Source organism: Plecotus auritus, assembly GCF_963455305.1.
Source record: "Plecotus auritus genome assembly, chromosome: 14".
NCBI lineage: Eukaryota > Metazoa > Chordata > Mammalia > Chiroptera > Vespertilionidae > Plecotus > Plecotus auritus.
In genome coordinates this window covers 4544031-4758787 of record NC_137780.1, presented here as the reverse complement: position 1 = coordinate 4758787, position 214757 = coordinate 4544031, and the positions used below count along the sequence as shown (strand labels likewise).

The 214757-nt window shown below is 53.6% G+C and overlaps 3 protein-coding genes and 1 pseudogene across 6 annotated transcripts; 2 read left to right on the top strand and 2 right to left on the bottom strand.

The window, feature by feature from the left end:
• Positions 1–10975: 10975 nt before the first annotated feature.
• Positions 10976–13920, bottom strand: MAP10 (microtubule associated protein 10; the record flags this gene model as incomplete). The annotated part of the gene is made up of 1 exon (XM_080651092.1): positions 10976–13920. The coding sequence occupies one exon, from the start codon at positions 13918–13920 to the stop codon at positions 11212–11214; it is 2709 nt and encodes a 902-aa protein (XP_080507218.1). The 3' UTR covers positions 10976–11211.
• A 39926-nt stretch (positions 13921–53846) lies between these two features.
• On the bottom strand, positions 53847–54320 carry LOC308238724 (large ribosomal subunit protein uL24-like; the record flags this gene model as incomplete). Its single annotated transcript, XM_080651051.1, has 1 exon — positions 53847–54320. A coding segment is annotated over one exon (474 nt), but the record flags the coding sequence as incomplete, so codon positions are not given.
• Positions 54321–58567: 4247 nt separating this feature from the next.
• SIPA1L2 (signal induced proliferation associated 1 like 2) lies at positions 58568–177213 on the top strand. Of its 3 annotated transcripts, none has more exons than XM_080651210.1 (22): positions 58568–58771; positions 113188–114915; positions 119923–120056; positions 120469–120657; positions 124106–124280; positions 125820–125923; positions 134816–134973; positions 137102–137678; positions 139419–139693; positions 150789–151046; positions 152084–152167; positions 154252–154352; positions 154962–155065; positions 157978–158360; positions 158928–159152; positions 161843–162002; positions 163930–164149; positions 165845–165976; positions 172462–172515; positions 172960–173080; positions 174380–174461; positions 176115–177213. In XM_080651210.1, exons 2-22 carry the CDS (start codon positions 113439–113441, stop codon positions 176259–176261), a joined length of 5160 nt encoding a protein of 1719 aa, XP_080507336.1. In that variant the 5' UTR covers positions 58568–58771; positions 113188–113438; the 3' UTR covers positions 176262–177213. The 3 variants fall into 3 exon arrangements, with proteins under 3 accessions (XP_080507336.1, XP_080507335.1, XP_080507337.1); XM_080651209.1 differs by having other exon boundaries at positions 58568–58798; XM_080651211.1 differs by lacking the exon at positions 172462–172515 and having other exon boundaries at positions 58568–58798.
• A 15551-nt stretch (positions 177214–192764) lies between these two features.
• On the top strand, positions 192765–193320 carry LOC308238729 (large ribosomal subunit protein uL30-like; annotated as a pseudogene). The gene has a single exon. The product of its transcript is annotated as a large ribosomal subunit protein uL30-like (transcript).
• The last annotated feature ends 21437 nt before the right edge of the window (positions 193321–214757 follow it).

Here is a 214757-nt window from a genome sequence, read left to right as displayed (position 1 = left end):
TATTAATTCCTGGCAAGCTTCCCGTGAACTCGAAGCCTGGAGTCCTCCTTAGAAAACCAAAGAGCTTTTTGAAACTTTCTCATCTCCTACTTGTAATTTAAACACAAACAAACTTATAATTCATGCTTTCCTTGCTTTATTTAAAAACATATTTTGTTCAATTGCAAATTTGGAGTGTGCACATTTTGCCTGTCTGCAAGGTCTCACAAACAAGTGGTAGTTTAATTATACAAACAAAGGCACTATTTTAAGTTGGGGAGAAAATTAATCTTCCCTTTCTTCTTCTCTCTCAAAGAGGAGCTATTGTCCTTCTTCCTCCGCTGAATTCACTTCCCTTAAAGTCCTGGGACTTGCGTTCCCAACCCCCTAAGCCTTTGGGATTTGGGGAGAAGTTGTAAACGGATAGGTAACTTTTATGAAATGTTTTTCTCTAGCTCGGGGTGGTCTCCATTTTGAAACCAGAAGCTTCTGATACCAGTTCAGAAACGGAGTCCATTGTGTGTTGGGCTCAGCGTTTAATACTTTGCAGGCATCATCTCATTTAATTCACAAAAGCGCACTACCAAGAAGAGTGCTTTTTATTTTTTTTAATATATTTTTATTGATTTCAGAGAGGAAGGGAGAGGGAGAGAGAGAGAGAAACATCATTGATGAGAGAGAATGATGGATCTGCTGCCTCCTGCACGCCCACACTGGGGATCGAGCCTGCAACCCGGGCATGTGCCCTGACCGGGAATCGAACTCAGACCTCCTGGTTCGTAGGTTGACGCTCAACCACTGAGCCACACTGGCTGGGCTGGCTGTATTTTAGGAGGCAGGCAAAGGGGCATTTGCAGCGTTAATCCCAATGCCTCAACCTCAGTGTCCCGGCTTGCACAGTACATTCCTGATTAGGTTTCAATCGGGGAATATTTGTGTGTGGTTTTTTTAATAATTTGAAGAATTTACGCTGCACATTCGCGTGGTTCTGCTTGGACGGTGTATCTATTGCGCCCTGATCACATTTCCTCCCCGTCCCAGACTTCGCTGACTCGTCCACTTCCGCTTTGGCTCCTGTCGGACCTTGGCCATCCTGCCACCTCCGTGCATCTCGGGTTTGCTCACCTGGAACGTGAGGAAGCCCTCTGCTCCTCCGTGTGCCTGCGAGGCCTCTCTGGGCTGCAGTCCTCTCCTTCAAATGCTGAGAGAGAAGAAAGTGCGGGGGCTGTTCGATGGCAAGTCACTCTGAGCTCGTCAAGAAATACAGGTTCAGCACGGCCGGTGTGGCTCAGTGGCTGAGCGTCCACCTAGGAACCAGGAGGTCACGGTTCGATTCCTGGTCAGGGTACAGGCCTGGGTTGCGGGCTCTAGCCCCAGTATGGGGCGTGCAGGAGGCAGCCGATCAGTGATTCTCTCTCATCATTGATTTCTATCTCTCCCTCTCCCTTCCTCTCTGAAATCAATAAAAATACACTGGCCAGATTATGATGATTTCTGAACGCATAATAATCTGACCACTCAGTGTATGTATATATATTGTGTGTGTGCATATATATATATATATATATATATATATATATATGTATATGTATGTGTATATATATATATATTAGAGGTCCGGTGCATGAATTCGTGCATGGGTGGGGTCCGGCCAGCCTAGCCAGGGGGAGGGGACATGGGCGGTTGGCCAGCCTGCCTGCTGGTCGAACTCCTGGTCGAGGGGACAATTTGCATATTAGCCTTTTATTCTATAGGATGTACACTGAGTGGCCCGATGATTCTGCGTTCAGAGATCATCGTCATCTGGCCACTCCGTGTGTATTTACGGTAATAATAACAACTAGCTAGACTAGGTGGTGTTCAGAGTTTCTCCCGGGGCTGACCGTCGGTGGCTGTGACAAGCATCCTGCCCGTGGGCAGACACGGCTGACCCAGGAGGTAGCGCCACCAGCTGCAAGTGCTGCCTGTGTCTGAATCCCCAAGGCACGCGCGGAGAAGGACCGACCCTCACGTCCAGCTCTCGCCTCGGGGCCTTGCCAACAACGCAACTGCCATTCATCCACGTCCCTTTCAACGTCTCCTTCGGTCTCAATCTAGTTTTGAGTCCCAAAGGCACGGTGAACGGAAACAGCACGGCAGGCAGCTGCCTTGAAGAGAAATCGCACAGAAAACACGTAGGAGGCAGTCACTGCCGCCACGAAAATGGGCCAAAGGGGAAGCGTTTAGTACAACCGGCTGAGTGCAGAGCTAATTGTTGCTCCTGGAACTCCAGCCGCGCTGTGCTGGAACAGCAACACTAACGAACACCTTCCCTTTGTTCCCACTGTTTCCTGATACATATGCCTTCTGTTTTCCTCTTTTTTAAAAAATGCATTTGTATGGATTTCAGAGAGAGGAAGGGAGAGGGAGAGAGAGAGAAACATACATGATGAGAAAGAATCATGGATCGGCTGCCTCCTGCACGCCCCACACTGGGGATCAAGCCCGCAACCCGGGCATGTGCCCTGACCGGGAATAGAACCGTGACTTCCTGGTTCACAGGTCGATGCTCAGCCCCTGAGCCACGCCGGCCAGGCTTGTTTTCCTCTTTGGGATATAACAGGAGGATTGCAATTTGGGTGCCAGTTGTTGTCAGTTTACCACGTTAATGTACAATTGTCTTCCAGGTCACAGCAAGAACAAATGATATCCACCCGTAACTCTGTAACAGAGCCGGTGTCTGTCGGAAGCAGGGGACGAAAGGTGGCCATGTCCACCCCGGGAGCATCCTCCCGTGCAGAGTGACGGCTCAAGTACAGAGCGTGGGCGCATCAAGTTCCAGAAGCAGCCGAGAGAGGCTGCGAACGGGGCTGCCCGCGGTGACAGCTGCCTGGCGAATGAGAAGGCCTGGACGGACGAGCCCGGGAGGACGAGTGATGCTTGTTTGTGTGCGCGCTGACAGGGGACCCGCAAACTCGCTCTCTGTGGAGAGTGACAGGCTGTGGCTGATACCGACAAACGCCGAGGGGGTGTCGAAAATGTGGGACTTGACTAGTTTGGGAATTCGGGGCTCCTCGTTGCCAGGGATGCGCAATCACGCTGGCTGACAAACACACAGTATCAAGCCAGCGGTGTCCCGAGATCTGAAGATCCGTAGGTGCTTTGTGAAACTAATCACTAGGAACTCATTTCAAAGATCCCATCGGAACAGAAAATGAGCGCGCTGCGTGAGTTCGCTGGGATCTGTGCCTTAGGAATGGGAGCCAGCCGTTACCTCGTGGTATTTCCTGAGTTCATCGGATCGGCTCCTTGAGGTTGGGGATGCATGCCCACGTCGGCACGTCACCTTTGCTCCTGGGAGGCTAACTCCTTCTGCCAACATCATCGTGTTGGTCGAGAAAACACCAGCCTGTGTATGGTCACCGGCCATCAGAGAACCTCTTCCTGCCGAGAGGAACGGGCACAGGCCTGCCCACTAGGGAGGAGCACCAGCGGCACAGACAGCCGCCTGGCATTTTCCTTCCGGCTTCAAGAATCCATCCTAGGAACGGCGGCCCATACCCCGAGATCCGATTGGACTACTCTCTGGCCATCTTGTCAACCTTCCCCTTCTAATTAGCTTCCTTCTTCCACCTCCACTCAACACACCAGCCTCTTCCCAGAGGGGTTATTAGCATTCACTCCCGACAGACAACGATCCTCTCCTGGTGTTTTCTAAAATATATTTTTTATTGATTTCAGAGAGAAAGAGAGAGAAGCATCCATGACAAGAGAGAATCATGGATCGGCTGCCTCCTGCACGCCCCCCACTGGGGATGGAGCCCGCAACCCGGGCATGTGCCCTAACTGGGAATCGAACCGTGACCTCCTGGTTCCTAGGTTAACTGCCCCCTGAGCCACTGAGCCACACCGGCTGGGCCATAAATGCCTTCTGAAGATCACTGGGGTCTGGTCTATTCCTAAGAGTTCTGCCTGGGGGGTTGGCTCCTCCACCCCCCGCACTGCCTCCCGCAGGAGAAACCTGGTCTGCCGCCTGGGGACCTCGCTCCCCTGTGGAGAGATCCTGGCTCTCGGGAGCTTCGCTCGTCTGCACATCGGCTAGAGTTCTCTGGAACTAAAAAGACTCTCAGGGTCTTTGTCTGAAAGGCCCTTTGCCCACTGTGCTTTAAACCTTCTTAGGGCCCGGGTTATGGGCTCGATCCTCAGGGTGGGGCGTGCAGGAGGCAGCCGATCCATGATTCTCTCTCATCATCGATGTTTCCATCTCTCCCTCCCTCGCCCCTGCTCTCTGAAATCAATACAAATATATTTTAAAAAATAAAGCTTCTTAGGGACCACACAGCTCCGGGAATTCCACCAGCAGCCCAGCTCCTCGCTGTGTCTCTGGGCGTCAGGTGTCAGGGAAAGCGATGCTCCGGACTCTCTCCCACTTTGGACCAAATGTGAGCATCCCCCACTGTGCAGTTGGAAACTCACCGTGCCCGGCTCTCTTCTCTCTCGTATTTATTTCCTCCGGCCCCTCTTCCCAAAGGTCCCCTCTCTGTTCTTCCGTCCCTGTCAGGCCCACAGGCAATTTCATTTACTGGGTTGGCTTCTCCCCAGGGCAATGGTTCTCCACTCTGTAAATCACAATTACCTGGAGAGATCTGAGAAAAGAGCATGCCTGGTCCGCATCCCCCCAAGAGCTGTGTAATTGGTGCTGAGTGGGCCCCAGGCACTGACAGCTGTAACCGCTCCCCAGATGCTTCTAACAGGCGGTGGAGCGTGGAAACCCGGCCTCAGGGCGTCCTTCCAGGAGGAGGACTGGCAGGTGCAGTGGCTGCAGGTGCTGGGGGCAGCCTGCTGACCCCGCCCATTCACCGGCGAGCCAATCACCCGCCCCCGATGCCATTACAAGTGATTTCCCACCCTATTGGCAAACATCCTCAAATCCATCCCAAGAGAACAAAAGCAGAAAATTATAGAATGACAGTCCTTTAGCATGTTTCAGTTCATTCCACTGCAATTTGTGTACAATTGCTCAGATTTTGGGGATGGACTGCGTCTACACCCCCAATTTAAGACTTGACTTGCATATTCAATCAAGAACGGGAAATAAAATACCTAAAATATTAATTAAAACAAAATCTTTGTACGTCAATCCATAGTCCTCTGCTGTGTTATATTATTTAGTGCCTCACTCTCTTTCTGTCATTTTAAAACATTTCTCTACAAAATGGTTTGCCAAAATTCATTCATGATCTCCCAGGCTCGTTACTCTTTTTGTCTAATCCACAGAGCAGTTCTCGTATAGGGCTGTTTTATAATTGTTAATAGCCCCAAATACTTACAGAAAGAACTGTGAACCAGGAGGTCACGGTTCGATTCCAGCCAAGGGCACATGCCCAGGTTGTGGGCTCGATCCCCAGTGAGGGGCATGCAGGAGGCAGCCGATCCATGATTCTCTCATCACTGGTGTTTCTACCTCTCTCTCCCTCTCCCTTCCTCTCTGAAATAAAAAAACTATCTATATATATAAAATCCTAAGCGACTGTCCGACCGTCTGACCGGCTGATAGCTATGACACTCACTAACTACCAGGGGGCAGATGCTCTATGCAGGAGCGGAAATCACAGGCATGGAGACGTAGAACAGACTGATGAATCTCAGAGGGAGGCGGGAAGAGATTAACCAAAGATCTTACATGCATACCAGAGGCCCGGTGCATGGATTCGTGCACCAGTGGGGTCCCTCGGTCTGGCCTGCGGGGATCCGGTCGAAACTGACTCTCCGACATCCCTGGAGGGGTCCCGGATTGCGAGAGGGCATAGGCCAGGCCGAAGGACCCCACTGGTGCACAAATCTGTGCACCAGGCCTCTAGTTAAATAAATAAAAGCCAAGCCTGTCCACCTCTAACCCATACACATCCAGCTCGTCCACACAGACCCGGCACTGTCATTGTCACCTGGTGAAGGACAACCTGGTCGCACTGAGCCAGAAAGCAAACCAACACTGCCCCCTAGGACAACGGTTTCGTTTTGCCTTTTAAAAAGCGCAAACCCTTTAAGGGCTCATACAGGTCTTTCCGAGAGGCTCCGCTCTGTGAAACCCCTGGACTGCCATCCGCGCGTCTACACGGAAGCTGAAGAATTTTCAGAAACGCGTAATGAAGACCCAGAGGGGAAGCCAACGTTCAGGATTGAACATGAGTTTCCAGGGGAAGTGGGACCGAGCGCTGCCAGCAAGGGCTCACGGGGGAATTCCCGAGACCAATGAGGTGTGAGCAGAGGTAGTTTTTTTTTGGGAAAGGGAGAGGAATGAGGGGTCCCTGTGGGGCTAAACAATGCCAATTAAAGGACCAGAAAGGAAAAAGAAGATGCTTTTGCCAGCCAGAGGGAAAAAGGAAGAAAATGCCCTTTTATTGTACTGTCAGGAGAAAAATGAGCACCAGAGAGGATCATTCCAAACCCATTAAGAAGTGAAGGGAGAATTAGATCAACAAGCCCATTAGGAAGCTAAGACAGAGAAATGTCTGCCGGGGGAAGAGCCAGGGAAAAGTAGAACCATTTATAAACACGTTTATCGAGGGGTTTGGGCTACAAGGAGCTGTCAAGATCGCGAGAGGAGATTGTCGCTGAGAACACAGCCTGGGATGTGGAAAGCTTGGTGTGATTAACGTTTACCCCTCCGACTCTGTCCTAGCTCAGAAGGCTCCCCGTGTATTTTCTGCCCAAGACATAGATTTCTGTAGTGTGCAGGCGTTATTCTGAGTTATCAAAACGACCCGGCGAGTATTTAACCAATTCCCACACCTAGCGCCCCTCGTCACTTTCCTAACAACGTCCGTGAGCCCTGGGTTTGGAAGGAACGACTAAGACCCTGGCAGGTTTCCATGACAATTTTCACCGCTTCTCTTTGGTCACAAGGCCTCTCTGAGGTCACAAGGGCTTGGCTCCACGTGACTGACGGCGGCTCCGTGGTCTGACCTGGGGATCGGCCGCGGGGAGCTTTCCACCTGAGAAAGGCTGCACTCCACCACCTTCTTCAAGCACCGATCCTCTCGCTGTCTTGTCTGACTGTAGTGTTCATTTATCTCCGGACCAGGCTGTGACCCACTAGCATTCCTCGGTCATGAAATCAATCATGTGCATCCCAGCCAGCATGAAAAAGGAATGAAACAGCCCTACCTGGTCTGGCTCAGTGGATAGAGCGTCGGCCTACAGACTGAAGGGTCCTGGGGTTGACTCCGCTCAAGGGCACGTACCTCGGTTGCAAGCTCGATTCTTAGCCCGGGTCAGGGCACGTGCGGGAGGCAACCAATCGATGTGTCTCACTCACATTGATGTTTCTCTGTGTCTTTCCCTCTCCCTGTCTCTAAAAAAGAAATAAACAGAATACAAAAGTAATTTCAACCACATCAAACATGACGTTATTTTGTATGTTGTTTTGTGGCAGCCATGTGTATGTGTAGGAGTGTGTGTGTGTGTGTGTGTATGAGTCATCGCATGACACTTATTTCCTACTTGCATAACATGTTAGAAAGCCAGCACGCTACGTCATGCTCTCAGGGGCCCCTCGAGGGTTGCCCCAACTCTGGCCTCTCTGTCCTCTGACTTGTTCTGCAGCCTACTGCAAAGCTTATCGTCTTTTTTAAAAATATATTTTTATTGATTTCAGAGAGGAAGGGAGAGGGAGAGAGAGAGAGAGAAGCATCCATGATGAGAGAGAATCATGGATCGGCTGCCTCCTGCATGCCCCACCCTGGGGATGGAGCCTGCAACCCGGGCATGTGCCCTGACCGGGAATCGAACCGTGACCTCCGGGTTCATCGGTCAACGCTCAACCGCTGAGCCACGCCGGCCGGGCATCCCCATTAAACTCTTTTAATCCAGCAAGCTCCTCTGGATCTAGATCTACTGTCTCCATCCAAACTCCATTTCCACTGCCAAAGTTTGGTTCCAGCTGCCTTCTGCACAGACCTGGACATACTGGTGGTCGCCTGCGGTCCGTGTTAATTCTGACTCTTGTACTCCCTTTCCCACTGGCGACACTGTTTTTATTTTTGTAATATATTTAATTGATTTTTTACAGAGAGGAAGGGAGAGGGATAGAGAGTTAGAAACATTGATGAGAGAGAAACATCGATCAGCTGCCTCCTGCACACTCCCTACTGGGGATGTGCCCGCCACCAAGGTACATGCCCTTGACCGGAATCGAACCTGGGACCTTTCAGTCCGCAGGCCGACGCTCTATCCACTGAACCACACCGGTTAGGGCGGCGACACTGTTTTGGCTTCTCTCCCCCTGGACCTGAGCCTACCCCACATCCCTCCCTTCAGACTACACGACCTCTGTGTGGCCTCAGGGGAACTATCCCCGTTCCCTGCCCCCTTCCTGCTCCAGGTCTGCAGGCAGAATTCCTCTCCGCAAAGGACTTCGCAGCCGGAGTCCTTTATTTAGAATGTCCCCAGGGCCTGTGCTTCCATCACTTCACTTGAAAGCCTATTTCACAGTCTAGTAGGTCTCACTGTCTAGGGAATTTTTCTTCACTTCTTCTAAAAATGTCCTTTTCTTCATTTTAATCGATTACTCCTAGTTATACCACTGATACCACCATAAAAAACATGTCAACTTTGGGCAAGTATATATGTCTTTTCCTCATTTAACTTAAGAAGGTATTTACATGAATCCTCAGTCACCCTGGCGGGTTTGGCTCAGCGCATAGAGCGTTGGTCTGCAGACCTAAAGGTCCCGGGTTCGATTCCGGTCAAGGGCACGTACCTCTGTTGCAGGCTCCTCTCCGGCTCAGGCCCTGGTTGGGGCTCGTGAAGGAGGCAACCCATCCATGTGTTTCTCTCACATCCATATTTCTCTGTCTTTCCCTCTCTCTTCCACTCTCTAAAAATCAATGGAAAGATATCCTCGGGTGAGGATTTAAAAAAAAAAAAATGTAATCCTCAGTTCTCACTTAATCTCACAGCTCACGATGGAATTCTAGCAGTGAGTCATCACACATATTACTGAAAACGGGGCGACTCACGAGGAAGGCAGCTGGGGTCTGACGGGAGAACGGGCTCTTTCTCTCGCTGGAATAACCCAGGAATGAACAGGGACTGTCCCATCGGATGACCTGACGGCATTTGATTTCCTCCCGGCTTCATCCTAGAAGGAAATAAAAATATTGAAGTAAAACAGTTGTATAAATTATGACATATTTTCTTTACCATAAACATTTCACCCAAAGAAAATGGAATCTGAGCAGCAGGGTTAAGAGATGTTTAACACAGCCCTCTAGAAGGTTACTTAGGCAATAAAAAAGACGTTTAAAGCACATCTCTAGCCCGGCCAGTGTGGCTCAGTGGTTTAGCATCGACCTATGAACCAGGTCATGGTTCGCTTCTCGGTCAGGGCATATGCCCAGGTTGCAGCCTCGATCCCCAGTAGAGGGCGTGCAGGAGGCAGCGATCAATGGTTACCTCTCATCATGGATGTTTTTATCACTCTTTCCCTCCCTCTTCCTCTCTGAAATCAATAAAAACATCCTATATAATAAAACCCTAATATGCAAATCCAACGGCAGGATGACCAGTCCCTGTGATGCACACTGACCACCAGGGGGCAGACGCTCAACACAGGAGCTTCCCCCTGGTGGTCAGTGCACTCCCACAGGGGGAGGAGCCTCTCCCGCCTCTGCTGCAGGCAAGCAGTAAGGAGCGAGGGGTCCCAGACTGGAGAGGGCGCAGGCCGGGCTGAGGGGCCCCCCTCCCGCCAATGCACGAAATTTTGTACACCGGGCCTCTAGTATTTAATAAATAACTAAAGCACATCTCTAGCCACAGAATGTATCACATCGCAGTGAGTAATAAGCAATGAAAGGCTGAGAATACCAAGTGGCGAGTTGTACAAGTAACACATACGTGTGTGTGTTAGCCAAACATCACCCCTTTGTTTCATGGTCCTGGTCATAGCCTGACAGTTGAAAACATTCCTGCCCAATCCAAGTGTTTTGAGAGGCAAGTCTTGAGTTTTTAATCACATTATGAAGCAAGGAGTCTTTGGGTCTTAGAGCAAAGCACTGAGGCTTTGAAATGATTTTCCTGGGACTGCAATAAAGGCAACAATTTGATTACCAGTTGCAAGGCTTTTCCATTGGGGTTTCGTGTCTTTCTTTTGTTTTACTCGGGCATATATAATGGGAAACATGGCTGTAATTATCCCCAACGGCTGAAACTCTAATCTCCACCGTGTAATTGAAATGTCCTCCGAAGCGAAGTGTTTTTCCTGGATCCTCCCCAGCATAAAAACATCTGAATGCTGATCGTTCCCCTGGGGAAAGGAATATATATTCTCTCTCTCTACGAAGATGATTCCTTCGGTTTCCATTGCCACTTATTGTGAACCTCTTAAGCAAACACGACTCGCTCTTCCCCACTTGAATATTTAAGTATCTATGTGTCGAACAAACATTTATCAAGTGTAGCTGCACCCGAATACAGGGAGCTGTGTGAAAAGCTGGGTACCTGATGGGGAACGAGACACCTGCAAGTCTCTGTCATCAAAAAGGTTACAGCCTTGTTGCCAGTGTGGCTCAGTGGATAGAGCATCGGCCTGTGGACTGAAGGGTCCCAGGTTAGATTCTTGTCAAGGGCACATGCCCGGGTTGCGGGGCTTGATCCCCAGTGGGGGGTGTGCAGGAAGCAGCCAATGATTCTCTCTCATCATTGATGTTTTTAATCTCTCTCTCCTTTCCTCTCTGAAATCAATAACATATTTTTTTTTAAAAAAAGAAGATAGCCTTAACCGGTTTGGCTCAGTGGATAGAGTGTCAGCCTGTGGACTGAAAGGTCCCAGGTTTGATTCTGGTCAAGGACATGTACCTTGGCTGCAGACACATCCCCAGTAGGGGATGTGCAGGAGGCAGCTGATCGATGTTTCTCTCTCATCGATGTTTCTACCTCTCTCTCCCTCTCCCTTCCTCTCTGTAAAAAAATCAATAAAATATATTTAAAAAAAAATAAAAAAGATAGAGATAGTTTAGGAAAATACTTTTATTTTTATAAGATAAACAACTTAAGTCTTACCAGATGATAGGGTGATTTCATGATCAACACTGTCAGATTTAATGCAGAACACTAAAAATCAAAGAAATGACAAACATTTATATCTTAAAAATTATTCACATTATTTATGGACTGAAAACAAAGTTATTAAAATTGTTTCACTAACCATACACACATTATAAAAAAGTAAATGCTTTTAAAAAAACACACATTTTACACTGTATATCCTGGAAGTTTATTTACTAGTAATTCGCAAATATCTTTGCATTGCTTGGAAATATTTAGTGAAGCAATTTCATCGCTGTCTTCTTCCAAGTGATCAGATTTACTGCATTCTGACAAATCGGATGGCAGATAAGAACTCACTTGGGATGTCCGAATGGACTGGCTTTTTTCTGACCTGCAATCAGTTCTTGTTTCCATAGCGATGTCTTGACCCGTCTTTTTAACTTTAGAAGGATGCACGCTACTTTGGTCTAACTGGTTTTCTTCTTCCTCAGTCCAACATGAAGATAAGTCACTGGTAGAGACAGTCGATGCTTCCTCCAAACTTTCATCTCGAGTCTTTGAAATATGAAATCTTTTAGATGAGTGCACTGGTGATCCGGCTGAAAAAGGTGGGGTAGGAATAAAACTCTGTTCACGGCTGTCTTTCCTTAGGGACAATCTTGTTCCACTAGACTTACTGTTACCTTGACTATGTTTTGGATTTCCTGCCGATGGACCCCTATCATGAGCCTGTAAAATTCTACTGGTATCGTCAGTACAGAAATCTTCAGAGTAGCAAGGGCTGGTGAAGTCATCTGAGTATTTCAGTTCTGAGATGCTTTCAGAGCAACTATATTTACTTGGCTGACTTTCATTCGTGTCAGCAGTGAGAATGTCATCACCGGTGGTCTTGTCTTCTATACCTTTCTCTCTTACAATCTTGTCAACAACTGCAACCTGTTGGAAAACAAACGGACTCTGGACTCCCATTTCCACGTTTCCTTCCAAAATATTTGTATGAGCCAACCTTTCTGGAACGATGGGATTTGCAGGGCTCACAATTTCTTCCAATGGACCGTTACTGGTTCGATTCTCACCGCAGTCAACTGTCTTTTCGGTTGCACATTTCAGCTGCGTTTCTTTGGTTGTGCTGGGGTCATCAAAAACTCCACTCATCGGCTTTGAAGAATCGCAATTTTCAGCGAAAGACGTATCCGATTGTACACCCTTACCTTTAGGCAACTGGTGTGGCTTCGGATGCTGTTCTGCAAAGCTTAGTACTTTCACTTTGGATGATAGAATTCGGGGTTTTGCACCGAACATTTGTACTTGCATCTTCCTGTACTGTTCTCGCCTTTCATGTACTACCAACATACTGGGATTCGTTTGCTTTAAACGTAGCTTAAGGGTATTTGTTAAACCATAGAGTAGCTTACCCCTTGGAGCCTTTTTGGAGGGAGCCCCATGGTTCTTTTCAAAATATTGACCCTTCTTAAGCTTTTCACCTTGGTTCTTTTTATACTGAAGACTCACTGGCTTTTCATTGTCCCCCACAGAAAGCTTCTCTTCCTTTGATTCAGACTTAGCTGTGGGTTTGGCAGAAGATTCTGGCGATCTCTTATCCTCAGTTCTATATAACCAGGCTAAGTGCGGATGGATATGCGTCGGGCTTGCGACGGGTTGGCCGTATAACAAGGACAACTCCACCAACAAAGCATTTAACAAAGGCAACTGCCTTATTGTATTCATTCTATTTTGCTCGGTTTGAGGGTGACCTGTACTTTGAGGACTTGCTTCTACGCCCTGAGCGCGCGGAGGATTAAGCACCGCAGGAGTCTCACGTGCGGCAGAATTTGTATGTTTTAGAAGATGAGTATGTGCTGGGGGATTTACAAGTTTTTCTTCTGGAAAAGTACCATCCAGTTCCTCAGATACATTCACTTGAGGCATAATGGTGACTTTACCCGGTAGGGGAGGCCTTTTTTCTGGGGTCACGTGAGTGTAATACAGAGGAGGAGGACAAAATGTGTTCGTCTCCATGTCCAAGTCTGTGACTTCCTGGTTTCGGGGGCCAATCCTGGCCACACCGTTAGCATTTGAACAAACAGACTTGGTTGTGCCCTTCTCCACGGAACCCGTGTTACCTGCGTTGGCCTTACTGTGGAAAAGGACTTCCTTCAAATCCCTCTGTGCCTCCCGGCTGTTAAAACTCTTCGGAGGCCCATCAGGATCTCTTGGACTTGGGTCCGAGTTTGGCTGCGGTAGCTGTTTCTCCTGCTGGGCTTGGCAACTGCCCTCCACTGCCCTCCATACCTCCCCATCTGGCATCCCACCCCCCTGGGAAGTGACTGGCCGCTCCAGATGGCCCAGCAAGCTGCTTCCCAGGTCCGTCAGGCGGTAGGTCAGCGAAATGTCTCCCACGCGCTCCCCCACGTGGTTGTGCAGAGGAAAGCTTCCTCGATGCCCGTGGGAGCAGCAGGAGGCAGCCGGCCCCAGGACCTTGAGGGCGGCGGCGGCCAGCGAGATGCTGCAGGTGCCCAGGAGCCGCGGGGCGGGAGTCGGGCGTCCCGGGGGCAGCCGCAGCAGCAGGGTGTACAGCGGGGTGGCGAGGAGCCGGCAGCGCAGGGTGGCGGGGTGCAGGCGGAAGAGGCAGGACTTGCCGCGACCGAAGCTGAGCAGGCCAGGCCTGGGTTCCGGGGCGGCGGCGGCGGGGCCCCCGGGAGGGTAAACTAGCAGCGTGGGAAAGTCCAGCAGGCGGAAGGCCACCGCGGGGCACAGGGAGCGCGAGGATGTCTCCTCCTCTTCCTCCTCCTCCTCTTTTTCCTCTTCTTTCTCCTCCTCGACTACGGGCTGCGGCGGCGGCCCGGCTTCCAGACGCACCCAGTCTACGAGCAGCTCCAGCGAGAAGAGCCGCTCAGACAAGGGGGCCGCCATTGCTGTTGCCCGGGGAGACGCTGACGCGGTCTCTGCAAACCTCGGGTCTCGCGAGAGCGGGGAGAAGCGGCGCCTGCGCCTGCGCGTACTGGCTCCCGAGGCGGGAGGGGCCGCCCCTGAAACTCTGCGCTGTGGCTGTTGTAGGGATTGTCGCCGCGGAAGGTATTTTGCCGTCCAGACTTGTCCTAATGCAGTTGCTTATGTTAATAGCAAGGCTCTGAGTGGCAACCACAAAAAAAAAAGCATATTTTATTTTTTGCTTTGGTCATGTTCGTAGCCCTGCAGCTCCCGTGCTGTTTAGGTGTCAGGTCAAAACTATGTGAAAAAAATATTAAAAGGAAATCAGGGACCCTTTCCAGACCCCAGGCTACAGAGGGTCAGTGAACTGTCTGCAGTCGCCTCTGTCTGGGTAATGAAGGTAGCACGGAGGTAGATGGTCATGATTCTCTCTCATCATGGATGTTTCTATCTCTCCCTCTCCCTTCCTCTCTGGAATCGATTATATATATTGTACTTATGTATCAGGGAAAGCTTGCCAATCTTGATATGTCAAGGGACCAGGAGATAGCGGCCCCCAGCCTCTGGCTAGTAAGTCCTCTGCTTCTTTCTAACCACCCACAATGCAGTTCTCATACATGGAAAATCCTTATTTTAAAATCCCAACTCTGTGGTCAGTCTACACGGAGTGGCTAGGTTATTATGCGTTCAGAGATCATCATAATCTGGCCGCTCAATGTATATATATATATATATATATATATATATATATATATATATATATTTAACATTTAAAAAGGTTTTGAGTTAAACTTTAAAGAGAGAGCTCAAGCCTGCGATCTGTGAGAGGAAGAGTATTAATTCTGGGCGGAGGGAAAGCAGTCGGTAAATCCAGCCCCGAGAATAGCAAACGACGTGTGTGAAGCAGGAAAAAGCACATGGTTCTATTTAAACGCTAGAAATAAGGGTGAGGAAGTTGGCTGGGATCTGGTCTTAGAGAGACCTGTATTATTTAAACATGGGGTCACTGTGTGCTCACTATTTTAGGATGATATGTATATATATCATGGTGTTACCAGGTGACAAGGGTACCTACAGAGCCAGTTCTCAAGACATGATAAATACATGCATATTTTAATTAAATAATAAAAAAACACCTTTAGATGTACACTGTGCCCTCAATAGCTGGTGGAAAGTTAGAGAAGTAAATTAAAATGTAATATATATAGCCTAGCTGGTTTGGCTCAACTGGATAGAGCGTCAGCCCGTGGACTGAAGGGTCTCAAGTTTAATTCCAGTCAAGGGCATGAAAAAAAAAATTAAACACATATATGCGTAATATATACATACAGAAGGAGAGGGGGCGGGGCCTCTGCTGTCATTATGCGGAACCACCCCTTTATCCCTTTAATGTAACCACTGAGCAACACCAGCCGGGCTAACTCAAAGCCTTTTGGAAGTCCTTTCCTGGTCACCCCGGCTGGAGTGACCTGTCCCTGTTCTGTAATATTGTCCTCGGGCACGTGTCGTGGCCCTGGTTCTCCATCAGCTCCTGGACAGCGTCCTTTCTTACAGGGAACACAGCGCATGGCTTCCGTACATGGATGTGTACATGTTGGGTGTATGCGCCAATGAAGAATCTAATCCCTTCTGTGCCTTGCTGGTGTAGAACACGTTTGGGGAGTATCTGAGCCTAAAAACGTACAATGTGACTATTGACAAGAAAGCCCCGATTCCTCCCCATGTGCAGCATGCTCTGTGCGGAGTAGAGTTGTTTTGTTTGCAGGGGTCCTCAAACTACGGCCCGCGGGCCACATGCGGCCCACCGAGGACATTGATCCGGCCCACCAGGTGCCGCTGCCTGTCCTGCTTAGCAGCCGACTCATCCCGGGCCCGCAGTGCGCATAGGAATTTGTTCATAGTTTTTTTTTTTTAAACTATAGTCCGGCCCTCCAACGGTCTGAGGGACAGTGAACTGGCCCCTGTTTAAAAAGTTTGAGGGCCCCTGGTTTAAAGTATTACATGTAGTAGTACATATATCTCCTTTTATTCCCCCATTGACCTTCCCCCAGTCTCTCCTACCCCTTGTCGCATGCCCTCATCCCACCCCCCCCAGTGTCTTGTGTCCATTGGCGTGCTTATATGCATGCATACAAGTCCTTTGGTTGATCTCTTGCCCCCCCTCCCCAACACTCCCTAGCCTTCCCGCTGTAATTTGACAGTCTGTTCAGTGCTTCACTGCCTCTGTATCTATCTTTTTGTTCATCAGGTTATAATGTTATTTATTTTCCATAAATCAGTGAGATCATGTGGTATTTTTCTTCATTGCCTGGCTTATTTCACTTAGCATAATGCTCTCCAGGTCCATCCATGCTGCTGCAAATGGTAAGAATTCCTTCTTTTTTATAGCAGCGTAGTATTCCATTGTGTAGATGTACCACAGTTTTCTAATCCACTCATCTGCTGATGGGCATTTAGGCTGTTTCCAAACCTTAGCTATGGTGAATTGTGCTGCTATGAACATAGGAGTTCATATATCCTTTCTGATTGGTGTTTCTAGTTTCTTGGGATATATTCCTAGAAGTGGGATCACTGGGTCCAATGGGAGTTCCATTTTTAGTTTTTTGAGGAAACTCCATCCTGTTCTCCCCAGTGGCTGCACCAGCCTGCATTCCCACCAGCAGTGCACGAGGGTTCCTTTTCGGAGTAGAGTTTTATGAAGCCGAAGACAACTTCACAGAAGTCGTGGGCCTTTTCAAAGAGACCCCACTGCGTTCCATGGGCCTTCGATTGTGCAGCGACGGTTGACTAATCCGTGGCTTTCGGTTGTCAGATTAAAGGAAACAGGATTAAGTGCTGTTCTCTCCAGGATCATTCTGTGATGTGGGGTCTCTGCGGGGGGCTCCCTTTTGTTCGGGCAGCGGGTGTGAACATTCACTGAGGACGGCTCGGGGCGGGCCACCCGACGGCAGGGGGCGGGCCCCGCTGCAGCCACAGCTGGGTTTGCCAACGATACCCCGCGATTGTGAGCTCTGCTTCTTTTCAGCGGTTATTGGAAATGTATGCACCCGCAGCAGGAAGCAGGGGTCCGGCCCCGCTAAAAATAGACTCCGTGTTCACGTAGCCTAGACTCTCTGGAATCAGCCCTCCCTCTCATTGCAACCTCAGCCTTCTCTTTTGTTTCTCTGCTTCCCCCCTGCAAAGCCTGACCAGTGATCAAATAGAGAGACTGGATATATAGGGCTGGCCACTCAGCCCATTCCCCAGGCCGCTCATAAAGGGGCAGGGTCACAGCTCGCACCCATTAGGATGGCGGCTGCTGCTGTCACAAAAAATGAAATGACATGTTGTCCAGGTTGTATAGAAATTGGAACCCTGTGCACTGTGGGTCGGATTATAAAATGGTGCAATCATGCCCGGCCGGTGTGGCTCAGTGGTTGAGCATCGACCTGTGAACCAGGAGGTCACTGTTGGATTCCCAGTAGGGGGCGTGCAGGAGGCAGCTGATCAATGATTGTCTCTCCTCACTGATGTTTCTAGCTCTCTCTCTCCCTCTCCCTCCCTCTTTGAAATCAATCAAATATATTTTTAAAATAAAGAGAAACCCAGAGCCAATGAAACAGAAACGTACTGCGCCCGGGGCTCTGATGAGGACACTGAGCCAGACTGACCCAAATGTCAAGGGGATAATTGTCCAGGAACCCTCTTAGCACGTTCTAAAGTACAAACGCTCCGGGCTTAGAACATTTCATTTAGAATTCTGGTCAGATCCGGTTAGATCTATTTCAGAGATTCAGTTGATGGGATTGTAAGGTTATTTGCAACTGCGGGGAGGGTTAGGGTTAGGAAAACACATCTGCTTTTCTTCCCCCCAAAACAAGAAGACAAAGTTATGTTTCTAAAGAAATGTCTTTGTGTTATGATTCTAGGCTTTTAAAAAATATATTTTTATTGATTTCAGAGAGGAAGGGAGAGGGAGAGAGCATTAGAAACACCAGTAATGAGAGAGAATCATCGATCAGCTGCCTCCTGCACGCCCCACACTGGGGATGGAGCCCACAACCCGGGCATGTGCCCTGACCAGGAATCGAACCGTGACCTCCTGGTTCCTAGATTGATGGTCAACCACTGAGCCACACCGGCTGGGCTGATTCTAGGCTTTTTAATGTTGGTTCAGTACCGTGTGGGGTAGGGGGCCTTTCTAAGAATACACCAGAGGTTTCAGCCAGGGTTACCCCAGCCTGGCAGCAAATTAATGAGTGAAAGCTTTGCCTCTGAAATAACCTCAAAGCCATTTTCAGGGATTCTGAGTTTAGCCAAAGTGTGCCTTTCATGTCAGCCTGAAATCTAAAGTTCAGCTATTTGTGGTAACAAGATATTTCAAAGGGTAGAGTTTACAGGAGTGGAAAGTATTAACCCAGTCGATCATGGCCCAGTTCTCAAGAGCATATATTTGGAAGGAAACAGGTCACCATAGCAGCAAACAATGCCACCTGGAACGAGAAGACCCCAGTGCCAGCTCTGTTCCGCCTCTCGTGACCATGGGCAAGCCAGTCGTACACTGGAGGCTGCTGATGCCAAAGTGGGCGTGTCCTTGGGGTGACCCACGGGGGTGAGGAAGGGCGATATCAGAATATCCCGTGATATCTGTTTTCATGGGAACATTTAAAATTTTAGTATGTGTGTTGTGTATTACCAAGTACATTAAACTTGACTAAATAGTACATTAAAATGATTCAGGATGTAGATGACCGTTTAAAATACACACACACACACACACACACACACACACACTGAGTGGCGAGATTATTATGCGTTCAGAGATCATAATAATCTGGCCACTCAGTGTGTTTGTGTGTGTGTGTGTGTGTATGTTTTTATTGATTTCAGAGAGGAAGGGAGAGGGAGAGAGAGAGAGAAACATCAATGATGAGAGAGAAACACTGATCGGCTGCCTTCTGCACGCCCCCTACTGGGGATCCAATCCACAACCCGGGCATGAGCTCTGACCGGGAATGGAACCATGACCTCCTGGTTCCTAGGTTAAAGCTCAACCACTGAGCCACACCAGCCAAGCCAGTTTTCCCTTTACTTTATCCGCTTGGCAGTCCCTTCTCTGAAGGGGAAACACAAATGTTTTATCGTGTTTTTTAAGACTCAAGGAGTTAAAACTAACAGCAGCAAACACCCTCTGACAGCACAAACACTTCTCATGAGCCATCGAATCCCCTTCCTGGGAGGGTCTAGATTAGCTTCAGAAACAGGAAGTTCTCGCCAGAGATCCCCGATGTAGGTCTCTTTGGTCGACACAGAGTGAATACCCCCAAAATAGAAACCACTTTGAAGCAACTCATGGCGCCCCCCCAGGAGCAGATCCTCTTGTAAGACAACTTTATTAACATGAAATCCCTCCCAGGCCCCTCCCCCGCGGTCAAGGCAGATGCCTTTGAAAGTCCCCCCACAGCGGGGAGACGCCTGAAGGTCCCCCCTCCCCGAACGGAGTTGCAGAAACTGCACAAGCGGCTTCGCCTGCATTTATCAAGCGAGAAGTAATTGAAAACAGCAGGTAGCTGGGCCTGTCACCGGGAGAGGGCTGTTTGCCAACTGATACACAGAGGCGGAGACTGGGACCCCCCCCGCCCCCCTTATAGCTCCTGTGTGTGTGGGATGGGGGGTTCAGACTCAGCAAATCCCAGGCTAGGCTGGGTAACTGGATTCCTACCTCTTCAGACTATTTTCATCCACTCAGGAAAGACTGCAGAGGAATGGCATCTCCGTAGGAAATTTGTTTTGCTTCTGAATGTTTGCTGGATGGTTTCGGAAGGTCTTCCTTAGCTGTCCATTGAAGAAAATCCTCCTTCTGGCTAGGAAGCCAAGATTCAAAGCCAAGCCAGGCCCAAAGGGAACGTAGCAATGAGATTCAGGAACACGGTAGGAGAAGCGTCTACCGCAGGATTTCCAGTCTTATTTCCAGTGATAGTCATGGAAACGGCCGCCGGCTCACAAATTCTTAGGATGCCCAAGGCATTCTAATCCGAGAGCAGCTGGCCTGGCTGCCTCTGACGTACAAATATGGCACATTCATTGCTTGTTCCACCTTTTCCCCTGATGGGAGGGTAAAGACAGGATGGTCACCACAATGGGAGACCAAGGAAGTGTCTTTTTTCTTTTTTATATTTTTATTGATTTCAGAGAGGGGGAGAGAGAGAGAGAGAGAGAAACATCAACGAGGAGAGAGAATCACGGATCGGCTTCCTCCTGCACGCCCCACACTGGGGATCGGGCCCGCAACCCAGGCATGTGCCCTTGACCGGGAATCGAACTGTGACCTCCTGGTTCATCGGTGGATGCTCCACCACGGAGCCACGCTGGCTGGGATCCGCCTTCCTTTTGGTCATGTCTGGGGTCCTTGCTTGTCCATATACATCTGGAGGGGAAGCATGAGACTGATCAGTGCCTACAGGAGCCGGTGAGGGTCTATTCTTCCCTGAGAACCTGCTGCTAATGACTTCCATGTGTGGTTCCCTCATTACCCAGAGGGCCCTTCTGCTCTCTCATTGCTATTTATTATTATTATTATTATTATTATTATTATTATTATTTATTGTTTTGGTTATTCGGGGTCCCTTGAGATTCCATATGAATTTTATTTTATTTATTTATTTTTTTCAAATCCTCCCCCGAGGATATTTTCCCATTGATTTTCAGGGAGAGTGGGAGAGAGAGGGAAAGACAAAGAGAGAAACATCGATGGGAGAGAAACACATCGATGGGTTGCCTCCTGTGCGTGCCCCGACCAGAGCCCGGGCCGGGGAGGAGCCTGCCACCGAGGGACATGCCCTTGACCGGAATCGAACCCGGGACCCTTCGATCGGAAGGCCGACGCTCTATCCACTGAGCCGCACCGGCCGGGGCTGCTCTCGAATGGCCGACACTGAGCTTGGGGTTTCTCTGCATCTGCCCTTATCTCCCTCGTAGATGTGTTGGGCCATGGCGAGACGTCTCAGTCCGTGTCCATTTCATCCCATCTGCTTTCTGTCTTCCAGGAATTCCTCACAAGTTCAGGACCCCTCCGTGCCGCCCCTGTTCTCCCCGTGCTGTCAGGAATTTTGTCTTGAAAAGATTTCTTTTTCCCGTCACTTAAAAGGATTTGGCGGGGGGGGGGGGGGGGTGAGGGGAGGTGCGGGGGGGGGGGAGGCACATGTGCTCAATCTACCCTCCTCCTGCCCTGACTCACCATCGAAGAGTTAGGCAAGAAGGTCTTTGCCACCAGCAAATGGTTTAACCAAGTAACCCTTCTCTGTCCCATCTAATAAAAGGCTGATATGCAAATTGTCCCCGGCCCTGGTCAGGGCGCATGGGGGAGGCAACCAGTTGATGTATCTCTCTCACATCCATGTTTCTCTCTGTCTCTCCCTCTCTCTTCCACTCTCTAAAAATCAATGGGGAAAATATCTTCAAGTGAGGATTAACATAATAATAACAAATAAAAATAAAGGCTGGAGCAGGTTGACTCACTTCTCTGGAGACACGCCACCTAATGAGCCCCATGTGCATCGGGCCACGCCCAGTGTGGGCCACTCTCGGGGGGTAACCTGGTGCCCTGGCTTCGTTATCTCCGCATTTCTTTGGCCACAGCAAGCAGTTCTTCTGCTTTTAGTTTCCGACTTGTAGTGAACGCCCCACTTGTCATCTCCCGTGGGACGGGAAACCACGTAGCTACGCATATTGTAAACATACTCACTGTAGATCCCCGACATGGAGACCGAGGGCCGAAGGAGAAGGAATGTGGTTGGTGAAGGGCTTTCTGTAAACCATTCCCGGCTTTGCTTCCTGAGATTCAGGGTTTTTCTCCCGGTAGGAATGTTCCCCAGAGGTCTGCCTGACAAACAGGGACAATCTTTTCAAATGGCCTTGTCAATAAAAAGTTTGATCACTGGAGCCCAGCTGGCGTGGCTCAGTGGTTGAGCGTCCACCTAGGAACCAGGAGGTCACATTTGATTCCCGGTCAGGGCTCATGCCCGGGTTGTAGGCTCCATCCCCAGTGGGGGGCAAGCAGGAGGCAGCTGATCCATGATTCTCTCTCATCATTGATGTTTCTCTCTCTCTCCCTCTCCCTTCCTCTCTGAAGTCAATAAAAATATATTTTTTTAAAACGTTTGATCACTGTATGTAGTATATGTATATATAAAATTATTACGTATCATATTATAGAACATGCCATTTATTATACGATATATAATACATACATAAACACACACACACACACATATATATATACTCTCTCAACTACCATTAACAGAATGCATACAAGAATAATTTCTAATGACTGCAGCAGTTGGCATATGTCCCATCTACTTTCATTCAGAGACACTTAATCAGGGTGGCCAGACAGGTGGAGGTGACACCCAGCAAGGGTCCAGTGAAGTGTGTTTTCTGCTTCCAGTTTCTCTCTCTTCTAACCCTTCCTATTTTCCAGAACCACGTTCGTGTTACTAAAGTACTAGTTGAAGTGTCCAGTCCTTCAAAACCCAGTGACGTGGGCATTGTTTTTGGAACAAATAGACCTCGGCGTGGACTCCAATCACTTGAGTGAACCACAGAGAGACCGACTCCGTCATGCCTTGAAGGAAGAGCCCACCCCAGGGAGCTGGAGGGAAGGTGCTGGAAGAGCCACATGACCAACAGGGGGCAGTGAGAACACAAATCAGCCAGGATCCTTGGCCACCACCACAGAGGAAGAAGGGTGTGATGGAGTCAACTGTGCCCAACCCCCCCAAATGATGCCTTGGAGTCCTGACCCCCAGCACTTCAGAACGGGACCTGGTTCGCCAACAGGGTTACGCAGGTGTCATTCGTTAAGATGAGGTCCTCCTGGAGCCGGGGAACCCTTACTCCATCCAGTATGACAGGAGAAGAGACGAGGACAGTGCCAGATGCAGGAAGAGGCGACCGCGTGGTGACAGACTGGAATGATGCAGCTGCAAACCCAGGAAGGCCAAGGCGAGTGGGAAAAGGTGAGAGGCGTCTACCCAGCGTTGTTCTGAAACGAACACACGTGAGATGACATCCATGAGTAAGTACACTGACGTCTCTAGGATCAAGATTTTCATCAGACGTGATTGGCGTTACAAATACAAAACCAGGAAGAGAAGACGCTTACGCTTCTAGTTCAGTTGCCCATAGCATGATGCTCATGGGCTCTTTCTCTCTTTTTATATTTTATTTTTTTAAAAATATATTTTATTGATTTTTTACAAAGAGGAAGGGAGAGGGATAGAGAGTTAGAAACACCGATGAGAGAGAAACATCGATCAGCTGCCTCCTGCACACCCCCCACTGGGGATGTGCCCGCAACCACGGTACATGCCCTTGACCGGAATCGAACCTGGGACCCTTCAGTCGACAGGCCGACGCTCTATCCACTGAGCCACACGGGTTAGGGCTCTTTCTCTCTCTTTAAAATGCCTCTTTTCCAGCTCTGTCTACTGAAAGAGCTGAAGAGAAAGGACAGCCAGGAGGGGCGAACATCCCTCTGCTCGTATTGTCATCTCTGAGTTTCATTTCCTGCTGCCCGGCTCTTTGGGGAAATCACTGCTTCAGAGCTGGTCCAGGAAATCGACACAGTGAGCCGGGGACATCTCACACCAGACAACACGAACATCCATCTCAGAGCACCGAGGCCGGGTCAGAGGGCTCGGATCCAACCCGCAGAGGCCATCACTCACCCGAGAGGGGACAGGTTGGTTTTAAAAACGAATCCACCACGAGATCGAAAAGGAAACCCGCCATCGGCTGCGTGGGCAGATGCTAGGGAACGAACCCACTCTTGTAAAAACTGGCCGAGAGTCGAACATTTGTCCTGCTCCCCCTCTGCTCCCGGGCGATTGTACAGCTCATGGACATTAGTCTTTCCCGACAGCAGTGCCGGCTGACAAATGGAGAAGGATTGACAGAGCATCATTCGCAGCCCCAGGGGGGTCACGGTGTGGCGCGGATGGCCACCTGGCTCAGCCTCCGGATGAAAACCGCACAGGGAGCCCTGGCCAGGGCGGCTCACTTGGCTGAGCATCATCCCGTGCACCAACCAGTCGCCGGTTTGATTCCCGTTTAAGGGTCCGTGCCCTGGTTTCAGGGTCAGTCCCCTGCTGGGGTGCATGCGGGAGGCAACTGATGTTTCTCTCTCTCTCTCTCTCTCTCTCTCTCTCTCTCCTTTCCTCTCTCTTGAAAAATCAGTAAAAACATACTTTAACCATACGCAGTTTGGCTCAGTGGATAGAGTGTGGGTGTGTGGACCGAAGGGTCCCAGGTGCGATTCCGGTCAAGGGCATGTACTGTGGTTGCAGGCTCCTCCCTGGCCCGGACCTTGATCAGGGCAGCCCAGGAAGCAACCAATCAACGATTCTCTCTCCCATTGATATCTCTCTCTGCCTTTTCCTGTCCCTTCCACTCTCCCTAAAAATCAATGGAAAAATATCCTCGGGTGAGGATTTAAAAAACAAACACCTTCCTTAAAAAACACGCACCAAGAAACCTCACAGGGGTCCCGTCTCACAATGCTGATCAGAGCAGGAGGCACTGGAAGGCTGGCTGGAGTTCCGGGGGGGAGAGGGGGGAGGCAGCTGGACTTGGGGGCCGCTGAGTTGATGAAATCCACTGTATCACAGGTCTGAGGCTGGGGCTCTCCACCCCTGTCGCACTAGCGTAGGACAGCCCCTCGGGTGAGCGCTGCCGCCCTCACCCATAGGAAGCTTCTCGACTTCTGGGCAGGTTCCCTGGGGTGGAGTCATCCTTCCGCCAGTCCACAGGCATCGGTCCTAATTGGGCAGGCGAGCAGACTGCGGGGGGGGGGGGGGGGGGGGGCGAACCAGGATGGGACAGAGGTTAGTAAGGTCTTTGGAGAGTATCCAGGAACCAAACAGATCTTATATCTTTCTACATTTTTGGGTTTTATTTCTTTTTGTAAAAAAATACATTCTTATTGGATTTCTGAGAGGAAAGGAGAGAGAGAGAAAGAGAAAGAGAGAAACATCATGGATCGGCTGCCTCCTGCACGCCCCACACTGGGGATAGAGCCTGCCACCCGGCACGTGCCCTGACCGGGAATCGAACCGTGATCTCCTGGTTCAGAGGTCGACACTCAACCATTGAGCCACGCCGGCCGGGCTTTCTGTCTTTTTAAAAGAGGCCTCTTATCAAGGCAGTTATTGTGACAATGACCGGTGGTGCTATCCAGTGACCCTCAAATTCTCCTGGAAATCATGGTCAAGTCCAGGCGGAGGCGGGGCGGCTGCTTCAGAAGGCTGGTGCCTCCTCAGCGGGCACTGACGTGGCCCCGAAATCCCACCGGGACACGGCCACGCTCTCGGAGGGCGCCTTCTTGGGTTTGGGTTTGGGTTTGGCGGGAGGCTGCGAAGACCCTCCGATGTCATCAGATGTCAGAAGGAGGCCCGCCGTGAAGCCAACATCTGCTGCTCATCTCCCCGGCACCGCCGGCCTCTGACTGCAGGGCGGGCGGGCGGCGGGATGCTCGCCTCTGGGAAATGCAAGTCACACATGGAACCCATCACAGGAGCGTAAAGGCGCCGGGGGAGTCCCTGCTGTTTGTGGGGCTGCTTGGGGGTCGATGGATTCCGGACCAGGACTCGAGGGTCCAGGAGATCCGGTGAGATGCGCTTTCACAAGTCCTGGGAGAGAAACGAGGCCGCCTGAGGGTACACCGCCTCTCCCCTCACCTCCTTCGGGGGTGCCCTGGACACAGACTGGACCGCAGGAGGGCCTGCTCGGACCGAGAAGTTCTGGGGGCCCAGAGATCCTCAGAACCGGGGACCGTCCCGCATGGATACAGCTGAAGATGGTCTGGAAAGAAGCAAACTTATATTTTCGTCTTTTTTTTTTACTGGAATCACCCAGGTCGCCAGCCGCAGGGAGGAGGGGAGAAGAGTCGGCGCGCTCCCTGGCATTGCTGGGCTCACAGATCGCCCGGGCACCCGCGGGGATGGGGAGGTCACCCAGTTGGCAGGGATTCAGGCCCGGCTGTGATTAAATTCTCTTGTTCCCAGTAGGACCTTCCTCAACCTGAGAACAATTGATTCCAACTGACGTACCTTCTAGAACCCCAGGGCGCAGGGGCCACGGGTGATAGATCCTCCCTTCCCCCAACTGGTGGGCGGAGTATGACGTAAGCGGCATCTGCCATCCCCGAGACATTGAACCACCAATCAGCACGTGCCGAATGCCCTGGGCCCCACCCCTTCCTGTTCCGCCCTGGGCCCCACCCCTTCCTGTTCCTCCCCTCAAAAGGCTTGTTCACCACTGCATGTGTTGCTGTCTCCCCAGTCTGTGAGGCAGTCCGGCTGGGTCCTCCTTCTCCTCCTCTAATCCTGTTTTTTTTTGTGTGTGTTTGTGTGTGTTTTTAAATATATTTTATTGATATTTTACAGAGAGGAAGGGAGAGGGATAGAGAGCTAGAAACATCAATGAGAGAGAAACATCGATCAGCTGCCTCCCACACACCTCCCACTGGGTATGTGCCCGCAACCAAGGTACATGCCCTTGACCGGAATCGAACCCAGGACCCTTCAGTCCGCAGGCCGACGCTCTATCCACTGAGCCAAACCAGTTTCAGCTAATCCTGGTTTTTCTACCCTCCTCCGTAATGAATCTCGCTTGTTAGTGCGGAATAAACTTCCTCTTTAACATGCCTCAGTCTCCTAACCTTACAATGGGGACCCAGCAAGTGCTGGGCGTGGTAATCAGAGGACAGTCCTGAGCATCCAGGGGTGAACCAAGAAACCAGCACAATTCTGCTCGCAAGAAGGTACCAGCGTTGCCGAAACCGGTTTGGCTCAGTGGATAGAGCGTCGGCCTGCAGACTGAAGGGTCCCGGGTTCGATTCTGGTCAGGGGCATGTACCTTGGTTGCGGGCACATCCCCAGTGGGGGGCGTGCAGGAGGCAGCTGATCGATGTTTCTCTCTCATCGATGTTTCTAGCTCTCTATCCCTCTCCCTTCCTCTCTGTAAAAAAATTAATAAAATATATTTAAAAAAAAAAAAAAAGAAGGTACCAGCGTGAAGGAAGGAGACGTTTTCAAGATGCTGCGGAGGGACCAGCGCCGGCCCCGAGCTGCGAGCTGCTCCATCAGACAGAGGAGCAGGATGTTATTTCCTTCTCACCCGGACATGCCAAACAAACAAACAACAGAAAACCAGTCTCTTCTCCTCTCGGCTCAGGGACGTTAGGAGGACATTCCTGGAAGAACCGGGGGGGTTGGTCAGAGGCAGGTGGAAAGCGTCGGCTGCAGCAGACAAGGCCTGGGCTTCTTGAAACTGATGGGGAAACGGCTTCCTACGGAAACCCCAAGCCTCCTCTTCCTTCACTGCTCACGGAGACCCCTTCCTGGGAAGACGGGCAGCTCAGGTTCCTGACCCGGTGGTTCCTGGGAGCCCCGCGGAGAGGTGAGTCCCCCGGGGCTGGAGGTGGAGGTGAGAAACAGAAGATGCTACCGCCAACACCTGTGCTTTGTCATTCAAAACCCACGCCCAGGGAGCAGTGACGGAACACACACCTGCGAGTCAGGAGGTGACAGACAGCTTCCCCGGGGGTGTGCGGGGGCGGGGGGAGGGAGAGGCAGGATGGCGCTCGCTCGCTCTCGCTCGCTCTCGCTCGCCAGTGTCTCCCGTCCCCCAGGAATGCTCCCAGGTGGGGCCTGTCTCGCTCCCTGGAACATGTGCCTCACCTGTGACCTGGGCCCCTGGGGCTTCATCATTCACCTTAGGAACTGCCGACATTTATTTTATTATTTTTAAAAATAAATTTCTATTGATTTCAGAGAGGAAGGGAGAGGATGAGAGAGAGAGAGAAACATCAATGCTGAGAGAGAATCCTGGATCGGCTGCCTCCTGCACGCCCCCTACTGGGGATCGAGCCTGCCACGCGGGCATGTGCCCTGACCGGGAATCAAACCGTGACCTCCTGGTTCATAGTTCAATGCTCAACCACTGAGCCACGCCGGCCGGGCCACAGGAGGAATTGGAAGTTACAGGATGTGAAGGGTAGGCAGGAGAAAAAGTTCGCTCCAGATAAGCTCCTCCCACTTCCCCAGGCCCCTGCCCAGTGGAGGAGGGGCTGCCTGTGCCCCCAGTCCCGCCCCGGTCCCCCCTGAGAGATGTGACCAGAGGCACCAGTTACTCTGAGGGTTCGGCTGCACGGATTCCTCGATAGAGTGCAATTCTGTCTCCCCTCTCTGCTCCCCAGATGTGACTCCGAATGCTCCCCTTCTCCCCATTCCCTCTCCCTGTTGAAATGAGGACGGAAGAGATGGAGTTAAACCAACCTGAAGCTCTGTCAACTTGGGAGTCACATCGTAGGCTGTTTTCTGGAGACGGTGATGAAAATCCCCCAAAGACTCCAAAGACAGCTATTCTCGGGGCATTTCTGATTTATCTGGAGCCAGAAAATGGCAGACATTTAGAAAAGGCAGGTTTCCATGGAAAAAAAGGCTGTTTTCATCATCGCTTTACCTGAAAGCCAGATTGCTGGGAGAACGTGCAAATTGGAGGCAGATTGGAGAGAACTGCGGCCTTGGGCCCGGGCCTCCCGAAGGGGAGAAACAGCCCCAACAGGAACCAATCGATCTGTCTGCTCCCAGGGGGCCGAGCTGCCGTGAGCTATTAGCTCCTCTTGTGGCAACAAACACGCCTCCTCCCGAAGAGAGAGGTGTGGAGCCCCAGAAACTTCCAGGAGGATGTTGGCGAGGGCGACGTTTCCCAGCACGGTACCGAGAGAAACGCGTCCCCGGCATGATCATACGTGACCTGTGCTAGCCACGCTTGGAAAGATACTGGGCTAACCAAAATACACGCGTGGCTCGGGCTGAGCATCGACCTCGGAACCAGGAGGTCACGGTTCCATTCCCGGTCAGGGCACATGCCCTGGTTGCAGGCTCGATCCGCACTGTGGGGCGTGCAGGAGGCAGTGGATCCGTGATTCTCTCTCATCATGGCTGTTTCTCTCTCCCTCTCTGAAACCAATAAAAAATATATTGAAACACACACACACACACACACACACACAATTCTTATTTTGGTGTGTGGATGGGGTGAGTAGGGTCTGGCAATTGCCAACTGAGCAGTAATATTTTTTTTTATGGGAGATTTATAGATAGACAACTTTGAAATCCCCAGGTAACAGTTCCCTTTATGTTGATTAACATTTATTTTCACCCAAGAGCAGAAGTTCCGGGAAACATATATTCCTGCTTAGAGAGGAAGGCGGAACTCCAGGAACCTCCGCGAGGATAGCCGTTGTGGTGAAAGGGCCTCGAGATTTATTTGTTTATTTAGTTAGTTAGTTAATCCTCACCCGAGGATATTTTTCCATTGATTTTTAAAAAATATATTTTATTAATTTTTTACAGAGAGAAAGGGAGCGGGATAGAGAGTTAGAAACATCGATGAGAGAGAAACATCGATCAGCTGCCTCCTGCACACCCCCTACTGGGGATGTGCCCACAACCAAGGTCCATGCCCTTGACCGGAATCGAACCTGGGACCCTTCCGTCCACAGGCTGATGCTCTATCCACTGAGCCAAACCGGTTAAGGCAGTGGTCGGCAAACTCATGAGTCAACAGAGCCAAATATCAATAGTACAACGATTGAAATTTCTTTTGAGAGCCAAATTTTTTAAACGTAAACTTCTTCTAACGCCACTTCTTCAAAATAGACTCGCCCAGGCCGTGGTATTTTGTGGAAGAGCCACACTCAAGGGTCCAAAGAGCCGCATGTGGCTCGCGAGCCGCAGTTTGCCGACCACGGGGTTAGGGCTTTCCATTGATTTTTAGGGAGAGTGGAAGAGAGAGGGAAAGACAGAGAGAAATATCGATGTGAGAGAAACACATCGAGGGGTTGCCTCCCACATGCGCCCCAACCACAGCCTGGGCCGGGAAGGAGCCCGCAACCGAGGTACGTGTCCTTGACCGGAATCGAACCCAGGACCCTTCAGTCCACAAGCTGATGCTCTCTCCACCGAGCCACAGGGGTGAGGGCAGGGCCTGGAGATTGAAAGACCCTCAGACCACCATCACACGTGGGGAACAATACACGCGACACTCCAGGCTGCCATGAAGGGGAGCGGGACAAAACCGACGTGTGGCCTCAGAGGGGCAGCAGCAAGAACTTCCAGCGCAGGACCTGAGATTCTCCCTCCTTTCACGGAACGCCGCCTTTGCACTTACAGCCACATCACAAGACGTTTTCACACGCTCCCAACTGGTTGAAAGTGAGAAAACTGGAGTGGTGTTTTCCAGAAGTGAGAAAACCGGAGTGGTTCTTCGTTTCCCTGTTCCGTGGATCACTCTGCTGCCACTTCACGGCCACCCCACTCGGCAGCCTCGACCCCCCACGCGCGGGAAGAGCCGCCGGAGAAAAAGTAAAGGAAGTTTGCTCTCAAAAGGGGTCCAGATCTTGAGGTCCTGTATGCGGATCTGCTCACACGACTTCGGCAGGTAAATTATGTGACAGAGCCCGGCAGGTGGGGCTCAGTGTTTGAAGGTCGACCTATGAACCAGGAGGTCAGGGTTCGATTCCCGGTCAGGGCACAGGCCCAGGTTGCAGGCTCGATCCCCAGTAGGGGGCATGCAGGGTATAGCCGATCAGTGATTCTCTCTCATCACTGATGTTTCTATTGCTCTCTCCCTCTCCCTTCCTCTCTGAAATCAATTAAAACACACACACACACACACACACACACACACACACACACAAAAGCATTAGGCATCAGACACACGTCTGCGAAATGAAAAAAAGAAGTGGATGAATCAGTTGCACACACTGACCCTTTGTCTGCCTACGCTGGCAGCGTCTGCCAAACCCGCCTCCATCTCAGAGCTTCCAGTTCTGGATCCAACAACCCGCCTCGCCTCGCTCGCTCGCCGAGGTCTACACCCTGAGTACACATGCCGCCTCCCGCAGAGGACATGGTGGCACTTCACTCAGCACTCATGGGTGGGGGAGGCGCGGATGGGACGGGGAAGCGGGGAGGAGGGTAGAGTAGGGAAAGCCTTGCAGGGTCCCTGGCGGACGTCACGGTATCTCCTGCTTCCTCTGATCTGAACGCATTTTACATACATGGCTTCCCATTTCCCCCTTTTACACACACTCCGCCCCCCCCAAAAAAAAAACAACCAAAACACACACACACACCAGTATTACCAACCTTCAGAGCTTTTATCCAAGGACAACTCTTTCGTAAAACCTTGCTCCTGCCTCAGCCAAATTTCTCACCAGCCTCCTTCCTTGGCAATCTTAGCCTCTTTTTTTTGGACCTTAATCCTAGCACTTTCTAGTATTTTCTAGCACGTGTCCCAGGGCCTACTTGTGTGTGTCCATGTGTCAGCTTCATCGCTAGAGTGCAGCTTGCCGACAAATGAGTATTTTTCTCATCTCTTTATCCCTGTAAGTGCCGAGCGCAGTTGGCGTTGAGTAAATGTTCACCGCATGGGCTTGAATAACTGCAAAGCCTCCTGGGATGGCTAGAGGACAAGACACAGGTGCATGTCAGTGTGTGTGCTGCTTGTTTAAAACCTTCCTCATCTGGCCCTGACCGGTGTGGCTCAGTGGATAGAGCGTCGGCCTGCGGACTGAAAGGTCCCAGGTTCGATTCCTGTCAAGGGCATGTGCCTTGATTGCGGGCACATCCCCAGTAGGAGGTGTGCAGGAGGCAGCTGATCGATGTTTCTCTCTCATCGATGTTTCTAACTCTCTATCCCTCTCTCTTCCTCTCTGTAAAAAATCAAAATATATTTAAAAAAACACCAACAAAAAAAAAAACCTTCTTCATCCGGACACCAGGAATGCGATGACCCCACTGCCGGCTTACTAACGCACTTCTGGCTTCTGGTCATCCCATCCCTGACAAAGAATCTTAAGTATTTTGATTGTTTTTTGCATATTGGGTTAGATTTACACATGAAGTGACTTCCTTTAAAGTGTAGTTCCTGGGTCCGGCTGGTGTGGTTCAGTGGTTGAGCATCGACCTATGAACCAGGAGGTCATGGTTCAATTCCCAGTGGTCAGGGCACAGGCCTGGGTTGCGGGCTCGATCCCCAGTGTGGGGCATGCAGGAGGCAGCCCATCCATGATTCTCTCTCAGCATGGATGTTTCTCTTTCTCTTTCCCTCTCCCTTCCTCTCCGAAATCAAGAGAAAATACATGTATATATTTTTTCAGAAGTGTAGTTCCTGGCAGAGCTGGGGAGCCTGAGTGTCTGGAACTCTCCCTGCCCCCCTCCCCTGCTCTGGCACCTGCAGCCACCACAGCAATCACAAGGACCTCCACTTAGATCGTATCTTGCCCCGCAGGCTTTCCATGGATTCTATAAACAGTAATTAACGCCGTGTACACGTTGGACTCAACTGTTTACCCTGGCTCTCAATTAATTAGCTAATTGCCAAGCTAGGAAGACACGGTTGGCCGGGGACTCGATCAGCGCACGCACACGGGTGACTCCCATTTGCAGACCTGCTCCTGAGGGAAGCACAGGTACACACAGGCCGTGGCAGCAGGAACAGCGTCCTGGCCCATGGAGCCCGCAGGGCTTGGGGGGCGGGGGGGTGTCGATGGGCGGGGAGGACAGGAGCTGTTTATTCCAGCTCCCCACCTCGCAGTGGGCGGATGCCTCACCCAAGGCCCACAGCTTCTCCGAGGTGAGAGGAGACCGCTCTCCAGCTCTGTGTAAAGGCGGTTCTGTTTGTGCCGGGCGTTTGAAAATGTTCCGAGGAAAGGGCTTGGCCTCTTAAAACAACCCGTGTTGGCAGAACACTAAGCTGTCCGGGTCCCACAGGGCCTTGCGGGGTGCAGGGGGCTCTGATGGAGGAGGTGCAGGAAGGGGTGACCAGGCCTCCTCCTTGTCACTGGGTCCCAGCTGAGATGGGCCGCTCTCCGGGGAGCTAGTGGGGGACCCCACGTTCTGCGGATTGTGGGCAGGCGGCGGGAGCCCTGGACAAGGCAAGCCAGAATGTCCAGTAGGTTCCAGAAGCCATGAGCAAGGCCAGGGGGCATAGCTCCGCCTGCAGAAGGCGGCACAGCCGAGGGCTCTGGGCAGGTTCTAATGGGAACCTGGGGCACTGCCCTGGGCATCAGAGGTGAGGGAGTGAGTTCAAATCTCAGCAGGGCGTCTGTGTGCCTACAGGCATTTGTACTTCACTCCCAATACAAGGTATTCACTATATTGAGCTGATTTTAATATATTTCATATTGAGCATCTTAATGTGTTTTTTTTAAATACGTATATATTTTTATTGATTTCAGAGAGGAAGGGAGAGGGAGATAGAGATAGAAACATCAATGATGAGAAAGAATCATGGATCAGCTGCCTCCTGCACGCCCCCTACAGGGGATCAATCCCACAACCCGAGCTTGTGCCCTGACCGGGAATTGAACCCAGGACCCTTCAGTCCGCAGGCCAACGCTCTATCCACTGAGCCAAAGCAGCTAGGGCGAGAACCATTTCTGACTATAATAGGTATTCAGTGAACACTTGTTGAATGAATGAATGAAAATCCATGTGTAATATCTCTATTTCAATAGATCACATCAACTCACATATAGATCTGCGGGATAATTTTATTTCTTTTCTTGGATTTATTGGGGTGACATTAGTTAATAAAATTATGTAGGTTTCAGGTGTACAATTCTAGAACACATCATCTGTATGTTGTATCCTGTGTTCACCACCCCAGGTCTGCAGCATAGTTTTCTATTCTGATCTCATTTCTTTCTGCTTAAATCCACGACAACAGCCTTTGGTAAACCTGATGTTTAGGTCTGGCCAGGGAGGTCATTACCTCCAACTGACTCACTCACCTGCAAATCGCAAACAGTAGAGAGCAGGTTCCATAGGAAAGGTGCTCGGAGCTTTACATTTGTGAAATCATTTATTTCTCAAAATAACTTTACATGGTCATTATTATTATTATCTACATTAATCTACACTAATAAAAGAGTAACATGCTAATTGACCGTACCTTCACGATGCCCACCAGCCAATCAGGAGTGACTATGCAAATTAACCCAACAAAGATGGCAGGTTAATTTGCATAAGCAGGCACTGAGGAGCGGGGGGGGGGGGCGGGACGCTTGCGTTGTCACCATGGCGACGATGCAGGCGTTCTGCACCACCCCAGCTGCTCCGGGCCTCTGGGCAGCGTGGGAAGGCAGAAAGGTGGCTCTGGCCAGAGCGAAGGCAGTGCCGGCAGCCAGGGGAAGGAAGGCCCATTCTTGCACAAATCTTCGTGCATCAGGCCTCTAGTCGTCTTATAGAAGCAGAAATGGAAGATTTCAAAGGTTAAGTTGCCCAAAGCTAAAAAGCAATAAGCCTGAATTGAAACACAGACTTATCCCCAAATGAGACCTTTATTTTTTTTTTTTTAAGGAGGGGGGCGGGAATTTATGCCTGCGATTTTCATTAGTATTTCCAACATAGAAAACAAATCTATTTCCAATTTGGCAAAGTATCTAGCTCTCTTAGAGAACTGATACCTTGGCTTGGATCCAAGAAAACATAGAAATATAATTCAAAAATTATGAGTAATTGAGCAATAATTTCTAGATACAAAAAAGTCTGAGGCAACCTTCCATTTCTCCTCAATACAAGGAAGGCCACTTGTCTTTGCTCAGGGCTAAGTTCCAAAATTGATGATCCCTTTAATTCCACCTTGCCAATAATGATTCACACAGTTTCATTTCCCACGGACTTAGAGGAGGTGGAGGATCTGTGTGGGTAGCTAGCTACCCTGCCTACACCCTGACCCTTTTTCCCTTTTGGCTTTGATTGAGAAACCACCAAAACATCTGGCCAATTTACTTAATATCCAGATGTGTTGGTCTCATTTACATTGCTAATATTTTTAAAACTAAAAGTATTGGCTGAAAGGGTAACTGTAGCTAAAGTGAGAGTGAGCGTACATTGCCAGCTGATGGAGAATGAACCAACTGAAAATCAACCATCAACATCTGCTCCTCATTTCTCTGTTGCTTCCTGGCTCAATCAAACATAATGTGCCTAATCTTTGAAGAAATTCCTACAGAAGTAAAAAAAAAATAAAAAAAAAATCACTTGACAATCTTTATCAGAATCACGACCATAAAGAAGCAAGACATGGCCAGAGGCAAAACCAGGATCCTATCAGGGAAATGGCCCGAGAGTAGACTCACACGCGGCACCGTGGGGATCACATTAAGATAAGGATCCAGATCCAAAACCCTCAAAACCATTTGTCACATTATCTCCACTGTTCATGCTTCCTATCCAACTTACCCTACGCTCACGATGAACTTCATTCATTTCCTTGGTACAGGGCCATCCTGGGGGAGCCACAGCCTGTCACTTCTCTTTTTCTTTTTTAAAAATATATTTTTCATTGATTTCACAGAGGAAGGGAGAGGGAGAGAGAGAGAGAAACATCCATGATGAGAGAGAATCATGGATCGGCTGCCTCCTGCACGCCCCACCCTGGGGATGGAGCCTGCAACCCGGGCAAGTGCCCTGACGGGGAATTGAACTGTGACCTCCTGGCTCATAGGTCAATGCTCAACCACTGAGCCACACCAGCCAGGCTATTATCTTAATTTTTGAAGACCTTTTCACTGGATACTTTCTTTCAGCACTTTGAAAATAGAACCATTTTCTTGGTCAAATAACTGATTGAATTAAAGAAATTCTGAATGAAGAAAGGAAGAAATAGAGAGGGGATGAGGTTATTAGGTGGCAATAAGTAATCCTGATTGGCTGGAATATAAGGAATTCAGAGGAAAGAAGGGAGGCCTAAAGCATGTGGAGATGTACACACACATGAACACACACACATGCACACGCACACATATCACACCACACATGCAAGAGCGAGGTCATGTATTCAAGGCATTCATCGATAAATGTTCATTGATTTATTACATGATTCCTATTTGGAATTAGAATCTTACTACACTAGATTCTAACAATACAACATGTGTAAAATGTGCCTTTAATTGTCCTCAGGAGCTTATACCCTAGTAGAGAAGTGCACATTTGCTTATTTAAAAAATAACTTGATGCTACTCTGGACCTTTCTGAAAGACCAACCACACTTGAATAAGTTTTGAGAAAGATTACCACATATATTCATATAGACCCATACAGCAAGTCTCTAGTTAAAGTAGAATAAATATTCACTTAATGGTGGAAGGAGCCTAGCCAGTGTGGCTCAGTGGTTGAGCATCGACCTAGGAACCAGGAGGTCACAGTTCGATTCCCCGTCAGGGCACATGCCCAGGTTGTGGCCTCGATCCCCAGTGTGGGGCGTGCAGGAGGCAGCCGATACATGATTCTTTCTCATCTTTGATGTTTCTCTCTCTCTCCCTCTCCCTTCCTCTCTGAAATCAATAAAAATATTTTTAATTAATTATGGAAGGAAAGAAGGAAGTAATTCAGTATTTAGCTTACCCTAGAGCAGGGGTCCTCAAACTACGGCCCGTGGGCCACATGCGGCCCACCGAGGACATGTATCCGGCCCGCCGGGTGCCGCTGCCTGTCCTGCTTAGCAGCCGACGCGTCCCGGGCCCGCAGTGCGCATAGGAATTTGTTCATAGGTTTTTTTTTTAAACTATAGTCCGGCCCTCCCACGGTCTGAGGGACAGTGAACTGGCCCCCTGTTTAAAAAGTTTGAGGACCCCTGCCCTAGAGTATGATACTTTGAAAAATAATGATAAATTCTAAAAACATGGAGAAAATAAAACAATAGAATGAAACAAAATACTTTTTTAGAAAGGAAAATCATAATGTGCTTTTATTTAGCTTTTAATTTCCCTGTGCCTTTATTTAGAATAATAGTTTTTACATCCGCGTATCTTAAGACAATGTGGAAAAATCTAGAATATTTGTGCTTAGAATATATATATATATATATATATATATATATATATGTGTGTGTGTGTGTGTGTGTGTGTGTGTGTGTGTGAAGCTAACTCATGCTTACTCAGATAAACTTCGAATTGAACAACAATCTAGGTGATGCATCCTGGGTATATTCCTGTTGAGGGGACAAAGCATGCAGATTCAGGCCAAATGCAAGAGAGCTGATGAGAAAACACTCCTAGAGAGAATGGCATTAGATCAGGCTCTTCTAGAACACAGCCATGAGCCCTCGCCAGTTTGGATCAATGGACAGAGCATCGGCAGCCGATCCATGAATCGGTTCCCGGTCAGGGCACAGGCCCGGGTTGCGGGCTCCATCCCCAGGGTGTGGCGTGCAGGAGGGGGTGACAGAAAAAGAGAAGTGACAGGCTGTGGCTCCCCCAGGATGGCCCTGTACCAAGGAAATGAATGAAGTTCGTCGTGAGCGTAGGGTAAGTTGGATAGGAAGCATGAACAGTGGAGATAATGTGACAAACGGTTTTGAGGGTTTTGGATCTGGATCCTTATCTTAATGTGATCCCCACGGTGCCACGTGTGAGTCTCAAAGGGTCCTGGGTTGGATTCCGGTCAAGGGCACATACTTCGGTGTCAGGCTTCTCCTCGGCCCGGGGCCCTGGTCGGGGCTCGTGCAGGAGGCAACCAATCCATGTGTCTCTCTCACATCGATGTTTCTCTCTGTCTTTCCCTCTCCCTTCCACTCTCCCTAAAAATCAATGGGAAAATATCCTCGGGTGAGAATTAACAACAACAACCAAACCAAAACAAAACAAATAGAGAAGACAGGCAGGCCACAGGCCTGGTAGAAGAAAAACATTGCCAATACAGTGTTTCTTCCATCTTGTTTCCTTTCCAAGATTCCTCCCGTGGAAAGCCATAATCACAGTCTCAAGCATCGCACGCCACTCCCTCCACTCTCGCTTGTTTAATTCCCAGTCCAGGCTCCTCCTTCTGCTTCTTATTCGCCGGCTGTTGGTATTCTCTGTTGGACGCGATTTGGTATTTACTCTCTGGCTCCGCGGGCTGTGGCTGCACCTGACAGACGCCCGCTTCCCCTCCTACCCACACGCCCTGGGTGGGGAGGTGCAGTGGAAAGTCGGGACGTGTGTTTGCAAAACACTTTTAATAACTCCCCAACGTAGACACGGGGAATAGTAACACGGCTTCATCTTGGGCTTACGGTTTTCAAGTCTATGAAATGAATCTCCCTTCTCCGGGCCCTCTGAAAAAGTATGGATGGCAGGCTGTTATCATTCCACTGTCCGAGATATGGCAGCAAAGAGTTTTCAGTAAGCAAAGGGCTTGAGTGACGGAGTTGTTTTCTTTATCGGTAAAAATCCGTACGAAGAGGACAGAGGCGTCTTTATAATGAGCCGCCGTTGTTTGCTTCTACCCTGTATTTAAGTGCCAGGGAGCTTCTACAAAAGTGCGGCATCGAGATCTCTAAGCCTTACCTCATGTTGTTTAATAGCCTGGATTCATCTGTTTTCTGGTCTCCGTGGTTTTATGGCTCTCTCTGGGCCCATAAATTACATGGCAGTAACCGGCCCTTCCAGAAGAAAGGGACCAAACGAGATAATTGACATCTCCCCCAATCTTACAGCACTTGGGTTCAATTATTCTCTCCTTTAATGGGCTTTCCCCCCCATCTCCCTGCCCCTAACATAAATCATCTGCTGTGTGCATTTCCAGTTGGCTCCAGGGAGGTCAACTTCTGGATCTAAACGAGAGCTGATTGCTGGACGGCCGTTCGCAGCAGACCCTTAGCCGTTACCCAGTCATTTGCTCCGTGTCCACCAGTCTGTTGTCAGGCATGCTTTTCATTCGGTGCGTGTTGGGGAGATGGCCCCCCAGGACACACAGCAGGGCACCTTTGCTATTGGTCCTTGATTGTCTTTTTTTTTAAAAAAAATATGTTTTTATTGATCTCAGAGAGGAAGGGAGAGAGGGAGAGAGATAGAAACATCCATGATGAGAGAGATTCATGGATCGGCTGCCTCCTGCACGCCACACCCTGGGGATGGAGCCCGCAACCCGGGCCTGTGCCCTGACCGGGAATCGAATCGTGACCTCCTGGTTTACAGGTTGATGCTCACCCACTGAGCCACGTGGGCTGGGCGGTCCTTGATGGTCTCGCCAAGCACTAGAGCAACAGCACATAGACATGGAAAGGACTATTCGTTGCAAGGAACGCCAATCAATCGTGTTGGCCAGTGGTCGGCAAACTCATTAGTCAACAAAGCCCAATATCAACAGTACAACGATTGAAATTGCTTTTGAGAGCCAAATTTTTTAAACTTAAACTTCTTCTAATGCCACTTTTTCAAAATAAACTCGCCCAGGCCATGGTATTTTGTGGAAGAGCCACACTCCAGGGGCCAAAGAGCCGCAGTTTGCTGACCACTGGTGTTGGCTACCTCAGCCCAACGATGACCATTCTCCAAGAGGCTTGCCAAGTTCTCCACGGGCAATTTCAAAGCTCACGTTTCTCTCCTGAGTGCCTTATACTCGAGGCGGAAACAATAACCACTCGCTTGTTATTATTAATGTCATGTGACTTAGCTTGTGCCTGAGTTGAGGAAGGTAAATATCTCTAACTTCATCTATGAGACGGTTCTGCCCATGACAATGAATTATAGCTGCTGGCCAGGCAGCGCATTATGTAGAATCGGCTTCAACTCAATGGTAGCTGCACCACAGAAACCCCGAGGGACGCTGGAGGGCGAGCTGAGCCAGGTAGACAAGTCCCTTATAGCCTGAGACATTGTCGGTGACCAAACCACATATGTTCACGGTCTGGGATCCCAGTTAACGTACGTCACCCCAAAACACTGCAGTTACCCATTGCCGAGGTCACAAAGATACGAAATGGGAGTTTGTACTGAAAACTCACGAGATTTCACATAAACCCTTGTGATCATAGCTTGTCCTTGAAATATGGGGAATTCTGGTAGCATTAGGCAGAGTGGACTTCATCAGTTGGGAGTAAGAAGACACCACCGTCTCTAGTCAGGCCTTTAAAAAAAAGTTTTTATTGATTTTAGAGAGGAAGGGAGAAGGAGGGAGAGATAGAAACATCAATGATGAGAGAGAATCATGGATCAACTGCCTCCTGCACGCCCCACACTGGGAATCCAGCCTGCAACCCGGGCATGTGCCCTGGCTGGGAATCAAACCCAGGACCCTTCAGTCCACAGGCCGATGCTCTATCCACTGAGCCACACCAGCTAGGGATCCCCAACTGTTTTATGTAGAATTCAAAGTTGTTTACTATCTATTTTGGGGAGAAATCGGGTTCAAGGACGGCTTTGGTTTTTGGCAGAGGGAACAGTACGACTTGAAATGCAGTCTCATCCCCCTTCAGGGAGAGGGTATCTGGTGGCCAGTTCCCAATCTGCCATGTGTAGGGGAATTTGCTTTCCACTCACAGCTTTCCTGTCTAATACAGGCACTTTCGAATATTCTAAATTAACAATAGGCTCCTCTCGTAACACCATCATTCCTACTGATGTGGATCCTCTGCTGAATGCTTCTGTTTTGTGGCTACCCCGGTGGCCGACTGCCCCACATTTGTGCCTGGGATGGAGCCGCTGTGAACGATAATACTTCGGCACACTGACCACGCTCAAGAACGAGCCCGGCTGGCGTGGCTCGGTGGTTGAGTGTCGACTTATGGACCAAGAGATCACGGTTCGATTCCCGGTCAGGGCACATGCCCCAGGGTGTGGGATCCATCCCCAGTAGGGGGCTTGCAGGAGGCAGCCCATCCATGATTCTCTCTCATCATTGATATTTCTCTCTCTCTCTCTCTCTCTCTCTCTCTCTCTCCCTCTCCCTTCCTCTCTGAAATCAATGAAAAAAAAATGTGTGTGTGTGTGTGTGTGTGTATATATATATATATTTCTTTTTTTAATAAAAAAGAAGGAATGCCCACAGAAGTGGGCTCTGCTTAGCAGCTCCGAGGTACAGAGCATTAAGTACTCCCCCCGGGGACCGTCCTTTGCTCTGGATCCGGGCTTACCTCTCGTGAGCACAGTAGTTGACCAGAAATTTAAATTGGCAATTGACTCGCCCTAATACGGTAGGACACGGGGTTTATACGCCGTGTCTGGAAATTTATGGGGTGGGGATGGAAAATCAACCAATGATGACTATTCCTTTTGAGGATTTCTTCCCCTTCTGAGCATTGATAACGTTTCCTAGAATCTGCAAGTAGAAAGACGTCGAACATCTTCCTCCAATCTTGCTCCGCTGGGGCTCAGAGAATAACAGACTTCTTATTTAATTTTTATGTCTTCTTATTTTATTTTTAGGATATTGTTCCATGATATCCATGGATACCTCCTGAGAAATGCCAGAGTTCATTTTGCTCGGAGGAAGCCGGTTCAATAACCCCATTATCTATTTATGTGGTTTTTGTGGGGAAGTCAAGATCAATAGAGGTTTCCCAGCCACGTGACTATAATGATGGGCTTCTCTGCCTGCTCTATTTATTATTTATTAAATGCCTCTTTGTGAGCAACACTGTCCCCGGGTCTTGAATGCGTTTGAATGAGAGGACTGTGTGGGGCCACCGTGGGGGGCTCTTCCCGTGACACTTAGGTTTTTACTGAAATATGTTTAAAATTGTAGAAGACGTGTCTATGAGTCACGCTCATGTTTCAAGATACCCTTGAAGCACAAGTACAATGTAATTCCTATCTTTCTACTCTTTGGAAAGGAACCAGATTTAATTACAAACACTCAAGGTTTTTTTTTTTTTTTAAATTATTTTTTAAAAATATATTTTATTGATTTTTTACAGAGAGGAAGGGAGAGAGATAGAGAGTTAGAAACATCGATGAGAGAGAAACATCGATCAGCTGCCTCCTGCACACCTCCCACGGGGGATGTGTCCGCAACCAAGGTACATGCCCTTGACCGGAATCAAACCCGGGACCCCTCAGTCCGCAGGCCGACGCTCTATCCACTGAGCCAAACCAGTTAGGGCTAAGGTTTTATTTTTTGATGGTTTTTTTTATTGATTTTTTAGAGAGAGGGAGAGGGATAAAGAGATGGAAACATCGATGAGAGAGACACATCCTGGATCAGCCCCTGACAGGGGATCAAGCCCGCGACCCGGGCATGTGCCCCGACCGGGAATGGAACCAGTGGCCTCTTGGTTTCTGGGTCGATGCTCAACCTCTGAGCTACCCCGGCCTGGCTCAAGGTTTTCTAAAAAGTCATCATCAAAAGCACCCAAGCAGAGAAATGCTAAAAGAGCAAGTTTGGGCTGAACTAGCTCTCAGCCATCTCGCCAGCTGTGTCGCTTGGATTCAGCGACGGTGGCTATGTCCTCAAAGGGCGAGTGGCACGGTGGTGGGTCTTAGGTGTGAAGGTTAGGAAGCTAGAGTCGATCCCCAAACGTACCAACCGTGACCTTGACAAACCACGGGCTGGGATCTGTCCTTGGTTGAGCCCCGGGCAGAGAAATTCAGGAACTGGGGAATTTCCTGAATGGGCCCGGGGTTCTTTCCCAAGGGTAACTGGAGAGTTTGACGCGGGACAAGAGACACATACAAAGTCTGTTTGAGCTGCAGATTCTCTCTCGGCCCCTCAGCCTCAGCCATCCTCGATGAGGTGAGGGAGATGGTGCGTGCCTTTGCCAAGTTCACCAAAAAGGATGGCCGCCGTCTTGAAGGGTTCCTGATGCTCTGGGGTCCAGAAGGTTCACCGGGAACTGCAGGTACCAACACGTGCCAGGTGATCAGACTTGGAGGTCGGAGGTCACTAGTTGAGCTTTATTTCCACGCAGTTTGGTGCTGGGGGGAGGGGAGGAAGGCGTGAAGGTAGTTCCCCATGGATGACCTCATCAGTCGTTTGTGGCCTAAATGGAGGTGAGTCCCGCTGATTCTTAGCGGACTCTTCCCTGGCGGTGGCTTTCCTGGTGGCAGGGACGTGTCCAGCGATTCCCCGTGGAGCTAGGGCAGCGCCCCCTGCCCCCCCCCCACCCCGGGTGCTCTTTGCTTGTCCCTTGCTCTGGTGAGTGTCTCCAGCAGGTTCTCCCGGTGCCTCTGTTGCTATGGCTGCTCCCGATGCTAAAAATAAATTCCCAGTGAAACTTTCCAGCTGCCCGGAAAAAGGAGTTTTCTGTTCTCTTTGTATTTCCATCCAACTGGCTCCCAGTCGACACGCTCTGAGAAGCTGGATCTCACACAGATGCCAAGCTCCGAGCCAGCAGATGTGCCGGGGCTGGGGCGAAACGGCACAGGTTAAAGGCTGCCGAGGGAGCCAAGAGCCCGGCGGCCATGACCTTGCCTAACCGCGTGCCTCGGGCAAGTTCTGTTATTTCTCAGGGTCTCGGTTTTCTCTCTTTTTTAAAAAAAGTATAGCCGAAACCGGTTTGGCTCAGTGGATAGAGCGTCGGCCTGCGGACTGAGGGGTCCCAGGTTCGATTCCAGTCAAGGGCATGTACCTTGGTTGCGGGCACATCCCCAGTAGGAGGTGTGCAGGAGGCAGCTGATTGGTGTTTCTCTCTCATCGATGTTTCTAACTCTCTATCCCTCTCCCTTCCTCTCTGTAAAATATCAATAAAATATATTAAAAAATAAAAAAGTATATATTTTACTGATTTCAGAGAGGAAGGGAGAGGGAGAGGGAGAGAGAGAAGCATCAACGATGAGAGAGAATCATGGATCGGCTGCCTCCTGCACGCCCCCTACTGGGGATGTGCCCTTGACCGGAATCGAACCTGGGATCCTTCAGCCGCAGGCCGACGCTCTGTCCACTGAGCCACACCGGCCAGGGCGTCTTCCCCTTTCTCCTTCGCCCGGCGCTGCACGCAGACACGGTGCCGGGCGCTGGGACCGCTGTCCTGTTCCACCGAGACCACAAACTCGGGGCAAAGGACCAGAGATGTTCAGCGGCCACGGTCCTGATGGAGCTGAGCCTCCAAACCGCAGCCTTGGCCTCTGTTTCCTGCTGTGCAAGCCAGCACACCCCTGTTCGCGCCGGCCGCCGGAGCCAGGTCTCCTCTGCTTCTCCCCACGTGCGTTCCTAGCCCAGAGCAGGGGTGGGCAAACTTTTTGACTCGAGGGCCACCATGGGTTCTTAAACTGGACCGGAGGGCCGGAACAAAAGCATGGATGGAGTGTTTGTGTGAACTAATATAAATTCAAAGTAAAGGAGCGGAGGGGAGAGCAAGAGAACCCTCCGCTCTTTCGGCTCCGCGGGCCGGATAGAACAGCCGAAAGGGCCGGATCCGGCCCGCGGGCCGTAGTTTGCCCACGGCTTGCCCGGAGGGTGTGCTCTGCTCTCCCCGTTGTTGTGTAACAAACCACCTCAAGGCGCCGTGGCTCACACAGCAACCACCGCACTGATTTTGCTCGCAGATCTGTAACCTGGACACGGCTCCGTGGGTCTGGTTTGTCTCTGTTCCAACTGGCGTCAGCTGAGACGCTCAGACGGCGACCGGAGAACACACTTCAAGATGGGTCACTCGCATGACTGGTCTGGGGGGGCCCTTGGCGGGGCGAGATTGGGGCCTATGTTCTCCTCCGTGTGGGTCTCTCTGCAGCTGCTTGGGCTTCCTCACAACATGGCGGCTGGAGTCCAAGGGGGAGCGTAGCAAGAGAACCAGGGGCAGGTGCGTGCCATTTGTACCATCCAACCTCCGATGCCACCACACTCTATGCATCGAGGCAGCCACAAACACCTGCCCAGGCTCCAGGCGAATGGACCAAAATGGCATCTCCTAGCAGGGGTGGAGCAAGGTCCTGGAACCGGCAGGAGCTGCAGCCATCTTTGCACAATACCGTCGGTGAGCAGGTGTCTTATAAAACCAGCCTCTCATGCGTATCATTACTTCGGTTGTTGCATTCTAGTAATTACATGTGCTCACTTACGTTTTAGAAGAGCTGAGTAAATAAAATCATAGAATTGAGCCTGGCCGGCATAGCTCAGTGGTTGAGCATAGATCTATGAACCAGGAGGTCACGGTTCCATTCCCGGTCAGGGCACATGCCTGGGTGGCAGGCTTGATCCCCAGTAGGGGGCGTGCAGGAGGCAGCCCATCAATGATTCTCTCTCTCCCTCTCCCATTTTTTAAAAATCAATAAAATACACCGAGTGGCCAGATGATGATGATCTCTGAATGCATAATAATCTGGCCATTCAGTGTATATCCTATATAATAAAAGGCTAATATGCAAATTGTCCCCTCGACCAGGAGTTTGACCAGCAGGCAGGCCGGCCAACCGCCCATGTCCCCTCCCCCTGGCCAGTCTGGCTGGACCCCACCCATGCACGAATTCATGCACCAAGCCTCTAATACACACACACACACACACACACACACACACACACACTGAGTGGCCAGATTATTATGCATTCAGAGATCATAATAATTTGACCACTCAGTGTATATTAAAAACAAATTGAGGTGCTCAGTGATAAAGTTCCAAGTCTCACAGCAAGTCTGCGGCAGAGCCGAGCTAATCCCTGGACCCCTGGCTCCCAGCTCAGTAGGGGAGTCCTGCATCGCCTGGCAAGGACGGTGATTACGCATAAGGTGGAGAACCAATGGCTTTATCTTCCCTCAGAGGCAAATTTGGGACTTTGTGTAGGAGAGTCTTCATTGTCAACTTTTTGGCAGTAGGACCCGTCTTTCCAGAATGATGAATGTTCTGTCATGAAGAGCAATAATCGTGGGAGTGAACATGGCCGCTGGTGAATCACTGGGTGGCAACAAAGACGAATAATATTTTCACATTCTCTGTGAAATGGTGTCCAAACCATTCCCAAGCGAGAACTCAGATTTGCAGTCTCCTTCCTTCATGTGCTTTTTTTAAAAAAAGTAGCCATGCCCTGGCCGGTTTGGCTCAGTGGATAGAGCGTCAGCCTGCGGGCTGAAAGGTCCCAGGTTCGATTCCGGTCAAGGGCATGTAACTTGGTTGCGGGCACATCCCCAGTGGGAGGTGTGCAGGAGGCAGCTGGTCGATGTTTCTCTCTCATCGATGTTTCTGACTATCTATCACTCTTCCTTCCTCTCTGTAAAAAATCAATAAAATATATTAAAAAAAAAAAAAAAAAGTAGCCGTATCTACTTTCCTACTGACACACGGGAGAAACGATTTCTCATAGCAGCCACACACCGCAATATGTTTGTTTGTTTTTGACATATTTTTATTGATTTGAGAGAGGAAGGGAGAGGGAGAGCGATAGAAACATCAATGATGAGAATCATGGATCGGCTGCCTCCTGCACGCCCCACGCTGGGGATCGAGCCTGCAACCCAGGCATGTGCCCTGACGGGGAATCGAACCGTGACCTCCTGGTTCCTAGGCTGATGATGCTCAACCACTGAGCCACGCCGGCTGGGCTTGCATTATGTTTTGATATAATGTCTTGTTTTCTTTGGGAAAAGCCCAAAAGGCTTAGTTAGCAAGTTTTATGTTCTGAAGGGGGATGGGAGAGCGGGTTAAAGTTCTGTAGGCACACACCGGTAGAACCTGCACACAATAGTGGTAAGAACATCTGTATTCTCTCAAACGGAATTTCTGTATAAAGTTCAATAACTCTGTTAGTGCAAATGCTGACTGTAAATTTCAAGGTCAAGTGTTTATGCTCAGGTTGCTTTTAAGTAAAAAAAAAAAAATGCTTATTCAGATTGAAATCACTGAGTGGATCATATGGTATTTAAAAATTTAAGGAGGATTGAAAATTATGTATATGCTACATGGATGGGTTTATGTTATAGTCAGAGGCTTTAACTTTCACATTTCCTCGTATCTGTGAGGAATTAAATGGAATGTTCCTTGCTCATCTTTGCAGTTGGAATGTAAAACTGGGAGAAATAATAAAACAACAACAAAAAGATGTAACCTGCCCGGCCAGCGTGGCTCAGTGGTTGAGCGTCGACCTATGAACCAGGAGGTCACAGTTCGATTCCCGGTCAGGGCACAGGCCCGGGTTGCGGGCTCGATCCCCAGTGTGGGGTGTGCAGGAGGCAGCCCATCAATGATTGTCTCTCATCACTGATGTTTCTCTCTCTCTCTCCCTCTTCCTTCCTCTCTGAAATCAATAAAATATATATATATATTTTAAAAGATGTATCCTTTAGAGAAGCAACCATTTCAGATAAAAAGACCAGCTTAAAACCTTTTAGTGGTAAATGTCGAGTTAGGTTAAGGAGATTTCACCTTAAAGACTAGAAGAATTATTTTCGCATTAGCTCTAAACTAGAAAACACTTCGCTGGATTTTGTTAAAAATGACCTTGCTATACCATAACCTTGAGCCGCGGCCAGTGGAAAAGTTGAAACTCGGGGAAATGTTGCCTTTGTCAGAGTTAGGGAGGGCATCGGTGACAATCAGAGAAAAGTGACATCTGGAGAGGACCTGGGAAGGGCAGCTGCATCCAAAGCAGGCTTCTTCCCCACCTGGCATGTTTACAGCTGACTTTCGAGCTGACTTAGCACCCCACCCCTTCCTGGCTGCTGGAATGGATTCAAGTCCTCGCAACGTTTTTGTTTTAGGGGAGTTCGTCTACTTATTGTCTCTCCCACCAATGGCTGAGCTCTTCTTTATCTTTGCAACCACAGTGCTTGGCACAATGCTTGGCGTGTACCAAGAGTATGTGATGGATTGATGGGTGAATGGGTGGCTGGGTGAAGGGAAGAAAACGAATGAACGGGCATGGATCCCAGTTCGCTTTCCATCCTTGTCACGTGCCCTGAGCTATTTTGGAATTTCGCATCCCCAGACTAGATGTGAACCAGTTTCTTTTTCTGTTTTGTTAATCTTCACCCGAGGATATTTTTTTCCATTGATTTTTTTTTTTTTTTGAGAGAGAGAGAGTGGAAGGGAGAGGGAGAGACAGAGAGAAACATCGATGTGAGAGAGACCCATCCATTGATTGCCTTCTGCATGTGCCTTGACCAGGGTCTAGGCCAGGGAGGAGCCTACAACCGAGGTACGTGCCCTTGACCGGAATGGAACCTGGGACCCTTCGGTCTGCAGGCCGATGCTCTATCCACTGAGCCAAACGGACTTAGGGCTAGATGTGAACCAGTTTCAACTATGAGTTGGACCTCGGGGCATTACAGCCTTCTTCCCAAGAGGGTGCCCACCACGTAGAAGGAGTTCAGTATACGCCCATTCATCCATCAATCCATCACCTACTCTTGGTAGACGCCAGGCGTTGAGTGAGGATGCTACAGGGATTCTCTCATCTCCAAACAGCATGGAGGAGACTGAGATGACTGGTGTCACTTTCCAGAAAAGGGGAAACAGGACGTTTGGGACAAACGAGCTTAGCAGCTTAGCGCTTCAACGACATGTTTACAGTTGACACGATGCACTTCTCTCGTACACAATGACCTCCCTGCATCCGATTCCCTCTTGATACCCATGATTGGGAGTCAAGTGGCAGCAAATTTGATCTTATTGTTCCACATGAATACCAGTCAATTTTCCAAGTGGGGATCCTAACGGTGATAATTGTATGTTGTCAGTCTTGGCTGGATAGGTCCTCGCTGAGAAACCGCTGAACCAGAGCGATGGAATGGCAGGTGGTGTATCCTCTGAGCCCAGGGGAGGCCTGTTGGAAGGTACCACTAAGGTGTGTGTACATACACACTGGGTGGCCAGATGATGATGATCTCTGAACGCATAATCATCTGGCCACGCAGTGTATATCCTATAGAATAAAAGGCTAATATGCAAATTGTCCCCTTGACCAGGAGTTCGACCAACAGGCAGGCCGGCCAACTGCCCATGTCCCCTCCCTCTGGCCAGTCTGGCTGGACCCCACCCATGCACGAATTCATGCACCCGGCCTCTAATACACACACACACACACACACACACACACACACACACACACACACACTGAATGGCCAGATTATTATGCGTCCAGAGATCATAATAATCTGGCCACTCAGTGTATAGATAGACGTAAACATGGTTATAATATTCTTCTTTGGGGTGAGGATTTACTCGGGGAGACTATTGAGTAATAGTCAACGGTGGGTCTGGTAATAAATGGCCAGGCTGCATGTTTGGGGCACTTGACTAATGATCTCAGCCGTCAGATGTCGGATGACGCCTGGGCTGCTGTGAACTTCAGGTGCCAGGTCTGTTCCCTACAGGAGAACGCCGGCTACAGAGACGGTCCTCGGCGGGCAATTACTAGACCATCAGAAGCGGTCTGAACCAACGCACTAACATTTGAAAGGTTTCCCGGCTGCCCTAGCTGGTTTTGCTCAGTGGTTAGAGCGTCGGCCTGCAGACCAAAGGGTCCCGGGTTTGATTCTGGTTAAGGGCACGTACCTCGGTTGCAGGCCCCGGCCAGGGTGCATGCAGGAGGCAAGCAGTTGATGTGTTTCTCTCTGTCTCTCCCTCTCTCGTCCACTTTCTCTAAAAATCAATGGAAAGATATCCTCGGGTGAGGATTTAAAAAAAAAAAAAAAAAGCCCATTTGCATTTTCCAGGTTTGATACCTCAGAGGTGCAAAAATGCCTGCGTCCGGCCCGCCTCCGTGCTATCCTCTCAAAAACCAATCAGGCCCGCACAGCAGCCCTCAGCGCTCCTGAGCAGTGGCCAGGCCGCTCTGATGGATTTATCTCCATCTCTTATCAGACGTGGTTAGGGAAACGAGACATGGATTGTACCTGTTACAGTGATAACAAAGAACTGGAGATGGTATCTATAACACTTGGCACCACAGACACTTAACTTGAACCTGACCACAGATTCCCAGGCTGTCTTCAGGGACAGAGGGCCATGCTCAGATAATCACAGGTTTTCCTTCTCCCTCCCCCCTTTTTTTAAATGTATTTTTATTGATTTCAGAGGGGAAGGGAGAGGGGAGAGGGGAGAGGGAAAGAGATAGGAACATCAATGACGACAGAGAATCATGGATCGGCTGCCTCCTGCACACCCCACACTGGGGATCGAGCCCACAACCCGGGCATGTGTCCTGACTGGGAATCGAACCCTGACCTCCTGGTTCATAGGTGAACGCTCATCTGCTGAGCCACGCCGGCCGGGCTCACAGATCTCGCTTTGGCTCTCACCCCCACCTATACACCGTGATGGGCAAGTTCAAGGGCGTGGACCTCAAGTGCACAAGACTGATTCTACCGGTGGCTCTGGGGCTCCCACCAGGTGCATCACAGCTCCTGGGCCACTGCAGCCCGTAGGAGCTCAGCTTCCTTTCTGGGTTTGGGGAAAGCCACACCTGTCCCATTCCAACACCTCCTTGAGCCTCTTTGGCCCCCCTCCTCCCTGACCCAGGCCCCCCGACAGGCCCTGCTGCTTCTGCCACATCCCGCAGGGCACGGCCACCGATGTGCCAGTGCTGTTTGCGGGTCTGGGCTGAGTCTGCAGTGGCCACTGTTACCGAGGGATGCAGGGAGCTGACGGAGACGGATGGCGGGAGGTCTAAAGGTCAGCCAGCGGAGGGGCATGTAGGCTCGGGAGCTCAGGAAGGGATTTGAACCGGAAGTCTGTTTGGAGTAGTGTGTGGCCCCGTGGTTTGGACGCAGAAAACAAAGAGCTCATTTGGGATCGTGGTCCACACTCGAAGAGAAAAACACCCAAGGGGACCTTGGCTGGTATGCCTCAGTGGATACAGCATCAGCCCTCGGTCTGAAGGGTCTCGGGTTCGATTCCGGTCAAGGGCACGGACCTCGGTTGCAGGCTCGATCCCTGGCCCGGGTCAGGGTGTGTGCGGAAGGCAACCAATGGATGTGTCTCTCTCACATCGATGTTTCTCTCTCTGTGTCTCTCTCCCTCTCTTCCACTCGCTGTAAAAATCAATGGGAAAATGTCCGCTGGTGAGGATTAACAACAACAACAGCAACATACCTGTCTCCTTGTATGCTTTAAATGCCACATTATGAACACTTGTATTTTAATATCTTGGCAGTTTTTCTTTATGGGATGGCAAGCCATGCCCTCAAAAGTCAGTCTTGTTAATCATTCTGGCCCCAGTGCCTTTGCACCACTGTGCCTTTCTCAGTGCCCACGCCCTTCTTGTGGAATGAATGAATGATCAATGCCGGCAGAAGACACTCTCTGCCTTTTTATTTCCTCCCTATTGTGTCCAGCTTCTCCTTTTCTCCCGGGGTGGGGGGAGGGGGGAGTGCTTCCATCCACCTTTCAGAAATATCTGGAGAATAGATATTTCTGAAAGATATTCCATCAATAGATGAAATAGATATTCCATCTACTTCAATAGATATTCCATCTATTGAAAAAAAATCTACAATTCAGGGGTCCTCAAACTTTTTAAACAGGGGGCCAGTTCACTGTCCCTCAGACCGTTGGAGGGCCGGACTATAGTTTAAAAAAAAACTATGAACAAATTCCTATGCGCACTGCGGGCCCGGGACGAGTCAGCTGCTAAGCAGGACAGGCGGTAGCACCCGGCGGGCCGGATCAATGTCCTCGGTGGGCCGCATGTGGCCCGCGGGCTGTAGTTTGAGGACGCCTGATCTACATTATTAACCGGTACACCTAGTATACGTTTATATATACACTAGAGGCCCGATGCATGGAGATTCGTGCAAGAACAGGCCTTCCTTCCCCTGGCTGCTGGCACCTGGGACCTGGGCCTTCGCTTCGGCCGCCACCTTCTGCCTTAGCTCCGGCCCGGAGCCCCTTCCGCCTTCGCATGCTCCCCAGAGGCCCAGAGTGGCCAGGGCATCCCAGCCTGGCGGCCACCATCTTAGTCGCGTCACTTTGCATATTCCCTCCTTATTGGCTGTGGGTGCCGCTATCTTTGTCGAAAAGTGACAGTCAATTTGCATATTCCGTCTTTATTAGGTAGGATATGCCTTTTCTGTATTAATTTCTTTCGAAGTTACCCAGTTTAGTATGTGGTAGTTTTGAGTTATTATTAATAGACGCCACCTAGTGGTATAGAATAGCAGCGCTCAGAGATCAATTCAATTTACATGTTATCACCTTGTTTTCTTTCTTAAAAGTAGTAGAGCCAAAAGAGCCGATTAAAGGGTACTCTAAGTACCAAGTAGGAATAAAATCTGGAGGACTCAGTAGAGATAGCGTCGGCCTGCGGACTGAAGTGTCCCGGGTTCGATTCCGGTCACGGGAGGCAACCAGTGGATGTGTCTCTCTCACATCGATGTTTCTCTCTCTGTGTCTCTCCCCCTCCCTTCCACTCTCGCTAAAAAACCAATGGAAAAATATCCTCCGGGGAGGATAAAACAAAAATAAAAATGAAAAACGTGGAGGACTCAGATATAAATCTCCTCTGGCAGAAAGAAAAGCGTGCCCCCTCCACCTGCTCCTTCATTCATTCACCAGTTGCTTAGCAAGCCCTCCCCCATGTCAGGTTCCCTGTGGGTCCCTCGTGGGAGAGAGAGAGACGGTGATTCACAGTGAGGACCACGGTGTGCCAGCTACTGTGCCAGGCCCTTCAGACCAAGTCACGTGGAAATGTTGCCACCGCCCGTGGCGGAAGGAAACCCCATTTGCAGACGAGGAAAATGGAACCGTGCATCTAAGAAGCTCCATAATAAGCCAGGAGTGTCTGACACCACAGGGCTCCTAAGAAAATCCACGATGTGGGCTGCCGGAGCAAGGCAGAGGTGGAAGATGCTTTTGAATCACATGCAGTTGAGGTGCTTTTTTTTTTAAAGTGAGGTGAGGTGAGGCTGGCCGGTGTGGCTCAGTGGTTGAGCATCGACCTATGAACCGGGAGGTCACGGTTTAATTGCCAGTCGGGGCACATGCCCGGGTTGTGGGCTCGATCCCCAGTAGGGGACGTGCAGGAGGCATCCGATCCATAATTCTCTCTCATCATTGATGTTTCTCTCTCTCTCCCTCTCCCTCTCCCTTCCTCTCTGAAATCAATAAAAATGTGTGTGTGTGTGTGTGTGTGTGTGTGTGTGTGTATATATATATATATATATATATATATATATATATATATTTAAATATATTTTATTGATTTTTTTACAGAGAGGAAGGGAGAGGGATAGAGAGTTAGAAACATCGATGAGAGAGAAACCTCGATTAGCTGCCTCCTGCACACCTCCCACTGCGGATGTGCCTGCAACCAAGGTACATGCCCTTGACCGGAATCGAACCTGGGACCCTTCAGTCAGGAGGACGATGCTCTATCCACTGAGCCAAACCAGTTAGGGCAAAAATGTATATTTTTTAAAAAGAAAATAAGAAACCATTTTCTTCTGAAAGGTATCAGTCATTGACCTCTGATCCCTCCATCAACACTGCCTTTCCAGATGTCCATGGCACACATCTGGACAAAATTAAAATGTGAATGTACCACCTTTGCACTGTTTTTGTTTATTTTTTTTAGTCCTCACCCATTTTCCCATTGATTTTTAGAGAGAGAGTGGAAGAGAGAAGGAAAGATAGGGAGAAATATCGATGTGAGAGAAACACATCGATTGGTTGCCACCTGCCTGCGCCCTGACCAGGGCCTGGGCCGGGGAGGAGCCTGCACCGAGGTACATGCCCTTGCCCGGACTCGAACCCGGGACCCTTCCGCTCGATCCACGGAGCCAAACTGGCGAGGGCTGCACTGTCCTTAGAATCGTCTCCTTTGGAAAGGTGCCAGCTCAGCACCGTGCTTCCTTGAGGGTGGGCTCGATATTTATATGTAATAATCTTCCGCGTCTCCAAGCAGAACTGAGCACTCAGTGGTCCTCCAGATAGAACTGCAGCATTTATTTTTTTTTTTTATTAGATGGGTTTCTTCTTAGGTTCCTGCGGAGAGCATGTGATATTGAGTGCATTGTGTAGCGACTGCTGCCTGAGTGTCAACCTTTGAACCAGGAACCCCGCCCAGGCTGCATGGAGAACAATCTGAGCCCCATTTCCATCAGGGCTGCTGGTATACCAAGCCCAGCAGCCCGGCTTTCTCAGCTGCAGCTCAACCAGTTTTTATTTTTATTTATTTTTTATTTTTTTCCATTTTAAGTTTGTAATGGAAGTTGTGTATAAGATTACTTTATTCCTGCATCTTCTCAATTGTGTCTTCCTTGTATTTCCCCTCTTCCGTTCCTACGTGGCGAGATTTGGCTTTACGGTCAAGGATCTCTTTGCGGTCTTTGTCCAGCTTTCGTCTAGTGATCACCACCTCGCTGGGGTGAATGCCCGCGTGAGCAGTGGCACCGTTAGCTTTCTCCCGTTGCACTCGTTCAGTGTAGATGACATACGTCTTCCTGTATTCCGGGACTACTTTGCCAATTCGCTGCCCTTTGTAATGCCCTCGAACAACCTGAACTTCATCATCCTTTCGGATGGGCATGGACCGAACATTGTACTTCTGTCTCAGCTCTTTGGAAAGAGGAGACGGCGTAATCTTCCTTCGAGTGTGGGAAGGTGCATTGAAATGCCTTTTACGGTTCTCGCTCCGGTCAGAAGTCACAAAGGGATTGAACTTCCTTTGGACCGCTGGCGCTCCTACGATGGCCGCAAGAGGGAAGAGTCAACCCGTTTTTAAAGTTGTAGCAGGCGCCTGGCCGGAGTGGCTCAGTGGTTGATTATATATTTTTTAATATAATTTTTTTTAAATTGTATTTTAAAATAGAAAATTGCAGCAGAACTGGCTACTTCTTATTTTACTGCACAAGACCATATCCTAACATGTTTCTGTGGCGAGAGGTTTCTGTTTTTGTTTGTTTGTTTTTTTAAAATATATTTTTATGGATGTCAGAGAGGAAGGGAGAGGGAGAGAGAGAGAGAGAAACATCAGTGATGAGAGAGAATCATGGATCGGCTGCCTCCCGCATGCCCCACGCTGGGGATCGAGCCCACAACCCAGTCCTGTGCCCTGACCGGGAATCGAACTATATCTAACTTCGTGGTTCAAAGGTTGACACTCAACCACTGAGCCATGCCGGGCCCGGCGAGAGGTTTCCATTTTGAAAGAAAGATGCAGCCGTGCCTGTGGGCTCATCCATGTGGGAGGACCGCCCTCTAAGCAGAAAACGGGACCAGCATGGACCCAGCACCATGGACGTGCTGGTTATGTAAGCAGACAAGCCTGTGTTTGGCCAAAGGGCACGGCAGTTTCCCACGCATGCCTGGCTCAGTGGGTTCCTGCTCTTTGGCCACCGTGCCTCCTTTTGCCAGCACTGCCCTCTTTCCTCTTCCCCACCAGGCAGGTTTGAGATGCCAGGTGCAGCCTCCCTGACTGAGGCAAGCTTGCCTGCTGCCCTGGGCCTCCCTGCTCTCTCTGCAGGCACCACTGATTGGTGGTCCTGGGCACTTCCCCCCCTGCTCCTTTTATTTATTTACTTTTTTTACTAGAGGCCCGGTGCATAAAAATTCATGCACTGGAGTGGGGGGGGGCATCCCTCAGCCTGGCCTGCCCCCTGTCACAGTCTGGGAGCCCTCAGGGACAGGAGGCAACCTGGAGATCAGGGGAAGGTGATGTCCCATCACACCTCTGCTGCTGCCACTGCCCGCAGTGCAAGCCTCGGGCTGGCCCTGGGTGGCTGGGGGGCTGAGGAGACTGAGGGAATCCGGAGGCAGGCGCCATCTTTGAGGGCGGGGCAGTCAATTAGCATATTCCCTCCTTATTGGCTGTGGGCGCCGCCACCTTTTGCGACAGCATGAGGGTCTATTAGCATATGCCCTCTTTATTAGATAGGATTATTGATTTCAGAGAGGAAGGGAGAGGGAGAGAGAGAGAGATGGAAACATCAGTGATGACAGAGAATCATGGATCAGCTGCCTCCTGCACACCCCACACTGGGGATCAAGCCTGCAACCCCGGCATGTGCCCTGAGTGGGATTCAAACTGTGACCTCCTGGTTTGTAGGTCGATGCTCAACCACTGAGCCACGCCGGTCTGGGGGAACATTCTGATGACCGAGGGTAGCATGTGTCCTGAGTTCTGAGAAAGTCAGAAACTCTCATGGACTTTTAAAAAATGCCACCAACGTGGCTAGTGGCCAAAGAACGTAGGCTATTTCCACTGTAGTTTGCAAACCCCAAGAAGAGAGTGGGAAGGGGGGAGAGGAAGAGAATTGCAGGCAACACGGTCACGGAGCGTGTCTGGCGGGACTTCCTGATCAGCTCCTTCTGTGCGGGACATTAGGGAACACACCACATGTGCTTATCAGACAATGGACAATGGTAGCTGCCTTCGCATGAGCCACCCCAGGGCAACCATGGAGTCAGGCAGTCACTGCCTCAGGGGTCAGCACCCAGTGGGAGATGTAGTCCTTTTGGGTTCATCCTCACCCGAGGGTATTTCCCCATTGATTTTCAGAGAGAGTGGAAGAGAGAGGGAAAAGCAGAGAGAAATATCCATGTGAGAGAAACACATCGATGGGTTGCCTCCTGCACTTGCCCCGACCAGAGCCTGGGCAGGGGAGTATCCTGCAACCAAAGTACGTGCCCTTGACCGGAATGGAACCCGGGACCCTTTGGTCCACAGGCCGATGCTCTAGCCACTGAGCCACACCGGCTAGGGCTGTAGTTCTATTCTTGTGGCCCTTGTGACAGAACCGTGGGAAGGCCAATGCCACGTGCAATTACATGAAGCGTGAGATGGGCGGGGATATGTCCCTCCATGGCTGTCCCCCCATGGCTGCCCCTGCGGGATTTTGTTCCCACCTGTTGTGAGTTCCTGGAGTCCAGGGTCTATGTCCACTGTAGCTTTTTATCTGCTGTGCCCAGCCCTTTCTGGAACATCCCCCGGCCTCCAAAACAGTTGGACGAGGAAATGACAACCTTGTAAATGCTGAGAATGACGGGACAGGTGGGTGCCCATCCAAACCTGGAGAATGCAGGGATTTCCCCGGGTCATCGCCTTGCTCGGTGGCCGGTTTTATTATCCCCAATTCCCACGGATGGGACCCATATTGTATAAAGAGATAAAAAGATTGTACAGTCTGTCCAAGCATTAGGTCAGGGAGAAAGACAGCACGGGAGGGGCCGCCTCTGACGTTCCTCAGGTTATGTTCTGGGTGTGTGAGTGATAGGCACGTACAGACGTTATATCTTCAGGAAGAAGTCTGCCTCTGGAAAGGGAGGAACTGAAACCCCCAATCCAGTCTCAGGAAGCTTAGTGCCCCTTAAACCCGGCTCAGGAACCCCTCTGGTGGGGCTGGAAGGTAAGTGAGAACTACCCACACCAGGCCACTCCTGCTGGGGGGAGGCTGTGACCCCCACTCCTGCTGGGGGGCTGTGACCCCCACTCCTGCTGGGGGTCTGGGACCCCCACTCCTGCTGGGGGGCTGGGACCCCCCACTCCTGCTGGGGGGCTGTGACCCCGCTGTACCATGTAGGCAGGCAGCTCCAGTCTAGCTTACATACTAGTAAGTCTCCAGAGATCCTCTAATGTGTCCGCAACCAAAGCAAGCGTGACACCATCTACAACGAATCGCTTCAGGCGATGCTTCCTCCTCCGTGAGCCACATCTTGAAGGAAAATGGAGAAGACGGGACCCTAGCTGGGTTGGCTCAGTGGTGGAGCATCGACCTATGAACCAGGAGGTCACAGTTGGTTACTGGTCAGGGCATATGCCTGGGTTGCGGGCTGGATCCCCAGTGTGGGGTGTTCAGGAGGTAGCCGATCCATGATTCTCTCTCATCATGGATGTTTCTATCTCTCTCTCCCTCTCCCTTCCTCTCTGACATCAATGAAAATATACTTTTAAAAGACAGAGAGGACGGGTATAAACCGTTCATTTCCCGGTGGGAATAAAGATCCAGGAGCATTGCTTCCTGGGGTTGAGGCCCGCTTGGAGGGCGGGGTGGGCGGCAGGGGCTGGGCGCGGGGACTGCGTGCCTCTCCCGGCCTCCCTCCTGACCCCGAAAGGTCTCCCCTTCCTCGCGTTTCTGAGCACCACCACCTACAGAACCTCATTCTAAAGTTCTAATTATTTATGCGTTTCTCAGTGCAACCTCCCACCCCAGCCACGGTGCGCAGGGGCACTGCCTGGGAGGTCCGAGAGCGCTCCCCGCCTGGTCCCGGGGCTGGCACACAGTAGGGCTACAGCCTCGGCGATTTCGGGGCGTCCTGCGGGGCTGGCACACAGTAGGGGCTGGCTCAGTGTAGGGGCTGGCACACAGTAGGGGCTGGCACAGTGTAGGGGCTGGCACACAGTAGGGCTGCCCCTCTGCCGTCTCGTGAACACGGTGATGCAGTTCTTCTTGGGGTCGCCGTCTGCGGTGACTCTGCGGCGTCCAGGGCAGGTCCCCGCGCAGCGCCCGCGGCTGCCTGGGTCTCATGGGCGGCGACACCCACGGCTTCGAGGCGCGGGGACTCGAGCGACCCGAGAGTGCGATTCTCCCCACTTCCGAGCGGAGGCCGGGCGGGGTCGCGACTGCGCAGGGGGCAGTTCGGGGGGCCGCTTCGGGGTTCACGTCTCCCTGTGGGAGAGGCGAAGGGGTCCGGAGGAGGACGGCGACGGCTTTCTGGGGGGCAGGCCCAGGGTGCCTGCACCCCCTCCCCGAGACCGTGGCCCGGGCCCTGGGCAGGGGCCGAGCCCCTCAGGTACCCTCCACTCCCGCCCGCACCGGAGTCTGGGAACCGCGCACCCGCTGCTCCCGAAGCCCGAGACCCCGCGGGACGGACTGAGGCAGCGCCCAATGGCAGGGCGGGGCCGAGGGGGCCTGCAAGCGGCGGCCAATAAGAGGCCGCGGCGCGGGCGGGGGGCGGGACCTGTGGCGGGCGGGCGGCGGCGGCGTCTGGAGCCCGGGCAGAGCCGGCGGAGCGCGAGGAGGACGCGGACGGCGGCGGCGCCGGAGGAGAAGCGCGCGCCCTGCCCGGCCGCCCGGCCGCCGGATCGCCCGATCGCAGGCCGACAGCTCCGGCGCCGCCTCCCGGAGGGTCCGGCCGCCTCTCGCGGAGCCCGGCGCGGGCCGAGTCCGGGCCGATGGGCAGAGCGCGGCGGCGGGCGGCCAGGCTGCGGCCCCGGTAGGTCCCGGCGGCCGCGTCTCTGAGGTGCGTGTTGGGGCGAGCGGACGGGAGCCCGCGGGTGGCGTCTGGGGCCGGGCTCGGCGGGGACTGCCCCGCGGGGAGGGGCTGCCTCGGGGGGCTGGCGGCGGGGCGCTTTGGGGGGCTTGCGCGCTGGGGTCCAGCCGGGTGCAAGCGGAGCCGCCGCCGCTCGATCTCCCAAAGTTGCCAATCGATCGGCTGGAAGGTTATTTCCGTCTCAGTGACACGCGCACGAATGGGGACCTCCTCGGGGTGCCCGGAGCCTCCTCGGTGACTAACCTCGGAGGGAAGGGGAAAGGGTGCCGGGGCGGGGTTGTTGCCGAACTTGCCGCGGTGATTCCCTGGGAGCCGCTTCCAGAGCCCCAGCCGCGCCGGCACCCCTTCTTCCCCCCACCCCCCGCCCCGCGCCCCCTTTGCGGGACCCCGAGTGGCCGGCGACCCTCGGACTCGGCGCGACCTTCCTTCGGAGTCGGACGCTCCGCCGCCGCCCGGGCGCCCAGGTTCGCGGCGCCCTCGGCTCTCGGCCCCGGGTCGGGTCCCCGCCTGATGTATCCCAGCTAGTTTGGCCGTGTCCTGGGAGGGTCCCCGCGGGCACCTCCAATGAATTTGCAACCGAGCGGCAAAGCCGAGCGATCCATTTCGGTTCAGCATCTGGGAGCGGGAGCCCAGGCTTCGCGGGCAGGAAAACAAGTTGGCATCGCCCCCCTGGGAGGGATTTGTCATCATTAACCGGCTCCGGTTCAATGAATCCAGCCCCAGCCGACTCCGGCGCGCGGGCTGCAAACCTCAAGTGCGCTGGGCACAGAATCCCGGCCTCCAGACAGGATTTGGGTCAAAATGGAAATGGTAAGAGATTTTGGATTTTGCTTCTTAGGGTTAGACTTGGTTTTGATATGGGTGGCTTATTTATTTTTTTATTTTTATTTTTTTTTTTAAAAACAAAGGGGCTTGGCGATTCTCCTAGGTTTGCTCAGTAAGTTCCAAATAGTCGCTCAGATATGTCTTTTCTGCCTCTTTTGTCTGCAGCTTTCATTGCTAAATGTTAACACTAGATGGCTTTCTTATGACAGGCGTGGAGGCAACTGGGCTTTTTGCGTTGCCTACGTCTAGGCAATCAGGGTTTTTTTTTGTGGGTTTTCCCCCCCCCCTTCTCCAGTTTTACAATTAGTAATGGGAGGGGGGAAAACTCCAACAGTGTCACTTTCTTTGAACTGCGTTACTTCCCTATAAAACCAGTATTTATTTAGATGCCAAAAGGTGGCCTATGATTTCGGCCTTCCCAAAGATGAATTCTAAGAGGCAACTTGGGGACTGTCTCCAGTCACAAATTTAAGGATGTCTGTGTCCTGTGGTGACTTATTTGAAGAAATTCAGAGTTCTCGGGTGAGATCTGTAATTCTATTCAAACCGTTCCACTTAGCTTGACCCCTTGATGTCAGAGTTCGCTGCTTGATTCGGAGAGGTAGACGAGAATTTGTTCTTGCGGGGGGGGGGGTTTAGGATCCTTCTTGAGTTTTGGATACAATCGGTATTATTGATTCGGGCTAAAATCTCCACGGATGCATTTGGGGAAGGGATGTAGTTGAAGTATGTGTGCATGATTTATACCAAGAATTATGTGAGGAACATCTCCCCCCCCCCCCCCCCCCTCCGCCAGTTGATAGTTGATATTTGGCTTTTCACTTCTAAGCACAGTCCCTTTTATGAGAAGTACAATAGCCTGCACTTGGCTTTTTCAGCAGCTGCTTCTGTTACCTGTCTTAAGTGCTTTTTTTCCCCCTTTTTTCTTTTTTTTTTTTCTAAAGCAAGCCTGCCCAAATCTTGCCTAGGTAGGCAGACGTATTTATGTAAGCTGGAGAGATATTTTGCAATTATCTTGGTAGCTGTCATTTATTGTGTGTCTCGCTCAGCTTAAAATATAACATGTTGAATTTGTTTGTTCTAAATCAGAGTGTATTCATAAATAGCTGAAGGGAGGGGAAAAAAAAAAAGAACTCTCTAGCAAACATCTGGGAAATGGGAAATGAAATCAGAAACAGCTTTTATCAGTACCCACATGCTACCTATAGGTGGGGTGACGCCAACTCGGATAACAGGCAGTATAAGCATTTGGTCCTGAAAAGAAAGCAGGAGATAAATTGCAAGTATGGAGGGGAAGCTGCTGATTTTCTCCAGCTGGCCTAAGTGTATATTTTTCATCAAATGCTTTTTAACATATATAGATAGATAGATAGATAGATAGATTGATTTCAGAGAGTAAGGGAGAGGTGGGGAGAGAAACATCAGTGAGGAGAGAGAATCATTGATCGGCTGCCTCCTGCACGCCCCACGCTGAGAATCGAGCCTGCAAATCAAACCGTGACCTTCTGGTTCATAGGTCAATGCTCAACTACTGAGCTACACCAGCTGGGCTCAAATGCTTCTGTTTTAATATTTTAGCCTTTCTCAGAGAGCTTGTATGGAATGGAGTAGGGCAGTGGTCGGCAAACCGCGGCTCACCAGCCACATGCGGCTCTTTGGCCCCTTGAGTGTGGCTCTTCCACAAAATACCAGTGCGACTGAAACTTCGTGGCCCATGCGCAGAAGTCGGTTTTCGGCTCTCAAAAGAAATTTCAGTGGTTGCACTGTTGATATTTGGCTCTGTGGACTAATGAGTTTGCCGACCCCTGGAGTAGGGGATTATCAGAGCATCATGATTTGGCCGTTAGAGCTGTGTAATATGGGTTTGTCGGTCCCCCCACCCCCACCCCTCACCCCCCACCCTCCACCCTCCACCCCAGGACTAAAATGGTATTTTGAAGAATTTTTGATACCTGAGCTCAGTAAAACGCCTGTCTGCCGTGGGGGATTTTTTTTACCTGAGGCAAAGGGGTGATGGGTTACTCATTTCAAAAATCTATTCTTGAAAGTGAGGAAATACCAGTGAGCTGGCCTGAAGGGCAATTGTCTGGTAATTGAAGCTGGTTTAAAAAGTGCTGTGCTTGGTCATCAAAAGTAGCTTAAAAGGGGTTGCATATTTTCTGCATACTTTGCAAAGCACTCTGTTTATAGCCGCGCCCCCCGCCCCCCCCCTCCCCAACGCTGGTCAATGCAAGGTTGTTTTTTGTTTGTTTTGAGTCTGGGAAAGACATCGAGTCTTTGAGTTTAGGATTTAGGATGACAAATCCTTTCAAAGATATACTGAATGGGAAGAAAATTCAGGCATTGTTAACCGAAAAGCAAAGTGTCGTCCCCCCCTTTCCCCTCTGGCCCCGTCTGTTTGAACTTGAATTACAAAGGCAGTGCAGCCCTCAAGAATACAGGAACCCATATTCCAGACTTCTACTTCTATTTATGTGCCTAATTCCTCTGCAGGTGATAGGCTAGAAAGAGACTGGGCACCAGGGACAAGGGAATACCAGTTTGCCTGTTGCAAATGAGTTTGGATGGAGTTTCTTTAACATTTAAAGTAGACGTTTTAGAGTCCTGAAGATGACTGCGGATTGAGATAGGCTACGTTTTCCATGATGGTGTCTTTCCTTTCTTTGGCTTGTGTGGTAAGTTTGCATGTGGACGTTCACGAGAGGCGTCGCTTCCTTGGTTTACCTTGAAGTCAGTGATTCAGAAATAGCTTTTCTGTTCCAATCCTTTTACTCCTTTAAAAAAATCTGACTCCTTTTAAAGGAAGGATAAGAGTGTGACAGGCATTTAAATGCTTCACACTTGAGCCCTAACCGGTTTGGCTCAGTGGATAGAGCGTCGGCCTGCGGACTGAAGGGTCCCGGGTTCGATTCCGGTCAAGGGCATGTACCTTGGTTGCAGGCACATCCCCAGTAGGAGGTGTGCAGGAGGCAGCTGGTCGATGTTTCTTTCTCATTGATGTTTGTAACTCTCTAGCCCTCTCTCTTCCTCTCTGTAAAAAAAAAAAAAAAAAAAAAAAAAATCAATAACATATATTAAAAAAAAAATAAATGCTTCACACTTGAGATAAATTATTTTGATACTTTCTGAACTTGGTTCATAGAGATTTCACGTTGGTTGTAACCCAGTTTCTTGCTTCTTGATGTTCCTGTCTAACATCGTATAGCCAAGTTCCGTGACAGGAAAGAGAAAAAGGTGCAGTGGAGAAAGCTGTGTCGAGTCCTAGGCCTTACGGTGTGTTGTTCCTCGTTTTCTTTTCATCCACCTGTAGAACAGAGAGCACATTGCAGTGATCATCCTATCTGTCAGTATTTGACGTTACTGCATTGAAAAGTAACAACAGCAGTTCCTTTCTACCGCCCATGCATTTCATCGAGATATATTGCCACTGAATGGAAATGAGAGGCTGAAAGGTCTTCCCATCGCCCTAACCGGTCTGGCTCAGTGGATAGAGCGCTGGCCTTCGGACTGAAGGGTCCCAGGTTCGATTCCGGTCAAGGGCATGTACCGTGGTTGCAGGCACATTCCCAGTAGGAGGTGTGTAGGAGGCAGCTGATCGATGTTTCTCTCTCATGGATTTTTGTAACTCTCTATCCCTCTTCCCTTCCTCTCTGTAAAAAGTCAATAAAATATATTTAAAAAAAAAAGAAATATTTAATGACTGCCTAATGACTAGGGCCACCCTGTTATCTGTGATCTTAGGCACAGAAAAGATTGTAAAAAAACACACAAAATCAGGCTGTGGGGCTTTCTTAAACTAGTTTTGGTGGCTTGGTATGGCTTTATTTCCAGTTGTTTGCAGCTATTGGGGAGAGACCATAATCTCCCCTCACGTCCCCCGTGTTTTAATTAGTTAGTACTCTGCTCTTCCTGTTGCACAAATAAACAGCCATAGGGGCCTTTCCGGCTCTGCCCATGGGTTCGCTCCGAATTTCCCACTCCTGCATCACAGCTAAACCCGCTGAAAGAAGCCCCCAGTTGGTTGAGCCATCCGAGACGTGAAGTAGTCCAAAGTAGGCTGATTGGTTGCCTTTTAAGAAGATTTCTGACGGATGCTTAGGGCAGAGTAGCCTGTGTCATCCACGTGGGGGAGGGAGAGGCTTGCCTTTAAGGGTCTTTCAGCTGGTCTGATCATTCAATCTACAGGAGACAGATTCGATTAACGAGAGGAAAAAAAAAAACCAAAAAGTAATTACGAATGTACGTAGGGGGAACCCCAGGTATGCGGGGGAGTCCCGAGACAGAAAGGGAAAGTGGGGGACACATGACATTCTGAGCTAAGGGTGAGGCGAGGCAGCGTGGGACTTCAGATGGGAGCAAGGTCGTTCTCAGGACAGTAAGAACAGGTTTCCAGTAATTAGAAGCTTGTCCTGCCCTATCCACAGGCCATAAAAAGTGATTTCTGGCGATAACTCTTACTATGGGCAAGGCCCCTAATTTAAATTCTTCAAGGGCGCGGTAAAGGCCTCTCTGGAGCCTGCAGGGAAGTCTCCACTGTATTCAGCTCTGAATAACCCGCACGCAGAAGGGGCCCCGTGGTGGGGGATGCCCTGTCTTCTCGAGATGCTTTGCTAACGCGCTTGGTTCCCGGTTGAACGGGGCATATTCACGTGGCTCAGGCATAGCTCTTGCATTGACGTTTCTGATAAATAATGATAAGAAAGCCTTTTGATTCTTCATACAGGACAAGTGTATAAGGCCTTAATCCAAAGAACAATTGTTCCTTTGTAGTTCGGTCTCTGAACTTTTTTCAATGTGCAACCTCGCTATCTAAAATCACCCAGCTCAACACCCATATATGGATGTCTGTGTCCACACATTTGCTTGTGTCTATGTACAATATATTACATGTATGTATGTATATAACTCTACCATGCTAAAATGCGATATTATAAAACATAAAGTTATTAATTTTAAGAAGGGTGATATTTTGTGTGGCTCAGTTGTTTGGGTGTGGTCCAGGGCACTGAGGGGTCGCCCGTGGTTCGATCCCCAGTGGGGCGCATGCGGGAGGTGGCTGATTGATGTGCATCTCACATTGACGTTTCTCTCTCTCACTCCCTCTCCGTCGACAAAAAATAAATAAATAAATAATCAGTGAACTATTCAATCAATCAATCAATCAATCAATCAATAAACAGAAGTCGGAGCATTTTCTTTTGGGCCTCAAGGGCACCTGAGTTACCCTTTGAAATGTGTGGGCCCAGCGTGGAGTCCACGGCTCTTCCACCCTCTCTGGTGGGCCTTCCTGGCTACGTGGGAGCAATTTCTAGGCTCCTGGGGTGGGGGTGGAGGGGGTGGGGGTTGGGGGGGGTCTGGTAAGGAAGGCTTCGGACACACTCTTCCCTTAATGGGCCCAGCACTTACTGTGTGTGTCCTTTCCCCGAGGACATTACATGTTGGCCCGTTCTCTTCCAGAATTGGTTGTGGGTTGCTTATTAGCTTGAGGTTTCATTTTGGGGCGGGGAGGGGTGTGTAATGGAATAGGGGATACTATTCTTGGAATGTTTCTGGTTGAACTCAGCTGTTGAGGAAGCGCTGTGCTATCCTACAGAGCTGACACCAGACCCAGAGTCACGGTGGAAGACATAACTAATCATTTACTCGCTCATCCAGAAACTTCTAAAAGGAAAGAACAGCCCGGCCGGCGTGGGTCAGTGGTTGAGCATTGACCAATGAACCAGGAGGTCACGGTTCGATTCCCGGTCAGGGCACATGCCCAGGTTGCGGGCTTGATCCCCCATGTGGGGCGTGCAGGAGGCAGCCGATCCATGATTCTCATCATGGATGTTTCCGTCTCTCTCTTCCCTCTCCCTTCCTCTCTAATATCAATAAAGATACGTTAAAAAATGAAAAAAAAGTTAAGTATAACTTGGAAAGTACAAACTAAGAGTATAGTTCTGCTTGTGTATTATTGGCTAGGACTGGAGCCCACAGCCTCCCCCATTGTGAGGGAGGTGTGGGGGTCCCCCCCTCTCTGGGGTGGGGAGGCAAGCCACCGCCTCTGTGCACCTCAGCTGCAGGCTAAACCAGCGCCCCAGCCTGCTCTGCATGCTCCCCTCCCCCGAGCGCGGCCCGATTCTAATCCATAGCACTCACCATTGTCTGGCTTTCTGTTGCATATTGATCTTGCGTGTTTACCTTCTGTCTCTCCTCCATGGGACACAAGGCGGTCTGGACAGGGATGTTTCTGGTTTACCGCTGTTCCCTGCTCTCCAGCGGTTCTGGCCACAGACAGGCTGTTAGCACACAAATATTTGTTTAAGGATGACGGAGAGCCGTGGTTCGCACAGGAGACAGCCGTGTACCTTGGCTTTTGCTGACCTTAAGTCGTGTCGCTTTGAAGTTCTGTCTCTGTTGAGGACCTACCGTGAGGACCTTTTATACCTCATGTCATGTCTTTCCTGGGTTATTTGAAATGACCGGTGAGTCAGCTCTGCAGAAGGTAACAGCAGAGATCCCTGGGTTCCTGGTTCCATCAGAACCAGCACAGGGGTGGATCCGGGAGCCTGGGGGGGTGCCCTGAGAGGAAGTGGGGAGACTGGGTACCCCGAGCAGAAGGGGGACCTTACTTTCACGGGAAGGTGTGGGTTGCGCCTTCCCAGCTTCCAAAGTCTGGTCCCAGCTGACAGCTGCTTCCCTGTTGGAATCAGGAACCGAAAAGCTCAGGGGTGGGCTCTTAATCCAGGCGACTGTCAATGATTACCTGCCGTTCATCTCCCAGCCCATGAGCCGCGATAATTTCTACAGGAAATGATGGTGTATCGTGTACCTTCATTGAGTCTGTACTTTTAAGGACAGCAAAGGACATTAGAATATGACTGATGGTGATATAGTAGGTGCTCAGTAAACAAAGCTTTAATCTTGCAGATAGAAGTCTTTCATTCTTGCTATCCTGACATACCAATTCCTGTGTGATGTGAATTTAGGGGAATTTCATTCTAACTCCTGTTTGTTGGAATTTGGGTGCTAAGGGATGCTATGCTGAAAGCTGCAGGGAAGGCTGAGAGAGTAGCCTAAATAATATTAAAATTGCCTAATTGTTTAAGAGTTATTGTAAGTCATTTTCATGGAACAGTTGATCTGTTTTCCTGTTTAAAAAGTTGTAAAGTGATGAGAAGAGTGAGCGAGGGGGGCTGCTGTTTTTGACGTAGGGACAGAATAAAGAACGTGGGAGAGAGATTTCTCAAGGTAAATTTAAAAACAGCTATTGTACTGACTTCCATGGATGCTGTTACAAGAGAACCTTATAAGGCTGATGGGATTATCCCTTTACTGATGCAGAAATTAAGTTTAATGAGAGAGAAAACGTGGTTTTCCGAATCTCAGTTCTCAAGGCTCTTTCCTCTGGCCCATAGCCGCCTGGTGAGGCCTGCCTGGCCTCCCTGAATCATGAGAGGAATGAATGAATGAAAGGAGAGAGCGAGAGGGAGGGAGGAGAGAAGGTGCTAGCATGTGGGAGTGGCGGCCTTACCCAGCCAGCTGCCCCGACAGGGGTCCTGGTGGCCCAGGGTTGGGCTAATGCGCTTGTTGTCCTGATCTGAAACATGCCTGTTCTGTCAGTCAGTGGACCGGCCGCCATCCATGGGAAATTTTGTCCTTTGCACCCAGGTAGCCAGCCTGCTGGTTGCCTCAGGTTATCGGTTCTTCCTTGGGGAGCCGTGCGCTCCCCCGTGGTGGCGCAGAGAACATTCCTTCAGCTCCCGAGTCCGTGCCAAGATGAGCAGAAGCACCACAAGCGGAAAGCGGGTTTTGTTTTGCGTTTAAACTTGGTTAGATTTGCATGATTTTTGTTGAAGCCAGTGGAACGGGGGGAGCCCTTAAATAAACTTCAGCCACTTAAATACTGTGCTCAGAAGGGCCCAGCCGGCGAGGCTCAGTGGTTGAGCATCAACCCATGAACCAGGAGGTCACGGTTCGATTCCCGGTCAGGGCACAGGCCCGGGTTGCGGGCTCGATCCCCAGAAGGGGGCGTGCAGGAGGCAGCCGATCCATGATTTTTATCATTGATGTTTCTATCTCTTTCTCCCTCTCCCTTCCTCTCTGAAATCAATATATATATATATATATATAAAAGTAATCAAAAGGGTTTGTTACACAGAGTACTTAACTCACCCAAAGAATAAGTGCTTGCAACTCCTCCCCCCCCCCCCCCCGCCTCTCTCCTCACCCCCTCCTCCACTCCCCCACCCCCCTGTTGCAGGTGTAGCCCATCAGGACTTTGCTCACCACGCAGTGAATTCTAAAACCCCGCCTGGGATTGGAGCAGCCATTGACCTGCTCCGCTGGCGCTGCTCCAGGATATTGTGTCCCTGGTGGAGTAAGTGGGCGACTTGTTTAAAGCTGGCGGCGGGCCATGGGAAGGCTCTGACGCAGGCGTGGCAGTAACTGCTCTTGCTAATTTTAGGGCCGGCAGATCCGGGTGATGTCTGATGGCTGCTGTCGCCGAGCGTCTGGGTCTGGGGAGCTTTCTGAATGCCTCCCCAGCCTGGCCCCCGGGCGCTCAGCCCCTCCCCCAGGGGCCGCAGGGGGCGCGGTGGGCACTGGGTGTGTGTCTGCCCCAGGATGGTCCCCGGGGACGCTGCCTTTAATCTTCCTGTTTCCTTGTCATTCCATCAGCAGGTACTGGCCCCGCGTGTCCTTCCCACGCCGTAGCACCTGGGAGGCGTGGCGGGACGGAGCGTGTGACTCAGGCTCCCAGGCTGTGGAGCAGCTGAACCATAGCGTGTGCTTGTTTTCTGTGCTGCGCTGCGAGCCTCAGCCCCTTTCAGACTGAACTCTCACCTCCTCCTTTCCTGGGAAATTAAACCTAAGGGGAGAGGCCATAACTTCCCCCAACTCTTTGGAGCACAGAAGTAGGGTTTCCTTGCTGTTGCAGAAGCCGGAGTGGCCTGAGGCCTGTTTGGCGGGCAGGGAGGATAATCAGGTCTGAAATGAGGATCTCTCTTTCACCTCTGGCATCCTGAGGATCCCAAGTGAGTCAGGGCGCCCCAGGGTGTGAGGCCCCTGCGGGCAGGGACCTTCTCACCTCCTCCCCATCCTCTCCCCCAGGAAGTGTCTGGCACAGTCAGCAAATTTACCAGCTGCAGCCTTGCAGGCCTCCGAGGTGCCTCCCAGATATCCTGCAATCAGACCTCCTCGCTGTGCAGATTCGGAAATACTTCCACAACCAGACCCTGTAGGCTGGGGCGCTGCTCCTTGGGGGATGAGCTCACTTCCCATGTCCTGTAAGTGTCCTGGCGAGCGGATGGCCGCGTGTCCGGTGTGTTAGCAAAAGACTCCGGTGTCGGTGAGACCCGGGTGGGTGGGCACTAACTCCCTCAGGGAAAGACTCCCTGGTCCCTGAGCGTAAGGTGGGTTTGCACGGCCAGGAATGGGTGGAGGCCCGGTGGGGGCAGGGTTAGGCCTTGGAAAGGGTTAGGATTTGCATTTTCGTTGAGTGGCCCCTGTGTGCAGTGACGTTCCTGCTCAGAGCGCTGTCCCCGTCAACCAACTCTGCCTAAAACCAAACTTACTTCCTTGAGTGGTTTAGGTTTCGCAACTCAAAACATGGGCTTTATCAGTAAAAGCAACGTCATTGTGATTCGCTTAAGGTTGTATAGAGTGTGTCATAAACCTAAAGGAAAAAGTGTTTTGCATTGTGGCGATGGGTGGGTTGCCTGTCAGGCTGTGGGCGCTCAGGTGCACGTGGGCATTCAGGCGTCCGGTGCTGACTGCGTGCTCTTGGGGGCACGGCCCAGGAGTAGGAGGGACTCAGGGCATGGTGGTGAGTACACGCAGGGGCGTTGCTCATGGCACTTCCATTCTAACAACAGAATGAATCTTCTACTAGAGCTTTTCTCAGTTGATGACTTATTTTGGTTTTTAAATATTTTTATTGCTTTCCGAGAGGAAGGGAGAGAGAGATAGAGAGAAACATCAATGATGGGAGAATCATTGACTGGCTGCCTCCTGCACGCCCCACACTGGGGGGTCGAGCCTGCAACCCAGGCACGTGCCCTGACCAGGAATCGAACCCATGACCTCCTGGTTCATAGGTGGACGCTCAACCACTGAGCCACACCAGCTGGGCAGAGTGTCCATGTTCTTAGATGAAGATCTGCAAGGGAGTAAAACTTCAAGATAGGCTTGTCACTTTCCACTAACAGATGCAAAGCGGGGAGCAAACTCCTGGTCGGGATAAATGAGCCTCACGTTCTTTGAAGATGGAAAGGCTGCCTGGTGCTCATTGCATTCGGTGCATCGCGGCATCGGGGGAATCTGGATGCTGCCTTCACTTCCCCCCACTGCTGCTGTCCGCTCAGGACGTGTTACAGACGGGTTATGCTGTTTTGCTGACTTTTGCCAATAATGTAAGCGTGGAAGGATGCAGGGATCCTCCGGAGCGATAAGAACACAGCTGCGGAGGGTGACGGAGAGCAGGGGAACGTGCCGTGAGCCTTCACTTGATTTGGGGCAGAAGCTGGGGCTGAGCAGCTGCAGATGGGGTGCCTGCAACTCCCACCGTGGCCGTGGGGGAGTTTTTTTTTTTTTTACATCTTTCTGTTTGTCGTGAACAAAAGCAGTGAGGAGCTTAATCAGCGAGGTCAGGTTGACGGACGTTCCGAGGACGGGTGTCTCAGCTGAAGCGTCACGCTCACGTGTAGGGAGGGACACTGGCCTGTGATGTGTGGGTCGGCCTCGGCCCTGCGTGAACATGCCTCTCAAGGTGTGTGCGCTGACTTTCCACTAATAGGTAAACATTGACAGTGACCTTTGCCCTTGGAGAGCGCTATTGCATCCACCAAACGCCTCGTCTCTTTCTGCTCTCCCTGTGCTGCAGGCAGCGTGGGCCGGTTTCTCACTAAGATACTGAGTTTGTTGGCTGGGTAGTTGGGAGGAAGACGGGGATGTTTCCAGAGGAGGAAGTTTTCTCAGGGGGCAGGTCTTCATGGGAAGAGGGGGAGGAGATGCCAGAGAGTTTGGAATATTCTTTTCGTTTGTTGTTGTTAATCCTCACCAGAGGCTATGTTTCCATGGATTTTTAGGGAGAGCGGAAGAAAGAGGGAAAAACAGAGAGACACATCGATGTGAGAGAAACGATGGATGGGTTGCCTCCTGCACTTGCCCTGACCAGGGCCCGGGCCAGGGCGGAGCCTGCAACCGAGGTACCTGCCCTTGACCGGAATGGAACCCGGGACCCTTTGGTCCGCAGGCTGATGCTCTCTATCCACTGAACCAAACTGGCTAGGGCAGAATTTCGAATATTCTAGAAATCCTCCTGGAAGTGGTTTTCCCACAGCCCCTCCCACCCAGGGTCTCTGTTATTGTTGGACTCGGAATAAAGACTGCGGGTGGAGCCTTTAATCCTGTGGGCGATTCATCCAAGGTTGTGCTCAAGCCCCGCTGGCTTCTTGCCGTTCAGGTGCTGGGTGTGTTCTCTGGATTCAAAGGCACTTGGCTCCCGGCCGGCGTGGCTCCGTGGCTGAGTGTCGGCCCCAGGAACGAGGAGGTCCCAGGTTCGATTCCCGGTCAGGGCACGTGCCTGGGTTGTGGGTTCCATCCCCAGTGTGGGGCGTGCAGGAGGCAGCCGATCTATGATTCTCTCTCGTTATTGAGGTTTCTATCTCTCCCTCTCTCCCTTCCTCTCTGAAACCAATAAAAATATATTAAAAACAGGAAAAAAAAAAAAAGGCTTTGGCCCCTGGAAGTTCATATTCTGTGCTCCCTGAATGGAGGCGTGAACCAAGTTGAATGTTTTCATCTAGAATTTTTTGCCTTTGTGTCTTTTGGGCTCTGGAATGATCCCTGGCTGGTTTCTAAAAGCCTGACCCTCCTAACCTTGGCTTCCCGTGGTCCCGCTCTCTGGTTTTAGTCCTTGCTGCACGCTGCTGAATGTGTAGATTCCACCTGATGTCCAGAATCTCTGGAAGACAGTCCGTGTTCCAGAGGATGTGTAGGACCTTGTTAACCCCTTGACTCCCGAGCAGGAGCGGGGGCTTGCTGGAGGCCGCCTGAGCCTGCTTTTGGCTTCTTGTCTGGGATTTCTGCAGCTTAACCATCAGGCGAGGGCCTTTAAAACACTGTAATAAGGGGCCAAATCCGGTTTGGCTCAGTGGATAGAGCGCCGGCCTGCGGACTGAAGGGTCCTGGGTTCGATTCCGGTCAAGGGCATGTACCTTGGTTGCGGGCACATCCCCAGTGGGGGGTGTGCAGGAGGCAGCTGATCGATGTTTCTCTCTCATCGATGTTTCTAGCTCTCTATCCCTCTCCCTTCCTCTCTGTAAAATATCAATAAAATATATTAAAAAAACAACAACTCTGTAATAAGGGGCTCCTGAGAATCCTGTTTTCAGTAATTTCTCTGGGTGAGACATTGTGACGTTCATCTGGTCAGTAGTATTTTTTTTAATGCATTTCATTAATAAAACCACAGAATAATCAAGGATTTTGCTTCCTGACACCTTCTGTGATTCTGAGTTTACTTTCTTGTGGTGTGAGTACTCAGTGCTAAAGATAACACAAACTAAAAACGCCCCACCCTAGCCCGGTAGGTTCAGTGGATTAGGGCACTGGCCCTTGGACTGAAGGGTCCTGGGTTCGATTCTGGTCAAGGTCATGTACCTCCATTGCAGGCTCAAGTGGGGCGTGTGGGAGGCAACCAATCGACGTGTCTCTCTCACATCAATGTTTCTCTCTCTCTCTTTCTCTCTGTCTTTCCCCTTCCCTCCCCCTCTCTCTAAAAGTCAATGGGAATTTATCCTCAGGTGAGGATTAGCAACAACAAACCCCAAACGTTTATTGTTAGCTTTCACACATAACATTACATTCCCGTGAATAATCACAAGAAATATAGGAAGAAAGACAGGCACTTAAGGAAGCGTGCAGGTAGCTCACAGGAATGGAGCGGGTAGGAGGGTCATATAATGAGTCACCTTTACACGCGTAACTGTTTGTTGTTGTGGGCGTGAAAGAGCAGCTCCCCATATTACACACTAATAATACAGTCTGAACAAATGCTGTGCATGGCAGTCAAGATTCCAAGCGGGGAAGTGGTATGAACTTACCTCGTCAGGCTCTGGTGGCGGACACGCTGTTTGCCGGGGCTAACGCGCATCGAAGTAGTTTGTGTTTTTTTTTTTTTTTTTTTTTAATATATTTTATTGATATTTTACAGAGAGGAAGGGAGAGGGATAGAGAGCTAGAAACATCGATGAGAGAGAAACATCGATCAGCTGCCTCCTGCACACCCCTGACTGGGGATGTGCCCGCAACCAAGGTACATGCCCTTGACCGGAATCGAACCCGGGACCCTTCAGTCCGCAGGCCGACGCTCTATCCACTGAGCCAAACCGGTTTCAGCGGTAGTTTCTGTGTTTTGTTCCATTAGGCGCTGGAAAGGGAAGCAGGGGTTTTAAAACACTCCCTCCAGTTCAGCGTGTTCATTTTAAACTTCTATCCAAAAGAACCCAGTGATGTAATTCAGAATTTACCTTTGACCTGCCGTCTAACCATTTATTCTGTACCCTCGTGGTGTATTTGTCTTTTGATGAACAAAAGGGGTCGGGAATGTGTGTACTTGTGTGTCACCGTTGACAACTGCCCATAAAACATCACAGCCCCGAAGGGCATGATGGGCCCTGAGTCACCATTCCGGTTCAGCAGCTGCCAAACCGGTCTCCCCGGTTTCATGGGGGTGAGTCTCCTGCTCCCGAGCTTTCAGAGAAAGGAGATGATCGTTGTGGAATACAGACCATTCGAAAAGAATTTTTTTTATTTCTTAGCAGCTGGCGTTTTTTTTTGTTTTTTTTTTTTATCAAAAAACAATTTTTTTTTGTTGTTGATTTCAGAGAGGAAGGGAGAGGGAGGTAGACACATCCACCATGAGAGGGAACCATGGATCAGCTGCCTCCTGCACGCCCCCAACTGGGGATGGAGCCGGCAACCAGGCATGGGCCCTGACCGGGAATCGAACCCTGACCTCCTGGTTCCTAGGTGGACGCTCAACCACTCAGCAACACCGGCCGGGCTGTTTTCTGTTATTTCAATCTAGCAGGTGGTCAGTCCTCCACGCAGTCGTCCCCCCCACCCCCCCGCCCCCCGACATTGGGGCTCTTGTGAGAAATTGCCTTCAGGTTCTCTGTCCATTTCCCTCCAGAGGTGAAGGAGGATGGGTGTGGGTGGGAAGTGGGGACATTACCAGCTGACCCGACACCTGTCCCTGCAGACTTCAAACCATGCAGCTCTTCAATGGCACGGGGTCAAAGGTTAATAGATGGGAGGGGAAGGAAAGGGTCAAGCGCTTTCCTAACCTCTGCACTCGGCACTCCACGCCTTCCGGGTTAAGCTCTGCGGATTTTAATAAAGGAGAAGGTTAGTAATTGTGTGGGGAGTTGGGGTGAGGCATTCACCCCAGAGAAATAATCACATTTGGCCCAAAAGATGTGTGCATGTGTGAGCGTGCAGTATTAATTATAATGTGAGAAACTGGAAAAATATTGGCAGTAAGATATTAAATTATGATTCTCCATATGATCAAGTCATTTAAGTCAATTAAGTGTCTTGTTTTATAAGGCCATTTAATGACAGTGGGAAATGTTCACAGAATATTAAATGAAGACATTTTCTCACTAAGTAGTATATATAATAGATCCCAATTTCACGGGGAAATTAAACGTGCATATGCATCAACAGAACAGGGATACAGCAAAAAATTACAGTGGTTATTGCTTGTGGTTGTGTTATGTGTAATTACCATTTTCTTTTCTTTTTTCATTTCTTTTACTGTGTTTTTAAGATGAACGCATTAATTTTGTGATAGGAAAAGTGTGGCATTAAAATATTTGAATTATATGACTCAGTTATACATATCCTTTAAATACTGTCAGTTTGCCCTGGCCCGGTGGCTCGGTTGGCTGGAGCGATGTATGTACATCAAAATATTTGAGGGTTCAATTCCTGGTCAGGGCACATGCCTGGGTTTTAGGTTTGATCCCCAGTTGGGGCATGTACGGGAGGTAGCCGATCTGTGTTTCTCTCTCACCCAATGTTTCTGTCTCTCTCTCCCTTCTTCTCTCTCTAAAAATCAATAAAAAGTGTAAGTCTGTTTCAGTATAGTTTCCTGGCTCAATATAGTTTAGATTATTTTATTTTATTATGTAATCTTCCTGATTTGTTCTTTTGATTATACTTAACAGAAGTTTTCAAGGCAAGTAATTAGCAAACATGTTAGGTCCCTATTATGTCTGATAAATAGGTTTTTGGTACATGTTCTTTACCATGAAAGCATTTATAATCTAAGCTAGTTGTCATGTAGGTAGAACTCCTTTGAAAATTATTTGCCGGTCTTGTATGTTAGATTTTAAACACTAGTTTTTTTAACCTTTTAACATTCAAACTTGTTACATAGGAAAAATACATACATATTTATAATTTAATTTCCGGAATTTATTTTTTTAAAATATATTTTTATTGATTTTAGAGAGGGAGGGAGAGGGAGAGAGAAACATCAATGATGAGAGAGAATGATGGATCAGCTGCCTCCTGCACGCCCCCTACTGGAGATTGAGTCCGCAACCGAAGCATTGTGAATCGAACTGTGACCTCCTGGTTCATAGGTCAACATTCAACCACTGAGCCACGCCAGCTGGACAGGAATTTATTTATTTATTTTTATTTTTATTTTTTTTTAAATTTTTTTTTTTAAATATATTTTATTGATTTTTTACAGAGAGGAAGGGAGAGGGATAGAGAGTTAGAAACATCGATGAGAGAGAAACATCGATCAGCTGCCTCCTGCACACTCCCCACTGGGGATGTGCCCGCAACCAAGGTACATGCCCTTGACCGGAATCGAACCTGGGACCCTTCAGTCCCCAGGCTGACGCTCTATCCACTGAGCCAAACCGGTTTTGGCAGGAATTTATTTTTTATTATTAATCTAATTTATTGGTAAGGCGCTGAATGACTTCCTCCTAAATACATTATTTTATATAATCTTCACAGCTACCAATCCTTTACAGCGGGGGCATCTTTCTCAGTTGGCAGGAGTTAAATGACAGACGTTGGCGTTTCCTTTAAAAAGACCACGAATGCCCCTTGCCTCCCATAACACCCACATCTCTCTAACAGGATAATTGCTGGCCTTCGATATTATGCTTTTTGACATTTACATTAAAAATAAAAATTAGCTAATTTGTAAGCTATAAGGAAGGTCTCAGAAAGACAGCTCGTTCTTCTTTCACACCTGTTAATGGCTCTATTAAAATGCGGAAGTGGCCGCTTAAATGAAGTGCAGTGTCAAAGGCGGGCTGTCTCTCTGGGAGTCCGTTGGTGTGACTTATGGAAGCGCCGCTTCAGGATCATGTCTGCCTGGCGGCCCTGAAGTCAGCTCTTACCATCCATCAAGTTGCAGTGCGTGTGCGTGAGACGTATTAGACCCGGCGGGCCATCCTGCTGCTGTCACAGAGCTGCCTGTAACACAGACTCACTGTTACGTCCTTGTTCCCATCACACGTCCGCGGCCAGGTGCGTGGCCCGAATGGCCCTGTCCCCTGAGCTCTGCCTGCGGCGTTCAACAGCAGCGCCCGAGTCCGATGGTGGGACAGCCAGCGCCCACGTGCGATCGCGTAAGAAGAAGGCGTGCATTGCTGGAGAATCAGAATCCCATATTTTTTCTTATTTTTTTTATTTAAAAATATATTTTAAAAAATATATCTTTTATTGATTTCAGAGAGGGAGAGATAGAAATATCCATGATGAGAGAGAATCACTGATCGGAAGCCTCCTGCACGCCCCCTACTGGGGATCGAGCCTGCAACCCCAGCAGGTGCCCTGACTTAGGATCCGAACCGTGACCTCCTGGGTCCTAGGTGGACGCTCAGCCACGGAGCCACGCCGGCCGGGCACTTAGAATAAGTTTTAAACTTGGGAACAAGGTGCCATGTGAGGGTTCAGTGGGAGAGGAGAGGGGGGAAGACGGGGTGCCCATCATTTCCAGGAGCAGGGCATGTTAGGTGAGGACCTAGAATTTGTTTTCTGGCCCCTGAACTGTGCACTGGGGTCTCAGGGCAGGGCCCTGGGCTTCAGATTGAAGCCTGCACTGCCTTCATCGCTGGCTGACCCTGGGGGAGGCCTGGTCTGGGGCTAGGTTAGGGTGGGCTCCCCGTGGCTCCCCTCCTTGCTTTAGGGGTGCAGTGCGGGCTGCTGCTGAGGCCTCCTCCCCTGTAGGTTAGTCTCGGGCACCCCTGGTCTCAGGAAGCAGGCTGCGTGAGTTAGGCCTTGGGGAGGAGTGGAAGTATTTCTGTCATGAGAAACAATAACTGTTTACAGGGGCCTGCAGGAGTTCATCAGGCCTTATGTAACCAGTTTTCTAGGACGCGGAGAGGACCAGTGTCGCTTGCCGGCTGAGTGGCTGTGGCCCAGGTGTCCTGAGGCCCTTTATTCCCCGAGTTTCCGGGCCGCCTGCTCTGGAACTGAGCGCCGTGTGCCCAGTCGGACCAGCCTCTGCTGACTTGACTGCACGGGGACCTCAGAGACGGGCCCCATTATGTCATTCAGCAGGCGTCTCTTAAATTTAGGTTGTGCCCGGCCAGCGTGGCTCAGTGGTTGAGCATCAACCTGTGAACCAGGAGGTCACGGTTTGACTCCTGGTGCCCAGTAGGGGACGTGCAGGAGGCAGCCGATCCATGATTCTCTCTCATCATTGATGTTTCTATCTCTCTCCCTCTCTCTTCCTCTCTGAAATCAATAAAAAAAAAATGTGGGTTGTCATCTCTTTTAGGAAATTACACAAACAGAGACCCTCAGGCAAAAAACCACACACAACGAAAACCAGCAGAAACCCAGCTCCAGACGGTAAGGGGTTGGTTCTCAGCCAACCCAGCGACCCAGCTGTCTCAGCAGGCCACATTCAGCCCCTGGTTACAGCCGGCACGGCATTTGCCCAGATGAGGCAATCCTGCCCTCAGAGTGTGGAGTCACCAGAAGAAGCTGGAAATACTTAACCGAAAATAAAAGGGAGTGCATTTTGGCCCTAACCTATTAGGGAGGGGAACTGGCATAAAAAAGTTGATTGCAAAATTTCTGTTTTCAGGATCTACTTTATTATTATTCTGCTTAATATAGCACAGCACAGAGAGGCAAACAACTGCGTTTTATTTTATTTTTTTAAATATATTTTTATTGACTTCAAGAAGAAGGGAGAGGGAAGAGAAAGATAGAAACATCAATGATGAGAGAGAATCATGGATCGGCTGCCTCCTGCACGCCCCCTACTGGGGATCAAGCCTGCAACCCGGGCATGTGTCCTGACAGGGAATTGAACCGTGACCTCCTGGTTCCTAGGTTGATGTTCAACCACTGAGCCACACTGGCCAGGCAAACAAATGCTTTTTAATTCTTTTTTTACTCTTGTCACCAGCGGTGCCCCTTCCTTTAAAAACTCAGAGCTCGTATCACGTTTATAGCTCCTTCCAGACCTCAGCTTCAGGCCCCCAGGATCCCTGGCCAGCTCCCCCTGGGCCCAAGGTTTTGCTCTGGGGCCAGTCCGGGGCCAGGGAGCCGCTCGGAAGGCGGTAAATGCCGGTGCGGATTCTTGCCCAGGATTCTGGCAAGAGCCCCGCTTACACGCAAGTGTTTCCTTTCCAATCACTCGTACTTTCCTTGTCAGACTTTTTCATCTGATAAGTGTGAGTCACACACATTCTGGAAGCTGCTTCTTATCTTGGACAGGAGATGCCGAGGTAGATACAGTGCGATGAATGGATGAATGGTGTGTGGCGTTCCTCTGATCCAGGCGCTTCTGCAGAGCCCTGTCATCCTGTCCTGTGATGACAGTCCCTTCCACGGGAGGCTCAGTCAGGCCTTGCACAACTCGGATACGTGGCTCTGCTCAGCGCTGCAGCTGGGCACGGAGGGGTGGTCTCAGCCCCCCGGGGGGCCAAACCTGCTCCAGTCTGCACACCCCCACCAGCCTCTCAGAAGCCAGTACAGCTGCTTCCCCCTGGGGCAGGCACAGAGGGGTGCGCAGCCGTGGGCAAACTACGGCCCACGGGCCGGATCCGGCTGTTCTATCCGGTTCTCTTACTCTCCCCTCCGCTCCTTTACTTTGAATTTATATTCGTTCACACAAACACTCCATCCATGCTTTTGTTCCGGCCCTCCGGTCCAGTTTAAGAACCCATTGTGGCCCTCGAGTCAAAAAGTTTGCCCACCCCTGCCCTAGACGATGCAACTTCCTGCAGCAGGTAACCATTCGCCTTGGGCCACAATTCTTACTGGCAGAGCTTCCTGGAAAGTGGTCAGCGTTCTGCTGTCCCGAGTCCTCCTGCCAAGTGGTGCATTCGTGGGAATGTAAGGGGGGGAAGCAGCACTGGGCTGGGGCCACGTGACACTCATTGATCTGTCACCTGCTTCGCTGTAGGTGGCTTGCCCGCAGAGGCTCTGCTCCAGGTGACCAGCAGCAACTCTGTTTCTTACTTCAAACAGAGTATGTCATCCGAATCCAGGACCCCCAACTCCATGCCATTCCATGCCAGGTTTTCCTTTTTAATATATTTTTATTGATTTCAGAGAGGAAGGGAGAGGGAGAGAGATAGAAATATCAATGATGAGAGAGAATCATGGATCGGCTGCCTCCTGCACGCCCCACACTAGGGATGGAGCCCACAACCCGGGCACGTGTCCTGACCGGGAATTGTACCGTTACCTACTGGTTCATAGGTCGATGCTCAACCACTGAGCCACACCGGCTGGGCTCTTTTTTTTTTTTTTTTTTTTGAAGCAAATTGATTGGAAGAAAACGGTCACTGCCTGCACAGCTCATTCTGAGGGTACGTTACATGTAAACGTAGTCCCTGCCCCACTGGGAGGTGGTTTAGACCGTGTGTCGGAATGTCGGGATTCTACAGGGAACGGGAGGCGATTTCCAGACTCAGCCCAGGGGAGTGTGGGGCGAGCTTCGTGCGCTGGAGAAAGTGTCCAGACCCGCCTTCTCTCCTCCCTGGGGAAGGTGACAGCTGAAGAGAGTCAGGTTCGCCAGTGGCAGCAGGGACCTGAGTGAGGAGCAGTGTGCTCTGACCTTCACCTGTCCTTGGTGCTTGCTCCCCGCCGCGGGGGGCGGGGAGGGATGGAGGGGGCAGGGAGGGATGGAGAGGGCGGGGAGGGACGGAGGGAATGTTATTTTGGGTTGACACTTTCTGCTACATCTTCCCTTGTCCTTAGGGACCCAGACCCTTTTGTCCTTTACGGTTTAGCCTTTTTCGCCAGTTTCTTAGAGGTTAGGCGGGCCTTCTCTGCCCTGGGTTTTGTGCTCGTTGGACTGGACATTGAATGAGATGGGGCGAGGGCTCTTTGTGTGAATGAAAGAGGCGGTGAGTGACAGGAGAGACACGGGACCCAGCTTGACCCCTCGCTGGCCGACACCAGGGACCCCACCAGCAGGCGGCTTTGTGCCGAGGGACCGGGCAGTTGGAACTGGGCGGCCAGGTGATGCTTGGGGCGGGCAGACAGACGCTCCCATAGTCAATGGGAACCAGGCATGGCCAAGGTCAGCCGGCCTGTCCTTCGGAACTCGCACCTGCCTGGTGTCTCTCTTGGGTCTTCCCAGACTTGGTCGTGCTTTGGTGTCATAGTCACGGGGAGAAGGGGGGTGCATTTGAAAAGCCACAGATGGGGCGGCCCGGCCCCACCCCGGGATTCTGATTTAGGTGGAACAGGTGTGGACTGCGCTTCCCAGAGCCCTTCAGTGGTTCTGACCTGTAGCCTGGGCTGAGCACCTCACCTGCCAGCAGGGCCACTTACGGGGAAGACCACCTGCAGGGACCACCTGCCAGCGGGCCACCTGCGGGAGGTGGGCGCCCTTGTCATCGGAGCTTCTGGTTATCCAAGATTTCGGGGACTTGAACTTTCAGAGGTCCAGTGGCACTAGGTGGTTTCAGGAGGGGTTCTGACTGCATCTCAGGAAGAGCTGCTGTCACTCAGGAGACTCGGCGGCCGGCCGAGACTGTGGTGAGAACACGGAGCCGTCGATGTTCCTGAAACCTCAGAGGGGTGGGCAGAAGGAGGCTGGGAGGCAGGATTGAACGTGGCTCCTTTTAATGCTGGCCCCAGGCGTCGCTCCCAGGACGAGAACGAGGACGGAACTTTCGGGAACAAAAAGGAGATGGGCACCATCGCTGCAGACGGAGCTCTTAGATGCGTGATGAGGAGTTTGGGTCGGGTGAGGACCCCTGTCAGGCTCCCCAGGGGGGCCCCAGCCCCCGGCTGGCTCCAGGGTCCTGTGCCTTCCCCTCTCTCAGCACCAGCTGCTCATTTTTATTCTCACTCTCTCCACACAGCCCCTCCCCCACTGAGCACGTGGTAACCCCGCTGCATTCCCCGCTCCTTCTGTTTTTTCTTCGCTTTTCATGTTATCAGCGCTGGGGAAGTGAGAGGCAGGCTCTGTGAGTCTGCTCTTATCAGGATGCGATGAGGTCATTGACAGATGGGAGGGGCTGGGCCTTGAGAAACAGGGGGGCTGGACCCGTCTTGGGGGCCAGAGGGCCAGAGATCACTAGAGGGTTGGAGGTCAGAGAAGCAGCTGAGCAGGGCCTTCTGAGGGCCTGAGCTTGCCCGGTGGTTGGCATTGACCATCAGGTGAACTAGACGGTGCCGCCCAGGCAGGGTCCCTACCCTTGCTGTGCCCACAGAGCATGAGCAGCCCTTGGTCAGGTGGTCCAGCTCTTTGCTCGCTTGAAAGCTGGTTTTTGTCCAGATCCTCATTGCAGCCCCGTGCAGGTTGCTCGTTCCCCGCGAAGGTTGGTATCTTGAATGGGATATCTGTATTCTGCTCTCCACGTTGCTGAGAATTTCAGTCTTTTTATTTTATTTTGACAACTTGTTGGGAAATCCTTGCCACTTTGCTAACGTTCGAGATGCCTAGCAACGTGTTCCAGATTGTTTGCAGCGCTTCTCTCATTATTTCAGCGAAGCCGTAATATGTCCTTTTATGACAAGCACCCTAGAGACAGGAAATCAGCTCTAAGAGTTATTTTGAAATTCCTTATTCTACAGAGCTACATTTATTAAAACAACTTTTTTTTTTATTGATTTCAGAGAGGAAGGGAGAGGGAGAGATAGAAACATCAATGATGAGAGAGAAGCATTGATTGGCTGCCTCCTGCAAGCCCCACACTGGGGATCGAGCCCCTGATTATAATCGAACCCGGACCCTTGAGTCCACAGGCCAACACTCTATCCACTGAGCCAAATCGGCTAGGGCTACAAGGCTACATTTTTAATGGAAGATGGTCTCGAGGTCAGGCTGTAACAGGAATGCCCTCAGCCGTGGGCAAACTACGGCCCTCGGGCCGGATCCGGAGCCGAAAGAGTGGAGGGTTCTCTTGCTCTCCCCTCCGCTCCTTTACTTTGAATTTATATTAGTTCACACAAACACTCCATCCATGCTTTTGTTCCGGCCCTCCGGTCCAGTTTAAGAACCCATGGTGGCCCTCGAGTCAAAAAGTTTGCCCACCCCTGCATACTGTCCGCTTAGGCGCAGGAGGGTCTGGGTTGATGTTAGCCCCACCCACAGGTCACGTGCACACCGTGGGGGCTGTCTCCCTGCCTTGGACCATCCCAGCCACAGCAAGGACTCATAGACATGGCCCAGCACTAGGCTTCCCAGGAGGCAAAGGAATGTTTCTTGACTGTAAGACAGGAGTTTGACTAGGTAATTTAATACTTAAAAAATATATATGTATATATTTATTAATTTCAGAGAGGAAGGGAGAGGGGGAGAGATAGAAACATCAGTGATGAGAGTCATTGATCAGCTGCCTCCTGCACACCCCCTAATGGGGATCCAGCCCACAACCCAGGCATGTGCCCTGACCGGGAATCGAACCATGACCTCCTGATCCATAGGACAGTGCTTAACCACTGAGCAACACTGTCCAGGCTTTTTTTTTTTTTTTTTAATCCTCATCTAAGGATATTTTATTGATTTTAGAGAGAGAGGAAGGAGGGAGAGAGAAACATCTGTGTGATAGAGAAACATCAGTTGGTTGCCTCCTGTATTTGCTCCAACTGGGGATCGAACCCGCCACCTAGGTATGTGCCCTAATAGGGAATCACACCCGCAACCTTTTGCTGGACAGGACGATGCTCCAACCGACTGAGCCTCCGGGCCGGGGCTCCTTGCTTCTCTTAAAACTGTTCCTGTGTTTAAGGGCGCCATGTGAGAGGCAGGGATTCGAGCAGCCCCCGGCACGGCCTGTCTGCAGGACAATTTTGCAGCTGGAGTCTGAATTTCCTAAGGAACCTGACTCACCTGCGTGTGTCCCGCCCTGGGATTGGGCTGCTATTAAAATGGAGAATCTCGCCCTCGCTGGTGTGGCTCAGTGGATAGCGTGTCGGCCGGTGGACTGAAGGGTCCCAGGTTCGATTCCCGGTCAAGGGCACATGCCTGGGTTGCAGGCTCAATCCCCAGTGGGGGGCAGGTAGGAGGCAGCCGATCGATGATTCTCTCTCATCATGGGTGTTTCTATCTCTCTCCCCGTCTCCCTTCCTCTCTAAAATCAATAAAAATACAAATTTAAAAACAAAAACAAAAAAAAACCCTGAGGATCTCTTGAGGTTAAGAATGAAAGGAACCGATTTCTTCATTACTTATAACCAACTTGCTCCCTCTTCCATTTCCCTCGTTCTGCGACAGAAAAGAGTGAGTGGAATTGTCGTTTGTCCTTTTATGGTGAGCCTGTGAGAAGTACAAACTGAAGCTGGAAATATTAGTGCTCATTTTTATTTCATATTAAGAAGTTAGTCTTTTGCCAGTTTTCTAGGGAAAGAATAAAAAGGTTCTGAAAAAAAAAATTTTTTTTTTCAATTCCGGGAACCTTATCGTGAACAAGGTTTTGGTTAACAATGAACATTCCCTGTTTTGATGACTCAGAGCTCCTTAGTCTCCCGATGCCTTGAGGCCAGCGGTCCAGGGACAGTATGCTAACTCAGCTTTTGTCACATGTCACTTACAAACCAGAAATGATTCTGATGTTTAAACCAGCAGGAGAATTGTCTTCCTTTCGGAGAGAATATGACGGTTATTGTTGAGACGTGAACATAGCGGTGGGCACAACCCTATCCCCAAATAAAGACCCTTTAAAAAAAAGTGGCAGGTTTCCCCCATCCCCCACCCCCCACCGCCCACCCCCGCCTAGCTTGGCCAGGCGAGCTGTGTTTACCTCCGGAGATGGAGGGAAAGCAGATCGGGGAGTAACATCTCACCCCCGGCCAATTCCTCAGCGGCCCCTATCCGTGCCGCTTCCCGTTTTAATTCCCACAGTAAGTGTCTGCAAATGTGCGCTAAATATTCCCCCTGCTATCAGACTGCGTGCGCGCGTGCCTGAGGAGGGGTGATTCTGCATTCCTCGCTCCTTCCCTTGCTCGGGCGGTTTATTTTCAGGAGTAAGTGACTGGAAATAGAACGCAGCCCTCTTTGTCCCTGATCCTGGCGGCCCCTTTCCCGCAGGCATTCATGGGAGAGAAGAGACAGGGCCCAGGTCGCTGACTCAGAGGACCGTACCCCGACAGCACCCTTGGGAGTGGCCCTGGGTGGCAGGTGGTGCCTAGAGGCCCGGGCTATTGCCGTTGTAACTGTCTTATTTCTTAATATATTCCTAGTACCTTAAACATTAAAACGTGAGAGATGGCCCGGCCGGCGTGGCTCAGTGGTTGAGCATCGACCTATGAACCAGGAGGTCACGGTTCGATTCCCGGTCAGGGCACATGCCCGGGTTGTGGGCTTGATCCCAGTGTAGGGGGCGTGCAGGAGGAAGCCGATCCAGGATTCTCTCTCATCATGGATGTTTCTCTCTCTCTCCTTCTCCCTTCCTCTCTGACATCAATAAAAACGTATTTAAAACAAACAAACAGAAAAAAACCACACGAGAACTGACTCTGGGTCCTGTGTGGGGCCCAGTTGGCTCAGCTCTCCCCTGTCAATCGCTCGGGTAGAAATAACCTATTTGCTGGCAGCTGGTCGGCAGCGGTTTGGCGCCAGGGCCCGGGAGGATTTCCCTCGTTCCCAGGAGGGCCAGCGCTTCCTCCCCTCGTAGCTCCTCGGTGGGAGCGGAAAGAGAGCCCCGTCAGGGGTGAAGGGCAGCAGGAGCCGCCAGAGGGAAGCGCTTCCAGACAAAAGCCAGAGGCGGGCATGCTGGGCAGGCCGTCCCACGGGTCACCGGGTAAGCCGGCTCTGCCTGAAGTCACAGCGGGACACAGCCCATCCCTGCGCCCCGATGGGGACAGCTGACCTGGGAGGGCCTTCTGGGCAGGTCCCAGGCTCCCTGCTGTCCGGTCGGGTCCACTTGGAGCTCTGAGCTCCCGCCCCCACCCAGCACCCACCTGGCCCGGCTGCTGCCCTGCACCCAGGACCCCCCAGCACCCACCTGGCCCGGCTGCTGCCCTGCACCCAGGACCCCCCAGTGCCCACCTGGCCCGGCTGCTCTGCACCCAGGACCCCCCAGTGCCCACCTGGCCCGGCTGCTCTGCACCCAGGACCCCCCAGTGCCCACCTGGCCCAGCTGCTGCTCTGCACCCAGGACCCCCCTAGTGCACCCCCAGCCCCCCCCCCGCCCCCCCCGCCCAGGCCCCCCTGCCCCAGGAGCAGCACAGAAGGGGCGAGGAAGAGCAACAGCAGCACCGGCCTAGTCAGTCACATGCGACAGGACTGGTCCCGGTGCCCCGTGCCCAGGGTGGAAAATCTCTGTGCTCTTTTTAAACCCCCTCCCTGAAATATAAACAGCTGAATTATTTTCCAGTTTGGCCAAGGAAGTAGAGGGTCACATGGGAAATATTTTTGTAATAGGCAGAGTTACTCATTTTGGGGTTGCGAAGTCTTTCCACACAAACACACTTGACTGTTTTCTCATTGGGGCTGATGCTTCACACACAGGGCGTTGGAGGGGCGGGCAGGGCAGGAGAGATGGTGAGCACTCTGCTCTCCCCTCACCCCCCCAATAACAAAACCTCCGCCCACAGGAACCCAGTTCCGACTCTTAGTGGCTTGTCCTCTGAGCAGACCGCTAACTTGATCAACATTGCAAACCTTTGTTTGTCCTAACCTGTACTGAGGACACGCACAGACCAGCCCTTCCCGCTCCTACGGGCTGCTGTTTTTTCTCTAAAAAAATCTTTTTATTGATTTCAGAGAGAAAGGGAGAGGGAGAGAGAGAGAGAAACATCAGTGATGAGAGAGAATCACAGATCGGCTGCCTCCTGCACGCTCCACACTGGGGATGGAGCCTGCAACCCTCTGGGTATTCTTGATATAAATCCTTGCTCTGACTAGTCTGCCCGGTAGACTCCTGAAATAGAGGAGGGAGAGCGGGGATGGGGAGAGGAGGTGGTGTGCTCCCTGGTGGGCAAGGGGCGGGATTCCAGGGCAGGGGCCAGGCCAGCATCACTGACATTTAGGTGCCGGGCAGAGATGGGCCTCACGTGTGGCCATGGGGTCGTAACCCCTGATTTTTGAGCTGCTGTGGCATGTGCGTTTAGCTGGGCAAGTATCATTTCAGGAGTTAGAAACGATTTCCCCTTCTCTTAAGCTGCTGTGCTCTCCTGTGGATAATGAGACTTGAACTTGTCCCTGTGCCCCAAGCCCCTGGGAACGAGAGGGTCACCTGACTGCTTAGCCCTCTCCGGGGTTGAGCACAGCCGATGTGTTCTGCCATTCGCACAGGGAGGCTGTGGGATTCACCGGGAATTGAGGGACGATTCTAAGCGCAAAGCATCCATGTCCCGAATCTAGGGGAAGACCGGTCTTCGCCCATTCAAGTGTCTGACAACTGGTTTATTTGTAGATTTTTTTCCTGGGATATTTTTAGAATTTAGTAGCTCATCTTAGGTTTCTAATTATTTTGACTGTTCTCTGAAGGGTACAGAAAAGTGAAACTGGAAAAAAAAAAAAAAAAACACCACAAAGCCCCGCAGAGCTAAGCCAGCTGAATGTCACTATGGTAATTAATTGGCAGGTGATCAATAATTCAGTGAGAAGTCGCCCAGTAATGGTGGCAAAGACAGAGCAGTGGATCTGGGAGCGTGCGTGAGCTAATTGGGTGCATTTACATACGGTGCGACTGAGGTGTCACCCGAGGCTCGTCATCCGGGACACGTAGCGATGAATGGAGCCCCCCACGTGTAAACGCTTTAACCATTTGTCTGTCCCTAAAGAGAAGCCGCGTGGCTTCAGGAATTCAGATGGAGCTGCTGTGTGCAGTCATCAGTGGCTCAGACACTTCGGCTCACCTGCTGCCCTTTCTGCTTACGTTCGCTTCCTGTGGGAGCTGCCTTCAGAACGGTCCCTGAAGGTCCTGATTCTCAAATGCTTCTCTTAGGGCTTCTTGACACTTCTTAAAAATTGGGGAGGGCAGGTGAGATGGGGAAGGTACCGAGTGAGGAACTTCCAGGGGGTGTCAGCGGCTGCGTCCCGATCACCTGAATCGGCGCCTGGCATGTCCCTCAAGAAATAGATGTAGCCCTAACCGGTTTGGCTCAGTGGATAGAGCGTCGGCCTGCGGACTCAAGGGTCCCAGGTTCGATTCCGGTTGAGGGCATGTACCTTGGTTGCAGGCACATCCCCAGTAGGGGGTGTGCAGGAGGCAGCCGATGGGTGTTTCTCTCTCATTGATGTTTCTAACTCCTCTCTTCCTCTCCCTCCCTCTCTGTAAAAAAAATCAATAAAATATATTAAAAAAAAAAAAAAGAAATAGATGTAGCAGTTGGAATAATTCGAGTGAGAGCGAAGCGCTTCTGTTAGAAATCTAGTAGGTTCTTAACAGTCAGATTTATCCAGGTACTTTTCTTCCTGGGTTAGGAACCTGAATGTAGTAAAGAGGTGTGGGACAGGTGCACAGCCCCTTCCCACGCTCTCCCGGGAGCCCGGAATCTTCCTTCGCTACCCTGGCCCTTGTAGGCCCGTCTCCCGTCCCGCCAGGGCCCCTGGCACCAGGCAGAACTACTCCGACCGTTATCACTGCAGCCGGGGCCGATTTTAGCTCAAAACGCTGACCTGTGCATTCCCTGCTCGGAGATGCGCCCGGTGTAAGGACAGAACTAGGCTGGGTGTGAAATTGACTCGCCGTTTGTGGCACTAGCTCCTATTCTCCCAGTGGGTTCTTTTTTTTTTGTTTGTTTGCATCTCGACTCGGTGGCCAGGCAGTTTATTTTGTTTTCGGTGTGAAGTACCGAGAATGTGCTGTGCTTGGAAAGGTGTCTGTGCCGAAAAGAATACCTTGTCGTTTCTATCAATGTGTTTCTTTGTTCTTAAAATAAATGTTTATCTCGGGGATGGTGCGGACTAACAGACTCGCTTCTGGGTTAGCACTGCCGCCTTTGGCTTTTTGGTTTGTTGGTTATAAATGTATGCGGGATAGCTGGAGTTGATATTTTCGCCCCATTTTATTTTTCTCTTCTGTTTTCTGATTAAAAAAAAATTATGTTAAAATACATTTTTATTGATTTCAGAGAAGAAAGGAGAGGGAGAGAGAGAGAAACATCAATGGTGGGAGAGAATCACTGATCTGCTGCCTCCTGCACGCCCTCCACTGGAGATCGAGCCTGCAACCCGGGCACGTGCCCTGACCGGGAATTGAACTTTGACCTCCTGGTTCCCAGGTCGACGCTCACCCACTGAGCCACCCGGCCGGGCCAGTTTTCTGGTTGTGTGTGCTGCTATGCGGTCTCTTCTGGGAACTTAGGGTAAACACGCAGGTTGGATGGAGCGGGGCTCACAGAGCCTCCGAGGTGAGGGCAGGTTTGCGTCAACTGCTCTTTCCCTTAGAAACCCCCAGTCGCAGAGGCATCGTGGCGATGAAGGCTTGTCTGGGTAAAATGAAAATGTCTGATCAAATATTAATAAGTACTTTCTTGGCTGTCTGCTCCCGAGGTGGGGAGGGGAGCAGCCTAGACATCTATTTGATGACTGTCTTCCTAGTGGACTTCGCCGTGACCAAACTGTCAGGGCCGCGGGGTGTGGGCAGGACCCCGGAGCGCCCCACGCCCCGGCCTTGTCCTTTGCTCAGCAAACAGCTCGGGAGGAGCCGGGGCCGGCCCCCGCTCTCATGGGGATTTTCCTGGATGAGCCGAGGAAGCCACACGCTGTCAGCGCAGCCTCCCTTTCCTGCCGCCTTTGTTTTGACACGCGCATCCAGCCCTGTCCCCTGCCCGGTTTTCTTTCACGGCTGTTGTGTGAGAGGCGCCTCCTTTGCCCGGCTCGCTCATCTCATTTTTCCTGCTTCAGGCCTGGGAAGGATTCCATTCATTCAGTTCAAGCGCCTGCGTGGCTGTATCATCACCAAACCTGCCTTTCGGCCTCCGCCTCCCGCCCTGTCTGTGGGAGCTGCGAGGTGCGTGCTCAGTACCTGCCTGCCGCTTGGCCCCCTGTTCTGGAGGAGGGGTCGGCCAGGGCTTCCTTCCTCCTTTATTCTCCGTGTGTGTTTCATTGTTGCATTTTTTTAAAAATATATATTTTATTGATTTTTTTACAGAGAGGAAGAGAGAGGGATAGAAAGTTAGAAACATTGATGAGAGAGAGACATCGATCAGCTGCCTCCTGCACACCCCCCACTGGGGATGTGCCCGCAACCCAGGTACATGCCCTTGACTGGAATCGAACCTGGGACCCTTCAGTCCGCAGGCCGACGCTCTATCCACTGAGCCAAACCGGCTAGGGCTCATTGTTGCATTTTCTTAAAAAATATTTTTATTGATTTTCAGAGAGGAAGGGGGGGGGGAGAGAGAGAGAGAGAGAGAGAGAGAGAGAGAGAGAGAATGAATCATCCATGATGAGAATCATGGATCAGCTGCCTCCTGCACGCCCCCTACTGGGGATCGAGCCTGCAACCCGGACCTGTGCCCTGAATCGAGCCGTGACTTCCTGGTTCATAGGTCGATGCTCAACCCCGGAGCCACGCGGGCCAGGCTCCTTGTTGTATTTCTTGATCGCCTCCGTGTGCAAAGAACTCCAGGCGTCACGCTGTTGGGCCCTGGGAGTGGGAAGAGTTTTGGAGGCAGGGAAACAGGAAGGAAGGGAGAGGCGGAGAGAGGATGACAGAGAAGGATCGTCTTTGATCCATGTCCATTTACGCAAAATCATCCCTAACCCTCGGCCTGTCCGCTTCTTTCCCCCACTCACTTCGAAACTGAACCTCCTCGTGTGCGGGGGTAACCAGGCCCACGTTGTTCTCTGGCGCTAGGATGACCGAGTCCATAGGTGAGCTTGTGAAGTATCTTCTTTTATGGGGGGATAAATGGTCTCAGCTAGAAATTAAGCATCATCCTCTAGAAAACTGTACCTTGCTGCCTACATTTATGGAATTGTCGGCTAACGGTCTAATGCAGCCTTGGGCAAACTACGGCCCGCGGGCCGGATCCAGCTGGTCTATCCGGTTCTCTTGCTCTCCCCTCCGCTCCTTTACTTTGAATTTATATTAGTTCACACAAACACTCCATCCATGCTTTTGTTCCGGCCCTCCGGTCCAGTTTAAGAACCCATTGTGGCCCTCCAGTCAAAAAGTTTGCCCACCCCTGGTCTAATGTACAGGTCCTGAGGACACTAAGGCGCTTTCTCCAATACAGCAGGTAACCGCGATGGATGGTTATTTATTCTCTTTTATTCCATTTCAAATGGTTTCATTGTATTTTTCCCCCAAATTGTGTATCAGTCCTGTAAGTTAGCTTTGCATTTCTGCCTGGCCGTGGAGTCCATGCGCGATGGTCTAAAATCTGAGCTGAAATGGAAACTCGGCCTCACCATTCACTAAATGTCCAACCGCACACAGGCCGCCGAGTGATTGTATCGCTGCACCGTCAGAGGTATTGCTTCTCTACTCGCTGTGGTCAGGCCCGGAACAGGAAAATCTTTACCAATTTCTTTTCCCCTTCTCCTGTTCCTCCTGTCTGTTTGCCAGCTCATCGCAGATGTTCCTCTGTGTTTTGCATAAATGATATGCAAGTGTGATTCACGAAATTCACCCAGTGACGGGTTCTGTCCCACTCTGTCAGAACACGGACACAGCACGAATAGCCACATGCCAGCTGGACGTTTCTGTCTTTGTGGACACCTGTAGTCACTTGTCTGCGTTTGGCCTTTTCCTACTTTATCACGGTTGCTGTTAGTACTTGTCCTTAAAATCCAGAATCTGCTCCATTTCACTAAGATCTTTTTTTTAAAAAAAACCATTTTTATTGATTTCAGAAAGGAAAGAGAAGGAGAGAGATAGAAACATCCACGATGAGAGAGAATCATGGATCGGCTGCCTCCTGCACGCCCCACACTGGGGACGGAGCCCACAACCCCGGGCATGTGCCCTGACCGGGAATTGAACCCTGACCTCCTGGTTCCTAGGTGGACGCTCAACCGCTGCGCCCTGTCGGCCGGGCCACACATATATTTTATTCTTTCCTTTCGTTGACTTGATGAATACTGTTGCAGGTGTACAACAGGTCCCCAGTCTTAAAACGGCATCGTGGCGCCATTGTGTTAGAACAGGGGTCCTCAAACTTTTTAAACAGGGGGCCAGTTCACTGTCCCTCAGACCATTGGAGGGCTGGACTATAGTTTAAAAAGAAAACTATGAACAAATTCCTATGTGCACTGCGGGCCTGGGACGCGTCGGCTGCTAAGCAGGACAGGCAGCGGCACCCGGCGGGCCGGATCCATGTCCTTGGCGGGCCGCACGTGGCCCGCGGGCCGCAGTTTGAGGACCCCTGTCAGTTAGAACTTGGTTCCACCCGCGAGGAGAGTGCAGGTACCAGCGCTTCCAGTACACGCATCCGCTCCTGGGTGCGCCTCAGGTTGGAGCCGTGGTCCGCCCTTAGCCTAACAAACGCAGTGTACCACTAAAGGGACGCTGTTTTCTTATTTGGGATGTTTTGCCAGTCTCCACGGAGATGATACATAATGATGGGAGGAGGGAGCCAGCCAAGTCCAATGTCCTCTCCTTTCCCAGATGGGTTTGCTCGGGGCGATGCACATGAATTCACCACGTGCATCCTTCTGCCAGTGACATTGTTCCTGCTTCCCACGTTAAAAGTGTGTCATTCATCATGTTTCACACACTGGGGAGAGGGGAGGGGTGGAATCTCAGACAACCTCTGCCTTTTCGCTGCTCCGCCCGCTACCTAAGCAAGCGGAGAAACCACCCTTGGGTGTGAGCGAGTGGCGGGCAGGACCGACCGGAGGGAGCGGCTGAGGAGGCTGGCGAGGCCGAATCAGGACTTGGCGGAAAGTTTGCGCTTTGCCGTCCTCACTGGCGGCCGCAGTCTTCTGGTCCGAGTTCAGCAGGGGCGTTGCTTCCTGGAGCCCTCCTGATTTATCTCATGTGGGGGAAGTACTTTCCTGCACCCCATCGAGGCCATCCCAGTAGTCATGATAGCTTAGTTCTTTGTTCCTAAAAGGTTAATGTCAGCCCTAGCTGGTGTGGCTCAGTGGATAGAGCGTCGACCTGCAGACTGAAGGGTCCTGGGTTTGATTCCGGTCAAGGGCACAGGCCCGGGTTGCGGGCTCGATCCCCAGTGGGGGGGGCGTGCAGGAGGCAGCCGATCCATGATTCTCTCTCATCACTGATGTTTCTATATCCCTCTCCCTTCCCCTCTGAAATCAATCAAAATATATTAAAACAAAAAAGAGAAAAACAGTCTTTTGAGCTGGATGGAATGTTTCTATTCTCGGTGGAAAGTAAATATTTGCCTTTACTTTCTTCGAACCCTGTGCGCTGGGGAAACAGCTAAAGAGCCTGTTGGTGAGAAGAGAGGCCAGACCCCCGGCTGCCTGAGCCTCCCTTGGCATGTGAGGCGGGCCCCCTCAGCAGGGGGTGGGGACCAGGGATAGCCCTCCCCCACCCCACCCCCAGGGCCCCAGGCTTCCTTGCTGGAGAAGACCTTGGTCTGCCCAAAGCTCACTCAGTTTTCTCTCTAAAGCCAAAACCAGGCCCAAGACAATGGCCCGCGGCCTCATGTAAACCACCTGCTCTGTAGGAAGTGGGGCAAAGCTCCGGAGTCCCGGCCACTCGGAGAGTTTGTGGTTCCCTTTCCTGCCGGCAAACAAAGCAGCGGGCAGCCGGGGGGCAGCCATTGTTTAGAGGATGTTTGCTGCCTCGGAGGAAGGAAGGGTCCAGTGCATTGTGCGGGTTACCGCAGCCTTGAAGCGTCCTTTAAGGTACCAGCAGCAGGAGAGAAAGGGACCCAGGACACCCACGACACAGGCTGTGGAACCAGGACTTGGAAAGGCTCACTGTGTCAATTCATTGAGGGTTTTCTAAAAAGCGGCTTCTAAAATTTTGATGCTTTAGAGGACTTGAACTTCTATTTTTTTTATTTTTATTTTTTAAATACGTTTCTATGGATTTTTAGAGGGAGAGGGAGAGAAATATCAATGATGAGAGAGAATCACTGATCGGCTGCCTCCTGCACGCCCCCTACTGAGGAGCGAGCCCGCAACCCAGGCATGTGCCCTGAGCGGGAATCGAACCCTGACCTCCTGGTTCATAGGTGGATGCTCAGCCACTGAGCCAGACCGGCCAGACCAAGACATGACGTTTAAAAATTGGCTCAGACATCTGCACGTTCCTGCCTCAGATAAAAGGGCCACTGTGTGAGTGTAGAGGTGGGTGAGGGGGCCCTGGCTGCCACCCTGTCGGAGGAGTGGGCGTGGCTGGTGTGCCCACCCTGAGAGAGACCAGGAGAGTGTGGGGCAGGGATCACACTCGCCGCTCCCTTCAGGGCCCTCTCGGCTGGCCTAATCATCAAACCTACGTGAGACAGATTCACTAGATAAAAGAACAAAGCTTAGTTTGCTGTGTATGTTGGGGAGCCCCACGTACATGGAGGTTCCGAGACAGACAGGGGAAGTGATGCATATGTGACTTGGTGAGCTAAGGCCGAGGGTCACCTTGGGCTGCAGAGGGGAGGGGGGCGTTGCGGCAGGAAGAGCAGATGCTCAGTAAGATATTTAGCAGTTTGTGTCCTGTAGAGAGGTCAGAGCATTATTTCTGGTGATAGCTCTTATCGTAAGGGGCAGGGCTCCTCATTTAAATTCTCCCAGGTCTTTGAGAGGAGGCGGAAGTTTCCCTTGAGCCCCCAGGGTCTCAGTGGCCTTTGGCTCAAAATAGTCCACAGGCCTCAGATGGGTGGTGGCTCGTTCTGTCCCTGAGAAGAGGAAGGTGGTGGAGGGAGGGGGTGCAGGAGGTCAAGGCTCCTGGATGCTACTCAGCTGCCTCTGCTTGGGGCCAGTGGTGTCACCTTAAATACCTTCCCCTGCCTGGGGCAATGGTGTCACTTTAAATACTCCCCCCCACCGCCCTGGGGCCAGTGGTGTCACCTTAAATACCTTCCCCTGCCTGGGGCCAGTGGTGTCACTTTAAATACTCCCCCCCCCTGCCCTGGGGCCAGTGGTGTCACCTTAAATACCTCCCCCCCCCCCCATAGAACAAAGGCAGAGCCCGCTGCTCCCTGATTGCTGTGCTCACAAACACTGCCTCTTCCGTAATCCAGGAGGTAGGCGGGCTTGTGAAGGAGCAGGGAGGAAGTCACATCCCTGCCACAGTTGGTTTCTGGCCTCAGTTTCTCCAAAGCACATCTCCACCCTCCTCTCCGTCTGCACACACACACATGCACACGCACACACACACACACACATGCACACGCACACTTTTGCACCGTTGAAGGATGAGTTCCATGCATCGTGGCCCTTTAAGCACTTACTTCAGTGTGTATTTCTTGAAAATATCGATATCCACTTCGTTAACAATAGTTCAGTGATCAAGTTAGGATACTTGAACACAGATTCATCAGTTCTACCTACTCTGTTATTTGCATTCCGGCACTGTCACCTGACCCGGAGTGTCCTTATCATGTCGTTCCCTGGCCCTACAGGGTCCAGGCTGAGGTCAGGTCCTGCATTTAGTCGTCAGGTCTCTGGGTCGTCTTTATTTCCACAGCCTTGGTCGTTCGTGTGGGGGTGCAGAATGTTTTGGTGCTTCACCTACCTGGTTAACCTCCCAGCAGGCCTTGAGGTAGGTATTGCTGGCCACGTTTTACCGGAAGGAAACTGAGGCCCAGGGTGGTTAAATGACTTGCTCAAGGTTACATAGTTGTGGGGCCTGGAGAAGCCGTGCTGTCAGACCTCACCCTGGGCCCCAAGGGCTGGTGATGTCAGCAGAAGGTTAGGTCATGGGGTAGTCTTATCTCACAGAGACTTCAGGACGAGAGTCTACTTTCTGCAGGCAGATAAGAGAAGAACCAGCAGGACGGGTTTGTACAATTACATCGATAGCATCTGCATCTCCATGTTTTGACCATTCATAAAGTTGAACCTACTGCTGTTGGCTAAGACCAGACAGAATCCTAACAAAACTTTAAGAATGTGGGCAAGAACGCTACGAGACAGTTCGTGTACGTTCTCACACTCAAGTGGATGCCGGGTGACTGACCTACCCATGGCCCGAAGCCCCTCGGGAAGTACCTACCAGGGGTCCTCAAACTTTTTAAACAGGGGGCCAGTTCACTGTCCCTCAGACCGTGGGAGGGCCGGACTATAGTTTAAAAAAAAACTATGAACAAATTCCTATGCGCACTGCGGGCCCGGGACGCGTCGGCTGCTAAGCAGGACAGGCAGCGGCACCCGGCGGGCCGGATCCATGTCCTCGGCGGGCCGCATGTGGCCCGCGGGCCGTGGTTTGAGGACCCCTGGCCTAGCCCCTCAGAGCACAGTGGGCCGTGGGAGTGGTGACTCAGTTTTGTGCAGGAAGCCAGGTGGTTGGCCCTGAGGGTCTGATTAGTTGAATCTTCAATGTAAGCACCTTCTTAGTTGGTTTGTTTGCTTGTTTATTTACTTATTTAAAATATATTTTATTGATTTTTTAACAGAGAGGAAGGGAGAGGGATAGAGAGTTAGAAACATCGATGAGAGAGAAACATCCATCAGCTGCCTCCTGCACACCTCCCACTGGGGATGTGCCCGCAACCGAGGTACATGCCCTTGACCGGAATCGAACCCGGGACCCTTCAGTCCGCAGGCCGACGCTCTATCCACTGAGCCAAACCGGTCAGGGCTACTTATTTATTTTAAATATTATGTTTTATTTTTGGTTTCAGAGAGGAAGGGAGAGGGAGGGAGAGAGAGACAGAAACATCAATGATGAGAGGGAATCCTTGATGGGCTGCCTCCTGGGGATCGAGCCCACAATCCGGGCATGTGCCCTGGACCGGAAGCGAACCTTCCGGTTCATAGGTCGACGTCCAACCACGGAGCCGCGCCAGCAGGGCAGCAGCTTCTCGGTGTAAGTGGTGATGCTGCCTGACCTTGGGAAGGGGTGTGTGACTGACGCGGACGTCGGTGTGTTGGGAATTGTCCTTACACAGTGTTTAAGGTCCCAGGCCAGATGCTGTGCGTCTCCTGCAGTGTTGTTATGTGAAAAAACGCTCACAGGCCGCGTTACAGAGGCGCAGTTCTGCACCTCCCCGTAGGGAGAGCTGCCGCTGCACCCCTGCGCTCGGGAACCTGGGAGCCAGCAGGGCGCTCACAGAGCACAGTGCAATTTTGTAGCCGGAGCCTCAGCACGCTCTTGTTTTCGTTCCTCTGTTTGTTTTATTAAACATTTCTCCGGGGGAGACATCAGCGGACGGTTTCATAAAGGAAGCATTCAGTGAGGAACAATGGGCCGTGGAGCGATTTCGATTCGGAAGTCAAATAACTGGTTTTCCTCGATAACAGCACTTTTCCTTGGAAATTAGCCAGCGAAGGCTGAGCACTGCGCTTGGGAGTCCGGGAAATTCGGAAGGGCCCCACGTTCGATGATCAGGGTGTGATCATCACCTCCACGTCTATTTCGGTAGCGGGGGCAGGGGACAGGACCCCAAGGCTCAGGTCCCTCCTGCCCCTCCCCCTTTCCCCGTGGGCTGTCCGGTTTGCTGTGTTCCCGAGGGGCCAGGATGAATCCAGGGCAGGCGGCGATCGAGGGGCTTGGGCACAGCCCGCTGTGATGGTTGGCATCCTTCCCCGCTCCCAGTCTATTGTTTGGCGGTGTAGTGTGCAGGAATTACTTCTCAGTGGGCTCTGCCCCCCTCCCCCCAGCCATGCTATTTTTAGGCACTAACCACACAATAGGTTTATAAACGGCTGTTGAGCCTTTTGAGGCTGCCTGGTTCTGTCTGCCTTACACGTAGGCGCTCCGCCTCGCAGCCCAGCCCTGTCGGGTTCGTGTCTTCCTTAGAAAGCGGCTGACTCGCTCAGAGATGCAGCGGTTGGCAGTCTGGCTGGTGATGCCAGATGTCTGGGGCGCTCGATGGCCCTGCTCTCCACACACATGGCCTCGCAGGTGTCGGCTAGGTTGTTAATTTTTACTCTGTCTCCTTTTCCTTTTGAAAGGTGCTAAAATATGCGCAGATAGCAGTGCTGGGAAAATCACACGGGAAGCGTTTTCCTGCCATTGACTCTGCCCCTCTGTCGAAAAAGAGGTGCTGTGCCCGGCCCGCGTGGCTCGGTGGTCGAGCGTCGACCTAGGAACCAGGAGGTCACGGTTCGATTCCCGGTCAGGGCACGTGCCCGGGTGGCGGGCTGGATCCCCAGTGTGGGGCGTGCAGGAGGCAGCCGGTCCATGATTCTCTCTCATCATGGATGTTTCTATCGCTCTCCCTCTCCCTTCCTCTCTCTGAAATCAATAAAAAATATATTTTAGAAAATACTGACAGTATTTAACCCCTTCCGGTTGGTGTTACAGATTCAGGTTTCTCCTTGGCAAAGGACAGACTATTAAACCCGTCACCCCGTCGGGACAGCCTCACCTGCCCTGTCACGGGGAGATGCTGGCTTCCACGTCTCCCATTCCTTCTAGGCAGTGTTCCTCTGCAGTTATTGCTAAGCCGAAGGATATTTATGTTTGTATTCCAAGGCTCCTTTGTGTAATAGGGGGGATCCCCATTAAAAGTGATGTGTACTCCATGCATCATAATAATCGGTTAGGAAGAAGGAAATGAAATCACCCCAAGTGCCCAAACGGAAAGGTAATAATCATCAGTAGCATTTTCGGAGGCTTTGCTTCGTCCTTTTTTATGAACAGGTTTGTCTGTGTGCCCATGTGTGGTTGCGTTATACACTGAGTGGCCAGATTATGATGATCTCTGAACGCGTAATAACCTGGCCACTCAGTATGTGTGTGTGTGTGTGTGTGTGTGTGTGTGTGTGTGTGTGTATTAGAGGCCCGATGCATGAATTTGTGCAAGGGTGGGGTCCGGCCTGCCTGCTGGTCGAACTCCTGGTCGAGGGGACAATTTGCATATTAGCCTTTTATTATATAGGATATACACTGAGTGGCCAGATGATTATGCGTTCATATAGTAAACTGGCCACTCAGTGTATAGTTGTGAGCATTCTCTATGTAGTCTCTTTTGGTGCACTTTTATTGAAACATCTTAACATTGTGCATCTCATTATTTCAGATTATTTGCATTGTCTCTTTGTAAGCAGAACTTTAGTTTGTTTGTTTTTTAATCCTCACCCGAGGATATTTTCCCATTGATTTTTAGAGGGAGTGGAAGGGAGGGGGAGAGACACACACTCAGAGAAACATCAATGTGAGAGAGACACATTGATTGGTTGCCTCCCGCACAACCCCAACCAGGGCCGGGGATTTAGCTTGCAACCAAGGTCCATGTCCTTGACCGAAATCGAACCCGGGACCCTTCAGTCCAAGGGCCGATGCTCTATCCACCGAGCCAAACTGGCCAGGGCTATAAACAGCCTCTTTGTGCTAGAACACTTAACGCACTTACTTTACAGACGCTGGCACAGTTCTTTTCAGGGTTCACAGGCCTGGCCACAGAGGGTGGCGCCATGTCCCTTCCCCCCAGCAGTTCCCAGGCCAGTGCCTTGGCCGGGGAGCCCCGAGCCCTGTGAAGGGTAGGTAGAGCTGGGGTGTTGAGTTGATGCTATTTCCCGTATTGAAAGCATCCCCTCCATATAAAGATGTGGAGAAAAAGAGTCTTATTACCTGAGACACTGGTGCCGGTGATGGAGCGCTGCATGGGGAAACTAATTGGTGCAGCTGGCCGGCTTCCAGAATGTTCCTCGCTGTCCCGCCGGCTGGCAGCAGGGAGGCCGTGCCCGCCTTGCTGGAGGCTGGAGGCTGAGGTCTGGGTTGCTGGGTAAATCCAGGCACTCCCCTCCCTCCCACCCTGCGGGTCACCCGCCCACTGGTGGGGTGAGAGGACTCGAGAGTGTGGAGTTAACACATCAAGTGAATCTTAGGTCATGGTAGCCTTGGGCTGGGCTTTGCAAATTACATTTTGCAGGGATCTGCCCCGGCCCTGCCATGGCGGTTAAGGTAGCGCTGGTGAAGCCGAACTGTCTCCAGTCTTGCTCAGTCCATTGTTGTCTGTTTGGTAAAAACCACTGATGATCATGTGACTTTCAAAGAAGTTCTTTTTTTTTTTTTTTTCCCCAGTGCGCCACCAGCGTGTCCATCCCTCAGACCATAATCCCATTAGCCGGGCTCACTAGCCTGAGTGTGTGACGAGCAGGTCTGCCTCGTCATTCACAAAAACAAACATCAGCCTCGTGGGAACCTGCGGGCCGGCCTCCTCTCAGCCCCACGCGCTCTGCCTGCAGGCGGGCAGGGGCTGGAGGCTGCCGGGCGGGCGCATGTGCAGGCGGCACAGGGGCTGAGGGATGGGGGCGATCCCCGGACTCGGGAGCGAGTCGTGCGGCGGAGGGCCCCTCGCCCTGGATGCCAGGATCGGCTCCAGCATCCTTGCCTCTCCACGTCCCCAGTCCCTGACCAAAGCTCTCTCTTTAATTACGTGTTGCCATCCATCAGGATACAGTCCAACCGGGCAGACCCGGAGGCTCTTTAAAGGTTACGTCTGATTTCTAAGCTCTGGGCGCTGTGGGGAAGGCGATGAGAGGCAAGCCCAGGGCAGGTGCTTCCCAGGAGGGCCCTGTCGGAGCGATACCGCTCTGACTCCACTGCTGATGGTCCACGCCAGCAGCGCTTTGTGACCGTCAATATAATAATTTACTTAAAAGACTCGCCTGGCTGTTTAAATGCATGACTTACCTTTTTTTATTTTTAATATATTTTTATTGACTTCAGAGAGGAAGGGAGAGGGTGAGAGAGAGAGAGAGATACATCAGTGATGACAGAGAATCATGGATCGGCTGCCTCCTGCATGCCCCACACTGGGGATCGAGCCCGCAACCCGGCCACGTGCCCTGACTGGGAATTGAACTGTGACCTCCTGGTTCATAGGTCGACGCTCATCTACTGAGCCACAGCAGCTGAGTGGGCAGGTTGGATCTTTTTCGCATCTGCCCGTGAAGCTGATATCCTGGTCCAGCCCTTGGGCCTTCCTTATGCTAATGACGAGCTTACATTCAGCAGTGGCCTTTTTTTTATATCTTTTTTAATTTTTTAAATATATTTTATTGATTTTTTACAGAGAGGAAGGGAGAGGGATAGAGAGTTAGAAACATTGATGAGAGAGAAACATGGATCAGCTGCCTCTTGCACAATCCCTACTGGGGATGTGCCTGCAACCAAGGTACATGCCCTTGACCGGAATCGAACCTGGGACCCTTGAGTCCGCAGGCCGACGCTCTATCCACTGAGCCACACCGGTCAGGGCAGCAGTGGCCTCTGTTGGGTTGGAAAGGTGGGTTATATATCAGCTGTTGCTGTGCCTCGGACACTGTGGCGTGCAGACGTGCTCTCGCTGAGACATGCGTTGCTGGACGTTCTTTCCTCCTTGTTATTGTAATAAAAATAGCTGGACCTTTTTAGTCTGTAGATAAAATTAAGCTGACGGACTCCGGGGATGCCTGGGGACAGCACCCAGCTCAGCGGCGACAGCTGCCAGGCCGGGCGCACAGCAGACGCGCTGGGCGCAGATCGCATTTCTAGGAGGCAGACACCCCACGTGCGCCGCGGTGTCAGGATGTGCGCGCGTCGCAGACCCAGCGCCCAGTTAGAAGGAGGATTGTCTGGGCCTCAGCAGACAGCACGTGGCAGGGCCGCCTCCGGTCTCCTGGGAAGGAGGAGGAAACTCTTTAGGGGGGAAGCATTGGGGAGGGAGTCTGCCTGTTGGAGGCGTTGCTATTGGAGGGGTTGGATTAAAGTAAGTTTGGTAAAGATAAGACTTTACATGTGAATATTTTACTCCATAAGCCCCTTTGAGCGGGGCCGCTTCCCCGATCTTTTCCGGGGTGAGCCCCTCTCCGCGTGGCGGGCGTCCTGGTCCCGTCACGAGTCCCAGACACTCCTGCTGCTGGGTGCTGGGTGCCGGGTCTTAGATCTGACTGTGGCTCCCTCCTCTGATGCATACACGACTTTAAGTGGTTATATTAACATCTGTCTCCAAGGTCCCCAGACAGATCAAGATAGAAATTTAAAATAGAACGCATCCATCTTGGTCCTTCATCGTCATCCTGTAGGAAAAACACATCTTTTTCTGGCCATGAACTTGAACCCAATGTTGTGGGAAGACTTGTGCTTAATCTCGCCTCCTGGGGTAGATCCTAAGCTCCCTGAAGTCAGGACTGGGGCCTTGCCGGTTAGGAAGTGGGCAGTGGGTGCTGGGATGAATGAATGAACACGACGTACCGGAAGTTTGACTTTTGTTCTTATCCCGAAGATTTTTACGGGCTCGTTGATGGCGCCCGCTCAGAGTGAACGTAAATGTGTTTTGTTCTAGGAATTCGCAGTCTGATAGCCGAGACAGGAAGCATCCACAAAGCACAGGAAAGGTTAATGTTGAAAAGGCGTTTCCTGGTAGAAGAGGAGTTAAAGCTATATTTTATAAGAGGAGGAGAACCTTAAGTAGATGCCCAGAGGGGAGGGAGTATAAATATTCTAGGCTGTGGGACAGCTTCGCCCTCTGGACCCTGGGCGGCTCCTCCCGGGCTGTCTGGCCAGTTCCCACATGTAGCTGGCCTGGGGCAGGACGCACCGTGGTGCCCGGGAGGTGGCATCAAACCCAGGAATCCGCTCTACATGCCATCGGCCCTGTGGGAGTGTCCCCGCCCGCTTCCCCACAGTGACAGTCCATTCACTGTGCACCCCTTTATTCAGCAAGTGCTTCCTGATTCCCTGGTCGGTGTCAGCCACCAGGGCCAGAGGTCAGAGAGCCACCAAGCTCAGGTTCAAGTTTATGCCTAAAAGAGTCAAGGGGAACGTGATGCTGTGCAAATGCACAATAAGTGTATTGTTAATATTTTAATAAAAGCTCACGTTCAATCACTCTTTACTCCTTCTCAGGCACCGGGCTAAGTACTTGATATAAATGAAACCTCTCTCTGACTTTGCAACCTGTTGATTTCAAGGTAAAGTTAAGCTCAGCTGGCGTGGCTCAGAGGTTGAGTGTAGACCTATGAATCAGAAGGTCATAGTTTGGCCGAAACTGGTTTGGCTCAGTGGATAGAGCGTCGGCCTACGGACTGAAGGGTCCCAGGTTCGATTCCGGTCAAGGGCATGTACCTTGGTTGCGGGCACATCCCCAGTGGGAGGTGTGCATGAGGCAGCTGATCGATGTTTCTCTCTCATCGATGTTTCTGGCTCTCTATCCCTCTCCCTTCCTCTCTGTAAAAATATCAATAAAAATATATTAAAAAAAAAAAAAAAAAGAAGGTCATAGTTTGATTCCCAATCAGGGCACATGCCTGGGTTATGGGCTCGATCTCCAGTGGGGAGCGTGCAGGAGGCAGCCGATCCTTGATACTCTCTTATTGTTGATGTTTCTCTCTCTCTCTCTCTCTCTCTCTCTCTCCCTTCCTCTCTGACATCAATAAAAATATATTTTAAAAAAAAGATAGAGTTAAAATTCCTTAGCTTAGCTTTTCACTCTCGACACTTCAGCCGAAATAACTAGTCTTTCCAGCTTTTGCTTTTCCTGTTCACTTCGTGATGAATCATTTGCTCCAGCCACACCCAGGTGTCCCTCACCCCACGCCGGGCGGAGCACAGCCGGAGGGATGCGCCCTTTCTCTCCACAGAGACTCAGGGGCACCGTCTCTGGGGCCCTGCACACATCTCGCCCACTCCCCGAGAGCTCTTCTCCCTCCCCTAGTTCCTGGCGCTCTTCTTGCCTGACCACTACCTTTGGTTTCAATTTACTTTCTTTTCTTTTTATATTTGTATTGATTTCAGAGAGGAAGGGAGAGGGAGAGAGAGAGAAACATCAGTGATGAGAGAGAATCATGGATCGGCTGCCTCCTGCATGCCCCACACTGGGGATTAAGCCCACAACCCGGGCACGTGCCCTGACCGGGAATCGAACCATGGCCTCCTGGTTCATAGGTCGATGCTCAACCACCGAGCCATACCGGCTGGGCCTTAAAATATTCTTGAATATATTTTATTTAAAATATATTTTTATTGATTTCAAAGAGGAAGGGAAAGGGAGAGAGAGAAACATCAATGATGAGAGAGAATCATTGATCTGCTGCTTCCCGCACGCCCCCCCACTGGGGATTGAGTCTGCAACCCAGACATGTGCCCTTGTCTGGAATCGAACCCGGGACGCTTCAGGCCGCAGGCTGACGCTCTATCCACGGAGCCACAGCAGCCAGGGCTGTTCTTGAATATTTTAAATAACATTTGGAAACAGGATTTTCATCCCGGGTAGAAGGTGGAGGTTCCTGCTGTCTGGGTAGGAAGATGGGGAGTGGATGCCCTGAAATGGGCCTGGCCGAGCCGCCGCTCCTGACTGTGACCCGAGCGGCGGCAACAGCAACGGTCTCAATTCTTAGTGCCTGGAAGCGCAGAGCGGGCTGTTTTTCCAAACGTTTGCCTGGTTCGTGTGACGCTGCTTAACTGCTTTCCTGGTGGAAAATACGGCTGCCGTCAGCAGGATGTCTTGCCTAAATATTTCCCCACAGCCTCTGGTTGATGAAGTTAAAGCTGCCTTTGTGTTGTAAGTCCGGTGTTGGTTTGAGAATGCAGGAGGTAAAAACACCCCCCCCCCCCCCCGCCCGGCTTGGTAATAAAGTCTGACACGGGGGATGGCTGGCAAAGGACGCTCATGTGTGAAACACTGAGCAGTGTCAATATTTGACCGGCTGTCATGTGACCACACATCCTCCACCGGATCGCGATGGTTCAACCTTCTGCTGAGCTCAGGCAGACGGGCCTGGGAATGACGCGCACCCGCTCGGCTCTGCATGATGTCATTTGGTGCCGCGACGCGGTAGCGTCACCGACACAGGTTTCATGCGACAACAAGAATCCAGAGTGAGAGAGGGCAGCTGCAGATGAGAGAAGTCCCGAGCTCTGTCTCCTGGGGAGCTAGGAGTGCGGTGTCTTCCCATCATGCATTTGGTCAGCGATTCCCTGCTCCTGCCCAGGAGCGAAGAAAGAGAGTCGCTGTCACCGTGCTCACCGCCAAAGCGTGTTGACTCGGCGTCTCTTTCCCTGTGTGTCCGGGAGTCACAGTGCCCCGGGGGGAGTCTGCTGGTCACTGTCACCCAAGGCAGCAGTGTGCTGTGGTGAGTTAGGACATAGAGAAACCCAAGTTGAAATGTGATCAAGAAGAGAAATGCTATTGGTCATGGCTTTGGTGTGTTTAACCTTGAAATGTACGTTCGCCCTGGCCGGCGGCTTGCCTGGAGTGTCGTTCTGTACAGCGAAAGGTGGCGAGTTCGAGCCCTGGTTGGGGAGTAGACAGGATGCAACCAACCGAAGTTTCTCTCTCTCTCTCTCCCTCTCTCTCTCTCTCTCTTTCTCTCTTTCTCTCTCTCCCCCTCTATCCCTAAAATTAATAAAACTATATCCTCGGGTGAGGATTGAAAAAAAGAAAAAGAAATACATGTTTGATTAGCAGATTTTCAGTTAAAAAAAATAAGGCTTATTGGCCTTTCCTTTTGCATTTGTGCCCCAAGCCTGGACCTCAGGCCCCAGCATGTAGGCACTGAGCAGGCCCTCACAGATTTGCAATCATTAGGAAAACCTTGTCCCACTGAAGTGAATTTCCCAGATAACGGAAGCTCTCACCAAATGCCATGACAGTTACAATCATAGTTTTTTTAAAAATATATCTTTTTATTGATTTCAGAGAGGAAGGGAGAGGGAGAGAGAGGTAGAAACATCCATGGTGAGCATCATGGATCGGTTGCCTCCTGCACGTCCCGCACTGGGGATGGAGCCCAAAACACGGGCATGTGTCCTGACTGGGAATCGAACCATGACCTCCAGGTTCCCAGGTCGATGCTCAACCACTGAGCCACACCAGCCAGGCCTTGGAATTCTCGTATTTGATGCTCTGGCCTTATGCTGGCCCCTCGGTACCCCAGCGGTTCCTGCCCCTTGCATGGTGCTCTTCTGCACCTCTGCCTCCTCTCCTTTGCTTGTTTTTTTCTGCTCCAGCCCCTGCGTGGACCGGGCGATCTCCCCTCTCGGGCCTTTGCACACACTGCCTGCAGCCACGCCCTGTCTTCTCACCTGGCCTGGCCCACGTGATCCCCGCCAGGACTTGGCTGGAAGGCCAATGACGTGTCCCCACTGCCCTGGTCAGAGCTGGGACCTTGCGGGGTGTGCATGTCCACTCTCACCAGACAGGGGGGCCGACGTGTCCCTCTCCACGGACCCCTGCGGCGCTGAGTCACCTGCCTTACAGGACACATACCGTATAGTGTTTGTTGAAATAATAAATGAGTGAATTTATTGAGCTGATCATTGTTTGGGGTTATCACACAAATGTTTTGTCTGCTATGAGCCTTAGTATCATGGGAGGGTGGATGGCGAACAATACAGCTATTCTGAGCTCCACACTAATTATGAGCTGAGTGAGGGGCCCTCGGGGAGGAGGTGATGCGGAGGCGAATGGGGTGGTTTGTCGTCTCTGGGAATGGTCCCTGGGGTGGATGGTGGCCCTCAGCTGTGTCTGATCTTCTTGCTGAGCCCTCACCTGTGAGCCTGCGAATGAGGCAGCCACTGCTGCTCAACCGCCCGCTCCAGGGTACAAAGTCCGTCAGTGACTCGTGACCAGCGTGAGCGTGATCATGGCAGTGATGTCCCCGCTCACATTCATTTTCCTTTGGCCGGAGTCGCCCCTGGGGAGAGCAGCTTGTCTGCAACAAGTGGGTCATGTAATTACTTCTCTAGAAAACTGGCTCTCTCCTCACTCTTAGGGTTCGAGTTTGGGCAGCCTGGGGGTCACCGTGGGAATGTGCAAATAGAAATTTCTAATGGAAATGTTGACTCAGTTTGAGCCGAAGCCAGACATTCACGAGGGAGAGTCAGATTAAACAGTAGATGTTTAGAGAGACTTTAAATTGTGACAGCTTCAAAAACACACGTGTGGCCGATATTCCCCGGCTTTGTGGGCGCTGGCGGACCGCAGCCTCGTCCCTGGATGCTCCAGCCACCTGCTCAGCCCCCTTTTATCTTTCCCTGGACGAATGGATCTCACACAGTCCCGTGGGGTCAAACCTGCCATTGTCGGCGGAAGTAATTCTGTGCTGTCATCTCGTATTAGACTGATGAGTGCCGACTGCCACTTACGGTTGAGTAGAAAGCTGCCCGTTAACAGCTGATGTCTTCCATCCGTCAAAGCCGGCAGGTATTTTTGCGAGTGGTCTGTGTCATGCCCCTTTCAATCCAGGAGGGCAGTGATTGAGCTGTGAGAAACGGAATCTCCCGTTTCAGGGGGTGTGGTCATGGGGGGTGCGGGTGTCCCTTGGGTGGCTGGGATGGGGAATCTTCCTAAAGACCCAGCCCCGGACCCTTGCTGGCTGGAGCAGGACCCGCGCACAGTGGGGTCTCCGGCGATGGGGTCTCCGGTGATGGGCTCAGTGGGACGCTGTACCCGGTAGGAGTTCCCTCATCAGATATGTCACTTGCACACGCATTCTCCCATCCCCTGAGTTGCCTTTCACATCACTCTGTTGAGAGTGTCCTTTGGGGCACAGGCGTTTGTGGTTGGGATGAAGGCCAGCTCATCCCTGCTTCTGTCCCTGTGCTTTCAGTGTCCTATCCAGTGAGCATCGCCAGGCCCATTGCCGTGCTGTCATGTAGCTTTTGCCCATGTTCTCATGTAGCTCTGACATTGAGGTCCACGTGCTCCGTGTGAAGTGGATTTTCATGTCTGGGGCGAGGGAAGGGTCCACCTTGATTCTTCCGCGTGTGGCTACCCAGCGGCCCCGGCGCCATTTGTTGAGAAGACCGTCCTGTCCCTGCCGCAGAGCCTTGGCACCCGCGTCGAGGATCCTTCCACCACGTGCACGAGCATTTCATTCTCTCGTCTGACAGGCTGGTCTGCACGTCTCTTTAGACCAGAACCACACTGTTTTCATCACTGGGTCCCTGTAGAAACTCGTGAAACCAGATCTGGCGAGAGACCTCCACCTTTGTCCTTTGATCTCAAGACGGTTTGGACTGGTTGATGTCCCTTGAGATGCCATGGATTTTAGCGGGGGGTGGGGGGGGGTTCTGTTTTTGGAAAGGGAGTCATTGGGATTTTGGTAGAGATTGCATTGTGTCTGTAGAAGCGATCTTAAGAACACTCAGTCTTCCAGTCCATGAACATGGGACGTCTTTCCATTTGTTTGTGGAATAGATATGTCCTCCTAGGTGGCAGGACTGCGGATTCGGACATAGCCAGGCAGACCTGCCTGCCATTGGGGCCTTGCCAACGGGCGCTGTGAATGCAGGCACAGTGATGGGGTTCCTTTGCCCAGGCCAGATGCCAGTTCTGGTTCCACAGGGGAGCATACAGGAAAGGCAGGCTGGGTCACCCCAGTGTCGGGGTCAGAGGGCTTCTTCTAATCACAGTGAGACCGAGGCTGAGGTCCGGGAACCAGCACTCCCCTCCCAAGTCCCAGGTCGGTGGTGAAATCCGCTTCACGTTGCTAATGACACATCGCCTGCCTCAGGCCAGGGCCCTCAGGCGTGGGACACAGGCCTCTGACGCTCTGTTTCCTTGCCTTCTGCTGGCCACACGGGAGTCCATTCCCAGACTCCGCTGCATGGAGCACGTCCACGTGTGGGCACACGCACGTGGACCGCTTTCATCACGTGCTAGTCACAGTGGCATCCTGTTCCTTTAACTCCACTTCTTCATCACTTGCTATGCGTGTGCCTCTCTTCGCCAGCTAAGCTGTGAGGATTAGGAGGCTCCGTCATTCATCTTCCACGCTCCCCAGGCCCAGCATCCAGTGCGGTGCGGAGTGGAGCTGAATACACTTAGTTCCTGGGCCGAGAAGAGGTTTTTGTATCAGATAATAAACCCCATAAAGCTGCTCAACAAGTCGCTACCCTGTAATTCCGATAAACACGCGAACAATGCCGGGATGGCTTTGAGTGCGTGGTGAGTGAATGGGGCTGGTCCTGTGTTTGCTGCTAAAATTACTATTTTTCAGAAATCAAACACTCGACTGTTGTGCGGGTTGGCAGGTTCGCTTTCACGCCTTTGTGCCGAGCAGAAAGGAAGCATCTTCCGACTTGATGGCTTCTGGGCTCACTTGGTGCGTTCTCACAAAGAGCTCATTGAAGGGAGTGGCTGCGTATGTTTAGTTCCGTTTGCAATAGTATTGATTGGTTTTAGTTTTGTGTTTTCGCTGCGGGTTTAGTGCTCAGTAGGGTGAGTGAGAAGCCAGTAAGAGGATTCTGCCCTGGGTGGCCCCTAGGAGATTGCTTTGTAGGCTCTAAGCCTGCCAGATTTTTATTGTAAAATGCTCAGGTTCCAACCTTCCTTGTCACCGGATGTCACCACACCTTTATCCAAATAATAGAACAGCTTATTTCCTGTGATTTTTAAAGCGAAAACAACAAAAGTACAGCCCCAGTCGGTTGGCGCTTGACAGAAATTCCGTTTTGCTCTTGCTGAGTTTTCCTAAGACGCAAATGCCTCGGCTTGAATTATTAATTGGAAGGCATGCCTTCCCACTGTGTTATCTGTAATTCAGGGCCACATTGCTAAAAAAATAGAACTAATAACCTCCTGAGGGAACGAGGGGCAGAACCCTCTGTTTTTATCTCTTTCTGGTTTAGAAGGTGTCCGGGGAATAGTCCGTACCCACAGCTGCTCTTCTGTCTACTTGAGAAATTCCACGATCAAAACATCCCATTTAACAAAGCAGCTCCTTGTGTATTCTGCTTTTGACCCACAAGTGGGTGGGTGGATGGATGGATGGATGGATGGATGCGCGAAAGTGACTTACCAGCAGGAATTGGCTTCTGCCTTTTATTGACACACGGAAAAGTTACAAGCTCCATAATGATCTCATTATAATACAGTGATGGCCCTAAAAGAATTTAAATAGACGTCGTTGCTGGGAAGGGACCAGCGCCTGCCGGGTGATTGCTTTGGGCATCTCTTCCACCTTCCGGAAGCTTCTGTTTGCTTCTTGCAGAATCAGCTAAACGGTTGCGAGTCAGTTACTGCCGTTCTGTGTTGCCATTCTGCTTCTCACGGACATCAGCAGTTACCACGATATATTTGCTAAACATGACTGTGCTCCTTGCAGATGGCTGTTATGTATCTTACTCATTTACATTGCTCATTTTTTAAAAAATATGTTTCTATGGATTTCAGAGAGGAAGGGAGAGAAGGATAGAAACATCCATGATGAGAGAGCATCATGGATCGGCTGCCCCCTGCACGCCCCCTACTAGGGATGGAGCCCGCAACCCGGGCATGTGCCCTGAGCGGGAATCGAACCGTGACCTCCTGGTTCCTAGGTCGATGCTCAACCACTGAGCCACGCCGGCCGGGCAATAGCGGTGTTTTTAGACAGATCTCAGGTCATATATTGGGCTCTTCTCAAACCTTAGCGTGGGCCCTACGGCATCTTAATTTGGGCCCCCACGGCACCATCTGCTGTAAGAGAAATACACACACTTACAGCAGCCTGTCCGCTGGTTACTAACCTCCTCTACGCCCCGAGCACTGTGAAAGCAGAGACGCATCCTTGCACCGGGGTCCTCGGCAGAGTTCCAGGCCTGCCACCTGCCAGCTGAGACTGTGGCAAAGTTACTCTCCTCCTGAGCCTCAGTTCCCAGCTGTGAAGTTGCAACCATTATATCTACTTCAATAGATCATTCTAAAGAGCCAAGGAGATCTAGATGCAAAGTTTTACCTCCCTGTTTCCTATATCAAAAGTTCTAAAAATGTTAGCTGAAAAACTGGATTTATGAGTTGATAACATTTTCTTTCATTATATATGAATGAATATTTACTGATAAACGAATTGACTTAAAAACGAGCAATGAGCCCGCCCGGCATGGCTCTATGGTTGACAATCGACCTATGAACCAGGAGGTCATGGTTCCATTCCTGGTCAAGGGCACGTGCCTGGGTTGCAGGCTTGATCCCCAGTGTGGGGCGTGCAGGAGGCAGCTGACCCATGATTCTCTCTCATCATTGATGTTTCTCTCTCTCTCTCTCTCCCTTGCCCTTCCTCTCTGAAACCAATAAAAACACATTTAAGAAAAGAAAACGACCGCGGTTTTAGCTCTGGTGGTGGCCGTTGAGATAGCAAGGTCTGCGTGGACTTGAGGACATTCGGAAGGTCAAGTTGACGAGCCCGATGGGATGTGGACTGTGAGGGAGGAGGCTGAGCTTTGGTGCTGGGCGTGGGCGGCAGGTGGTGGCGGTCCCGCTCCTGAGCAGCTGGGGAGGAGGACCGGGTGCGAGGGGGGTGGGCAGAGGATGGAAGAGGCCCACAGGTCGGCCTGCGGTGTCGGGTAAGAGGCACCTCTAGGCTGTGGATGCATTTCGGAGGTGGCGCATGAAACGAATAGAATTACACAGGGACATGGAGCCTGCAATAAGCCCTGAGGATGGTCAGCATTTAAACCATGGTCAGCCAGAGGAGGATCCAGTAAGGAAGCCGGACAGAGGGAATCAAGAATCGCTGTGCTCCAGGCACGTTGGGGGTCCTTTGGTTGACAGCCACTTCCATTTAGACGGTGGGTGGGAATGAATCCCAAGTAAGTGCCCGCACGCCTCGGGGGGGCTGGGGCACAGGCGTGAACAGGGCCGAGCAGGACCAACTTTCAAGGAGCGTACACCTCAGTACACCTCACAAACGTTTGACTGGCCCTTCCGTTCACGGTGGGTTATAACTCACTATGAAGCAGTCCTACTCCGGGTCCCAGTGCGGTCCGAATGCTCAAGCACTTCTGATTGCGTCCCTGCTCTCCTCGGATGAAAAAGTCCTGAACTACATATACCCGGGGCATCGGCTTCTGTGGGCACTTTGGAAATGCCTGCAAATAAGAACGTGTCTGACACCATAGTGAATACTCCACCAAGAAAATACTTTTTAAATATATATATATTTTTATTGATTTCAGAGAGGAAGGGAGAGGGAGAGAGTGAGAGAAACATCAATGATGAGAATCATGGATCGGCTGCCTCCTGCACGCCCCACCCTGGGGATCGAGCCTGCAGCCCGGGCCTGTGCCCCGACCGGGAATCGAACCTGGGACCCTTCAGTCCACAGGCAGATGCTCTATCCCCTAGCCAAACCAGCTAGGGCTCCAAGAAAATACTTTATGTTCTTTCACAGGTCATCTACCCGCTGTGTTATAAAAGTCCAAGAAGGAGAATTTTGCTCTTCTTTTATGTTCTCATGCCCCCAAACATTTATCTTTGGTACTGCTCCAATATTTAGTCTGTGATAAATGCCTAAGAACCGATTTTCACGTCCGAATCTGCCAAAAGCAGTCAGCAGTGCGATTATTATTGAACATCTATATCCATTTATGGCCATTGTTACTTAATAATAGCCCACTTACCAAACTGTCTCAGATTCAGTAGTCTGCTGTGATGCGAGTGTGAGCTAATGGATTGTGTTATAGTTATACAGCCATAGCTTCACTCGATACCAGGCTGAATGTACCTGGACGTGGTGATTTTATGGGGAGTGCATTTCAGGTGATCAGGCCTTCAGGGAGGTGGGGGAGCACTCCTCAGCTCCTCGCTCCCCTCCTTGGCCCCGAGACAGTGGCTGCGGGATGGTTTGTTCCTCTTTTTATTCCCTGCCCAATTGTGCACGTTAGTACTAGAGGCAATGGGCTGTGATATGAAAAAGAAGCATTTTCACGGTAGTTACGCTTTATGATAAGCCTGCTGTATAATTGTAACCGTTGTTTTCTTGAATGGGCTCATAACGTGTGCCTTTTGTGGTTTTCCAATCCATTTGCTCCGGGGGCAGTCCTGACCAGCGGCTCAGTTTTAACTAACTATAACACTGGTCTCCAAGACTCACCGGTGATATGCTAGCAGTGGCTCGCCCATCGCCTTACTCTCAAGATAACCTGATTGAAATGTTGCTTGATGACCTGGTTTAAGCCAGGCTACCTTCGTAGGTAACGCGATACGGAGATGAAAGGCATAGTTCCTGGGGAGCGGAGCTTGAAGTTAGTCATGGAGGAGGCTGCTGGGTAAACCAGAGCTTCAGGGGACAAGGACACTGTGCTGGTCGGTGCAGACAGGGGCTGTGGGAGCAGAGGCTGCTGGGTAAACCAGACCTTCAGGGGACAAGGACACTGTGCTGGTCGGTGCAGACAGGGGCTGTGGGAGCAGAGGCTGCTGGGTAAACCAGACCTTCGGGGGATATGGACACTGTGCTGGTCGGTGCAGACAGGGGCTGTGGGAGCAGAGGCTGCTGGGTAAACCAGACATTCGGAGGATATGGACACTGTGCTGGTCGGTGCAGACAGGGGTTGTGGGAGCAGAGGCTGCTGGGTAAACCAGACCTTCGGAGGATATGGACACTGTGCTGGTCGGTGCAGACAGGGGCTGTGGGAGCAGAGGCTGCTGGGTAAACCAGACCTTCAGGGGATAAGGACACTGTGCTGGTAGGTGCAGACAGGGGCTGTGGGAGCAGAGGCTGCTGGGTAAACCAGACCTTCGGGGGATATGGACACTGTGCTGGTCGGTGCAGACAGGGGCTGTGGGAGCAGAGGCTGCTGGGTAAACCAGACCTTCGGGGGATATGGACACTGTGCTGGTCGGTGCAGACAGGGGCTGTGGGAGCAGAGGCTGCTGGGAAAACTAGACCTTCGGAGGATATGGACACTGTGCTGGTCGGTGCAGACGGGCTGTGGGAGCAGAGGCTGCTGGGTAAACCAGACCTTCGGGGGACAAGGACACTGTGCTGGTCGGTGCAGACAGGGGCTGTGGGAGCAGAGGCTGCTGGGAAAACCAGACCTTCGGGGGATATGGACACTGTGCTGGTCGGTGCAGACAGGGGCTGTGGGAGCAGGGGGCGAGCTCGGCCCAGGGGCAGCTGGGGCTGCAGGTGCCCTGGGCAGGCCCTGAGAGGCTCCTGCCGACTATGTGCCGTGCGCTCCATCAGCCACGTAGGCGGTGCGGGCAGCGTTCCCGCAGGAGGAGCGGATGGGCAGCGGGGCAGAGAGACGCAGCTTCATGACGTTGGAGGACTCAGGCGGGCGGCAGGCGGGGAGCAGGACAGGTGAGAAACCACACGGAGCATGTGTTGAACCTGAGCTGTAATTGTTAACGCTGTTGCCTGTCCTTTCATTCAGGTGAAGGAAGCAGTCACGGCCGCTGTCTCGGGAATCCTTGTGAAGAGCTCGGGGCTGTATGAAATATCCCGGAGATGCACGCCGGGGATGGAGGCAGCGCCCTCTGAGGATGCTGTTTGCTTTTGGTGACCAGGAGAAAGCGCGGCTCTAGAAGAAGCCTCGTCTCCGCGTTGAATTCCGGGGCCCAATAGCGATGTGACTGGCTTTGCGTCCGTCTCTCCGCTGAGACGCGGCGCTCCGCCCGCGTCGACATGAGCGACCCGCGGCAGCCACAGGAAGGGAAGCACAAGCTCGGCCGGGCCCCTTCCAAGTTCAAGGACCCGCCCAGAGCCATGCAGTCCGACGATTACTTTGCTCGGAAATTCAAAGCCATCAACGGGAGCGTGGGACCCGCCGCTCCCTTAAGCGTCTCCAGTGCCAGCGAGAGTGGGGGCCCGGCCAATGGCACCCCCGCGGTGCCCAAGATGGGCGTGAGGGCCAGGGTGTCCGAGTGGCCCCCGAAGAAGGACTGCCCCAAGGAGCCGGCCTGCAAGGCGCTGTGGGGCAGCCAGTCCCCGAGCAGCTACGACAGTGTCGCCTCCATCGTGCACAACGGGCAGAGCAGCCAGGGCGACGGGCACCCCGAGGACCAGCTCGAGCTGGACTTTGCGGAGGCCAAGTACACCGTCGGGGACATCTTCGTCCACTCCCCCCAAAGGGGACTTCACCCCATCAGGCAGAGGAGCAACAGTGACGTCACCATCAGCGACATCGACGCCGAGGACGTCTTAGACCAGAACGCGGTGAACCCCAACACGGGGGCGGCGCTGCACCGGGAGTACGGGAGCACCTCCTCCATCGACCGGCAGGGCCTGTCCGGGGAGAACTTCTTCGCGATGCTCAGAGGGTACCGGGTAGAGAATTATGACCACAAGGCCGCGGCCCCTTTCGGATTCCCCGAGTTCTTCTCCTGCAACCCGGCCGTGTCGCCCAGCCTCCACGCCGCCGCGCAGATCTCCCGCGGAGAGTTCGTCCGCATCTCAGGATTCGATTACATGGACGGCGCCTTCCTCAGGGGCAGGGACAGGGACAAGCCTTTCAAGCGGAGGTTGAAGTCGGAGTCCGTGGAAACGTCCCTCTTCCGAAAGCTGCGCACGGTGAGAAGCGAACACGAGACGTTCAAGTTCACGTCGGATCTGGACGACGGCCGTCCGGAGCGGGGCGTCCGTCCGTGGAACTGCCAGCGCTGTTTTGCACACTACGACGTCCAGAGCATCTTGTTTAACATCAACGAAGCCATGGCCACGCGGGCGAACGTGGGGAAAAGGAAGAACATGACCACCGGGGCCTCCGCGGCATCCCAGACGCAGGCGCCCGCGGGCCCGACGGGCACCTGTGAGTCCCCGCTGGGGAGCAAGGAGGACCTCAACTCCAAAGAGAACCTGGACGCTGACGAGGGCGACGGGAAGAGCAACGACCTCGTCCTGAGCTGCCCTCACTTTAGGAACGAGACCGGCGGGGAGGGGGACCGGAGGATCGCGCTGTCCAGGGCCAACGCGTCCTCGCTCGGCTCCGGGGAGAACTGCTCCTTCGAGTCCTCCCTCAGCTCTCACTGCACCAACGCGGGCGTGTCGGTCCTGGAGGTGCCGCGAGAGAACCAGCCCATCCACAGGGAGAAGGTCAAGCGCTACATCATCGAGCACATTGACCTCGGGGCCTACTACTACCGCAAGTTCTTCTACGGGAAAGGTGAGGGGCCCTGCGTGTGTGTGCGCGCGTGCGAGCGAGTGTGCGTCCCAGCGAGCATCCTTCAGGGCCGCTTGGGCGGGACATGGACCCAGCACCTTCCTCCAAGGCCTCTGTCCACGGGCTGGTTCCCGTCGCTCTAGACCAGTCCCTTCTTTAGACATCCCCCGTCTCCTGCCTTGGCTGATTTGCGATCCCCAGTTTAGACTTGATGGAGATGTGCGCTTTTTTTTTTTTGTAAATATATTTCCAGTGATTTCAGAGAGGAGTGGAGAGAGAGAAACATCAGTGGCGAGAGAGAATCATTGATCGGCACGCCCCACACTGGGGATCGAGCCTGCAACCTGGGCAGGTGCCCTGACCGGGGAATCAAACCAGGATCTCATGGTTCATAGGCCAACCCTCCCCACTGAGCCACGCCGGCCGGGCGAGATTTACGCTTTTTAAGACGATTTCCCCGGTCCCCTCGGTCCCTCTCCGATTCCTCGGAGCGATCTCTCCCGCCGTTTCCAGTAGATAGCTGTGTGGTTTTCCCTCTAGCCTTTCCCGTACGTCCCCCCGCACCTCTGCTTCACCTTTTCGGTTGTACATGTTGGCAGCCCCTCCTGGGCTGTGCGATGCATTGGAAGAGTTAAACCGTTGTGGAAAGAATGTATGATCCGCGTGACAGACAGCGTTAGTTTCCCTCCACGCCTGTAAGTGGGCTTACAGGGTAAGATACGATGGGAACCTCAGTCTGAATAGGGAAGAACGTCAGACAAATCGCAGCTGAGGGACATCCCACAAGATCCCCGCTCAGCCCTCAGGACGGCCAAGGTCTCCGGAAACCAGGGAGGTCTGAGCGGCGGGCACCCTGTAGCCTGGAGCGATGGCTCGGTGTCCTGTGAGTCCCGGTGGAACCGGGAGAGAAAAGGACCTTGGGAAAAGCTGGGGACTCCGGATAAAGTACGGAGTTCATTAGCCGTGATGTGTCGGTGCGGGCTTGTGGATTGAACGGAAGTGCCAGCGTGATGTGAGATGCTAACCACTGGAAAAGCGGGTGAGGGAGGAGGGGGGCTTTTCAACCTCTGCAGCTTTTCTATAACCAGGGGTCCTCAAACTTTTTAAACAGGGGGCCAGTTCCCTGTCCCTCAGACCGTTGGAGGGCCAGACTATAGTTTAAAAAAACAACTATGAACAAATTCCTATGCGCACTGCGGGCCCGGGACGCGTCGGCTGCTAAGCAGGACAGGCAGCGGCACCCGGAGGGCCGGATCAATGTCCTCGGCGGGCCGCATGTGGCCCGCGGGTCGTAGTTTGAGGACCCCTGCATAAACCAACCATTTGAAAACGGCTTATGAACACCTTTCAACGTAAGTCAGAAACGTTAGGATGTGTTTACAATGAGAATCTTTAAAATGAGAAAAGAATTTATACACAGTTCCTAAGAAGCCAGAGCTACAGGGTTATGTTCCTTCATTGAATTGTCCCTGAATTCCCGTGAGCAGCCGGCTCCCCGGCGTTTCCAATAGAGTCAGATCGAAGACGCGTCCGTGTCACACGGTCCTTCCTGTCCACCTCCTGCTCCGCCGGAAGAGTTTTCCTCAGCCCCTCGAGGCGGGGGCATCGTTAAGCTTTACAATCTCCTCCCTGTCTTCTCTTCCTGGAGATGCACAGACAGTCCGTGGAATTCCCCGAAACCTGCTGGCTAAGCCGCGGCGGCCGCCGGGCGCCCTTGATCCGCTGGCTCCGTGTCCCCCGAGCGCTCTGAAGAAGGCCCAGGGCCTGACTCATCTCTTCTTGGGATTTTCTGTTCACAAGCCTGAGAAAAGAAGTGCGGCTCTTTCAGAATCCTTTGTAGGGGAGCCGAACTGGTTTCACGGGGCCGATCTGGGCGTGCGCGGGACGAGAGGGTCGTGGGTTAGCCCCCTCCCTCCCCGCTGCCTGCTGCTTCGGAGGCCTGTGTGTGGTTCTCTCCTGCTCCTGCAAGGGGCTTCCTTCTCGCTTTCTGACAAAGCTGTGCAGCGTGAGGACGTTCACTCCTCCTCCCGTCCTATTTCCACACGATTTCAGGGATGCAGGCAGGTTGAAATTCTTGTGTGTTTTTTTAAATATGTTTTTTTAAAAATATATTTTATTGATTTTTTACAGAGAGGAAGGGAGAGGGAGAGAGAGTTAGAAACATCGATGAGAGAGAAACATTGATCAGCTGCCTCTTGCACACCTCCTACTGGGGATGTGCCCGCAACCAAGGTACATGCCCTTGACCGGAATCGAACCTGGGACCCTTCAGTCCGCAGGCCGACGCTCTATCCACTGAGCCAAACCGGTTAGGGCTAAAATATGTTTTTATTGATTCAGAGCGGAAAGGGCAGGGGAGAGACAGATAGAAACATCAGTGATGAGAGAGACTCACGGATCGGCTGCCTCCTGCACGCCCCCCACTGGGGATCGAGCCCGCAACCCAGGCATGTGCCCTGACCGGGAATGGAGCCCTGACTTCCTGGTTCATAGGTTGAAGCTCAACCACTGAGCCACACAGGCCGGGCTTTCCTCTCACCCTTATTGGCACCCACGTTCTGCCTTGTGGCTGGGGCGCTGCTGGCTGCAGTCGGAGGAGCATCCCTCATCCTCGCGGTGGTCCGGGCCTGTGGCCGGCGGGCGAGGTGGCCTCGCTTGAGGAAACGTGCAGACTGTTCTGAGGTCCGGCTCCTGGGTTCACATCCCAGCTCAGTGGGGGACAGGCCCTGGCTTTGGGCCTCAGTTCATCACCTGTAAAATGGGATCGGAATAAAAACATCTCCCCTCGGCGACCCAGCACAGCGAGTGCGTGGCACAGAGCACGCATCTGCCCGGCGCCCAGGTGGCTCTGAAGTAAACGTCTCTCCCCACGGAAACCGTGGTGCACACCGCCGGTGCGGGTCGGAAAGGGGGTACTTCACTTGCACGGTTAATAGATGAAACGAGGCAAAAGCAGAGCGAACCACATGGCGGGCGGGCCCCCGCGAAAGCAGCCTGGGGAAGGGTTTCCCGAGCCAACCACGCTCACTTCAGTTTCACTAACGGGCCGCCGTGGGCGGGGTGTACCCCACAGACCCAGGGACCCCCCGCTCCCCCCGTCCGACGCCCCGCGGGGTGCAGCTGCCTCGCTTTGGATTTCACGCCTGGTGGCTTCTTTTTTCTCCTCCTGGTTTATACAGTCCCTGGGGGACATTAGTCGGGCATTGGACACTATGACATTCGTACGGGTGAGCTGAGGACCATTCCTAACAATAGCACTGTTCTAAGATACAAATTCCTCCCCGAGCGGACACGTCGGCTCAGGCCTACCCCACCGCCCCGCCATCTCGCCTCCACAAGCAGAGCCCCATTGACGTCCAGGGTCCTTAGCAGGACGGCCCTGCCCAGCCACCCGTGACCGGCAGCCTGGTGGCCTGTCCGATCCCCGTGACCGCTGTGGGAAACGCGCGGGCTGGCCCACCCCCGTGATGGGGCGGGAGGTCACGGTCCCCACCCCACAGCCTTCTGGGAGCGTGCCCTCTAGGAGCCTGAGCGCTGGGCTTTCCCTGCGAAGAGGAATTCACGCTTGATGTGGCGGTTCACCGAGAAGCTTCTTTGTGTACTGCTGCTCGCAAGGCACCCGGCAGCTTTTCAGAACCTCCCTCCCTTGTCTCTGTGAGACCCCACGCTGATTTCACTGTTTGTGCCAGGAAAGATATAAAACCGGCCCGGCCAGTGTGCTCAGTGGTTAAGCATCGACCTAGGAACCAGGAGGGCACACTTCGATTCCCGGTCGGGCCACAGGCCCGGGATGCAGGCTCCATCCCCAGTGGGGGGCGTGCAGGAGGCAGCCGATCCGTGAGTCTCTCTCATCATGGATGTTTCTCTCTCTCTCTCTCCCTCTCCCTTCCTCTCTGGAGAGGTGGGATCCTCACCTACTCTGGTCCTTGGTGATGAATCTACCAAATCGCCCTTCCATCTTAACCCAGGACCTGGAAACAGCCTCTGGGCCGAGGTCCACGGCGCCTTTTCCCTCTCCCCAGTGGGAGATGCTTCTCCTTCTTTACTCCACAGCCGAGTGCCGCACGGAGAGGCGCCGAGTCTCATCGGCCGCCCTGCAGTCTCGTTAACCCACTTCCTCTCCCCCTGCATTTGCGTGAGGCGAGGACTGCCATTCAGCTTTCCCACTCTCCACCGCTTTCGTTCTGCCCGGGAAGAATTTTCTTTGATTCACCTTGAAGCAATTTTATGGAAATCGTGTTCTTGGGATAATGACAGGCTCGGGCGGGTGAGGCGGGCCAGGGGGGCTCATTCTCTCCGTTGCTACAGTTTTACTTTAGACTGTAAGGTGCTTTCGTGGCATCGTCATGTAAGGGGGGTGTTCGCCACCCCCCAGTCGCCAGGATTGATCTGGCTCGTCCATGTGGCCAGTGGGTTACCTCTGGGCCCCTCCCCCGCTCAGCTACAGAAGGGGACTCCCAGCTGGAGGAAGAGTTCCAGCCCCGGTTCTTCATGTAGCCAGGTCCCTCTCGACAGTTTCTGAGAGGGCAGCACGCTGTCTGCCATGATGCTCTCCGCACAGTCCCCAAATCTCAGCTTTGGGGCAGGCAGCGGGGAGGGCTCATGCGGAACGAGAGGAAGAGGTGCTAGAAAATGACATGTAGCCTGGCCAGCGTGGCTCAGGGGTTGAGCGCCGACCTAGGAACCAGGAGGTCACAGTTCGATTCCCAGTCAGGGCACACGCCCGGGTTGCGGGCTCGATCCCCAGTGTGGGGCGTGCAGGAGGCAGCCCATCCATGATTCTCTCTCATCATGGATGTTTCTCTCTCTCCCTCTCCCTTCCTCTCTGAAATCAATAAAAATATATTTTAAAAAAAGAAAATGACACATAAAGCACATCGGGTTTGGAAACAAGGTGTGATCACACTCATTTGGGGAGCCGTGTCCCCGAGGCCTGTGGCTTCTCAGAGCGGACGCTCCAGCTACGCGACGCCCTGCCCCTCCCTCTGACCGCGCTCTGTTCCCTCGCAGAGCACCAGAACTACTTCGGGATCGACGAGCACCTCGGCCCCGTGGCCGTCAGCATCCGGAGGGAGAAGGTGGAGGACGCCAAGGAGAAGGAGGGGTCGCAGTTCAACTACCGGGTGGCATTCAGGACGAGCGAGGTAACGGGTGCCCCGTGGTCACGGTCCTGGGCCGAGCCTGCCACGCGTTGGGTTGTTTTGGAAAAGTAACGCCTCAGTTTCTTAATGAGAACTGTGACAACGTTTCAGGTCACTGAGAGGGCCACACCTTTTTATTTAAAAACGTAAATGTGAGAACCTGCCATGGATGGCCTGGCTGGCATAGCTCAGTGGTTGAGCCTTGACCCATGGACCAGGAGATCAGGGTTCGATTCCCGGTCAGGGCACACGCCCGGATTACGGGCTTGATCCCCCGTGTGGGGCATGCAGGAGGCACCGATCCATGATTTCCTCTCATCATTGATGTTTCTCTCTCTCTCTCTCCTTTCCTCTCTGAAATCCATAAAAATATTTTAAAAAAGATTAACTGAGGTCTCGTGTGTCGCCCCTGCAGCTCACAACGCTGAGAGGAGCGATTTTGGAAGACGCGGTCCCCTCCACGGCCCGGCACGGCACGGCGCGGGGCCTGCCCCTCAAGGAGGTGCTGGAGTACGTCATCCCCGAGCTGAACATCCAGTGCCTGCGGCAGGCCGCCAGCACCCCCAGGGTCCCCGAGCAGCTGCTCAAGCTGGACGAGCAAGGGGTGCGTGTCCTGTGAGGCCGGGGGGTGCGTGTCCTGTGAGGCCGGGGGGTGCGTGTCCTGTGAGGCCGGGGGGTGCGTGCCCTGAGAGGCCGGGGGGTGCGTGCCCTGTGAGGCCGGGGGGTGCGTGCCCTGTGAGGCCGGGGGGTGCGTGCCCTGTGAGGCTGGGGGGTGCGTGTCCTGTGAGGCCGGGGGGTGCGTGTCCTGTGAGGCCGGGGGGTGCGTGCCCTGTGAGGCCGGGGGGTGCGTGCCCTGTGAGGCCGGGGGGTGCGTGCCCTGTGAGGCCGGGGGGTGCGTGTCCTGTGAGGCCGGGGGGTGCGTGCCCTGTGAGGCCAGGGGGTCTGCTCTCAATGCTTTGGCGTTTCCCATCCACCCTTCCTTTCGGATCGTTTCTCTTTGGTGCCGGGACTCCTTTTCTCACTGGTTTTCCCAGAATGCCCCTTTCCGGCCCGGACACAGGCTGCCTTCGTAGTGTGCCACCTGCTGAGCCGCGCCCTGCGGGGTTCTTCCAGGCTGGGTGTGTGCCAGCGAGCGAGCGCACGTCTGACCTGGGATTCTTTTTTTAAAAAAGATCTTATTGTTTAAAGTATTACAGATGTCCCCTTTTTCCCCCCATTGATCCCCTCCAAGCCTCCCCCCTCCCAGGCCTTCACCACCCCATTGTCTGTGCCCGTGGATTATGCATATGTGCATATGAGGTCCTTGGTTGATCACCTTCCACCCACCCTCCCCGCCTTCCCTCCCAGATTCCGCCCTCTGTCCCATGCCTCCATGTCTCTGGATCCACTGTTCATCAGTTTATTTGGTTCATTAATTCCACATAGGAGTGTGATCATGGGATACGTGTCTCTCTCTGACTGGCTCATGTCACTAGCATGATGCTCTCCAGTCCCTCCATGCTGTCTCAGAGGGTCAGAGAGCCTTCTTTTTCACAGCTGCACAGTACTCCATGGGGTCACCGTCCCACAGCTTTTCTACCCACTCGTCTCCGGATGGGCACCCGGGCTGTTTGCAGATCTTAGCTACAGTAAATTGTGCTGCTGTGAACCCAGGGGTGCATCCGTTCGTTCTGATTGTGTTTCGGGGTTTCTTAGGGCTCCGTGGTTTTTCCCAGGGTTTAGACCCTGAGCTGACACTTGTTCTTGTCGGCTGTGCCGGCATCGGGCTAGCAGATGGCAGGGAGCGGCGTGCAGTAGGGAGACCGGAGCTGGCGGAGCCCTCCTCCCGCCCTGGGCCACGGGAACAGGAGGGCCAAGGGCACACAGGCATCGGCCCCGCAGACATGCCCTGGACCTGGGAGGCGTGGAATGCAGGGACGCCTTGCGACAGAAGGCCCCTGGCAGCTCTGAAGGCCGTGGCGTTGCCGCTGGGCCTTGGGCCGTGGGTAGCATCCCAGCAGGGAGAGAGGAGTGGTGGGCTGTTGGAGGAACTGGGACGTGTTTCCTTACAGGAACCGGAGCCTGTGAACTTGGATGCCGGGCTACGGGGTGGGCGGGTCGAGCAGGCAGCAGGGAGCCGAGGAAGGTTCGAGGGGAGGTGACGTGATCGGGGCTGTGTCTCAGGGAGATTGTTCTGGTGGGAGGGAAGTGGACAGGCTGGCGAAACAGGCTGGTGGCGGCCTCCAGCTGTCAACGTGGGCTTTCTCTCTGGCAGGAGGCTGAGGCCTGAGTGATCCCCTCGCCCCACAGGGAGAGCCCATTTTCTTCTTTCTTCTTCTTCTTCTTTTTTATTCCTCACCCGAGGGTATTTTTCCATTGGTTTTTAGAGAGAGTGGAAGAGAGAGGGAAAGACAGAAACATCAATGTGAGAGAGATAGGTATTGGCTGCCTCCTGCCGGAGCCCCAACCAGGGCCTGGGCCGGGGAGGACCCTGCAACCGAGGTCTGTGCCCTTGACCGGAATCAAACCCAGGACCCTTTGGTCTGCAGGCCGACGCTCTATCCACTGAGCCACACTGGCCAGGGCCCGAGGACCCATCTTTACAGGTGGCTCTTCCTCGCCTCCCCCCACAGCACGCACTCAGGGTCAGTGCCCTCAGAGGACTGTCCTGGTGACTCTACCTGCTCGACTCCCTTGCAACCTGGCCCGTGAGCTGCTTCCTGCAGGCGCTCACGTCCCCCCAGCAGCTGTCCCCCCCAACTCTCCCGGTTTGTCTGTCGTCATTAGGTAACGCGGACGAGACAGCGTCTATCAGGGCCACTCCAGGGAAATGGGTCTCATTTTGCCTGGTGTCACTGACCGAGCCAGCTCTGAATTCTGATCCGGGCTCTCTTGTCCAGCGAGGTAATAAAAGCGAGCGCGTCTGGATTGACGGCTGGAGAGAATCGCCCCGTCTGCTGATCTGTCAGTTTCTGAGGCTCAGGTTGCTGCGAGGGAGATGGAGTGCTCTGATACCGCGAGGGGGAAGAGGTCCCTCTTTGGGGAGAATCGGAGGCTCAGACGGATCCCGTCCCCCGTCCCCCCCGCCCCCCCAGCCTGGGAGAAAGCCGCCCTGCGCTCCCACCCACACGGGAGCGCCCGGGATAGGGTTACAGCCGGAACTCTTCAATCGCTATTAACATTCCTCATGGCCTTTGTATATTTAACAGATGTTTTCTTTTCAAGATAGTCGAAATGTAGAAATGACTTTAATTGCGCGGGCAGAGTCACTTTTATGGAAAGCAAACAGTATTCTGTTTATATGCATATATCACAGTGCCCACTGGGACGCCTGCCTTCCCCGGCCTTCATTTGATTTGTTTTCTTACTGCAGCCTTTCATATTTCATATTTTTATGATTGTTCAAGTAACAACAAAAAGGGGACGTTAGGAGCCAGCGACGGAAAGCTTTTAAAAGTCTGTGGCCTTTTTTCCTCCCGACTTGGAAGATAACGCTCATTAATCTGTGGCGGGTGCAAAAAGTATTTCCAGTTACAGTTTTGAGTAGATGCTTGAACTTACCCGTTCATTTCGGAAACTTGGCGAATCCGACGCGGCCATGCTTTACATAATTTCTCAGGATTGCTGCCATTTCTTCCATGGTATTTTGGGGTTCCTGGGTTTGGGGCCATTTGTACAACCACATTTTGCTGCGGCTGCTTCTTTTTTAAAAATATATTTTTATTGATTTCAGAGATGAAGGAGAGGGAGAGAGAGAGAGAAACGTCCATGATGAGAGAGAATCACGGATCGGCTGCCTCCTGCACTCTCCCTACTGGGGATCGAGCCTGCAACCCGGGCCTGTGCCCTGAGCAGGAATGGAATCGTGACCTCTGGTTCATAGGTCGACGTTCAACCACTGAGCCAAACCGTCCAGGGTAATACAGTTACTTCTTCTTTGGCTCATTTGCTCAAGGGCACCGTCCCGCAGGCTTCCTGAGGATTGAACTCTAAGCTTCCACCGTTTTCGTTTTCCCGGGAGTCAGCATGTCTGATGCTTCTTGATGAGTAATCGCCCCGCTTCCCCCTTTCAGCTGAGCTTCCAGCACAAGATCGGGATCCTGTACTGCAGGGCCGGCCAGGGCACGGAGGAGGAGATGTACAACAACGAGACGGCCGGGCCGGCCTTCGAGGAATTCCTCGACCTCCTGGGCCAGCGCGTGCGGCTCAAAGGGTTCAGCAAGTACCGGGCTCAGCTCGACAACAAAAGTAAGCTCCGTGTCGGTGTGTGTTTCGTCCTGCCCGGGGGCCTGCCCCAGAAACCTAAGCCAGTGGTCACGTGCCCTCCGGCCTGGACCCCAGGAGCTGCCTGGCCAGCTGGTTTGGGGTCAAGTGTCGATTTCCTCCCGCACCCGTGGGAAGCACCTCTGTCCACGTGTATCTTTCACACGCGCTCGGGGCTCAGTTCTTCCTCTCTAACGCCAGCAGGCAGAACCCCCAGTGTTTCGGGACGAATCTTTTACTATTTTCCTCTTTCTTTTAACCTACTCCCTGCTCTGGTCTCCCAAGGATGAGCGCTCCACTCGTTTCTAAAAGTCGGAATAGGAACACGGCCCCATGCTCAGGCTGGCTCTGTTCTTTTCTGGATTCACCACGTTCACGCGGGAGTCAGAGCTGCGATCGAAAAGCTGATGATCCTGTTTTTCAGGGACCTTCATCAGGCGCCAGGTGGACGGGCCGATTTAAAACTCGGGTTTCTGTCCACTAACGTGCGATTTGTCTTGAACCTTCCGTTAGATCACCAGAGGTAGAATATTCTAAATATTCCGGCCGTGTGTTGGTGCTGCTGTTGAGTTGCTGCGCACCCACGATCCCAGGCAGAGGGATTTGCTATATGTTGGAAAATCCTGCTTCTTATCAAGCAATGAGTTGCTTGTCCTTTTCATGAGAGAGGAGCAAGTAGAGTCTGCAGTGCAGGGTCTGGGAAGGCGGCCAGCCCACTCCATGGGCATGAGTGGGAGCGGCAGCGTGCGGCAAGCTGGCATCGGGACCCAGGTAGCTGGGGCCTCTAGCTCCCCGCCCCCAGCGTCCATCCACTGGGACTCGCCTACCTCAGGGTGGTGCTAGGTCTTCGTTACCCCTGTCACAGGGTCTGGGTTTGAAGGTCACGGAGAGGACAGATCACAGGACCTGGAGACGTGTCAGGTCACGTGTGGGCCCCTGTGTGGCCTCCACACGCGTCGGAGTTGGAGTTGGGCTGTTATGTTGAATGCATATTGCTCTGGCCTCAGATGCATAAAGATAAGGAAATCATTTATGACCCCCACTGTCAATGTCCACGGTTTAGTAAAGTTCAGTGAGGCCTTTTCTGATTTTCTTTCTTTTTTTCTTGGCAAACACCTCTTACCCACAAACCACCACCTACGCCTGAGGCGCTGGCCTGCTGCCTCGGGTTGTCCTTCGCTTTCCTGGTTCTAGCTAAGAATTGGCCGTAAACACGCACACACTCACAAGGCTGGGCAGAAGCACCTCACCCCTGCAGGGGGGTCCCCTGAGTCAGGTGGCGAGAGTGCAGGAGGGGGAGCCGAGGGCTCAGAGGCACACGGTGAGAGCAGGGGGGCGCCGCAGATCTGGTGGGGGAGCAGCAGACACAGGAGAGGCGCGAGGGCGGGGACCATCAGGACGCCGTCGTGCACAGTCCAGTGGTTTGTTTTTCCGACTGAATAGCCTTCTGTGAGGATGACATTCTCAGTGTCCGAGCGCTCACTTCCCGTTGCCTGACTTGTTTTTGTGATTGTCTGTCTCTAGCCGACTCTACGGGGACACACTCCCTCTACACCACGTACAAAGACTATGAGCTCATGTTCCACGTGTCCACCATGCTGCCGCACATGCCCAAGAACAGACAGCAGGTACGTGCCCCTCACCGCTCACACCGCAGCCAGCCCAGCCCGGGGGGGTGGGGGGATTCACGCCGTGGAATCTGCAGAGAATCATTGTGTTTTTCTTTTTTCTTTTTTTTTAAATTTTTTTTTATTAAGGTATTATATGTGTACATATCTTACCATTGCCCCCCCACCCCACTCCCATACATGCCCTCACCCCCCAATGTTTTGCATCCGTTGGTTACTCTTATATGCATGCATATAAGTCCTTCGGTTGATCTCTTATTTCCCCCACCTCTCCCTAACCTTCCCGCTGTAATTTGACAGTCTGTTTGATGCTTTACTGCCTCTGTATCCATCTTTTTGTTCATCAGTTTATACTGCTTTTCATTATCCCCAAATGAGTGAGATCATGTGGTATTTTTCTTTCATTGACTGGCTTATTTCACTTAGCATAATGTTCTCTAATTCCATCCAGGTGCCTACAAATGGTAATAATTCCTTCTTTTTTATGGCAGCATAGTATTCCATTGTGTAGATGTACCGTAGTTTTCTGATCCAGTCATCTGCTGACGGGCACCTAGGCTGTTTCCAAATCTTAGCTATTGTAAATTGTGCTGCTATGAACATAGGGGTGCATATATCCTTTCTGATTGGTGTTTCTAGTTTCTTAGGATATATTCCTAGGAGTGGGATTACTGGGTCCAATGGGAGTTCCATTTTCAGTTTTTTGAGGAAACTCCATACTGTTCTCCACAGCGGCTGCACCAGTCTGCATTCCCACCACATTGTGTTCTTCTTAAAAGGCATTCAGAGTTGTTGACTCTTTAATCATTTGGGCTTTCGAGGGAGTATTATTGCACGTGTTTTGTTTTTAATGTATTTTTATTGATTTCAGAGAGGAAGGGAGAGGGACAGAGAGAGAGAAACATCAATGATGAGAGAGAATCATGGATCGGCTGCCTCCTGCACGCCCCACCCTGGGGATGGAGCCTGCAACCTGAGCCTGTGCCCTGACCGGGAATCGAACCGTGACCTCCTGGTTCATAGGTCTGCGCTCAACCACTGAGCCACACCGGCCGGGCTAGGTGGTTTATTTGCATAAAGAGGAGTCGCTGGATGGGAAGACGCTGACTCAGATCAGCGCACTGTCCCAGGTGCTGGTGAATCACTTAGTGATAAACAGGGTGAGTGGTCGCTGCGATGGGGCTTCCTCAGGCCAAGACCATCTGTCCACACGTCAGCTCCATAATGCAGGGAGCCAGTGCCTTTGAGCCTGGCCATCCGTGTTCAGCCACCGAGCCCTCCACACGCTACTCGCTGGAGTCCTTGGGCTCCAAGCTGGGTCAGCCCCTCATCCTCAGAGGGCCGCCTCTGCGTGTGAAGTCTGCTGGTCTTGGCTGTTCCGGGAACTCCTCCCCGGCTCCCCACCCCCCGTGTTGTACAGCCATGAACACCTGCGGTTTTGAGTTCCCGGTACCTGCCCCTCTTGTTTTCCTTTTTTCTTTTTTTTCTTTTTTGGTAAAACTATTCTTAAAAAGTCCTACACATAGAAAACGTGTATGGAAGGGTGGGGGTGGGGGATGGGGAATGGTGGGGGGGGTGTTTTAAAATTCCCAGACTGGAGATTTAAAATAAATAAATAAAATAAAAACAGACGTATGTATCCCTGTGTGGTAGACAATACATTACCAATTCCATAGCCTAAAGACCTGTTTGGTTACCTTTTTTAAAGACTTGAGTGAGAATCTGTGACTTTGGATAACTTAGGCGGATGAATCAGAGGTGGGAAACTGTCAGAACTGCTTTGTTTTTTTAATTGTGCTTCCTGCATGTGGAATATGTATGATCCTGTATGTGGATCCCTGAGAAATCTAGAGAAGGCACGCCCCCACCCCCCGTATCCCAGGGGGGTACATTCCAAGACCCCCCAGTGGATGCCTGAAACCACAGATGGTACCAAACTCTATATGTGCTAATTTGTTCCCTTTACATACATGTCTATGATAAAGTGTAAGTTGTAAGTTCAGCGCAGTAAGAGACGAACAACAATGCCCAGTAATGAAATAGGCCGGTTATAACCATTCGCTGTGATGGAAGGTATGTGACTATGGCCCCTCAGAGCTGTACTGTTTGTATCGCGGGCAGATGCTGGACAAAGACATGATTTACATCTCAGGGGACAGAACAGGACAGCGTGAGATTTCATCACGCTACCCAGAACAGGGCGCAATTTATAACTTATGAATTGTTTATTTCTGGAATTTTCCATTTAGTATTTTCAGACTGTGGTTGAGTGCGGGTGACGGAAACCATGGAAAGCAGACTTCGGATCAGGGGGACCACTGTATACTCTGCACCCCGGGGGCAGAGCAGCCTAATGCGGAGGGGATGAGGGAGGCGGGGGAGGTGGGTGTATCGCAGTCGGCCCCCTGCCCCGTGGCCTTGGGAAAGGCTCTCAGTCTCAGGAGAGCTGGTGATTATTAGAGGACGAGGACATGGTCTGGGTTTCGCTGGGTGGGGAAGGATTCTAGGGCAGCCCCAGGCTCAGGGGAAGAACGCTGTGATTCTGAGATCCCGCCCCTGGGTTTGGGAACGCGGTGTGGAGCCTGTGAGCCTGTGTGGACACGATGGTACATAGCAGCTTAGCATCAGGATTCTGTGACTCTCGGTTCCTCTTTGTGGCTTCCTTCTCGGCTGAGACAAGGCTCCGGCCGAAGAATGGAGTTGTTAAGAGCGAGAACTCCGGAGCCAGACTTCCTGGGTTGGAATCCTGGCTACGAGCTCATGACCTTGGGCCAGCTTTTCCAGACTTTAGTCCCCCTCCCCCCCAGACAGATGTTTATCTCTCTCTCTCTCTCTCTCTCTCTCTCTCTCTTTTTTTGTTAATCCTTACCCCGAGGATATCTTGCCATTGGTTTTTAGTGAGAGTGGAAGAGAGAGGGAAAGACAGAGAGACTCATCAATGGGAGAGAAACATCGATTGGTTGCCTCCTGCATGAGCCTGACCAGGGCCCAGGCTGGGGAGGACCCCGCAACCGAGGTACATGCCCTTGACCAGAATCGAACCCAGGACCCTTTGGTCCACAGGCTGACGCTCTATCCACTGAGCCACACCGGCTGGGGCTCTTTTTTTCACCGAAGCGTCCCTAAGCACCTGGAATGGTACCCACACCATTGTAAGGGGTCTCTGAACAGCTGTTGAGTTCATCATTAAGCCTTCCTCAGTGAGAATTAGGATTAGCTGAGTTAATACATATAAGCACGTGAAGTGTGCCTGGTGCAGTGTGCTCAGCAAGTTTTAGTAGGAATTGTTATGTTATAATTCACTAGATATAAAGCCTGGCATTTAAATGACTTACTTTGCCTTTTATTTTCCTGTTCCCAATCCCAAAGATGTTAGGAAAAACCAAGGCCTGAACAGTTAAGAAAGTAAGGAGCTGATTTATTAATAATTCTGTAAAATTACTTGTACTCTGACGTTGAATATTTTGCTGCTCCTGAGTTGTCATCAGAATATGACCAGCTGGGTGTGGCTCAGCGGTTGAGCATCAGCCCAGGAACCAAGAGGTCACTGGTTCAATCCCCAGTCAGGGCATATACCCGGGTTTCGGGCTCGATCCCCAGTGGAGGGCATGCAGGAGGCAGCCGATGGATGATTCTCTCTCATTATTGATGTTTCTCTCTCTCTCTCCCTCTCCCTTCCTCTCTGAAATCAATGAAAATATATATTTTTTTAAAAAAAAGAATATTCTGTTCACAGGTAAATGACGCCATATCCAATCATGGAACATGTGCTTTTTCTAATTTATCAAAGGGTTCTGCTGACTCTTCCCATATCTCTCACCCGCCCCTCCCATGCCCACAAATTGCGTGAATGCCAAGGGCATCCGTGTCTGAAATGAGCAGCTGGGCTGGTGCCTGCATTTGGAGGCCCCCGAACTTGGCACAGTCAACTGGCCTCCACATGAGCCGTGCCCATGACTCCGGCCTCATTAGCACCATGGCATCTGTGACTGTGTAACTGGTCCAGACTCGTCCACATCAGATAGAATTTCCTATGTTTGTTCTTGTAATAAACCAAGCTGAGAGCTGGTTCTAAGACGTAGTAAAAGTCTTTAGAGAACTCACCACAGCAAAAGAGCTCAGTGTTTGGAATGTCTGAAGTCCACAAAGAAAAGCTGGCCAGGCCGGGGCGTGAGAAGGGGCCCCTCTTGGGGCGCTTCCCTCCTACTGGGTCCTGGGGTCTCGGGGACCGTCTCCCCGGGGTGTTTCCTTTCTGCTGGTCCCGCAGACAAATCTCCGTGAAGCAGTCAGGATGTCATCAGTGAATCGAGCCCCACAAATGAGCTCTGAGCTTCCCTTTGGCAGAGAATCCTGTCCCGCAAACTAAGTGTCTAAAACAGATGAAGGAAGCGTGGGGCCTGGCACTGGTGACCTTTTAAAAAAATGTTTTAGCCCTGACTGGTGTGGCTCAGTGGATAGAGCGTCCGCCTGCGGACTCAAGGGTCCCAGGTTCGATTCCGGCCAAGGGCATGTACCTTGGTTGCGGGCACATCCCTGGTGGGGAGTGTGCAGGAGGCAGCTCATGGATGTTTCTCTCTCATCGATGTTTCTAACTCTCTGTCCCTCTCCCTTCCTCTCTGTAAAAAATCAATAAAATATATTTAAAAAAATAAAAAAATGTTTTAAAATATGTTTTTATTGATTTTTAGAGAGAGGAAGGGAGAGGGATAGAGAGATGGAAACATCAGTGATGAGAGAGAATCATCAATCGGCTGCCTCCTGCACACCCCCTACTGGGGATGGAGCCCAAAACCCAGGCATGTGCCCTGACCAGGAATTAAACCCTAACCTCTCGGCTCCTGGGTCGACACTCAGCCACTGAGCCACACCAGCCAGGCCTGAGTTGGTTCTCTTGGCACTGAAGGGGTGTTATGAGCGTCACGTGGAGAAGGGAGCCGTTAGCCCTAGTGGGTGTCACTTCCTGTTCCCAGTTCCCAAGCCAGCAGTGCCCGGCTTCCAGGGCCTGCCCTCCGGGGTTGCTGGTCTGTGTTTGTTTACGGGCCGACACACCTTTCCCCTTCCCCTTCCAGGCTCTGATTATCCGGAATATCACTGACCAGTTAAAAAAACCGGCACCCACCACAAAAGAAACCACTTACCTTTTGTAAGAAGTCCAAGAAATTCCTTCCCCAGTGTTTGATAAGGTCTTAGCCAACAGTGAAGAATGTTTTGCTTAACTTTCCAGATGTTATATTGCTTGAGTCTCTAATCAAATCCAAGCATCCTGTTAATGGACAGGGAGTTAATTGTTCTTATTTTATTCTCCTACAAAGAGTTTTAGATTTTATTCTTCCTAATGACTCCCCTTGACTCCCTCCACCCCCCCCCGTCCCCCATACACACACACTTTACTTTTTCTACAAAGTGCATTTGTTTAAAAACTCAATTGACTTTTAAAAACATGTTGGGCCCACTTTATAAGATAAGTTTTATATGTTTCTGCAACAAAAAATCACCACCCTGTTACTGTGGTGCTAATGTATTCAAAGTAGCTAACTCCAACTTGGTATTTCATGTCTGATTCAGAAACACAGAATTCCATCACTTTAACAGCTGGAAACCCAATAGTATGTGCTTAGAAAGGGACAGAGCCATTTGACTATTGCTAAGGTAACTAGTCCTAAAGTTTCCCTTAACCTCTGCTTTATTTTTTTTTAAATATATTTTTATTGATTTCCGAGAGGAAGGGAGAGAGAGAATCATTGATCAGCTGCCTCCTGCACACCCCACACTGGGGATCCAGCCACAACCCAGGCAGGTGCCTTGACCGGGAATCAAACCGTGACCTCCTGGTTCATAGGTCGATGCTCAACCACTGAGCCACACCGGCTGGGCCCTTAACCTCTGCTTTAAACGTTGCTGTGGTGAAGTATGTTGTGACCCGTCTTCCCTCAGGAGGAAGGGATGGCCGGGAGCTGTTCTGTTTGCTGGCCCAGCCGGGAGGCCCCAGGCTGACGAGGCCACGCCTCCCTGCGCCTTCACTGGGAGGGATGGCAAGTGGAAGTGTGGCCCAGTGAGCACTGGGGGTGGCGGGGGTCGGCCAAGGCCACCGTGACCTCCACCTTCTGTTCGTCAATCTGAGAATTTCTGTGTTTCAAGGATATTGAGTCAAGTACCATGTGTGCTATTCGGTCCCCTGTTTACCAGATATGTTGACCACAGTGTGACATATTAAACTTTTCACTGGTTCCTGAACACCCCTCGTGCTATCACCGCACATCTGGGTCATGCATTTCCGGTCTTCAGCTTTTCTATGGAAGCTTGTCGCAGGTACTTCCCTCTGCTTCCATTTTCCTCTCTCTGCGCGACGTGTTTTTTGTGGTTCCCATCTGTGTCCACTGTAGTGTGGCTAAAGGGCAGCACAGTGCACATGACCTGGTTTGTCACTGACTTTTTTTTTTTTAAATATATTTTATTGATATTTTTTTACAGAGAGGAAGGGAGAGAGATAGAGAGCTAGAAACATCGATGAGAGAGAAACATCGATCAGCTGCCTCATGCACACCTCCCACTGGGGATGTGCCTGCAACCAAGGTACATGCCCTTGACCGGAATCGAACTCAGGACCCTTCAGTCCACAGGCCAACGCTCTATCCACTGAGCCAAACCGGTTTCGGCTGTCACCGACTTTTTACCTGCATCCGAAGTGACACATCTTACTTCAATATCTAGCAACCATTAAAAAAAAAACACACACAGGTGACTCATTGGGTTTGTATGAATATAGGTTCATATACACTGAGTGGCCAGATTATGATGATCTCTGAACACATCATAATCTGGCCACTCAGTGTATATCCTATATAATAAAAGGCTAATATGCAAATTGTCCCCTCGACCAGGAGTTCGACCAGTAGCCAGGCCGGCCAACCACCCATGTCCCCTCCCCCTGGCCAGGCTGAGCGGACCCCACGCATGCACGAATTCACGCACTGGGCCTCTAATACACACACACACACACACACACACACACACACACACACACACACACACAGTGGCCAGATTATTATGCGTTCAGAGATCATCATCATCTGGCCACTCAGTGTATGTTTCAAAACTTCGCTGGCGGTGAGATAGCGTTCATGGGTTTGTAACTTTCGCCGCGGGGACTTCAACAGGAATTTTCCCAGGTATGACTCAGCAGTTTCACCGGCAAAGTGGAACATCTCCTTCCCACTGTCCCAGGCTTTTCATCGTGTGAAGTCACAGGTCAGGGGCCCGGCGGGGAGAGCTTTGTGTGTCTGGGTTTAAGGGTTTTACAAGCTGGACTGAATGCTCTTCCCAGTGAGTGACGTGTGCTCTGTGGGTGCCAAAGAAATGGCAGAGTCAGCGCGGTGTCTTTGTTCTTGCTAATAAAGAGGTTTACTACCTGAGATTATCCCGGCCCCGAGCTGACATCACGTTGGGAAGGCTCACTGGGTCTGTTAAAACTGCAGCTCACACGTGGTGAGCCCAGAGTCAGTGGTGTTTCGTGCGTGAACTGGCAAGGTCCCGTGCACGGATCTGTGAGCGAGGTGGTCACAGTGTCACGGCACAGTGTTAGGGCTGTGATTATGTATTTTTTTTAAAATATTTTTAAAATGGATTTTACAGAGGTTGGGAGAGGGAGAGAGAGATAGAAATACCAATGATGAGAGAGAATCATGGATCAGCTGCCTCCTGCACGGCCCCTACTGGGGATGGAGCCCACAACCCGGGCATGTGCCCTGACCGGGAATGGAACCGTGACCTCCTGGTTCCTAGGTCGACGCTCCACCACTGAGCCACGCCAGCCAGGCCAGGCCACTCCTTTGTGCATTCATTTAGCATGTGTGCGGGGAGTCCGCTGGGACTGGGCAGGTGACCAGGAACTGGGGAATCAGAAGGCCCTGAGATGCCACCCCGCCCCCCCCCCCCCCGGCCTCCCGGGATCCTTACCTGATGTAGAAGTCTGCCAGCTCCTAGCGTGTTCTGAGACAGCCCCAGGTGTGTGTGTGGGGAGGCCGGCCTGGGCTTGCTGAGGCCGGTCCTTGTAGAGGAGCTGATAGCTAAGCAGAGACCTGAGCTGTCTGGCAGAAACTTGGGGTGAAGGGGGACATCTTAGTAGAAAGGACGTGGGAAGTAAAGGTGTTACATGTTGAAATGTTGGGGTTCCGCCTCTCCTGTTACATCTGTACTTTTTAAGATCCATACTATTGTGATGGAATTCTGTGTTTCTGAATCAGACGTAAAATACCAAATTGAAGTTAGCTACTTTGAATATGTTCGCGCCACAGTAACAGGGTGGTGAATTTTTGTTGCAGAAACTGGTCTTACGGTGGGAGCAGGCGAGCGAGGCCACAGTGCGGATTCTGTCTCCTCTGAATTAAAGAGCTTAACCCATGAAATTCCTTAAAGCATGTTGGTCTCTAACGTGTATTGTTTGAGGGTAAAAAGGTAGAAGGAGCCCGGCCGGTGTGGCTCAGCGGTTAGCGTTGACCTGCGAACCAGGAGGTCAGGGTTCGATTCCCGGTCAGGGCACAGGCCCAGATTGTGAGCTCGATCCCCACTGTGGGGCGTGCAGGAGGCAGCTGATCCAGGATTCTCTCTCATCATGGATGTTCCTCTCTCTCTCTCCCCCTCTTCCTTCTTCTCTCAAATCCATCGAAGGTGAAGGGAGAGAGAGTGCAGCTGAAGGAGCAGGACATGCTGCGGGATTTCTTCCCCCAGGTGCTGTCCTGGGGCCCGGTCAGGAACCGGCTTCCACAGCGGAGCCTGCTCTAAATGACTTCCCTTTGCCGAAAGACGGGCTCGTGGTGCGTCCTGACCAGGTCTGTTGGTGCAGAAAGCCTCGTGTGTAACGGCATGTGTGTGTGTGCTCTGTCCCACCCGCAGCTCCTGAGGAAAAGGCATATAGGAAATGACATCGTGACCATTGTCTTCCAAGAGCCCGGAGCACTTCCTTTCACCCCCAAGAGCATCCGGTCCCACTTTCAACACGTCTTCGTCATCGTCAGGGTGCACAGCCCGTGCACCGAGAATGTGTGCTACAGGTGAGCCGGTTCCCCGACGGCTCCCGGCCCGGTCCATTTCCACAGCCTCCCCCGCCCCCGGATCGTTTTATTTCCCAATTACTATTTTTAACCCCGTAATTATCCCTTTTGTCTAATTATATTCCCCACTGTCTTCACTCGGGTGCTTTCCTCTGTAAGAAATAATTACCTTCCCATTTTTGAAGAAAATGAAATGCCTTGCAGATCAGAATCATAAATGATACGTTTCCTTGATTTTTTTTCCCCTATAAACTTCCTCCAGCCCCTCCCCGCCAGCACCATAAGGTAACTGCTCCCAGCCTGGGCGGGGGGTGAGGGGTGATGTGGCCGGGTCAGTGCTTCTTGAGCAGGAGAAACTATCACAGGGGCAAAACGCTGCTGGTCAGCCCGGCTCCTGGGAACACACACTCCCGCAGGCTGGGAACTGGAGCTGCCGCTGGCCCGGGTGACGTCCCTCAGCCGTCCACGGGCCTCAGTCCCCAGCTGTTTCCAGTGAGGCCTGCTTTCCTTCTTACCTGCTAAGAAAGGGGCAATTCGTTGTGTTTTTTTAAAATATATTTTTCTTGATTTCAGAGAAGAAAGGGGGAGAGAGAGAAATCAATGATGAGAGAGAATCATTGCTCGACTGCCCCCTGCACGCCCCACACTGGGGATGGAGCCCACAACCCGGGCCTGTGCCCTGACCGGGAATGGAACCGTGACCTCCTGGTTCATAGGGCAACACCCAACCACTGAGCCACACCGGCCGGGCTGGGCAAATCTTTCCTAAGAAACAGCTGATCTTCCGTGGGGTTCTGGGGAAAGAGGTTGAGGTGCTTGGTATGAATTATTTATTTCTCAGAGCCTTTGCTTCCTTCTCTTAAACGTGGGGATAATCGTCTTTACTTCAGTACAGATGTGTACCTGTGAGGAATAAATAGCGGAAATGATGCAGAACAGCTGTCCGAGGCCTGGCACTCCTCAAAGGCTCTGTCCTGAATAATCTGAACACAGTCATTGCCAGTTCACTGCCGATGGGCCGAGGCGGGGTGCAGTGTGGGTGGGGCCCGGGGGGGGCCTGTGAAGACTCCTGAAGGCAGAGAAACCCGTCTGTGCGTTGGGTGTTGCCAGTTGACATCCCCAGCCCACGCCCACGCCCACAGTCAGCTTGTTAGAGCCAGCGATTCTCTGTCCCTACTGTGCGGTGTGCTAGCTCAGCGTGCCTGCCACCTGCTTGTCTTCCTCCCACGGCGATTTTTGTACATATCCGAGCGAAACACCACTGGCCTGACACCACTGAGATCCACTCACTCACTAATGCTAAAAAAAAAAAAGGAAAAAGTGTAGTATCTATGCTGTATAAACTTTCTACTTGACTAGACAGTATTGGTGCAAACATGGTAAGTGGGCTGATTCTTCTGAGATCTCTCCCTAAGAATGGTAATTATGAAAAATAATCTTAAGTGAACCGTCCTAAGGGACAGGAAGCTTGAGCCGAGGGCGGCGCTGTATTTGGTGTGATTTTTATTGGCTGCCATTTTTTAGGTCAAACAAGTATTTTAAGTTACTTTCTGTCTTTAGTTTATTGCTTCTATCATGAGGGGGGTTCATTAGCACAAAAACCCCTCAACATACGTAATATCTATTTTTTTCCAGTTTTTTTTTATTTTAATTAAACCAACCGGGAGGAATTTTTTGGGTATAAATATAGATCTTATAAGCAGAGTGGATTGCATTACGCTTTCTGTGACAGAGGAGGGGTGTGCAAACCACTCAAACAAATAAAAACTTATCCAGCCCGGCCAGTGATGCTCAGTGGTTGAGCGTCGACCTATGAACCAGGAGGTCACAGTTCAATTTCCATCAGGGTACATGCCCGGGTTGGGGGCCCGATCCCCAGTGTGGGGTGTGCAGCAGGCAGCCGATCAGTGATTTCTTTCTCATCATTGATGTTTCTATCTCTCTCTCTCGCTCCCTTTCTCTCTGAGATCAATAAAAAAAATATATATATATATTTTAAAAACTTTTCCAGAAATGAGGAAGACAAGAAGCTCCCAATAGCTGGCTAGGCTGAAAGGGTGTCTCTGTCAGGTTCCTGACGGGAGGGGTTTCGGCCTCACCGCTCATCTTGTTTCTCTTTCCTCCTCAGCGTTGGAGTTTCTAGATCCAAAGACGTGCCCCCGTTCGGCCCACCCATCCCCAAAGGCGTCACTTTCCCAAAGTCAGCCGTGTTCCGGGACTTCCTTTTAGCCAAAGTGATCAACGCGGAAAACGCGGCCCACAAGTCGGAGAAGTTCCGAGCCATGGCCACCCGGACGCGGCAGGAGTACCTGAAGGACCTGGCGGAGAACTTCGTCACCACGGCCACCGTGGACACCTCCGCCAAGTTCAGCTTCATCACGCTGGGGGCCAAGAAGAAGGAGAAGGTCAAGCCGCGGAAGGATGCCCACCTGTTCAGCGTGGGGGCCATCATGTGGCACGTGGTGGCCCGGGACTTCGGCCAGGCCGCCGACATCGAGTGTCTGCTGGGCATTTCCAACGAGTTCATCATGCTGATCGAGAAGGAGTCCAAGAACGTGGTGTTCAACTGCTCCTGCAGGGACGTCATCGGCTGGACCTCGGGGCTCACGAGCATCAAAGTGTTTTACGAGAGAGGCGAGTGCATCCTTCTCTCCTCCGTGGATAGCTGTCCCGAGGACATCCGGGAAATGGTCCAGCGCCTGGGGGTAAGTACCCCCGGGTTTCGTATTCCCTACATCCTGACACCTTCAGTCCCCGATTCCTATTGGCCTCCACTGTGCACGTTCCACCGTGCTTATGGCATCTAGGGAATGAATGGCTATTTCCTGTGATGACTGAGTCCATGTAAGGATGTGAGGGACTCCAGATAAAAGGAGAACAGGATTCTTCCGCCTTTGCGAATGTTGAGAAGCAAGAAATAGCAAATGAACAAAGGTCGGAGGTGACAGGTGGGGGGTGGCAGGTGCAGGTGCAGGAGGAGACAACAGCAGACAGACGTGGGGACTCTGGAGAAGCTTGCCCTTCACCTCCGTCCTCAGGAGGAGGTTGAATTTGAACTAGAAGTCGCGTTACTGTTGGAAAGAAGGCAGGGCCTGCCGTTCTCAGGAAGGCCTTTGTGGGTGGCCCTGACCGGTCCTTGGTGCTGGAGTGCACCGAGTGGGGTGCAACCCCTTCTTTTCGTTTGCTTTCTTCGATGCTGCTGCACACTCTCGGGGTGTCAGGGCCCGCGAGCTGATCCCTGGGGTTGCCCGTGGTCCCCAAGAGATGGCCCGCTGGAGGAGCGCCACCTGCACACCGCCCTGCTGGCAGGTGCCAGGAGCCTGGCTGGCCGGGCACATGAGAGCTGAGGCCTCAGCGCCCAGGCGAGCGAGGGCATCCGTCCACAGGGGAGGGTCCTAGGACAGGAACAGGTGTCCCCAGGCTGGTACAGAGCCAGCACCCCCGCTTCCCCGGCATCTGCCGCTGCCGCTGCCCATCCGGGGCAAGTCACCGGCGTTAGCTTGGAAGTGCTCTGGGCCATTTTGAAGTTGAATGAAGTTGTCTGATAGGCTTTAGTTTTGATGGGTGAAACTTGTAATCGTTTCAGCCGGCCGGTATGGCTCAGTGGTTGAGTGTTTGACCCATGAGCCAGGAGGTCACTGGTTCAATTCCCAGTCAGGGCACATGCCCGGGTTGTGGGCTCAGTCCCCAGTGTAGGGCGTGCAGGAGGCAGCCGATCGATGATTCTCTCTCCTCGTTGATGTTTCTCTCTCTCTCCCTCTCCCTTCCTCTCTGATTCAATAAACATATATTTAAAAAGAGTCTTTTTTGCACTGGGACAGTCCATCTGGAGCAATGCAATTTCTATGCTTAAGAGCCAAATCAGGTGACGCAAGAAAGGAGGGGGGATCATCAGAGATCGTCTTAAGCTCAAGCCCTAGTCAGGGCTTCTGAGAAAAGGCAGGACACCGGTGACAAGGGTGGATTTGCCTTTGAAGAATGAAACCATTGCCCTACCGGTTTGGCTCAATGGATAGAGCCTCGGCCTGTGGACCAAAGGGTCCTGGGTTCGATCCTGGTCAAGGGCACGTACCTTGGTTGCAGGCTCCTCGGGCCCTGGCCCTGGTCGGAGGCAACCAATCGATGTGTTTCTCTGACCTTGATGTCTCTCTCTGTCTTTCCCTCTCTCTCCCACTCTCCCTAAAAATCAACGGAAAACTATCCTCGGGTGAGGATTAACCAAAAAATAAATAAAAAAAGAATGAAACCATTATGTAACTCTTGTTATTGATTTGCGACTGATGCCCATATGGTTAATGAGGTTGAACTTGGATTGAGACAGGGGTCACGTGGACAGTTCGAGGGCAGGGCTGTGAGGCTGCGGAGGAGCGGGCACGAGGCCTGTGTGCGCACCTCTGACATGGGGACCCCACAGCCACGTCTCTGACCGTCTCCTGTCCCCTCAGATAGTGACCAGAGGCTGCGAGACCGTGGAAATGACCCTGAGGAGGAACGGGCTGGGCCAGCTCGGCTTCCACGTGAACTTCGAAGGCATCGTTGCCGACGTGGAGCCTTTCGGCTTTGCCTGGAAGGCGGGCCTTCGCCAGGGCAGCCGCCTCGTGGAGATCTGCAAGGTGGCCGTGGCCACGCTGACCCACGAGCAGATGATCGACCTGCTGCGCACGTCCGTGACCGTGAAGGTGGTCATCATCCAGCCCCACGGCGATGGCTCGCCCCGGAGGTAAGCCCGGCAGGCCCGCTGCTCCTGGGGCTCCTGGGGAAACGCGGTCGCCGGAGTCCTCCCCCATGTCGCCTGGCTGTCTGCCATCAGAGCAATTTAAAAAGGGCTCTGACAGCTCTCCGTGTAAAGTACACGATAAAGCGTCGTTTTCTAAGCAATTTAACGGGACAGTGACCGCGTAAAAGCTGAGCTATCACGCTGAGCTGCAGAGCGGCCCGGGCTCACCTGGACGTGAGGCTGCGTCTAAGCCAGTGGTCGGCAAACTCATCAGTCAGCAGAGCCAAATACCAACAGTACCACGATTGAAATTTCTTTGGAGAGCCACATTTTTTAAACTCCTTCTAACGCCACTTCTTCAAAATAGACTCGCCCAGGCCGTGGTATTTTGTGGAAGAGCCACACTCAAGGGGCCAAAGAGCCACGTGTGGCTCGCGAGCCGCGGTTTGCCGACCACGGGTCTAAGGAAAGGAGTGTCTGTGTCACCGCTCAGCCTTCGCGAATGCAGTGTTTGTGCGCTTTCCTTCCCTAACGCGTAGGCATGACTGTGTGTGTGTGTGTTTTTGTTTGTTTTAATATATTTTTATTGATTTCAGAGAGGAAGGGAGAGGGAGAGAGAGAGATAGAAACATCAGTGATGAGAGAGAGTCATAGATCGGCTGCCTCCTGCACACCCCACAGTGGGGATTGAGCCCACAACCCGGGCATGTGCCCTGACCGGGAATCGAACCCTGACCTCCCGGTTCATAGGTCGACGCTCAACCACTGAGCCACGCTGGCCGGGCAAGGAGTGCTGTTTAAGGACAAGCCGCCTCTGGCTCTGGGAGGCTTTCTGCCGTGCCTGGTGGTGTCTGGGTCACATTCCCACTCCGTCCCAGAAGTCCCTTGCTCTGGTGGTGAGAGAGAAAGTGGGCTCAGGGATCCGGGCCGTGACCCTGGGTAAGGCCTGGGAGATGGGATCATCCCATCGCCAGCTCCTGCTGTGCCTGTGAAGGTCGGATGAGTTGAGGGTTCAGTAGCGCCTCCTGGCCTCACCAGCACCCGCGTCTTGGTTAAGATCGCTAAGATCCTTTCTCACTTGGATTCTCTCCTGCTCTAAAGAAATCCTTATCACTCAGCAACCACGAGCTACCACTGCTCCTTGCTAAACTCCTTTCTGCGGCGACAGGACGTTCCTTATGGTTTCTCCAGCCCCTGCCCCCTGCCCGAGAAGCTAGTCCGGTCCCCAGCCCTTTCCGTGATGCCGTGTCCCTTGTCTGTATCGCCCGCAGCGGTGGCCACGAGCCCCATCTGACTGTTGGACACTTGAAATGTGGCTGGTGTGACTGAGGAGATGACTTTTTCATTTTAATCACTTAAGATGTAATTACCCACGTGGGGGAGGAACAAATTTCCCTCTACCCGCAAGGTTCTTCTGGCTGATCTCATACTCAAACTGACAGGAGCCAGATGACCAAGAAAAAAATGACTAAATGTAATACACACGTATGTGTGGCAACCTCGGGTGCATGAGCCAGTCAGAGAGAGGAGGGGCTTTGAAGCGCGGGAGACATGCTGAGCTGGGGACCAGGTACAGACCCTGGGGGTGCAAAGGCCATTGCAGGGTGAGGCGAACAGGCGCTTAGCCCTGGCCGGTGTGGCTCAGTGGATAGAGCGTCAGCCTGCAGAACGAAGGGTCCCGGGTTTGATTCCGATCAGGGGCCCATGCGCGGGAAGCCAAGACAGTGTGTAAGTGAAAGTCTTTAAAAATAAAGTTTAAGTCAGTCATTAGGACATTTTTCCAGACCGTGAGATTTCTTTCTTCCTTCCTTTGGGGAAAGTCAAGTCCTTTTATCGGTCCGAGAGGTGGATGGCTACCATAGCATTAGACAGAAGTGTTACCCGGCTCTCCCTTCAGGTTACAAACATGTTTCTCCTCCGTTTCGCTGTGGCCTACAGTAAGACTTCGTAAAGCGTTCGAGAGATCCAGTTAATAAATACGTTAAAGTTACCGTTATGTTTGGTATTTCAAAAAAGTAGAATTTCCTAAGAAGTCCCGAATATCGTTAGCTAAAACAAACAAACAAAAAAACTACCATTTACAAGTTTAGGCTGTTTTCACTGTTGTTATTGTTGTTTAATCCAAGGACTTGTTTAGCTGCCTTGGTGTGTGCATAATTAATCCTTTCTTTGTATCAAATGCAAATCCTCTGATTAAAGCTCTTGAGGATATTTAGAGCTTTTCCTTTGTTTCCTGGTAATGTTTCTCCCCGAAGAGACAGATTTTCCTCTGGATGAATCTGGAATAAAGTATTTTAACTTCAGCCAGGATGAGAATTAGCCCTTTGCCTAGTAGTAACCCTCCCAAATTGGCCCGCCTCTCCATCCACATTTCTGCATCTTGGAGGTTTTAAGCCCAGCCTGTACCATTTAAAATTGTTTCGATTCAGTCTTCTTGAATTTGAATTTGTAAATTTCTAAATCCACGTGTTTGTTAGTTTGGGACTCTGCCTGTGGCTGCCTGGGAGCCCGATAAAGCGCTGTTGTCAGGCAGCTTCCAGAACAGAAACCATCCTGGCCAGCCGTGTGCAAGGTCATTTCAATGTCAGCCGTGCCGGAGTTCAGCCTCTGTTAGATTTTTTTTTTTTTTTTTTAAAGAAACTGTAGGGAGGGCCTTAGAGGGGAAATGGGCAGCATTTGACTCATTTTAAAGATTAAAATACAAATCTTTTAAAGGAACCAGAGCTTAGCACCATCAGTCCCGTAGCAGAAGGTACAAACACGGGCTTTAAGCTAAAGTTACACCTTTGATTTGTGGCGTGAAAACCCGTCTTTCTTTTTTCACAAATTGGCTCTCGGTGTTTGTCAGGGCGGGGCAAGGAGAAAACATTTACGTGTTTGTGTGTGTGAGTGTGTGTGAGAGAGTGTGTGTGTGTGTGTGTGAGTGTGTGTGTGTGTGAGTGTGTGTGTGAGTGAGTGCGTGTGTGTGTGAGTGTGTGTGTGCGTGTGTGTGTGAGTGTGTGTGTGTGTGAGTGTGTGTGTGTGAGCGTGTGTGTGTGTGAGTCTGTGAGTGTGAGTGTGTGTGAGTGTGTGTGCGTGTGTGAGTGTGTGTGAGTGTGAGTGTGTGTGTGTGAGTGTGTGTGTGTGTGTGTGTGTGTGTGTGATTTTTTAAAAGTTGTCTTTAATGTAAGAGCCGAGGGTGACCAAAATGGCCCAATTAATGGATTGCAAGAGATTTCGTGCTTCATAAACACTGTGACTAGGAAGTGAAAATGCGTCCGTTCATTTCTGCCGCTTATCAGCTTGATGGCTGTCCAGAGGGCACCAGTGAGAGATGATTCGCCTCGGAGCCCATCTGCTCCTGCCGGCAGTGGGCGAGGCCTGTCACTCATAGCGCCCCCCTCCCCGCCCGCCCCCCCAATCCCGGCTGTCTGAGGTCAGGTGTTTGTTATGACTCGGAAGCTGCCGGATGTGATGAAGTCTATGCTGGGAAAGTATTCACCGTGGAATCACAAGCTACCCTGCATTTTGCAGTCTTTCTCAAGCCTCGGGGTGATGATCGTTCAGCCACCCCTCAGCTTGAGCTCCAGGGAACCCCGGGCAGGGAGGGTCCCCTTCGGGGGAGCTTATTAAGTGATTTCCTGCTGGGACTGGATCTGAGTGAATTCACGTGGATTGGGAATGAGTGGCAGGAAGCGGCTTGGGAATAGCACTCTTCGCATGGAAGCGGGGTTCAAGGAAGGAGGCCCCCCAGCAGACAGTCTCTGGGCCAAGGTGAGGAGTTGCTGAAGCCGCTTCATTAACCTTGGCTTTGGGGCCGGGGGGGGGGGGGGGGGGGGGCCTGGTGTGGCCCCGCCCCCGGCCAGCCCAGGGGACTGACATTCTGCAAGTGTCATCTCCAGGAAAGCAAATCCACTCAAAAGGAGGACAGAAAGGAAGTAACAGCTCATCAGAATCACGCATGAGTTGTTATGCAACGCGAGTGATTTAGTCACCATGTCCAATAAAAATGGAAATGGAGTTCCTTGCTGGGGTGCATCTGTTTTGTGTGATTTCTCATCCTCTGTTGACATGACATATTTTTCTATATAATGCAAAACAGTGGAAATTATCTCATGTGGTCCTGAATCCAAACTGTGGTTCTCTCATCATTCTGTAAGCGTGGAGCTGTCTATTCTTGTCGGCTGTTTTGCTGCCTGTGGCCTGGCATTCAGCTCCCTCCAGTGCCCGGGGGAGGGTGGGAATGGAAGCAGCAAGGAGAGCTCACTCTGTTAGATGAGCAGTGAGAGAGAGTGTGTGTGTGCGCGCGCGCACAGGGTGAGTGGAAATCTGGACTAGAGTGAGCTTTTATTTTTTTATTATTACTACTTTTTAAAATATATTTTTATTAAATTCAGAGAGGAAGGGAGAGGGGGAGAGAGAGAGATAGAAACATCCATGATGAGAGAGAATCATCAAGTGGCTGCCTCCTGCATGCCCCACACTGGGGATCCAGCCCCGCAACCCGGGCACGTGCCCTTGGACAAAATCAAACCCAGGACCCTTCAGTCCGCAGGCTGATGCTCTATCCACTGAGCCAAACCAGCTAGGGCATTATTTCTTTTTAATATATCTTTATTGATTTCAGAGAGGAAGAGAGAGATAGAAACATCCATGATGAGAGAGAATCATGGATCGGCTACCTCCTGCACGCCCCACACTGGGGATGGAGCCTGCAACCCGGGCACGTGCCCTTGACAAAATCGAACCCAGGACCCTTCAGTCCACAGGCTGATGCTCTATCCCAGCCGTGGGCAAACTACGGCCCGCGGGCCGGATCCGGCCCGTTCGGCTGTTCTATCCGGCCCACGGAGCTGAAAGAGCGGAGGGTTCTCTTGCTCTCCCCTCCGCTCCTTTACTTTGAATTTATATTAGTTCACACAAACACTCCATCCATGCTTTTGTTCCGGCCCTCCGGTCCAGTTTAAGAACCCATTGTGGCCCTCGAGTCAAAAAGTTTGCCCACCCCTGCTCTATCCACTGAGCCAAACCAGCTAGGGCATTATTACTTTTTAATATATCTTTATTGATTTCAGAGAGGAAGGGAGAGGAAGAGAGAGAGAGAAACATCCATGATGAGAGAGAATCATGGATCGGCTGCCTCCTGCACGCCCCACACTGGGGATCCAGCCTGCATCCCGGGCCTGTGCCCTGACCGGGAATCGAACCACGACCTCCTGATTCATAGGTAGACGCTCAACCACTGAGCCACGCCGGCCGGGCTGGACTAAAGTGGGGTTTTAGATTAGAGGTCCACTTTATTCGTATGGGGGAGAAAAATTAGTTACATTTGGTGTTGTCTTATGGCTTCTGAAAAAACACACAACAAACAGAACTTAGGTTTTAAAGTAACTGAACTACAGCACTATTCTGGGTCCCTACAAAGTAATGTTGAGATAGTCTCACTGCTTGCGGTAAGCGCATTGGGTTACAGAAGGAACGTCAGGTGGCTTGCCTCCCGTTTTCTCGCTCATGCGCTTGTTCACACCCTTACAGAGTCTGTGGCCGAATCCGCTGGGTCCGGGCTGTCACACTGGATGGGACAGACCTAACCTTGATTGTTGGGGGCTCCTTTCTGTCGCCCTCGCGTCCCCCAGTACAGGACCTTCCCATTCATGTTTTCGCTGCTTAAAACGTTTTTCCCAACCGTAGCAACAACCAACTGCCCGCCAGCGTGTCTCCCCATGGGCAGAAAGCACGCTCTGTCTCTCGGCGTCCACGCCGTTCTGCCGTGGAGGAGGCTGTCCTGTCACTGACCCTGGGACCAGGACGCAGGGGGTGACAGCCACGCTCGGGCTCGCTGTTAGTTGAGCAAGTAGAACTGTCGGGACTCTCCTGGTGGGGAGATCTTCATCACAGCTCGGGCATCACGCGGCTGTGGGGAAGCTTCTGTGTCGAACCCGGCAGGATCGCACGCAGTGAGACGTCATTCCTGCTCTCGGGCTTTCTCGGGGAGACAGGGAAATGGCTGGCTCCGTGGAGAACTTGCTGAGCCTCTGAGTCAAATGCTGGGCTGGGTGCAACCCCGTGGGTAGACCAGTCGGCCCCTGTGCTTAGTGAGGAAGGAAGGGCTGGAAGCTGAGGAGCCATTCAGGTCCGGACAGCCCCCACGGCCGCTTTCATCTGTCACCTTCGATTCAAGTCCTCATTCAAAGGGCTGGGTCACGTGGGTTTATGGCAGGGGTGGGCAAACTTTTTGACTCGAGGGCCACAATGGGTTCTTAAACTGGACCAGAGGGCCGGAACAAAAGCATGGATGGAGTGTTTGTGTGAACTAATATAAATTCAAAGTAAAGGAGCAGAGGGGAGAGCAAGAGAACCCTCCGCTCTTTCGGCTCCGCGGGCCGGATAGAACAGCCGAACGGGCTGGATCCGGCCCGCGGGCCGTAGTTTGCCCATGGCTGGTTTATGGTCTGATCTCTCTCTCTCTTTTTTCTTATCCTCACCAGAGGAGATGTATTGATTTTTAGAGAGAGAGTGAGAGAGAGAGTGAAAGATCGATGTGAAAGAGAAACCTCGATCGGCTGCCTCCTGCACGCAGCCCGTCCAGGGATCGAACCCACAACCTGGGTATGTGCCCCGACCGGGAATCGAATCCACAGCCTTTTGTTGGATGGAACTACACTTCCACCCACGGAGCCACGGCCCAGGGCTGATGTCTCTTTTTCTATCTATGGTCTAGCTGTCTTTGGGTGTCTGTAAATCAAGGACATTTGTAGGAAAGGGAGTTAATCTTTCATTTAGTACCTCCTTCCAGCACGACAGGGCCCCCGTCTTCCCCGGAAGCGTCCTGTGTGGTATCTCCCTGTTGCACGCTTTTGATTTTTGTACGCATCAGGAAGAAAGAGTTTGAGAATCCAGTGACTGAGCTTCAATTCCCCCTGTCACCTTGTTGGATGACTTGGGAAGAGTCATTTAGCTATTAGCAGGCTATTAGCATAACAGATGTAAAGAACATTAAAATATCAGCGATTGCCTTAACCCCCAGGGCGAGGAAGGGTTCTTTTGCAAAGTGCATAATAGAGAAGGAGCTGGCAGTTCTTCTCAGGGATCGGTTCGCCTTTGTTTCCAAGATTTTTTTTTTTTCTTTTTTCTTTTTAGCTCCTAGTGGAGAACATGGCACGCGTGGGCCACATTACCTGTTCTTCGGTGGTTTTCTTTCTGTTTTAAAATATATTTTTACTGATTTCAGAGAGGAAGGGAGGGGGGAGAGAGAGAGAGAGAGAGAGAGAGAGAGAGAGAGAGAAGCATCCATGATGAGAGAGCATCACGGATCGGCTGCCTCCTGCACGCCCCCCGCTGGGGATGGAGCCTGCAACCCGGACATGTGCCCTGACCGGGAATCGAACCGTGGTTCACAGGTCGATGCTCAACCCCTGAGCCTGTTGGGCTCCTTGGTGGCTTCCTAAGGAGGTGGCCACGGGTTTTGGGAAGGGCACGGAGCTAGGAGGCAGAGGCCCCAGGTCCGAGGGGTGACCCTGTCTCTGAGCTGTGCCACCTCTCCGCCCTCTCTGAGCCCTCTCTGAAGATCGGAGACACCTGTGGGAGAGGCCGCGGCGTGGGGTCTGTGGGACTCGGTCAAGGGCTGGACGAGGTGGGTGGCGGATTGGGGTCAGGGGTGGCATTGCAGAGCACCGCAGGCCTTCCCTCCGATTGCTGGGTTTCGTTCGAGAGTCTGCAGCGCAGCCAAGGGAAGTGAAACCAGCAGGCCCCTCCGAGTGCAGCAGACGCAAGTAGCAATTACGTGGTCAGGCTGTGGCCGTGCGGTCCAGGCCCTGCTAATTGGTTCAAATGCCTTTTTAAAAAAATTTTTTATTTAAGAATAAGCCTTGCCTGACCAGCGTGGCTCCGTGGTTGAGCATCGACCTAGGGACCAGGAGGTCACGGTTCGATTCCCAGTCGGGGCACATGCCCGGGTTGCGGGCTCCATCCCCAGGGTGGGGCGTGCAGGAGGCAGCCGATCCATGACTCTCTCATCGTGGATGTTTCTCTCTCTCTCTCCCTCTCCCTTCCTGTCTGAAGTCAATAAAAAAATCTATGTGAAGAAGAACTCCCGAGAGGCTGTCCCGTTTCTGGGCCGCACATGGCGGGTCTGGGTTGGAGCCCAGAGCGCAAACTCTCCTCCATGGAGAGCAGGTGGTTGGTGTGGAGCGTCCTGCTGGGAGGGGAGAGGACACCGCTCAGCCCGCTGGGCCCCACAGGGCCGTCCTGGGTCAGGCTCCGAGGGGGACCCCACAGCCTCTCCTTCAAGTGCTCAAGTTAGTGATGGTCAGTGCAGGTTCTCCCCGGAAACGAGAGGTGCCCTCCCCAGGGAACGGGCCTCGGGGGCAGCGCCTTCTTGCCGGCATCTCGCGCTGGGTGTCCGAGGTTAAGGTGCACAGGGGCCGTGCTGGCTTGGCCGCGAGTGGGGGTGCCGTCAACTGTGAGGCGGAGCGGAAGCGGCAGCACCTGTGGACCAAGGATGCGCGGGTGGGAACTGCTCCCTGCGGCAGGAGGATGCCGCTGAGTGCATGCGTGTCCCGGGAGTGAGTGCACGCGTGTCCCTGTCATAGGAAGCCCACAGAGCTGGTGCAGAGGGACTGGCTGTATTGGGGTATTTTTGTGTTTTTTTGTTTTTTATATTTCTATTGATTTCAGAGAGGAAGGGAGAGGGAGAGAGCTAGAAACATCAATGATGTGAGAATCATGGATGGGCTGCCCCCTGCACGCCCCACACCGGGGATCGAACCGTGACCTCCTGGCTCATAGGTCGAGGCTCAACCCCTGAGCCACGCCGGCCCAGCAGGTTTTCAGAGTGAAACAGCGAACGGCAGATCCTCCGAGGGCTCCCGCCCGCGGAGCTGCTTGTCCCCCTCCCAGTCCTGTCGCGTTGCATTTCCAACCAGCACGTTTGCTGTGACCTCGGTCGACCCGGTGGTTTGCCTTGCAGGATACACTCAGACGCATCAGACTCAGAGGTTGCTGGCTCGAGGCCGCCGCGTGAACAGTTGTATTTATTTCTAACCCTGCAGCTGAGTGTTTATGGATGTCTATCTCGCATGCTAATTGGGAGCCTACGTAGATGACATGTTCATCTGTTATAGAGCTTCCTTGTAAGCGACCCTGCAGCCTTGTCTATTGTCTCCGAGTGTCTCCTCTGGCGAGAAAACTGAAACCGTGGGGGGGGGCCAGAAGTGCGGCTCCATCCACGCCTGGCTCGGTCAGCGGCAGGAAGGCAGGCGTGTAGCATACCTGAACCTGCGCACCCATGCAGGCGAGCAGGGGCTTCAGTCTCCCTCACACATGTTCATTCACACACAAGACGAGCGGCTCACTTTCTCGGAAGCGCCTGTCATGCCGGGTCTGTGTGCACATGTCCTGGTCGGGTTTCACCTGACCTTGCTTTCTTGGAGAGGCATTTGCCGGGAGTCCCTTCCCAGCAGCCCTGGTGGTGATGCTTCGGATGGGCTGGGAACACGTCGCCTGGCGTCCTGCGCTGGGACCACCCACGGGGAGAGGATGCGCATGGGCAGGCACAGGTGTGCATGGGCCTCTGCAGGCTCCTTGGAAATTCTTTTTTTTTTTTTCTTTTTAATATATTTTATTGGTTTTTTTACAGAGAGGAAGGGAAAGGGATAGAGAGTTAGAAACATTGATGAAAGAGAAATATCAATCAGCTGCCTCCTGCACACCTCCCACTGGGGATGTGCCCACAACCAAGGTACATGCCCTTGGCCGGAATCGAACCTGGGACCCTTCAGTCCGCAGACCGATGCTCTATCCACTGAGCCAAACCTGTCAGGACCTTGGTAATTCTTATTTGACACCTCTCCCCCTTTTCCTAAAAACAGGTTGAATTTACTGTTCACCTTCTTTAAAAATATATGTTATTGATGTCAGAGAGGAAGGGAGAGGGAGAGAGAGAAGAACATCCATGATGAGAGAGAATCATGGATCGGCTGCCTCCTGCACGCCCCACGATGGGGATCAAGCCCACAACCCAGGCATGTGCCCTGACCGGGAATCAAACCGTGACCTCCGGGTTCATAGTTCAACGCTCAACCACTGAGCCATGCCAGCCAGGCATGTTCCCATTTTTTAAAGGAATTTCTCATACATACGGAGCAGAACTAAGGTTGACCAGGTGTGATGACATATTATAATGAGTAGTGTTTCTGTGATGTCTCAGCCACAGAAATAAAGAAGGAAATATTCGGTTTATCAGAGTAGTTGTTGTAAACGTGTCACATTATAACGAAATTAATTTAGATTTAAAAACAAAGCCCTTCTTTGTCCCTGGCCCCTGTGGCTCAGTTGGTTGGACATCGTCCTGTGCACCAAAAGCTCGTGGGCTCTATCGGTAAGGGACTTGGAGGAGGCAGCCTATCTGATTTTCCACTCTCACATTGATGTTTCTCTCTCCCCCCACTCTAAAAAAACAATAAAAATTATTTTTTCAAAAAAAATTAAAAAGATAGGCCTCCTTTGGAGAATAGCTGATTTTTATTAGGGCCAAAGAATGCCAGCTTTTTAAATTTAAAAATGGTTTGCATGTGGCTGTGCAGAGGCTGGAAGCGGAATATCCCGCCCGGCCCCCTCCAGCCGCACGCATTGCAGCGCCTGTCGCTCCTCTCAGCCGCTCCTCCCCGCTCCGCACTGATAGCGCCTTCTCCCGCCGAGACTCCAGCTGAATTACAGCCGCTTAGCAAGGACTCCGGGCTAAGCGTGCATTTAGTGCCCGCACCACTCAGCCATCTGTCTTCGCTTTGTTTATTCCTCCTCTGACGCCAAACCCAATCAACTTGGCACCCAGACACGCACTGGGGATGCCAGGGGCCCTCTGCTTCCCGAGATGCAAGGTTCACGTCCCTTCCATTCAGAATGTAACTCCGCGGCCTTTAGCCTTGGTGGGTTCCCCGGGAAACTCCCTGACCCGCCCCGTTCAGGCAGCGGCAGCCCGGGGTCCCCTGAACCCCCGCGACTGGCTCCTCGGATGCAGTGGCCCTGCCTCTGGGCTGTGGGTCCGACAAGCAGGCGAGGCCGCAGGGAAGCCGAGCCGATGCCTGAGCCTCCCTCTCGCTCTCTCGTCTCGGCCCCGCAGGGGCTGCTCGGAGCTCTGCCGCATCCCCATGGTGGAGTACAAGCTGGACAGCGAGGGCACCCCCTGCGAGTACAAGACCCCCTTCCGGAGGAACACCACGTGGCACCGGGTGCCCACCCCGGCCCTGCAGCCCCTGCCCAGAGCCTCGCCCGCGCCCGGCACGCCCGACCGGCTGCCGTGCCCGCAGCTGCTCCCGCAGGCGCAGGCCGCCATCCCGCGCAGCACCTCCTTCGACCGCAAGCTGCCCGACGGCACCAGGTACCGTGGCGCCCCCTCCGGAGGCCGCAGCGTCCCATTGGGGGCGCAGCCAGGCTGCGGGGGGGGGGCCTGCCCGTGTGGCTGCGGGTTCTGAGTCGGCTTATTCTGACAAGTTGGCAGGCAGCGCTGGGGCAGGCCCGGGGTGCGGGGATGCGGGACCCCCCTGGCCCTGGCCCTGCGATGGAGCAGGTGACACGCTGGTCCTCGCGAGGGACTGAGGGTAGGACAGCCACGGGATGTAACGTGCGGCGTAGGGAACAGAGTCCACAACATTGCAGGGACCGTGCACGGCGCCAGGTGCGTTCAGGGAACCTCAGGGATCCCCTTGTACAGTGCCTGTGGCCAGTCACTGTTGTACGCCTGAAACTAATATAATAGCGGACGCCAACTGCAGTTGAAAAACAAACAAGAAAAAAACGAGGGCCCTAATCACAGATTCTGCCACCGGGGCCCCATTCCCCCTCCCTCCGCGGTCCTGCGGGTCACTCAGACCCTCTAGGTGCCTGCGAGCAGCGCTGAGTAGAAACAAGGCTGCCCCGTCAGGGATGAACCCCATCTTCCCCATGGCCCTGTGTTAAGAGGGCCCGACATCATGAGCTTTTCCTGGCGTTCCTCTTAAGCAAAGTGAGTTGAGTTTAAAGTGACTTTGGTCAAGGTTAGGGTTTTCTCTCTGCACAGTTTTAAGTACAGAACCGAAATGTGTCTTGTGTGAAGGCTCACACACCAGGTCGTGGTGATGTGTTCCTGACGCTGGCCTCCTGGGGTCGCATGGCTGTGCTTCCATGTGTCACGGAACCACGGTCTGCACGGCGACGTTACGTGCTCCAGCCACGTCTTTCCTGTGACGCGGCTCCAGCCGTGAGCACCCGAGGTCTCCGGCTTCACCATGTCTCACTCTGTGTCCACCACGGATCCTGCCCCTCCTGCCGCGTGTGCTGCTTCCCTGTGGCAGTGGGCTCGTTGGGAAAGCGAGCCAGGCCAGGTGCCGGCTGCACAGAGACCTCGGTGCCCCGCTCATGATTCTGGTCCCGTTTCAGGAGTTCGCCCAGCAACCAGTCATCCTCCAGCGACCCCGGACCTGGCGGGAGTGGGCCCTGGAGACCGCAAGTGGGCTACGACGGGTAAGCCCATCTCCACCCTCCGCTGGGCCTGGGAGGAGCTGGGGGGTCTAGGGAGAGCCTGGGAGGAGCTGGGGGGTCTAGGGAGAGCCTGGGAGGAGCTGGGGGGTCTAGGGAGAGCCTGGGAGGAGCTGGGGGGATGTAGGGAGAGCCTGGGAGGAGCTGGGGGGTCTAGGGAGAGCCTGGGAGGAGCTGGGGGGTCTAGGGAGAGCCTGGGAGGAGCTGGGGGATCTAGGGAGAGCCTGGGAGGAGCTGGGGGGATGTAGGGAGGGCCTGGGAGGAGCTGGGGGGTCTAGGGAGAGCCTGGGAGGAGCTGGGGGGATGTAGGGAGAGCCTGGGAGGAGCTGGGGGATCTAGGGAGAGCCTGGGAGGAGCTGGGGGGATGTAGGGAGAGCCTGGGAGGAGCTGGGGGATCTAGGGAGAGCCTGGGAGGGGCTGGGGGGATGTAGGGAGGAGCCTGGGAGGAGCTGGGGGGCCTGGGAGGAGCCTGGGAGGAGCTGAGGGATGTAGGGAGGGCCTGGGAGGAGCTGAGGGGATCTTGGGAGAGCCTGGGAGGAGCTGGGGGGATGTAGGGAGAGCCTGGGAGGAGCTGGGGGGATCTTGGGAGAGCCTGGGAGGAGCTGGGGGATCTTGGGAGAGCCTGGGAGGAGCTGGGGGGATGTAGGGAGAGCCTGGGAGGAGCTGGGGGGTCTAGGGAGAGCCTGGGAGGAGCTGGGGGGATGTAGGGAGAGCCTGGGAGGAGCTGGGGGGTCTAGGGAGAGCCTGGGAGGAGCTGGGGGGCCTGGGAGGAGCTGGGGGGCCTGGGAGGAGCTGGGGGGCCTGGGAGGAGCTGGGGGGCCTGGGAGGAGCCTGGGAGGAGCTGGGGGGATGTAGGGAGAGCCTGGGAGGAGCTGGGGGGATGTAGGGAGATCCTGGGAGGAGCTGGGGGGCCTGGGAGGAGCTGGGGGATGTAGGGAGAGCCTGGGAGGAGCTGGGGGGATGTAGGGAGAGCCTGGGAGGAGCTGGGGGGATGTAGGGAGAGCCTGGGAGGAGCTGGGGGGATGTGGGGAGAGCCTGGGAGGAGCTGGGGGGATGTAGGGAGAGCCTGGGAGGAGCTGGGGGGTCTAGGGAGAGCCTGGGAGGAGCTGGGGGGTCTAGGGAGAGCCTGAGAGGAGCTGGGGGATCTAGGGAGAGCCTGGGAGGAGCTGAGGGGATCTAGGGAGAGCCTGGGAGGAGCTGAGGGGATCTAGGGAGAGCCTGGGAGGAGCTGAGGGGATCTAGGGAGAGCCTGGGAGGAGCTGGGGGGCCTGGGAGGAGCTGGGGGGTCTAGGGAGAGCCTGGGAGGAGCTGGGGGGTCTAGGGAGAGCCTGGGAGGAGCTGGGGGGATCTCGGGAGAGCCTGGGAGGAGCTGGGGGGCCTGGGAGGAGCTGGGGGGTCTAGGGAGGGCCTAGGGGAGCCTAGGAGCCGGGGGGAGCCTGTTTCAGTCACTGCACGCAGCCCTCGGAGGATGTAAAGATGCCAGGTGGGTCCTGCTGAGTCTGTCCAGCCAGAGGCTCCTGGTTTCTATCTAGGCAGCTAGTGCTCATTTGTCTGTATTCTGAGCTTGTCGGCTTTTTCTTTTTTTAATGTATTTTTATTGATTCCAGAGAGGGAGGGAGAGGGAGAGAGAAACATCCATGATGAGAGAGAATCATGGATCGGCTGCCTCCTGCATGCCCCACACTGGGGATCGAGCTCGCAACCCAGGCACGTGCCCCAACCGGGAATGGAAGCGTGACCTCCGGGTTCGTGGTCAATGCTCAGCCCTGAGCCACGCCGGCTGCTCTTTCTTTAGTGAGGTCTTGGTGAGCGTGTGGACAGGAAGGAACCGGGCTCTCTGGGCAGCGCCCTTGAAAGTGTCCCCTCACTTGCATTGCAGAGCAGGCAGGGTCCGCCTCGACACCCCTTTGCCTGCCTCCTGGCAGGGCGGAGCGGAAGGCTGCCTCCCGCATGGGCTGAGGCCCCCCCTTGCGGCGTGGGCTCACCTGGTGCCCCGGCGCCCGCAGGTGAGGTGAGCCCCAGGGCACCTGGGGGCACGGCGAAGCGGCTCAGCTCTGTGCGCTCCCCAGGTGCCAGTCCCCCCTGCTGCTCGAGCACCAGGGCCCGGGCCCTTTGGAGTGTGAAGGAGCCAGGGACCGGGAAGACGCCATGGACGGAGGCAGGCACCCAGGTAATAAGGAGCTCCGGTACCCCCCCCCCCCCCCCCGGCACGCCCTCACCTCCTGCTCCCTCTCCTCCGTCCCTCGCGCCTTCACTCGCTCATTCCGCACACGGCTGGTGGGTGTCATCAGGCAGCGTATCAGCTCGACCCCTGAGGTCATCGGGCCGGGTCAGACTGGTGGTGCCTATAAAAATGGACCATCGCCTTTATTTTTTTTAATATACATTTTTTAAAAATATATTTTTATTGATTTCAGAGAGGAAGGGAGAGGGAGAGAGAGATAGAAACATCAATAATGAGAGAGAATCATGAATCAGCTGCCTCCTGCCCCCACACTGGGGATCGAGCCCACAATCTGGGCATGTGCCCTGACTGGGAATCGAACTGTGACCTCCTGGTTCCTAGGTCAGTGCTCAACCCCTGAGCCACGCCAGCCGGGCCGGACCAGTGCCTTTATGGTACGTGTCCTGCCGCCCCGGGGCATGTCCGCCGGTAAGACAGAAAGTCCTAGAGCCACGGTCCTGTTCGCTTTCACCGGGACGTGCTGGCTCCCGTGCTCTTTGCTCTCCTGCTAACGCTAGAAATTGGGTGCTCAGCTCCTCTCTCTCCGTGTGACAGAAACCAAATGGCACGGCCCACCCTCCAAAGTCCTGGGCTCCTACAAGGACCGAGGCCTGCCGAAGGACGGGAGCTGCAAGGACTCTCCCAACAAGCTGTCCCACGTGAGTCCTCCCCCGCGTGAGTCCTCCCCCGCGTGAGTCCTCCCCTGTGTGAGTCCTCCCCCACTGAGTCCTCCCCCGCGTGAGTCCTCCCATGTGTGAGTCCTCCCCCGCGTGAGTCCTCCCCCACTGAGTCCTCCCCCGCGTGAGTCCTCCCATGTGTGAGTCCTCCCCCGCGTGAGTCCTCCCCTGTGTGAGTCCTCCCCCACTGAGTCCTCCCCCGCGTGAGTCCTCCCCTGTGTGAGTCCTCCCCCACTGAGTCCTCCCCCGCGTGAGTCCTCCCCTGTGTGAGTCCTCCCCTGCGTACGTCATCCCCCATGTAAGTCCTCTGCACACGGGTCTCGAGTGCAGCCTCTCAGAGCCGAGGTGAAAAAACAAATAAAAAGTCAAGATTTTTTCCCCTCCTTGATTTATGAAGAACCTCGAAGAAAGGTCAAAGGTCACAGTCGTTACTGGCAAGGCCACGAGGGCACCGTCAGCCTCTGACCCTGCTACCCAGCGCCGACAGTCACTAAACCGTGTTCCTCCCGTAACCTGTGAAGTGTCTCCCCTGGGGGTACCGGACGGACGGGGGGTGTGCAGCCGTGTGTGGTCGGGGTGCCCTGCCGCCGCTGGTCACTGGTCGGTCAGTGGGACAGGCCCCGATGGGGCAGGATGACAGCGGGTTTCCCTCACTGTCCGCCCGGCCCTGAGGCGGAGCGTACAGGTGACTCGCTCAGTGAACACGTTCAGTTAAACGCAAAAACCTGAATTGTTGGTTGTTGCCAACCAAGGAAGGCTGTCTTAAGGTAGCTTTTTTTTGTTTTTTAGTCCTCACTGGAGGATATTCTCCCATTGATTTTTAGGGAGAGTGGAAGAGAGAGGAAAAGACAGAAACATCGATGTGAGAGAAACACATCAATTGCTTGCCTCCTGCACCCTGACCAGGGCCCGGGCCAGGAAGTAGCCTGCAACCGAGGTACATGCCCTTGACCGGAATCGAACCCGGGACCCTTTGGTCCGCAGGCCGACGCTCTCTCCACTGAGCCACACCGGCCAGGGCTGACGTAGCTTATTTTTTTAAAACTGGAAGCTGTAGAAATCTGATCAGCTCCTCATGTGTCTTTCCTCCTCCCGCCCTGTCATTGGCAAGCTCTGCTGCTGAGCCTTAGCACACATGGGACCGTCCTCCCGCGGCCGAGCCTGACCTTGGCTGACCTTGTCTGGGCAGCCCTGCGGAAGCCGTTCAATCCCACCTCCAGATTTGAGCGGTCTCAGCAGAGGGAGGCGGGTGGGAGTAGTCATGAGAGCATCGCCGTGTGACAGAAACATTGGATGCGCGGAGGGATCGATGGCTGTGAGTGACAGGAGAGGCCAGACCACGTCGCAGGATCAGCCCTTGGGGCCCAGGTCTTGCTTGTGTTCCCAGCTGTGCCAGACGGACGGGGACATCGCTCTGTTCTCTCCCTGTTCTGTCTCCCAGGGACCCCACAGCTTTGCCCACGGAGCGCCTGCCCCGTTAGCTCGCTCGGGCCTCCACGAGCCTGTGACGACAGCATCCCTTACACTCTAGGCCAGCGGTCGCCAGCCGGTGGTCCACTGGTGGTCCGTGAGGTCCGAAAGGTTGGCGACCACTGCTCTAGACGGTCTCCGGGGGCCCCCCCGTTAACCCTGTGATCCCCGCGTCTCGGCACAGTCGGGCAGTGAGGGCAGCGTCCCGCTGTGGCTCGCCCCCGCCCTCCCGCGCAGACCCAGGCTGGCGCTGTAATTGGTCATCGAAGCGCTCTCTTGGTAAAAGCCTGCTCCCCAGCACTCACCTTCCCGTGCCGGCCCAGCTCCGGTGGCTGCGTTGACCGTGTTCTGGTCGGCGACACCCGTGCTTCGTGCACAAGTAATGAACACAGGCTTGAAAGGGTCCATCGGATGCGGGATGCAGCAGCGGGGGAGGAATCGGGGACAGGGTTTTTTTAGGTAAATTCTGTCATTGGCTCACGCTGAACAGAGTGGAAGGGGTTGTGGCGAGCTCGTCTGTCTGTAGCTTCGTGAGTCCGGGTGAGAATAATCGTCTTCATGAAGGAGCAGCGCAGCCACCCCGGGAGACAGTGCGGGCTCGGGTCCCGCCACCACAGTGCAGCAGCAGCCCAACAGCCAGGCCCCCGGCCCGGGGCTGTGTTTCCCAGAGCCTGGAGTGTTGCGTTTACACTCCGCTGCGGTCGTTAGGTGTACAACCACATGGTGGCTAAGAGCCGTGTTCGTGCCCTCATTAAAATGTCCGTTGTTGCGCCGGCCGGTGTGGCTCAGTGGATAGAGCGCCGGCCTGCGGACCAAAGGATCCCGGGTTCGATTCCGGTCAAGGGCATGTGCCTCGGTTGCAGGCTCCTCCCCGGCCCAGGCCCTAGTTGGGGTGCGTGCAGGAGGCAACCCATTGATGTGTTTCTCTCACATCCATGTTTCTCTCTGTCTTTCCCTCTCTCTTCCACTTTCTCTAAAAAACAATGGAGCCCTGGCCCGTTTGGCTCAGTGGATAGAGCATCAGCCTGCAGACTGAAGGGTCCCAGGTTCGATTCCGGCCGAGGGCACGTGCCTGGGTTGCGAGCTCAGTCCCCAGTAGGGGGGCGAGCCAGAGGCAGCTGATCAATGATTCTCATCATCGATGTTTCTATCTCTCTATCCCTCTCCCTTCCTCTCTAAAATCAATAAAAATATGTAAAAAATAAATAAATAGAAAACAATGGGAAAATATCCTCGGGTGAGGATTAACAATTAATTAATTAATTAATTAATTGATTGATTGATAAAATAATAAAATGTCCTTTGTTGCTAAATGGGAGCCTGGCTGGGCTCAGGCACATGGACCTCCCCTGTGGGAAACGTGTGTGTGCCCAGCGTGGCGACACGTGGCCCGTGCCCTGACACCCTCGCTCCTCTCCCCGCAGATGGCGGACAAGGGCTGCCCCAGCCCCTCGAGCAGCGCCACGCTGTCCAGCAGCGCCTCCAGCACCAGCGACGACAAGCACTTTGGCTCCGGGGACCTGGACCCCGAGCTGCTGGGCCTGACCTACCTGAAGGGGGCGTCCACCGACAGCGGCATCGACACGGCGCCCTGCCTGCCCACCGCAGGCCTGGGCCCCGGGCACGTGCCGGGCAGCAGGTCCATGATCCACAGCCGGGCCGAGCCTTGGGCGGGCTCCGGAGACATCTCGGGGCCCGAGGACGAGCAGGCGAAGCTGTACGCGGTCCACGGCTACGCGCCCGCCCCCACCAGCGGCGCCGCTGACGGCAGCATGGGCGACCTCAGCGAGATCTCCTCTCACTCCAGGTGAGTGCCTGCCGCCCTGCTGCCCGCACCTGCGAGGTCCCCTGGGCCCGGGGCACCTCACCTGGGGAATCCCCTGGGCCCCCGTGCACCTCCCCTGTGGGCTGGGGGCCTGAGAGAGGAACGGTGTGCGGGTGAGATGTTTCGGATTGTGAGATTTACACACTAGCAAGCCACGTGTTTGTGCTCACTCCTGCCCACCTCTGAGTGCAAAACCAGGCATGTCCCCACGCTCACAGCCACCCGCTCTCCCCTGTCCGCCTCTGAGAGCAGGGCGGGCAGCGGGAGGCAGAGACGTGTCAGAGCGCCCGACCTCCACGGGCTCAGGATGCTCAAGTGCAAGCTGCGTGCCGGGGGCAGGAGGACGCTGCGCGCACGGCAGGGGCCATCGAACAGGAAAGCAGGCAGCAGACGTAAACGGATGCTTCTGAAGCGGGTGGCTGTGAGCGTGGGGACGTGCCGCTTTGCTCTCAGAGGCGGACAGGAGAGAGCGTGTCGCTGTGAGCGTGGGGACGAGCCAGCACCCCTGAACTCCGGGTGCATTGCAGCTTCTGTCTGTTCTCTCCTCAGCGGCTCACACCACTCGGGCAGCCCTTCCGCTCACTGTTCCAAAAGCACTGGGTCTCTGGACACGTCCAAAGTCTACATCGTGGCTCACAGCAGCGGCCCGCCGGGGCCCGGGTCCATGTCCAAGGCCTACCACCGCCAAGGGGCAGTGAGCAAGTACGTCATCGGCTGGAAGAAGTCGGAAGGCAGCCCGCCCCCCGAGGAGCCCGAGGTGCCTGAGTGTCCAGGGTAAGGTGGCCGCGGGTCGCTCCAGGCAGCCTGGGCAATGTATTTTCTAAGAAAGAATAATCTAGCCCGAGCGGCGCGGCTCAGTGGTTGAGCATCGACCTATGAACCAGGAGGTCCCGGTTCGATTCCCTGTCAGGGCACAGGCCCGGTTTCGAGTTCGATCCTCAGTGTGGGGCGTGCAGGAGACAGCCGACCCATGATGCTCTCTCATCATTGACATTTCTCTCTCTCTCTCCCTCTCTGAAATCAATAAAAATATATTTCAAAAAAATAAAAAAGAACCATCTAGAAACATCTTTGTAAAACTCTCTAAATGTTGGCATTTATATTTCTCTTAAGTCTTCTCTTTCCTTGATTTTTACATGTAAATTTAAAAGCAATCCCTGCTGTCTGTACTTCTATTCAGAAAGCTGCCCGCAGTGGCAGCGTCTCGGTGATGTGCTGCTGGTGGCATCAGCATCGACTCGGAATAAACAAGTTCAAGGACAATTTGAGTCCCACAGAGTCCGAGTGCGTTCGTTAGGGTTGCTGTTCATGTGACCCAGTTTGAGCAGGACTGTGACTTCCCTTCAGTGGTCAGGTCTGGGGCAGGGAGGGAGGCCTGTTCATCCGTGGTCCTGCACATGCACGCACACACGTGTGCGCGCACATACACACACACACACACACACACACACACGAACAAACACGCGCATACCCCAGACTGGGGCCCTCCGGAGCATCTGCGTGCTCACCTCTAGTCAAGGCCACAAAGTAGGCCCTGGGGTCATGTTTACTGTCGCATCACCTGGCAGTCCTAGTAAAATTACTAGCTTAGCAGGAGAGGCTGTTGACTTCTATGCCGGCACATAGGAAAACTAGAATAGCATGTTTTATTAGGAGTTACGGCTGACCCTGGACAATATAGGTTTGGGCTGCGCATGTCCACTCTACGCAGATGTTTTCAATAAACGTGTGCGGTATCAGACACGTATTTTCTCTTACGATTCCCTTCGTAACATTTTCTTTTCCCTGGCTTACTTTACTATAAGAAAACCATATGGAATACACATAACATACAAAACCGATGTTACTTGACTAAGTCAACAGCAGGCTATTAGTCAACGTGGGGCGGAGTCAAAAGTTATGCATGATTTTCGACTGCGTGGAGGGTCGGCGCCCCTGACCCCTGTTCTGTTCAAGGGCCGCCAGTCTAGGTGTTAGATGTTCATTCGGCAGTTACGGACGGCACCTGGGCCTGGAGCGCCTCCTAGCCCCACGTCTCCGTCAGAAGCTGGGCGCTGCCGGGACGCCTCATCATCACACCTCCGTGATCCCTCTGTGGCTTCGTGCAGAGCCCCCGCCCCGCCCCCCAGAGGTGACCTCTTTTCATGCCCTGCCACCCCCTAGGCCACCCAAATCTCCAATCACATTTCAGACGTTTTCACAGCTGCTTTTCACGCTGCTGTCTGCTCACGTCTGTGTGGCTGGGGCTCCAGGGTCCGAGGCTGCAGGACCCCCGAGCACCTCGGGAGCCGAGCCAAAGCCCAGAGATTCCCAGAGCATCGCTGTTCCTTCCGAGCGAGTCTGAGTCTCTCATCCGATCATTTCCCAGGGAGCGGTCACACTGACGGCACCTCACATTGGAACTACTCGCCCCCGTGACACAGCGTCACTGGCCCTGGCCCCTGGCCCTGGCCCTGGCCTCCGGAGCGACGTCTCCGGTCCTGGGGCTGACGGTCGCCTCGCTGACCCCGTTCGTTCACGCCGTCCGCAGGGGGTTGTGTTGCTCCGATGGCGTCTCCAGAGCAAACCTCTTCAAACGGACTCTCTCCCTGGAAAAGAGCTGAGGCAGTAACTCAGCCAGACAGCCTTTTGTTGCGCATAAATACATTTTTATGTGCTGATAATGAGGGGAGACAGCTGCCTTAGTTATCCCAACAGCTCTGCGGAATGGCTGATGATAAAACCTGCTTGGCGCACGCCGGGATTGATTACTCCTAAACCCCAGGCTCCCGGGCCCCTCCCTGCGGCCCCGAGATCCGAGGTGTGGCTGGCTGGCTCGGGTTTCTGGGAGGCACGGGGTGCCCTCCCAGGAGCACGAGGATCTCAGATGAATGATTGAAACTGTGTTTTCTGACACAGATTAGGGAAGGAGAATATTTTAAATATTCTATTTTTTTTAAAAAAAAAACTTGTATTTATTTAGGAGAGGAAGGGAGAGGGAGAGAGATAGAAGCATCAGTGATGAGAGAGAATCATCGATCGGCTGCCTCCTGCACGCCCCACACTGGGGATGGAGCCCGCAACCCGGGCATGTGCCCTTGACCGGAATTGAACCGTGACCTCCTGGATCATAGGTCGATGCTCAACCACTGAGCCACGCCGGCCGGGCAGGGGAAGAGAAGGCAGCCTTATTGTAAAAGCTGGCTGCGTTTCTTCTCTTTCGGGATTTGGGGACGGGATTCGTCTCTGAGTTGTTCAGGAATCTGACTCTGCAGTTGACTCATTTCACACACAGGACAGGGGTTGGGGGGGTTGAGGGGGAGTGCGGAGCGGATGCAGCAGATGCGACAGGACTGAGCGGTCCAGAGCCGTGCGTGGTGCGTGCGTACGGGTTGAGTCTGGTTATGGGATGTCCAGTCTCACGCTGCGGGCGCATTGTAGACGGCCAGGCACCGCTTCTCACCTCCCTCTGCTTGCTCCGACAGGCTGTTCGCCGAGATGGAGCTCATGTCCCCCGCAGCTCAGCACCCGGCGGCGGCGGCGGCGGGAGAAGACGGCTCGGAGACTCAGCACGTTCTGTCGAAGGAGGACTTTGTGAAGCTGATGCTTCCCGACAGCCCCTTCGCGGAGGAGGGGAGGAGAAAGGTCAGCGGCTCCGGGGGCTCCGAGTTCCTGGGAACGAAAGGGAACTCGACGTTGGAGACCTAGGGGTTCCCGGAGCACCTCCGTGTGCGTTACCTCTCACGGTCCTACCAGCGGCTCCGGCAAGGCTGGCCATTGCCCATCTGCTCTGTCAGTGAGCAGAGCGAGCCTGGGGGCCGGGAAGGGCAGCTTCCCGCACGGACAGGGGACCTGGAATCCGAGGGCCCGGCTCAGATCCTGGCTCCGAATACCATCCGCTACGTGACTTCGTACCAGTGATTTTTAAAAATATACACATATCTTTATTGATTTCAAAGAGAGAAAGGGAGAGGGAGGGAGAGAGAGAAACATCCGTGATGAGAGAGAGGCATGGATCGGCTGCCTCCTGCACGCCCCCCAACTGGGGATCCAGCCCGCAACCCGGGCATGTGCCCTGACCGGGAATCGAACCGTGACCACCTTCACAGGTTGATGCTCCACCACTGAGCCCCGCCGGCTGGACTGAGCCTTTTTTTTTTTTTTTTTTTATTGATATTTTACAGAGAGGAAGGGAGAGGGATAGAGAGCTAGAAACATCGATGAGAGAGAAACATCGATCAGCCGCCTCCTGCACACCTCCCACTGGGGATGTGCCCGCAACCAAGGTACATGCCCTTGACCGGAATCGAACCGGGGACCCTTCAGTCCGCAGGCCAACACTCTATCCACTGAGCCCCGCCGGCCGGACTGAGCCTTTTCTTTCTAACTTGCGTCCGTCCAGTCGCTTACGCTGGGCCGTGAGCTGGTACAGACTGCCGTACGCGAAGTCCAGTCCCTTTGCTGTTAACAGGAATGAGCTTCTCCGTGACTGACACATGAGGGTTTTCCCTCTGAGGCAGATCACTTCCTTGTCATGGTGTAAATTTAACTCCAGTCACACACATTCAGCCGGCGCGCCTCCGTGGGACGGACTGACAGTGGAGGGGACACGTACAATAGGAGTATTTTCAGCCGCCTGGCTGCATTCACACGTGTCAGTAGCCATTTCTCTATTTGTCTCACGCAAACATTCTGGCTCTTTCTGTTGTTCGTGTGGAAGGAGTGTGGTTCAGTGTGCTGAAGTAGTTGGAAATTCAGATTTATTTTTATTTTTATTTTTTTAGTATTTGAGTACTTGCTTCTTCAGGAAGAACTTTCCTTACCCTGTCTGCGCTTTAATGCACAGTCACCGTAACGGTCCCTGTACGGCTGGTTCTGATCGACGACTAAGATTACGTTTTCAGCCCCGGGGACTGTGTCCTTGGAGTGATGCAGTAAGGTGGACAGCAGCGTGTCACTTCACCGGCTCCATTTCTCGCAATGGAGAGGCGAGCGTTCACCATCCGTGTGTTACTGTTTAGATTAGATTGAATCTCCCCGGCCGTTGGTTGGCACAGAAGTGGCCCGATATCCACATGGAGTCACTTCCGATCAACATCAAGCCAAGCGCCCCGCGTGGGCTCCGATACCTTGCCTGAAGTGACAGCCCCTCCACGCCCGAGGACGGGGAGGTCCCCCTTAGGGTTTCAGGAGGAGCAGAGCTGTGCACGTCTAACTCACCGCACCGGCTCACAGGATGACTTGGTGCCGGTGATTTTTAAAAAATATCTTTTTATTGATTTCAGAGAGGAAGGGGAGAGAGAGAGAGAAACATCAACGATGAGAGAGAATCACTGATCGGCTGCCTCCTGCCCTGCACGCCCCCCACCGGGGATCGAGCCCGCAACCCGGGCATAAGCCCTTGACCGGAATAGAACCCGGGACCCTTCAGTCCCCAGGCCGACGCTCTGCCCGCTGAGCCACACCGGCCAGGGCTGTGCCAGTGATTGCCGTGACCCCGCTTACCGTCACCTCAGCCTGTGCCTCCAGCTGCCCGACGCCCGTCTTCTCCCGCCCTGTGTTTGAACCCTAGTTCTCCTTCTACGGGAACCTGTCCCCGCGCCGGCCGCTGTACCGCACCCTGTCGGACGAGAGCGTGTGCGGCCACCGCAGGGGCGCCTCCCTCGCCAGCTCCCGCAGCTCCGCCCTGGACCACGCCCTGCCCAGCGACATCCTGTTCAGCAGCACCCCGCCCCAGCGCAGCACGCTGCCGCCCCGCACGCAGCCCGCGCCCGGCCTGGGCAGCCTGCGCAGTGAGTGGGGGCTCCGACCCGGGGCCTCGCGGGGCCCCTCGGAGGATCTCCTCCGGAGGTGGTTGGGGGGTTACTTTTTAAACTACGTAGCATGTGCTGGTGTGTTTTCTTCTTTATGTGATAAAATCCCCAGAGTGCACGTGGCAAAAAAGTTAAGCGATACCGTGCTCTCCGTTTTGAAGAAAATTTGAAAACCTGTATTAAACATGTTTTTTAAATCCTCACTCGAAGATATGCTTAGAGAGAGAGAAACATCGATCAATTGCCTCCTGTATGTGCCCCAAATGGGAATCCAACCCACAACCTAGCTATATGCCCTGCACGCCCCCCTGCTGGGGATCGAGCCCGCAACCTGGGCGTGTGCCCTGACCAGGAATCGAACCCTGACCTCCTGGTTCATGGTCGACGCTCAACCCCTGAGCCACGCCAGCTGGGCCTTTTCCACTTTAAAACGAGCGCTTTCCCAGGCAGCGTCTGATCTTCAGAGAGAGAACCTTTCGCTAGTGGGGACTCGTACGGGTCTGGTTCCCGGTGTGGAGTTCAGAGAGTGCAGATTAAAGGGGAGCAAGCCCGTCTCTCCCAGCGCGACCGGAAGGCCTCACCCCGCACCTCCAGGCGGGATTGGTACAGCCCAGGCCTCCGGGGCAGGTATTTTTAGCTTCTCAATGCTCCAGCCTTGAACCCGTTCAGGATCTTTGCTCTCCGGAGATCAAGATCCTAATCTGACCTCGGGAGACAGATACCTCGCCAGCGGGTTTCGGGCGATTCATGCCAGGACTCGTGTGCGTTTCCTGCGAAGTCCCTGAGGCGGGTGCATCGGGTTGGAGACGTGAAAGGAAAGCCGGGGCAGGCAGGTGGTTCCGCCCGGCGTGCGGGGCCTCTGCTCCCGTTGCTGGGGTGGGGGGTTCAGGGTAAAACCTCTTCAGTGGCCCCGATAGAGAAAGAAGCGGGAGTGGCCGTTCGGGCGCAGGGTTCCCGGGCCAATAACCGGGGACACCAAAAGCACAGGGTGCCCCTCCCTCCCTGGCCCCTGGCCCCCAGCAGTACCACGCAGTCCTGCGGTGAGCGTGTCAGGAGAAGTTTAAACGTCGGAGCCTGTTCGTGCAGACAAAGGGAGACGGACCCCGGGACCTTCCGTGCAGGCAGGATGCTGTCCCTTCTCTTCCTCGCCCGTTTCTAAGGGGAACGAAGCGCGTCTCCCCGCCTTTTAAAGTGGCTGACACCCCGGGCGGCTCGATTTGTGGTGATCAGCTTAGGCGACTCCAGGACACTTTTAAACTCCCCGGTTAGAGAGACCGCGCCAAACGCTCCATGCGGTAAAAGCTCACAACCCTCCTTAAAAGCGGGAGGTCACCCCAGACGAAAGCAGGGGCTGGTCCTGGTGAGCTCGGTGGAGGTCCCCAGCGAAGCCTGCCCCGGGAGAAACTTCCATGAGGTGCCCATCTGTGTGAGGCTCAGAGCCAGGACCCCACCCCCCAGCCCCCCGCATCAGGTCTCTGCTGTGACCTCTGAGTGAGTCTGGAGGTCGGGACGTTCTGCAGGCCCCGGATCGTCCAGCTATGTCTTTCCTTGGGTGGGGCGGGCTGGGGCGGGGAGGGGGCAACAAAATCTTTGACAAGAAGTTGCCTCGGCCCCTCGACGGGGCGGGTGTGCCCCGAGCCGTGATCTGCCTGACTCTGGTTTTGTTCCGTTTAGACGAGTTCTGGTTCTCGGACGGGTCCCTGTCGGATAAGTCCAAGTGCGCAGACCCCGGCCTGATGCCCCTCCCCGACGCGGGCACGGGCCTGGACTGGTCCCACCTCGTGGACGCTGCTCGGGCGTTTGAAGGTAAGGACCCGCCGCCTCCGGGGCGGCAGCTTGGGGGCCGCCTCTGTTCCCGGGGTGTGTGGGCTGACGTTTTGGATGCTCACCCATCTTTGAGGATGGAGCTGTGACAAACGACCCCTCCTCGGAGAGCCCGGGTCCCTTAGTGAATTGGGCACCGGGTCCCGCCCCGCGTCCCAGGTCAGGCAGCAGCTGTGACGGGCCAGGTTAGTTTTCCTCTTTGACCTCCATTTCCTGACCCATTGGGTTGAGATCGGGACCCAGAAGTCCAGCTTCACCCCGAGCAGACGTGCCTCCCCCACTGATCGGCCTCACTGAGGCCGCACGCTTTGGCGTTCCTGTACCTCGTTTCTGAGTGCACAGCCATGGGGAGAGGCCTAAGTAAGGAAAAGAGCAGCTAACCTCAAGCAGAAAGCGCCCATTTGGAAAATGTTAAATATTACTGTAAGTTCGCAGTGTTACTGTAACACACCGTCATACTTTCGGGGGGTGAGTGATGATGAAAACGATGCTGTCTATTAAAACCTTTGGACCGCAGCCAGGGAGTGGTCCTTCGGATGTATTGTTTCAGAAACACTACTTTAAATATATGTTTTTAAACGTGGAAATTAACTGCACTTCAAAAAGATTCTGCAAATGCTGTGGGGGAAATAAAAAAAGAAACGAAAGGAATAAAATAATTTTTTTAAACTGGCAAATTTTCAGTGCGGATTTATAAGTAAAAACATCTATGATCGAGTTTCTTTGAATGTTGATAAACCAATATAAATTGGATCAAAAAATGAAAAAGTACAAGTGGACAGTATTAGAAGTGAAAAAGGAAAGTAGTAGTAAGTCATCCATAAGAGAGATTGTAAAAATTAAGGAATGTCCTGTGTAGATGCGTGACATTCCTGAATGGATGAGTCACTTAATGGCGATTGGACACTTGTTGCAAGATGCATGCCGAGGCCAAGGGCAGAGGGCAGTGGAAGCGTTGGCCAAGAATGTCCCTATTCCCAAAGATCACCAGAAACGGAGTTTACAGTTCATTGTTGACAAATTTCAAAGACTAATGATGACACATTTTTCTTCAAAATCAGAAACAGCGTTATTGCACAAGAGGGTTCTTTCCTGATAACAAACACACACAAAGGTTCATGACAATCTTGGTCACCAATCTTGATGTGAAAATGAAACGTTGTGGTAAACTAAAAGGATTATTCATTGTTCTCGGCAAGAGGTTAGCCGGTTTAGTAAAAGAAAAACTTCTAATGGTAAGTTACAATAGGCGAGTTAATTAAAAGTTCTATCAGTTTCACCAAAAGGGTGGTGCTCATATAATTAGAACCTATCCTATATAACAAAGAGCTAATACGCTAATTAGACCTTCCTGACGAAGCCGGGGCTGCGAGACCCGAGCCCCTTGCATGAATTTCATGCATCGGGCCTCTAGTTTTTAATAAAAAGATTTGAGAGATACCTTCAAAGCTTAACGAAGAAATCTACTCTATTCCAAAGAACTGCATAATAATGAATAGGAAAACAGGATAAATATATCCCTTAAATCCAGAAACCAAAAGTATCGTTTGAGACCACGTCCTATAATTGGGTACTGGGGTCCTGGACATTAAGAAGCAAGCAAAGGAGAAAGGAACACATTTTGGAGGCAAATAAATATGTATGGATATGCTTCCATATCTAGAAAATAGAAAACCACTCCGATATATGCAAGACGCGTGCATGCACAGTCCACAGAAGAAGCATCACACGTGAATAAGTCCTCGAGAAACGTTCACCTACACGTGTCAATGTCAACGCTCATGAGCTGCCAGCTCACACCTTTTGAACATCAAAATGACTCAGCTGCTCTGGGAAGCTATGAAGAATGCCCGCCGCCGGTGTCGTTACAAAGATTACAAAATGATTCATGTTTTGGTTCAGGCAAGATGGTGAAAAATGTACCCACCCTTTGACCAGAAACCTAATTAATTCCTGAAAACTTGCTTACTGGAAATGATGCAAAAGAAGAAGAAAAAAAAGAGCTTCCAGTAGAGAAATCCTGCACAGCATTATTACAACGTGATGAATCAGTGCGCAGGTAACCACACTCGACCGTAAGAACTGCCGTCTAAAGGTTAAGGCCTTCCAGGTCTCAGAGAAGAAGGTGCGTGCGTCCCTTGCCCTGCCCTGCGCTCCTCCCGTGGGGCCCCGGCCTCCTGGCCCCGCGTCCTGTGAGTAAGAGAACTAACCGGGGAGCAGTTCAGGTCTGTTGGATGCATGTGGTTCTTTGGTCTGGTGGGGGCAAGATACGGCCCTTTGCCCGTCCGAACTCCGAACTGCAGCCGGCAGACTGTGTCCCACGACGGCGCAGCCATCACTCCCTCACCCTCGGGGAGCCCATTGGTTTTTGTCAGGTAGACAGAGGTAGGGTGTGGGCGTGCTGAGTAATCCGGGCACTGGGTCCCACCCCGCAGGGCGGTCAAGGGAACACCCCCCCCCCCCCCGGGAAAGCGGGCTGTGGGCCCACGGGGAAGCAGCGGGGGAGGTGGAGTCTCTTGGAAAGTTCCCAGGACGTGAAGTCCTTCTCAGTTAGGTCACAAGAAGGCCGCCGGTGTGTCCTTGAGCATCGGTGTGTCCTTGAGCATCGGTGTGTCCTTGAGCGTCGGTGTGTCCCGGAGCGTCGGTGTGTCCCTGAGCGTCGGTGTGTCCCTGAGCGTCGGTGTGTCCCGGAGCGTAGGTGTGTCCTTGAGCGTCGGTGTGTCCTTGAGCGTCGGTGTGTCCCTGAGCGTCGGTGTGTCCCGGAGCGTCGGTGTGTCCTTGAGCATCGGTGTGTCCTTGAGCGTCGGTGTGTCCTTGAGCGTCGGTGTGTCCCTGAGCGTCGGTGTGTCCCTGAGCGTCGGTGTGTCCCTGAGCGTCGGTGTGTCCCGGAGCGTCGGTGTGTCCCTGAGCGTCGGTGTGTCCCGGAGCGTCGGTGTGTCCCTGAGCGTCGGTGTGTCCCGGAGCGTCGGTGTGTCCTTGAGCATCGGTGTGTCCTTGAGCATCGGTGTGTCCTTGAGCATCGGTGTGTCCTTGAGCGCCGGTGTGTCCTTGAGCATCGGTGTGTCCTTGAGCATCGGTTGAAGGGATGAGCTGTTTAGAATGAAAACAGGCTTAAAAGGTGCAATCACACGCTGGTGAGGGGAGAGGGGTCTCGGGTCCCTCGGGCGAGGAGGACGCCTTGTCCAGCACGCTCCTCCCGCAGGTCACCTTGCCCGCTCTCGCAGCGCCCGCAGCCCCGCTGGGTCACGGGAACAATCTGCGGCAACGGCTTCGCCCCCTCAGCTCTCGGGGGCTGTGGGGCTGCCTGCTGACTGTCCACCCTCTGCTTAGTGCTGAACGCACTCAGATGAGAAACGGACATGAAAGTAGGTTTTTAGGGAAATGATTTAAAGGGAGTGTCTGTTTCCTGTGGACGCCGAGCCCACTGCCCCCCTCTGCCAGCCTGGCTTTGCCCGGGAAGAATGGGAGCGTGTGTGTGTGTGTGTGTGTGTGTGTGTGTGCGTGCCTGTAGTGTGTGTGTGTGTGTGTGTGCGCGCGCCTGTAGTGTGTGTGTGTGGTGTGTGTGCGTGTGCATAGTGTGTGTATGTGTAGTGTGTGTGTGTGCCTGTAGTGTGTGTAGTGTGTGTGTGGTGTGTATGTGTGTGCATAGTGTGTGTAGTGTGTGTGTGGTATGTATGTGTGTGCATAGTGTGTGTATGTGTGTGGGTGTGACTGTAGTGTGTGTGTGTGTGTGTGTAGTGTGTGTGGGTTTGTAGTGTGTGGGGGTGTGTAGTGTGTGGTGTGTGTGGGTGTGCCTGTAGTGTGTGTGTAGTGTGTGTGGGTGTGTAGTGTGTGTGGGTGTATAGTGTGTGTGTGTAGTTTGTGTGTGTGGTGTGTGTGTGTGTGCATGTGCATTGTGTGTGGTGTGTATGTGTGTGTAGTGTGTGTGGGTTTGTAGTGGGTGTGTAGTGGGTGTGTAGTTTGTGTAGTGGGTGTGTGTGTAGTGTGTGTGTGTAGTGTGTGTGTGGGTGTGCCTGTAGTGTGTGTGTGTGGTTTGTGTAGTGTGTGTGTAGTGTGTGTGTGTAGTGTGGGTGTGCCTGTAGTGTGTGTGTGTGGTTTGTGTAGTGTGTGTGTGTGTGTGGTTTGTGTAGTGTGTGTGTGTGGTTTGTGTAGTGTGTGTGTGTGTGTGGTTTGTGTAGTGTGTGTGTGTGGTTTGTGTAGTGTGTGTGTGTGTGTGTGATTTGTGTAGTGTGTGTGTGTGGTTTGTGTAGTGTGTGTGTGTGTGTGGTTTGTGTAGTGTGTGTGTGTGTGTGGTTTGTGTAGTGTGTGTGTGGTTTGTGTGTGTAGTGTGTGTGTGTAGTGTGTGTGTGGGTGTGCCTGTAGTGTGTGTGTGTGGTTTGTGTAGTGTGTGTGTGTGGTTTGTGTAGTGTGTGTGTGTGTGTGTGTGGTTTGTGTAGTGTGTGTGTATAGTGTGTGTGGTTTGTGTGTGGGGGGGGGTAACGTGGGGGTGTCTCTGTACCACCCACGCCTCTCTCCTCACAGTTTTGTCTGAGCCGTTTGGTTCCACGTCAGTCATGGCTTCCATCCTGAGTGTTTCCCGGCGCAGAAGCCGGGTGGGGGTGCAGCCTCCGCCGGAAGCTGCGCCGAGATGAGCTGCTCCCAGTCCAGTCACATTCTGTCCGCGTTTCCGCCCCCCGGGCTTCCAGATCCAATCGGAACCCACTCGGAGGCTGCGTGGTCGGCCACGCTCTGGCCCCGGCCCCGCAGCAGCCCCGCTGCTCCCCGAGGGAGGCGTGACGGCGCCGAGCCAGTTCTGTCCGTGTCAGGGACGTGGCTCTTGTGTAAATGAAGGTGAACGGAGATGAATCAGCGAAGACGTGTCACTCGGATGTTTGGGCTGGACCGTCAGCCTCGCATACGAGAAAGACAGGCGCCAAGCGACTTACCACGGGGTTGCGTGGCATACAGATCGCCGGTGGAACGCGCTAAGAGGGAGAAAACTCCATCTCGTTTTGACATCTTTTTTCTTAGTGTGAAGCGTGCCCTTCTTCGGGGCCATTGCAGAGCAGAGGGTCATCTTGGGACGTTGGGCAGCCAGACCCTGCCCCCCCCTCGCCAGAGCTGCTGTCCCCCACGTGCCCGCCCGCCCCTGCTGGCGCTCCTGTCCCGTGTGGAAGGAGGCAGTGCCCACATTCTGCCGTGAATCTGAACCCCATCGCGAACCATTTTATCCTGGGGCCAGGACGGTCGGGATGTCTGGTCGCAGAATGCTGTCACCTTGTAGAAGATGGAAGCGTTGTCTGAAGGACAGCTGTGCGCCTCCTGTGAGAGCCGTCCCTCCTTACTCTCAGCACAGCTCCCAGGAGGCCCGGCCTCCATGGGGCGCTTTCAGCCCCTCTCCCTCCGCCTCCACCATCCTTTCCAATTAGCGGGAAGTGCGTGACCCTCCATAAGCCAGGCAGGCAGGTAGCTCATTAGAAGGCCCGTCCCGCAGCCAGAGGGAGACGTGGGATCAATTAAGCACAGAGCCCCCCGATGGGGACCGGGTGCCATTTCTCAGCCATTAATCACATCCTGAAAACGCCGCCGCCACCTCCCACACCTGCCGTGTCCCCGATGCCCGCTGTCGAGGCGCGCCTGCTGGCACCGAGGACAGAGACGGGGTGGGCGGGGAGACCCACTCACCTTGCTGGGAGCCAGGACACGCCCTGCAGCATCCCCGGGCCGGGCCGGCCGGCCGGTGCTCAGCCCCGGAGCTGGGCCAGTCGGCGCCAGTGCAGAGCATGTCGCCCCCTGCCTGGCGGCATCACTGCCTGGGAGGCTGCTGGAGCCCAGGAGGGAAGGGGCCGCGGGCCCAGACGACACAGGTGGTCCTGCTGCCAGGTGGCTGCCGCGCCCGCGCCGCTTCCCCCGCAGGTTCCTAGGGAGGTGACGCCGCTCATCCGTCACCAGCGCTGTCCCTGCCTTCTCGGAGCAAGTCATTTTATTCTATTTTCCTAGAAAGAGTGGGAGGGAGGGAGAGAGAGAGAAACATCGATGGGAGAGAGACACGTCAACTGGTTGCCTCCCGCAGGCGCACCAACTGGGGCCAGGGATCAAGCCTGCAACTGAGGTCCATGCCCTTGACCAGAGTCGAACCCGGGACCCTTCAGTCCGCGGGCCGGCGCTCTAACCACTGAGCAGCATGGGCCAGGGCCCGGGAGCGGGTGTGTAAGCAAACCCAGGAGCCTGTGTGGAAGGTGTGCCCTGACCACGCTGTTGGGCACTGCATGATGCCAGCTCTCAGCTACTCCGGTGTAGCAGAGCTTGCACACGTACCGCAGGCATGCACACACACACACACACACACACACACACACACACACACACGTACACACACGTGCGTGTGGCTGTACCTCGCAGCCCTGTCGCTGGAGCCTGGCGGGCCCGAGGCTCCGGGGCCCAGAGGCAGAGCGGCCTCCTCACGGGATCTCCGGATCTTATTTCAGGCCTGGACGCGGACGAGGAGCTCGCACTGCTCTATCACCACGCGCCCTACCTAGGTGACTGGCGGCGGGAGGGCCCCGGGCGCCCGTGACCTGTCCTTGCATCCCCGTGTGCACGTCTGCATGGTCACGTCGAGGGCCGCCTGCGTGACGGGGCCTGGCCACTGCGCCCACGGTGCTCTCGGGGCTGGGGCTGAGGAGCGTGATCTCCCGGGTCCTGGGTCCTGGGTCCCGGGTCCTGGGTCCTGGGTCCTGGGTCCTGGGTCCTGGGCCCAGCGCCGTCGGCCTCTGTCTGGGGAGAAAGCGGAAGCCGTCGGCTCCGCCTGTGCCTGCCGCGTCGGGCTGTGTGCATGGGCCGTGTGGCTGGTCCCAGTGCTTCCTGTGGTCCGCTTGCCGCGTCTGTTTGCTTTGTTTTGTGAACTGATTGGGGGTGAAGGGGGCTTTTAAGTTCCTTTCCACGAGGAATGGTGGGGCTAACCCCCCTCTGTGTGTCCCTCCCAGACCAGAGAGTGGCCGCCTTCTGCACCCTGACGGACATGCAGCGCACGCAGGGCCTGGAGGGCGCCCCGGAGCTGCCTCTGTGCGTGGAGCCCGGCGGCCAGGAGTTCCTGGATGCCACGGGGTACGTGAGTCCGCGGGCCCCGCCCCGCTGTCCCAGCCCAGTGATCAGGGGTCCGATAACTCAGGCTGCCAGAGCCCCTGCCACGGTGCCCCCCCCCCCCCGTCCCTCAGACCCAGGGCCGCCGGAGCCCCTGCCACGGTGCCCCCCCCCCCCCCCCCCCCGTCCCTCAGACCCAGAGAAGGGACGGGGTGGGACTGACCAGCTCCTGCTCTGCTCCGTGGACGGGCCTTGCCCACCCAGATGTGCAGCCGGTGCCCATGGTGTGAGGTTCCTCACGGCGAGGGAGGCTGTGGGCCCGGGTCAGCGTCTGCCAGTCGCTGACGGTGCCGACGGGACACCTCACGGAGGGGCCTCCGCGGCCAGGCTGAGTGCTGACCCGAGGACCCTGTCCTCCCAAGCCCGTCCCCGCCCGGCCGCACGCCTTCCATGAAGTGCGTCGGGGACGCACCCGCTCCGCCCGGGTTCTTGCTGTGCTTCTGGCCCGAGGACTGTGTCCTTCGCCTGTGCCATCCATTCCTAGCTCCTGCTTTTGAACAAACGTACTTGATTGATTTCCGAGGGGAAGGGAGACGGGGAGAGAGAAATATCAGTGATGAGAGAGTCATGGATCGGCTGCCCCCTGCACGCCCCACACCGGGAATCGAACCATGACCTCCTGGTTCACAGGTCGACCCTCAACCACTGCGCCACGCCCGGGCCGGGCCCTAATTCCTGCTTTTCTATGAGCCCGAGTGACCATGAACTTGGTAATGACCAGGAGAGGCCGAGGGAGGAACTAAATCCGTTAGTTCCCAGGACTTCCTTCACTGGGGTCTGTCTAGTCCCCCGGCATCCATTGGGATCATCCGTGTTTGTTTTCTTACCAACGTGGGTGCCCTGGGAGGTTCTAAAGCGTTCAGATCCGGTGAAATGGGGGCGGGGTAGGTGTTCCAGCGAAGCAGCACCACGTCCCCTCTGGAGCTGGTGCCATGCTGCCCACCCCGGTCAGCCCCAGGCCCCGGGAGCAGGCGTCCTCAAACTACGGCCCGCGGGCCACATGCGGCCCGCCGAGGACATTGATCCGGCCCGCCGGGTGCCGCTGCCTGTCCTGCTTAGGAGCCGACGCATCCCGGGCCCGCAGTGCGCATAGGAATTTGTTCATAGTTTTTTTTTTAAACTATAGTCCGGCCCTCCAACGGTCTGAGGGACAGTGAACTGGCCCCCTGTTTAAAAAATTTGAGGACCCCTGGTTTAGAGGGAGCGCCCTGAGCGGTGCCTGACCGGGCTGGGCGGGGTCTCTAACTCTGTCCTCTCTGCCAGGGAGCCGTCCCCAGCCACGCTGACGGGCAAGGTGAACCAGCTGGAGCTGGTCCTGCGGCAGCTGCAGACCGACCTCCGCAAGGTAATGCCTGGCGCTCACTCTCAGGGCTCACAGCCCCTGATCAGCCCTCTCCGCACACAGCGCCCCCCTCCCCGCCGGGAATGAGAGGAAGGGGCTGGGAGAAGCGCCTGATCCGAACTGCCGGCTGTGGGTGCCGATGGCGGAGCATCGGCTCAGGGTCCAGACAGGAAACTGAGACGGGGAGCGAGAAGCAGGGGCCGGGTGAGCGTGGGGTGAGGTTAAAGGCAGGGCCGTGTCCAGGCGGTGAGGACAGACGGCACACGGGGTGACGGGCAGGGAGGGTGCGCCAGGCAAGGACTGGGTCGTTGGAGGAGGGGTATGGAGAGATGATTTTTTAAAGAAGAGGTGGTGGTCCGGGTGGGAGCTCCGAGCATTAGGAAAGTATGCAGGTGTCCGCGACGGTGAGTGCAGCCCCCCCTGTCCACAGAGTGAGGGCTGCAGCCAGGGCCCCCAAGTGTCCCCACCTCCCGGCTCTGCTTTGGGGACCACACCTGGGGAAGCAGTGTCCTAGGGTTCATTTGCATGAAGATGAAGGAAATTTCCAGGAATGACCTTCAGAGTCTAGAAGGTTCAGGCCAGAGTACTAGTTCCAGGGGTCACAGTAAAGGGCTGGAGGGTCTTGGGGGGGCAGGCGCAGGAGCCCCGAGTGTATTGGGAGGAGGGTCCTGTGATGATGACAGGAGCTCGATTTCCTGTAGTGACTGGAAAGGAAGGACGGGGGTGGCAGACGGGGCCTCAGGGGGAGTCAGCGCTCACCGAATCCTCCTCGGGGTGGGGGGGGAAGGGGTCCTGGGGCAGGTGGGACCGGGGCCAGAGGGTCAGGAAGCGGACGGGCGGGCCGTGCCAGGGGTGGGAGTGTCCTGAGGAGGCCGCCGCGCATTAGGAAAGTATGCAGGTGTCCGCGACGGTGAGTGCAGCCCCCCCTGTCCACAGAGTGAGGGCCGCCGCCAGGTCCCCCCAGCTCTGTCCCCACAGGCTGCGTGGCCGCTGCCGATTTAGCCGTCCGTGAGGTCCCATTAGAAACACCGGCTGCTGTAATCTGCAAGGTGGGGAGCCTTCTCCGTCTGGGGCACGTCACCCCGCAGCCCGGGACTGGCCCCAGCATTGTACGTGCTTGTCACTGTGTATTGGAAACTCCAGAAGCGGTTCTTCCAAAAATCTCGGTTATTTCTAGTTTTTCACGGCAACCTTGGAAGGTCATGATGAAGGTCATTCGGGGACTACTGTGGCGGGAAAGCTGAGGCAGAGGGGAAGGCCTGTGTGCTTGATTATAGACATGCCCGGGTCAGCAGCCGCGTTAACACCGACCTTGGTGCTGGGAAGACGTTCGCTCAGCTGTGCCTTCGTCCAGGGGACTTGCCTTAACCTCCGTGGTTGAACATCGACCTAAGAACCAGGAGGTCACAGTTCAATTCCCAGTCAGGGCACATGCCTGGGTCGCGGGCTCCATCCCCAGTGGGGGGCGTGCAGGAGGCAGCCGATCCATGATCCTCTCATCATGGATGTTTCTCTCTCTCTCCCTCTCCCTTCCTGTCTGAGATCAATTTGTAAAAAAAAAAGGAAATTGTTTACAATAAAAAAAGAGTGCAAAGTAAGGGGCAGGCCTGGTGCTGCGGGCCCGGACGGGCGGCGCTGACGGTGTCTCTCCCGCAGGAGAAGCAGGACAAGGCGGTCCTGCAGGCCGAGGTGCGGCACCTGCGCAGGGACAACCGGCGGCTGCAGGAGGAGTCCCAGACGGCCGCCGCCCAGCTGCGCAAGTTCACCGAGTGGTTCTTCAGCACCATCGACAAGAAGTCCTAGCCGGTCGCCCCGCGCGGGGGCCCGGGACGTCGCGGGCAGACGCGGGGGCTTAGCCGTGCCTCCAGCCAGTGCTGCTGTCCCGTCCGTGGGCGCCCCCCGTCCCCCCGGCCCCGCGTGCGCCCCAGCAGGAGGGCCCACGCTCTCTCCGCGGCCGTCGCGAGCGGGAACGCGGGCGTGAAGATGAATGTACTCCGTGTCGAGATGAATGTAACCCTGGTGTCAGCTTAGACTTCCCCTGTAGACGCTACCAAGTGGTCTGTGTAGATAGTGTGTGTCCCCTGGGTGCCAGGTGACCCGCTAGAGGTGTTAACGCACTCCCGTAGTCCGGGCCGTAGGCGGTCAGGTGAACCCGGAGCAGATAATCAGACGTATACTCTACGGAAAGGCGGTCTATTTTTTTGGATGTACAGTGGTTCTCTCGGCACAGCCACTCTCATAGCAATAAGACAGGCGCGGGGAGGCCGCACCAAGGGTGCCTGATGCTCAGCACGCGCTCGGACGCCGTGTTACGGAGGCTAATTTATTTGCAGGCGCAAACGGTGCCTGAATCGTGACCGTGTTCTGATGCTTTTTTTAAAAAGAGGCGGCTGCCTTGTAAATGGCTCGCTCAGTAGTCACCCCGACCTTAGCTCAGGCGCGTGTAGCGGACGCTGTCAGACGAGGGCGGCCACGTGGACAAGGCCAACTCGTCTTTGTACAGAGGCTTCGATGAAGTGTCCTGTATTTAACACCCTTATTTAAGCTTATTTAACCTGAGATGGTTCATTTTATGGACACGGTGTGGCCCGCACCCCGAGAGGGCGCGCCCCGCCGGCCGGAGACCAGGCCGCAGGCTGAGCACCGGATGCTGCTAGACACGACCTTTGTATTGCTTTCTGGTTTTTAACGGTTCCTTTCGAGAAGAACGTCCGTTTTGCTTTTTTAATAAATGTTTGAAAGAGCCCACACAAGCAGCGGTGTTGTCGGGTGAATGAGACGTTATGTCCCCAGCGTGAGCGGCTGTGAGCGTCCTTCGGGGCACGTGGGGTCTCTGTCGAATGCCGCTCGGCCGCCTACACAGTCCCAACCCGACTCAAACAGGGACGGGTTCCCCCGAACAGCGGCCCCGTGCCAGACACTGTTCCCCGCACTTCCATCCACCTCCTGTAACCCTAACGGTGTCCTCGCGGACAGCGTGGGACCCCCATTTTACAGCTTGGTAAACTGAGGCTCAAGGTAAGTATTTACTAAGGTTGCCGTGTGTGTGTGTGTGTGTGTGTGTGTGTGTGTGTGTGTGTGATTAGAATCTTATTCAGTAAAGAATTTGGTGTTCCTTACAAGAAAATCCAAGTAGTAAAATTGTAGTGATTTGAAAAACCACCAGGAAGGGGTAAACCGTAACCTCAAGTCGAACGTCAGACAGAAAGGAGACGGCTCCCGGGCCACGGTGGGAAGGGGACCACGACAAGGTGCAGGGCTCTCCCCGTTCGGAGAGCAGACACAGTGAAACCATGTCAAGAATTAGAGGACGCAGCCCCACCAGGGTGGCTCATTGGTTGAGCGTTGACCTGTGAACCAGGAGGTCAGAGTTCAATTCCCGGTCAGGGCACATGCCCGGGTTGGGGGCTCGATCGCCAGTGTGGGGCGTGCAGGAGGCAGCCGACGGATGATCATTCTCTCTCATCATGGATGTTTCTATTTCTCTCTCTCTTCCTCTCTGACATCACTAAATTGTTTAAAAAGAAAAGGGTAGGGCCGAAACCGGTTTGGCTCAGTGGATAGAGCGTCGGCCTGCGGACTGAAGGGTCCCGGGTTCGATTCCGGTCAAGGGCAGGTACCTTGGTTGCAGGCACATCCCCAGTAGGGGGTGTGCAGGAGGCAGCTGATCGATGTTTCTCTCTCATCGATGTTTCTAGCTCTCTATCCCTCTCCCTTCCTCTCTGTAAAAATATCAATAAAATACATTAAAAAAAAAAAAAAAGAAAAGAAAAGGGTAGGGATGGGGACCTGAATGAGTCCTTTTGCGGGGACTTGAGGTGGATAAGCACCGAGACACCAGACAGCTTCGTCTCACCGAACACAGACTTGTTGGACCCAGCGCAGGGAAGTAGGGAACACACCAACGTGCCCTCTGGGTGCTAAAGGGCAGCCAGACGGTGATGGATGGCGGCCGGTTCGGAGAGAAGCAACGTCATGCCAGCAAGCTCTGCTCAGGAGGCCGCGGCGGAGCGGCGGGGGGACCCGCAGGGGGGATGGAGGCCTCTCCGAAGAATGATTAATTTGGTAATTAACGCAGAGAAGGGAGGAGCGGCTCTGAAATGTTTGCTCCAGGCCCTGCGTGTTCACAGCTCTGCGAGGCGGCAGCTGGTCGGGGCGCGAGGCTGGATGCGCTCACAAGCCCGACGCCAGGGAGCAGGGGAAGGAGGGGCCTGGGAACCAGGGGCAAGAAAATGCTTCCAAAGGGGAAAGGGGGGCCCGCGTGGCTCCGTGACCTGTGAGCCAGGAGGTCACGGTGATTCCCGGTCAGGGGGGTTGTGGGCTCCATCCCCAGTGTGGGGCGTGCAGGAGGCCGCCGATCCATGGTTCTCTCTCATCCTCCCTTCCTCTCTGAAATCAATAAAAATAAATGTTTTAAAAAAGAATCGGGGCCCTAGCCGGTTTGGCTCAGTGGATAGAGTGTCGGCCTGCGGACTGAAGGGTCCCAGGTTTCATTCCGGTCAAGGGCACGTGCCTGGGTTGCAGGCTTGATCCCCATTGTGGGGCGTGCAGGAGGCAGCCGATCAATGCTTCTCTCACATGGATGTTTCTACCTCTCATTCTCCCTTCCTCTCTGAAATCAATAAAGAAATACATTTTAAAAGAATTGGGAGGTTGCCGAAGCCGGTTTGGCTCAGTGGATAGAGTGTCGGCCTGCGGACTGAAGGGTCCCGGGTTCGATTCTGGTCAAGGGCATGTACCTTGGTTGTGGGCACATCCCCAGTAGGGGGTGTGCAGGAGGCAGCTGATCGATGTTTCTCTCTCATCGATGTTTCTAACTCTCTATCCCTCTCCCTTCCTCCCTGTAAAATATCAATAAAATATATATATATATAAAAAAAAAAAAGAATTGGGAGGTCACAGTCTGGTGCCTGCGACACCCGTGGACAGCGGGGCTCAATGCCTAGGAGATCTGTCCCCAAGAGGCAAACCCTGAGCCCCCGGAAAGGAGGTCCAGGAGACGGAGAGGCAAACCCCAGGGTTGGGGAAACTGAGGAATGAGCAGATCATCGAGAAGAAACCCGAGCCCAGGAAACGAGGCGGGAGCAGGGATCGAGCTCCCGGAATTGCACTTCCCGCCACCAGCCTGCCTGGTGCTCACCCCCAGCTGGCGGGCGAACTCCCAGGGCTCAGGGTCATGAGAACAGTCCTCCCCCCCCCCCCCCACCACCACCACCCCAGTTCCCTCACCCTACACGGAGGCAGAGGCGGGAGGAGGGGGTGAAGCTCCCCGTGGCCGACCACTTAGCAACAGCGTCTCTCGGGCTCCGTCAAACAGCCTGACAACAGGCCGACGGCGCCTCCGGGGTAACTCTGAGTTAGGATCCCAGCCCAGACCTCCTCCGTGGCCTGCCCCACCTCACGGCCAGACGCGTTGCTATTTGTTCTGTAAACCAGCTCCCTGGGTAAAGCGTGGAGCGATGGGAAACATCTAAAAGACCAACTATGCAAACACCGTCACCACCCCCACCCCGCAACCAGGTCCAGCCTGGAGGCCCTGGGAACGGGGGATTGCCTCCTGGGCCAGCTGCCCCCACCCCCTGTCGCTCAAGGGCTGGGCCTGGGCCTAGAGCAAAAAGGAATTTTTTTTTTATTATTATTGATGTCAGGAAGGGAGAGGGAGAGAGAGAGAAACATCCATGATGAGAGAGAATCATGGATCAGCTGCCTCCTGCATGCCCCCCACTGGAGATCGAGCCAGTAACCCGGGCATGTGCCTCGACCAGGAATCAAACCGGGACCTCCTGGTTCCTAGGTCGATGCTCAACCACTGAGCCACGCCGGCCGGCACAAGAGTCTTTTTGACTTGAGCCCCTTGGACGTTACAGCTCCCAGGCCTTAGAGGTCATACTTGACTCAGGTTCAGGGAGCTGCAGGCCCTGGTGAGGCCTGGGGTCCGGCGGGCCCCTCCCCCCTCCCTCCCTCTCCCCCTCCCCCCTCCCCCCTCCTTCCCTCCTCTCTGCAGGCCGCCTGTGCCCTGGGCAGGAGGACCGGCTCGGGCACAGCAGAGCCAGCCGCCCAGACAGCTTTCCAAGGCAACTCTGCAAACAGCCGAGCAGCCACATGCACGGCCCCCCCAAGCTCCCGCCTGGGACCCCACTCTGAGCGCCTCCAGGGGCGTGGAGCCCGCCCCCCGGGCGCTGGCAGGGCCGTGGGAATCGGTCCGGTTTTGATGGCGGATGCTGGGCCCTTAGGGAGAGGAGACCTCCCTCCGTCCGGCTTGAGGAGGTGGTTCCTGTCCATTCCTGTGCCAGCTGCTGTGAACGGAAATAACAACGCTCCCATTCAAACGGGGTTGGGGCGGGCGGGGCGGGGAGGAGGGGACGGAGAAATATAGGGATTTTGTCTTTTTATTTTTTTAAATATATCTCTATTCATTTCAGAGAGGAAGGGGAAGGGAGAGAGAGAAACATCCATGATGAGAGAGAATCGCGGATCGGCTGCCTCCTGCACGCCCCCCACTGGGGATTGAGCCAGTAACCCGGGCCTGTGCCCTGACCGGGAATCAATCCATGACCTCCTGGTTCCCAGGTCGACACTCCACCGCGGAGCCCCGCCGGCCGGGCTTGGCAGGGTTTCTTGAGCAAACGTTTTATAGGCGAGGCGAGGCCCTGGGGCCGAGTTCTAAGAGCCACGGGCTGGAGTCTCAGTGCGCATCCCAGCAGCTGTCTCCCCAGGACCGTCAAGGAGACAGAAGGAGAGCCCCATCCTCGTTGGTCCCCAGGCACCTCGTGAGCCGCAGTGATGGATTCCCGCGGCCCCAAATGGCTGCGGTGGGCAAACCCCCGCGCACCGTGCACGGTGCTCAGCGTCCCGCCCGCTGCTGTCTGGTTTTGCTCCCGGGCTCTGCCGTGGGACGTTACGCATTCATCCCTCGGAAAGCGGCTCTTACCCCCCCCCCCCCCGGGGCCGTCCGTTACGCGGAGCAGGTGCCTGCGAGAGAGACCCCACGCTCCACCGCCAAATGCGGCCATCGCCCCCCCCCCCCCCCTTTCCTGGAAGCCAATTTAGTTCTCGCCTCTCGGTTGGAGCCTGGCTTCGGGCAGAAATGGCCTTGCAGTGGCTGTTCATGTTTCCATGCAAAGACATTCGTCTCGTTCCGTCTGCCGGGGGTTCGGTGGGGGCCGTTCTGTGCAATTCATCACAGAATTCTTTTCCAGGCGTTCACTATGGCCTCGTGTTGTTGTTGTTCCGCCTCCAAGATCGAGCATCCAGGAGGCTGAGCACGGCCGGGAGGAACTCTCAGATCCCCTAGCAGGAGGGCTTGCTAAAAGCGGCCCGAGCCGGGCGTCTCTGCCTGGGGGAGCCAGCAAGGTCCCCCTTCATCTGTTCATCAGGTTTACCTTCCAGACAGCATGGCACACGCAGGGAGGCACACCCGCCCGCCCCCCGCGCCCCGGCAGACGTTGCCAATTCATCTCAGACGTCTCGCCATAGGATCCGTCTCTCTTTCCGTCCCAGACGGCCTCTAGGAAGTGGTCGAATTATCGTGCTCATTTGCTTTGGGGGCTTCAGTTTGGGTCCCATTTGAAACTAATATCCTTTTGGGGCAAACGTTGTATTAACGGAAGAGTTCTGTGTCTAAAAAAAGAAAATGTAAAACCATCATCTACTCACGTTCTCTCATTTTAGAGATAAAAATAGAGACTCGGGCCCAGCCTGCGTGGCTCAGGGGTGGAGCATTGACCTGTGAACCAGGAGGTCAGGGTTCGATTCCCGGTCAGAGCACAGGCCCGGGTTGCGGGCTCCATCCCCAGTGGGGGCCGTGCAGGAGGCGGGCAGCCGATCCAGGATTCTCTCTCATCATGGATGTTTCCATCTCTCTCTCCCTCTCCCTTCCTCTCTGAAATCAATAAAAAATATTACAAACAGGCCGAAACCGGTTTGGCTCAGTGGATAGAGCGTCGGCCTGCGGACTGAAGGGTCCCGGGTTTGATTCCGGTCAAGGGCAGGTACCTTGGTTGCGGGCACATCCCCAGTAGGAGGTGTGCAGGAGGCAGCTGATCGATGTTTCTCTCTCATCGATGTTTCTAGCTCTCTATCTCTCTCCCTTCCTCTCTGAAATCAATAAAAAATATTATAAACAAAAAACAAAAAAAAATACAACACAGCGTGCACCTGCTCCCGGAAAGTCACTAGCCAGCTTCCGGAATTTCCTCACCGGGAACCAGCTGCTGGTTGTTGGAGAAAATGGCCGGCCAACGCCAGACAGCTGCGATCAACGAGGTGGAATCACGCCTCCCCACCCCTCGAGCTGACCCACCAGTCACTGGGCTCGGAGGTCGGGAAGCGGAAAGGCCCGGAAACCTCATCCGGTCGCTCCCGGGTAGGGCGCGTCGGAGAGCCGGTGCCTCCCCCGGGGCCCGGGCCGACGCCGTGTTCTCCCCGCGGGCCAGGACTTGGCGTTGGGCGGCTTCCTCTACGCCCCGTGCCGCTCGCCTCCCCTCTGCCCTCCAAGCGCTCTTGTTCAGGAGCCAGGAGCGGTGCCAGCTCCCGAGGCAGCCAGATCCGGGGCCCGTGACAAATAGAGTCATGGAGCCCTGTTAGTCCCAGCAGGCGTGTGGCTCCTCGCGACGGCGTGGCTCATTTTCCTTTTTTTTGTTTTTTTTTGTTTGTTTGTTTGTTTTTTGTTAATCCTCCCCCGAGGATATTTTTCCATTGATTTTTTTAGGAAGCGTGGGAGAGAGAGGGAAAGACAGAGAGAAATATGGATGTGAGAGAGACACATCGATGGGCTGCCTCCTGCACACGTTTCAGGGCCCGGGAGGAACCTGCCACCGAGGTACGTGCCCTTGACCAGAATCGAACCCGGGACCCTTCGGTTCACAGGCCGACGCTCTATCCACGGAGCCACACCGGCCAGGGATGGCTCATGTTCCATGCACCGTGTTTATCCACAAAAGGGAAATGGGGTGCTGACGTCTAGGGCCGTGAGGATGGTCTGCAGTGAACGGGGTTCCTCTGACAAGCGACCCCCTTTTCCGGGCCTGGCAGGTGAGTTTGGGTTTTCCTGGGCGTTGTTAAATGCGGGTTCTGGCAGATGGACTCCCGGCTGGGTCTCCATGGACGTCGGCCTATAAATACCCAGGCCAGCAGCATTCACCTTTTGTACCTGATTCATCGCCGTTTCTAAGGTGCAGACAGATGGGGGGCGGCCACGGCGATGGCCCGGGAGGCGGGGGACCAGCGCCGCCCCTTTAACACGGACCAGAGCGCGTGGGGTGCCAGGTGGCTCCCCGCTCCTGGAGCTGTCTCCGGGGCCAGCCTGCCTCCTTCCTGGGGAGATGGAGGTGTGGTCTGCGTGGCTCTGGGTGGGGGGTGACTTCCGGCTGTTCCTGGCACTCGCCCAGATGGTCCCCACTCTTGGCCTTGGCCCTGCCTGTCCCTGAGCCAGTCCCTGCTGAACGTGGAGGACTCAGGTCTCCCTGATAAGACGGCACCATCCCTGGACCAGGTGCCTCCGCCCGGCCACGTGGCTCCACGGCTGAGCCCAATTGCCTAGTGCCGTGGTCGGCAAACTGCAGCTCGCGAGCCACAGGCGGCTCTTTGGCCCCTGGAGTGTGGCTCTTCCACAAAATACCACGGCCTGGGCGAGTCTATGTTGAAGAAGTGGCGTTAGAAGAAGTTTAAGTTTAAAAAATTCGGCTCTCCAAAGAAATGTCAATCGTTGTCCTGTTGATATTTGGCTCTGTGGACGAATGAGTTTGCCGACCACTGGTCTAGTGAGCTAGCTTGATGAGAGAATCATGGATCAGCTGCCTCCTGCGCGCCCCACACTGGGGATGGAGCCTGCAACCCGGGCCTGTGCCCTGACCGGGAATCGAACCGTGACCCCCTGGTTCCTAGGTGGACGCTCAACCCGAGCCACACCGGCCGGGCGAGGGAAAGTTATGATAAAACAGACTTTGGAAAGGTAGGTAGACCGGAAACGAAGCACTCGGGGCGGGAGCGATGGTCGGAGACCAGTGAGAAGTGGAGGCAGTGCTGGGAGGAGAGAAAAAGCCGGGAGAGAGCCCCATAAATCACCGCGGACGGTTTGCGCCCGCATTGTCCTTCCTGTCTTCTGTCCCGGCACCGAACCATTCATCACCCCGCGCCGGGCTGCGGGCTGCGGGCACAGCGTTTGGCCCCCAATCCTAATCGGGGAGGTTTCAGGAAGAATCGCAAAGTGGGGAACCGTCAGAATTCCTGAATTTTTTGTGATGTTTCCAATCCCTCCCCCAACCTCAGGTGTCATTCCCTGGGATGGAACTGGGGGGAGGGGCACTTTCCTGGTGTCGGTCGGGAACCCCGAAATCAGCTGCCCCTCCACAGTGTGCGCTGGGGAGGGGGCGCTGGGCGGAGGGCCCAGGGTGCGGGGAGGCAGCCCGGAGCTGAGCTGAAGCTAGTAGGTGCAGGTGGGGGCGGGGGCGGCATAGAGGAGGTGGTGAGAGACAGGATTCTTTGGGAAGAAAGTGTTTGTAGCCGAAAGTGTTTGTAGGCCTGCGGACTCAAGGGTCCCAGGTTCGATTCCGGTCAAGGGCATGTACCTTGGTTGCGGGCACATCCCCAGTGGGAGGTGTGCAGGAGGCAGCTGAACGATGTTTCTCTCTCATCGATGTTTCTAACTTTCTATCCCTCTCCCTTCCTGTCTGTAAAAATCAATAAAATATATTTTTAAAAAAAAAGTGTTTGTAAGCAGTGAACGTACAGCACCCTCTCCCTCATACCCAAGTCTTTTCAGGAACAAGTTGAGTGATTTGTCTTAGCTTTTTAAAATATATATATTTTTTATATTGATTTCAGAGAGGAAGGGAGAGGGAGCAAGAGAGAGAAACATCCATGATGAGAGAGAATCATGGATCAGCTGCCTCCTGCACGCCCCACCCTGGGGATGGAGCCCACCACCCGGGCCTGTGCCCTGACCGGGAATCGAACCCTGACCTCCTGGTTCCTAGGTCGACACTCCACCAGAGCCACACTGGCCGGGCTGAATCTTGGCTTTTGATTAGGAAATGAGTGCCTGGGAATCACTGAATCTGGCCCCCGCCCTCAGCACCTTCTTCACCCCATCGATTCGCATCCATGACAGGCAGGGCTGGGTTCTCCTTGGAGGAGGAGCGGTCTCTATCCGCAGTGCAGGCCGCGCTCCATCCTCCTGAGCGGGGTTCTCTCCACGAGGCCCCGTGGACTGTGCGGGGCGGGGTCCTGTGCGTGCCTTCATCGTCGTTCCCGTTTGGTCCTGGGAGCGTGGCCGTGCAGCTTCTCTTACCCCGCCGCCATGTTTAATCTCTCCCCCGACTTCTTTTTAAACTGGAACTCATTAGGTTCGTTCTTCCTCTGTGTTGTCACGTTGTGAGGCCATTGCCAACCGAGCAAGAACCATTTCATCCCCTAAGGAGCCCCTTGAACACGAGCTGGCGTGGCTCAGAGGACAGAGCATGGGCCTGCGGACCGAAGGGTCCCAGGTTCGATTCCCGGTCGGGGGCACAGGCCTGGATTGTGGGCTCGATCCCCAGTGTGGGGCGTGCAGGAGGCAACCAGTCCCTGATTCTCTCTCATCACTGATGCTTTCCCTCTCACTTTCTCTCGGAAATCAATAAAAAAATATATATATTTTAAAATGAGCTCCTCTCCCTGCAGACAGATAGACAGACGAGGCCTGGCCCTGGGCACCAGTTCAGTAAGTTCAGGGTTTGCCTGGTGAGGAGGGCTCCTTGGAAAGCCCCACCCCGCCCCCCCAAAGACAGAGGTGGCTGCCGGTCTTGGCGGCCTCGAGGGCTCCTTCGCCCAGAGGCACCTGTGATGGATCACGACCTTAGAACCACGTGCATTCGTTTGCCTTCCATCCTTCCTCCAGCACAGGTGTCCCCGGCCTCACGCCTCATCCTTCATGACTGGTTTGTTTTGAAAACAAACCCTGGACGTGTCTGTGCCCACGGCCCCTGCCCACTCTGTCCCATTGCTCAGGGGAGGAGCGCCGGGTGGAGTCACGCGCAAGTGCCACCGCGGCCGGGGGTGGACCCGGCAGGGCGTCGCCCCTGTGCTCCCGGCGCCGGCCCCCAGGCCCAGCTGCCCGACTGAGCCAAAATGAGAACAGGCAGGACGCCCAGCAAACCTCGCGCTTCAGATGGACGATGGGTCATTTCAGCGTCCGTGTGGCCCCACCCCGGCCCCGGATACTAACACGAAGAAGGTAGTCGCTGTTGCTCTTTCATTTGAATTGAACCGGGACCCGTATTCCATTGGGCCCCGTCCCAGCAAGGGCCAGCCTGCTTCTGCCCCGTCTCCATCGAGCTTGACTTTCGTCTGTTATGAAACCAGTGCCATTCAGGGAGATAACACTGACCTTCAACATGGAAGAAAGAGCTCAGCTGGTGTGGCTCAGTGGTTCAGCGTCCACCTAGGAACCAGGAGGTCACGGTTCCATTCCCGAGCAGGGCACACGCCTGGGGTTGCGGGCTCGATCCCCAGTGTGGGGCGTGCAGGAGGCAGCCCATCCGTGATTCTCTCATCATTGATGTTTCTCTCTCTCCCTCTCCCTTTGTCTCTGAAATCAGTAACAATATTTTTTTTTTAAAGAGAAATCACAAGAAATATAATTCCATTTTGACCGAGTCGTGGTAGAGATGGTAGGCAACCGAGAACTCAGTTTCCTTTATTAGCGATGGCTGGAATGAGATCAGCGAGGAGGAGTGATATGTCGTAGTCGGTGCGATTTCACAATCCTTTGTCCGGGGCGTTCAAAGTCTTGGTCGGTTATCGCTCATGCAAAACGCTTCTCCAAGTGGAAGGGTTCGAGGCAGGGGCTCCAGAGCCGGGAGCAAAACAAACAGATGTGGTTAATAACAGATACGCGGGCTGTCAGGGATATTAGTACAAATAACAACTCATCTCGAGAAATAATTACATCCCCCGCCACGGCCCCCCCTCTCATTCTCTCGGGCACCAAAAAATAATGGGAAGGTGAACACATTTCTCACATCTCTAAGTATGTTGTTATTTCCTGCTTACACACAAATTACAGAACAGCCACCATCGGGGACCTGGGAGCCGGGGACAGAGACTGGACTCCAGTTAAAAGCTCAACCAAAACAGAAAAGCAATCTGGCACCGCGGACAATTCTGTCACACAAAAAGATGACATTTTACGGAGGGGTGCCTCAGAATTCGACGACAACCTGTTCGCGGCTAAACGGAGTCATTTGCATATTGCAGCAAAATGAAAACACAGTAATCTCATCTGTTGGCTGCCCAGCAGCCTTTCCCAGGGCTGGATTGCTGGAGACATACTCATTTCCCCGCTTCCTGCCCCAAATTCCCCTCCGTCCAGGCTTGCTTGCTTTTTTTTTTCTTTTCAGCCAACCCTTTGTCAGCCCTACTGCTCTACCTTAATTTTCATTTTTCTTCCCCATCTCTGTTTGCTTCTTCCGTCTCTTAGCCACTAAAGGTGACTCCAATGGACTGCGATGAACTCATTCCTGAGCAAAGAAAAGGGACCTTCATTGCTCATCATTTTTTCTTTTAAATACATTTTATTGATTTTTTACAGAGAGGAAGGGAGAGGGACAGAGAGTCAGAAACATCGATGAGAGAGAAACATCGATCAGCTGCCTCCTGCACACCCCCTACTGGGGATGTGCCCGCAACCAAGGTACATGCCCCTGACCGGAATCGAACCCGGGACCCTTCAGTCCGCAGGCCGACGCTCTATACACTGAGACAAACCGGTTTTGGCGCTCATCATTTTTTATATTGTATCTTCTTTTTCCTCCAAGTCTGGTGTGTGTGGTTTTTTAAAAATATATTTTTATTGCCTTGGCCGGTTTGGCTCAGTGAATAGAGCGTTGGCCAGTGGACTGAAGGGTTCCGGGTTCGATTCTGGTCAAGGGCACACGCCTGAGTTGCTGGGGCTCAACCCCAAGAGGGGGGCGTGCAGGAGGCAGCTAATCCATTGTTCTCTCTTATCATTGATGTTTCTCTCTCTCCCCCTTTCTTTTCCTCTCTGAAATCAATAATATATATATATATTATATATATATATATATATGTGTGTGTGTGTGTGTGTGTATATATATATATATATATATATATATTAGATATTTTTATTGATTTCAGAGACGAAGGGAGAAGGGAGAGAGAGAGAAACATCAATGATGAAATAGAACCATTGATCTGCTGCCTCCCGCACGCCCCCTACTGGGGATCGAGCCCCAAACCTGGACATGTGCCCTGACCGGGAATCGAACCGTGGGTGCTGGGCTGGAGCGATGCCAAGCCGGGGCCTTTGAAGGGCCCTGCACCCGCGTGTCGGAGAGACGCTGCGTGGGCCCCTGGGGAGGTTTCGCCCCACCCTCAGCCAAAATCAAACCCTGATGAGATCATGCCTTCCCTGTGGCTTGGCATGGCTTGTGTTTTCAGGGTTCCTCCTTCCTACCTCCCCCACTTCCTCCCCAGGCTGGTCCCTCTGCTCACGGAGCCTTTTATTTCAGCTCTGGCACCCGCACCTGAGCCACGGGGAGTGTGCAAACGGCAGGCCCCGAGCGTATGGAGAGGATCACGCGTGACACGGTAGGCCACGTGCTTCCCTATGGCACGTGATGGCGCAGGTGGGCACCGCCTGGCGCTGGGCATGCGCGTACCTGCCACAGACTGTCCAGAGAGACCCAGGGACGGCCCTGACCGCCACAGGCCAGCTTTGGGGTTCACGGCTTCCTTCCCTTCTCTCTGGGGGGTGGAGCCAGTGCAAAGGGCCTGGGGCAGGTGGCTCTCAGCGGAGACCTCCCTCCTCCGAACCATAAATGGCACCCAATGACCCTGCCCTCGGGCAGTGCATCGGACAGACGTTTCCCGCTTGAGGAGACGTGGCACGTACCGTCTCCGCCGGGTTCTCGGCGCCTCCGCACACGGCAGGGCCGGAGGGGGCCCTGCACAGACTTGCAGGGCGGGCGTTGGTTTGGAGGGAGATCTGCACAGTTTTTCCGCCCCACGAGCTGGCTCCGCGACTCAGTGAAGCAACACCGCTCACGGCCAGGGCTGGGCAGACACCGGGGACGCCGCAGAGGCGTGAGTCCTGCTGGGAACCGGGGCGGCTGGAGCGTGAGCGGTCGTGTGGCTGTGACGTGTGGCAGTCGTGGCGGCTACCAGGTGAACACAGGGAGAAGGGCGGGTCGCCAGCCTCCGGCCCTGCCTGCCCCCCCAGGGCTCTACAGAAGGTGCCAGTCAGGCCACCTGCACCCTTTTCCATTCAGTCTTGCTCACTGCTGTTAGGATCCAACTTTGCTGGGTGGTTTTATTTTCATGTTTTATTTCATGTTTTTAAGAAAATAACTTTTGCTTTAACCCTCTTTATTTTTTTAATATATTGATTTTTTACAGAGAGAAAGGGAGAGGGATAGAGAGTCAGAAACATCGATGAGAGAGAAACATGGATCAGCTGCCTCCTGCACACCCCCCACTGGGGATGTGCCCGCAACCAAGGTACATGCCCTTGACCGGAATCGAACCTGGGACCCTTCAGTCCACAGGCCGATGCTCTATTCACTGAGCCACACCGGTTGGGCTTAACCCTCTTTTTAAGAAATATATATTTTTTATTCAGAGAGGAAAAGAGAGGGAGAGAGATAGAAACATCAATGATGAGAATCCTTGATTGGCTGCCTCCTGCACGCCCCCCACTGGGGATGGAGCCCGCAACCCGGGCGTGTGCCCTTGATGGGAATGGAACCCGGGACCCTTCAGTCTGCAGGCGGACGCTCTGTCCGCTGAGCCACTGGCTAGGGCGCTCTGTGGGAGTTTAAGGAGATGAGGAGGACGGCCTGTGTTCCGTGCCTCTTCGGAGAAAGCCAGATGTTGGATGGAGCCCAGGCCGTCACTCCCCTTTCCCCCAACACAGAGGAGAGAGATTTAAAGACCCACTTAGAAGCACACAGCCCTGCCCAGAGCCAAGAGGAAACCGCTGTGGACAAGAGCCAGCCGCCTCCCTCAGCCACAGCGGCAGGAGGAAGCCCCGCATCGCAGCAGAGGACCAGGTGGAGAGCCAGGCCAGCCCGAGGGGCAGGGAGGCCTCCATCCGCACTGGGGTCCGGAGGCCGGGCTCAGCATGGAGCTGCCCACCCAGGGCTGTGACTTGGCAGCAGACCCCACACATGGCCGAGGCTGGGGGGGTGGGGGGGACCCCGAGTCCTATCCCTGCCAGGGCCCGGGCTAGAGGGCTGGAGCCGCGGTGAGGGCATCACACCAGGGAGACCCCCACATCCCACTGAGAAGAGCAGCAGGAAGGACAGGGTGAAGGTGCAACAAAATCATCGTGACTCTAAATGGGCTGAGATTCCCCCCTGGCCAGTGTTGCTCAGTGGCTAGAGCGTCGGCCTGCAGACCGAAGGGGCCCGGGTTCGATTCCGGTCAAGGGCCTGTACCTCCGTGGCCGGCTCCTCCCCGGCCCGGACCCTGGTGAAGGTGCGTGCAGGAGGCAACCATCGATGTGTTTCTCTCACGTCGATGTCTCTGTCTTTCCCTCTCTCTCCCGCTCTCCCTAGAAATCAATGGGAAAATGTCCTCGGGCGAGGATGGACAAACAAATAACAATGATCCTGTGACTCCCAATGGGCTCAGTGCGCCTTTCTCCTTCACAAGGGTCATCGTTATTTTTTTACCTCCCCGACACACTTTACCTGTGGCTTCTAATTTGTGGCTTCGAGGGTTTCAAGATGCTGATTTCCGGGCGAGTCCCACGCCCCCATTATCACAGCTCTCGCCTCACAGTTCCCCTCGAAGACTTGCAATCAATTTCACAGCATTCTTGTCTGTTCTGTGGAAAAGAGTCTGCCCCATCAAAGCAATATCAGGCCATCATTAAAAAAATAAAAATAAACCTCTCTCCCTCACTCCCAAGTCAAATACTTTTTTTTTTACACTTAAATGTTTGAGATCTTTTCAGCGCTTTTTCCTGGTCTCCAACATCTGTGTGGTTGTCTCCCTGCAGATATCCGGCCCTAAATAATACGGGTTATTTGGGGTAACTGATTATTGGGAAACCTTTTCCTATAGCTACCGAATGACATGTTTAATCCCATCTTTTCAACTGGAAAGAGCCAGGATTTCTTTATCTTGACATGACTTCTCATCAGAGCGGGGGCCACGGACCGAGGGAGCACTGTTTACAGTCGCAGCGAGAGCAGCGGAGGAAACGGGACGGCCAGTAACTCTCCGTGTAAGGTTTTCCCCCAAACCAGCTAATCTCGTCCACCTCTTTCCGAAAAGCTCACGGACCAAGACTTCCGGTGAGCGAGCGGCAGAGACAGGGAGTGTGGTGTGGGCAACAGGGTATTTTCGCTTTCCACTGCCTAGCAGCGAAGGCTGTTTTATTTCTCTTTGGACATGAGTTGGATTCCTCTTTGTTCCGTGAGCCTTTGTGGCTAAAGCTTTTCTATCATCACCGATGGTTTTCTTCCGAAACCGTCATGAAGGGTCACCCTGTCTGCCTTCTTTCCTGCCAGCCTGGAGGTGGGTGGCTTGTGTGGCTCAGCCCGGGGTGCGTCCCAGGGCCGTGGCCAGGAAAGCGATTTTTTAAATAGATTTTTATTCATCTCAGACAGGAAGGGAGAGGGAGAGAGAGAGAGAATCATGGATCGGCTGCCTCCTGCACACTCCTCACTGGGGATGGAGCCCGCAACCCGGGCACGTGCCCTGACCGGGAATGGAACTGTGACCTCCTGGTTCACAGGCTGATGCTCAACCACTGAGCCATGCCAGCCAGGCCAGGGTAACGATTTTCACCCTGTCACTCCCAAACCCCCAGCAACCCCTCTCTGGTCTAATTGTCAGTTGACCTTATTTCCTACTTCACTTAGGACAGTGTTCGGCAAACTCATTATTCAACAGAGCCGCAGTTTGCCGACCACTGACTTAGGATAACAGTCCTGGTTCGCCCAGAATGAGCCTCTCCAGGGACACACGACTTCCATGGCTGGGTATGTCCCAGGTAAACTGGGAAGGTGACCCAACCTCCCTTAACCATTCAAGGGCATTTGCAATCGCATGGACAGATGGCCCTTGAGGGCCTTATGCTACGGGAAATAAGACAGCTCTTTTCCGCTGGAACAGGGAGGGTGCAGGAGAGAAGAAGAAGGTTCCTGCTGGGCCAGGAACCTTCAAGAAAAAGCGAAGGAATTGCGCAGAGCTGCAGACCAGGCGCCTGAGAAAGCAGTTTGCCCAAAAGATGCTTCAAAGGCAAGAAGCAAGCTCATCGATGAAAGAGCCAAGCACTGTCACAGGGAATCCGGGCGGATGTACAGAACGGAGATTCGAATGGCCAGGATGGCAAGGAAAGCCGGCAACTTCTGCGTACCTGCTGAACCCACGTTGGCACTGGTCATCGGGATCGGGGGTATCAGTGGTGCGAGCCCGAGGGTCCGGAAGCCGCTGCATCTCCTCCGCCTTCGCCAGATCTTCACCGGCACCTTTTTAAGCTCAGCCAGGCTTCCATGAACATGCTGCGGATGGTGGGGCCATACATTGCATGCGGGTACCCAAACCTGGAGTCAGTACATGAATTGATCTACACGCGTGGTTATGACAAAATCGACAAAAAACGAATTGCCCTGACAGGTAACTCGTGGGTTGCTCGGTCTCTTGGTAAACATGGCGGCATCTGCAGGGAAGGTCTGATCCATGAGATCTACCCTGTTGGAAAGCGCTTCAAAGAAGTGAACACTTCCTGTGGCCCTTCAGGTTACCTTCCCCACGAGGCGGGATGAAGAAGAACACCACCCACTTTGCAGAAGGTGGAGATGCTGGGAAGAGGGGAGACCAGATCAATAGGCTTATTAGAAGGATGAGCTAAGGTATCTACCATGGTTATTTTTGTAATCTGGTCCGTTAATAAACCGAGGCCTTTAAAATTGAAAAAAAAAAAGGCAGAAAGACAACTATCACAGGATCTCACTCATTGGTGGAATCTACAAAGCAAACAAAAATTCTGAGCTCATAGATACAGAGAATAGATTGGTGGCTGCAAGAGACGGGAAGAGGGGGGTAGATGAATGGGTATATACACTGAGTGACCAGATTATAATGATCTCTGAACGCAAAATAATCTGGCCACTCAGTGAATATCCTATATAATAAAAGGCTAATATGCAAATTGTCCCCTCGACCAGGAGTTCGACCAGCAGGCAGGCCAGCCAACCGCCCATGTCCCCTCCCCCTGGCCAAGCTGGCCGGACCCCACCCATGCATGAATTCATGCACCAGGCCTCTAATATATATATACATACACACATACATACATACACACACACACTGAGTGGCCAGATTATGTGTTCAGAGATCATCACAATCTGGCCACTCAGCGTATGGTCCAAAAGGACAGATTTCCAGGTAAAACATAAGTCCTGGGATGCGATGTACAACGCGGTGACTGTAGTTAACGACACTGTGTTGTATACTTGAAAGTTAAGGGGAGAATAAATGTTGACAGTCCTCATCACACTCACACAAAAAAGTGTAACTATGTGTGATGATGGGTGTGACTAGACTTCCCGAGGTGATCACCTCTCAGTGCGTGAGAAATCACAGTGAATCGTGCTGTACACCTGAGGCTAATATGATCTATGCCCATTACATCTCCATAAACAATAGCTGTTCTCCTCGCTTCTAGAAACACATCGCTCTCTCCCCTTCTCGCAGACATGTCACTACGTTTTCTCTTTTATGATCTACTGGAAGCTATTTCTACATGACGTATCCTGGCACGTCTGCCTTTACAAGCTGTGTGAAAATAACCCTCCGTTCCATTTTAATAAAATCGTGGACATCCTTTGGTCCAATGAAAACATGACTTATTGCCCAACGTCTCTATAGGTTCCCTTTTCAACTTTAAACGAAACTGAATTGGATTATGATATAAACAAACCTGCTAATAGACTTTGACGTCCTCTATTCTCCGACTTCATCGGCTGCATGAAATATATACGTGATCACTTTGGAAGATATATCGTTTGTAACTAAGAAAACAGTGACAGGCTTCCATTTGTTTGATTTTCAAATCTCCACGTATGAGCAGTGCTGGGACAGATGGAAAATAGTTATTATAATTTTATCTGCCATTTGTTATCTTATACATATTTAATTGATTTCAGAGAAGAAGGGAGAGAGAGAAACATCAATGATGAGAGAGAACCATTGATCCACTGCCTCCTGCACACCGCCCCCCCGCCTCGCCCCCCGCACTGGGGATCAAGCCCGCAACCCGGGCATGTGCCCCAACCGGGAATCGAACCGTGACCTCCTGGTTCATAGGTTGATGCTCAACCACTGAGCCACACCGGCCGGGCTGTTATACATTCTTTATACCTAATGAATATGTGGCCCGAAAGATCTTCAAAGATGATGATCTGGTTTATATTCGCTTGGGGAATTGAAACATTCTTATCCCCACATACACATGTGGACTAGGTCTCCCGATTATTTTCCTGGGTTGATAATGTTTACGTTAGAGGTCTTTCCTTATGTCAAGACTTCGCTGGGGAGTGGGATTTTGAAGGAGGAAGAGGAAGGAATTCTAGGAATGTGGAAACAGCGAGACATCTGGGGATTTAACCCCTTAAACTACTAAATGCACCCTAATTCCTAAGAGAGCATTCCATCAGCCTCTCAGCTGTGCAGCGGGCATGGCCTTTCCTGGGCTCCGGTCTGTACTGACCCCTGTCCCCACCATGGTCTGGTCTGGGCTCCGGTCTGTACTAACCCCTGTCCCCACCATGGTCTGGTCTGGGCTCCGGTCTGTACTAACCCCTGTCCCCACCATGGTCTGGTCTGGGCTCCGGTCTGTACTGTCCCCTGTCCCCACCATGGTCTGGTCTGGGCTCCGGTCTGTACTGTCCCCTGTCCCCACCATGGCCTTTCCTGGGCTCCGGTCTGTACTGACCCCTGTCCCCACCATGGTCTGGTCTGGGCTCCGGTCTGTACTGACCCCTGTCCCCACCATGGTCTGGTCTGGGCTCCGGTCTGTACTGACCCCTGTCCCCACCATGGCCTTTCCTGGGCTCCGGTCTGTACTGACCCCTGTCCCCACCATGGCCTTTCCTGGGCTCCGGTCTGTACTGACCCCTGTCCCCACCATGGCCTGGTCTGGGCTCCGGTCTGTACTGACCCCTGTCCCCACCATGGCCTTTCCTGGGCTCCGGTCTGTACTGACCCCTGTCCCCACCATGGTCTGGTCTGGGCTCCGGTCTGTACTAACCCCTGTCCCCACCATGGCCTTTCCTGGGCTCCGGTCTGTACTAACCCCTGTCCCCACCATGGCCTTTCCTGGGCTCCGGTCTGTACTGACCCCTGTCCCCACCATGGCCTTTCCTGGGCTCCGGTCTGTAGTGACCCCTGTCCCCACCATGGCCTTTCCTGGACTCCGGTCTGTAGTGACCCCTGTCCCCACCATGGCCTTTCCTGGACTCCGGTCTGTAGTGACCCCTGTCCCCACCATGGCCTTTCCTGGGCTTCGGTCTGTAGTAACCTCTGCCCCACAGGCAGGCCCAGGCCAGGCCCTGCGATCTGCAGGACACTCAGTGTGGCGTTTCTAAATGGACTTCGCTGATTAAAACCCTGGTCCTCGGGGCAGCATCTGAGATGCTGATGGGGCAGAAATAGCATGTGGGGGACCAGCGAGGATGGTAAGACACAGTCATCACGCTCTGTTAGCCGCGATGGTGCTGTTCTGATTGAAGGCCCGTGCTCACCTGGCTGGGAGTTGCCTGTGGGGCCTGGGAGCTCACCTGGAAATGCGGCCCCTCCTCCCCATCCGGGAGCTGCCCGTCATCATGGGAAGATGGACAACCTTGTTGCAGAGACCAGAGCCGCCGCCCTTTGCAAATCTCCAGCCGGCATTACCTGTAAACTGCCCATTTAGCATACACTTCTGCCTCCTTCCCCACGTAATCCTTGTCCTCCTACCCAATATAAGCAGCTGGTTTGCCCTGACCGGTTTGGCTCAGTGGATAGAGCGTCGGCCTGCGGACTGAAGGGTCCCGGGTTCGATTCCGGTCAAGGGCATGTACCTTGGTTGCAGGCACATCCCCAGTAGGAGGTGTGCAGGAGGCAGCTGATCGATGTTCCTCTCCCATCGATGTTTCTAACTCTCTATCCTTCTCCGTTCCTCTCTGTAAAAAATAAAATATATTTTTTAAAAAAATAAAATAAAGTAGCTGGTTTATTGGGGGGGGGGGGCGCAGAGCAGATGTCTGTGGGTGCCCTGCCGCTCTCCCATGCTGCCGGCAGGACTGGGATACACGCTCATCTAGGACTCAACCCTGTCTCTGCTGAACTGGCTCAGGTCGTGACACGCAGCCAGTCCCCTGGGTCCTTCAGTTACAAGGCCACCGACTAGCATATACTTTGCCCGAGGGCGTCCCCGCGGGTCCATATACCCTCCTTTCCCTTCCTGGGTTAACTCTGTGGAGAAAGAGCTAGCGGGGTGATTCAGCCGTTGAGATAAATTATTACATAACATCAGCGGGTGTTCCATCGGAGAAGGAAAGAAAGAAGAATTAACCTGTTGTTTGGCCAGGCGCAGTGTATTACCCATCGGTTCCCTACCACGGTCTTAGCTGAACAGTAATAACTCATCGTTAGGGCCGTGCCGGGGGGTAGTCAGCTCCCATGGAAACAGCCTATAAGAGGCCATCTTTCCTCAGCTGATGCCTTCACAGAACATTTAACATGTAGACAACACACATCGATATCCTCACCTGTGCACGTACATGGATGGCTGTCTGCGTGCACGTGGCAGCGTTGCTAAGCCGTCCTTCGCCAAGGTGCCACCATCACACAGCATCTTCCAGGGACTCTCCTGTGGCTCTTGTGTCCCAACGGCAGAGGGACCGTCCCCAGCGCCTCCCCAGTCACTCGCGTGCCGACTCAGACCGCCGCCACACCCAGGAAGCCCGCCGCCGGAGGTTGCCTCTACTTACCACGGGAGGGAATTCAGAAGATGTGGCCCCGGCCAGCCTCCGACCCTCTGGCATCGGCGTGGGAATCCCAGACGGGAGGGCAGCTGCCGGGGGAGGGGGTCCGGCCCAGAGCCAGGGCAAGGCCGTCAGGACAGGGCTGGAGGCGAGGAGACCCCGCAGTTCCACAGGGGATGGCTCGCATGCAGGAAGGCGATCCTTCACGCCATCCCCTTCCCGGTCCTTGCCTGGGTGAGAGAGCACACGCTGAATTTGCTCACCTGTTTGGCGAAAGCCAACACCAGTGCATTCTGGGCGTTGTGACAACACAGCCCGGATTGTCAGACAGCCCGTCACGGTGGGAGGCAGGAAAAGGTCAGCGTCTCCCCAAAGGGCTCTCCGCTATCCCGCCTTGAGCTGGACGCGAACAGATTTAAAATCTGCCTCAAAGCAACGTCATCCATGGCACCTTGCCCCTCGGGCTCTGTGGGTGGTAACGATGATGGTGATGGTGATGATGAAGATGAGGACAGGGATGAGCTGCTGCCACTCTGAGGGGGGCTATCTGGTCAACCTCGTTTTAATAGCTAAAGCAGGGGTCCTCACACTTTTTAACCAGGGGGCCAGGTCACTGTCCCTCAGACCGTGGGAGGGCCGGACTATAGTTTAAAAAAAAAAACTATGAACAAATTCCTATGCGCACTGCGGGCCCGGGACGCGTCGGCTGCTAAGCAGGACAGGCAGCGGCCCCCGGCGGGCCGGATAAATGTCCTCGGCGGGCCGCATGTGGCCCGCGGGCCGTAGTTTGAGGACGCCTGGCTAAAGGGATCGCCCGGCCGGCATGGCTCAGTGGTTGAGCCTCGACCTATGAACCAGGAGGTCACAGTTCGATTCCCGGTCAGGGCACATGCCCGGGTTGCGGGCTCGATCCCCAGTAGGGGGCGTGCAGGCGGCAGCCGATCCATGATTCTCTCTCATCACTGATGTTTTCATCTCTCTCTCCCCTCTCCCTTCCTCTCTGAAATCAATAAAAATATATTTAAAATAATAGTCCTATCTGAAGGGATCACAAGTGTCAGGAAGGTACCTTAGAATCAAACGTCTCAAGGTAGGATTACAACCCAATGAATCATCCCCAAAAGTGGGGCCGCTGAATGTTCATGTCTCAAGACTTGAGCTTAAAGGGAGCTTTGCGAGGGTCCATTTTAAACGCCCTGGCCGGAGCAATCGCCCCTTTCTCTGTGGTTCCGCGGTATTTCTGGTCACCATTAGTTACCTTTCCCGCTGTGTGTCCTGTTTTTTTCTGCCCAGACAGCAAATTCTTAAAGGGCAGGCGTAATAGGTAACACGGCACTTGCTATGTGCCAGGTGCTGTCCTACGTGTTCTAAGTGTTCACAATAGTTGATTTTTTACAGAGAGGAATGGAGAGGGAGAGAGAGTTGGAAACATCGATGAGAGAGAAACATCGATCAGCTGCCTCCTGCACGCCACCCCACTGGGGATGTGCCCGCAACCAAGGTACATGCCCTTGACGGGAATCGAATCTGGGACCCTTCAGTCCGCAGGCCGACGCTCTATCCACTGAGCCAAACAAGTTAGGGCATGTGTTCACAATATTTATTCACTCCCTCTTCCCAACACCCCTAAGAAGCTGGTGCATGTTAGAAGTCTATATCTTATATGCCCGGCCGGTGTGGCTCAGTGGTTGAGCATTGACCTATGAACCAGGAGGTCACAGTTCGATTCCCGGTCAGGGCACATGCCTGGGTTGTGGGCTTGATCCCCAGTCGGGGGCATGCAGGAGGCAGCCGATCCTTAATTCTCTCTCATCATTATGGATGTTTCTCTCTCTCTCCCCCTCTCCCTTCCTCTCTGACATCAATAAAAACATATTTTAAAAAATAAATACATTTAAAAAAGAATTCTATCTCAACCTCCCTTTTTAATTTATTTTTCACTTTGAAGAACACCTATATTCCATTTACCCATGCTTTTGATCGCTGCCCACGGTTTAATTAAGAAAGTGTATCACACATGAAAAAGACGTTGGGTCAAAGCACGCCAGCCAGCCGTCTGAGCTCACTTGGAACGGGAACGATTTTAATTGATGCAATTCGCAGCCATTTAAGTCTTTCGCCTTCGGTTGTGAGCACGGCGGGCAGAGAGCCTGCGCTCACGCCGGCGGCCCGGCGGAAAGGGATGTGCTGGGTTTGTAATTTTCACTTCCCGGGCCTCATCTGGCTGGGAGTTCTGAGAGCTTGTAGGTCAATGAACACTGGGTCCTCGAAGGCCACAGGACACGAAAGTGATATTGCACTTATACGCCAGCCGTGAGCATCGGGAGGTGGGGCTGCGTCGGAGTAAAGGCTCTTTCTCACGCGGCCGGCGTGGCTCAGGGGTTGAGCGTCGACCTAGGAACCAGGAGGTCATGGTTCGATTCCCGGTCAGGGCACACGCCCGGGTTTCGAGCTGGATCCCCAGTGTGGGGTGTGCAGGTGGCAGCCGATCAATGATTCTCATCATGGATGTTTCTCTCTCTCTGAAATCAATTAAAAAAATTATGTATTTTTTGAAAAAGCTCTTTCTCCCTCCATCCCTCAAGCACCAGGATTTAGCTTAGATTTCATGGGTGGCTGCCCTCAGCCAGCTGTTTGGTTAGACGAGCCCGGCTCACAGAGAGAATGCCTGTCGGGTGAGCATTTCCTGGTTTCATTTCTTGCCCCCATGACAGTGGGGCGGGGATGGGGGACGGGGGGTGGGGGTGGAGGGCCCTCGGCGCTATCTGGCCTGCCTCTGCCTGCCCTCCGTCCTTGGGGACCGGAAGAGAGAGGTAGAGGGGGTAGAGAAATGCATTGCTTTGTCATCTGACATCCACTGGGGGCGATTCTTTTTTATTTATTTTTCAAATATATTTTCATTGATTTCAGGGAGGAAAGGAGAGGGGAGAGGGAGGGATAGATAGAAACATCCATGATGAGAGAGAATCATGGATCGGCTGCCTCCTGCACGCCCCACACTGGGGATCGAGCCTGCAACCCGGGCCTGTGCCCTGACGGGGAATCGAACCGTGACCTCCTGACACTGTGTTTCCTGCGATACCCGGCAGGGTGAGGGCGGCCTCTGTGGGGCACTGGATGCCGGGACGAACCTTCCGGTCTTGCCTGGTGGAAGCACAGACCTCGTGGCTACAGGCGGATCAGACACAACAGCCCCGAAACACTGCTCTCAGGAACCTCACAGAGATGGGTACCCCAGGCCCCCGACTCCCTCGCGCACCCTTTTTATCGCTTTTTATTTCAGCGTCGGGCACAATTTACAGCCCGGCCTGTACACACGTAGACACACCCAGGAGGAAAGAGGCGCGTTTAGGGACAAAGAGGGGCCGGCTGCCCGTGCCCGCCTGTCAGGCCGCACGCACAGACGGCTCCCTGCTCTGAGCCGTCAGCATCCCTCCGCAGAATTCCGACTGCACTGAATGTTGCAGAGTGTTTTGACAGCCGCGATCGCCAAGTCCCCGAAGCCAAAAGGAAGCGATTCCGCGGGGAAGGGGAAAGTGTCACGCTGATGGCTGACACGGATGAGTCTCCCAGCCCCTGCAAGGCCCAAAGCCAGAGCCCCCCCAGGATCCGTCGAGGGGGCCTGGGGGGCTTCCGTACTGCAGCTAAATAAAACAAACGGTGACGGTGTGTGTGTCCCCCGTAGGAAAGTTCACCCATTCCTCCCGGGGCTCAGATAACCGGTGCCAATGCTGTGCAGGAAATTGGCTTCTTTGAACGTTCCGGGTGTTGGCGGGATTGTTTATTGGGCCACAGATTGTCGCCTTTCTTCTTGGGGACATAGGAATAGTTTTAATTCACTGATCTGATCCTCTGCTTCCGCTAGTCGGCTGTGTATTCCTTCCAATGTGGTCTTTTTTAAAAAAAAAAAATTATTTTTACTGGTTTCAGAGAGGAAGGGAGAGGGAGAGAGAGATAGAAACATCCATGATGAGAGAGAATCATGGATCGGCTGCCTCCTGCACGCCCCACACTGGGGATGGAGCCCGCAACTCGGGCCTGTGCCCTGACTGGGAATCGGACCGTGACCTCCTGGTTCCTAGGTCGAAGGTCAACCGCCGAGCCACGCCGGCCGGGCCCAATGTGTTCATTATTCGTGCCACGTCATTCCTTATTTCCGACGGTTCTTTTCTCATCGTTACTGTATCTTTTCTCATCGTTACTGTATCTTTTCTCATCGTTACTGTATCTTTTCTCATGCTGTTTTACCGTCATTATTCTGAACTCTCTATCAGATAAACGTCTCCTCTCCATTTCATTCACCTCTTCTTCTGGAGAATTCTCTCGTTCTCTCGTGTGGGGGTTGTTTTTCGGTCTCCCCGTTTTGGCTGCCCGTTTGGGTTTGGGACTAGGTATTCCATCCGGATAATTTTGCAAGCGTCTCTATGAGTCGGGCTATACGGACACCATCATTTCAAAAAGGCAGATCTTGCCGTACCTCCCCACCGGGCTTGCAAACAGTGACTCTCCGGTAAGGGTTCGCAGGAGGGAGGGGAGGAAGAGGGGAGGCAGGGAGGAGGGGAAGGAATGGGGGAGGGGAGGGTGGGGGAGGGGCCAGGCCGATCCATAACAGCCCTAGAGAAGGCTGGTTAATTGGGATGCTTGTCCCCTCGACTCATCACTCGGCCGGCGCTCAGATCTTTCCTGTCCATCTTGATTTCAAACGTGACCGTCAAGGGCATGTCCCCCGGAGGCCGTGTCTGTGTGGGATCCATCCTGGAAGTGTATGTTCCTCCGGAAGAAAGCCGCCTGTGACTGGGATCGAATGAGCTGAGCCGGAGAAACCGCTGTCTGCCCGAAGCAGGCGGGAGGCGTTGAGAGTAGACGCTCCAGCCTCAGCGCCTCCCTCGCCCTTCCCTTCTGTCCTTTAGGACAGCTAAGCCTCACCCCCACCCACCTCCGAGACGTCTCCCTCCCCGACATCTCGCAATGCTCTCTGACTAGGGTGCCCCGTCGAGGGATGGACTCGTCCGTATCCACAGGGAACTGGTCCCAAAACCCGCTGTTCCCTCCAAGCAAGTTTTCCTAAAACTCCCGGCTGCAATGTTAGAATTTTCTCTTTTTTTCTTTTTTGAATCCTCACCTGAGAGTATCTTTTTCCATTGAGTTTTACGGAGAGTGGAAGAGAGAGGGAAAGACTGAGAGAAACATCGATGTGAGAGAGACACATCGATGGGTTGCCTCCTGCACGTGCCCCGACCAGGGCCCGGGCTGGGGAGGAGCCTGCAACCAAGGTACGTGCCCTTGACCGGAATCGAACCCGGGCCCCTTCGGTCCGCAGGCCGACGCTCTATCCACTGAGCCACACCGGCCAGGCCCCTCTTTAATTTTGATGCATATTGTAATTACCCCATTTGCACGCCTCTGAAGTTATTTTTAAGTGAATTGTGTGGACAGAGGCAAAGGACTTGATTTCCTTCTTTATTCTTGGTCCCGCCCGCCTCTCAGACGCTTGTCCGAAAAGGAATGAGAAGAAACGAGGCTCACCCTGACTTCAGTATCGCGATGGGAGGCGTGATGACAGACCCCGAGGTCACAAGCCTGGGCCGGAGCCCACCCCTCTGAGAGCGGAGAGGCGAGTTTCTCCTGAGGGTCCCCGAGAATCACGTCTAAAAGAGGCTTCGGAGATGCTTATGGGTATCCGGAGGAAACGCATCCAAACGCTCAGGAGAGCCAGTGAGTCCCGCCTCCGACTCCACCAGCCCACAAGCTTCTCAGCCTGAGGCCCAGCCCGGGGCTGCCTGCTGCGCCCCAGCTCCTGCAGGCTGGGCCCGGCCCCGGGCTCCGCCTCCTGCGGCTGCAAACTCACTAAGGGCCCTGAGGGGCCTCCTGACTTGGATTACATTTAGCTATATTTTTATTTATGTTTTTATTTATATTTAAATGTACATGTACATTTACTTACATTTATATTTACATTTATGTTTATATTTATATGTACATGTACATTTACTTACTTTATATTTATATTTATGTTTATATTTATATGTACATGTGCATTTACTTATTTTATATTTATATTTATGTTTATATTTATATGTACATGTGCATTTACTTATATTTATATTTACATTTATATTTATATGTACACGTACACTTACACTTAGTTTAATTTACATTTATGTTTATATTATCATCATTAACCCCCAAGGCAGCAGAAGACAGCAGCCAGCCCTGCCTCGTGGTCACAGGCTGGGTCTCTGGCAGGTGAAGGAACAACTTGGCCCGAGTTGGGTTTCAGCTCCTGAGCCCCAAGGTGGACCGACCCCCTGGCTACTCCCCGTGAGACGGGACGGAGGGACCCGGACCAGACCTCAGAGCTGTCCTCAGACCCGAAGAAATGATTGCTTACCCTTTCTCCACCGCGCAAGTCAGCTCCCGCACAACCTGAGCTCCTAACCAGTCAGCTCCCCACAGCCTGAGCTCCTAACCAGTCAGCTCCCACACAGCCCTGAGCTAACCAGTCAGCTCCCCACAGCCTGAGCTCCTAACCAGTCAGCTCCCCACAACCCTGAGCTAACCAGTCAGCTCCCGCACAGCCTGAGCTCCTAACCAGTCAGCTCCCGCACAACCCTGAGCTCCTAACCAGTCAGCTCCCCACAGCCCTGAGCTAACCAGTCAGCTCCCCACAGCCCTGAGCTCCTAACCAGTCAGCTCCCACACAGCCCTGAGCTCCTAACCAGTCAGCTCCCCACAGCCCTGAGCTCCTAACCAGTCAGCTCCCCACAGCCCTGAGCTCCTAACCAGTCAGCTCCCCACAGCCCTGAGCTCCTAACCAGTCATCTCCCCACAGCCCTGAGCTCCTAACCAGTCAGCTCCCCACAGCCCTGAGCTCCTAACCAGTCAGCTCCCCACAGCCCTGAGCTCCTAACCAGTCAGCTGCCCACAGCCCTGAGCTCCTAACCAGTCAGCTCCCCACAACCTGAGCTCCTAACCAGTCAGCTGCCCACAGCCTGAGCTCCTAACCAGTCAGCTCCCACACAGCCCTGAGCTAACCAGTCAGCTCCCGCACAGTCCTGAGCTCCTAACCAGTCAGCTCCCGCACAGCCCTGAGCTAACCAGTCAGCTCCCGCACAGTCCTGAGCTCCTAACCAGTCAGCTCCCGCACAGCCCTGAGCTAACCAGTCAGCTCCCGCACAGTCCTGAGCTCCTAACCAGTCAGCTCCCGCACAACCCTGAGCTCCTAACCAGTCAGCTCCACACAGCCCTGAGCTCCTAACCAGTCAGCTCCCGCACGCCCTGAGCTCCTAACCAGTCAGCTCCCCACAGCCTGAGCTCCTAACCAGTCAGCTCCCGCACGCCCTGAGCTCCTAACCAGTCAGCTCCCGCACAGCCCTGAGCTAACCAGTCAGCTCCCGCACAGCCTGAGCTCCTAACCAGTCAGCTCCCGCACAACCTGAGCTCCTAACCAGTCAGCTCCCGCACAACCTAAGCTCCTAACCAGTCAGCTCCCCACAGTCCTGAGCTAACCAGTCAGCTCCCGCACAGCCCTGAGCTAACCAGTCAGCTCCCGCACAGCCTGAGCTCCTAACCAGTCAGCTCCCCACAGCCCTGAGCTAACCAGTCAGCTCCCCAAAGCCTGAGCTCCTAACCAGTCAGCTCCCGCACAGCCTGAGCTCCTAACCAGTCAGCTCCCCACAGCCCTGAGCTCCTAACCAGTCAGCTCCCACACAGCCCTGAGCTCCTAACCAGTCAGCTCCCGCACAGCCCTGAGCTAACCAGTCAGCTCCCGCACAGCCTGAGCTCCTAACCAGTCAGCTCCCGCACAACCTGAGCTCCTAACCAGTCAGCTCCCGCACAACCTAAGCTCCTAACCAGTCAGCTCCCCACAGTCCTGAGCTAACCAGTCAGCTCCCGCACAGCCCTGAGCTAACCAGTCAGCTCCCGCACAGCCTGAGCTCCTAACCAGTCAGCTCCCCACAGCCCTGAGCTAACCAGTCAGCTCCCCAAAGCCTGAGCTCCTAACCAGTCAGCTCCCGCACAGCCTGAGCTCCTAACCAGTCAGCTCCCCACAGCCCTGAGCTCCTAACCAGTCAGCTCCCACACAGCCCTGAGCTCCTAACCAGTCAGCTCCCCACAGCCCTGAGCTCCTAACCAGTCAGCTCCCCACAGCCCTGAGCTAACCAGTCTGCTCCCCACAGCCCTGAGCTAACCAGTCAGCTCCCGCACAGCCCTGAGCTAACCAGTCAGCTCCCGCACAGCCTGAGCTCCTAACCAGTCAGCTCCCGCACAACCTGAGCTCCTAACCAGTCAGCTCCCCACAGTCCTGAGCTCCTAACCAGTCAGCTCCCCAAAGCCTGAGCTCCTAACCAGTCAGCTCCCCACAGTCCTGAGCTCCTAACCAGTCAGCTCCCCAAAGCCTGAGCTCCTAACCAGTCAGCTCCCCACAGCCCTGAGCTCCTAACCAGTCAGCTCCCCACAGCCCTGAGCTCCTAACCAGTCAGCTCCCACACAGCCCTGAGCTCCTAACCAGTCAGCTCCCCACAGCCCTGAGCTCCTAACCAGTCAGCTCCCCACAGCCCTGAGCTCCTAACCAGTCAGCTCCCCACAGCCCTGAGCTCCTAACCAGTCAGCTCCCCACAGCCCTGAGCTCCTAACCAGTCAGCTCCCCACAGCCCTGAGCTCCTAACCAGTCAGCTCCCCACAGCCCTGAGCTCCTAACCAGTCAGCTCCCCACAGCCCTGAGCTCCTAACCAGTCAGCTCCCCACAGCCCTGAGCTCCTAACCAGTCAGCTCCCCACAGCCTGAGCTCCTAACCAGTCAGCTCCCGCACGCCCTGAGCTCCTAACCAGTCAGCTCCCGCACAGCCCTGAGCTAACCAGTCAGCTCCCCCACAGCCCTGAGCTCCTAACCAGTCATCTCCCCACAGCCTGAGCTCCTAACCAGTCAGCTCCCCCACAGCCCTGAGCTAACCAGTCAGCTCCCCACAGCCCTGAGCTCCTAACCAGTCAGCTCCCGCACAGCCCTGAGCTAACCAGTCAGCTCCCGCACAGCCTGAGCTCCTAACCAGTCAGCTCCCGCACAATCCGAGCTCCTAACCAGTCAGCTCCCCACAGCCCTGAGCTCCTAACCAGTCAGCTCCCCACAGCCCTGAGCTCCTAACCAGTCAGCTCCCCACAGCCCTGAGCTCCTAACCAGTCAGCTCCCCACAGCCCTGAGCTCCTAACCAGTCAGCTCCACACAGCCCTGAGCTCCTAACCAGTCAGCTCCCGCACGCCCTGAGCTCCTAACCAGTCAGCTCCCCACAGCCTGAGCTCCTAACCAGTCAGCTCCCGCACGCCCTGAGCTCCTAACCAGTCAGCTCCCGCACAGCCCTGAGCTAACCAGTCAGCTCCCGCACAGCCTGAGCTCCTAACCAGTCAGCTCCCGCACAACCTGAGCTCCTAACCAGTCAGCTCCGCACAGCCCTGAGCTCCTAACCAGTCAGCTCCCCACAGCCCTGAGCTCCTAACCAGTCAGCTCCCCACAGCCCTGAGCTCCTAACCCGGTGTCTTATGATTTTCTCCTGTGAAACCTGGTCTTGGGCCCGAGCTCCCCGTCACGCCGGATTGGCCGGTTCGGTATTAAACAATTTTTCTTTCCACTCTGCAAACTCCGGCTCCTGCATGTCTTTGGGCCAGTGGGGTCCGGTAACTCTTTCCTTAACTCGTAACAACCCTGCGGCCAGCTGGGCGTGGAGGGCCCTGGGCAGGCACCCAGCATCCAGCATGCTGGCCTGAACAGTCTTTTTTTTTTTTTTAATTAGTTATCAACGATGAAAAATAAAAAAATTGTGCAAAAGCTGAACTGCTGCCGTCTTTCAAAAGGTTAGAGGTGAGGGCACTCCGGACTGCTCTCCCGCATGAGCCACAGCTGAGGGCCGGCCATCTGCTTTAAGTGGGCCCAGCTTGTTCATGTTCAAGGTGAACTCTAACCTCCAGCCGTGGGGCATCAGAGCACGGCTGCGGGCATAGACTTACACGTGCTGTTTGCAAATCCTCTCTGCACACGTGACTTCACTTGTCCCCGACAGCCCCTGCTTAGAGCAGTTAAGCTCACGTCATTGGCTCCAGGTCCCATGGCCAGGATGACCTTGACCGTGAACTCATGTCTACGAGCCCAGGACAGTACTCCTTTTTAAAATATATTTTCACTTCAGAGAGGAAGGGAGAGGGAGAGAGGAGAGCTAGGAACAGCAATGGACAGAGAGAATCATGGATCAGCTGCCTCCTGCGCGCCCCACACTGGGGATCAAGCCCACAACTGGGAATCGAACCGTGACCTCCTGGTTTAGAGGTTGACGCTCAACGGCTGAGCCAGGCGGGCTGAGCAATGCTCCTTGTGCTGAACTTGCCGGGCTCGCCAGAGCAGACGCGGGGCGCCGGCCCAGGACACCGGAGGAGCCTGGTGCTCCTTGGCCTCTGCTGACAGTTGGCACACAGCTGGTGCTGGCTGGGGCCTCTGCTCGGCTCTGCCATCTGGCAGCTGCCCTTCCTGCTCACCGGCCTGTCTTCTGCCTGGGTGGCTGTGCCTGCTGCTCCGTCTGGCAGGACCCGCCTGGCACAAGGTTGGCCGCCAGGTCCCGGGCGCGGGCTTCTGACGAGGCTGCGATGGTTCCGTTCCCCTGGACGTCTGTCCTCCTCCGTTCGTCCCGAGGCCTCCCAACCCTCCCTTCGCCGGCTCCTGGCTACCCATCCCGAGAGGAACTGCCTGGGGCTCCGGTCCCCTCTGGGGTCCGCATTCTGCCCTGAAAATCCAACAAGGCCTGGGCCTCGTGTGGTCCCGGGTTCGTTCTGAGAGCAGCGCTGTTGGCAGAGAGAGGGACGAAGCAGGAAGCCCAGTCACAGACGCTCCTGTCCACGCACGGGTTTGTCGTCTCTGCGGGCCCAAGTCCATGCGCTCGTCCGACGTGAGGGGGAGCCTCCGTGTGCTGACCCAAACCTCAGACAGGCGTCCTCAAACTACGGCCCGCGGGCCACAGGCGGCCCGCCGAGGACATGTATCCGGCCCGCCGGGGGCCGCTGCCTGTCCTGCTTAGCAGCCGACGCGTCCCGGGCCCGCAGTGCGCATAGGAATTTGTTCATAGTTGTTTTTTTTAAACTATAGTCCGGCCCTCCAACGGTCTGAGGGACAGGGAACTGGCCCCCTGTTTAAAAAGTGTGAGGACCCCTGGTATGAGCTTTCACAGACGCCTGTCACCCACCCGCACTGCTGTCTTTTTCTTTTTTTCTTTTTTTTTTTTTTTTTAATATATTCCACGCCGGCTGGGCTGGAACCCACCACTGTCATGACTCACACCTGGACCCGGTTCTCATCTGCCCGTGCCCCGCGCCGCCCGCCTTCGTTCCGAACCTTTCACGGATGAGTCACCGCTGACCGCTCATGATCTCTCCTCCAGGCTTCCACTCAGAGGTTCCTATAACGACTACGCCTCCCCCCCCCCCCCCCATGTCTTTCCAACACTTAACACAGGATACGACTTAAGGCATTTTCTCCGGCGGGTACATGCTTTCGTTCCCCGGCGAAGACATGGTTAATGACCGCACGGCCGCCGCGGGCCGGGGGCTGATCAGGCCTCCCCAGCCCACGGCCACGACGGGGTCCTTACCGTGAGCTGGCCGGAGGGGGGTCCGGCTCCCGCATCCCATCCTGGCCTCCGCCTCCGCCAACCGCCTGACCTCGCTGCAGGCTGGGTTCTTCCCGGAGGGGCGTGTAGCGTCTACACCTGCGGGAGGGCGCAGGCCGCAGGAACCCGCAGAGGGGCGGGCTGCTCTCGGACGCGTCCCAGGGGCTCCGGAATGCAAAATGAGGCCCGTGGGGATTGCGAAGCCGGCCTGGCTCCTTAGAGAACGTCGACCTAAGACCCAGGAGGTCACGGTTCGATTCCCGGGCAGGGCACGTGCCCGGGTTGTGGGCTCCATCCCCAGGGTGGGGTGTGCAGGAGGCAGCCGATCCATGACTCTCTCTCATCACTGATGTTTCTCTCTCTCTCGCTCCCCCTCTCCCTTCCTCTCTGAAATCAATTAAACAACCAAAGAAGAAAAGGCCCAGAAGCAAAATGCAGGTGGGGTGGATCAGCTGTGGCTGCGTGGAGGCCGTGACCCCGGCCGGAGGGGGACGGGGGGCAGGATCTGGGCAGGCAGATTCCTGTGGGGGCTCCTGACACACCCCGAGCATCACACCGCCCCTGCCCGGACCCGGAGCCAGGAAGGAGCGGGTCTTGGCCCCAGGAGCCCACGGAGAATCGGAGGGGCACCCAGAGGTGGCAGGCGTGGGCCGGGCCTGCAGCGGCTCCTTCTGCGGCTGAGAATGAGGGGGACGGGAACCTGAGCTTGGATCCCATGAACTGAACGTGTGACCCGGTGCCTCTTTCGGGCCTAATTTTAAGGCCCTCGAAACGCAGCGACTCTACCTGCAGGTGCGGGCGCTGTGGGCGCGCCCCCGGAATCACCTTGGGAATCCAGCCAACTGCTCGCCCGGGAAGCTGGGGGTGAGGTCCCGGGACAAGACGATGCTGTCGGGAGCAGGCGGGTCTCAAGCCACAGCCCTGGGTGGATCTATCTTCGTTCCCCGGTCCAGGCCACGGCCACGCAGGGGTGCGCAGGGCGAGCCCGGGCCGGGGTGGGGGTGGCTATGCTGCGCGTGTGGACGATCCCAGGAGCCCGCGAAGCTCCCTCCGCCCCCTCCGCGTGCGAGGACGCTAATGAGCGCAGCCTGGGCCTCGGGAAGCAGCTCGAGTAGTTCCCCGACCCACCTGCCCCGAGGGAAGCTCCAGGCCTGAGTCTCCACCCCCGCAGCTCGCATCCCGCCCTGGGACGCGGCCACCACAGATGCTGGGGGTGTGGGCAACGGCAGTGAAGCGAGAAGGCTGTGCCCACAGGTCCAATATTATATATATAATATTTTTTAACTTATTTCAGAGAGGCAGGGAGAGGGGGAGAGAGAGAAACATCAGTGATGAGAGAGAATCATGGACCGCTGCCTCCTGCACGCCCCACCCTGGGGATGGAGCCCGCCACCCGGGCATGTGCCCTGACCGGGAATCGAACCGTGACCTGGTTCACAGGCGGATGCTCAACCACTGAGCCACACCAGCCGGGGGCAGCTGCCCTGCTCGAGGCCACGCACACCAGCGCCCGGGAGGTGCCCAGGCTGAGCCGGACGAGCGCCGAGCGCCGGGAGTGAATGGAAATTGCCTCCAGCACACGCCCTCTCCCCCCCCCCACCCCCCCGCACACACACACACACACCTCCGAGTCTCAGGTTTTATGAATGACACCTTCCAAGATCTGCTGGCACACGGCCTGCCTCGTGGACGCCCTGAGGTGCCCTCCGGAAGGGCTGCCCACCGAGCGGGTCCAGATGGCACTGGCGGTCCTCCACGGCGCCCGCTCCGTGCCAAGCTGGCAGCGCGGGGTCTGACGTCATGGAGGCGAGACTGTCGGGGCGTTGGGTCTCCCTGTGGCACACCCACCTGGCCCTGCCCGAGGTCAACGCCACGCTCAGCTGACAGTGCTGACGGGGGGGGGGGGGGGGCCGGGGTGCCTACATTCCTGAGGTTCCCACACAGGCCTACTCCCCCCCCCTCCCCCAGGGCACCTCTCCCTCTCTCCATCTCCGGCCCCTCGGACTCTCTAGCCACCAAGGTGCCCACTGGCTTTGGCTGTGAAATTGCTGCTCAGGGGTCCCCAGCCCGCCCAGCCCTCCCTCTAACTGTGCCCACGGAGAGCACTGCTTGCAGGCGCCAGGCCCTGTACCACATGGGTAGCCAGTCTCTCTCTCTCTCTCTCTCTCTCTCTTTCTTTTTAAAATATATTTTATTGATGTCAGAGAGGAAGGGAGAGGGAGAAACAGAAACATCCGTGATGAGAGAAAGTCATGGATCGGCTGCCTCCTGCACGCCCCCCACTGGGGATGGAGCCCGCAACCCGGGCATGTGCCCTTGACCGGGAATCGACCGTGATGCTCAACTCCTGAGCCACGCCGGCCGGACCCGTTCCTGAGCTGCCTGGACGCCACATGAATTCAGTGAGAGACGCTGTTCCTTTTCCTGACCCCCACCCCCCTCCGCCCGCGCTTTCCCATCACAATGGCCTTCGGGGAAGCTGCCATCACATTGCAGCCACTTTCAGTCCTGTCCCTCACGTCTGCCAGGGGCTCCCTCTCCGGCGAGGAGGGCTCACCTGAGGGGCAAGGGGGCAGGTGCCAGCTCTCCTGGGGACACTGGAGAGGGCACCCCACACTCTCTGCCAGGCTGCCCCACCCAGGCCTCCTGTCTGCCCTGCCCTTTGACCCCATCCCCTCCCCACGGCTCGCCTCGCACATCTGCTGCCCGTCCGTGTTCCACCAGCTAAGCAATGGCCAGCGCCTCTTCTGCCACCCCGTCTCTGGGGGGCTCCTTTGTGTACCCCGCCCTTGTAGGGGAGGTGGCAGAGCTTGATGTTACAAAGAACACGGTCCGCCCAGCCAGTGTGGCTCAGTGGTTGAGCATCAACCAATGAACCAAGGGGTCACGGTTCGCTTCCAGGTCACGGCACATGCTCTAGTTGCAGGATCCATCCCCAGTAGGGGGCGTGCAGGAGGCAGCTGATCCATGATTCTCTCTCATCATTGATATCTCTCTCTCTCTCTCTCCCTTCCTGTCTGAAATCAATAAAAATCTTTAAAAACAAACAAAAACAAAAAACAAAGGACACGGTTAGTTTAAGCCCCCAGGGCAGGGCCACCTGGGGACACCCGAGCTGTCCGGAGAAGTGACTGGAGCCAGGAGACTCCACCCTGGCACCCGGGCCTTCTAGAAAGAGGCCTGGCTGCTACCCAGCACCCGCCGTGGCCCTCGCTGACCTTTGCTGACCTTCTCTCTGTCCTCCCAGCCAGATCTGTGGTGCTGGTTCCAATTCTTATCAGAAAGCAGGGCCAGACAGACATGTGGACACCCCAGGCAGGCTGGGAACTTGGCGTGCCTTCAAGGTAGAGCCCTTTAAATATTTGTTCAATAAAAAAAAAAGTGTAGGGCCAAGGAGAAAAGGGTTTTCTGCTGCTGATTCTGAAAAAGCAGATTTCCTTTAGCATTCCTTTCTACCGGCCAAAGAATGGATGTTCTGAAACAGGAAACAGCCAAATATCCCCTAGAACACATCTCCTTGTTTCTGTGAATTCTCCTCTTCCCCATCTTTCCCGTAGTTTATCCAAGGAGGTCACTTCTTAGCAGATAGAAACAAGAGTTTAAGATTTGGAGGAGAAAAAACAACATTCATTCTTTTTTAAAAAAATACATATTTTATTGATCTTTTACAGAGAGGAAGGGAGAGGGATAGAGAGTTAGAAACATCGATGAGAGAGAAACATCGATCAGCTGCCTCCTGCACACCTCCTACTGGGGATGTGCCCACAACCCAGGTACATGCCCTTGACCGGAATCGAACCTGGGACCCTTGAGTCCACAGGCCGACGCTCTATCCACTGAGCCACACCGGTTAGGGCAACAACATTCATTCTTAATTTGTCTTCAAAATCTCAATGGACAGACCGGCCGGCATGGCTCAGTGGTTGAGCATCAGCCTAGGAACCAGGAGGTCAGGGTTCGATTCCCGGTCAGGGCACATGCCCGGGTTGCGGGCTCGATCCCCAGCGAGGGGGCGTGCAGGAGGCAGCCGATCCATGACTCTGTCATCATGGATGTTTCTCTCTCTCCCTCTCCTGTCCTCTCTCTTGACCGGAACAGACATGCAGAGCTGGGAAGTGGGCCTGGATCAGAGCTGTCCTTGTGTTATTCTTTCTTTTATCTTGCTGCCCAGGGTCGAAGGAAGAGGCTCTGTAAGGCCCTTCATTCAGGTCAATGCCCCCCCGCTGTCCCAGCACCAGGCAGGGCTGACTTCCCCCCGTGCCGGCCAGCTGCCCCCGAGACTCCGGCCTGGGGCCAACCACAGGTTCAACTGCCTCTCCACAGAGACAGGACAGAAGCAGCGTGTACGGACCAGGTCTCAGACAAACAGCAAGCACCCCCTGCAAGGGAAGACCAAGCTGTCCGCTGGAATGATTGTCAGAAAGATCACACTCTGCCCTGGCCGGTGTGGCTCAGTGGGTAGAGCGTGGGCCTGCGGACTGAAGGGTCCCAGGCTCGATTCCGGTCAAGGGCACATGCCTGGGTTGCGGGCTCGATCCCTGGTGGGGGACGTGCAGGAGGCAGCCGATCCATGATTCTCTCTCATCATGGATGTTTCCATCTCTCTCTCCCTCTCCCTTCTTCTCTGAAATCAATAAAAATATATTAAAAAACAAAACAAAGTCACATGCTACCAAGGATAGAAAACATAAGGGACCTCGGAATAGCACTGTGGCTGGGAGCGATCTGTACAGGGTTCCTGGCAAGGGAAACCCGTGCTGGGAATCTGAGGGAGAGAGATCTAGGCACAGAATAAAATCATGTGTGACGTGCAAGGAAGTGAGAAAGATAATGCTCGTGAAAGGGCTTCAAGGAGCGAGGACGGCTCCCTAATGCATCGGGGCAGTGAAACCAGGGCTTCGGACACATCAGGCCGGGCCCCGAATGAGGGATGGGTCTGAGATGGCCGAGATATGGAACTCATTCCCCGGAACTGTCTTCAGCAACAGAAATGGAAGGGAGCACACAGACAGCGGGGAGGGGGGTATGAGGAACGTCTGAAAACAGGAATTGGCAGAGGTGCAGACGCAGGGCCCCTGGGACATCGAAGGGCCGCACGGGACAGTGCCCACACGCTCCCTGGGGACTCCGGGAAGTGGGGAGCATCTCCTGGATTATTATTTTTTTTATATATTTTTATTGATTTCAGTATTTTTATTGATACTCAACCACTGAACCATGCAGGCTGGGCCTTTTTCTCCTTTCTTTCCTATCGATTCAGACTGGCCTCCCCCCACAGCACATGACCCTAACCCTCCTGCACACTCCCCACCAGGTATGTGCCCGCAACCAAGGTACATGCCCTTGACCGGAATCGAACCTGGGACCCTTCAGTCCGCAGGCCGACGCTCTATCCACTGAGCCAAACCGGTCAGGGTGGTTTGTTTCTCTTTGATACTATTGAAGCCAAAGTAGGCTCACTGGCCTGGCCGGCGTGGCTCAGGGGTTGAGCATCGACCTCTGAACCAGGTCACGGTTCGATTCCCGGTCAGGGCACATGCCCAGGTTGTGGGCTCCATCCCCAGTGGGGGGCGTGCAGGAGGTAGCCGATCCATGATTCTCTCTCATCATGGATGTTTCTCTCTCTCTCTCCCTCTCCCTTCCTCTCTGAAATCAATAAAAATAGGGGTTTGTTTT

Bases quoted from the DNA above. Each gene is read 5' to 3' on its own strand.
- SIPA1L2 (XM_080651210.1), top strand. From the start codon at position 113,439: ATGAGCGACCCGCGGCAGCCACAGGAAGGGAAGCACAAGCTCGGCCGG. The intron at 125,924-134,815 runs GTACGTGCCCCT...TCCCACCCGCAG, and splicing joins TGCCCAAGAACAGACAGCAG to CTCCTGAGGAAAAGGCATAT. The intron at 172,516-172,959 runs GTGACTGGCGGC...TGTCCCTCCCAG, and splicing joins TCACCACGCGCCCTACCTAG to ACCAGAGAGTGGCCGCCTTC.